This window comes from Onychomys torridus, chromosome 16 (genome assembly GCF_903995425.1).
Source record: "Onychomys torridus chromosome 16, mOncTor1.1, whole genome shotgun sequence".
Classification (NCBI taxonomy): domain Eukaryota; kingdom Metazoa; phylum Chordata; class Mammalia; order Rodentia; family Cricetidae; genus Onychomys; species Onychomys torridus.
The window spans coordinates 47,552,365-47,837,673 of record NC_050458.1 but is presented as its reverse complement, the minus strand read 5'-3'; the positions used below and the strand labels follow the sequence as shown (position 1 = coordinate 47,837,673).

Here is a 285,309-nt window from a genome sequence, read left to right as displayed (position 1 = left end):
GCATGCTAGGCTCTCTTCTAATGGGAACAAACCGGCTACTGTAGGCTTAGAAGCCCCACCATGCAGGTAAATGAGCTAAAGATGTCTACCGCCAAGATTTTTCATCAAGTAATATATCTTGAGGGACTTAGCCCAGGCTGGCCTTGAGTGAGTAGCAAGTATATCTCAGCCTCCCGAGTGTTGGGACTGTAGGCGTGTGTCCTGGTGCAGACTTCCAGTCTGTTTCTCCTGCAGATCTTAACTCATGAAGGGGCGGTTCCAACATGGCTTCTGAGGTGTTTGGTGTTTGAAGTCAGCTGCCTTTGGCTGCGTGTGTGGCTTATGTCTGGGATCAGAGCACGGGAAATGAGGAAGCAGGAGGATCATGGTGAGTTCAAGGCCAGCCTCCATTACAAAGAGCTCTTGTCTCAAAAAACAAGTGAACAAATTCAGTAAAATAAAACACTTGCCTTGGCTACTGCCTGCCAAGGAGGCTTTCCCTCTGATTTTCTTTCTTGCTTCTTTCTTGTTTGCTTCCTTCCTTCCTTCCTTCCTTCCTTCCTTCCTTCCTTCCTTCCTTCCTTCCTTCTCCAGTGTTGGGCTGGAGGCAGGGACCTTGCACTTACCAGGCAAGTGTTCTGCCACTGAGCTGCATCGCAGCCCTCACCTGCTCGCTTTATTCAGTTTGTTAGTTCCACAGGGCCTCCAAAAACAGTACCACAAAAGTAAGTCTTAAAACATAAGACTCTGCGCTGAGGGGTGCAGCTCGGTTGGTAGCATGATTGTCCAGCATTCCCAAAGCTCTGGGTTCGATCTACGTAAAGCAGGTATGGTGTCTCGGGTGTCTCGTGTAATCCCAGCACTTGGGAAGTGGAGTCGGGGAATCAGAAGTTCGGGGGCATCCTTGGCTATACAGTGAGTTCTAGGCCAGCCTGGAATATGTGAAACCCTGTCTCAGTTACAAACCAAAACCCCCAAACAAACAAAGGAACAACAAGAAAAACCCAACAAAACCCCCACTACAGATTCCTACACAGTTCTAGAGGACAGAGGTTCCAGGTCGAGGTATCTGTGGCAGTACACTCCCTCTGAAGGTTCCAGGCCAGGGTCCTTCCCCTCCTCCAGCTTCCTCCATCACAGGCATACAAGCAGACATATTTTATGTGTATGGGTGTTTTACCTGCATATATGTCTGTGTACAGTACGTGTGCCTAGTGCCCACAGAGACCAGAAAAGGGTTTTGTATCCCCTAGGACCTTAGTTACAGACAGTTGTGAGCTGACGATTGGTTCCGAGTCCTCTGCAAGAGCAGCCAATGCTCTAACCTGCAGGGCCATCTCTCCACCCACCGAACATCTGGACTCCAGTTCACTTCCCGTGGGCTCCCCTGTGTTCTTACCGTATTCGCTGCTCTTCCTCCAAGGACAAAGGGCACTTCAGTCTGGGGTGACCTCATCTTGAGATAAAAGTGGTTTTGGTTTTGTTGTTGTTGTTGTTTTGTTTGTTTATTTGTTTTTTAGAGCTGAGTATTGAACCCAGGGCCTTGCGCTTGCTAGGCAAGCGCTCTACCACTGAGCTAAATCCCCAACCCTGATAAAAAAGGTTTTTTACTGTACTTGGGGGATAGGGGTGAATACTGGAACATGAAGAACCCAGTTGAACAGCAAGGGCAGGACCAGCCACTGGCTGACCTCTGCCATCACCCTCAGACCTCCTGCAGGACTCTCCCAGCCCGTCTGTCCAGTTCATTCTCCAGTCCTTGCCTGGGGCAGGTGAGCTCAAGCCACCACTAAGCGGAGAGAGCGTCACAGCTTGTCATTCCTCACGAGGCCTATGGTTCCCCCTCCTTTCTCTGGACAGTTTCCTCACATGTTTCTGCTGGGCCTGGCCTGCCCAGCAACACCCCCCCTCCACTCCTCAGCAATGGGGTCTTGCTTTTCCTGCCCTCCCTCAACTTCCAGGTCATATAACTGGTCAGATTGTCCCCAATGTGCTCTCTGTCCCTCTGCCTTCTGCACAAGGCTAGCACCTTTTCCCACTTCAGACAGCCATGCAGACTTGGCTCTCCCATGCTGAGGGAGCTCGCCTCCTCCTGAGGTAGCCAACCTGCCAGGCTCCAGCAGTGGCTGCCCCATGCTGATCTGGGTAGGGCCGGCTGCCCACTGGCTCAAAGCCCATCAGCTGGCCTGGGAAAGATCACCTAGCTGTCCTTATGCATAGAGATGACGGGGAACCTTCAAATAGAAAGGGTTGGTGCTAAGGCCTGATTGGGACAGGCATCTTCCCCAAAGAGCAAGCAAGCCAGATTCCCCATGAAAGATCTAGGCTTTCAGTGTCCACAGAGGCAGAAAATGATTAAGGTTATGGGGTTCCCTAAGGTGGGACACATTTTTGGTTATCCCCCGTCTCTCTGTCTCTGTCTGTCTCTGTCACACACACAAGGTCTCATGTAATCCAGGCTAGCCTCAGTGGGATTACAGACATGACCCACAGACCCGCATCCCTCCTGCCATCACAGACAGACTACAGCATGCCCCACTTTTTCCCTTACAGACTTTACAGGTCATACTTTTTGAACTCTGGGATTCACTCTGAGCCCCCAGCACCCTCCCTGACCCCTGCCCTACTCCACTGGCCTCCTTCCAGACACTCCCAAGTCCCAGTGTGCCCTGGTTCTTCTAGTCACCCAACCATCGAAGAAGGCACACCATCTCAGCTGAGGCTTCCCTTTCCCCTAGGGCTTTTCGAGAAGCTCAAGGGAGAAAATGGTTGAAAACCTGTTCAGTAACCCTGGGATTTGCTGCCAAATGAGAAAGCTCATTACTAAAGACTCCACACAGAACACTCAGGCAGGAGGACTCCATCAATCTCCCATTCTGTCAGTGAGGAGGGTGTGGGGGACACACACAGCAGACATCACCTTATCCCACACATCTGGCTTGCCACCGCTCTTCCTGGCCCACCCCAGGGTTCAGGAGCATCCGATCCTTGTCCAGGGTGCTGACCCTCTGGAGAGGGTATCGACCCCTCTCCTCAGGGTGACTCTGGCAGAGCAGGGAGGAGCAGGGGCCAGGGGAGCCTCAGGGGTACAGGTGATAAAGGGACTGACAGGCTTGTGGTTGCCCTGATGCACGACCAGGGTGCAGTACGTATGATTCTGAGAGATTCAGAACATCCCTCAATCGCCACAATTTTCAGAAAATGGATGAAAAGCTCATCAAACAGGCTTTTGATGCCAGGATGAAGAGCAGGCGGGTTGAGTTGGAGGCAAAGTGCGGGCTGGAGTTCTCCACAGCAGGAGGAGGGGCCTGTCATCCATCAGGCCTGAGTGGGGGAACCACAGGAGGTCTTTCAGTTTTCCTTCTGGAGTCTGTGTGCTGAGGCAGCTGTGGCTAGCATGGCAGAGGGCCTAGAGTATGCAGGGACAGGCTAAACCCGGGCGCTGTAGATCCCTGGAGGCCCAGTTTAGAGGAGAGTTCAGAATCCTGATCCCCTGAAATACCACCCTGAGACACACGAGCTCCAGGCCACCCGAGCAGAGTCCTAATTGACAATTCTGCTCAGACAGAACGAGACCACCCTACTGCAGAGATGCCCCATACCAACTATGGCCTCTCAGAGTTTACGGGCATATCTACGGCAGGAACGGGGACTGTTCTCAGTTTACCGACAAGGAAAGTGACATAGACCTCCTGGACAGTTTGCCTAAGGTCTCCCACAGGAACAGCAGGGTAGCGCCTTGAACCCAGATATCCTGCCTAAGGCAGAGCCAGTATTTCCCAGAAAGGTTGTTTGGGAAGCTGGGCCTCCTGAGTGTAATGTCAGCACTCCAGAGGCTGAGACAGGGGGATTATGAGTTTGAAGCCAGCCTAGGCTACATAATGAGGTCAAGGCCAATCTGGGCCACATAGTGAGACTGTGTCCCAAAGGAAATCTATCAGGAGTTTGGGCACTGAATCTTTTGTGGGGACTTTCTCTGGAGCAATGAAGAGATGGTTGCCAGGCTCCGCCCACCTCTCTGTATTGCATGCCAGCGACACACAGTAAAAACACATTCTTTCCGACCTCGGAACTGTGTGTGTAATTGCATCACGTTCACGGGGTCAGCTGCATCCCAAAGCTTGCAAACGTGATTCTTTTCAGCCTCAGATCTTGTTCCCCTTCTTCCTGCCCATCCAGTCAGATGGTGTTAGCCAGACCATGCATATTTTGGAAAAATTGACTTGGGAATGCATTTCACGTGGAATTTGGGGTATTCCCTATGACTTGAAGTTACCACTGTATGTAGTTCAATTACCGTTTGCTGTCCAAGGGTGCATATGGTTTCCAGGGCACTCCCACCGAGGCATGAAGGGAAAAAAAAAAAAATCAATGGATGGGATGGAGAGGATTTAAATTTCTTGCTGGTTCGGCATGAAATGCTGACACTAACAAAGCTAACAGAAGAGCTCAGAATAGGTCTCCTGCAGGGAGGTTTCAAAGCAACACTGGGTAGAAGCAGGGTCCATCCAAGGAGTTTTAAGATAAGGGCTCATTCAGAAAACCCACCACGCCACGAGGCCAGGATTTGTGCCGTTCCTACACAAGAGAAACTGGATCCTGAAGTTACCACGCTTTCCATAGAATATCCTGTAGTAAAGGGGATGTAGCTCAGGAGAACATTTGCCTAGCATGCACCACCAAGCCCTGGTTTTGAGCTCCCACACTGTATAAACCAGGCATGCCAGCACACACCTGTAATCTCAGCACACACCTGTAATCCCAGCACACACCTGTAATCCCAGCACACACCTGTAATCTCAGCACACACCTGTAATCATCTCAGCCTTAGGAAAGCTGAGGCAGGGGAATCAGGAGTTGTTATTTGAGACAGGGTTTCTCGGTGTTAACAGCCCTGGTTGTCCTGGAACTGACTATGTAGATCAGGCTGGCTTTGAACTCAGAGATCCGCCTGTCTCTGCCTCCTGAGTGCTGGGATTAAAGGTGTGCGCCACTGCACCCAATGGTCTTTTTAAAAAATTTCTGCTGCTGAGCTGTCCACTCAGGCTACTTGACCTGTGAGCTTCTCCGGTCTGTCGGCCTTCTCCTCATCGAGTGCTGGGATCACAGGTGACTATTGCACTGGGTTTCTCGAGTGGGTTCTGGGGACTGAACTTGGGTGGGTAGGCTTTTGTCTGCCATGCCATCTCCCCAGCTCAGTAACGTCATTTTCTATATCAATCTCGGTGGGCAGTGGGTTGTTTTAGGTTGGTGGAAGTGAAGGGGCGGACTCCTCTGAAGCAGGCCCTCCCCTAAGGGCCACCCTGCCTGGCTCTCTACAGGACCAGACAGGCCCTGCCGCGTGGGAAGCACACTTCAGTCAGCCTCCCAGGCGGGCGACCACCAAAGGCTACCCAGGTCCCCAGAGGAAGGAGGGATTCAAGTATGGAGAGGAGGCACTGAGGGGTTCCACAGCTGCTTGCTCCAGCTGGAGCTCAAGGGGAAAAGAGGAACGCATTCCAGGGAGAATCTATGGCCCAGCTTGAGGGAGGAAGCCGTGGTACCTCGGCTTCGGTCCCATTCAGACCCCAGCGGGGCACCAGGGAAGGCAAGCGGGAGTGTCTCCTGTGGGCAAGGGGACAGGTCAAAGGGTCAAGGATGTCCTGGACTGAGAAGGAGAGGGGAATCAGAATCTCTGCCCAATCTGACCAGCCCCATGAATCCCACCCCGCAACTCCAACCTTCAGCTGCCCCGACAAGTGGGGGAGGTACCTGGTCTCCCTTTCCCATCCTATCTCCTGTCCCACACAGGCCCCTGCCACCTTCCCAGACGTGTCACCCTACAGAGTCCTCCATCCCAAACGGCACAAATCCTCCAGGTCTGTGGCCTTCACGTCCCCTTGATGAACCCTTATTGTACGTGATTCCTCCAACAGCCTCCATGTATAAGGACCTACACAAGGTCTTTAGAAGAGACAGGGTCCCACATAGCCTAGGCTGACCTTGAACTCTTAATCCTCCTGCCTCTACCTCTCAAGTACTAGCATCACAAGTGTGTACATCACACCCAGCTAATGCAACCTTTCTGTTATTACCTTATTCTTGCCAAGTGATTTCACTTCTATGTTTCAATTCTTCCTTTACCAGTTTCAAGGTGGGATCACAACACACACACACACACACACACACACACACACACACACACACACACACAGTGGGGGACGGGAGGGAGGCCCTGCACACACAAGTCCCATAGAACCAGAGAACTGTGGGTGACAAGGCGTGAGTTTGCCTCAGGGGAGGCTAATTGTTTCCTTAATTGGCTGAGGCTGCCCCTGGAGAACCCCGGCCTGGAAAGTCCCCAGTTGTGCCTGAAGAAGATGGGGTGAGTTTGCCTGGAGGCCAGTGAGCAGCTGGGAAGGAGACGCCCCCAGAAGAGATTAGAAAGTGCCTCCAGTAGAAGCAGCTGTCTGGAAGAAGTTAGTGAATTGGCCACGTGCCCCACCCCCACCAAGGGCGGCAGGGCCTCAGAGGCGCACTGGGGTCTGGTCTAGGTTCTTCTCGACACATTGTATCCCGCCTGTCCCTGACCTCCGTCCCACTGCCCCACCTTGCTGCCGTTCATGTCTGGGCCTAAGTTGGCAAGGTGGTGGCCTCTGCGTGGCCCGGGTTCCTTAAAGGGGCAAGGGCCACGGGTGGGGGATGGGGGTGGGAGGAGTGTCTCATTTGAGGCATTCCCACGTCAGCCACCAGGTGGCGCCATCGGCACAGAACAGTCCCAGGGCTGTCCATCATGGCCCGAAGGGAAATCCCAAGGCACAAGCACCGTCTCAGCTTTGACAGCTGCTCCCTGGGACCGGCAGCAATTAGCTTCCTGGGTGGTGCTTGTTTCTTCCCGTGACACAGCCGTGTCAAGAGCCCCACAAGACTGCATGGTGAACACGGAGGAAATGTTGGAAACGGAGCTACCTTTGTTTTTCATGTTTGTAGATGTCGGTGTTGTTGCAGGTATGTATTTAACAGGCAAACCCCAGGTGCTGGTCCTAGACCCTCTGGTCCCCTTTGCCACCTCCAAACAGCTAGTTTATTCTATTTACCTCATTATATTTGTAAAATGAGAGTTAGGATAGCAGCTTTGATTGGAAAATCAGGGCAACTGCAGGAGCCCACAGGGCCCAAGGGCAGACCCAGGATCCCAAGTTCCTACCTGACTGCTTCCTTGCTTCCAAGCTCAAGGGGCTTGAGGCAAGTGGGTTGTTACTCTGTGAACTTCATTTTGCTAATCTGCAAATTAGGGGCAATGATAATTCCTCCCACACAAGGTTTATGTGGCCGTGGAAGTAGCACATGCGTGAGAAGCCTTTAAAACTAGGTCTGATATGGGAGGGACAGCCAGAGATATAGGGCAACCTGAACTGAGAAGGGATTTGGAGATGGGCCAGCCTGGGCTTCTTGCCAGGGCAGGAACCTCCCCTCAGCGTGTGGGGTGATGGGTTCCAGATGGGCTTGCCTGTTTCCAGTGGCAGAGAGTGCATTCCCTCCCAGGTAAGGAGGTGGCCCACTGAGGGCCAGCTCATGATTGTATTCGTGTCCATTCCCAGAGTCATTGACAATTCTCTTGCCTTGTGTCGGTGAGGGCCCAATTAGACCCGTCAGGCTGGTGATCCACTCAGCCAAAGGCCTGCACCACCCAACTGCAGATCAGTGTCCCAGTGCTGGAGAGGGTTCTTCCCAAATGCAAGCCCGGTGTTCCTAGGACAGAAGGTTGCCCTTGCCACCGTGGGCACATGAGGTACCGGAAGGACAGAAGGATGTCTCTCTGACACCCTAGACAGAAATGTCTCTAGAACCAATAGAATGGATCGCTCTTGTTTGAACCACTAGGTCGGAACAAAGGGCCCCTCTTGACCGGGGTCTCCTTGCTGATGGATTTCTTGGGAGCTAGAATCTTGAGGAAGAAGAGGTGACGTGAAGCTGGGCTGGAGATCTCTTGTCTGAGCCCTTCTGTTTCTGGGAGAAGAACCTCCAAACTCAGGCCAGGCAGCAGCAGCTGGGTCCAAGCTCCCTTTCTGGGGTCTGTTTTTCTTGGGATGCTCTGAGGGCAAAATTCTGATTTCGGTTTGATGTCTTTACTGCCTGGCACACAAGAAACACCCATGAAGTCAACTGGAGGCTGGCGAGTTGGTCTTCTTAGGGAGGTTTTAGTCTTAGTATCCAGGTGGCTCTGGGGGGGCTGGGGGACTGCAAGAGACCACGTGCTCCCAGGTTCCCGTCTACTTCCTCTTTCAGGGATGTCCATGAAGCCCTCCGAGGAGCCCACCATGCTTTGTTCCTTCCCCAACATCCCTCTTTGCTCTGTGTGCTATTCTAAAGAGTCGCAGCATTAGGAAGGTTGAGAACCACTGGACTGGTAGAGTACTGGTTAGAAACTACCTTGTCTTCCCTGTGCCTCAGTTTCTGTGTCTATAAAATGGGAGCAATCTCTGCACAGGATTGCTGGGAGCATTGAGTTAGAAATGAAAAGCTCATGAAGAGTGTTCCATGTCAACAGCTAGGCTGGACCACACAGTCATACTGAATTGATCTGGGTTATTGCTGCTCCCTTTAGACAGGATTCTTTAAAGCTGGGCTCTTACCCTTCTGTATCTGTTCAGAAGGCCAGTGCTTTTAGAGGCTTGGCCTAGCAACGTGTAAAGGATAGATGGTAGGTAAGTTGGTAGATGCCGAGCGAGACTCTAGCCATGGCCCAGAGGTACTGTCCCCAACGAGGTCATCTACAGTGTCAAGCTCAACGGCATAGCCCAGAGCTGTGACACCTCAACCCTTTCCTGTCTTCCTATCTTCAGGGCCTCCATTCTGCCTATTCACAGCTCCCGCCCAGGGTGCAGGCCTGGAAAAACCAATGAGCGGAATGGAGCCCCGCTGGTCTGCCACTCACAGCCCTGGGTGACAGGGTGCTGCAAAGTTGTGGTGATCATTAGGTTTCTGAATGTGCTGTGGTTTAATTTCCTTCATGTTGTCTCTGGGCCAGAGGGGCTCTTTTCCTCAGGCCTGTGCCCACCTCTCTTTCCGGGAGATCAGAAGCGCATAGTGAACCAGCCACTCGGCTGTTGTCTCCGCAGTCACAGCTGTGTGCCATGCTGTGGTATAGGTGTGGGCCTCAGCAGCCCCACTGGGAGCCCAGGGAGAACTGGGCCTCTGAGCAACTCCCTTACCAGGCACAAAGTCTGTCGAGCTGAAGACCTGGGATGCCGAGCAGAGCCAAACACAGGCAGGCAGGAGCAGTGAGCTGGCACCGGGGCAGGCATGGGGACAGCATTAGTGTTGGAGAAGCAGGGCTCTGTGCTTCATGCAGTCTGGCACTCAGGCACCTCCAGGTGCCAAGTCATGAGGAAACTCACGGAGGCACAGACCGAAGCCTTTAAAATGCTCCCTCTGTGCACCGAGGCATTAACATGACGTTTATCACCATGGCACCGAAAAGCTTAGACAACCTGCTCCCCACAGGAGCTGGGGAGCGGCATGAAGCAGATTATCCACGCTTCGCTGTGACACCCGTGATCATGTATCACCTTGATGGATCAACAGCCAATACCTCCTGGGTCCCGGCCCGCCCCTTCGCGATGCATCTTCTCCTGTTCATATGTCTTCCTCAGCGGGTGGGTGGCCTATGGCAGCTTGCCTCCACGCTCCAGCCTCGGGGTTACTGCTCCGGAACACCCGGCAGCTTTCACCATTCCTGTGCAGAGGCCAAAGGGAGGGGGCTCAGGCAAGACCCCCACATAAGCCCATGGTGACATCGTGAGACCTCAGCCACGTGCCCAGCTTCCACCGCGGTGGCAGAAATGGCAAAGGAAATTCAGGTATAAATCTGTCTGGCCTTCCAGTTTATGCCCACCAGTCTTGCCCATATCATGGACAAGCAAAGCAGCCTCAGGCTGAAGTTTCTCATTGGTGGGGTGGGGCCGTTCAGGACTCTCTCAGGTTAGTGGTGCTAATGGGAAAACTCGGTGCTCAGCAGGTCCGGCACTCAGCTTCCTTCCTGCCCACTTCCTCCACCTGCCCATGCAACCCCTGCCACTCAGGACACAGGCTCCAGGACTCCAAGAGTTCTCCCTAGAGTCTGCTAAGGATTGGGGCCTGGCAGTAGGCCATCATTGTCGCCTCTAGAAAGGTAGGGCCAATGAGAGCAGAGCTGATGGGAAAGCTGTGTAATGTCTCGTTTGGGGGACATGGGGTGAACTCAGGCTAGGGGAGCCACCAGGAGGAGTAAGGACAGTTAAGGCAAATCAAGAGGAGTTTCTCTGAAGAGCCTTCCCAGGCCCTCGCTTGGCCAGTGCCTACTCTCGTCCCTGGAGTGTTAGGGTTCCCTCTGAGGCTGAGTAGCTCAGGCCCTTCAGGCTTACAGTCTGCCATTCCTCCACCTCAGCCTTCCTCTTCCTATGCCCCCCCCCAAAAAACCCCCACTCTTCAGGACACCTTCTCAAGGAGCTGCAGGAACATTGCAGAGGAGCCACCTGAGCAGGTGGGATTGTGGTCAATTTTAGGGTTTTAGACATGTAAAGCACTAACCGAAGGAGCGTGGTTACCACTGTTTCCAGGGCAGGATCCTCCTCTGCAAGGGGCCAAGGAAGCTGACAGGAAGCTGGGGGGCGGGGTCTAGGTTCTCACCTCTTCTCTGAGTCCCAGGCTGCTTATCCGTTGGAACCCCCACTAAGGCTGCTCCCACTATTTCAGAGGGAAGTCGGGGTTACAGAAGAGAGGAACAGCTTGAGGAAGCAGAAAGGCATCCAGAGGAGGAACTCACGGGGACACAAAAGGGAACTGTGTGTCGGGGCAGTGGCCATAGCCTCTATTGATCAAGCGTCCTGCTCGCAGGTCGCAGTGTTGGAGTTGAAGCGTCGGATGGAGAGCCGGCTTCTGTGGTGTTGGGCCCGGGTGGGATGCCTGCACCCTCCCAGCTGGCTCTCAGCTTGGTGGTTCCTCTGGTTGCTGCTGGTGCCCTGGACCCCGCAGCTAGCAGGCAAGTCTCCTCCTCATGTCCTCTTGTTCATGTACATCAGAGTGACTTTCATCCAGAGGGAGCAGCTAATTCTCGGGACCTGCCTCTGGGGATTTGCGGGTTGCTTTTGAACACTGTAGACTCCACAGGGGAAGTCTTTGGGAACTCAGATGTTTAGCTAATGCCTTGCCAAGGTGGCGTTTGAAGAGGTGGGGGGGACAGTGCCGGGTCTTCACTGCCGTGTTAACAGCTTCCCTGACAGCATCGCTTGGGCCCCTGGTCCTTAAACAAGGAGAGTGGGTGCTGTGTTTTGAGGTCAGGTATGGAGTCTGTGGAAGAAACAGCTCTTTATGTGGGTGCTGTGGTAGAGCTATCACGTTGAATCTGTCAGGTGGGCAGAGCTGCCCTGGGTGCCATTGTTGGTGGTTGGTTAACCATAGAGGACATAGATAGGATGGTAGCTAGCCAGAGCATGGCGCCCTGGGGCACAGTTACTGTTAAGGCCACACTTCCCACTTCCTGAAACACAGCCAGAGGCCAAGGATTTTATGACCCGTGTGAGTGGGGCCAACACTGTTGCCTTTTCCTGGTTCCAGGCTCCCTTGGAATCTGGGAGATCTGGATCCAGAGCAGGCTATGGGATGGGGGAAGAGTTTGTCCAGGCCAGTGTATCTCGGAGGGTGTCCTCCTCAGAATAGCTTGCACCACTCCCTGGCAGTGTTGGGGCAGGTCTGTCAAGTACTGTGTGTCCTTGCCCTGGCCTGGCCGGGCTAGCATCTGGCTCATGACAGACCCAGGGCCACTCCACCATGGCGGCTGAGTGTGTGCTTTCTTCTCGGTTTGACTTCTATTTATTTATTTTGTAAGAGTGTACGTGCCATGGTGAGTGCGCAGAGGTCGGAGGGCACCCTCAGGTGCCCTCCTTGCCTTCCACCTTGTCTGAGATGGCATTTCTTTGTTTGTCCCTGCTGCCTATGCCAGGCTAGCGGACCTGCAAGCTTCCAAGGATTCCGTCGGTGCCCCCCCCCATCTTATGGCAGGAACAGTAGGGTTATAGACACACGCTACTGTGCTTTCTATGACTTCCAGGGATTCGAACCCAGGTCCTCACACATCCACCGCAAGCATTTTCCCGCTGAGGCCTCTCCCCAGGGCCACTTAGACTTTGAGGAGGTGACTAGGAGTTGCGTCTGCCCTGACTGTGTCACATCCCCCTTTTCGTTTAATAACAAACCGTTATTCTGATAATCAGGAATTAGCATTCACTGAACCTTTACATAGACCCAGCACTGAATGTCCTCGGCGTCACGTCACCGATAGGGAGTCAAACCCATGGAGGTCTGTCCACAAGTCTGAAGTCAGGCAGTAGAGTGGAAGGTAGGCTATAGGCGAGGGTCAGCTTCAGACTCAGCCTCGGCCCAGCCAGAACCCTGCCCAGTGGACTCTGCTATTACTTTGCAAAGACCGTTCTTCATAGGAAAATTTACACTGGAGGGGTGGGGGGAGCCGGGAGCCAACTCGGGCAGTCTCAGAGCAGGCTGGGGGACAGACCCTGTGGCTTGTCTTCTTTAATGTTGTTCTACACTGCTCACCCCAGACCTATGTAAAGACAGCCAGAAGATAGACAGGACCTGTTACCGACAGTGTGTTTGAACTTACATGTAAGTGAGATGTTGTGACCCATTCCTGTAATCCCAGGACTTGGGAGTCTGAGAATTGCTGTTAGTTCCAGACTAGCTTGGGTCACAGAGTGAGACCCTGTCTCAACAACCCTCATTCCCCACTTTAGAGAAATAAAAAAGTCCCGCTTAGTCATTTTAACTTACTCTCCCGCAAGTTCCCATCTTTTCCCTGTGTGGTTCTCGTCTCCAAAGGCCAAGGACTGACTTGGAGGCTTTGCTGGCCAAGCTTCTGCAGCTGCAGGGAAGCTGTTTTGAAAGAGGATGCGCTACAAACAAAAACAGAAACAGATTTTCTTCCCCCCCTGCATTGCAACAAACCCTCTGCTATAGAGAAGTTCTTCCTGTTCTTGCATGAGAAGAGAAGGCCTTCTCCTTCGCTTCTGGAGCTGATTAGGAACACACAGGCCCTCATCTCATTTCCACCCCCTGTCAATCCCGCCCCCTTGTCCATCACAGCTTCTGCTTTTCCCCACATGCCTGTAGCAGGCTTTAAGAGCTCTCCCATACATCCTTGTCTGCGAGGGCCTGAGTGTTCTCTCTCTCTCTCTCTCTCTCTCTCTCTCTCTCGGGTTTGTGAAACAGGGCTTCCTAAATAGCCTCCAACTCATGGCAATCCTCCTGTCGCAGCTTCCTCCTGAGTGCTAGAATTATAGGCTTGCATTACCATACCTGATTCTGTAAGAGTAGAGTCCGTCTTCTTTCTCCTCCTTCTTTTCCTCTTCCTTCCTTTCTTCTTCCTCCCTCTCATTTGGTTTATTGTTATTACTATTATATTATTGTGTGGGTGTGCGATGCAAGCATTTCACACAGATCAGAGGATGACATTGTGGAGTCAGTTCTCTCCTTCCACTTTTACATGGGATCTGAGGATCGGACCCAGGTCACCAAGACTGCACCACAAACGACTTTACCCACTGAGCCATCATCTTGCTAGCCTTCCTTCCTTCCTCCCTGCCTCCCTCCCTCCCTCCCTCCCTCCCTCTCTCTCTCTCTCTTTTCCTTCCTTCCTTCCTTTCTTTCTTTCTTTCTTTTTTTTTTTTTTTTGAGACACAATTTCAACGCGTAACTTGTAATTTGTCATATAGCCCTGGCTGGCCTTGAGTTCTCCATCCATCTTCCTGCCTCACTTTTTTCAAATGCTGAGATTCCAATGCTTCCTTTGACTTCTTTGTGACTTGGGGTAATCAGCTTGTTTCTGGGCCTCGGTGTCTTGGACGAATGTCAGTCATTTTCTCTGCCGACTGTTTTCAGCTTTACTGATTTCTCTCTCAAATACCCATGGCGGAGGGAGGGAATTGAAGTGGCTTACAGAGCCTCTGGGGCCACAGGTCTCTAGACACTGTGGGCGACAGAAGTGAACAAGGCCCAGGCCCCCTCTCTCAGTCGGGTGGAGATCATGAGGCTTGTCCTAGGAAACAGGACCCAGATGGAGTTCATGTGTGCATCTGACTGTGCTCTCTGGCCTCAGATGTCATCCCTCTCTTTGTTCCCAAACATGAATAGTGGCTCTGCCTTCTGCAAGCTAAGGCTTCCTGCCTCCCTCCCTGCCTCTCCAGCCTCTGTCACCACTGGTCCCTGCCTTTCATCTTCGTTTAATCCCAATAAAGAGCTTGGGAGGCAGAGGCCTGCAGAGAGGCAGTGTAGTGCCGAGGTGGGCTCAGGCAGTGTGGGAAAGGCTACCTGCTGCAGAGGGCACTGGCTGGGGGCCGGACCCAGAGGAGGGCAGAGCGGGTGAGCTGGCAACAGGCACAGCATGGATAAAGGCCGGGAGGCCAGAAGACAAAGCTGCGGAAAGGAACAGTCAGAGGTTCTGTGTGACTGAAGAGGAGAGTCTCCCAGAGCAGTGGGATGTGAGACTGTTGCCAGCGGATTATAATGCCTGTCAGGTAGAGGTTCAGACACTGTCCCAGTAGGTCCTATCCTCAATGCCTTCTTCATTGTAATTGTGAAATGTAATACACATACTGGAAAGTATGGTGATGAATTTATAAATACTACCCTCCCCCCCCAAAAACAAAACAAAACAAAACAAAAAACGTGCAACATAGGGCAAGCCAGAGAACATTCTGGAACATTCCAGAACATTCTTCCAGAGACACCGTTTCTCCCCTTAGAGGTATTGCTTTCTTCTGATTGATCATGGACATGGAGCTGCTAGGTAAACCTGGACCTGTTTCTTTATACTTTCATCATTTAGCACAAAGTTACTTATGGCGGAGTAGTTTGGCTGCTTTGTTTCAACACTGAGTGTGAAAACTCACACACACTAAGCAGGTGCGGGACCACTGAACCTAGTTTGTCTGCTTTTAAACTTGATGTAACTGAAACGCTACTGTGTATACTCTTCTGTGGGGTGTCTCTTGGATTCAACATTATGCCTTTTAAGGTATATCCAGCAGATAAGAAGTAGGTGACATTTGTTTCTGCTACTGAGTAAAAGTAGCAGGTTATGGCCCCTGGACTAAATCCAGCTGAGAGTTATGAGTAGTTTTTCATATTTTTTTGAAATGGTATGGAGGCAGGGGAGAAATCAAAAGAAAAATATTTCATGACATGAAGCTTACACCAAGTTCAAATTCCCATGTCCATAACTAAGTTTTCCTGGGACACAGCCGTGCTTTTTGTTCATGGACCATCTGTGACGGCAGAGTAGCTGGGACATAACCAATATGGCCCACAAGCCTGCCATGTTGTGTGGACACCTGCTGTAGAACGTCCTGCTAAGTGAACACACTGCAGAGTCTGTAACCGTGCTGGGCATTTCAGGGGCGTCCTGTTTAGGGCTGTGACTATATACATGGTCTCCAGGTGTGTATGTGTGCCTCTGTGTGTCCCCGGGGATTAGGCTCCAGGGCACATGCTCCCACTGAAGCCACTTCTATCATCCTGTGTGGCTGGATGTTGAATGTCCACAGAATGGGGACCACATGCAGCCCTATGGCTTTACTCCGTGACTCCCAGCACGGTGCTCAGCACCCAGGGGGATACTCAGAAAAAACGGTAACAATAGCTACATTAAGCAGCTCCAGACAGCCCAGTCTTCCCCGGGGGTTAGGATAGTTGTTCATTCTGGTTACACAAGGGGCTGAATGTGCTCTTACTGTCTCTGACCTGTGGCTGCTCTGGCCTTGTGAGTGGGCGTTGACAGGTGTTGGAGAAGCTCACAAGTGAGCATGGGATACCTGCCCTTTCCCCTCCCCTGCTCCTGGTAGCTCTAGCCCAGGTTTATTGTGGTAGGATTCTGGCTGTTGGGGCTGGCGCAGCAACAGAGGAAGATGGTGAAACTCCAGATGAGCCTGAGGAGGTCAGGGAAGACTTGAGGTTGGCAGATGGAGCTCATGGAAGCCTGGCGAGGGTGGCCTGGCCATCCTGGATTTGAGTTCTCAAGAGACTTTGGCCAAGTTACCTGACCACTCGCCACCTCCCTCCCCATCCGCTGAGGTATTCAGTAGTTTCTCATGCAAACCTCTTGCTAACAATGACAGGGGGTCATGTTTGGTACCACTTATACCCTCAAACTGAGGGTGTGTGGGACCTCAGACGTGGGCACAGTGAATAGTGTGGCTTGGTACTTACTTCTCAGGGTGCAATCAGTGTATACCCTGCCCATCGACTCCTCTGGGCCCAGCATTCCCCCCCTGCCACCTTCTCCTCTGTGCCTGGGAATCTCACAGTCTGGGGGTCTCACTAGAGTTCTGCCATACCTCCTGTAGATGACAGTGAGTCACTGTCTCTGTACACACCATCAGAGCCTCTGGAAGGCTGGGCCAGGCTCAGTCCTCTCTGAGGCTGGATTCAGCACAGAGCCTATAGCAGGTGAGGGGCTGCAGGTCCAAGATGGAAGGGCCCATCCTATGGACACTCTTAGCTGGGACTTAGGGGCTCTTGGTTTCACCCGTCTGTTTGATAGGTGGCTGAACTTGGGGGTTTGTTCTAGGTGTTGTGGTCCTAGCAGGGTGCTTAGAAGTGGTTGGCCTGCTCGGACACCTGCCTGCGGAGGTACTCTGGTAGAGAAAGGGAGGGCAAACCGCAGGCCCGCCTGTTGCTGCTGAGCCGGCAGAAGCGGGCCATGGAGCCCAGGCAGGGGTGCCCTCTACTGTGCAGGCTGAGTCTCACCAAGTCAGGGTGGGCACAGGCCTACATTCAAAATGTGTGTAGCCGTGGACTACTCAAGTGTGCCCTTCTTAGGCCTTCTCACGCCAAGGAGCCCGGGCACCAGGAGACAGTGGGCTGTTCATACAGCCTCACTTCCAGCAGTTGGCCCCTAGGGGGGTGAACTTCGTGAGAGCCTTTCCTCACTTTTCAGAACAAAGCTGAGCCATCTGGGGCAGGTTAGGCTGTGCCAAGGATCTTAGGATCCTAGGAGGTGGACAAGGTAAGAAAAGCTGCAGATATCAAAGATAGCAGGGCAGCTGGGGAGCCCAGGAGGAAGGGACGCCACAGACAGAGGTCTGCAGGTCAGGAATCAAGACCGGAAACAGTGGGAGTCACAGAACAGCCCCTGTTGTCTTTACAGATCTCCTGATGGGCACAGAGGCAGCCTACAAAGCTGTGGTATGGAGAGGGGAAGAGGAGGCCCTAGTGGAAGGAGGCAGCTGAGAGTGTAGGATCTGGGGGGACCCTGAGATTGAGGAGGAGACAGAATGGAAGCTTGTATAGTTGTTTTTTGTTATTTTGTCTTTTTTCCCCCCCTGGAGCTGAGGATTGAACCCAGGGCCTTGAGCTTGCTAGGCAAGTGCTCACTCAACTGCTGAGCTAAATCCCCAACCCCCGTGTAGCTATTTTTTAAGGACAGGGTCTCTCAGAGCTCAGGCTAGCCTCAAACTTGCTATGTAGCCAAGGATGGCTTTGAACTCCTGATCCTCCCTCCTGACTTGACCCCACAGCTTCTGTGATTATAGGTATGCTGTACCACACCTGGTTTATGCCATGCTGGGGACTGAACTTGGGGCTTCACACATGCTAGGCAAGCATTCTGCCAACTGAGCTGCATCTCCAACCCTGAGCTTGTGTTTTAAAAGCAGACTGGGGGGAAGAAAGGTGCAGCCGGATGAGTCACTAATGCTGGGGAAGTTCTAGGTAGCCCAGGTCTCCTGGTTGGAACTCTGTGGTATTCTCTTGTCCTCTTTCGAAAATGCAATGACATTTCCCTTCTAAAGTGAAAGCTCCCAGAGGCTATGCCTGGTTTTCCGCCACCTTCCCGGCTCCAACCTCCCCCAACCTCTTCATTCCCCGATGCCCTGCTCACCCTAGCCACAAACTCTTTTTTTTTCTCGCCTCCTTCTCTACAGTGCCCCGACTCGGTGCCCCGTGGGGAAACTTCTAGACACTGCTTTACCCGAGAGCTTTCTTAGGCTGAAAACTCTCCTGCCTGCCCCTCCCCCACCCGGCTGCCTCCTGCTCTTTTCTCCCTTCAAAGTTCAGCCTGGTAAAGAGATGGGAAAGAAAGAAAGACATCAAAATGTTCGCAGCTGCTCCGTCAGGGTGGCGAACTGCAGACAGTCCGCCTTTCTTCTTGATCCTTCCCTGTGGTTTCCAGAATTTCTACGCGGAGCCGGCCTCACTTTTATGGAGGGAGGAGGTGGGGCCCGGACCTGAAGAATTACAATTCAGAAAATAATGACCCAGTCTGAGGGTCTTTTCCCAGGGAGATCCTGTCCCCTCTCAGGCTGGGTGAGGTCCTGTCCTCTGGGCTTCCACAGTCCGGAGACTTTCCCTTCTGTTGTTTAACTTTCCAACTGAGTCACTCAACCCCTTCCCAGGACCCTGGGGGGGAAGGGGGGGTCCTCCAGCCATTTTACCCATCCCCCATTCAAAGACCGAGACACAGAGTCCTGTTGCTACTCTTTTGTGCTGTCTCCATTTCTACCCATCCTTTGGAGGGTACAGATGGGTAAAAGGGGGACATCGAGTCCCCAGCTAACCCTGGTCTCACTCACCACACAGATGGACTGTGAAGGGACTCAAAGAGAGGCCACTGCCCCTGAAACCCCAGTCAGCACTTGAGAGCGTAATCCAGGCCAAACCCCCGACAAAACGGTCCTTTTGTCTGTATCTCCATGTAACTCTCCTGCACTCCCGGGTCTGAGGTCTGGAAACGTGAGAATAGGATGGGGACAAGCTGTGGAAAGGGCCTGCAGCCAAACCACATCTGTATGCAACTGTGACTCAGAGGTGTCGAGCGGTATGACAGCCCATCTGAGCGTGCCATTTGCAGAACATTAGCACTAAAACTCAGTAAGACACCCACCGTTCAAAGGTCGCCTTTCAGTGCCTGCACCAGCCGCTTGGCAACTGCTTGCCACATCATGAGTGACTGGCCGGCTGCCCTGCAGTGTCCTGAGATTCACACTCAAGGCACATGGCTGAGGCTCAGGGACAAACCAGCAGCCACAGTCCATGTCTTCCTGAGGACCCTTTAGAGGGACCTTTCAAGAGTCGCAGCTCTCTGAGCTGCCAGAATGGATCGGAGGGCAAACCCCAGGCCTCATACAGAGACCGTGGGAAACGGCTTTCCTTTGGAGCTTGGAATCAAAGTGTTTTCCTTTAAAATCGACCTGAGTCAGGGCGGATACCTTTGATCAGCACGCCCGGGCCCTTACTACACTCGGTGCCTTGGGAGGGATTGAGTTGCAGGCAGGGCGGCCAGCCAGCCAAGACTCTGGAGGGGCTGGTGGATTCTGGAGAGCTCACTGGCGAGGTCAGACAGCTGGTGCAGAGTTGGTGTGAGCCAGGGTGAGGGAAAGCTTTAAGCATTAACCCCTCTGTACCTACGGTAGGCATTTATCAAGGTTATTCCTCTCATCCACTTCCTGCTTAAAGGGCCACTGTCTGCCCTCGGACTCAGCCTTGTTTACAAGACTGCTCTGTAGAGAGTTCATGGGGCTGCTTCCTCTTCTGAGAGTCACAGGGTCTCCTTGAGCTGGGCCGACAGTAGCAGCTTCCCCTGATGCTTATAGGACCCAGGTCAGTTCTGAGTATTGCTCTCCCCTCAAGCCTTCCATCTTGTCAGCCTTGTCTGCCTGTTTGCTAATTTGCACATTTAGGGAGATGCCCTCACGTCTTTCAGCTCCCTGGAAAGAGTGTATTCCTTTCAGTTGAGTTTTGCTGGCTCAGACATTTTAGAAACTAGCAGAATAGTGAATACAAGTGTGTGTGTGGGCGGGGGGGGGGGGGGGGCAGGGCTCAGCAATACCCAGAGTCCAGTCTCATCCCTGCTTAATACCTGTACTGCTTGGGCAAACCTCGTCTTGTCTCTGAACCTTGGTTTCTTCATCCATGTAATGGAACTGCAGCTCCTGGTCTCACCTAGGAGTCTAGGCTGTGTGGCGAGGCCAGTACCCAGAAGCATAGCTCAGAAAGGGAGCCTGGATATGGAGAGGGTGACTCTAAGAGCAGGGGCTGGAGGGGACAGGAACCCTAAATCAAAAGCTGCATGTTTTAGGGTGACCCTGTCTGAACTCAGCTGAGAATAACTGAAACCAGGTCACATACGATAGCTGGACCCCACGTGAAATGTGCTCTCTGTGTCTTGTTCTCTATAAATTGCTTGTCTTAATCCTGTGGATTGATTTCAGACTCCCCACTGGGCCTCCTCCAGAGGGGAGCCTCTGCTTGATCAGGAAGGACAGGGCTGTGAGTTTCTAGGAGAGCTGGAAGGGAGGGTAACCCTGTTCCACAGGAAGATGGCAGGAGGGATGTTTGTTGGCCACCCCGAGGAAGACTGTCCGGGTGGGTGCCTACACTCTTGGATCAGGTTCTCTAATTGCAAATTGCTCCCCATCACAGACTCAGCACAGAGGTCCCTGGTGACTCCACCCAGCCCTGACGTCAGTTGAAGTCATCACAGAATCAGCAGAACCTAAAAGGGAAGGCATCAGGCACCAGGGGTGATAGGCTGAGTCTTTCCCAAGGAGACTGAACCCAGATAGGGAGGAGCAGAAGACAGCTATGTGGAGAACACGCTTCCAGACTGCCTGCCCCTCACACAAACTAGACACCTAGCTGGACGCCTCCAGGCTGGGCCACCAGTAGACACTCCAAGGTGACACCAACCTCAGTGTTCAATTATGGAAAGACCTGATGTAGTAATAATAATAATAATAATAATAATAATAATAATGATTGTTATTATTATAAAAACTGGGTCTGGACAGGCCCCGGAGCTCCCACTGTGAGTGTGTCACTTAAACCGGAAGTGTGAGGTCCCACCACGGCCCTGTGAGGGTGGCATTGTTCCTCTTCCCTTGCTGGAGAAGAGTTACTGAAGTCCAGAGAAAGAAAGTTACCTACCTGCTCAAGGTCACACAGCTTTTGAGTGGCAGAGCCAGGATCCACATCTGGGCCTGCCACCTTCAGTTCCTGGGCCCCTCTCATCCCACCCCAGTCTGCAGCTAGGCTCTGTGCTTCCCTCCAGTGCTTGGGGTCTTCTCTGAACAGCTCTGGAAAATGGAGTAGGTGAGCATAGCCGTGGCCTGTGCTTCCTCGCCGGGACTGTGAGTGAGGACAGAGAGGGGCAGAGAGGACTTCAAGACCAAACTGGACAAAGCCAAGCTGAGCACAGAGCCTAGGCCCTTCCTGTCTCTGGCTGGCCCTGCTCCTCTACACACAGGCTCAGGGGCTTTCATCCGGAGACAGATGTCACCCCCACATACATGCCTACAGACACCTGACCTTCAATTCTTCTGGCTTCCCTCTTTTTATCTAGGCCACCATCACACAGGCTTCCAGGTTCCCATCCAGAGACACTCCTACCTGACCTTCGATTCTTCCTGCCTCCCTGTTTCTGCCTGGGTCAAAAGGAGAGGCTCCCTGCTGCTGCAAGAGGAAAGCTCAGGGTCCTCCCTGTCTCCTCACCCACTGCCCTACTCTGCCCTCGTGGAACCCTGCCAAGCCCCGTACCCACGACCTGCCTGACCTCTCCAAAGCGGAGGCATTGAGTCCCTTCCCTTGCAGAGGACACATGGGACTGTTCTTGGGACTGTTTCCCTGCACTGGGTTTGTCTCAGTTTATCCTGAAGGCCTGTGGCACCTTGAGCATGACCAGAAAAGCCACACTAACTTGTGTCAAGGTCCTTGGGACCCTCAGCAGCTCTGGTGACTCTGAGGAAGTCACAGTCTTTGACTACTTCAAATCACCAATGACTTCTTCAATCACCTCCTTCTTCACATCTCCAACCCTGTGATGGCCATGCTGACCTTGGCTTCGGCCAAGGTTGCTCCCTGTGCAGCTAGGAGTCTATGGAGGGTGGGGCCAGATCTCCTCATCTCTCTCCCACTCAGACACTCTCCCACTCTTGTCCTTTAACGTGGTCACGCTGGGTGGAAGTAGACAGAGGGGAACCATGTAGGGTCAGGGCCGCTGTGTTCTGGGAATTGCAATGACAGCAGGTTCCACTCAAGCTGGGTGGGATGGTGCACGCCTTTAATTTCAGCACTCAGGAGGCAGAGGCAGGCAGATCTTTGCGAGTTCAAGGCCAGCCTGGTCTACAGAGTGAGTTGCAGGACAGCCAGCACTACACAGAGAAATCCTGTCTCAAAAAACAAAAACAAAAAACAAAACAAAGAAAAAGACCCACTCAGACACCCCATGGACCTCTCTCTCCTCAGCCCCCTGGAATCCCAGGTCCACTCAGTCCCGCTCTTGGGGTACTTACCTCCAAAGGCAGCTGCATGAAGAGAGCCGCAGAGGATATCCAGACAGCTCCCTGTCCTGGCCACATTGTCCTGCGAGTGGCATACTGCCAGAGTTCAAAGATCCATGAGACATGAGCCAAAGGGCATGTAACCACTTGTCCGTGACTGGACTGTGCAGATGGCTGCCAGGATCTGACAGACTGTCTTTGGCAGCTGATGGCTACTGTGTCTGGCTCCTCCGTGAACACCACCCCCTCTCCATCCTGTGTCTATGGCCCTTGCTTCATGCCCCTCAGCAGAGTCAGGTGAAGCCTCATTCCAGCCACAGCTCTATTGTTCATGAATCCCGGAGCTTTGAGCCCCTAAGACCCCTCTTTCTTTTCTTTTTCTCTTTTCTTTTCTTTTCTCTTCTTTTCCTCCTTCCCTCCCTCCCTCCCTCCCTTCCTTTCTTTTTTTCTTTCTTTTTTTTTTTTTTTTCCGAGACAGGGTTTCTCTGTGTAACAGCCCTGGCTATCCTGGAACTCATTCTGTAGACCAGTCTGACCTTGAAACTCACAGAGATCCACCTGCCTCTGCCTCCTGAGTGCTGGGATTAAAGGTGTGCGCCACCACACCCAGGGAAATTTTATTTATTTTTTATCATATGTTTATTAGTGTTTGCCTGAATGTGTCTGTGCACCGCTTGCATGCAGTGCCTGCAGAGGCCAGAAGAGGGCGTTGGATCCCCTGTGACTAGAGCTACAGATGGTTGTGAGCTGCTATGCGGGTGCTGGGAATTGAACCTGGGTCTCCGGAAGAGCAGCCAGTGTTCTTTTTCTTCTTTTCTTTCTTTCTTTCTTTCTTCCTTTTTTTTTTTTTTTGTTGTTTGTTTGTTTGTTTGTTTCTACGTTTATTTTTTTCTATTATCAGCTTGATACAGTATAAATTCTTACAGTGAAATGTTTGATTGAGGCTTGCCCAGTGATTGAGTAAAACCAAAACTTATTATAAGCCACAGTCATCCTAGGGTCCCCCCTGCTAGGTAGCCTCCCTGGTTCTGTGGGTTGCAGTCTGATTGTTCTTTGCTTTATATCTAGAATCCACTCATGAGTGAGCACATTACCATGTTTGTCCTTCTGGGTTTGGGTTACCTCACTCAGGATGATATTTTCTAGTTCTATTCATTTGCCTGCAAATTTCATGCTGTCATTGTTTTTCTCTGCTGAGCAGTACTCCATTGTGTATATGCACCACATTTCCTTAATCCATTCTTCAGTTGACGGGCATCTTGGTTGTTTCCAGGTTCTGGCTATTACGAATAGTGCTGCTATGAACATAGTTGATCGTGTATCTTTGTGATATGATTGAGCATTCCTTGGGCATATGCCCAAGAGTCAGCCAGTGCTCTTCACTGCTGAGCCATCTCTCCAGCTCTACCCTGAGCCACCTTTCCAGCCTTGAGTCTCTTATGTTTCTTGGTTTTGTCTGTGGAGTGTGGTTACTATAATTGCCTCGTGGTATCAGGCTGGCGTTTAGCCTGTCATACCTGGCTAGGGTAGATGTTCTATTCATGTTCTTTTCCTTCTATTTCTGGATACCCACTCCAAGTCAAGAAAGTTTTCAACTCCCAGGCACCTCCTGACCTACCTAGAGAGACTGAATGCTCCCTCCCTTCCACCCGACTTTCCTCCCACCCCAGATGTCTGGGCTTACATCAGCCTTTATCATCACACAGGGGATGCTGACAGGCCAGGCGGGACCTGCAAGCTGCCTGGTACCCTAACTGTGTGTGTGCACGTGCGTGCGTGCGTGCGTGCGTGTGTGTGTGTGTGTGTGTGTGTGTTCAGGGCACAGCAAATGCTGGAGGAGAAGTTTCACAGACTTAGAATTTCTGTGAGCGCATTTGCAGCTCTGAACCTTAAATGGGAGCTGCTTCTCCCTGGCAGACAAATGGAGTGGAGGGGGGCTGGATATCCACAAGGGGCTACATGGTCCAGGCGTGTGGGGTGCTGACACCTCACGAAGGAGGGACAGTGACGGACTCCATCTCCAGACCAGACACCCTGAGTTCCTCCTGGCTCTTGGCCATCTCCAGACCAGTTATCATTGCTTATAGGACGTTCAAGGAGCTGTGCCCTCTCTCCCCCTCTAGACCTGGCACTTCCGTTAAGGCCTGAGGCAATCATTCCAAAGTCTCTGTGCATGATGGCTGGCCAGAGCCAGGCCCTGAATTTTCATGATCCTAACCCTTTAACCTTAAAACAGCAAATCCCACGAAGGCTGTTGAACAACAGACATCTATTTCTATAGCTTTCTCCAGAATTGCAAAGATTGGCTATTGGTGAAATTATTAAGGCCACTCCATGTAGTTAAAAGGGAGGTTTATTTTGTGGGGTAGCTTACAAATGAAGGGGTAGGTTGCAGGGCCTGGCAAAGGTATGGCGAACCTCTGGAGAACTCTGCTTGGTCTACCTGCAGCAGCCAGGGTCCCAGAACCAAGAGAGACCTCCTCTCAATCCTTGGTCTTCAGCTTCCTCCCTCAGCCCCGCCTTGTGGGCGTGACCATTACCGAAGCCTCAATGGGGGTTGGAACTTCCAGGCCAAGGTTGGGATGGCCACCCACTACAATTGGCTTAGTTGCTCTAGCAGGTTCCATTGTTTTCGAGAAGGGTGCTTGGGGGTGGGGAGGTTTGAAGACAATTGGATGGATGGATGTCTTCCTGCCAGGAAAAATGGGAATGTGGCTTCGTCATGCTGGCAGCACATCTACCTCCCCTAGTCTGAGAGTGACCTCGTAACACTGGAGAAGCAAAAGGTCCCGGGGAGGAGGGTTGACCCCTTACTAGGTCTCTTCAGTGGCATTCCAACCTCTGCCCTTTGGTTTGGAAACCCTGGGGAAGCCAGCCAGGCTCTGCTTACCCCGGCGGCCTGACAGGAGCATATTGAGAGCCCGTAAGGAGGATCAGGTATCGGGAGCCTCTGAGGAACCAAGACTAGGCTCTCAGGAGTTGGCCACAGGAAGGGGGCACAGGTAAAGGGGCTCTGGACAGAGACCTCTCCAGGTGAGGGACACAGGGGGAGGGGGAGCAGACAGGCCACAGAGAGGGTCTCTGCAGGTATAGGGGGCTGCAGGCAGAGCAGCTGCAGAAGGAAGGACAGACAGAAGCATGGGACAGAGGGGCTGTGTGACAGATGAGCTGGCGGCGGAGTGGGCAGAGCTCTCGATCATTTGTAGTTCATTCCAGGCTCTGGCTTCATGCACTTTCCAGCCGGTCTGGAACCCTGGGAGATCATGCCATAACACCTGCCCCTTGCCTCCTCTACCCAGCCGTGCGGTATCTCAGACGGCCTCTCCCCTGAATTGAGGATTCTTAATGGCAAAGCTAGAGCACCACCATGCTGGTACTACAGTGTGTGTAGAGTACAGTTAAGCCACAGCTGCTCTGCACTAGAGGCCAGGGAGTAAGAGGGTAACGCCAGCCTGCGGAAGCTCAGGACAGGGACTTCTTGCTAGGGAAGGGGCCTGGGCACTCTGACAGAGAACATGGCACTTTCAATGCTCCCTGTTCTTTAAGGGGTAGAGAGTCTCTTAGAAAGAGGCTCAACAGCAAATTCAAAACATCAGCCTGTTCAGAGCTGTAAGGATTCACTGGAGGATCATCGCCATCCCTGCCCTGGAATCTTCCAGACAGCCCAGCCTCCCCTGAGGGCCCTTTCCTTATGGGCAAGCTGAAGAGGCCAGAAAAGACCCTCCTGGCTTCACGCCAGCCCACAGGCAGGAGGCTCATAGCTCACTTCCCTCAGCAAAATAAATCTTGAGAGTTTCTAAGCGTCTCAAAACGCACGATCTTCTCCCGATTAACAAGCCGGCCTGCGTGTTCTTGGCTGCTTGCTGCCGACCTCAATTTAAAAACTGTCTGCTGTTCAGCTGCTGGAGAGGAAGGGCCCGGGAGGCATGGAATATTGAAGCTGAGAGGCCTGTGTTGCCAAAGTCGGGGGCGGTGGCTGCTGACCCCGCTCCAAATCTAAACAGCATCTCAGAAGCTTGCAGGAGGCTCAGCTGAGCCGGGCTGCTGCTTTCGGGGTATTTAGACTGTTTTCTGATGAGTGTGGGGCAGGGAGGGTGGTTCCAGCGGAACTGGCCTTGTGATGGGCACCGGACACAAGATGCCACGTGAGCAGGTCCACATCTTTGGAGGACAGCTCCTGGTGAAACGGCTTGTTAGACCACATGGGGACTTGACAAGAGTTCTCCAAGCCCTGATTCCAGGAATGGCCCATCTCTGCCTGCTGGCCAGCCTCCCCTGCTAGCAGGAAGACCTGCTCTCTCTGTCCCCTGCCGGGAAGTGCTCCGGTTTCCTGCATTCCCCTTTCCTTCATTTCTACACTAGCTTTTGGCCCCTTAGGTCTGTATGGGTAACAAATGGGGGTGTTTTGTGGGGGGGAGAGGTTTAGGAGCACAGGCTCTGAGGCCCCCTCAGCCCCAGGTGTGTCTGCTTTATTTCCCACCTGTTGAAGAATCTGACCTCACGCTTGACCTTCCCGACTCTGTCTTCTTCTGCCAAAGCTCTTGCCCGGCCTCCCTATGTTGGAGAAATGGAGTCTCTGTGAGAATCACCCTGTGCAGTCAGCATGCAGGAGGTCTGCGTGGGGTGAGGAAACGTCCAGTGAGCTGTCACTTTACCCTGTCGTTCTCCCCACAGGAGGGATATCAGTGACCCACACCGGCCTCCCTATCCTGGTCTGTCTGGCCAACACGCCTGTCTCCTTTAGCTGCAGAATCAACCATCAGGACACCCCAGAATTCAAGGACTTCACAGTTAGCTTCTTTCATGAGGATCTCCATGGCAAGAGAAGCTTGGAGAAGCCGATTGACTGCCAACACAGTCCTGGCGCAGGGAATCAAACCCTGGATTGCACGGTTAAACTCAGCCTGCCAACTGCAGCGGCCACAGGCACTTATTACTGCTTAGTCCAAGGGCGCGTCTCGGCGCAGGGCAGCGGCACCTTCATTCTGGTTAGAGGTAAGGTCTCCTCTCGGGTCCTTCCGGGGAGAAAGAGGAGCGAGGGCCATCCAGCCGTTTCTCTGTCTTGCCTTCTAGTTTTGCAAGCACAGCAGAAGCATGCACCCCCCCTTCCGGAAACCCCTGCCCTGCAGGTGTGCCAGGCACCCATATTTGTGTCCAAAGAAATGGGCCAGGCGGTGGTGGTGCACGCCTTTAATCCCAGCACTTGGGAGGCAGAGCCAGGCGGATCTCTGTGAGTTCGAGGCCAGCCTGGGCTACCGAGTGAGTTCCAGGAAAGGTGCAAAGCTACACAGGGACACCCTGTCTGGAAAAACCAAAAACCAAAAAGAAAAAGAAAAAATAAAAAAGGAATGGGGCCCAGTGTGTGGATCTGCCTCTAGCCACCTTGGACAAGCAACTTGAGAGAGGTCACTCAGCCTATCGGTGCCAGAATCCCATTGGCAGTGCAGGGCAGTGTGGGGTTAGACATGTGCACACATGGACTTGTGGGTGTCTTGCTTGAGTGAGCATTTGCTTTACACCATTCTGGAAGTAATTCCTAGTTATCATTCCCAATGGTGTAAGACTTCCAGATTTAAGAGCAAGCTGTGGTCAAAGCCCTGGTTCTTTCTCTACCCACTTCTATGAGCCCCACTAGAAGGGGGCTGGGGACTTTGGAACCCCACAGCCCTGGGCTTGACTTCCTCTCTTACTGCTTGCCTGGATGTGACCTTGGGCCTGACCTTCAAGGACTTTAGCAATGTTGGACAGTTTGCTGCTCGTCCGCCCCTGGCCTAACTGTCCTACCAGTCCCAGTATACGCTGTCTCCCTCAACCCTCACAGCACGCCATTATTTCAGACACAGGGATGGGGGCCCCCAAAGATGGTATGATTCACTAGGATCCCTAGGCAGCCCTCTGTGGTGCCAGCTCATGGAGGCAGGGCCATCAAAGGAGCAAATGACCTAGTCCTGTTCTTAGATTATCATGGCAGTCAACACACACACACAGAAACAAAGCCAAGGCCCTGAAGGGCCTCAGGGGACCCTGACCAGGTCAGGAATTATAGAGGGTTAGAAATGGGTAAAGGGCAATTCAGAGCTTTGGGGCTAGGGGCTGGTGGGTCAGGTAGGCCTTGATCTCTCCTGGGAAACTTACTCTCTGCTCCCTGCTCTCCTCCCTCCCACCCAGACACAGCATACCAGCCACCTTCATTCAAGCTCCAGGAGGCCCTGTTGTTTGGCTTTACCGGCCTGCTGAGTGTCCTGAGTGTGCTGGGCACAGCGCTACTGCTTTGGAAGAAGGTAAGAACCAAGTGGACACATTACACACTGTGCTGAGTCTTTTGCCCTCCAGCCACACTATGGAGCTGGGGAGGCTTCTGGGACCAGAGGGGCTGCCCCTGTCCCATAGGGCATCCTAGGCCCTGAGAAGGATACTCCATCAGCCCACAGGCCCACTTTGACCCATTTGAAAGAAATGGGGGCTCTCTACTTTCCCAGGTTATTCATCCTTTTAAGAATCTGGCAGAAGATGCAGGCTCCCATGATATTTCCAGACAGAGCCACCCCCACCCCCCAGATAGCCAGCCATGTACAAGGAAAAAAAAAATCCTAAAAGATGCTGTGTGCCTGGCCCACCCCCACACATCTCCTGTGCTCCCTTCCATAGCTCTGTGAGGACATTTCTTCCCATCTCACAGCCCCCAAGAATGAGGCTCAGAGAGGTTGTGATTTGCCCGTGGTCATATAGTAAGCACACGACAGAGTAAGGGCTGGCGGCTACATGAAGGGGACACTTTGCTCCAGCTCTTGGCCTGCCTGTTTCCTGTTCATGGTGACCCCCTAGGAGGGCTGACTCCCCACCGGGGCACCCCTCATTCCTACCTTCTCGCAGTGGTCTTTTGCTCCATGCCTGTTCCCTGCCTCAGCCTGTAGCACAGGACTCTGCACTTAGTAGGGTCTCAGTAAATATCTGCTGAAGGGATTATATGCAGAGTCTTTTTGTAGTTATTAGTTGATACATGGATTAACTTCTTAAGTGAATCTTAGCCGAGCACCTACTATGCACCAGACGTTACATCAGAGGTTAGGAACCCAGTGGGAACACAAAAGACTAAAATCTCAAGAGAGCCTGCTTGGCGGTCAGTGGGTATTGGTGAAATTATTTAGGCCACTCCACGTAGTTAAAAGGGAGGTTTATTTTGTGGGGTAACTTACAAATGAAGGGATAGGTTGCAGGGTCTGGGAAAGGTATAGCGCAGTCTGGCGGTGTTCTCTGGAGAACTTTGCTCAGTCTACCTCCAGTGTCCAGGGTCCCAGAACCAAGAGAGACCTCTCCTCTCGATCCTGGGTCTTCAGCTTCCTCCCTCAGCCCCGCCTTGTGGGCGTGACCATTACCGAAGCCTCAGTGGGGGTTGGAACTTCCAGGCCAATGCTGGGATGGCTACCCACTACAAGTGGGGGCTGGGGAAAGGGCATGAGAGCATTACTCCAGGCTAGTACTCTAACTCCTGCCCCCCCCCCCCCGCCCCAAGCCAGCTCTTGGAGTTTGGACAGAGTAATCAGTCCCTCCCTGCCTCAACTGAGATCACCCCAATGGAGATTCCAAGTGAAGGCAATTCCAAGCCTCCTGACTGTGGACAGAAGGGTGGGGTGAGAGGCACTGAAGTCGACCTGAGCTGCTTTGAGCACCAGGGCAGCCACTCTCCTGAGAAGATGATGGCCGCCATGACTTCCGCCATGGGGGCAGATGTGATGACTCCACTGGCTGGGATGTGTGTGTAAAGACAGCCCTGGAAGATGCTGGGCACTTGCCTCAGAGCCCTCTGTGCACCTGGGTGACTGATCTGTCTTGGGGCTTATGGTTTCATCCATTGATGAGCTGCTAGACCTCTCCCCAAGCTTCAGAGCTCAGAACGGTGAATGTGGTGGCTCATAGATATGGGGCGTGGGGCATCTCCACCTCACATGACGGAAAGAACACTCTTCAGGACCTTAAGCCTCCTGACGGCTTAGGATTAAACCCTGGAGCTGTGTGTGGCCGGTCCACACACTCCCACACCCAGTCCCTCAGCCTGTGCAGGGTCCAGCCCCTTCTCCCGGCTCTGGCCTGGGCCCCACTACCCTCTTCAGGTTCCTTGCTTGCTTCCTCTCAACCCACTATCCAACCCCTGGGTTCTGCATTTCTGTGTCTCCCCGCCTGAGTGAAACCCCCTACAGGACAGGGACTTGATATCCCTGGTGCCTGCCAGAGCCTGGCACATAGTAGGTGCTGGTGAAAGGAATTATGGGATATGTACATGCTGATTCCTGAAAGACGAGTAGGCATGAGCGAGGGCACAAGGGGGGCAATGTGACATTATGGCTCCCATTTCAAAGCGAGGGAAACTGAGGCTTAACAGGCATCTTGGGCAGCTCTTGGCAGTGTACAGAGAGCTAGTGCTCAGCTCAGGCCTGCTGACCCTCACTGCAGCCTACTGGGGAGAGGAAACATGGGTAACAGAGAGCTAGGCACTATGGGAGAAGCCACGTTGGCTAGCTTACTCACCTAATAATCATATCCCTGAAAGGACAGGTTCTGGCTGCTGGGGTCAGGGTCCTGAGTAGACAGAGCTGGCTCCAAGGGACAGAGCATCCTCAACCTCCACAGCCAGACATAACCCAACCAAGTTTTCAAATGCTCCCCCTCTGGCCCCATAGGATCCCCACCTCAGCCTGGGCCTCCTGGCTGCCTGGATAGGGCTAGAAGAGCCTGACCTCTGCCCCATTGCCCCCAAACTTCAATCCACCTGCATCTGAGGCCATCTATGGAGATGGATGAGAGCAAATATGAGCACTTCCAGCTCCCGTGGCTCCCACGCTTCTCCACTACACCATCCAGTAAAGACACTGGTGTCATTTGGTGTTTTGTGGCCTTGTCACTGCCCATTTCCCCTCCTTTCTCTCCCCTCCCCACTCTCATGCTCGCCCTCCTCCCCCCTCCACTTTCTTTCTCTGCACATCCCTAGCAATCTGCAGCCTCCTGTGGACTTGAGCTTTTTTCCTGAGGCCAACAGTATAACAGCTCCCTGAGCTCTCAGTGGCAAGCCCAATAGGCCACAGGATCTCTGGTGCCCAGCCAGGCCCAACATGGAAGAGGGCTGGCACTGTTGCCCGCACGGGTCTCATACCAAGACCTGTGTTTTCCAGCCTTGGATCCAAATTGCTTATCCAGGAAACCTCCAAATAGCCACTGCCTGGGAGCTCCTGTCCTTCAGTTTGGGTGGCATTTGGGCAAGCAGGCTCAGAAGGGGAGGGGCCAGGGCCCCAGCCATTTTGACAAGGGGGAGGTACAAACGTGCCCTGAGTGTCCCTGAGGTCTAATTGTGGTGGTGTTTCCAGGAATAGTGCAGGGAGGTGCCAGATCTGTGTTTCCTCTATGTCTAGCCATTTGCTAATTTGACAGGCCTCACTTCCCCTCTCTGTGAGATGTTTAAGTCCCTGCCCACTCCCTCAGCCTGTTAAGAGAATTAAGTGACAAGGACAGGGGTCTTTCTGAATTATAAACTGCGCACAGATGGCAGCACCTGTCTATATGAGACCTACAAACTCTCACAGACAGATGCCAACACTCTAGGTAACATTGGGTTGGCACCTTAGTCAACACAGACATAGGTTCCAGCCCTGCCCCTGTCACTTGCAGGGGGTGTGGCCTCCCAATCCCCTGCCCTCTCCAAGACTTCACTTCTCCATGTGCAGAGCAGAGATGCCCCGAGAAGTCATTTGCAGGTTTGTCGAGGAGCGCAAGCAACAAGGCATGTCTCCCGGCCTGGCTCCATGTTCAGGGCTGGATGGTGGTGAGACCGGGGGTGGCACCGGCTTCTGCCTGCGAGTTAAGTAGCTCTTGAATGCTAATCCGGGAGTAAATGGGCTGGGGATTGGCAGGTGGCCAGGGTTTTTAATTAGCTCCCGCCCTGAGACGTGGCCGTTGTGGCTCCACTGTTGGCAGTGTGGTGCCTGCGATGAGGGGGGCGTCCAAACTGTCCCCCTCTGACTGTCATCTAGGCCCTGTGCTTTGCCAGCAGGGCGACTGGGTCTTCTCCAATCCCACTTGCCATTTGCTTTAGTCTTTGGGAGTGTTCCAAAGCTGACTGGGTCTAGGCACCCTACCTGGAGCCCTCGAAGCTTCCCGCTGTCCATGCTGCCCTGCCTGTCATCCCGCCCGTCAGGGTGGTTAGCCTCAGGCCGACCTCTCCTTAAGGTCCTCTGTCCTGCAGGTCTGGTACATGCCTGCCTGCTGCGCTTCTGCTTGGAGCCCTTGCCTCTGTTCATGCCGAGCACACTCCAGTCCTCATATTTCCCCCTCCTGAGTCCCTGGTCCCTGTGCACAGGAAGCTCTGCTGTGGCAAAGTGGCTGTGTATCGCCCTTGTCCCCCCACAAACGAAGTTCAGGAGGGCAAGAATGTGTTCACCCTTTCACACTGTCCAGCTAACAAAGGTGTTCAGCAAATGTGGGGTGGTTGACAGAGGGTTTCCCAAGTGCCACCAAGCACCTCTCGTCCGTCCGTCCCCTCCTTGAATCCCTGCAATCACCTTGCCAAGGGATGCTATTGTTGAAGATGTTGAAGCTGGAAAGAAAATGTCTTCCTTCAGGCCACAGCCAGCGAGGGGCTGGCTGGCATCCACTTGGGGCCCACCCACAGTTTGGCTCCCAGGTCCAGGCCCTGACTCCCCAGAGTCAGGCCTGTGACAATGCCTCATGTGGGTCTTTGCATTTCCTTTAGCTTCAGGCACAGCTCCCTGGAGAGGGTGGGTGGAAAGTGTTGAGTGATTAATTTTTGTGTGGCCTCATGACAATCAGCAATGTTTCCCCCCTGGTGGGGGTCTGTAGGGGAGGGAGACTGGGGAGAGCTACTTCTCCTCAGCTTCCACAGCCCTGGCTTCCTTCTCCCCACAGAAACAGATGTCAGTTCTGGGCAAGTACATCACCAGGACATGGCCTGCTCCCAAATCCGCCAACAGAACCACAAAGCCTCCAGCAGAATCCATCTACACGGTGAGTCCCAGGGCCCTTCTATCTTGACCCAGGGCCTGACTAGCTGTGTATGAGGGAGTGGGGAGGCGTTTCCATGCCTCAATCTCCTAATCTATAAAATGGACACAGCGGTTCTACAAACTAGCTATTTCTGCAAAGGTGAAAGGAGAGGTGATGTATGGGCCCCCTTCTGCAATGTGGGGCTGTGAGTGCCAAAGTTAGCAAGGATGAAGAAACTTCCTTCAGCTGAGCAAATTATCCCCTGACCCAGCTTGCAAGCTTTTCCCTATCTCTATTGCACAAGCAACATTTTGTGAAAAGTCACAAAAAGAGGAAAGGGCCAGGCACCACCCCACACCCTTGACACACACTCCCTTCCCCATTTATCGAGAGAGTCACAGCAAAACTCCATGTGGGACTTGTTGTGTTACTGCCCTGTGGTGTCACGTGCATCCTCTCCCCCAACCCCCTCCATGGTTTTCACAGTTAAAAGGGAAGGGCCTGAGGAGGTTGCACTTGGCCACCTTGTCAAGGGACCTCCCCTACGCCCCTGCCCCTGGAGCTGTGTTGCTTACAGTTCTGTGAGTAGTGTGTTCTCAGTGTAGAGAAAGTAAAGGATTTACCACTCAGTGTCAGCCAAAGCCGCCAGGTGCTGCTGCTGACTCCACAGCTGGCCGGCTGGGTAGCCAAGGGCATACTTTGCAGGTGCTTGCCACTCTTCCTGTCCCCAGAACCTTGTTGATGCACACAGAGCATGATGGGAATTAGGCTATGTTTGCTGAGGGCGGGAGAGGTGGTAACGAGGCCAAGGAATGTTCCCATGGGGGCAACACTGACAGCTCCAAGTACAGGACAGTTCTCAAAGGGCCCTCAGTTTCTCCTCTCTGGGGACTTTCCACCAGCTGTTACAGCGTATGCTGCCCCAGATTCCCCCAAATTCCCTCTTCCTTCCCAGCAGCTCAACACTATGAGAGATTATGGTGTCAGGTGCTATGTGAAAATCAATCTCTCTTTCTCCCAATCAATCTCTCCCTCCCCTTCCCTCCCCTCCTCCTTTTTACTGTCTTCTGGGAGTGAAACCCAGGGTTTTGTACATGCGAGGCAAGAGTTAAGTAAGTACTACACTGCCAACCAGTAGCCTCAGCCCTTATACTGGTTTTATTTTGAGGTTTTGTTTTCACGCCTGTAGCCCAGGCTAACCTTGAACTCCTAATCCTCTTGCCTCCACCACCAGGGTGCTGGAATTACAAGCTTTGTGTTTCATTGTCCAACTGTACTTTAAAAGCTTAGAGTTGCACAGAAATTTTAAAAAGATTTATTTGATTTTAATGTATGTGTGAATGTTTTGCCCACGTGTATGTCTGTGCACCACTTATGTGTTTGGTGTCCAAGGAAGCCAGAAGAGGGCATCAGATTTTGTAGAACTGGAGTTACAGGCAGTTGTGAGCTGTCATGTAGGTGCTGGGAATTGAACTCGGGTCCTCTGGAAGAACAGCCAAGGGCTCTTAACCACTGAGCCATCTCTCCAGCCCCTTTGTAATGTTCTTTGTCTCTGACTAAATCTATTATTCATATGTACATGTCTTCTGACCCCCAGAGCTAAGGACTGAACCCAGGGCCTTGCGCTTGCTAGACAAGCGCTCTACCACCAAGCTAAATCCCCAACCCCCATATCTTCTGACTTTTATACTCTGAACTTTGCTGAGACTTGCCTTATGCTCTTCACATGCTTGGGAAGCAGCCATACTTACTTCATGGCGAGTGAGTGTTCTGTATATGTCAGTGATAGCAAGTTTGCTGATCCTATTGCTAAAATGTCCCATACCCTTATTGATCCCTATTGATTTTCTTGGTCTGTTTTATCAGTTGTTAAGTATCTGCCAGTGGGAAAGGTGGGTTTACAAAGTTCTCCTTTTAATTGTCAGCTTTGCTTTCTTTCATATGGGAAAGCACTCAGACATCATAAAAAAAAAAAAAATACCACCCCAACTTGTATTTAGAAACCTGACCTATTGAAGTTTTTAGATGGGCCAGCCCACCGGAAGCAAAGCCTGGTGCTTGTTTGGCTTTAGACTGGGTTAGCCTCATTGTGTTAGTCCAGGCTGGTCTGGAACTTGCAGATTCTACTACTGAAACCTCCTGAGTCCTGGTCCTGTGATGATTAACACAGGGTTAGTCACATGGCATTGCGTTTGCAGCTCCCAGCACTCTATGATTTCTTCCGACTTAAATTCCTCTTCTTGAGCTGGGTCCCCTCCAGCTGCCCTCCCTTCTCAACAGATGACAGAACACCCCAGGGTGCCTTTTCTTAACGCCTTTCCTTGATTTTTTTAATTTGACATTCAAGAAAATCTGTATGTGCGTGTGTGTGCAAACCATCTGTATATGTGAGAGTGGGTGTGGATTTAAACGTGTCAAGGCACGTGTGTGGAGGTCAGAGGACAACCTGGGGCATTGGTCCTTGCCTCCGGCCTCCGTTGAGACAGGGTCTCCTTGTGTTCACTGCTGCGTACTCCAGGCTAGCTGGCCTGTGAGCTTCCAGGAACTCTGCCTCTCATCTCTATAGGAATGCTGGAGTAACAGACGTGCACTGCTTGCACTTGGTTTTATATGGGTTCTGGAGACTTGAACTCAGGTTTGATCCACTATGGCAGCCCCCAGCCCTCCTCCTTCCGTTCTGACCGGCCAGTCCTGCTGCGACCCTTCACCAGAGCGCTCCTCGACAGTCACTGTGGTTCCAGTGGCTATATCCATCAGGCAGTTCTGGGTCCTCAGGTCCCTCGATGACTCAGCAGCTTCTGACAGCACTGAGTGCCCCCTCCTTCTTGATTCTAGAACATTCCATTCTTTCTCGATCCTCCCCTGATTCACCGCCACACCCCTTCAGCCCCCACTCACTGACTCCTCCTCGGGAACTATGGAATCCTAACCTCCAAACATTGATGTAGACATGGGGGTTCAGCCCTGGGACCCCTGTCCTCTGTTATTTTTCTTCATTACTCCCCACCCCTGAGTGATCTCACCGGAAAGGGTTCTGAGCACCATCCATGTCTGGACCAGCCCCAGCTTCTGTCCCATACATCTCCGAGTCTTGGACCCAGCTCCACCGCAATATCTCATTTGCATTTCTCAGCCAAACTCCAAATTTTTGGGCACCGTGCGCCTCCTAACATCCTCACTCTGGGGAATGCTGGCTGTCCTCAGTCACTCGGGCCAGATACCCTTCCAAATTCTTGCAGGTGGAAGTAAAGCAATTTTTTCTTTTTGAGACTGAGTCTCACTTGACTAGCCTGGACCTCACTATGTAGAACAGACTGGTCTTGAACTCACAGAGATTCACTTAACTCTGCCTCCCAAGTGCTGGGATTAAAGGTCTACATGACTATGCCTACAGAAGCAATTCTTGAAACCACCAGGATCCTTCAGAAGTTGCCATCCCACCCTTGGTCCAGATCAGAGCCCCGTTCATAGCCTCTAAGCTACCGCTGTCTACCCATCCAAGAGGTCCTTCCTATACCAACTTGTTCCTCAGAGGGCCCTTTCCAAAATATTTTAATATGTATACATGACAGCCTCCTCTGGCTCCTGGCTATGTCTCTCCGAAGTCTTCATGCCCAGCTCTTCCTTAGGTGGCCACGGTCTCCCTCAAGCCCCCTCCTCGTCCTGCATAAGCTCAGGGCTGGTGCCCTGAGGTCTGCTCAGACCTCCAGAGCATCTTAGATTATGAGACCTGATGCAGAGTGGAGGGAATGACTATAGCGAAGGGGTGTGTCCGCAGCCTTTAAAGCTCCCTTCAGCTCTGCTCCTGCCTGGCCCAGTGTCCCTTGGTATTTTTCCTGCATGTATGTCTGTGTGGAGGTGCCAGGTCCCCTGGAACTGGGGTTATAGACAGTTGTGAGCTGCCATGTGGGTGCTAGGACTTGAACCCGGGTCCTCTGAAAGAGCAGTCAGTGCTCTTAACTGCTAAGCCATCTCTCCAGCCCCGTGAAGTGACTTGTCTAAACACAGGTGCAGTATTGGAAAATCTTTCCCAGAAGTGGATTGATGACTTCAATCATACCAGACCCCCAACCCAGAGCTGGGGTGCTCCACTGTACTGTCCCTTTCTAAACTGTAATCTCAGAACTAGCCCATGTCCTCAATGTCTAGTACCCTCAGAGGAGGTCCAGACCCAGACAGCTAGCTTTGCTCTAAACCAGCCTGGAGGCTGGCCTTCATTCTTCCACCAGGCTAATGAGCATTTGTAACTGCTCACTGGGCAGCAGGAAGCAAAGGGGCCTGTGGGACCTGAATCAGACAAGTGAACCGCTGCAGAGCAGAACCCAGCAGAGCCCAGCCTGGAAACAATCGGACAGAGCTCAGTCTAATCCAGTGTAGCCTTGCCTTGAGGGAGGCAGCCTCCCCATTAGCCCTGCTGCCCATTGCCGAGGAAGGCCAGGAAGACAGGGCTGGATGAGGGGCTCAGAAGGGTCCTGCTCACAAGGCTCTACCCTGCATTTCACAGCCTGGACCGCAGGTCATACCCTGAATGCAGATGTAGGCAGCAGGTTGGGACTGTCAAAGGCTCCACTCTGTGACAGCTAAGCAATGATCGGCCACAGACCCTTGCCTTTTGCAACACAGACACCAGAAACAGGGTGCCCTTCCCTAGCTCCGGCCACCCTTGCCTTTTGCAACACAGACATCAGAAACAGGGTGCCCTTCCCCGGCTCCGGTAGTCCCTGACTTCTCTGGGCTTGCACCTGCTAGGGCGACCCAGAACAGTGGAGAGATGAGAGAGAGGGAACCACCTGTGGTCCCTGGGTCTGTCAGGTCTGAGAATAGTCCGAGGGGTCCCAGTGTGACTGGGTAACATGTCCTGTCCTGTGCACTGGGAGGAGGCCATTTCTCTGGTCAGGCACAGAGACCCACAGAGGTTAGAACAGGCCTTGGAAGTTCTCTACCCTTGGAGATGAGAAAATCCTCTCCCAGGCCCCACCCTCTGTCTGGCTCAGAGACACTATGAACAGTCCTCGGTGCTGCCTCAACAGCCCCGCATCTGATGCCCTTGAAGTAGGGTCTCTCAAGTACCAAATGGTTTATTACAGGGGTTTTCATGCGTGGCTACCTCTGGACGCTTTCTTCCCTTCTCCCCTCCCATCTCCCCACCCTCCTCCTGCCTCTGAGCACCACCTGTCTCTCCAGCCTGCCTCACCAACCCCTGCTTGACTGTTGCCAGGGAAACCGCCTCCTTGGCAACAAGCCGGCATCCATATGACAAGCACACAGGGGAAGGAAAGGCTTCTGCCTCTTGCTTGGGCTTTTACAAGCTCTGTTCTAGAGCTCCCATACACCCCAGCTGGGGCGGTAGAGAAGGGGAATGTCATGCCTTCCCGGATGATCCTCAAACAACTGCATATTAAGCACCTACTGTTTGCCTCACTTCATGCGAAGCTTTTTATGTGCAGCCTCATACTTATTCATGTGTTGGGCCAGCAAGACAGACAGGATAATTTCCATTTTGTAGATGAAGAAACTGAGGTACAGAGCAATAAAGACGCTGCCTGTAGCAGCAGATATCAGAGCCAAGAATCGAACCTGGCCTGGTTTGACTTCAAAGCTAGGTTCTTCTCACTGTCTTGGGATCTGTGGTCTGGCTGCTAAAGACTCTAAAGAGTGGACTGACCCCACACACCTAGTAAGGGAGATGTTCCCTCCCCACGCCTCCTTTGGTGGGACTCTTATTGTGCTGAGCCCAGCTACAGAGTCAGGAGCCCACAGACAAACCAGGCATGGTCCCTGTCCCCAAGAGGTTCCCAGTCTCCTGAAGGCTGAGGATGTGCCTTGGATGTGACCTAAGAGAGCCACAGAGGCTGGGTCCCAGCTTCCCAGCCCCAGGGAAGTTCTGTGGAGGAGTCATGGATTTGTGGGGGTGTGGTCAGTGGGAGAGTGGGCACATGAGTTTCCAAGAGGGCATATTTAGGGAATGACTCTAGCCTAGATGCCCAGAAAGGGTGGCTGAGGGGACAAAAGGGAAATAATAAGCTGGGAGAGAGAAGTGTACACTGGGCTCTGGAGCTGGACTCTGGAACCCTCCAGCCAGGCATAGGATTAATAGATGAGGGGTGGGTGAGACCCCGCTGGGTGCCTGGGTTGTCTGGGAGCCCTGGATGGGTAGTGAGTAAGAGGAGACCTGGAAGGTGGGTGAGTGGATGGGATTTGAACCAGAGAGTGAGGGCAAAAGTTTACAGGGGCCCTGGGTGTCACGCAGGGGGCTTCCAGCTGCTGGGGCCTCCAGGACCTGAGGTCTGGCAGGGATGGTAGGAGACATGCGTCCTTTCACCAGCCAGTGGAAGTCTGGACAGAGTCCAGCGCTGGCTTTGCTGGTGCTCCTTGAGGGAAGTGGTGAAATATAGACAGAGTTGGCCCTGTCCAATCAGGGCAGGGACCCAGGTGACTCAGAGACTGGCAGCTTTAATGGGGACAGCCCAGGGCTTCTACCCTTCCCTGGGCTTCCACAGCACATCAGGTTAGCAACAAGCAGGAAGGATTGATCCAGGAACCCAGGGGCTGCCATTCCACTGATGCTAGTGCCCTCTTTCCTGCAGGGCCTGCAGCCCAGAGAGGCAGAGGTCTACGCCTGCATCGAGGAAGAGACTGGCAGCCCTGTTTCCAGCCAAAGCGCTCCCCCAAAGGTATGCCCAGGCCTGGAGGCGTGGAGCCTGTGGAACCTTCTCTCCTCCTTTCTGGCCCTTTCCCCTCATCCATGGCATGTGAATTTAATAGACCACAGAACTGGGCCACCTGCAGTTGAGTGCTCCTGCCCCACAAACTGGCCTTGTGGCTGGGGGGACTGGTGGCTTTGAACTCCTTTGATCCCTCAGCAGCCTTGGAGGAGGGACTGTCTCTGGGTGCTTGAGTCTCCCAGTCTGTAATTGGAGGAGTCAGCAGGTAATCCTCACCTCCCAGCCTTTTATTTGAGGACAGCTCTCTGTGCTGAGAGGGTGACCCAGGACCCAGTGTGAACTCGCGCATTGTGGTGATTATAGCTACCACTGGTGAGCCCTGTGCAGTGTCTACACTGGCCAATCAAATGAGAGCATAAGGCTTCCAGATAGCCCCTGGTATGTGCTGGTTATAGTCTGAGTTGGATGTGGGCTGGTGCCAGCTCTGGCTGGTCTGCTCAAGAGTGTTACTATAACCAGGCCTTGGGCTCACTACTTCATCACACTTTCTCTCTTAAACCTCAGTGTGCTCATCTGTAAAGTGGATGAGTAATGTTGACCTGAGCTACTTATCAGCTTTGCCAGAATTCAAAAGCATAACACATGAGCCTCTGAGCTTTGAACTAACTCTACAAAGCAGCGATGTGGTCAAGCTGGCATGGGAGGCCTGCAAGGTGGGTGGTCTCTAAGCATGTTGGAGAACCCTCAAGGAGTGCAGGAACTGGTACTTTCCCTCCCTCAGCCCAGGTTGGAAATGTTTGTTGAATCTTTAGGTTTCAAACCCTGAACTAGGCTCTAACTGGAAGCAGGTTCTCCCACCCTGGACCACTGAAGAAATCTCAGTCAATGTCTATAAAGGGTCAGACACTGGGGTGCTAAGCAGGAAAGTGAGGTACACTTGCCTTCTAGAAGCCTACTCTGCAGGAATAAACTACTGATCCCAAGGGCATGCAATGATATTGGTAGCCCTGTGTGGAGGGGCAGATCATGTGGACAGGCCAGACCATGGTGAGGAACAGGGAGGCCCCTTGGTCCTCTTAAGATGCACCTGCCAGGTGAATTCTGGTAGTTAGGACCTGGGTATCTGTGTGGAGGGGATTGCATTCCAGACCAAAGGAGGATCATGGAGAGGGGCTGGCCAGGGGAGCCTGGTGTGGCTAAAGGGTGGAGAGCAGCTATGGAGAGGCACAGCAGGAGAAGAGGTGGGCTTGGTGACAGAGGTCATGTGTCCTATCAAAGTCCACCACTCAGTAAGCTATCTGCCTGCCCACAAACAAAACTAAATCGGTACAAATTCATAGCCAGGCATGGTGGCTCATGCCTATCATGCCAGCACTCAGGAGACGGAGCAGAAAGATCACAATGAATTCAAGGCCAGCCTGGGCTTCACAGTGAGCTCAATGCAATAAACAAATAAACATTGGTTCAAATTTGTTCTTTTCCTACCTAATATTTCTCTCTCCTTTCCTCCTCCCTCCCCCCTCTCTTTTCTCTCCTAGGATAAATTGAATAGGTTTGAGGAAGACAATGAATTCAACCTGGTCTATGAAAATCTCTAAAAGTTCTAGAGGCCTTGATCCTTGTCTTGGATTAGGACCCCAAAGCCACTTCTCTCGTCCAAGGACCTGATCTGGGCCAGGAATAAGGACCACAGAACATGCCATCACCTTGCCTGCACATGGCCCTCCCTGCCTTGGCCTGGCCTGCTCTCACATGCCAGCCTGTAGTTCATATCTCCAGGCGTTTGTCCAGCCTGTTCCCTCCATCAAGACGGTCACTCTTCTCCTGGCCCTGTGGACAAAGTGCTCCTCAGTCCCACTGGGCTCTCTGGGACACCATCTCTTTACCTCTTCATCCCGTACTGCCATCCCCTGCAGAGCTGAGTACATGGCTCTCTGGGCACCAGCCTACATCTTGGTCCATAGGCAGACCTGCCCCTAATGGGACCCCTGTCAGGGCTGAGCCTGGCCACTGAGCCATGCTACCTGCTCAGTCAGCCCAAAGGCACAAGGTGGCCACATACTGGGTGGAGCTGGAAAATGGGATGGTTAAGGAGAGATGAAGAATGGGCACCAAAGAAACAGCACAAAAGCTGGTTGGACCCAGGGTCAGATATGGAGGTTTAAGATAAGGTGGTGAGCCAAGGCCAGGAGCGGGGACATTCTAGACACGCTGGTAAGAAAGGCGAGTCTAGCTTGTTTGGGGTAGGGGTGGAGGGCTGACTAAACAGGACCCCCCAGCTGGTTTCCCATCAGCCTGTGTGGGCACTCACTCACTGTGCCCACTGCCATTGGCTCTCCAGGCCTCTGCTCCTTAGTCAACCGTAAGACCCAGTTCCCCCAAATCCTCTCCTTATGGCGTATTCTGGCCCCACCACCTGCGGCTTCATCCCCTTTTTCCTCTGTCTTTATTTATTCGCTTTTGGCCCATCCCATCCTGCCCTCACTTCAGATGGAGACCAGCCTTGCTGTCTCCATGCTGCCTCCGTATGGCCTGTGTTCAGCTTCCTGGGGTAGGTGGTCGGCTCTCTGTGCTGGAGAATCTCAAACCAGGGTGGACAAAAGTGGCCCTTGGCCTTTCTGCCCCTCCAGGAACTCATTCAAGAGACTTCCTCATTTCACCCTGCAGACAGCCCGGCAATAGGGAAACCATCTCCTTGGAAGACAGGGACTGAACGTCTCGGTGTCCCAGGCTGCAGGGTTCCTTTCTCACTCTTCTTCCCTCTCCATTGCCTGCCTCTCCGTTGGCTTTCCCAGACTCAGTTTATCTGTGAAACAGGCAGGTCAGTCTGTTCCCTTTGCTTTCCAGGATGCTTCAAAAGGTCCTGGGATGTTCTCATTCCAAAACCCCTTGGTGCCCAGGGGACGTGGAGATGTCAGTGTGCAGACACCTAGCCTGGCCCAAGCCATACTGAACCATCACCCCTCAGGTAACGCTTCTGCTCTGCAATGACACCCTCCTTAAAGGAAAAGAAAGGCTAGAGCAGAGGACACAGACTGACGTCCAGAAGCCCATTGTACCCTTGGATAGTGGCATCAGGCTTTTCTGGGCCCAGTGGACAGTCAGCAACCTACAAGCCTGGTTCTATCTAGGCCCTGCTCTGTGAACATCCAACAAGCAAAGCTCCTCAAGGCTGGCTTCATGGATTCCTGGTCTGTGAAGGAGACAGAGCTGCCTCCAGGCTCCTGACTCTGGCAGCCCCGAGATGAAGGTCAGGACTAGAGTGGGAACTTCAGCCAGCAAGGACTTGGCCGCTACTTCCCCCCACTTCCTAAGCTCTCTGGACTCTCTGACTGGGACTCAGGTTTTTCCAGTCCTTTCCAGGAGGGTGAGGAAGTCCGGTGGGACTTCACATGGCGCCCTGGCTCAGGACCCAGGCCTCCAGCAGTCCCCACTGCCTCTTCCCTAGAAAGCCGCTGAGGGAACCTGACAAGGCCCACGTTGTTTTTGTTCCTTCCCCATGAAAAGCCTTTCATGGCTTCTACTTCACTTGCAATAAAATCACAACTCCTGGGGGCCGGAGAGATGGCTCAGAGGTTAAGATCACTGGCTGCTCTTCCAGAGGTCCTGAGTTCAATTCCCAGCACCCACATGGTGGCTCACAACCATCTGTAATGAGATCTGGCGCCCTCTTCTGGCCTGCAGGCATACACACAGACAGAACAGTGTATACATAGTAAATAAATAAATCTTTAAAAAAAAAATCACAACTCCTTATTGTGGCCGAGGAGCCCCAGGAAGACTGACCCACTGCCCCTCCTGGGGACACCGACGTGGCCGGAATGGTGTGAATGGTGTGGTGGCTGAGGTCTGGTTGGGGCAAAGACGGGCATGGTGTTGGGGGGCAGGGGTTACCAAGGACTCTGGCGATCAAGAAGAGAGTCTGGGAAGAAGAAAGAGGAGGAGGAGGAGGAGGAGGAGGAGGAGGAGGGTTCAGGGTGGGACCTCAGAGGGGTTTCCATATTAGGGTGGGGGGCATTTGAAGGGACACCCGAAGTCTTCCCACCCTTAGCCTCTCCCAAGAGTAGCAAATGGCTGGAAGTTGATGGCCCCTGCCTGCTCCCTCAGTTGGCTCCAGCTCCCCACAGCCTTTGCAGAAGAAAATCATCTCTAGAAACCAAACCCGGGAACTAGGTACAGGAGCTGTACCCCCACCCCCAGAAAAAAAATTTCCAGAGGATTCTGTGCAGCAGTTTCCATGGGAACATGTGCTTGCTAACAGTGATTCTTAGTGGGGCTAGAGTGTTCCTCATAGTCACTACCACAGGTCTTTAGTGGGTGGCCTGTGCTGGGGGTATCTTTAATTCTTTGGCCACTAGCTCTCACTAACCTGAAATCGAGTTACAGGCAAAACCTGCCCTTTTTTTTTTTTTTTTTCCCTCCTCCATCTAATTTAAAGGCCATGTTCTAGCCTAAGGACGCCTCTGGGACTTCAGGGATGGATTTTTATGTAGTTCAATAGTTTTGTTGGCACACAGCTCTTCTGGGAGAGGTGGGCCATTGCCTCGGCCCAGCCAAGCTGAATGGCATCAATCTGTCCCTCCTAAATGCCTGGGGATGTCATTTGCCCACTGGAGGGGCCTCAGCCCCGAATGGAGACTCCAGCACCGGAGTCATTGACATGAGGCCCTGGGAACCTTTGCCCGCTCCTCCTTGAACTGTGGTTCTAATTACGGCCCCTGAGCCTTGATTGAGCACTGGCTAAGTGCTGCTTTCTCCCCTTGGCATTGAATTTTCGCTGTGCATACAAGCAGGTGATGCAGACCCAGAGTGTGGTAAAACACTTAAACTTCAGCAAGGTGAAATTTGCTCAGATGCACCTGCCACCTACCTCCCTGCCTCCATGTGAATCCCCTCCCTAGAGATTACAGTGGGGCCACTGGGAAGGCCTTTCTCCCTTGCTGGGTTTTGTTTTTTTTTTTAATTGCATCTATCTATTTGGATGGATGAAGTAGAGGGTGTTCGTGGGAGGGTTCTGAAGAGCTTGTGCAATCATTCTGTAGGTGTTTGCATTGGCTTTGCTCACAAAGCCCCACGTGGGGATCTGCCCAAGACGGTGTGTGGATGCTGCCAGACTCTAATTACAGCAGAGGACTCACAGGATGGATGGTCCTAATTTAATCAGGCCCCTATCAATGGCCTCTTCAGCTGTTTATGATTTTTCAACCTCTGTGTAAGGTATTGCAGGGGAACATCCTCCAACCCACCACTTGGACTACACCTGCTGAACCTTCTCTGTGGGAAATGATGAAGAGAGATTCCTGGGGCTCCTAGTGTGAGGTGTACTGTTTCAACAGACACTGTCAGGCATGGAGATTACACTTGGTTTTGTTTTTTTGTCTTTGGACTTTTTATCGGCAACATCTCATTTAATTCTGAAAACAGACCTGCAAATGGGGTGCACACGTGTGTGTGTGTGTGTGTGTGTGTGTGTGTGTGTGTGTGTGTGTGTATGTGTTTGTAGGGCGGTGGTGGTGGCTGATCTCTCTGGTTTACCAAAGTAGAAGCTGCTGTTGAGAGAAGCTGACAGGACAAGCCCAGAAGAGACAGGGCAACTCTGGGCTGGCTCCAAATGTGAGATGTCTCCATGGGTCAGGCTGAGCATGTCTCCATGGGTCAGGCCGAGGAGTGATGTCATGGGTGAGGATGGAATAGAAAGAGCTATCAAGGGACCAGATGCTGGCGGAGCCCACTCAAAGCCCCTGCAGATATGGTCCATATCTAAATTCTCACCCCCTCTTCCTTCCTTCCTCCTCCCCTCTCTGTGGGTTTGAGGGGAGGGGATACTCGTACCTCCTGGTGGTCTACATCCTTGGTGAAACAGAGGCAGGTCAGTGCAGGCCCTGGAGTTATATTTATCTAGCAGCCTGTACTTGGTAGCTTGGACACTGGGATCCCAGGTGGCCCCTAGAAATTCCCAGGCACCGCATCTCTGGAAGCATGAGCAGCCTCCCAGGTGCTTCATAATCCGGGATAATGCTGCTGTAATTGGCACTGCTCTGCCTTTGCAACCCTCTCATTGCCTGAAAACTTACTTTGCAAGTGGCTATGTCTGGAGTGGGTTTTATTTTACCACTCTGTGGGCCTTTGGGGACCCAGCGATCTTGGCTTTTACTCTCTGGCCTGCCTCATTGCCAGTTCTCAAGGCTGTATGGACAAGATTCTGGCTAACCTCCTTGCCTTAGGTGAGAACATAGCCACTCTGCCAGGGGCTGGGATAATCTGGGGACTGATTTTCTCCTCAGATCCCTGTCTTCTTTCCTCTGTCTCTTTAGCCTCTTCTTCAGACCTTCCCTGATTCTGCACCAACTCAATATTTCCATTGCTCAAAATCTGGCCATGTTAAGCTCATTGCCTGCATGAGGCAAATCATCTTCATGGCCAGATTCATTAAAACAAAGGTCAAGTTCATTCAATGAGTTTGAATGGTCTTTTCAACAAATGGTCCTGGAAGAAGTGAGCATCGACATGGCCAAAGGTGACCCACACCGTCACAGTGGCCTCTGCTATGTGCGAGATTGAGGCTTGATTCATTCACCAGCACTCAGGCCTCTTCCCACCCCACGGGTCTTTCAACATCTGTCAGGTCCAAATGTTCCAGGCCCTTTGATGAGAATGGGGCAGGAACAGATAGATGGTCCTGGGCTGTGAGATAGCTCATTTGGAAGAGTGCATGCCTAGGATGTACAAAGCCCTGGGTTTGATTCCTGAAGATACATACCATGATGAAACATAGCTGGGCATCCCAGCACTGAGGAGTTAGAGATAGGAGGATCAGAAGTTCAAGATCGGAGCCAATGAGATGGCTCAGTGAGGAAAGATGCTTTCGGCCAAAGCTGAATTTCCATCCTGAGACCCACGTCATGGAAAGAGAGAACTGACCCAGCCCCTAGATTGTTCTCTGACCTTCAGATGCATGTTATGCACATGTTCAGGCACACGTCCAATAAACATGATTGTAAAAGTGTTAAAGAAATTCAAGGTCTTCTACTATGTAGTGATTTCGAGACCTGTCTAGCTATCTACAACCCTGTGTGGCGGGGTGGGGTGTATTTGATCCTGACAGACCAGCTGTCGTTGGCCTAAAGTCACTTCAAGTCTGACCTGTGGCTGCTGCTCAAAGATGCCCAACCCCACACCTCTGTGTGCCCCCATCTTCTGCCCAGGCCCCTTATCCCATTCTTGCTTGAAGAAGAGGATGTTCAGATGCCCTTTCTCCACGACCTTCCCTAAGCCCCTCACCAGGTGGCTTATTGGTTCTTCTTCACCTCATATTAAATCAGTTCGCACACATCCGTCTCCCCCCAGGAGGCCCTAAGCTTCCCAGCCAGAGAAACCTTATTTGTGTCTCTTTGTCTGGACCCTGACTCATATTCAGGGCTCAAGAGTCATTTGTTGAAAGAATAAATGAATCCTTTCCTGAGCTTGCCTCTCAGTGGCTGTTCTCACTGCAGAGGGAGAATTTTTTTTTTTTTTCCAGTTTCCAGGAAGTGGAAATTGAATGTATGAAATGTAACCCATTTTTACATATATGAGAACTTGAGATGGGCATGTGGGGGCATCTACATCATCAGAAGAGTCCCTACAATAAACAAACAGGTTTCCAGGATGATGTACCACCTGCCTGGGAGCTCTAGGTCCAGCCACAGGGGACAGGCCAGCAGCGTTCAGAACTCCTGGCTGACAAGAGGCTCTGGTGATGTGGGCGGGCAGACTAGATCAGGGGCCGTGAGGCCTGTAAGTGCGGTTCTGCTAATTGCTCCCGAAGCTGCTATCACTGCCAGGGGAAGCCTCGGATGGCTCAGCAATGCGCTGCCTACTCTCACTTCACCAGATGGTCTCTCTTCTTGCCTGTAGGTGAGGTCAGGTACCTTGGCATAAGGGCTTAGGAGTCTCCAAGAAATCACCCACACTGAGTCAAGCCAGGGGGCAGAAGGACACTGGAGAAACCCCTCTGGAGTTCCTTGTGTTCTAGTAGACCCACAGTCACCCCAGAGTGGCTGAATCGGTGTGGGAGGGACAGAGTAGGATCCAGCCATACCCCGCCATCCTCCTGCAGAAGTGCCTCAGCCAACTGCCTCTCTGGGCAGTGACTGATTATTGTGTCCTGCGGCGGAACCAGGAGAGCTGCTGGCTTCTCTGATGAACAGCTGAGTCCTAGAGAAACAGGCATGCTCCAGAGCCAGATCCAGACAGAAAAAAAAAAAAAAGGTAAATGTGGGACTGGGATGTGATTGCATTGGTAGAGTGCCCGCCTAGAATGCCCAAAGCCCTGGGTTTGATCCCCAGCACCGCATAAACCAGGCATGGTGGAATATGACTGTCATGCCAGCTAGAGGCAGGAAAACCAGAAGTTTAAGCTACATAGTGAGTTCAAAGCTAACCTAGGGGCATGAGAGCCTGTTTTGAGATAAAAATAAATAAAGTTTGTTGTGGCTGTATACTGTGGTCCTGGGTCTTCCCTTAGTCATGTGTGTCTGATGCAGTAGACTACCTCTGTCTCAAAGGACAAAATGAGGAAACCAGGGATGGGGCGGGGATGGGGGAGGGGAGGATTATCCACTGCAGGCTGGTCCAGCCCAAAGGCTGAACTACCATCCCACATGCAGAGCTTAGGCTGCCCTATCTTCCTTCCTATACCACCCTGCTTTAGGGGCTGCCTGGGGAGTACGGGGTCTCCTTCAAGTAACATGATACGTTCTAGAATTATCCAGGGGTGGTAGTTACACAGTCTTGTGTTGTATGCTGAAGACCACTGGCTTGTACAGCCTGGAGAGAATGAAGCTTCTAGTAAGTGAATAAGACTTTAACACAATGACACACGTCCACATCTGTTCAGACACATCCTGTGTCTCCTGTCCATCACCTCCGGGGACAGAATTTGTACATGTATGTAAGGTGAGTGCACACTCCTCCCTTGAAGCTGATGCTGCCCCTCTTCCCTCCAGCCTGCCCTGCCCTGCCTGCTCTTCTGTCCTCTCTCAGAAGGATCTCTCTCTCGGCCTCTACTCTGGTAGGACGTTCCCTCTCCCTCACAGTTAATTTCGTCATCAGGCAACAAGTGTTGATCCCATTTTACAGGTGAGGAAGCTGAGGCTTCAAGAGATAAAACAACTCACTCAAGGCAGCCTAACCAGTGGGTGTTGCAACTGAGACTCAAGCCCCAGCATGCCTTCAGAACCCATGACACAGACCACTTTGCTGAGTGGACTTCTGTGCCCCCCTCCCCTCCCAAGATGTCCCCATCCCAATCCTGGGAACCTGTGCTGTTCCTAAATAGCAGATGGGATTAAGTCTCTTGAGATGCAGAGACAATCCTGGATTGTGAGAGTCACAAAGGTCCTTATGAGAAGGGTACACCGGCTGATGATGGGCACAGGAAGAGGCCGTGCGTGAGATGAGCAAAGTAGAAGTAGAGCGGGAGAGCAGAAGATGCTCCATGGTGGGTCTGAGGATGGAGAAAGGGGCCATGACCAGGGAAGGGGACTCTCAAAGGTGAAAAGGACCGTGAAATGGGTTCCCCTTAAAGTCTCAAGAGGAGTGTGGCTGTGCACACCACTTGGTTTCTTTGTATTGATGTTGCTTTGGATTTCACACACACCCCCCAAACCGTAAAAGGATGTGTGTTGCTTTAAGGCCTATTTGTGGTAACTGGTCACAACAGCCACGGAAAGCAAATGTGGTTTCTCTTCTGGCTGGAGCTCATCGGCTTTTCTGCTCTCCCCATGGCTGATGGCCTGCCTGGCTCCAGTACCTAGGGATGCTCCCTTACTAGCTCTGGCTTTGGAGGCCATCTTTGCCACCACCTCCGCTCACTCTGACCTTGGGCCTCTTCTCTTACTCCCTCCCTCACCAGTTGCTTAAAGACAGACATTACCTAGGGAACATCCCAGAGAGGGAAACTGAGACCCGGTGGGGAACGGTTCAATGCCCACGTCCTCCCAGGTGGAGAAGAAAGGAAGGCACCCCCACTGAAGCAGCCTCCCTGCCCCCATGGATGCCAACCCCAGCACCCATCTGAGCTCCTAGAGAGTTGGACTCTCCCAGGAGGGCCTGGGCTTTAGGGAAACCTGAGAGCAAATTCCAAACCAATAACAGCAAATAAATGAGGGGTGATTACTGACAACAGGAGAGGGCACAGCGGGGTGCCTCCAAATAGCATCTCTTCCACTGTGGTTTAAGTGCTTTATAGGTCATTAACTACTTGACAGGGAGAGCCTGACACTTAAAGCAACGAATTTGGCGCCTCTGCCATGGAAAATCAATCAGAAATGAAGACGGAGCATCCGCAGCCTTAAGATGTACTGGGTGGGCAAACGGGATTCGATTTGCCCATAATTTTAAAGGCCTCTCCATTGTGTAAATTGAGGCACACTGGTATTTGAGGTCATTTATAAATCTGGAACTAGAGCTCAGAAATGCTCAACCTTCCCCTTGGCGAGTTCCCCCCTCATCATTAATGAAATATTTCACAGATGTGGAAACGTACAGAGACAAACATAAACATTTAAGGCTCACCGCCCAACTGTCAAATAAACATTTCAGCTATGGTAGAAGCATCCACTTCTAAAACATACCACTTGTTTTTCTTCCTGCCTTACTAGCTCCACCTTCTCTGGGAGACAGACCTAAGCCAACCACCCATCCCTGCCCAAGACATCATTCCCACCTCTGAAACAGGAGTGCAATTACTGCCTCTTTAATTAACTTGGCGATTAATCACCAGCTGCTTGTGAAATAGCTTTAATTGTCCTTGTCCATCTTTGGTTGTGGTGGGGGCAGGGAGGAGGCAGTAGAGGGTGGGTGGAAGGATGGGCCAGTGAGGTGGGGGGGGGGGGCTTCTCAGAGTGCCACACTGCACACATGGTACAGTTGGTTGGAAGGTCTGAGAAGCCCTGGTATTCGGAGGGCTGCCTTTCTTATGGGCTCTGGGTAGGCAGCAGCCACCAGGTGCCAGGATCAGAAATGAGCTGGAGGTAAAATTCAAGAGAGAGCATTGGGCAGCTGGGAAGGGAACTGTCCGCTGCAGCTTCAGAGCTTCTGCTTCTGCTATTCACAGATCCGAAGGAGCCTGGGGAGTTGAAAGACATAAACGGTCCTGGTTTGGAAATTGGGTCTTCATAGATATAACTGACCTAAGATGAGGTTACACTGGATTAAGGTGGGCCCTAAATCCAACAACTTGCGTCCTTATAAGAAGGCCACGTGGAGTCACAGACACAAGAAGTATTCATCAGTCACCAAGCCAGCCTTTCTGCATGCCCGACTCTGGCTTCACACTATACAGGAAACGGGCTCCCCCGGAGCATTTTTCTGGTCCATTAACCCACCGCGCTCCAACTCCAGGAGCAGCTCCTACACACTCCTTTGTCAGGGAAAGCCTTTCCCAATCTCTTCTCAGAAACCACTCCTCAATCAAAAAGACCTTTTAGGGTTTCTCCAGGGATATTTCCCACCAAAGATCAGCACCCAGGCTCAAGCCATTTGTCCATGATTTGACCCTTCTTATGGCTTCCCCTTGGCACACAGGCACCATGCTCAAACTGTCAGAGATTAACAGCGCAGACTGGGTTGAGCAGGTAGCTTCCCACGGAGGAAAAGGCTCAGCAGTTTCTAGGATGTTAGCATGGAGGCAGCTCTAGGGACAGTGCATTCCTTGAAATAACTCATAGTGTAACCCACTTCCTGCTCTAGTCCAATCCTCGACACACTAGAAGCGGGTTCTGATACCCCACAAGGCATTGCTGTCTACAAAGCTGGAGCCTACATATAACCCTATGGGTAACCACAATCCGCCTGTCATTCCCTCGTGGGTGACTGCATTTCTCCATACTGCCGTTTCCCCCCAAGACTGTTACCAGCACTAAAGATAGCTCCAAAAACTCATGTGCACATTTTCTATTAATGTAATCAACGAATGTGTTTGGTACACCTACTATGAGGCAGGCACTGGGGATACACTACTGGGCAGTAGAAACCTCGGAGTCCCGATCTCAAGGAACCATTTGGTAGGGAAGGACAAAGAAATGCAGTTGTCATTCGGGGCAGGATTAAGCGTTATGACTGGGAGCACGGAGGCAGAGAGGGAAAGGCTGTAGAGTTCAGGAGGGACCCACAGAGCAGCGGCCGCCTCAGGGAAGAAAAAGGCAAAGAATAAAATCTACACACCACCACCACCTCCACTGAGCCTTCTTCGTTTCAGCCAATTAGGCATCAGCATCGCAGGCTGGCCGACCAATCATGAGCTGGAACAGGAGCCTTGGTCGCAGGCCACGGTTTCCAGGCGAAGGGAGGCCGGGCAGGAGACTCCGCCTCGCCCGCCCAGGCCACGCCCTCTCTCCGCCTAGGGCCACGCCCCCTCGGCCAGCTGCGTGTGTTTGGAGTCGCGCGGCCAGCCGCGGTTGGGGCTGAGTATTGTCCTAAAAGCCAAAAAAAAAAAAAAAGAAAGAAAGAAAAACCAGAAGGGGTTAGGGGCAAAAAGCCACGTGGCCTCAGGAGGATTACAAGATTTCCTTTCGCCAATGACAAGATTGCAAAATGTGTGAATCAGACGCCACAGCCAGGACAGGAGCGTGAGCACGCGAGCAAGGTAGGCACTAGGATGAGGCATCGGGTGAACCTTGAGGGGATTGCTCATGTGCTGGGCGGTGTAGACTCGGAGACTGCCGAAGCGGTGTAGACGCAACCGACCCAAGGGTCCCCGAGGCGGTGTAGACGAGCGCAGGTGGTGCGGAGGAGGCGCCGGGGAGATCTGGAGCGGGGCCAGACTGATCCCCAAGGCTGAGGTTCGCAGTGGCTGGAGAGTGTGTGGAGATGCAGACCTGGGACTCAGGGAACCTCCAGCGACCCGGGAGCAGGAGAGGCTGTGGACGCGCGCTGGTGGTTTGTGGCGCCGCAGAGCCGCGGGCAGGTGTAGACGCCGCTGGAAAGTTTGCTGGAGTGCACTGAGCAGCTCGCGGCTGGGAAGGGGCAGCTCGCACACACGCACAAAGCCCCGGGCGTCCCCAGGAGAGCAGGCTCTCCATCACAGCCCAGCTGCCTTGCCCCAGCGAAGGCGACTTGAGCGGGAAGGGCCCCTAAGCCTCAGGTTCAGCGGTCACATTTCCCCCAAGTGCAGCAAGATCAGGGCAGGAGACGCGTAGATGCCGCCGATCTGTCCTTCTGTCTCTCCTGTGAGGAATCTGAGGGCAAAGAAGATAACTTGGTGTCCCATCACACTCTGGGAGTTGGAAGACCACACCATGTGTTCTGGCTGCTTTTCTCTTTCTACCCAGCTTCAGTGAGGAGAAACGTTCAGGCTGTTTCTTGAGGGGAGGGGGAGTGGGGAGATGAAGATGAGACAGAGGGATGGCATTTGGGTTGGGACTCGCGGATTTGCTTGCCATTGCCTCTGTCGCTCCACGTGGCCCTGTAGCCTGGATAAAGGGAAGAATTGAGGCGGGAGGCTAGTTGCAGAAAGTTCTGGCAGGGACCGTAATGTTTATCTTATTCTTCTTCCCCAAAGGTGTCATGCCTGGGGCAGACTAAATGGGGCAGGATATTAGTGACAACTCTCCCACAAGGGAGGGCGGAAGGGAGCCTGCTGGAGAGGAGATACCTACTTGTCTAGGGTGATGTTGGGGGTTAGGGCAGGGCTCAGGTCCATTTTCTATCATCTTCTGAACCTTTTGTCCCTGTGGGACCTTTGCATGTACTGGTTCTTCTTCTTCTTTCAAAAAAGGTTTATTGCTAGGCGCGGTGGCACATGTCTTTAATCCCAGCACTCGAGAGACAGAGGCAGGCAGATCTCTGTGAGTTTGAGGCCAGCCTGGTCTATAGAGGGAGTTTCAGGATAGCTAGGGCTACACAGAGAGAACATCGCTTCAAAACCACTATCTATTGTTTTAATTTATGTGCATGTATGTGTGTGTGGGGTGTGTGTGTACACACGCATGTGCCTTTATGAGTTTATGTACACCATGTGTTAGCAGGTGACCATAGAGACCAGAGGGCATCAGGTGTCCTAGAATGGGAGTTACAGGAAGTTGTGAGACACTTGATGTGGGTGCTGGGAACTGAACCTAGGCTGCCTTCTTCTTCCTTTTCCTCTTCCTTCTCCTCCCCTTTTTCTTCCTCTTCCTCCTCTTCCTCTTCTTCTCCTTCACTCTTGCTGGGATTGAACTCAGGTCCTTGGGCTTGGCTGCAAACACTTTTACCTGCTGAGCCATCCTGACAGCCCACTTTATTCTGTTGATTAAAACAAAACAAAACATCTACCATGGACTAGGCGCAGGGCAATGGAGCAGTGACGAGGACAGATCTAGTCTCATGCCTCACAGGGATTCTACAGCGGTGCAGAGACACAGTGACAGACAGGACACAGTCAGAAAGGGACACAGGGAAGGAGGCAGCTTGGGTGGGTGTCAAAGGGGGCCTTCTCTGCGGGCCTGACAGTAAAGGTGTCAATGTTCCTGTCTATCCTAAGCCCCAGGACCGTTGTCACCACCTCCAGGAAGGCTTCTCTGACTGGATAGTTCATGCTGAGAGACTCCTGCAATCTGAGATGACTCCCCATATAGACAATATGGCTGACCTTTGTCATCACCAGTAAGCTGAAGTGGGGTGATGGAAGAAGCCAGATCCCTACTGGGTGGAGACAAAGTGGCTAGTGGGCAACTAAACTTTCCCAAGGAAAAGTGGGGCTGTTCAGCCAGCCGAGTGTGCAGGAATTCTTTTCCTCTCTCCTTTCCCCTGGCTGAAGGCCTGGGCTCCACCACCCCACATCAAATTCACAGAAACAAAGTAAAAGAAACCAGAAGACCTGGTGAGGGAAAGGGCAGGGAGAAGCAGGCACAGATTGCCCATAGCAGCGCCAAGGCTGAGGCACCTCACCAGGGGAGGTCCAGGAGAGCTCCTGTCCCGGGCCCTGGGCTCAGAGGAGCCCCTCATTGGTTCCTGCTTCCTGTGGGCAGTTTCCTTTAGCACTACTCTGAGAGAAGGTAGTGACCAGTGAGGGCCCCCAGCATGCTAGGTTACAGGGCCACAAGGACTATGTCTCACTCCCGTCTTGTGGACAGCAACCCAAACAGCTTCTTTTACCCAGAGGCAGACCCCTAAAGAAGGCTGCTTAAGTGATTCATAGATCACTGAAACTCTTGGCTGGAAGTAAGAATCTTGCTTAGAGGAACTGGCTGTAATTTGATTTTTTTTTTTTTCATGGCTCCTATGCCCGGCAGACCTGTATTCCTGGCACCTTCCCCGTGGTAGGTCATCAGATTCTTGCAGCTGTCCCATGAAGCTTGTCCTGGGCTCTCCCTCTAGCCCACCCCACTTCAGGGATTTGAGCAGGCACACATGGCTAGAGAGCCCATCAACATACTTTATTCAGGCTCTGCCAGGGAGAGCATCAAAGCAGGCTCCCACCCTCCTCCCCGGCCAGCCAGCCCTCCTGCCTGGATTAGCTTTAAAAAAAAAAAAAAAATTAATTTGCAGTGATTTACCTCCCTTCTGTTCTGTGAGGATCACCAGCATTTTAAACGTGTATTTAAATCACATTCACTGCTCCCAGCTAAACCTCAACCACTTCCTCCTGCCCAGCAGCAAGCACGGGATTCAGCATCAGAAGTTCAGGCCAAGTTCTGTTAATGAGGAGCTGTGTAACCTTGGGCAAATGACTTAACCTCTCTCTGCTCCTCTATTGGTTCTCGAAGACACAGAGGTTAATGGTAATCCCCCTACCCCCTCAAAGGCTGTTGTCAGGATTAAATTAGATAGCACTCAGGAAGGGCTATGTAGTGGCAGACCTGTGGTTTCTCTTCTTCGGTATTGGCTGTCCCCTTAATTAGCTGGGTGACCTTGGGCAGGCCGCTCAACCTCCATTTCCTCATCTGCAAAACATACGGGCTGGTATAGACGGGCCGGGAGCCCCCACCCCATCCCTGAGCCTCGACTGGCTTCCTTCTGCCTTCTGCCAGCCACTGTCCCCTCGGCCATCCCTTTGGCTTGTCATCTGAGGACTTGGGTTTAATTGGAGTTTGCCCCTCCACAGCTGCCTGTCCTCAGCCTCTCTGTGGAAGTCCCTGGGCTGTAGCCCTGAGGGGCCCGCAGTTCCTGGCTCATTTACAGAGGCAATTAGGCGTGATGTCACAGGTCTGGGAGGTGGCCTCAGTGGGGCACGTGGCCAGGCCACCAGGAGGCCACGACCTGCCCTGTCTGAGGCCTGAGGGGTCCCCGCTGCAGAGATGGGGAGGCAGTTTCCTTGGCCAAGCTGATTCCATTCCCATATTTTATGACTCCTGGAAGCCCTAGTTGGAGTGTAAATTAGTTCTACCCTGTGCTTTTGTTGGCAACTGTCGGTGCCTTGAAAGCAAGGGGCTTTGTCAGGAAGAACAAAGCTGTGCGTGTGTTTTTCTGATTTGGGGGAGGTGTGCTCCTGGGGGAGGCCCCGCTTTTCTCGGTGTCAGCCTGAGTCTTGTTCACAGCCTTGCTGGTTTTGTTTTGGGTTTTAAGTCCTATGGCTTAGGAGTCACATATGGGGTGTGTGTGTGTGTGTGTGTGTGTGTGTGTGTGTGTGTGTGTGTTGGCTGAGGGATTCCTCCCCCCCCCCCCCTTTGGCTTACACAGTGTACTCTCTGGAAGCTAATTCCAAGGACTGAACTTTTCAAATCACAGCTTCAACAGCTTTTAAAAACCTGGACCTGGTTACCCCTACCATCCATGTGAAAAGATTTTGATGAAGAAAAAAAAAAAAAAAAAATCCCACCCCTAGAGTGGGTGATGGGAGGATCCAGGATGCGCAGCTCCTGGCAGTGAGAACTCACTGCAGACCTGAGGTCAAAGCCGAAATGCCGAGGGCCTCCCGGGAGGGTACACGGTCTGTTCCTTGCCAGACATCTGGATATTGAAGAAACATCTGGGTGGCTGGGCTTTTCAGGTTCTGTCTGACATTTAATATCACAAACATTGAGCTTGCCTCTCTTCTCCCCCGCCCGCCCAGCCAGACTCCTCCAAACACACCATCTCCCCCATCCCCCCCCCCCACTCCCCTTCTTGACGGGTAAGAAACATCCATTCTTTCCAATTCCCCAGCGTTTTCTCCCTACCGGAAATCTGATGGGCTTATGACATCATGGCTGGCTGCTGAGCGATGGAGTGGATGCCACAAAGAAATCCGACATATCCGATGGATTCAGAAATCACTTTCCCCCTGCGGCTGGAGGAACAGGCATGTGCAGTCAGGAGAACCTGAGCTTTGTTTGAAAAATTAAGAAAAACAAACAAACAAACAACCCTTCCCCCCAAAAAACAACCAAGCCAAGTCTTAACCTGGCATTAAAGGCAATTTTCTTAAAGACAAGCAAAGCATTTGGCCATCAACCTCTTTTAACAAAAATGCTGGGTTTTATGAGACAAAGTGTCTAATAAATCGGGCCCACAGCCTCCCATGAGTTTCTGTCGACTCTGTCCTGGTTCACCAATAAAGGGGTGACTAGAAATGCCTTCTCTCTCTTCGTTATTAAAATGAGATAGCTTTTTTGGGGGAGGGGCAATAAAATTCACAAGGTAAATAGCTGGTTTATGTTTTCCTAGGAATCCATTTTTATGGAGTGACCTCGGACCTGCCCCCATCTGCAAACACTGTAGTTCCCTCTGTGGGTTCCCTGACCCTGAGCCCTGAGAAGGTCACGGGTCTGCTTTACTGTCCCAGCTGGGCTCAAGGGGAGAACAATGGGTCAGCAGGGCAGGGCAGGACCGACCGCAGGGCACTTCTTGGAATGAAACACTTCTTTGAAATCAGAGTCAGGTAGAGAACAGAGATAGAGGGACCTGTGGCTGGAGTCTGAGGGCCACCTGGCAGGGCATCCATTCTCTTCCCCCTCCAAAGGGAGGAAAAAAGCCAAAAAAGTTCCAGACTGAGGGGGTCTAGGAATGTACCTGACCCCTGAAGTAGGCTCAGATTAAGGAAGTTCAAGAGAATATGCTGTGCCTGGCATACTCCCAACTCAGGCCTTTGACATCCAGGACCTGCACTGGTGTCTCAGGTGAGGACAAGCTTTGGGGTCCAGGGTAAATGTCTCTTCCTCCTGGTTTCTTTCTCTGTAAGTGGAGTTGGGGGCGGATGCATTGACCCTGCTCTGCCAGCTGGAATAGTCTCAGTACTTGATGCCTGGCAGGGGAAACCAGCCACTCTCATGGGCAGGCAGACCCCAGGCTCAGCTAACGAGGCCAATATAGATTTCAGAGACAGGTCTACTGTCTGGGCTTTCAGCCCAGCGCTGCCTCCTGCTAGCTACATGATGCTGTGGATCTGTGCCTTATTTTCCTCCTTTGCCAAATCCAAACAGTCATAGGATCCACCTCAGTCATGCGAGTACTGGGAAACTGACGTCAGAGGCCAGGGAAGTAGCCAGTGCTCAGCTTGAGCAGAGCAAGCATTAGCTAGCAATCCTGACACATTCCCCTGAGCCCAGCAGGCAGGGCACTCAGTAGGCCTGGAGTGGGAAAGCCCCTGTCAAACCAGGCGGAGACCTCTGTGTACAGAACTTCCTTGGTTCCCCATTGCTCAGAGGGATTAAACTCCCCATCATTAGCTGGGCTTCCAGGTGCCTCCTCCCGGCAAGGCTGCCTGTACTGTGCCTCCTTTTCCCATGGCTTTCTTGCCTGGTAGTCCTGCTTCACTGCTTCCTGCTTCCTGCTCACGCCCTGGAGCCCGGTCTTCACCATCACCCAAGCCTAAGTAGGAGCCTAAACTCTTCTGCTCGAAGCCTGTAATGACTCTGACTTACTCAAGGTCAGAGTAAAGTCCTGCCTGTGGCTTGTTGCCCCGGCGCCCCACCCCCCACCCCGGCGCTCACTCGATGACCTTGTGATGTCCTGTGAATCTTCTCACCTCAGGGCTTTTGCTCTCCCTGTTCCTTCTCCCCAGGACACCCTTCCCTCTGATGCCTCTTCACTCACTCTCTCACTTCTCTGACCGCAGAGAGACCTTCCCATCCGACCCCTCCTCATCCTTTTCTGCTCCATCGCTCTTTATAGCACCTATTAGCACTTGACCTCTCTATGCGGTAGTGTATTTGTTCCTACAGTGCACCAGCGTCAGAGCAGGCCTCTGCCTGCGTCCTCATTGCTGTATCCTCGGTCCCAGACACAGGGCTCCGGAAACATGACTTTTTAAAAAGCTATCTTTGCTGGGGATGGTGGTTCACACGTTTAATCCCAGCACTTGGGAGGCAGAGGCAGGCAGATCTCTGTGAGTTCGAGGCCAGCCTGGTCTACAGAGTGAATTCCGGGATAGTGAAGGCTATGTAGACAGACCCTGTCTCAAATCTACCTCTCTCTCTCTCTCTCTCATTTATCTATCAATCATCTATCATCAGTCATCTATCTATCTATCTATCTATCTATCTATCTATCTATCTATCTATCTATCTATCTTGTGGTGTGCGCATGTATGTTTAGGTTAGAGGACAACTTCTGGAACTCAGCTCTCTCCTTCTTCCTCTCTGTGGGTTCCATGGATTGAGTCATAGGCTTACACAGCAAGGTCTTCATCTACCAACTCATCTTGCTGACCCGATAAACATTTCTTGAGTAATAGAATAGGGAGATGGATGGAGGTGGTACAAGGATGTCAGACGTTAGACAGCTGAATTATACTAGTTTCAATGCTGGGTGCTGTATGATACCCACACACACACCCCATGCTCAGGGCCTCCCCAAAGCAGGTGTAGTGGAGAGCAGTGTCTGGGAAATACCTAGCCAATTGGAGGGCACTTCCTAAGAATCGGGTTTATTCGAGGTGGCCTGGCAGGTGAAGAGGAGCTAGTGAGGACCTGGAGGGCAAGAGGATTGTGAAGGACTGAGAGTGGGCTGGGAAACGGGTGCCTGACAGGATCCAGGCCGCTGGAGAACAGGGCAGATGTTCAGGCTGGGGTTACGGTGTAAGCAAAGGAAGACTCCAAGGCTCGCGGCTTCACTGTCTCTCTCTAAGGCTCAGTCTCCCCTTCCATGAACTCCTGACTTTGTGCTTTTCCTACCACACTGTCCTGCCTCCCAGAGGCTGGCATGCTGGAGGGTACAGACATCTGTGGAAGCAGAGTGCTGAGGACTGGCCTTTTTTTCCCCAGCCGGGGCTCTTCCATCCTTCTCTCAGCAAGTAGAGCCGTCACTGAGAGGAGGGTAGCCTGGCTGTTGCTTGTGGGGCCCATACCTGAGGTGGACTGGGCTCCACCTCTGAAGGTTCCTTGCTTAGGTCTCATGCTTCTGAGCCCCATGGCTCTGATAGACAAGCTTTTCCCGGAGAAGTCAAGGCTCAGAACAGAGAGATGACAGACAGCTATATTTACCACAGAGCTGAGAAGTGGCAGAGGAAGGGCTTGATACAGACATTTCTGGCCCAGTGCCCTGCTGCCCTTAGCAAGGCTGAGACTTAGCAGGGGTGTGTTTTTGCACAGGCCAGTCATCCCTCCCAGCCCTCTGGAGGCCAAGGCTGGAGGATCAGGAGTTCAAGGACAGTCTCAGCTACACAGATGGGCCAAGTGAACTTATCTGGCCAGGTCTGGGAAAGCCGGGATAGTACAGGTTAGACACCTGCTCCCGGTCCCCCTTGCCAATGTTGTCCTCATCATAGTTGAGGTTTTTTCCAATTTGCATTGGGTCTCTGCAAAACCCTCAAGCCTTTCCCCAGTGGGTAAAGATGCTCTTGCAAAGTTCCACGAACTCCCTTAAGGTCCCACAACTATTTCAGGCAGTATGGACTGTGCTCTTGTTTTACAGGTGGGAGAAACCAAGCCTTGCAGAGAGCAGTTACCTGAGGGAAGCACCTTCACTCACTGAGCATCTGGCCAGATCTTGAATATTGCTTTTTCAAGACAGGGTCTTTCTGTGTAGCCCTGGCTGTCCTGGAATACTCTCTGGAGACCAGGCTGGCCTCAAACTCAAAGATCCATCTGTCTCTGCCTCCTGAGTGCTGGGATTAAAGGCGTGTGCCACGACCACATGGCAAACATTTGTTTATTTCTGTAGTACTTGGAATGGAACCTAGGACCTTATCCATGCTAGGCAAGTGCTCTACCATCAAACCAAAGGGGGGAACTTTTGTTTGAGACAAGGCCTTACGTAGTCTAGACTGGCCTCGAATTTGTTATATAGCCAAGGATGATCTTGAACTCTTGGCCCTTCTGCCTCCACCTTTGAAATGCTGGGGTTACAGGTATGTATCACCACATCATCCAGTTTACACGGTGCTTGGGATGGATGGAACTGGGGCTTTGGGCTGGCTAGGCAAGCACTTGACCTACTAGCCACATTCCTGCTCAAATAATTCTTGAGGTATGATCTTAATACATGAGACAGGAAGCCAAGGTTTGGGAAGAAAGAGAAACTTGACTGGAGGAACAGCAGAGCCAGGGTTTCAGTTCATAGCTGGGGGACTCCAAAGCCAGTGAACATTCTTGGTCTCCTGGGCAGGGCAGTGGACAGAGAACAAGCTTTGGAGCCCTGAGGTATGATGCTGGAATTCCAATCCTGACTCTGTTCTTTGCGCATTCTGTTTCCACTACTTCTGATGCTTTTTTAAAAAGAGGCAAGCAAGCAAACAAAAGCATGTATATATATAGGTGTCATTTTGAGGGGAGTTCAGAGGACCCCTTTAGGTTCTCTTCTACCTTGTTGAGCTGAGGCAGGGTCTCTCATTTCTTCTGCTCTGTGCACTCCAGACAATTCTTCTGCCGCAACCTCCTGACTCACCATGGGAATGCCGAGATCCACAGGGCACACCACTGCGTGTGGCTTATTACGTGGGTCCCAGTGCGGACTGTCATGCTTAAGTGACTAGCGCTCTTACCTGGAGCCAGCCCCCTCCAGCCCTACCCTGGCTGACTCAGTCTAGCTTCCCTGTCTCTCAGGCTCAAGCCTCTCCTCTGAGGCCTGTGAATGGGAATCCTGTTGTCGCCAAGCCTGGAGAGAGCTCCGGCACAAGGCAAGGAAGGACGAAGGGGACAGGGAGGACAGAGGGGACCGCAGGGCAGGTAGGAGGACCCTCTGGAGCTTCACGAGTTAGAAGGGCAGAGACAGGACCTGAGCTACCCTTTCCTCACTTCGGGGCTTGATCCAGGCTCATCATCTGGCCTGTCCTTCCTTTTCCAAAATTCTGGGCCCTACTAAGGGTTTGCTCATTGGTGTTCCCTGAGGGCCCCTCCCCGAGCCCCAGATCCCACAGTCCCCACGTACAGGCTGGATCTGAGCACCTGACGGTGGCATCACTGTTTGAGGGAAGCTGTAACCGTACTCCTTGCCTGCTGGTTGACCCTGGGCCTGTGGCTTTGCCTTCCTGTTTCTTCATCTGCTGATGGACAACAGCAGCTCAACTCACAGGACTCTCCAGGGGATAAAATGAGATGGCCACTTCTAAAGCAGCAAGCCACAATGCCTCAGAGAACCAGCCAGCCAGGACACGCGCTGTCATGCACATCATTATTGTGATGTGTGAATCCCAGGGGGTGGTGGGAGGCAGGAACTTGGGGCTTGGTGGTGCCTCTAGCATGAACGGTCAGCCCTTCTAATAAAATCAATAATAATCTAAATAGAGCGTCCAATAGATGATCATAATTCTGACCACCCCTAAACATGGGCATTTATTAGACCCCCTTTGCAGAGGCTACAAGTGAGGCTGTGTGAAAGCTGCTGCCTGTCAGCAGAGTACTTGCATGATGGGAGTGGGGAATCCTGATCCCGCCCTGTTGTGCTCCTCTCTGATGGTCCAGCGACACCGCTTTGCTCCCTCCCGGTGCCCCTTCACTCCCACATGTGAGTGTGCACCCAGATGCACACGTGGGCTCCCGACTCCACAGCTGCCACGTTCCTCTGGGTCTACAGAGGCCCGTCTGACTGTCTGAACACCTTCACTACTGTGAGCCTGCAGAAGTCTCTGCTCTGTGAGGGTGGGGACTGTCACTCTCTTTGAATTTTTGGTCTTACTCATATGGATGTCAGCACCCAGCAGTGGGATGGGCTGAGAAAGCCCCACCCATCCAGTGACCTGGCACAGTGAACTGGCAGAGGGAGAACCAGTCTTGTCATTGGATAATGTCCACAGTGGTACTCGGGGACAGGGGCAGCTCATGCCCTTTAAGTTCGTGGCAGCCCATGCCTTCCAGTTTGTTCCTTGTTCTTTCAGCACCCTCCCATCCCTCCCACCCAGTCCTGGAAGCTCCTGGAGGAAAATGAGCGAAGAGGGTGGAAGGCAGGGATGGGGAGGAGGGGAGATGCAGCATGGGGGGAGGGGAGATGCAGCATGGGGGAGGAGATGCAGCATGGGGGAGGGGAGATGCAGCATGGGGAGGGCAGATGCAGCATGGGGGGAGGAGATGCAGCATGGGGGAGGGGAGATGCAGCATGGGGGAGGAGATGCAGCATGGGGGGAGGAGATGCAGCATGGGGGAGGAGATGCAGCATGGGGGAGGAGATGCAGCATGGGGGGAGGAGATGCAGCATGGGGGAGGGGAGATGCAGCATGGGGGAGGGGAGATGCAGCATGGGGGAGATGCAGCATGGGGGAGGGGAGATGCAGCATGGGGGAGGGGAGATGCAGCATGGGGGGAGGGATGCAGCATGGGGGGAGGAGATGTAGCATAGGGGGAGGGGAGATGCATCATGGGGGAGGGGAGATGCAGCATGGGGGGAGGGATGCAGCATGGGGGGAAGAGATGTAGCATAGGGGGAGGGGAGATGCAGCATGGGGGAGAGATGCAGCATGGGGGGAGAGATGCAGCATGGGGGGGGGGGAGATGCAGCATGAGGAGAGAGATGCAGCATGGGGGAGGGGAGATGCAGCATGGGGGAGGAGGGATGCAGCATGGGGGGAGGAGGGATGCAGTATGGGGGAGGAGGGATGCAGCATGGGGGGAGGAGGGATGCATCATGGGGGGAGGAGGGATGCGTCATGGGGGGAGGGGAGATGCAGCATGGGGGAGGAGGGATGCAGCATGGGGGGAGGAGGTATGCATCATGGGCCTCTGGGTGCGTCCTGAGGGGCCCGTGGCTATGCCCAGGCCAGCTTGAGAGAGTGCTGCTGGAGTGCTCCAGACTAGACAGTCTGCCATTGAACTCAGCTCATCGAGACCACCTAGGGTTGTGCGGTCTTCAGGGTCTAAGAGACAACAGGTAACCCTTGGGTTGGGGCAGTTCCCTAGGAGTTGGGACCAAGAGAGACCAGAGATCCAGGTGGCCATGGGACAGATTGAGTTAAGCAGGGGCTCAGGGTAGCCCAGCCCCATCCAGAAGCAAGCCTGGACCCTTGGGGAGGTTTATTTACTCAATCATTTATTCATTCCTCCATTCATTCTACATAGAGATCCACCTGCCTCTGACTGCCCAGTGCTGGGACTAAAGGCTTGGGCCACCACACCTGGTCCATTCTAAATTCGTTTTGGAGTACCTCATCAGTGTTCATCCTGGACACATAGAGGCAGACATGTCCAAACCCTTCCTCGTGGACATTCTAAGGGAGATGGACTAAAAAAGGAAAAAAAAAAAAATCCCACCAAAAACAGGGAAAAAAAATCCAACATAATAAGAAAGGAACATATGTTGTTATCAAGAGTGTTAAGTGCCAGAGAGAAAAATAAAGCAGAGAAGGGAAATGGGTGGATAGTTTGTTTTTCATTTATAAATAGGTGTCCAAGGAAGGTCTACTTGCGAAAGTGCCATCTGAGCAAAGACAGAGGGAGGCGGTGCCTCTGCAAGCAGGGCCCTTCCAGGCAGAGGTTAAAGCCAGGAGCCCAAGTCTAGAGTGGGATCTAGCCTGGCCCAGTCAAGAGGCGGTGGAGCGCTGGCATGGCAGGAGCCAGGTGGTAGCTGATGAGCTCCAGGAGGAAGTGGGGCCAGATGGTGAGGCCCCTGGATGTACCATTTGGAAGGATCCCACTGGCTGCTGAGGTAGACAGGATTTGGGGAGGGGCAAGGCAGAAGCCAGGAGCTGAGGGTCTGCTGAAGAGAATCTAACAGGCTCTCCCTGCTGAATGATGGAGAGCAGCAAGGGCGTTGGTGTTGTCAAGAAGTCTGGTCGGACCCTAAGGGAGGCTGGAGACCTAAGGATGGGACAGGACAAGGAGCTGCAGGGTGTAGGGGATGACTGTGGCCCCAACCACCCACGGAAGAGGCAGGCTCTAGTGTGGCAGCCCATAGTAGATTACAGCCGGTCATGGGGGGGGGAGTCTCTGTTTCTGTACCTCAGAAGTTCCTGGGGCCCATCCCTGGGGGTCCTTGTTCTGCTCTGGATGGGGGTGGGCTTAGTGTTGCTCATGGGCTTATATGGGTATTCTCTTCCCTCCCTCTCAGTATGCCCCTCCTTCCTTTCCCATCCTCACCCATCTTGCTCCACGTTGGCACCCAGCTTCCCATGAACTCCACAGACAAGGTCCTTGCTCTCCTGCAATTGACAGTCATGTATCTGGGCCTAAAGTCAGGGTGAGGACCCTACAGGGCCTCTCTGGGGACCAGGAACAGCAGGCTTGAGGTGGGGTTGGGGTGGGGGGATCTGGCCGATGGAGAAAGTGTGTCAAGTAGGCAGCTACTTCCTTGCTCTAGGGCAGTGGCATGAAGGGGCAGTGGCAGAGCCTGACCAAGTCACAAAGCTGGATCCTGAGGACCCTGGGAGTAAGACTGAAATGTGAGGACCACATTCTTTTTTTTTTTTTTTCCCTGGAACTCGCTTTGGAGACCAGGCTAGCCTTGAACTCACAGAGATGCACCACCACCGCCGGGCATTGAAGGTCGGGCATGGTGGCATTGCACGCCTTTAATCCCAGCACTTGGGAGGCAGAGCCAGGCAGATCTCTGTGAGTTCGAGGCCAGCCTGGGCTACCGAGTGAGATCCAGGAAAGGCACAAAGCTACACAGAAAAACCTTGTCTCAAAAAACCAAAAAAAAAAAAAAAAAAAAAAGCCTTCATTGAAATACAATTTACATATGGCAATGCTTTTTTTCTAGTTTTTTTTCTTTGGCTAATAATTTTATATACATTCCACAATTAGCTCAGGCTGGTCTTGAATTCAAAATCCTTGCCTCAGTCCCCCAAGTGCTGGGATTACAGATGTGTACCAACACTTCTGGCTCCACATCTTTAAAGTGTGTGATTGTGGCAGAGTTGTACAACCACCAGTGCTTTTTACTTCCAGAATAGTTTAATTATCCCCCCACCCCCCAAGAAACCCTGACTGTCATTCCTAGCCCTTCCTTACCTAGCTCCTGGCCTAGCCACCACTAATTTAATACCTTACTTTCTGTCTCTATGGTTTTGACAGTCTCAAATATTTCAGAAACAACAAACAAACAAAAAAATCAAAAACCAAAAGAGAAGCATTCAACCTGTGTCCTTTTGTGGCTGCCTTCTTCCACGTAGCATAGCATGCTTTCAAGGTTCATCCAGGTAGTAGCACATACTGATTGTTTCGTGCCTTTTCATAGCCGAGTAATAGTCCAAGGAATGGACTTACCACCATTCGGCTGGAAGTGAACAGCTAGATGTTTTAGCCTTCTCACTACTGTGAATGATGCTGCTTGAAACGTTCCTGCACAAATTCTAATGTGGAAACATGTCCTTTCCCAGTCCCCATCCTGCCTCTGCTCCCTTCCTTCCTTTCTGATGTGTGTGTGTGTGTGTGTGTGTGTGTGTGTGTGTGTGTGTGTATGTATGTATGTGTGTATGTATGTATGTATGTATGTGTGTGTGTGGCCAGGGATTGGTATCAAGTGTCTTCCTCAGTTGCGCTCCATCTTTGAAAAGAAAGCAAGTGTGCATTTGTATGTGCAGGTGCATGCACACCAGGATGCATATGTGAAGCTTGGAGGAGGACCCTGGGTACTGTTCTTCATCTCTTACTCTATGGAGACAGGCTCTCTTGCTGTTGGCCACTGTGTAGGTCAGGCTAGCTGGCCTGGCAGCTTCTACAGGGTCCTCCTGATGCCACCTCCCATCTCATTTCAGATGCACGCTGTTGCAGGATGCACTGGGGTTTTGAATTCAAGTCATCATCACACTTATGGGGCAAGAGTTTTACCTCCTGAGCCATCTCTCCAGAGGATCTCACAGTGTAGCCCTGGCTGCCTTCAACACCTGATCCCACTGTCCTGAGTGCTGTCGCAGCAAATGTGTGCCGCCATGCCTCAATATAGTTTTACTTCTTTTGGGCGTATGTGGCTAGGTGTGGGGTTGTTAGGGGATATGGTGTACTGTTCCCACACTCGTTTTTTTACACTCCCAGCATCAATCACAGTCCACCAGCACTCCGCCCCCCTCCCGAGACAGGGTTTCTCTGTGTAGCCTTGGCTGTCCTGGAACTCACTCTGTAGACCAGGCTGGCTTAGAACTCACAGAGTGCTGGGATTAAAGGTATGTGTCACCACCGCCTGGCAAACAGTACTTATTATTTCCTATCTTTCTTTAAAAAAAAAATGTATTTATTTATTGTGCACGTTGATATTTTGCCTGAATGTCTGAAAGTACGAGGGTGTCAGATACCCCTGGAACTGGAGTTACAGACGGTTGTGAGCTGCCATGTTGATTCTGGGAATTGAAGTGGGGTCCTCTGGAAGAGCAGCCAGTGCTCTTAACCGCTGGGCCATTTCTCCAATCCCTCCTGTCTCAATGCCATCCCAGTGGGTATGAAACAATGTTCCTTTGTGTTTTGACCAATCACTAATGATGTTAAGTGGCTATTTATATATCTTCTTTTTTTTTTTTTTTTTTTTTTTTTTTAAATCAGTGGCATGTAGCCCAGGTTGGCCTCGAACTTGTTATGCAGCTAAGGATGACCTTGAATTCTTGTTTAAAAATTCTTATTACATTTATTTTTGTGCCTATGTGAGCGAGTGCTACAACCTCCTGTGTGGAGACCAGAGGATGACTTGAGCGCACAGGACTTGGTTCTCATCTTCTACCACGTGGGTCTAGGGGTTTGGATCTAGGTTGTCAGGGTTCTTACCCAAGGAACCGCCTCGCCGTGACTTTCAATTCTCCAGTTTCTGCTTCCTGAGTGCCAGGATCACAGGTGTGCACCACCTACTGAGGCCCCCACCCAGGGCTTTGTATACATTAGCCAACACTTTACCTACTGAGCTGTTGCTGGAATCCATTTGTATTTCTCCTTTGGGAAAATATCTATATAGACTCTGCTCATTATAAAAGTGGGGGGCTTGTCCTTTTACAAGAGCTGTAGGGGTTTCCCACAGTTGATGGTTCTAGAGACAAGTCCTTACCAGGGGAAAGGAGCTGGGATGCCAGGCCACGCAACCAGGCTATCAGAACCGGTACTTTCGTCTCTAGGTGTGGACTCAGAGGTCTTTTCTGGGAACATGGATAAACTACTCCACAAACCTCTTTTCTCTAGCTTCCTGCTCCTTTGCCTCAGATACCTCCAGGTTCCTTCTTCCAGGGCCTACAGTGCTCCACTCTCCCAGGCCTGTGTAGGCTGGAGTTGGGAGAACTGCCTCCTTTCAGGAGGCTTCAGAGATGATGCCACCTGCTTCCTGCCCGCCACAACCCCACAGCCACCCACCTCTGTTAGGTCAGCTGCCTCCCAGCCCAGAAGTCAAGCCCAAGGCCTCCCAGGAGCTGGCCAACAAGGGGAGAGGCCCGGGAAGGAAGTCTGCCAGGGCAGCTCAGTCCCTGATGGCCAGCCTCCCTCTCCCTGCTTAGTTAAACTTTCCTGAACTTTCCATAGTTTGTAAGCTGAGCTTTTATAACTTTGAGAACCAAGGGAAATGTAAAAAAACAAAAAACAAAACCAAACCCGACCACAGTCGCTGGCTGATGCATTTGGGAGATTTTTTTTTCTTCCCTCTGTGGCTACCCAGGGCTAGGAGCCCAGCTGTAAACACAGGAGCTTACGGACTCTGTCCTGTGGGTTGTCATCAGTTTGAGGTGACTGTCCCCATGCATGTGGCTGTGATTCTGTGGCTCATCAGTAGATTATCCCTTCTGTATTCCGGGTTCTCTGGGTCACCTCACAGCAGGATGACAGAGTGGCTGCCCTCTAGCACAAAGAACTAAGTGGAAAGGGGGCTTGATCCAAGCAGAGGGGACTCCGATGAAGCTAGGGGTCCGAGGAGCCACCTCTGGATTCTGGGGAGGGTCTACAAGTATAAGAGAGCTCTGAAATTTTCTTCAAGGAAGGCTGGGTAGTTAAGACTGCAGGAACGTTCCAGGCAGAGAACAGCATGGAAGGGGGCTCCCAATCACTGGAGAGATCTGCTGAGGAGTCCCTACAGCCAGCCACAAGATCACACAGACTGAGGACAGCTGTGGGGGAGGGGGGGGGGGTGGGGTGGAAAAGAGTTGAGGGTAAGAGAAGAGCTAACTGGGGCTGACAAACCCTGGCCCCCAACAGAACAATTTTTATGGCTTCCCTTCATTTCTTGAATGACGCTCCCAATTGCTAACTAAGCCTCCAGGTCCCCCTGTAGTGTTTCCTGGTCCCTAGGTCCACCAGCCTCTGTCTTCAAGATCCTGTAGCTGCTGGCCCCTCTCCCAAGAGAGCTTCTGGGTTGAGACAGAAGTACATTCTGCTTTTGTAGGATTGGGCCTCGGGCTTGCTCCTCTCTCCCGCAGCGCCCCAGCTGGGCCTGCCACCCGCCACCTGCCACCCGCCCACGTGGATCCCCCTCTGCCCCTGCTGGCGCCGAGGCGGCTTTGGCAGGCTCTGGGCCCCGAGGCCTCTCTGCTCAGTGATTACGCAGCAGCCGGTGGGCTCCAGAGCCAGAGCGAGAGATTTATTGTGGTTTTTAGGGGGCGTTTAGGAGCCGACGTGATAATGTCTGTGAACGCACTTTGTAAACTGTAGCGGGGGAGTGCCATGTGCACGCGAGGGGCGGGGAGCTCTGCCCCCACACGACATCCTGGGGCTTAGCTGAGAAGCCCCTCCAGTTTAGAGGGTGGGTGGGCTGGAGAAGTCCTACTGGGGAATTCAAGGCTGTTTCTAAGGGAGCCTTGGGCTTATAGGAGCATCTCTGTGTCACCAGGCAGCCATGGAATGAGCAGTGAACCAGAAAACTGCCCAAGAAGCACTGTTGCGCTGAGGAGTCACTTCCTGGAGGCCAAGTGGCAGGAACTCCCCTGAGGTCCCCTTTCCCAGTTCTACTGCTGTAGGGGGGCTGTGTACAGGCAGTGGGACATCACCGACCCATCTTGAGGGCTTAATGTCATCACCTGAGGATTAGTTTAAGAGTTACTAGTTTACTGTGTGTGTGTGTGTGTGTGTGTGTGTGTGTGTGTGTGTGTGTGTACTATGTGGGTGCAGGTGCCCCAGAGGCCACAAGAGGGTATCAGGAGCCCCAGAATTGGAGTTATAGGCAGCTGTGAGCTGCACAGTGCCAGGAACTGAATCTAGGTCCTCTGCAAGAGCAGCCGTGTGCTCTTAGCTGCTAAGCCATCTCTCCAGCCTCCATCTGAAGATTCTTACTCCATTGCAAATATTCACTGAGCACATACTATGTGCTTGGCACTGTTCTGCACGCTCGGGGGTGCAGTAAATACAGCAGGGATCAAGTCATACTGAAGCCAGGCATGGTGGCCCACTTCTGTAATTCCAGCACTTGGAAGGCAGAGACAGGAAAATGAGGAGTTCAAAGTCATCTTTGACTACAGAGTAAGTTCAAGGCCAACCTGGGAGACATGAGAGACCCTGTCTCAAATGAACCCCAAACAACAACAAAAAGAAAAGTAGACCTGAATCCTTGTACTTCTGGATTTTGGGGGGAGGGGGATGGTGAAGGCAGGTAGCACACAGTTCAGTAAAGATGTTAATAAATAATTATTACTATAGAGACAGTACAACTGGAGAGTTGGGGGCAATGAACCCAGAGGGGTCAGAAGAGCCCTCTATGGAGTTTCTGCTTTACTCTTTCCAGGTGGGGACCCTTTCATGGTCTCTAGAACAATCCTGAGACTTCAGGAGCCCAGCTGTTCTCCCAATCACCAGCTTAATACCTACTACCAAGATGTGCAGCCTAGACAGCCTCGGGGACTCGCAGCTACTCCTAGGGAGCTATCCAGGAGGCTCAGAGCTTGACAAGGGCAATCTGTCTGCAGCTGCTCTGGTATTCAAAGGCTCATCTCTCCTCCAGTGCAGACCAGTCTTATCTCCTGGACTTTCCTGTCCATCTAGTCCTGCTCTGAGGCAGAGGAGCTGCTCCTTCTGGACGCTTCCGGAGTTATGGCTAAGGTCCCCACTGTAGGAGGAAGAGCTGTGTGCACTGAGATGCAAGCTCTGAGGGGGTGGGGTGGGGGGCAGGGTGGGGGGCAGGGCAGCACTGGGAGAGTCAGCCGCTGCTGCGCTCAAGCGGTTCAGCTGAAGAGACTCTGACCTGCTCAGAGGACCCCAACCTGCAACTGTGGAATTTGAACATAAGCCTGTCTCATTATATTCTAATTTCAAAGCAAAGCCTCATGGTCCCCTGGGGACAGTAAGAAAGTCTCCTTGAAGTTGGGACTGAGTAACAGCGCGCAATGGAATGCTGGTGGGTGTTACTAGTATATGGTGCTATTCTAAACACAGGACCTGAGTTACCCCAATTTAATTTCTATACCACCTGGTAAGGTGGGGACTGTCACCAGTAACTTTGCTTACAGACAGGACCATGGAGGTCCAGTGAGGATCAGTAAACTTACCCAAGGCCACACTGGCTGGTGCAGTGGGGCCTGGGCTGGGAACGAGGACCATGCATGCTTTTAACTGTTTCCATTCCTAAGTCTTGGGCTGAACTACCCAGTTGTGCTGAGCACTCCACATACATTGTCCTATGACAGACGCGTTACAACCACTTAAGTAAATTGGGCTTATGATTGGCACCTACACATTTTAAAAGAGAAGGCAACTGAGGCCCTGAGCCAGTCAGTCACAACTGGGAGGTTGGGAAATCAGTGTTTAAATCCAGGGTGGCCCACCTCTGAGTCTGAGCTTCTCCTCCTCTCTGGCAGCTCCCTGGCTCGCTTGCTGTCTTGCTTGATGCTCCCAAAGCCCACAGAAGCATACTGTCTGAGTCGCTCTTCCCCAAGCCACGGTCACACTGAGACTCAACAAGAGGGTTTCTGGGCTGTGCTCGACTACGGCTTCTTGAGTCAGGCTTACTTCCTGGCCCCTTCTTGGAGGAGGGCACCCACAGAACTGCTATGTCCAGAGGGTAGTTGAGCTGGGGACAGGGTCTTAAGCATTTGCCTGGGTGGTGCATGGCTCCACGATTGCCTGGGACCAGTTCCTGGGTGCAGGTTCCCACCTGTCTTCCATCACAGACAGCTCCCTAACCTCATGAATGTTGCTTAGATCCTGTGGGCAGCAAGGATCTTCCTTCCTTTGCTGGCTGAACTCTTGGGGGAGGGCAGAGTGTGTGTGGGTGGAGTGGGGTGGGGTGTGGGTGTGGGTGTGTGGGGTGCAGCTTCCTCGATTAGTGTTCTACCAGCCTCATGATCTTGAGAGTAGTTTGTCTCACCTGTTTTATTTCTGCAAAATGAGATCCTTGTGGCGGTGGGTTTGTGACGTATTTTTCAAAAACTTGTCTCTGGTGGCTGGAAAGGGGCAGTTCTAGGTAGGCTCTCTGCTACTCCTCTGCTCAAAAGTGGCGGAATAGATGAACCTAAGAAACCTGCCTTGGGGACTCAGCAGAGCTGTGCTGGTGTGGATCTGTGTGCTCATGCTACTTACTCGCCAGGGACAGCAGCAGCTAGTGCTCCGCTCAGACCCTGTGGTTCTGAGGCCCGGAAGTGACCTCCTACAGACTGGGATGGCACACCTGGGCCTTCCCAGATGGCCTTGACATTCCCCAGATGGGTTGTATCTTCTGAGAGAGACTGGATGCCAGTCTGAGGGCAGCGGCAGCAGAGGCACAGAAGCCTTGGCAGTGGGATTAAGGTGGAGAAAAAAAATGAAGCGTGGAAATCATTAGCTTTCTTGGTTGGCGAGAGCCGCCCCGAATGAACATTTGGGGCTTTAAAAATGAACATCAGCTGCAGGGACTGGTGCCCTGGGCCCACCACGGCCCAGGCGGCCTCCTGGAATCCCAATCCCGGCCATTCTTCTGCTGCGGCTCAGCCAACACTTACTGAGTGCCTACTGTGGGTTAGGCCTGGAGCCAGGATGGAGGTAGAATCCAGCCAGAGAGCAGCAGCCCTGTGGTGACAGGCAGCCACAGAGACATTGATGCCAGCCTGTGAGGAAGCAGGCAGGCGGGGCAGGCGCCACCAACTCCTGGGGGTTGTGGGCACTGGGAGGGGGGTGTCATCAGTGCAGAGTCTTTACAGAAAGCCTTAAGCAGGGCAGGCATCCTACAGAGAGGGTCTACAAGGACTCAGGGATTTGCAGGTTGACAGAAGTGCTGGGCTAAGGGACCGGCAGGTGGGCCTGTTGGGCACTGAGGACAACTGCAGGCCAGTGCTGTCTGCCCAGACCTCTGCCAAGAAACACTGCAGGATGGGGAGGCATACATCTGCCCCAGCCTTCTCTTTTCTAAACTGCGTGGATATGTGGATTTTTATGAGAAAAGCTCCCATTTTTAAATCATGGGAATTAATTCTAATTAAAAAAAACAAAAAAACAAAACCACCGCATCAAACCAAGCATGGCTTCAGGCTGGATTTGGTGCTTGGGCCAAGAGTTTCTGCTCTCTGGTTGCGGTGGTGATGGGGGCACCGGGTGGAGCTGCCCGGTGGAAGGTGGGGCACTGCAGGGGGGCGGGTCCCCCCTCCGGCGGCGCCGGCGCGCGGGGGGCTGGGCGCGGGTGGGCGGGGGTGGAGCGGCACCCCCCCCACCCCAGCCCTGCGCGGCGCGGCCGCCCGCCGCCTCCATCCGGGCCTCTCCCCACCTCCCGCCCGCCCCCGCCCGCGCCCCTCCCCCGCCGGCGCACGGCGCCCGCCGCCCCTCCTCCGCCCGCCCTCCGCCCGCTCTCCCCGGCTCCCTCCCGGTCTCTCTTAAGTGCCATCGAGGGGCGCCGGGAATTGCAGCCAGTAAATCGCGCCCCACCACTCAGCCGCGGGGCCACCGCAGCGGCGCCGCCCGCGCCCCGCCGGGAGCCCCGCGCCGCCCGCCCGGGCGCCTCTCCAGGGCCCGCGAGGCCCGCCCCCACCCGCGCGGCGCTGCGCAGGGCCTGCCCCCGGGCCGGCCGGGGCGCGCGGGGGCCCGCGCTGGAGGCGAGGACGCGGCGGCCGCGGGGCGCACGGCCCGGAGCGCGCGGCCCGCGCCCCCGCGCGCCCTGCCCGCGCCCGCGGCCCGCGCTCCGGAGCCCGGCCCCGCTGCCCGGGCTCTCCTGCGGGACCGATGCCGGCCCTCCGGCCGCCAGGGTAAGCGGGCAGCGGGGTGCGGCGGGGAGGCGGGAGGGGGGCGCCCGGCGCCCGCCCAGCGCCAGCGTCTGGCACGTGGGGGCGTCCCGAGTTCCCTCTGGAGGCTGGACAGGTGGCGACGACGCGGGGGTGTGATGCTCCGAGGCTGGCACTTAGCTGCGTGCCTACTGTGCGCGCAGTGGGCTGGAGTGAGGGGCGTTCGTCCCCATTGTACGGATGAGAAAACAGAGGCCAAAAGGGCAGATGGCTGGCCCTTGGTCTCCAGTTAGGAGCTGGACGAGCCAGGATTTGACCCCACGATTTCTTGACACCAAAGCCACAGCAGCCCCCCTCCAGGCACACACAGGCGACAGAGTGAGCGTATGAATATTTCATTGTCGCAAAGAAGGGAAAAAAAAATCATCCATTGTCCCGCCACCATAATGCAGCCACTGTAAATATCTGGGCTCATTATTTAGGCCTTGTTCTTTCTTTTACATGACAGTGTGCTTTGGGGTCAGTGGGACCCTGGTTCCTTCTGACTCTGCCTAACCTGAGGCCTGAGTCTTCATCCTAGGGTAAAGGGGATGCCCCCAGGGTTGCAGAGGGGTTAGATGAAGGAGGAGGAGGAGGAGCTAGGGATGGCCCCAGGGTTGCAGAGGGGTTAGATGAAGGAGGAGGAGGAGGAGGAGGAGGAGGAGGTGGGGAGGAGGCCTAAAGGAAAGGGACATCCATTGGGCAGGTCACATGGTACCTAGTAAGTGCAGGGCCAGTGGAGCTGGGGCAGCCAGACCTTGTGCTTTCAGCAGGACAGACAGCTGGGCGCAGCGTTGGACCTCTGGGCCCACACTTGCCCTTGCCAGGCCCTCACTTCTTCCCCTACAGAATGCCCCTCTCCAGTTTCCTCCCTGCCTGAGAAAAGATCTACTCCAAGAGCACAAGTCCCATGCTGTTCACAGTTGGACATGGAGTCAATATTTAGGTCCCCGTGTCTCCCAAGCTCAGGTCTGGCATCTGGGGCCTGCTGGAAGCTTCACAGACCCAATTCCTTACCTGTTCCTGGCTTGTAACCCCTCCCCCCACCCAGTGCCCAAACTAGAGACCCTAGGTCTTTACCTCCCAGACACCCTGGTACCTGCTTGTCCTTCCAGTCCTCTGTGAAGTTCTGCTCTGCCCCCAAGACATCTGTCCTTCCTTTTCCCTATGACCCAGACCTACCTGCTGCTCCCTCCCCTGCATGACTATCAGCCTGGGACACCATTACCAAGCTGTCTTTCAAAAATGCAGCTCTGAGCAGGCAGACTGAACTCAGCTGTCCACAGATCTAAACTAGGCCAAACTCCAGAGAGTCCCCCGAGGCTGGGCTTCTCAGCTTCTGCCCACAGCCTGTGTGATGCCTTGTGAGACAGCTGTCCTCTGCTCTTGGGTCTTCCCTGCTAAGACAGCCTGTTTGCCCGAACCCCACCCTTGTTCAGGCTCAGCACCCTGCTGTACCTCCCCCCCATCCCTCTTCCATCAGGCAGATGGAGAGAGTGCACCTTCCCAAAGGTACCCTCAGCCATTGACAACTCCTTCAAGTAGGGTGCTTAGTGCAGTAGGGTACTACCAGACCTGCCTCCACCAGCAGCCTGGGAGCTCGGGGAGAGTAGGTTGATGGGTCTCCAGGGTCCAGTCAGGGCCAGACTTTGGTGGCCAGCTTAGTAGTCTTTGAGGAACGTACTTGAGCAAGAACAGAGAGGCTTTCAATGCTTCTGGAGGATCAGTGAGGTGCAGAAAAGTCTGCCTCTTTTGGGGTGTAGGGCTCCTGTTGTGGAGGGTCCCCAACTGAGGAGCCAGGACTGTTTTGGCTGTCAGTCAGCTACCCTCAGCTCTCCAGGTCAGGTGCCCTGGGTTTTTTTCTCTGCCACCTGTATTTGGTGGGGGTGGTAATGGTGGATGCTTAGACTGAAGAACTGTTCCAGGGACCACCAGCCCCCTCTGCCTATCAAAGCCCACCCCTGATGTCCTCCTCAGGAGCAGGGAGAGTTATGTCAGGCCCTCTGGCTGGGCGCCAGGGCTCCCCATGGAACTATAAATTGACCTGTCGGGAGAGGGAAGAGATTAATGTCGGCCATCTTCATTAGCGCGTCCCCCGGGGTGATGGCGTCTGCCCTGAGCTGGCTGATTGGAGAGGGTGAGAGGTGGGGGCTAGGTTACCCCCGCCCCAACCCAAAGGCAAGGGGCAGAGGCCAGGGCCTGCCAGAGAGCCTTGGCCTCCTCCCACTGCTGGAAGGGCTGTCCCTGTGGCCTCTGCCTCTGGCAGCAGGCACACGCTTTGATGGAGGACCTGAGTGCTAATTGGGGGCAGAGATGCGCGGCCCGCAGCTCCGCGGGGCTCCCAGGCTGACACCGCCAGCTCAGCGGCATCGAAGGGCCTTCATTAGAGGCTTTTCCCCTGACCAGAAAGGAGCCCGCTGCGGGCTGTGGAGGGCTCCCCTCCTTTCCTTTCCCCTCCACTTTCCACTCCCCTCCCCCTTCCCTTCTTTATTGCGTTGATGATGGGGAAGGAGGCGGCTTTGGCGTGTGGAAGAGATGATGAGGGATTGTTGGAGCCGTCTGAGTTTGAGACCTTGTATGTTCTGGGGACTCTGACCTTGGTCTCCATTGCTCTGCGCTTGAGGGTCCTTGTCTGAGGCTGGAGCATGTCCCCCTGGGGTGTGGTGGGGGATGGGGATCAGATGAGAGCACTGTGTGGAGGCATGCCTTATAAAAATGTGGATGGAGCAGAGCCTGAGGCCCAGGCTGTGTGGGTTTGAATTCTGCGACGGCCAGGGCCCTCTAAGTCTGTTTCCGGTTTGACAATGGCTAAGGATCAGGGTTAGTTTCTTACTGTAAGAGGTCTTCTAGACAGCCAGAAGCTGAGTCAGTCTGCTCAGTGAGCAGACTGCCCTGGGGCATGTTTGCAGCAGCAGGTGGGGTGGCATTGGACTGTCCATCATTCTCTCTCTCTCTGTCACTCATTCACTTGTCCATAACGAGCTCCTGTCCCAGGGTCTTATCCCCACAGTGGTGGCCTTACCTTTTGATATTCCTCTGGAGACATAGACCCAGGAACATGTAACCAGGCCTCATGAATGGCTGGGTGTCCTACAAAGAGCCTCCCCAGGCTGTCTAGAAGGTTCTGAAGGCACTACTGAGGCAGACATGGCTCTGCTTTCTCACAGACCTTGTTTGGACCAGACTCTGACATGGGGAGACCAGCTAGTTGTTGAGTTCCTGGCCTGCCTGGCTCCTAGACCCAACTGTCTACAAGGGGCATCCCTTGAGTTCACAGTTCCTTGAGGGCACAGATATGGAGAACCCACCCCTTCCCAGTGTCTCCTAGCCCTAAACTGGGATCACTGGCCTCAGATTTGTAGGTTTGTACCTTGTTGGTTCTTAAGGGGTGGACCCCAGAGGGAATGAACCCCTCTGGGATGGATGGGCTCCCACTAGTGAAGAGCACTTACTTTTTTTTTTTTTTCCCCCGAGACACAGTCACATGTAGCTCAGGCTGCCTTGATACTCTATAGTAGAAGGTGGCTTTGAACCCCTTTCTGATCCTCCTGCCTCCATGGAATTACAAATGTGCACCTCCATGCTCAGCTTCTGTGGGTCACTTTCCAAGACATGTAGCTTTGTTCCTTCAAGCCTCTGTGCCCTGGTTCCTGGTCCTGGAGGGGGAGGTGTCCCATGCTAACTCAGGGCAGAGCAGAGCAGAGAAGGCACTGGTTTTTTGTGGTCATTCTGGCTTCAGGCTGCTTCCCCAGTGACTCTCATGTACCTCCTGGCAACCTTTGCTATTTATAGCATTCTGGAGTAGTGGGGAATGGCTTGTCAGAACCTCTACATTTCTCCAGCTGCCAGCCCAGGGATACTTAGCACCCAGGGCACCCTGTGGAATGTTTGAACAAAAGTCCATGCTTTGGGAATCTGGAACGCTGGTTCTTGGATTGTGGCACTGTAGCCATCCTTGGCCATAGCACTTGACATCTCAGTGGCTCTTGTCTCGTCTGAGGACCTGAGATGTCATAGACTGAAAACCACAGTGTAGACCGCACTGGCTGTTAAACGCCCATCTTGAGGAAAGAGAATCCCAGGAAGAGCCCTTCCCCAGGGGACTTTGCTATTCGACTTTGGTCTTGACTCTTTAGGGACATCTTTGGGATTGTGTTGTCCACCTCTCCCTAAAGAGCTTTCTGCAAATACAAATATATGGGAGTGGTGAGAAGGGCTTAGGGGGCTGGTGATTTCTGGAACCTTCCTGGCTCCCTATGAGGACTCCCGGCTTCCTATCTGGAAAATGGGACCAGACACCCAATTCTCACTGGCCCTTAGCTGTCTAATTGTGTTTAACCTGAATTGTATCCCTAATGTGTCTACACGGACTCCAGCCTGATTTCATGGATGTTGGAGTCGACTGTCATTTCAGTTGTAATGTATTAAGATTGCCCTTTGAAAGTCACGTGTTGAAAGACGATGGTGCAGAGGTGCCTATTGTTGCCGCCTGTGCGTGCCCAGCCAGTCCCGCCTGGCAGCTTCCTTGCAGGAGCTGGCAACATGGCTGTCTGCCTCCGCCTCTCTGAGCAGGCAGGAATCACTAACGCGTTAGCAGTTTCATTAAGCCTCCCTCCCAGCCTCCCCGCCTCCCTCCCAGCCTCCCTGGTAATTATTTCCCCAACCCTTCCACTAGCAGCTCTCTGGGATTGGCCAAGTAGCCCCTGCAGCTGGGCTGCTGGGGCTGTGCTGTGCCTGGGAGCCCCCGGTACCCCCCTTCTGACTCCCCGCGTTGCCATGTCAGCTTTGTGTCCCCCTGAGGCCTCCGTGAGAATGCAGATCTGCTGCCTGGCAGGGGTGCCAGTTAACCCGTAACTGCACTCCACATGTGCAGGCCCCCTTCGTGCAGCTGATTCCTGCTAATCAGGTGTCCCAGCCCTGGTTCTGGAACTGTCACAGAGTGGGAGATGGACTTATTTGGGGCTCAGCAGGTCATACAGCTCAGGGCATATGTGGAGACAGGGTGTGTGCACCATGGACCCAGGTATGGAGCAGACTCAGGACCTGCTTCACAACCCACAGGATGAGCATGAGACGCACCCCTCTGGCCTCAGTGACTGATTGGGAAATGGGCACATGCCCTTTCTCGGCTAGTCACAGAAACCACAGGCTTTCCTGTATTTTCACTTGACTCTGAGTGTGCCGGGACCTGCTGCCTGGCCCGTGGTGCCTTTGATTGGCCTATGCTTGCTGAAAGCGGTGAGTGTGAGGTGAAACTGCCCTCCACCCTCTTCCATAACTACTTCGAGGGTGGAGAGCATAGACCGACCCGCTCCCTTTCTTATTGGAGCTGTTTTGTGTTGTTTCTCTTACCGCTGATGGAGTCCTGACTGATGCAGGAGGAAAATCACGAAGGGTTTTGCAAAAAGGATGAACATTTCCGACTTGGGTTTTCAAGGATGAACAAAAGTTTGTCCATCAAGGAAGCAGAAGAAAAGTAGAGAGGCCAGTTGGAGTGGAGGATTGGAGGCCCGAGAGTGCAAAGGGACAGCGATGGCCGTGGGGCCTGGGTGTATGAGCAGAAATGACGGGAAGGGAGGTGTGGTGTGGGAGCTGATGCCAAGGAGGAGAGGGGCGAGGAGCACTGTGGGAATGATTGGCGGCAGGAACCGGCAGGTCAGAGGAGGCATTGGGAAGGGGTTGAGTGGGAGTATGGTGCAGGGACCTAGAGGAGGCCACAGGGAGGCCAGTGCTGGAGAAGTGGCCAGGGCCAGAGCTCAGGGGCCATGGTCTTAAGGCTGTGTGTGGCTTGTTTGGGGGAGGCCCAGGGCCCCTGAATGGTCTGATGGTTCAACCAGGCACAGAGACTGGTTGGCTCACACACTCAGTATCAGTCAGGTTTTGGAGTTCCTTCTGTGTCTATGGCCCTGTAGCTGCAGCATTAAGGTACTGCACACACAGTAGCAAGGAGGAAGGCACGTGGGAGACATCCTTGTGATACACGCTACTCTAGGCATGTAGCTACCACTGGCTAGGATGCTCTGGAGGGGTCTTTCCAAGGGGGAGGCATTTGACCTAGGGCCTCAAGTGCCTAGCATGGGGATAGAGAGGTGGGGGAGGGAGAAGAATCCTGAGGCAGAGGTAGGTACAAAGGTCTTGTGGTGGACTGAGCTTTATCTGTCAGGGGACAGAAAGGCCATTGTGGCTGGAGTTTGGTGCTCATAATGTGTAGGTGTGTCAGATCATTCTAGACTGTGGGGCCTGGAAGGTCTTGTAAAGGTCTGTTGTGGCAGAGAGAGAGAAGGAGGAAAACCTTAGGGCTGGAGCTAGGATTGTCCAGGTAATGTGGGGAGGCAGGGGGATGCCTGTCAGATTTTCCAGGAGTAGGCGACACGGGCCTGGAGCAGGTCTGAGTTGGGTGGGAGCTCATGGGACATCTGGACCTGGTGGCTAAAGCTGAGATCCTCCTAACAGAGTGTCTGGGAGCCAAGGGTGTCTATCTGTGCGGCCTTTCCCACCCAGCCACCTGAGCCTTGAGGCCGGCTTTGCCAGCTGGATGCAGCATGATGTGGGCTGGTTGTCTGCTACTCTGGTCACAGACAATTCTTGCACTTGACCGGGTCCTGGCTGGGAAATGTCTGCCACCGCTTCTGGCCGTGGCCCCTGCCATTCTGCAGCAGGGCACTCACCCAAGCTTCTCTGTCTTCTTGGCCCATCTGTCTGGCTCTACTTGGAAGAAGCCCCAAGCAGACCAAGGCCACACAGCCTGTCTGGATGGGAGGCCACCTCCCAGGGCTGTGGGTAGATCTAGATAGGGAAGGTGGGAACTAGTCCTCTGACTTAGTTACCATCATGGGTAGTGTGGTAGGGGTATGTGGGGGAGGTGGACTGGGAGATAGTCTGAGTTCTGGGAACTTCCACTTCAGTGCCAGAACCCCAAAGGCCTCTCTTTCTCTCTTACATACACACACCCCACGACTCTGCTGGCCTCTCCTTCCCCCTCTGACTGCACTGAGGCCCGCCAAGGTCCCACAGCCCACTTCTCACCAGGCCTCTCCCTCTGCTGTGGAATCCTTCCCCTCTTTCTGTTTGCCTCTGCTCAGGGACAGGGTCAGGGCTACCCCACTCTGTTCCCACAGCTTCTTGCCAGACAGAAGTTAGCCAATTCCGTCACTTCACAGGGATACTGAGGCCCCATTTCGTACCATCTGTGTGCTGGCATTTGTGAACAGAGCAGATGCAGCCCTGGTCCTCAGGAAGCTCCTGTGACAGTAGGATGGGCCAGCAGAAGGCCAGTAAGCACACACAAGTGTGCCTTGGGTTGTGAGCAGAGCCGCAGAGGGAAGGTAAGGAGTACTGGAGAAAGCACGTGTGTTGGAGAGACACTGCTGGAGGCTTCGCTCTGAGGCTAGAGGAAAGAGTATGTGTCTGTCATGGGGTGTGAGGAGAGAACATACAGAGTGGGACAATATACTCCCCTGTCTGTCCGCCTCTACTCCTCATCCCTGTGGGAGCCAACACAGAGCCAGCGTCTCTGGGGCTGTGGGGATGTGAGCAGAGCCGTGGGAGTAGCCATCACCTCTAACCTTTCCATGGAGCCCGTATCCTAGCATCGGCAAGAGCAAAGTGAGTTATAAGCCTGTAGGGTACCTCCAGGTACTGTTCCAGCCATGAAGGGTGGGACAGGCGTGGAGTTCCAGTTCACCCTGCGGCTCTGTAGGGTCCCCCTGTTGAGATGGTCAGGAAGGGTCTGTGAGGAGGAGTTATGATAATCTCTCAAACCACTGCCAACAGGTCCAACTCAACCTTGCAGCCCATGGTACCAGTCAGACTCTAGAGCCAACAGCTCATCCCCTGTGAGGCTGCTGGGAAGACTGAACAAGCTGGCTGGCATTTCAGTGCAACACCTGGCACCTGCAGGCCCTATGTTTGTAGCCACAGTCACTGTTGTGGTTCTTGGCATTGCTGTGTAAGTGGCAGATAGAGCCATCTTTGGTAAGGGTTCCTCATCCCTGCGATGTGGTCTCCACTCCACGCCCAGCTCCACTACTGGTAGTTTGCAGCACCCAGTGGGTGTTTGTTGGCTGAGTGGCCCCAGGTGGTGGGGAGAACCGCACAGAGCGGATCAGTGTCCTGTTGGGAGGGGCTTGAGCTGTGCCCCATGGTGACCACAGGGGTACAGGGGACATCCCAGACATCTAATTATTTCCTGGCTTCTCATTGAGGAGTCCTAGGACACTATTCCTTTTGAAGCCTCAGTTTCTCCCTCTGTCACGTGGAGCTGATGATGGTTCTGATACCGAGGCCCATCGCCATGCGGCTCTGAAAACTGAGCCCCATTAGAATACTAGTGTAGTCACTGTGGTGGCTGGCTCGGGGCCTCTCGGAACCTCTTTTTCCAGGTTAGCTGTAGTGCCTGCCCAGGCAGGGTACACACCTGGCCTGCATTCCTGAATCTTCCCAGGAAAAAGCCGCCATTTCGGGTTGATGTTCCTCCTGCAGGGGGTTCTCAGGCCGGGCCTAGCACGCAGTAGGTGAGCAGGATGGACATTCTTCAGGGTGACATTTGGAGGCCTGAGTCTGGCCTGGTTTCTGCTGGCACTGGACAGTGAGTCTCTGCCCTAGAACCTACCTTATTAGAACTAGCAGTGACATGTGACAGCTCTGGGTTTCATTCCTTTGGTCCTTCTCAGGCCTGTGACCTGGGGCAGGATGGCTGCGGGGGTACCTGTGACCTCTGAGGCAAGTGGAGATCACTGGCCTCCAAGAGATCAGGAAACTGGGGGCCCAAGAAGGTCAGAATATGGGGAACACACAAGCTTTATTTTCTTTGTTGTGTGTATCCATAGCTGGGCTAGAACTACCTATGAGAATGACCTTGAGCTCCTCATCTTCCTGCTTCTAGCTCCTGAGTGTTGGGTGGGATTACAGGTGTGAGCCACCAAGCTCAGTCTATACAGTGCTGCAGATTGAACCTAGCACTCAGTGCATGCTAAGCAAGTACTCTACCACTGAGCAAGCACTCTGTTGCTGAGCCATGCATGATGCTTCTGTGTGATCTGTGTTTGTTGTAGGGTAGGGTAGCCAGGGTGTGCACAGTCTGGGAGTATAGAACTTTAAGTCCTGTGCACAGCCAGGTAGTCCCTGGCACTGTCTTCCTTCTGCAAATGCAAAACCAGAGACAGAGAGATAGAGGTATGGAGCCAGGCTTTTGTTCTTAACTTTTCTGGAGGCCTAACTTAACACAGAAAGGTGCACACATCTGAAGCACAGGCCCTAAACACTTATGTGCAGATGCAGGCCTACAGTGTTGCCAGGGCCAGGAAGCACCCTCATACCAGTCACCACCCACCTGCTGCCCACAGCACTCGAGCATCTTACTGGTAGAGGCCAACTCTGCCCATCTATGCCACATCTGCATGGATTCCCAGGATGCCCTCTTCTGAGAGAGCACTTTGGCTCTCCTAGTTGTCCGAGCTAATACTGGATCAGAAGACAGTAAGGCTGGATTTGGACCAGCCGCCAGTCCTGCATCTAACCTTCCAGAGGCTCCTGCCACCCTTATGATGAGGATCCAAGTCTCCTCCTGGTCTAGCTCAGTCTTCAGCTTTCATACCCATAGCTACCCTCCAGCCATATAGATGAACTCTGTCCTCTAAAGCCCCAAGCTCCTTCTGACCTCTGGGCCTTTGCACATGCTGTGTGTCCTCCACCCACCCTGTCTGCCTTCAGCTTTTCACTGAAGGTCCCAGCTGGCATGCCCCCTCCCTCAGGGAGCCAGCAGGACCTTCCCAGACCAGGCAGTGGCCTTCCTGGTGGCTGTATTGCCTGTGTCATTTGTAATTAATTATCTGTTGTTTGGCTGTTCCCACTAGACAGACTCCAGGAGGCAGGGTGAGTGTCTACTGAGTTCACGTCTGAGTCCCTAGCACCAGGCATCCATTCATGCTCCCAGCCTTGCAGGCATCTGTTCATCCAGCAAGTACTGAGTACCCAACGCAGAGCTCCTGTTGTCGTGTGAACGGGTGGATGAATGAGTGAATGTGTGAATGAATGACGGTCCTCTGTCTCAACAGCCTAATGCTTTCTGCTATCTACCATTGCGTCTGACCCCCGCCCCTTGCCCAGGCTTGGTTTCCCCGGCTGTCAATGAAGGGACCAGACATGTTACTCTGGCCTCGTTCTGATTGTGGGTAGGGACAGCTGCCCAGGGACCATAGAGCTGAGCAGGGCGGGGGACCTGCCTTCACACCCGTGCCCGTGCCCGCTTGAGCCTTGGCCCGACTGCTCGTCAAATGGCTTCCCACATCTTTGTCACCAGAGCCCCCAAGTTCCTGTTGGGGTGCAGGGCTAAAGGGGCTTGCTGAGGCCACTCCACTGTCCCCAGCCCTTAGTGTCTCTCAGAGGGAAAGGCAATGGGGAAGAGATGATGGGCCCACAGACGGGGGATTTGTGTCTGGCATCACCCCTCCCTTGCAATGGCCGTGTCACCTAAGCTCTGTTTCTGGCTGTAACAAAAGAAGTGGTGGTTAGACTAGCCGCACTGACAGCTTTGAGGCTCCCAGGGTCCCAGGGAGCATGCAGCAGGACTCCCAGGCTGTCTGTCTCCAGGGCCCAGCCCTACTGCCACCTCCAAGTGAGCCGTGCTGCTCCAAGTGGCTCCGCGGCTTAGCGGCTTGTCAGCCAGGCGGGTGGGTGTCCTGGGGCCGGGTTTGATTAGTTCAGGTTGACAGTCGCGCTCGGCGGCGCTGCCGGGAGGGGAGCCCGTGATTACCCTAATGAAGCTTGAATGCAGTTTGTCATCCAAACAGCTGGTTCGGAGCTGCGCTGCTGCCAGCTGCCCTGCTCAGCGCATTCGGGCGCCCAGTGATCCTCCAGCCTTCAGCCTCCCGCCCACAGGGTGATCCACAGGACCAGGCAGCCCCCAGGTGGGCTGTGGGGCCGCCCCAGGGGAGAGGGATGGGCCTCCCAAGAGTGGGGAACCTGGCAGAGCCTGGAACTGATGGAACAGGGATGCTTCTCCGACAGTTGTAGGGCAGCCCTTAGCTCTAGAACTCAGTTTTCCCATCTGCAAAGTGGGTGCTGGGGACTTTACAGCTTGAAGCTTCTGATTCTAGATCGAGGGGTCGCCTCCTCTTGGAACACTTCCCACACTGTGTAGGCTGAATCAGTGGTTTCCATGGACACCTGCAATGCTCCAGGCAGCTTCCTCACCCTTCACGGTCCCTGTTGTTCCTGGTAGTGAAGACCTGTAAGACCTTGAGTGCATGTGGGATCTCTGGAGGGCTTCCTGGAGGAGTGGCATCTGAGCCCAGAACAGCCATGGTGGGGGGAGAGGTGGCCACAAAGAATGTTCTAGGCAGGAAGAATGTCTGTGTGCGAAGGTCCCCGGTAGAGGGGAGAGGTGTGAAGCACCTGAGACAGGGAAGATAGCAGTACTTCCTGAGGAAGGTACGGGGGTCATGGCCTGTGCTGAGAAAGAACACTCCAACGCTCTGACCTTTAACCTTTCTGTCCACTCTGGGAAGAGGGGTATCATTTTTACACGCTGTCGATGGGGAGCCTTGGGTCTATAACCTGGGAAGGTGGTGCCCCTGGAGGCTGTAGCGGGCCTGGTAGCTTCAGAGCTCCTGGACCAGGGGCTGCATGCTTCGCAGGGGCTCTCAGCTGAGGAGGGTTAGAGCTGGGACCCGGACCCCATCTGTGACTCAGGCTTGACCCTGTGGTGAGGAAGGACAGGACAGGGGCCAACAGCCAGCCAGAGGGTCTTCTGGATGGTTTGTGAGTCTTATGTCGATTCCAGGCCACAACCTGTGTTTGAACCTGGTGGCCTGAGTCCACATTCTCTCTACCACATTGCTAAGCTTCCAACCAGCGTGGTTTGGCTTGGGGACAGGGCAGACAGGGGAGGAAGAAGACTGGGTGTTGGGACTGAGCATTGCCTCCGGCTCTGCCCTGGCGCTAGCCCTGAACTGCCTCCTGACTGCTGGGTACCACCCTACCATCTCAACCTCCAGCATCACGTGCCATGACCTGCTTGCTGTGGCCAGCCCATTCCCACAAGCTCTTTGCCTCATTGATTTCTCTCTCCCCTAATACCCATGGCTGCTTGTTACCCTGACAGAACCCATGTTCTGGCTTTCCAGTCTCGACTCCCCGCTCCTGGCACATACAGCCTGCCTGTCCTTACTTGGCTTCTGAGGAATCACGGATTCTTTTGCCCTGGAGAGGAGAGTTTAGAGGCCCAGCCCCCCCCCCCCCCCCCCCCCCATCCTATGACTGTTTTTCCCACAGGTGTTTCCAGGCTGGGTGCCAGACTGGGACAGGCTCACTCTGATGGGAGCATCCCTCAGCAGCTGGGATGAAGGATGAAGGATGGGTTCATGGCCTCCATTAGGAAGAGAGGAATGCCCAGCACTGGCTAGCTGCCTTCATTTCTGCATCTAGGTTGTGACTGTTCCCTAGGAAGGTGGTGGCTCTGGCAAGGAGGGGCTTATCGCATCTCACCTCCTGACCTCTGGAATTCCTCTTAGCTCTGTCTTACAGAGGGGTGGGGGTGGGATAAAGCTGCCAAGCAGAGGTGCAAAGTAGGTGATAGAAGGCTGGTGTGGATGTAGTGGGTATTAAATGGCCAGGCCTAAGGCAGAATGCTGCTGCTAGTGTCTCAGACTCTCCAGATAGGGAGTGGGGTAGGGAGGAGGGGGGCGGATTTGGGGCTGGACTGGCTTTATCAAGGGAGCACCAGGGCACAGTGGTCTGTTTGCCTCTGGCTGAGGCTGCCTGACTTCCCTGAAGGAGTGAGGTGATGCCATGGAAGGTGTGACAGCTCCTGTTGTTCCTGAGACTCTGAAGAAGATACTGTGTCTGTTATCCCTTAGACTCTACTCACAACCCCAGGAGATACCATGGTCCTGGTCCTTCTAATTTTACAGTTGAGAATCCGAGGTACACGGGGACTCAGCTACTTACCCAAGGATGCACAAGGATGCCCAAGGATGCCCAACGATGGGCTGGAGTTTGATTCTGAGAATTTGAAGTCAAGAGACAGGAACTTGAGACCAAGACAAAGGAGGAGTAAGGGGACTAGACAGATAACCAGAGCAAGCTCAAAGCTGTGAGTGGAGCCATGTTTGAAGATGAGCCTTTACCGGTGGGCTTGGGTGCTACTGGGGTAAACTGCTTGCTTTTCAGTGGGCCTGGGTCTCAAGTACTTGCATTGTGTTATTAGGTGCCTGGATTCTAAAGGGGCCTATCCTTGTCCTGTCTTGGGGAAGGACCCCCAAGCTCTTCTTCAGGGTGTCTTGAATGGGTCACTTGTTAGAAATATGTTCTGGAGCTGGGTGTGATAGTGCATGCCATTAATCCTAGTACTCAGGAGGTAGAGTCAGGCAAATCTCTGTGAGTTCAACGCCAGCATGGTCTACGTAGAGTTCTGGACCAGCCAAGGCTACATAGTAAGACCACCTCAAAAAAGGGAAAAACAAACAAACAAACAAACAACAACAACAATAAAACAACGGGCTGGAGAGATGGCTCAGAGGTTAAGAGCACTGACTGTTCTTCCAGAGGTCCTGAGTTCAATTCCCAGCAACCACATGGTGGCTCACAACCATCTGTAATGAGATCTGGTTGCCTCTTCTGGCCTGCAAGCATACAAGCTGTATACATAATAAATAAATAAATCTTAAAAAAAAGGAAGGAAGTACATTCAGGAGAAGTTGGGCACTACAGGCCTATGTACAACCTGACTGAGGCGACTGTATGGGCCAAGAGGCCAGGGAAGGATGCGTAGGAGCAGCTAGAGGCCACCCTTGGCTGCACTCCGGAGGGAAAGTGGGTGGAAAACGTGTTAGTTCAAGTGAGAGAGTACAGGACCCGGATCACTGACCTTAATGGCTCATCAGGTACTCACCGATGAGCCTGACATCGTGACCAGGTGACACTGTGGCCAAGATAAGGACTTCGGAGAGGAGAGAGGATGGGGAGACTTTCTGAAGGAGGGTCTGGAATGGCAGTGACAGATTGAGTTAGCAATTAACTGATGTAAACAGGCAACAGTGGCCGAGCCAAGGGAGAGTGGAAAGGCCCCGGGCAGGGAGAACTTGTCTCTGAAGAAGTGGGAGAAGGCAGTGTGTGACTGGAGCAAGATGATTTGAGGGTAAGGCTGAGGCACTTGATGCAGGAGGACTTCCTGGGAGTGATCCAGTCAGATATCAGATATGGGCACCTGGAATTGTTGATCTAGGGTGCCTCCGACCCTGCCAGGATTCACAGACCACGTCCACCTCTTCCTCTGCCTGCAGTCTTGAGCAGGAATAGTACTCTGTGTGTTTCTTTCCTCCCATATGTAAAGTGGGCCGGCTGTCTCTCCCATCGGAGAGGGAATGTGTATGAATGCCCTTGTGAGGTGCCCATCCTGAAGGTTCCACTCGAGAGGCGTGAGTCACCCATTTCCTAGAGTTCTGCTTACTGTCTTGGCAAGCTGTAGGTTGATGGGGATATCCTGCACATTTTTCAAGTTGGGGGATGGGAGTTCATGGCCAAAGTCAGAGGCGCCTTCCTCAGGTGGGGTGTTATGGGGTCACACAGCAAATGCTCTTACTGCTCCTGTGCCTTTTGCCCAAGTCCTCTCCCCACATGCAGGAGTCAAGAGTCACATTCAGCTCAGTGTTGTTCTCGGACACTGAACCTCACCACAGCCATGCCAATCTGTAGTCAGAGCTGGAGAGACCCAGGTTCAGCTCCCGGCATCCCATCCCAGACTGAGACAGCAGAGGAAGGCCAGGGAAGTGACAGAGTGACTGTCTGACCACAGAGACAGGTGATCATCATCGGTGGGCTCCCATAAGAGCCAGAGTGGGCAGATGTGATCGCTCCTTCCAGCCTAGAATCTGTCCAGATGATGGTATGATAAGGACCCCAAGGCCCAGAAAGCTGAAGGGCCATGGGGCAGGGGTGGCATAGCCCACCCTCAAAATGGCACCCATCAGGAGAGAAGGGAAGGGAGTTTGCTGCTCTCTGCAAAGTCTGAGGTGCAGACAGGAAGAGCAAGCAGAGGCAGAGATGCCATGCACCTCCTGTTTGCAGAGAGCGGGGCTCACAGTGGCGCTGTCACTGGTTAGCCCTGCCAGTCTGGCTGCAGGGTAGGAGGACCTCTAGGAAGAGGGTGTTAGGAAGATGTTAGGAGAAGTGTATCAGGAGAGCCACCCAGCCTCTGGAGATCTTTAGACCAAGACAGAGCCCAGCATCTCACCCTGCCTTGACTGGCCACTATTACAGCTGTCCTGGGGACAGGACCTGCCTGTGAGGGGGACTCTCTTTCCGCTGAGAGAACCTGTTGGAAGTCTGGAAGCTGGGGTTCTGGGTGAGACATGGCTGCCTTGGTATCTACAGGCAGAATCAGATATGTAAAGGAGCAGGCTTCCCCTCCGTGCCTTGAATCTCTGCTAACCCTGTCTCCCATGTGCACTTGGAGGGAAGACATGGCCCTTCACACTCTCTCTGCCTCTTGCCTTCAGCCTCATCTCCTGCATTTGGAGATCCCCTGGGCACATGGCAAAGATGAGCCCCTCTCCATAAAGATCCCTTTGTCCTATGGGGCCTTTGGCCTGGAGTGCCATCTCCTCCCTGTTCGTGGCATCAAGCTCCCTGGACCCTCGGCTTCTGGAAACCCAGACAGGCCAGCATGCCCTGCCCTCCCACGCTCAGGGGCTCTTTACTTGAGACTGTCCAGCTTTGACCCTGCTTGTGATGTGAGCTCTTTGAGGTCCAGGTCTTAGCCCTCGTTGGTCCCCTACCCACAGGGGTCACCTGGCAGGTGCCCAGCTCCAGGATGCCACAGCGATGTGTCAGATAAAGTGAAACCTCAGATCCCGTCCCTCCCTCAGGCAGATGGTCCTGGCTGGTGCGAGTCCTACCTTGTAGAATTACCTTTGGGACGAAAACGAGATTTGCTGAGCAGGGCATGTGGGGTTTCTGTGGCAGTCAAGTGGCCTGGCACAGAGGCCCCACCTGCCAGATGGCAGGAGGAGGTTGATGAGAGGCCAACAGGTGGGAGGGAACAATTTAAGGACACTTTGCTAGAAGCTGTCATCACCCAAGCCAGCCCGAGGGCACTGCTGATCTCCCGGAGATATACATCTGCCACACGTGGCCCACTTCTAGAACAGCCAGAGACGCATGCAGGTGCTGGGACCACTGAGTGTTTGGGGGCCAATGAGCTGCATGGGCCCTGGGGAAACATGAAGTGAGGCTACTAGTGAGGTATCTGACTCTTGTCTGCTTGCTATCCATCTTTCTGTCTGTTGCTCCGCCCATCCATCCATCCATCCATCCATCCATCCATCCATCCATCCATCCATCATTTCCTTAGCTCTCTCCTGTGCCAGGTACAAGGTTATGGCTACCTGGCTCCTGCACTGTGAACCTCAGCCTGAGAGTCTTCTGGGGTTCAGTCTTGTAAGCTGGGGATCATGACCATCTCTGGATGACAGAAAAGGATGTCAGCAAGCCACACTCTTCCAAGCAAGTGGCAGAGGGGATGGATCTTCTTGTGCTGTCAATGCTTCTGCTTTCTACTGTGTCCCTTCTCCCGACTCTGTGGGCCTGAGGAGTTAATGTGTGTTTCCTGGTTGCCATTGTGGGTTTGTCATTACTGTCCCTTCCTTCCAGTAATGACAGCAGCAGCTCAGGTTCCCATGGTACCCACCTGGATTCCCAGTGATAGGCTGAACCCTCACAGCCCCTGCCAGTATTGGTTGTTGTTGGTTATAGATGTCAGACCCCACCCCATTTTCCAGATGAGGAATCCTAAGTTCTATGCTGGTATTCAGACACAGGCGTTTGGCTCTGGGCCTTGAACTGAGTAGCATTAACTGGGGAGAGGCTCATCTTTGCTGTGTTCCTTTGGCTGCTGCTCCACCATGCTGGCCTTGGCTCTGCCTCCAAGCTCTTGCTCCTGCAATTTTCCTGGAATACCCTTATCCAGGGCCATGCATTGCTGCAATGCATGCATTGCCTAGCTCAGCTGCCACCTCCTCTGAGATGCCTCCCCCCCCCCCCCCCCCCCCCCGGGCTAACCAGGAGTGGTACTCCTTACCCTGTTGTCCTGACCCTTCAGTGTTCTCCTCCTCCAGCTGAATGCATGCTTCCTCTCCACGACACCAATCACTGTAACCAGATGATCTGAGAGCCTCTAGCTGCAGCATCCTCAGAACCCAGGTCTTTCTGGAGTGACTCCCCTTCATGCTGGCACTTCCATCCCCACTCCCACGCCCACCCCTACCCCCAGGCCTCTCTATCTTGCCGCTCTAGTCAGCCTTCCACACCCTGCCAGATAAAGGTCCTGGAGAGAATCTTCCCATAAGGGCTTTGGTCCAAAAATGCTGAGCCAGGTGAGTGGTCCAACCTGGGCCTGAAGCCTGAGAGCCCTGTCGCTTTGAGCCACACCCGGTCACCGCTCCAGCACTCAGCTGTGGCTCTGGCTGCTACAGTGGTTCCCTCAGCGATGTGAGAATCCTGCTGGCCTTGTGCTGGCTCTTGGCTCAGGGAAGCCTTCTCAGTTTAAGGAACAAACCTCTGACCTCGCTTCTCCCAACCTCTTCTCCCCAGTGCTGGTGCTCCCTCTCCAGACCCCCCCCCCCGCACCCCAGGGGAGACCCTAACTCATTACTGCCTTTGACCGTGTCGAGGGAGGGGTTCCGCTGTCACTCTTTCAGCCAGCCTCAGAAGATAGACAGGAAATGGCCTCAGTGTGGCTCGCGACCCACCCAGCCTGGGCATCCAAGAGTTAGCTCTTCATTCCCAGCCACCCCTCCAGACTCAGCCATCCCCGATAGATGCTCTCCCTCACTTGGGTGCCCCCCCTCTGTGTTTTGTGTTTCGTGGTGCTTGGTTGAGGGAGTGCACGGCTGTGGAGGTAGCAGTGGCAGTTTCCACTGCTCCAGTCTGCCAGGCATGCGTGTTCATTCATCCGAGGTAGGAGTTAGCATCTCTGTCATCCATGGGGAGACTAGTGACTTGCTCAAGACTGGAAGTGTGAGCCGGGTGGTGCTGGCACACACCTTTAATCCCAGCACTTGGGAGGCAGGGGCAGGCAGATCTCTGAGTTCGAGGCCAGCCTGGTCGACAGAGTGAGCTCCAGGACAGCCAGGGCTACATAGAGAGACCCTGTCTTGGAAACACATAAAACAGAGACAGAAATAAAACAAAAGACTGTAAGTATGGAGTTTTGTTGTGAACTCAACAGGGCCCGGGCCTGTGTTCTTTTTTCTTCTTCTCCTTTTTATTTTATACTATTTTACTTTAAACGTATTTGTTTATTTTATACTCCAACCGCTGCTTCCCCTCTCTCCTCTCCTCCCATCCCCTCCCTGCTTTTCTTCGGTAATGATTATTGTGTGTCTAGGTGTTTTACCGGCATGTATGTTTGTATACCACATGAGTGCCTTGTGCTGGACTCCCTAGAATTGGAGTTACAGATGGTTGTGAGCTGCCATGTGGGTGCTGAGAATCGAATCCCAGTCCTCTGCAAGAGCAGCTGGTGCTCTTAACCACTGAGCTAGTTATCTCTCCACCCTGAGCCTGCTTTCTTGAAGGAAGAGGGGACCAAGGGTCCTGGACGGTAACCCTGTGACACATGCCTTGCAGAATGGACAGGACAAAGACCTTAGAGTGGTTAGCTGTGGAGCCAGGAACAGATGTGGGTACAACTGGAGGTACAGCTGCCAGGACCATGGGGTGGGGTTCTAGAGCTCCTTCTGGCAGCTCCTTAGTGTCTCCAAAGGATTGTGTCCCGGGAGCCACGTGGTCTGGGTAGCTGGTCCCTCATGTCAGTGTTCCTTGGGCCTAGAAAGACCATCTGTCTGAGAGGTCCAGGTGTGGCCACTGGGGTCTGCCAGTGGCCGAGAAGGCCTTAAATCCACGCCTGCCTTTGCTCCTGAATTGCTCATGTGATTTTTACAGTTGCTTGGGGAACTGTAAGTCTGTGTTGCCTGACTCCTGTGTATTTAAATTCTCAGCCATAATGTTATATTAACTCATTTTTTGCAGTTTCCTGGGAGGCTGTGTGTACATTACAGGGGCAGTGAGGGAGGCAGGCAGCCGAGGTGTGGACAAACACAGCTGTGAGTGCTCAAGGCTCCCAGAGCTGACCGGAGCTGTCACCTCTGCTGGCCCTGCATGGTGTGAGCGTTCGGTCCCCAGCCCTCCCCACCTCTTGCAGATATAAAAGATGTTCTGTACTCGGGAGCTGGGGCTCCTAGCTTAGGATGGATTGATGCTCTGGTGAGTCGTACAGGCACATGCCTTATGCATTTCTGTGATAACAGGTATGTCCATTGCTGTCCTTCATCCCCCGTACATACTGAGCACCTACTGTGTGTCCAGCCTGGTGCTGTAGCAGGAGTGCTCACTGGCCATGCTCTGGCTTCCCAGATGATTGCCATGCCGGGGAGATGGGTATTAACTTGATAGACAGATAAATGCATGGTAGTTTTAGATTCCTTCCCTGTTGCTGTGATAAAATACTCTGCAAAAGAGCAACTTAGAGGAGAAAGGCTTTATTCTGGCTCACGGATGCAGGCACAGTCTGTTAGGGTGGAGAAATCAAGGCAATGGGAGTTTGAAGCAGTCGTTCATATCCCGTCTACAGTCAGCCAACGGTGGAGTGAATTCATGCTGCTGCTCATCCGGCTTTCTCTCTCTTGTCCAGTCCAGGATCCTCTGCCCAGGGAATGGTCCCACCCACAGTCGAGATGGGCCTTCCTACATCAAGTGATGCGAGCAAGACCCGCCTCCCCTCCTCCTCCCCTCCCAGTCTGGCCATGCCTGGAGGCCTGTCTCCAAGATGATTCTAGATTCTGTCAAGTTGACATCCCTAACTGTCACAGTAGTGTGTGCAGGGGCTGGCAGCTGGGATTGAGTGGAGGGAGGGCGTATGAGACACCAGGTCTAGAGTGATGGTGGTCACAGGAGCTGGCAGTGACTGCCACTCTTAACCAAGCTCTGCTCTGTTTATACTAACTCCCTTAACGTTGACAAAGCTCTGATGCCCATCTCACAGATGGCACACGGGGTCAACAGCTGCTAAGTGGCAAAGCCAACATTTAATACAAGCTATCCTGCCTCACCGTCCATATCCTTCCTGCTCTGTCCCGTGGCCCTCTGGAAGAAAGGCATTCCATGTGGGTGGACAGAATGTGCAAAGGCCCAGTGGCCGGAATGTTAATGAGTTTGGGTGGCTGGACAGAATGGAAGAGGGAAGGTGGAGAGCTTGGTGGAGCTGATGCTGTGGTTCTTTGGGGGAGGAATTGGAGTCATAGTGTGCTCTGCCACCCTAATCCTGCACCATTAGGGCAGGGATGGGGTAGAAGGAATGTGGGAAGCGGGGCAAGACAGAACCTTGGGGAGCCACACAGTGGGTCATGGTCTGAGGTTCCTTCTAGTTGGGTTGGGGCTGGGAGAGCCCAGGAACTGAGGTGGGAGGGAGAACCTGACTTGCTGAGGGGCACAAGGGCAGTACCAGAGAGGCAACTGGTATTGGTGTTGTGGATGCTACTGCAACGTCCCCTTCCTCCCAACTACCGCGGGTAGTAGATGTCCTTACAGATGCTCTTGTAGTCCCATGCTCATGTTACTTGTAAAGTGGACCTTCTTGGTACCACGATCCACTCTCCTGCAGCCAGCCTAGGGGCTCCCTGTGTGAAGGTGTGTTCCTGAGCCCTCCCTCCGGTGTCCCCAGCACCCCTCTCAGGGAGAGCACAGAGCAAGTGTCTAAATACTGCCTTTAGCTTCAGTAAGGCAAATACCACCTTTGACTGACTATGTGACCCCTGGCCTCAGCCAGCCTCTGTGGTCCATCATGGGCACGCCACATACCCAGGCTGGAGGTGGCGGATGGCCCTTATATTTGGCAGCAGGCCCTGGGGACATCTGTGTGTGTAGAGGTGCCCAGACTGTACCAGCTGAATTCGTAGTGGTTTCGTAAGCCTCGGAGATTCGCAGAACCAGGAGCCCAAGTTCCTAATGAAGACTTGCCTGACAGCACCGGACTGTCACAGGGCAGAGGGCTCTGTGTCACCCCTGGCCAAGCCTGAGTCTCTTCCTGGAAGTGGGACCACCCAAGTGCTAAGCTCCCTTCGTTCCTTAAAGAGAGACGCTATCTCCCTCCCCACTGCTATCCCCCTTTTCCAAAAATGGATTTACCGTTCCACTGTGCGGCTCTTCTTCCCCCTCTCTACTCTCACAGACCTCCAAGGGAAGTGGAGGGTGTTATTGTATATTTTAGCCAATTGTTCCCCATATGCCCCAGTCTCTTTGGGGTGGGGCTGGGGGGATGGGGGAGTAAGTAAATTATATATTGAACTCCTAACTGGAGCTGAGGCCTTGTGGTTCCCATGGCAACCAGGCTGGAAATAGCTCGGCGTGACATCAGCACGGTACAGGTATAGCCAGATCCAGCCGTTCCCCAAACAAGCTGGCTCCAAGGGGAGCAAGGGATGTGTGTCTAATTAGCATATGCAAATCAGGCTGGGCAAATAGGGTGGGGCCTAGGGTGCCCTAGCAGGGCCTGTGGCCATGGCTAGGGCCTCTGGCAGGTAAATGCACTGGGGTGCTTGTGGAGTTAGGACCCAGTCCATCCCTGGCACTGGGGCTTGTTGGGTCCTCCAGTGAGGATCTTTGCTGCTTGGGCCTGCCTGCTCCATAGGTCTCTGGGAGCATGGCCAACTGGGGTATCCAGGGTTGGGCTGGCACACATAGGGAGAAGCCGCGATGATTCCCTGCTTGGGCTCCAGCAGGGTCTGGCTCATCTTGGCTCATGGGTGCCTTTGAAGCCATATGCCTAATTGGGTCCTGCTGGCTGGCTGCTGTTTCTCTCATCAGGCCTGTGAGGGTGGATCACCCTGGCTGCCTTTCTCTACCCTTCTTATCCCACATGTGAGAAGGCTAGCGAACTCCCGCTCTCCAGCCACCCTGTTGCTCTGGCTCACCCCTGCTACAACCTACCCAAGTAGGAACAAGCACTGTGATGGCAGCCTGACATACAGGGCCTCTGCGGGCCCATCCCTTGGCCTTTCTGAGCCAGTGCCCACCTCTGTGACATGGAGGTGCTTTTCCTGTTGTGTCCCTTGCAGAGAGGTGAAGAGACCAGGGGAGCATGGTGGGCCCTGTGCAGTTGGAGTTGGAGGTTTCCTGTCATGTTTGTTTACAGCAAAGCTCACCGTCCAATGCCCCACTCCCCAACCGCACATGTCCGCTTGCTCCATTGAGACTCCGGCGTTCTCAGTACATTTCTAGGTGAGGTGAAATATTGCCACCTTCAGCGTGGTGGTTTCCATGCGAGGGCTCTTGGCTGAACTGCCAACACTCAAGCCAGGCGTGCTCTGTGGCTAAATGAGGTAATTTATTCGTTCCAGCAAGCGTCGAGGGTGTGTGGGCTGAGTCAGCCAGCCTGGCATGCCGAGCACTCAGTCGGCAGCAGAGGCAGACATGTACTGTGGCTGGTGTTCTCTGGGGGGCTCCAGGGGCCGGCAAAGATTGCCAAGGCCGTGAGACCTTTGAGCCATGCCTTTGGGGGCATACTTTCTACTTGTCAGGGAAGGGGCTCAGGGAAGGAGTATTCCAGGGAGAGAACCTGTGGGCACAGAGGCCGGAAAGGACATTTTGGGTTTGAGGGTAGGGTGACTTTTGGCTGAAGTTTTGGGGATGAGACCATAAAGTGATGCTGATACCAGCATCAGGGGCTGGAAGCCAAGGAGTCTGGCAAGGATTCAGGAGGCAGTGAGAGCCATTGATGGCACTGGAGCAGGGGAGTGATGTGTGGAAGGACTGGAGTGGCCTAAGAATGAGGCAGTTCAGAAGGAGGTTGTGGTGGTGACGGTGGTGTTAATGGCATGGAAACAGGTCCGCCCCTCTGGAGACCCTGGTAGTCGGGGTGTTCCTTCCATGGACAGAGGATGAGGAAGGACCTCTGGCCTTAGCTTTGTCAGCTCATGTGATAGCATGAAGTTGTGGAGGTACAGTACGTGAGTGATCGTTCTCTTGGGAGTGGTGGGCAGTGTAGAAGGGAAGAGCTGCTGTCCAGATAGGTGTTCCCTGCCAGGGTCTCTCGTTTTCTGGCCCTGGATGGGGTATGGCCTTCTACACATGAAGGGGGAATTGCCCCGGCTTCCCCGAGGCTCCTGATTGGGCATGGGGATGTCAGTGTTTACATCCCAGTGGTCCTTCTAGGGATGAGCCTGCTCACCTGGAAATGGGGATGGGTTCTGGCATCGGACACCAGGCTGTGTCTTTATAGTAGATATATTCAGGGGCTGTGAGGTTGGTGCAGGGCTGCTTGGGGTGCAGGGAGGGGCCTTGTGTGGCAACTGATCTTTCTGCAGCCTCTGGAGCTTCTAGGAACCTTGTGAATGGGACCAGGCTGATGAGACCAATGGACGAGGGCTATGCTGGGCCCCTTGCTGTATTCTTTCTGCTGGGCCTTGCCTGGTGACCCTTAGAAGTTCCTGAAACAGATCTTGCTTATTCCCACAGGGCTTTGGAAGCCATTTCTCCCTAAGACCCCTACTTCCTTACCACTCACCATGAGGGTGCAGGGCACTGTTGCTGGCACCCTGTGGTCCTGCCCTCACAGGATTCACTGCTAGATCCGGAGGTGTGTGTGAGGGCCCTGAGAGGCCCTTGGTATTGGTGCTGGAATGGGGTCAGCACTAAGGGCTGTGGGAGTTCTGGGGGGATCTTGCCCTTCAGTCAGTGAGAGACTAGTGGATCAGTCAGGAGACCATGCAGCAGCAGCAGTACCAAGGACAATGAACATGGTGTACCTCAGCCGCATAGATCCAGGGGGCTGAGCTGAGTAGAGACCCCCATATTCATGTGTACTTTTAGATGCCACATCGTCACAGGACATCTCCTTGTCATCACCCCGACCATACTCGTCTCTTATTTCCCGTTGGCCCAGTGCCTGAACTCTATTTCATATCGGTACTCATTCATGTAAGCACTGGCTCTTGTTCCTGCCCACTCCCGTGGAACTATGGATCTGCCCTCAGGGATGTGGGAGTCTCACTTAGTTTTGGTCCCAGAGCTAGCTCAGAACCTTGACAATGAATAGAGTCTGTGAGTGTTTGGATGAATAAATGAATGAATGAGTGTAAATTACTTTGCCTCTTTACCCATTTTACCCACTAGGTTACCTGCCCTCCTCTGCCATCTCTTTGTACCAGGCCTGGATGTGCCGGTCTCTCAGTGTGTCCGCTCTCTGTGCCTTCCTTGCCTTCAGCACCCCTTGCCCACTTCCTGCTTTCTCAAGGACCTTGGGCAGAGCCCCAGTGAGAGGATCCCTGGCTTGGCACAGTGCCCTAAGGCTCCAGCTGGCTTCACCTCTGTTGGGTGACTGGTGAGTGTTAGTGCACTGAACCTTTCTGGGTTTTCCCTCGCAGGCTGGACTGTGTCCTGTGGTCATCTTGAAGGGACTTTAGCCCGCTATCTACCCGGGGCCTCAGGCATCAGCTGGGTGGTTTTGAAGAATTATGTGACAAGTCACTGGTTTTGTGTGTGCTGGTCCAGTTCCCCAACACCTCCCACCTATGGAAGAAGGCACAGACAGAATTGGATGCTGGGACACTGGCTCAGGATGGGGAGGTGCAGCTGGCCCGGACTGAAGTGAGTGGGTACTGGCGCCCAGACCATCATGATGCTCCCTACCTTCTGGTCCACTTAGAGATCCTGTCTCTCAGAGGCCTTTCAGCACTTGTCCGTCCGTCCATCCATCCATCCATCCATCCATCCATCCATCCATCCGTCATACTTTGGGTGCTTGTGCTGAACAAAGTGAATGAAGGGAACATGGAGTAGCTTCTTTCCTCCCCGCTGGCTCTCTGCTCTCCCTCCCACCTCCTAGGTGCAGGCCTGTGGGCTCCTCTCCCTGCTAATTGCTCCCTCCATCCCCTGGGCCCTGGGAAGCAGCTGGACCAGGTGTGGGCTGCTGGGCTGCCTGGCTGCCCGCCTGGCCCCCTGGCTGGCTGGCTGCCCACCCTCTGCCACAGGAGGCATCGCTGCCTGGGATTTGAGCTCCTCTGAGGGCCTGCGACGCGGCCGTGGGGAAATCACTTTCTGACAGCGGCCATCAATTTTGCTGAGAGCCCATCGGCGCTCTGGCAGCCTGTCCTTCGGCGGCAGCAGCTGGTCTGTGTCAAGCCCCTTCGTGTCCTGATGACAGAAGCGATTCACATTAGGCGTCTGCCCTGAGCACAAGCACGCGTCCAGAGAGACGGATTCAGCCAGTTCCAGATGCATACATCACCTCCAAGTTCATCTTGAGGTTCCTGAGCTGGTGCCCTAGAGGATAGCCCCGTCAGATTCCAGGGCCCTCAGAAACGAGACTCTCTGCTCCCTGGAACCCACTGTGTGCAGACTCTGTGCAGGCACTGGGTGTAGCAGACAGAGTCCTGTGGTAGCCCTGGAAAGTGACACCCAGGACAGAGCCAGACATGCCCAGAGCTTGGGGAAGAGCATTCTAGGCAGAGAAGTCTTCGCAAAGGTCCTGAGGTGGAGGCTCTTGCTGTACTATTAGAGGCTGTTTAGGCTGCTGTGAGCTTGGCTTTGGAGCCTTGGAGTTATCCAGGGGTAGACCAGAGTCCTAATGGAACCCAGAGGCATCCTGGACAAGGCAAGATTGATCCTAGCAGGTGATTAAAAAGCCCTGGAGGAGTTGTATGTGTGGGGTTGTGTGAGCCATGAAGGATTAGAAATGGGGAGAGGGTCTCCCAGGAGGCAGGATCAATAGAGAAGTTGAGCACCACAGAGCTTGCCCCCCGGGTAGGGCTGCACCTACCACTGACACATGGAGGGCGCCGCTTTGGGCTAGGTGACCTCGGGCCACCTGGGGTTCTCAGTCCTTGGGTAACTTTACCTTGCTAGCCTGTAAAGTCAGTACATATTGGGATTAAAGTTGTGCTGTGGGCCAGAGAGTTCACTAAGCCCCTGCAGCTGTTTCTGCTCCCCGCAGGCCTACTAAGCACCACCACTGACATGCTTTTCTTTTTCCTGACATAACACTAGCATCTGTGTTCTCTGATCAGGAAGATGAGGCCCAGGGATGTTGTCTGGCCAGGCCCATCAAGCCCCCCTCCATAAGGGTGGGTCAGACCATGGAGCTTCCTCCTTATCTGCAGCTGCATTGCATAGTGTGGTGGTGGTATGGGAGCCTGCTAAGGGAGCCCAGACTGGGAAGGCTGAGAGCCTTCGAATTGACATGAAGTGCTCTGAGAACAGTGTGCCTCCCTGGCTCTCAGACCACCTGCCTGGATCCAGCTGCTCTTCTCTGGATATTTTTTCCTGGGCTGTGCAGACATGTGGTCCCTGGAAAAGGTATAGGGGCCTCGTGAGGTTGGAGGACAGAGGCTAGGCACCTTGTACTTTAATCTACCTCTCGGACTCAGGAGAGAGATGTTTGGGACCCCAGGGATCTGTAGCCTCATGCCTCCTCATGAAGGAAATGTTCGTTGCCATCTTTCAGAAGAGGAGCCCACAGCTCAGCAGAGATGGCCAGGCTAGAGCAACCACTGGTTGGGAGAGGGCATGGATGGCTGTGGTGGCTGAGAATGAGGGCTTTGGTCCCGGTAACTATCCTTAGGATGTGAGGAGTCTTGAATCTGAGCTCTCCAGTACTTATCTTCCCAAAAGCATTTTTATAGCCCTTTCTAGGGGCTCTTTGGTAGACTGAGTCTTATCTGACCAGGCCCATCAAGCTCCCACCCACAAGGGAAAGTCCAGCATGGAGCTCCCACCCTGCCTGTGGCTACATCCAGAAAGATTCCATTTCAGCCACCGACTCACATCAGGCGGGCAGAACCATGGCTATGTGAGTTTCCCAGGTGCCTTTCTGACCGAAGGGAAACCAACTAGGAGGGGTCAGTAATGAAGTCCTGGAGGCTCCCTTCCCGCTTCCACCCAGTAGCTTGTTTAATTTCTCTTGTTCATGCATGCATGCATGCATGCATTCATTCATGCATTCATTCATGACACTGGAGGCTTCAGAGATGTCCCTTGCTCTGTGACCCCTTTGTTCAGTGTGCTGGCCATTATAGTGCACTCCCTACCAACCCTCCCTGTGCGGTCCTCCCCTTGTTACTGTATCAGGCGCCGGAAACACCTGCTTACCAAGAGAGGGCTTGTGTGGGCTCACAGTTTTGAGTGTCACCCTCCGTCCATTCTTCCTATTGCTTTTGGGCCTGTGGAAAGGCAGGGTGGTATGGCAGGAGTGTGGAGTGGAGCAAGGGCACTTACCTCGTGGCCGAGAATCAGGGAGAGGAGACTGGTATCCCACAGTCCCCTCAGGGGACGTGCCACAGTGGCCTGATGACTTCGGTCTGCCTTGCCCTTAAACTTCCCACCACCTCCCGACAGCATCAAGTCAAATGCTCACAAAGCCTTTGAGGAACATTCGAGATCCAAAAGTAGCCCTGCCCATCTCTGCAAGGTGACTCCACGCCCCTCCTCACCCTCAGTGTTCCCTTTCTTTTCCTGGCCAGTAGCATTCCTTCTTTCTTCATCTCCCTCTCCTTGCCTTCTATCTGTGAGGCTGGCCTTGCATTCTTAATCTTCCTGCCCCAGTCTCCGGAGTGCTAGGATTACAGATATGTTCTCTTCTGTCCAGCTGATCCTTCCTTCCATTGTTCCGCCCTCTTCCTTTTTTTTCTTTCTCTTTTTCTCTCTCCCTTCCTGATTGAGACAGGAGCTCATGTAGTCCAGGCTGGCCTCTCACTTACTATGTAGCTGATGTTGTGTTACATAGTTACACGTGTTACCAAGTTGGCTTTGAACTCCTAACCCTTCCCCATTCACCTGAGTGTACCATCATGTTCAGCCAGTTTCTCCATTTCTTCAGCATCACTATTGTCCTGTCCAGGTTTTTTAAAAATTTGAACCCTATAGATAGATGTCACACCTCCTCTAGGGAAGGAACCCCTTTTGAGTCCCAGCTTCTGGGTAACCTGTGTGCCGAGGAGGCTGAGGCTGTCTTAAATATTCAGGGCTTTGGTGCTAGCGTTTATGGAAGAGATGGAAAGCAGGCCATCATCAGGAGACAAGCAGGCTCTTGTGTTTTCAGGGTACCAGGGATGAGGCCATTGCTGCCCTTGTTGCAGTGGCCCTGGGATCAGCCTTAAAAATCCCTGTCTTACAATGCAGATGACCAGGCCAGGGCTTTTTGACTCCTACTCCTACTTTGGCCCATACTTTCCTCCTGCCCTAGATGTGTGGTGCTGGGACGGCCCCTGTGGCCTTCCAGAGAAGTTCCTCTGAGCCTAATAGCTGTCCAGCAGATGCACTATGAAAAACCATCCCATCTAGAGTTTGAGCATTCTCCCACTCTGAAGCAGAAATGTCCCCATTTCTCTAATAAAGGAAACTGAGGCATGGGGAACACTTAACTCTGGACAGGGACACACACACGCACACACGCACACGCACACGCACACGCACACGCACAGGCTGGGAAAAGCCTCTCTCTTGCCCAGGCTTATTACAGGAGGTGAAGCCCCAAGCGGCCCCCATCTGCTTCCCTGACTGTATACCCCATCGTTAATACCATAGGACAACAGCTCAGTTGACTTCAGAGCCTGGCAGGTGGCAGACTGTGTGGGGGCAGCAGCTTGGTAGCCCGGTCCTCACCTGTGCCCTGCTACCGTTCCCGTACTCGTGTGCCCATTTTCTGAGGACAGTGATCGGTAGACACTGTGCTGTTCGTCCTCAGCCTGTGGTACTGTTCCTAATTGGTCCTCCTCCAGGCCGTATTTTCTCCAGTATTGATGGGCCAGTGTCACCAGGATGCAGCCAGAAGCTGAGCTAAACTCAAGATGGATTGAGCCTGGGCCTCATCAATCTGTTTGTGCCACTCTGCTGGGGAAGGCATTGAGTGCCTGTGCACATGGCTGTACAGCCCTCAGGGCTCCCAAAGGGTTCTTTGCTGGCCACACATCTACCTGTCTGGTGTTTTTTTTTCCTGCCTCGGAACATGCAAGGTCGTGGGCTTCCTGTCTGGGGCTCCTGGCCTGGCTTCCTGTTGCCTGAAGATGAGCGCACACTGCCAGGCTCAGCCCTAAGACCCGCGCCACTCCAGGTCCTCCGTCACAGCGCCTCCACTTCTCCAGACCATACTCTTCTCTTCCTCTAGGCTTCGCCTGGAATGTTCTCTTCACATCTTGAGTCTGGATGAATCACAGCTGCTCTGGCACGTGCACACGCTTACACACACACACACACACACACACACACACACACACACACACAGACAACCAGACAGAGTGGATCCCTGCCATTTGTAATCTCAGCAGCTCCTTCCTCTTGCTGACCCTCCAGACAGCTGGAATCAATGAGTCATTTATGAGATCCCCGTTACTGCTTGCCTGCCCCAGAGGTGTTACTGGGAGGTAGATTTCGTGTCCCCAGGACCCATTCATCTTCTCTCTGAACCAGTACTTCCTGGCTCATAGCCCCTCAGCATGTGTTTGATGCTTGAGTAGCATACGGCTGTCACTGCCCAAAAACTCCTAAGCCTCCTTCAGAGTCTGAATAGATGTATTCCACCTTCCCGGGGAAGCCTTCCTGGCTTCCCCAAGCAGAATAGGTGGTTTTGCCTTCTGGCTCAGCCGCTATGGGGCACAGGGAGCCAGGGCTGGGAGGGTTGGGGATTTGGAATCAAGGTCGATTTAGCCAAGTAGACATGCACCTTCAGAGCATGACGATGTGCTAAGTTTTCCATGTGTATTTTATTCTTCCTTGCTTTACAGGTGAGGGCAGCAAGGCTCAGAGAGGTGACAGATCTCAGCAGTTAGTTCCTGAAAAGCTAACCTAAACTTGAAAGCTAACTCTGTCTTTAGCCGCGAAGTCACGGGAAGCATCTCAGAGACTCTAGACCCAGCGCCACATCTTCTGGGATAAGAGGGAACAGAAGGGGACTTCTGACATCAGAGCTGTGTGGGCAAAGGGGGGGCTGTAGACTGGTGTGTGTGTGCGTGTGTTAAGGTGTGTGTGTGCGTGTGTGTATAAAGGTATGTGTGCGCGCGTGTGTGTCAAGGTATGTGTGTGTGTAAAGGTGTGTGTGTGTAAAGGTGTGTGTGTGTAAAGGTGTGTGTGTGTGTGTGTGTGTGTGTAAAGGTGTGAATGGGAGGGAAGGGGGCTGAGGTGCCCAGAGCAGGGAAAGGGGAGGAATAGTTAGGACAGAGGCTGGTGAGGTGGCCAGGCCTGAGTGGGGAGGGAGCCCAGAACAGGAGTGCCAGCAGGCCTTGGCTGCTGAATGGAACTTCCTGGCATACGCTCTTGCTATGGTCCTGGTACAGCGGGCTCTGGCCTTCGGCAGCTTCCAGGCTCTTTAGTCCTTTGTCTCTGCCTGTTCCCTTAGCAGGTTCCCTGGAGGCTGACAGGGCAGGCTGGGGGTGGGAGGCTACAGACCCTGTGGGTCATTGGCTGCATAGAAGGGCAATCGTGAGAAATGTGAGGAGCCTGGTAACTGCCCCTCTTCCATCTCCTCAGAAGAGAGGGCAGGCATGTGTCACTGTACCCCCCCCCCCCCCCAGCACAGCTACAGCTCCCTCTGGTCCTCCAGTGGCTTTCCCAGCCTGCTCTGCCCATGCATCTTGTCAGCCTTCTACCCTCTGCAGGCACCAGACATCTGGCCTGGGTGTTCAGTGCCCCCATACCTTCAGTAAGGGTCACTCCCAGGCCTTTGTGGACACATTGCAGTTCCCATGGCTGTGGGCAGAGCCAGTCTGTTTGTCCTCATGGAGGCCCAGAGAGCTGGCTGGGATGAGGCAGTACCAAGCTTTGGACCAGGTCTAACTAATTCCTCACCCAGCTTCCACAGGGCGACAGCACCTGCCGGGTCCAGTCCCTACCACCTCCATGCTTACCATCAGAGGGATCAAATTCAGCTCTAAGTGAAGGGACTCTCTCTCCCCCCCCCCTCCTTCTTCCTCCCCCCCCCCCCCCCGTATTTGTTTGTTCCTTCATTCATTCTTAGATGTTTTGTGCCCACCCAACACTTTAGAGACCTTTGGGATACTCTATAGAAGTTGAAATCTAGGGCCAGTGAAAGGGCTCTGTAAAGTAAAGGCACTTGCCTCCAAACTTGACAATCTGGGTGTGCTCCCTGAGACCCACATGGTGGAAGGAGAGAACTGAGTCCTCTGAGTTGTCTTCAGATCCCCACCTGCACTGTGGCACTTGTGTGCCCACACATACAAAGGAAATGACCATAATGAACTTTTTTAAAAAGCTGAAGTCTAGGCTATGAGGTTTGATTGAGTTTACCCAGGGTCCTCCAGTAACTGACCTCCTTACACCCCAGTTTCTTCACTTGGTGTTAGAGGCAGTGGCATCATCAGTGCATACCGGAGTGGCTGGAAGGGTACAGCCCATGGATGTAAAGTGCATAACTAAGTCTGAATACAGTGGGTCTTACTCTGTGAAATGCTGCTGTCTCTATCCCCAGTGCTTACTGCCCTCCAGAAAACAACACCCTGACAAGGGACTTCACCCCTGCTCTGAGCCATCTCACACTGCCTCCAGTTTCAGGAGAAGGGCCTGAAGGTCAGATGGGTCCTGGCCAGACTCTAGACACCTGGGTGTTCCCCCCATGGCCCTCCACCCAACCCCAGCTACCAGACCAGGGCTGTGCACATAATAGACACTTAATACATGTTTATGGAATTGAATTAACGATAAAACGAGATAATGGCCTGGAAGGAGCCTGAGTTGTTAGGAGGGAATGCACAGCGTAAAAACCAGGCATATTTTTTTAAGCAGATTAATCTGGTCTTAACTCATTCTAATAGCTTGCGCCCCTATTGGCCAAGGCCATTATTATAATATATGGCCAGGGCCAGGGAGCTGGAAGATAGCAGTGCCTCAAAGTTCACTTCCCGGAGGATGCCACAGCATGCTGTTTCCTAGCTGACCTAGTTGGGGCTTAGAGAGCCTGTGGACCTGCCTAGGGTCATGGATGGGCAGATGAGAGCCAGAAGAGACCAGGCACAGGGGTGTTTGGCTTACTGGTGAACAGTCGCTAAGCTAAGAGCTGGCTCAGGAGGCCTGGGCTCCTGCTGTTATTGGGGTTGTTTTCTGTGCCTGGTGCCGGCAGCGCTGGAGCTGCTAGATCCCCATCTCTGTGGCTCTTTACTCAGTTCCTCCTGTGGTCCAACATCTGCAGAGCAGGAAGTTGAGTCCAGTGCTTCAGAAGGCACAGACCCTAGAGAAGGAGGTCTGAGGCTGATACCGGTTCTTCACACTTCAGTGAACCCACATCCTAATGACAACTGGGATCTGAGGGACCCAGAGGTCAGTGGGCTCCTGGAAGGAAAGAGTGGTCCAGCTCCAGTGTGAAGATATGCGGCAGGTTCCCCAAGCACTGGCTTGGCTGTCACCCTTCTCATGCATCCTCTGTTCAAATCCTGCGTTCGCATGGAAGGTGGGGATTGTCTTAGTTCCTTTCCTGTGGGCGATGATAAATACTCTGACCAAAGCTATTTACAGGAGAAAGGGCGCTGGTTCCCAGGTCAAGGGTATGGTCCATCACAAGGGGCAAGTCGAGCAGCAGGAGTCTGAAGTAGCTGGGCACATCCTGTCCAGAGTCAGGAGACAGGGAGGCGAATACACACGCCTGTGCTCAGCTGCCTCCTTTCTCCATTGTATCCTGTCCAGTCTCTCCTGACCAGGGAAGAGTCCTAGCCACAGCTAAAATGGGTTTTCCCCACCAGTTAACTTAGAATCAAGATAACCCCAACAGGCATGCCCAGAAGCTGGTCTCAGGTGATTCTGTCAAGGCGACAGTTAATACTATCCATCACAGGAACCTTGGCTGGATTGGGGAAGGAGTCTCAGGTGGTGACCAGGGAGGTTCTACCCTTACCATCCAGGGGTGGAGGGTGACTGGCATCCGCAGTTGTGTGCTACCGGACAGATGTAGGTCATAGCTGTGGCAGAGGCAGTACTATGCAACTGTCCTGCAGCTGAACAGTGGCTACCTTGTGCTGTCTCCAAGGCACCCACTCTTGCTACTAGATGACTCCAGTCGGTGCCCAGGCCTGGGTTTCCTCCTTTGAAACAAGGACCTCCCTCCTGAACCTCTCTGTCCTGGTCAGGAGGCTAGCAACAATGGCCAAGGTGCCTGGTACAGCCTCAGGCACAAGGGATGCTCTCTCTGGTGGTGCCATTTCCCTGATTCTCCCATCGTGCCTATGAGGAGCTCGGACAGAGGTGTGTCTCCTGTCCCATAATCCATGGGGTACCAAAGGTCACCGAGACGTCCGGTGAACCATCCACCTTTTAGGATAATGAGGGGAGAAGGATGTTTCCTTCGGTTGGAGGCTATCCCTCTTCAGAGTTCCCTGGGAGAGGCAGCCTAAGCCCGGGAGCCCCGAGCTGTCCCCCTTGTTGCTTCCCACCTGCCTCTTGGCAGGTGGACCTTCCCCAGCTGCCGGCCCAGCCTGGCAGGGCGGCTGCAGCTTTAATCAGCCATCGTGCCGCTCTCCTTGGAGGGAGAAATTGCAGGTGGCAACTCGTAATTTCCCAGGCTTCTCCCTCTCCATTAATTTCTCCCTGCAAAATGGAGGCTTTCTGCTGAGCCGGGAATTGGCAGCCGAGCGCAGCATCTCTGGCCCAGCCATGCTCTCTGCTCAGAGTGGGGGTGGCACCAGCAAGTGTGCTCACACTGTTTGCTCTGCCCCTCTTGCAGAGGCCAGAGGTTTACTCTGTGTTCAAATTGGCTTGCCGAGCCCCACTAGGTCTGGAAAATTGCTTGGTTCACCCTGTGCTCACTGCTCTGTCTCAGATGGTGAGAGGAGGTAGAAGTGGGGGCTTACCAGAGTCAGCTGTTGGTGAACTGTGTAGGGGCAGACGTCTCTGAGAGCCCAGGATATCCCCCTGACCTCTGTAACTCCATTTCTACTGGGGTGGGCAATAGTGATATCTGCACCTCACTCTCAAGGGGCTCTTTTGCCTTCCAGCACTTAGGATCTGCAGGGGAGTCAGCAGGAGAGGGACAGATGGTGCCTGATGACAGGCCTGAGGGCAGAGAGAGCAGAGGTTGAGGAGCCTTGGAGGCCAGAGTCTGGGAGGATGGAAGGAAGGTGGATGCAAAGAGGTCCTGGTCCTGATGTCGTTGATACCACAGATGTCAGATGAGCAGCCACGTGGGTGCTAAGAAGACCAGGGCCTTCAGTGTGAGCCAAGGGTCCAGAGGGAGAGTTTGATCTTCCCCGGAGATGAGAGATCCTTGGTCAGATGGTTTAGAGATACCTGTGGATGGCCAGGGTGGACTGTGAAAATCCTGAAGGATGCTGGGAGCTGAGGTTCCCAGGCGAGCCACTGTGGGAAGGAGCAGAGAGCTGGGGAGAAAAGAGGAAGGCGATGGTCCTTCTCAGGAGGAAGTAGTCACTGCCCAGTGTGAGTCAGGGAAGTGGAGTAACAGGTTCACTCATTCTCACCAGTAGCCTCAAGGACCAAGAGATGGCCCTGGAGGGTGACGTGTGCTTTGCCTGGACTTTGTAAACTGCATGAGGGGGACCTGGGTGTATTCAGCTTAAAGCCTGCTGTCGTTTCCCCGTGAGTGGCCAGGGAGAATTCTACTGTGTCTGGAGTTCCTCACAGGCTGTGTGTTCTCCAGGACGTCTCTGAGCCTCTCTGGATCTGGTTCCTAGTCTGAAAAAGGCACGGGTTGTGCAGATAAACAGTTCCCAGGGCACAGGCTGCTGGTGGAGGTGTGGACACGATCAGCAAAAACCCGGAGCCTCTCAACACGGAGTCAGTCACTGCTCTACTATGTTCCTCAGTTTCCCCACCTGTAAATAAGGCGCCAAGAACCCAAGCTGAGGGCCTCATGCCAAGATATATGCCATTCTTCTTGGACCTGGAGGGCACCCCACTCCTGCTAGCCCTTGATGACCCCTAGTGCCATACCCCTCCCTATAGGGACTATCATGTTGGGTTTTACCTGCTTTTCCCCAAGTCTGTGGTCTATTTATGGAGTTTCTAGGAGAGAATCTAGCTCAGCCTTGATCTTTTCAGAGGAATGGGCAGCTGAGGCCGGGAGGGATCTGCCCGTATATTTTCTCCCTTAATGGGGTATTAAGTAGACAGCCCAGATGGGGATCTCCTGGCAGGCGGGCAGGAGGGGGTGGGGCGCCTCCTGCTTCGGATCAGCCTGAAATATGGCCGGATCACTGCCAAACCTCAAAGGATGCTACCTTTGGGCTGGCTGGGAACCAGCTTTGATGTTCGTGCCCTGAAGGGACCGGGCAGATCTTCCTGTGCCTTGGCCCCAGCTGTAGTCTGCTAGACACGAGAGAGAGAGAGAGAGAGAGAGAGAGAGAGAGAGAGAGAGAGAGAGACAGACAGACAGACAGACAGACAGACTTCCCTGTGGTCCTCCCCAGCCCTTCCCCGTTTCATGCCCTTTCTCCTCACGTCCCTTCTTCTCTTCCTTTTACCACCTTTTGGCCAGAGCCATTTCCAGACTGTTACTTAGCTCCAATTTCAGAACCATCTCTCATCCAGAAGGGTCGGTCCCCTGGGTGGAAGGGGGGAAAGGGCACTGGCTGTTTGGACCAGGCCTAGAGCCAGCCAGACTTTTCTCTCTCCTGGCTAGCTGGGTGGGGGAAGGTGATTAGAGGTGGGGTGAGACAGCCTGGAGGATTCTCAGCCCAGTGCTCATGATCAGGTGTGAGAGTTCAGTTCTCCATGCTTGTGCACAGTCTGGCCTGGAGAACTGGGAAGTGGCTGTCCTCGTCTACTGATGACTTAAATGAGTGAATAGTCTTAAGCCCCGAGAGTCCTGCTCTGCACTGAGCAGTGGTCTTGGGCTGGAGCTTGGCCTCATCGACCCTCCCATTTCCCCTTAGTATCACAGTGCGCATAACTTCTAAGGTGAGGGTGGGGAGGATGAAGCCAGAGCCTACATTTCAGAAGTTGGCACAAGGGGCATCCAGTAGATGGCTGAGAGAATAATCTGCCCTGTCTTAAACTCAGCTGTGTCAGGGCTCGGACCTTTACCAGCTGACCTCAGTCTGAAATCAGCTGTACCAGGTGGGTAGGGCACACACTCAAGAGTCTGAGCTGCGGGGGTGGGAGGGCACCGCACAGTCTGTGGTGTGAGTGAGAAGGGAGTCACTGTCTCCCTGTCCTCAGCTCCATAGGAAATATCCAGGAAACCTGCCCACTCGGGCCTGAGAGGCGGAGGGCCCCCGCCCTGCTCTCTGGCCCTCACCGGCTGGTGGTCTTTGTCTAGACTCTTCTCCTGGCCTCGGTTCCCTCATCTGTAAAGTGAGTGGAATGTTAACGTCCCTCTTGCACCAGTAGGGAGAGGCTGGTAAGTGGAGTGGGACCCCATGGGGGATAGAGGATCATTTGGGGAGCTTTTCACCCCCACCCCAAATCCACATGCTTCAGGGAAGACTGTAGGAGGGTAGAAGTGCAAGGCTACATCTCTGCCTTCAGGCCCCCTCACCCCCCTCCTCCCCACAACCCTTGCCCAGGATGGAAAGGACTCTGCCCGCCTTCCAGTTACCGGGGTTTCCCTGCAGAACAGCCTTCCCCTTGGCCTGGTCGTTCCTCACCGCCCCCAACAGATCCCCCAGCCTGAGTCCTGTCTGGTGCCCACCCTGACACCCCCTTACCAGCCCTGGTCTCCTGACCTGGAGAGTGGGGCTCCTAGCTTCTGATGAGCCATCATTAGTCACCTCTGGGCGCTTGTGTGGGGACAATGGCCCTTCAATTCTGTAAGCATGGCCCTTTGCCTGGTGTGGCTTCAGCTGCCCTTCTCATGCAGACTGGAGGACTTTAGAGAACCACCATGGGTTTCTCTCCAGGGCCCACAGGCCCTTCAAAAGGGCACTTTCTCTGGGGTCTTATCCTGAGTTTGAGGGCTCAGGACCTGGAATTAAGGCCTGCCACCCCAAAATGTGTGTGTATAGTTGTGGCCTGTAGTGGCTTATGAGACCACCCAGCCTTTATTCATAAGACTAGACTTTGGTGGAAACGCGGATGGCTGCCAGTGTGCTGGTTTCTGTTCCAGTGACAGAGAACTAAGGGGTACAGTGCATCTGCCTTCATCCCCACCGGAATGCCCTTGAGACAGGGTCTGGAAGCTCTGCCTCCTCTGGCATGGCTTGCCCACCCGAGCCTGCTGACCTAGCACACTTAGGGAGACCCAGCTGTCCCTTGCCTCCCTCGCAGAGAACACTCTCGTAAAGTGGTTCTTTGGAGGACTGGTCACCCACCTGTTGGAATGGTGGCTTCCTCACAGCCCCCCCACCCACCCCGTGGTGTCTTCACATTTGCCCCACCATTCTGTCTGGCACGGAGGAAACGCTGGGTAAATATTTGCTGAAGAATGACTTCCAGAAAGAACAGGCTTCCAGCCCTGTGTCCTGATCCCCCCAGCAAGGATCTGAGCTGATCTCTCTTCTGCTCAGACTCCTCCAAGCGGTCCCTAGTGCCCTGGAGATAAATAGCCAAGCTTCTGCGGCAGATTTTCTTCCACTCCGTTGGTACCCACCACCTCTCACCCACTTTGCCTGTTGAGTACAGGTACTGTTCTTCCCTGCCTAGAGCTCTCGGGGGTCCTCCTGGAGCCTTCCCTGGGGAGCCTGTCCTACCAGCGCACTGGGGCGGCTGTCTTCCCCATTGAGGGCCCCCTTTCTGTCCCAGTCATTGGTGTAATCCTGCCCTGTTCTGGTTCTTCCTGCAGCTGGGGTCTGAGGGAGCAAAGGCAACCAGGCAGGGCCATGTGAGATGGCATGTGAGAAGGCTGGGTTGGAGGGGGCAGCCATGAGGAGCTAGCTCATGGCAGAACTGCCCCAAACTGGGCATCGAGGAGGAGGGGTAGGGGGCTGGGTTCCTGAGAACGGTCTGTTGCCTCCATCCCCATACATTTCCTATTCCCGCACCGTCTCCGGGTCTATGGAACCTCAGACCAACCTGCCTGTGGGAGGCCCAGGCCTGTGAATCCTGAGACATTCTACCCTCTCCTCCATGTGATCTTGAGCAAGCCTGTACCCCTCTTTAGTGACCCCACAAATGAAACAGCAGGTTGGAGCCTATCAGAAGCCCCATTCCAGCTGAGACTCCGGGCCTGGTGAGGACCTGCTGTATTTGGCCCACATGGTGGATTTAAAAAAGAAAAAAAAAAATCCTTTTCTCCTCTTTTAAACTTGAACCAGTATTAAAAGGAGGAAGCTTTTTAAATGAAAGCCAGATTTCCAGCTTCTCTCAACCAGGCTGGGCTGGCCAGAAGCTCCATCCACCAAAGGAATTGGGTGGTCCCTGCTGTTGGCCCCTAACCCAGCCACTGAGCAGGGGCCCTTCAGGCTCCTGCCGCTGCAGGGGACAGGTTTCCAAACCTGCCGCCTTATCCCCTACTTAAAGATAAAACTCCATTCATCCCCTCCACCCCTCCATTCTAGACAATCTGCCTCGTTTTAAAATTCCTTCAGCAGCCCCAGGCCCAGCAGCTTCTCCTAGCTAAGGAACGCAAGGAACGGGGTTGCACGTGACTTTGCTCTGCGGCGGGGAAGGCTTTGATGTTGCAGGGATTGTAGACCACCCCTCCCCCACGGGTCCCTTCCTCCCCGCCCCCCTTTTCCCTCTCCTCTCTTCCTTTCTTCCACAGTTCTCTCGCCCCCACCTGCCCCCTCCACTTTTCCCTCCTCCCTCCCCCCTCCACTTCCTCCTCCTTTTCCCCACCTCCCTCTCCCCTCCATTTCCTCCTCCTCCTCCTCCTCTCTTTCCCACCTCCCTCTCCCCTCCACTTCCTCCTCCTCCTGCTATTCTCTATTCTCCCGCTCCAGGTATCAGCTAATTCCCTGGCTCCCGCCCAGCTAGATCCAGAGGCGGGGAGGGGCCCCCACCCCTGGGGAGCAGTGCAGAGTTTGGCCCATGGATGCCCGGGAGGAATCGGGACTGGTGACCTGACTTGGAGTGGGCTCTCAGGAGGAATGGCATCTCTCTACCTCGGATCCCTGATTCGTGGAGTTCCCGAGTGACCCACGACTGCCCACCTGCCCTTGAGGATGTGAGGCTGGGACTCCACCTCCGTTCACGGCTGATTCCCTTTTGTCCCGGTGGGAAATGGGCTCTAGGGCATTGAAAGTTGACCCTCAGGAGGATGAGTAAGAGGGGTGTGGGGTGCCAGTGTGAGGAGCAGAGATGGATAAAGACAGGAAGGATGAAGGGGAAAGGCGTATGTCAGTGCACCCTCAGAAGGACCACACCCTGCCTTGCCTTGCCGCTGCCCTCCTTCAGTGAGTTCTGAGTAAGGTCCTCCGATTTTCGGGGAGTTCATGCCGTCTGCCTACCACCCAGTACTCTTTAGTCCTCTCAAGGCTTCTCTGGTAAATTCTCCCAGTCCCGGGGCTGGGGTATAGAAACCTTAATGTCTGTCCCGAGGACGGGATACTGCAGTACCGTAACCTGCAGTACCGTAACCTCGGCTATACTGGCATCATGCCAGGGCCTCCCTGCTCTTTCTCTGTCGGTCCTCTGTCCACCAGCTGCAAGGATGGTCCCCAGACTCATAGGCGGTTGTCTCGTTCTTGGGAGACGGGCCATCCACCATCCTGGCTCCAGGCTGGAGCATCTCCCCCCCCCCCCCCCTTCATTTTCTGTGGTTGAATCTGTCCTTCTGGAGGGCAAGCTCTGGAAAGGCATGTGCAGAGATAAGTGATTAGGGCCAAGCTGGCATCTTACCAGCTGGCAAAGACTGCTGTGCACCTGGCCATTCATAGGGGACGGGAGGGTATTATCTGGCCGGCCCTCCCTAGCACCGGCACTATAGAATGAGAGAGGTGCCCAGATTCCTCAAGCAGGCCAGCCCTCTGCTGCAGGGGGGTCTGCTCAGGATGGACTCCCTTCCCCATGTGGGGTCACCAGAAGCAACTTTCTTTGGAGACCCTCCGTTGCTCTTTTGAGTGATGCTGGACTGCTCCTGCCTTTCCTGGGATGCCTTCTTAGCAACTACTCTCATGGCTCACAGTGGCCCAGCCATAGATGAAAGCCTCTCCCGAGGACTCCTCTGGTTAATGCTGCCTGTCCAGCTCCCCCTTAGCCTCCTGGGTTAAGTAACTTTGGGAGCCAAGTAGTGTGGCTCTGGGCCTTCCTGTAGGACTGGGGATCTGATGAGAAGAATGCTAGCTAGGAGCCCTGCTTTGCACCTCATCCATGTAGCTGTGGGGCAGTCACTAGCTCTCCCTGGGCATGTAGAAGGGGAACTCGTGGCAGTACCATCTCCTAAAACTTTGATTGAATAGGGGTAAGAAGCTCCCAATGCTTTGTTTTTTAAGAACATATTTTTATTTTTGTGTTTTTTTTTTTTTTTTTTTTTAGCTGGGGATCGAACCCAGGGCCTTGCGCTTGCTAGGCAAGCGCTCTACCACTGAGCTAAATCCCCAACCCAGGAACATATTTTTATTTTTAATTATTATGTGTATATGTAATTATCTTAGTGTGGCATTGTGCATGTGAATGCAGCGCCCCAGGAGGCCAGAAGAGGGTGTCAGATCCCCTGAGCTGAGGTCAGGTGATTGTAAGCTGGGAACTCAGGTCCTCTGGAAGGGCAATATGTTGCTTTTAACCTCTGGACTATCACTTCAATCCCACCCTCAAGTGCTTTGAATAGATATGAACATCTGGGCCGAGTGTTCATGTCTGCACCCCATGTCTGGTCTTGAACTCCACACTCAAAGATGCACGAGGCTCCACCCTGTCCAGGTACCTAGGCCCGCTTGAGCCAGTGGAGTGTCAGGGTTGAGGCACAGGTTCTGGTCTCCAGCCTTTTTGCAACATGCTGTGTGGCTCTAGGTGAGTTATTGCCCCTTTCTGAGCTCAGCTGCTGCGTCTGATAGTAATGGCATCCTCCCTCCCAGAGGAGTCTGTGGTGGCACCCGGTGCGGAGTAAGTGCTTGCTCAATGTCAGCTGTAGTGGTTGCTGTTTTTATTATTATTTGACTTGAAAATCTCCTGCTCCACGTGCTGCTTCCACAACAGTTGCTGTTTGTGAAAAGCTGAGCTGAATACATGGGGACCCAGCAAGATTATGTCCCCGCTCCTTGCTTAGAGCTGGCATTGACAGGGCCCCCTTGAATCTCTGGTGGGAGGAGGAGCTTGGCCCCATCCTGGTGGCCTGGCCAGGGCCCTGTTCAGGGGCAGGGGGTCTCAGCCCTGCCTGGCCTGCCTCCCGGCTGACAGCTCGGGCACTGCGAGCTGGCTGCCAGCCAAGCTGCTTCCTCTCCCGGCTGGCTGCCATCCAGGGCCTGATGCCAAGGGGCCGGCTGGTGGGCAGCAGCTCCATCATAGTAGGGCTGTGATCCCAGCCAGAAGACTCCAGTCAGGACTGGGTGTCGGGGCCATCCCACCACCCCTTGAAGCCCCGGGAGAGCTGAGCACAGCCACACCCACCAGCTGTCAGCACTGCCCCCAAGGTGATGTTTCTGCAGAACTGAAAAGCAGATCTGAGGGCGATGTGGTAAAGAGAGCACAGCTTGGGCAGAGGGTCCATGGAGCAGTGTGGAGCCTCCTGCAGCCTCTGTGTTCACATCCAGAGAATGGAGCCAGTTTAAGCCTTGTGGCCTATCTCATGGGTGGTTTAGCATGTCCTTGTGTTCAGGGCTGTGCTGGGAGCAAAGGATGGAACATCCTGGTGACTGATGGCGAGACAGGGAAAGACAGGCTACTACCGAAGATGACGATGGTGGTGGTTGCCTGGCAACCCCAGGCACTCACTAGGTACTATGCTGAATCTTAACAAATATGAATTCAGTAGCTCTCAAAACCTGTATCTGAATTAGGGACTATTCTTACCCCCAGTGTGTGTATAAAGAAACATATCCACTTACAGCTAGTTCAGGGTCAAGGCAATCCTAGAACCCCAGTAGGCTGGCTCCAGAGCCTGTACTCTGCGTCTGAGGCTGGACTCAAAGCCTGTATTCTAGGTCTGAGAATGAGAGGTACTGGCCATTCCGTTTGGGTGCACAGAGGTACTGCTGGAGTATTGATGAGTGGGAGATGACTTTTGACTGAGAAGTTCAAGGTGGGGGGGGGTGTCCCAGGAAGGCTTATCTAGGGCCTGTCACCCATCACAGAGGGGCATAAATGCCAGATCAAAAGGCTGAAAGGGACCCATGACCGGGTGAGCCCAGAGTAGATTCCATGGAGCAGCTGGGCTGGCTCACAGGGTGGCTGTGGAAAGAGAGGATTACAGTATTGTATTAGGGTACAGGCAGATATGGGCTTCTCTTTGGATGTTATCTTTGCTCTTGGCTATGGTTGTGGGGGTTTGTGGGCCAACTGTGGCACTCCCTCCTGCTCAGTTCTGCCCCCCACCCCCGGTTGTCTCCTCAGGACAGTGAGGCATCATTATTTGGGCTCTTGAATATCTGTGGTGGGTGATGTTTTAGGCCCACCCTCCTTAGGCCTTTTGGGTAGCCCTGGTCCCACCTATGCTAAGCTGTATCCCAAGCACACTGCGTTGCCTAGAAGCTATGGTTAGCACACAGGACACCATTTTTACAGCCGCCTTTGTGCACAGCTCCTTCATTCCATATCACAGGGCAGCCAGACCCTCTGTCTGACACCTTGTAAAACTGGACAGTCCAGGCTTGCCGGTGACTGCAGGCTCGGTGTCTTCTGTTCACTGGAGATGTGTCCACTGTGTGGTTAGCCATCACACTCAAAGATAAAATCACCAAAGTCCGCCAGGAGCCTAACTGGGTCTCTAGCAGTGACTGATGTAGCCAGTAGGAATTCTAAATCCTGTGGCTGCTGGGCCCAGCACCCTGGACAGCACCGGTCTGGCCCTGCCCTCTCCCCAAGTCAGAGGGAGGGCACTTCACCACCAGCCCGGCCCGCGGTTCTGCCACGCCCACCCCCATCAGCCTCCCCAGGCCTCCCCTCCCGCTCCTGGAGTCTTTAGTCTTCGGCACAGTCTGGTAATTAAAAACCTTCAAGGGGGACTTTATTGAGTTAGCATTAGTTATTTTGTCAGGCTGGGAGAGCGAGAGAATTATCTGTCCTCCGGGAGACGGGGGCTGGGCGGAGGCCGTGGGCTGAGATTGGCAGGTGCCCGCTATGTGCTTGTGGCAGGCGCTGGGGCCAGGAGGATGCACTGAACCGCAGGCGCCAAGTGAGGGGGTTGGGTCGCGGGCCTTTCTTTACCTAGAGGCTTACCTTGCCCCATGTGCCCACTGCCCAGGCCCTTCCTGGCTCCTGGATTTACAAAAAAGAAAGCCCCTTCCAGAGCCAAGATAGCTGCAGGCTCTGGGGTAAGGGACCCTTCTTCACAGACCATTGGCTGTGGGCTAGGTCTCTTCCCTCTACAGGCCAGAGCTTCAGACTGGAGCTAGCCAGTGGGCTGGTTTGAGGTGGCCCTGACCTCTCTGTCCACTACTTTCCATAGCTGGAAAATGCCTTTTACAACCAGGTAAGGTCCACCTGGGGTGTATGCAGCTTTGATCTTGGGCCAGCCCCTCACCTATCTGCCTTCCGACTCTCACTTGTGAATATAGGGCAGCAATCCCTCCCTCTCCAGGGTTGTTCAGGATCACTAAAGGAAATCGAGTGTGTGGTCTCTTGTGCTGGACCGGCACAGTTCTTATCCCCCTGGAGATGTCCAGCCCCAAGGACGGAACCAACAGCTGTCCCTTCTGCCTGTCATTCACTCTGTGACTAATCACTCTGACTCCTGGTGTGGTCAGCCCATATTTCAGATGAACAAACTGAGGTTTGGAGCAGTAAAGTGGTTTTCTGAGTCAGCCAGGAGTAGGAGGTTGGGGTCAGATCTGGCTCTTTCCTTTGACCCAGTGGCCCTGGGGCCAACAGTCTAAACAATGGGATCTTCTGGGAAAACCACCTGGGAAGAGTAATAGCTGTCAGCCTGCCCCAGGTCTTGGGCCTGACCAGGAGGCTGCCTCCTGGAGATTGGGCTCCTCTACCACTCAGCTCTCAGGCTATGTCCTGCCCCTGTCTTGCTCCATCGCTAAGCCGGAATCCCTGTCCCCCATCCCAACACCAACAAGTCCCAGACCCTGCCATTCCTTGTGGGAAGCGCCTGGCTAAGGGGATGTGAGATCTGGAGCCAGGCCTGAGGAGATTGGAAGGGATGAGGAGGAAACCACGTCTGTGCCGTCCATGGTCAGACGCGGTAGCGCTCTCACGGAACTGGACCTGCTGTGGCTGAACTCAGCAGCGCATGTACCAGAGATGCAGAAAGCCAGAGGCACAGAGGCATTGGCCTGGAAGGAGGAGGAAGAGGCCTGAGAGTCTCATGGGACCCTTGTCTTCTCCCATGTCTCCTGCGTGGTACTTTGAAACCTGAATAGGCCACTTGATTTCCAGGTTCCTGCCCAAACCTTCCTCCTCTGGGAAGCCTCCTGGGACTTGCCGTTCGCTGCCTGGGATCCTATTACCCACCGTGGCTGCAGCTGACAGGCGGGGATATTCCCTCCTGGAAGGCAGGCGTGAGCCCTAGTTGTGTCCTCCGTCTCCAAGTGTCTGAGTCTCGTCTCCGCTTCAGATCCCTTGAGTCCAAAGCAGGGAGACCACAGGAGAAGATGAGGGCAGGAAGGTTCCTTTGAATGCATCCTTGGTCCCCGAGCACCAGGGCCTTGGGTGGAGCTGGGCACAGACACACAGATCTGGACCTGGAAACCATATGGTGTTGCCTTCTTCTACCTGTGGAACCTGGATGAGCTCCCACTTGGATGAGCTCCCACTTGGGAAATGGGGATATTTACCTAGACCCTGTGACGCTATGGCCACCAGCATGTGAGAGGGACCGGTGCATGCTCATTTGTTTCCTAGCCTCAGTTTCCTTATCTGAGAAATGGAGAGAAACCTTTTGGCTTTCATGTGTTCATGAAAGGTATAGTAGCATGTGAGAGGTGTCAGATACCATGGGCCCACAGGGTGAGGGGGTCAGCTGCTGTCCTTCAGCTGGGACTTTGCTGGATGTTGGGGGTTGAGCCTCAGAGCCAGGGCTTGTCCTGCAGGTCTGCTGCGTTTGCTCTAATCTTCAGTTCTGATCTGTACTGGAAAGGAACTGAGTTGAGCCCCCAGGCCCTCAAGGCAGCCCCCACCACTGGCTTCTTTTGAACTGGCCTGCATTCCTGTGTTCTTACAGGCTGTGCCTCTGGCTTCTAGTACTGGGCCAGAGTTAAGACCAGGTTCAAGATGCTCCTCTGTCCAGTGGACTCAGGGCTCCACCTTCATCTGGCCTGGCTGTGGAAAGCAGGTGCTCACTCAAATGACCTGGGTCTGGGTGTCCTCTGCCTCCCCGGATACCTGCCCAGCTCCTTCTGTGCTGCATTCTGCTACTGGCCACAGTGGATTCCCCAAGAGGCTGTATACACTCCTCTCTTGGCAGGTGCCATCATCCATAGGTGGCACCAGTATCGGGTAGACCATCCAAATCATGCTGCTAAGGGTCACCGTGGAGATCTGGCCAGTCTGCCTGAGTCCAAGACCTGTGGCTCACCAAAGCCTTGAGACACTCATCTGTCTACTGTGCTCCAGATTGTAGTCTGCAAGTCTGCCTGATCCACACTAGTTCCTGACTCCCAGGCTGTGGAGCGGGGCCCCTGACCCTGCACCTCAGGCCGCACAGTGGCCTTCAGTTTACTTTCCTCCCTGACCGAGCGCAAGGACTGTGGATTTCTGGACTCCTGGGCTAGGCACACGGTAGGCAATTGATCAATTCTTGTGCTTGTCCGATAGGCATATGGGAGCTAGCCAGACCTTAAAGGATGTTTCAGAGGGAAGGAACTGGAATCATAGAACCTGCCGAAGAGAACTCGGATTCAAGTCCTGGCGGCCTGAAGGCTGACCTGATTGGGACACTTGTCTGTCTTGTGTCCATTTCCTTAAATGGACATCCTGAAGCTGCCTCCCATGGTCGATTTGAGATTAACCACCTGAAAATGTGGCTTTTCACTGCCATGCTCTGGGTGGCCAGGAAGTCTGCCTAGTCCCCAGGTCCCCTAGGATGCTCAGCCCTGCTTTGTAACACCAGACTTACCAGGAGCTCTTTAAAGATAGGCCAGTGTCTCGGACCTCCAAGAGGAGGCCCAGTGGTCAGTGCTTCCTCAAAACCAGTCAGCCCTGGACAGGCAAGTGCTCCTTCTCCTTAGGGACCACCCAGCTGTTACAAGACTTCTGCTTCAGTTCCCTCATTCCTTAGCTCCTGGCATTACCGGTTACACTAGAGTCTTGAACTAAGCAAGGGCCGGCAACAGAGCCTGGCTTCCACAGACCCAGCCTGCCCCCTCCAGGTCTCAATTAGCCCCATAGCTGAGACATCGCCAGAGTCTCCTCTGCCACCCACGTGTTCATATTTCAAGCAGATGAAAGATTTTTATTCTTTTTGTGTGTGTGCTCCCCCCCCAACCCGCCCCCCCAGGATTAGCTGGTCCCTGGCTGCCCATTTGTCAAAGCATTGCTGTGTTTGAGAGGACATCAGAGAAACTCTGCTGTGTGGCTTCTTGGGGGACCCCGAGCTTACTGCAGGTTCTAGGGCAGGAGGCTAGGGGTCAGGACTAAGGGGAGAGAGGCAATACTGGGGGCAAACCTTACCACAGGCAGGACCCACCACTACTCTGGCATTGAGACCTTGACTCGGTTTTGGACCACTGGTTCATACTTGGCCAGCCTGGTTCCCAAGGGAGGGTTGGGGTCTGGCCCAGCTTCCCGCAGGCTCCTGTCCCCCTGGCCAGGCCTGCTCCCCTACCAGCAAACAGCAGTGCAGGGGGCGCATGCGTGCGGCGGGAGTGAGCCGGCTGTGGAGAATTAATATTCCTGGAACATCGCCCCGGCCGCCTGCACACGCCGAGGAGAATATTACGGCGATTAGCGCTGGGAGTTCGGCCTGCACGCAATATCTGGATGGAGAATTCGGTGTGATTAATCTGGCGCTAAGTAGCAGCCTCCGGGGTCCGCGGGGCTCTGGCATGTTTGGAATGGGAAAAAAGCTCTGGAGCGCAGAGATTCTTTGGGGGGCTTTTTAGGGGTCTGCCAGGGTAGCAGCTGTGCCCGGGGAAGGCTGTAGGCTCCTGATGGCCCTGGGTGAGCAGAACACCCCTTGTTTGTGGCTCTTGGCAGGCTGCCAGCCCACAGAAGCATGCCATTCAAATTTGCAGCCCACTGACACCCCAGCCTTTCTCTTACTATTACGTTCTGGGTCACAAATCCTGAGTTGCAGCTTTCCTGCACACTCTAGGTCACCCTTTCTGGCTTCCATTTCCTCATCTGCAAAATGGGGGTGCATGCTTTCTTTTAAGAACTATTCTTTTCACATTTTATGGAGGAGGAAACTGGCAGTGAGCATTATTTTAGGAGTGGTGTTATGCTGTCCAGATGTTGGGGATCATGGTTAGTAACACTACAGAGAACCTGACCGTAGCAGCCATCCATTCTTCCTCAGGCAATGACAGATCTGTTGCAGGAACCTTGGAAGAGAGTACTGATTATCTTATCGATCGTGATCTATGGCCTCATCTGTAAAATGGGTATAAAATAATTGCCTCCCTGAAATGGAGGCCCACGTAAGGACATTTGATTCCTGTTGTACCCGCTTCATTCTGGGCAGTTTTACAGCCTAGCCTTGGACACTGGTGGGCGCAGGATTGAAGCTGGAGGGGTGAGGGTCAGGAGAAAGTTGGCTGGCCTCAGTGAGTGCTAAGGCTGGAAGAGACTTGATGTTTTTCTCCGGTGTTCACTTAAGAGGTGAGGAAAGCAGAGATGAAATGTTTGTTAAAGGTTAAGCCAGATCTTTGGTGTTGAGGATCACAACCTTTGGAGCCAGCCAGACCTGACAAGTCTTCCTTTCTCTGAGCCTCAGTTTCTTGACTTCCAAAAAGGGGTAGCATCCCAGCCTTTTGGGATGGCAACAGCCTTTTGGGTCTGGATCAGAGTAGGTGCTCAGCTCTTAGGAAGAAAGGTCTGGGAACTCCAAAACCCAGTGCATACAGCTGGCCCACTTCCTCTTTCCCAGGGAACTACTTGCCAAAAGCTCTTGTGGTGGCAGAACCCAGATGTTATGATGTCTTTTCATTCGGTTGCTTTAAGCCCCTTGGACTGAACATTTCCAAATCTGTTTTGTTGTTGTTGTTGTTAGTGAGAGAGACTGTAGACCTCCAAACAACTTATCGTTCTGTCTAGAAGTGGATACCGGATCAATTGTCTTCATTCTCCTTTTCCCTTGCAAGCAATGTAATGGCCTTTGAAAGGGGGTTGGTCTGTGGTCTCCCAGCAGTAGAGTGGTCTGTGGTCTTGAGCAGCTAAATTTGAAGTCAGGCTTTTCAGAACTGATTTTAGTGAGCTCTAAAGCAGCTGGGTACAATGGCGGTGCATTCATGTTGACATCTCAGTGTCTGGAACAGCAGGAGCTCAAATAAGCACTGCTTGAATGTATGCATGCATGCATGTGTGATCTGATGGCTGGGTGCATGCATGTGTGATGTGATGGAAGGGTGTATACATGTCAGATGGGATGGGTGGGTGCACACGTGTGATGGTTTGGACAGGTGCATGCATGCATGCATGGGATAGATGAGATAGATTAGGTGCATACATGGAGGATAGGTGCATGCATGCATGATGATTTGGATTGGTGCATGCATGCATGATGGAATGGGTGCACATATGCAAAGGGATGGATGAGTATATGGATGCCTGATAGGATAGGTTCATGCATGGAGGATGGGTGCATGCATACATGATGGTTTAGACTGGTGCATGCATGCATTATTGGAGTGATAGATGTGCACATTTGTGATGGGTGTGTGGATGGATGCATGATGGAATAGTTACATGAACAGAGGATGGGGTGGATGGGTACATGCATGCAGGATGGGTGTGTGCATATAGCATGAAATGGATGCACATTCTGATAAGCAATAGAGTGCATTGGTTAAAAACACTAACTCTGGGGTTAGAGATTTAGCTCAGCGGTAGAGCGCTTGCCTAGCAAGTGCAAGGCCCTGGGTTCGATCCTCAGCTCAAAAAACAATACAAAACAAAACAAACAAACAAAAAAAACCAACAACACTAACTCTGAAATTAGCTTAGAGTGGAATTCTGGCTCTGTTCTTTATTAACTGTGTGAGTTGGGCTAATGTAGTTCAGTTATTTGGGCCTCAACTTGCTCATCTGTAAAATGGTTGGACAAGATGATTCTAGCATCCCTCTCAACTCAGTTTCCTTGATGTTGGCCTTGATCATCAACAGGATGCCCGGGATAGGGGCTTGGTGCCCTCCAAATCTTCCAGTTCAGCCACCATATTTCCCCAAATCCAAAGCTCCAAAATGAATGAGGTTGGGTGCCTGGGAGCTGCTACCTTAGAAATGAACTCTGTTGCCGGGCAGTGGTGGCGCACACCTTTAATCCCAGCACTTTGGAGGCAGAGGCAGGCAGATCTCTGTGAGTTCGAGGCAATCCTTGTCTACAGAGCGAGATCCAGGAAAGGCGCAAAGCTACACAGAGAAACCCTGTTTTGGGGGAAAAAAAAAAAAAAAAAGAACTTTGTCGTTTGGATTGGGTGTCCCACCATGCCCATTCATTTGTTCCCACCTCTCTTTCCTGGACAGGGTATCCTGACTCAGCTTACTTCCTCTCCTCCAGGAAGCCTTTCCTGGTGCCTGGTCCATTATTTTCCATTCTAAGTCCCTTCTCTGTGTTTCTGCTTTTGCTTGTGGCCTCCCTCCACTCATGCTGACTCAAGGAGTCGTTAATTGCAGGCATGCCCATGCTTTGGAGGACTACAGGGTCTACACATTTGTTGCATTTCTACTCAGTGCTAGCCATGTGTCTGTAGACATTTTGTTTGTATTTCTTGTCAGAAACCAGAGTCTCAGGAAAGTAGAGGGCTGCCCTGCTTCAAGAAATGGAAAGCAAGGTATGGTGCAGTTTTGTGGAAGCCCCGTCTGTGTGCCTCTGATGGCACACCCTTTCCGAGGCCCCTTTGCAGAGGTGCCTTGTGGGCCCTGATCAGATAAAGCAATGAAGGCAGCTAACCTTGATCTGGCTCCAGCTAAGAGTCCGGAGCCTTCTGAACATTTTGCTTCCCTTATCTCACACCATCTCACAACCATAAAAAGGAAGCTCTAGTCTTCCTCCTATTTTGCAGGTGGAACCTGTGTGGCTCAGAGAAATTAAGTAACTTGCCTTAGATCTCACAGAAAGGAAATAGAAAAAGCCAAGGTTTAAAGTCAGATAGTCTAATGTAGGTGCCTGCCAAATTGAATTAGAATTCTCTAATCCTTGATTTCAGCTGCCCTTGCCTAGGTTCCTCAGTGTCTGTTTTTTTTTTTTTCTTTTTCTTTTCTTTCCTTTCTTTCTTTCTTTTTTTTTTTTTTTAAGGCAGGGTCTCACTATATAGCCTTGACTGGTCTAGAACTTCATATGTAAACTAAAACTCACAGAGATCCACCTGCTTCTGTCTCTAGAGTGCTGGGATTAAAGATGTGGGCCACCATGCCTGGCCAGTGTGTGTTTCTTAAGTGTCCACTATTTGTAGGCACTCTTGACAGTGACCAGAGGACAAAACTAACCTGTGTCCTTGGCTGAATTTGAAGCCCCATTGGGGTAGAAGAGGCAGCTGAATAGGCAGAGAGGGTCAGCCCTCACTGAGACCCTCGGGTGGACACTGCTGTCACTGTTGATATCTTCACATAGGATGAAATGGATTCAGAGGAGCCAGGTGGCTTATCTGTGGTCACAGTGAGTTGGAGGTGCTAAGATAGGAACCTGAGCCCCTGTCCAACCACTAAGTCTTGCTGCCTTCCAGGATGCAGTTCAAGAAAACATGGAGAAGCAGCATCTAAGTCGCTCTTGGGGTGGGGCTTCCCTGTGGAAGTGATATCTAAGTCAGGATCCTTGGGTAACAAAGGAGGGCTGGCAGCAGGGAGAGCGGGTGTCCCAGGCACAGAAAACAGCAAGTGCAAAGGGCCAGAGGCCGAGATCCTAATCAATAACCGTGTTCTAGGTTTCTATGCTGGCACTTACAAACACATCGTTTCTGAGTGACCAGTTTAGCTGGAAGTTTACTGGATGCCCGCTGTGGATTCTACACCGAGTCAGACACTCTCGCATGCCCTTGATACAAAAAGCGTGGTGGCAACACTAGTTCCAGGACTTAGGAAATGTCAAGAGGCATGGGAATACTTTTTAGATGATAAGGAGAAAATAATTGGGGCTTGGGGCCTGGCACACAGTAGGCTCTCACCAAGCACGGAAGAAGCTCAGATGCATGTGTGGGCTGAGGCTGATGTAGCAGGTAGCCCAGATGCCGTGTGGCACAGGGTAGGGTACTGTTGGGAGTTAGTAGATTGGGCCTGCAGGGTTTTATTGGGACCACTGCCAAAAGGGAGCAGTAGACATTTGGGCGGGGGAGGCCTCCACTCGCTAAGCCTAAGCAGGTTTGGTTCAATGTGGCTGTGGTTCCCTGTACCTGGGGCTACTTTCTGGGCCTTGGTTTCCCTTTCTGAGTAAGAAGATGGGTACTTACCTCTCAGGTATTGTCATGGGGTTAAATTGAGGGACTGTGAAGTACCCAGTACCAGGCCTGTATATAGTAGGGGCTTACTCTCTCAGAGCTAGCACCCCTACTTAGACACTGAGGGGCAGAGTTCCAGAACAGACTTCCTTCTGCTGCCACCCCTGAATAGGGGGCTTGGAACTGCTCTGACCTGCCACTGAAGCCACCGTGTGTGTGTGTGTGTGTGTGTGTGTGTGTGTGTGTGTGTGTGTGTGGTTCTTCTTCTAGGTATGCCCCTCCCCCACCCCGGTGGCCTTGCCTAGCTGCTCTCCAGCGGCTGTACCAGCCTTACCTCCTTAGTAACTCCTGGCTCCAAGGTTTGGCCATCTTCCTGCTGTGCAGCCTCAGGAAGGCTTATCCCCCTCTGAGCTCACTAGGTATAATGGAGTCCTCTTTGGTCTTTGTGATCACTATCCAAGGTGCAAGCGCCAGTTCCCAGCACACAGTAGGCATGCTGTGAGTGGGCATACTTGCCTTTATCCCTTGCTCTAAGCTTCCATTCCTCACTTGCAGGGGGCCATCCACTTGGGGGCCAATTATAAATAGACACATAATCACCCCTATCTAGAGAGATAAAACGTATTCTTTAGAGATGAGCCAAACGCCCCTCCCCTTACCCCCCCCCCCCTCCAACGTTGGCACGCGCTCTCCGCAGTTGAGGGCGATGGAGGGATCTGGTACTTTCTCTTCCTCCTCCATCCACCCATGCCTCCTCCCTGCTGCTCCTCCATCTCCACCCTGCAGAGGTGTGATCCGGCAGGGGCCGTGATGTCAGAGGCTCAGCTGATGTCACCGCCCCGGCCCTGTGACTTCACTTGCTTGCTTGGGCAGGAGGAGCTGTGAAGAGGCTGACACTGAGAAGAGAAACTGCCCCCCTTTCCTTTTTCTTCTCCGTTTCTCGCTTTCCCTTCCTCCCTGCCTCCGCGGGGGGTTGTTTTCCTGCCGGCCTGCGTGCTGTGGGCTGTCAGGGGGTCTGGGGCAAGTGCCAGGGGAGGATGCAGCTGCAAAGGTAACGGCGTGCGCGCGGGGCCTCTCCCACGGTCGCGAAAGTTTGCTCTGGCGTGTGAGGCGTGCCGGCTGGGCGCTGCGCCGCGCCGGCCCCAGGTTTCCCGGGGGCGTGCAGGGGCCAGCGGGCCAGGGACGGGCCAGGCAGGGGCCTCCTGGGCGGCCTTCACTGCCTTGTCCCCATCAAAGGCCGCAGCTGCTCCAGGGGCGGCTGCAGCTTTGAAACTGCCATAAAGAGCAATGGAGGGAGGGGAGTGCGGGGGATGCTCAGAGCAGTGCCCAGGAGGGCGGCCGCGAGAGGAGGGGTGGCCGGGGCTGCTGGCCGAGTGCAGCCGCAGCCGCAGCAGCAGCAGCAGCAGGGGCGTGAAGGGCAAGGCCCCGGGTCAGGCTCTCAGGGGCCAGATCCTTGTTACTGCCCCTGTCTCCTCTGGCCCAGCCGCCCTCTGTGGCTGGGACCCCAGCAGTGAGATGCAGAAGCTTTAGGAGGCAGGGGCTGGCTCCCCCCACCCCCCATTATTTCCTGACATATTCTTTTAGCTCCAGCATGCCATTTGTCAGTGGGAATGCGGGACAAAGGAGGGGGCAGTGGGTGGCCCTGCTGCGAGTTGGGCGCTGGGCAGAGCACAGGCCGAAGAGAAACGTCAACAATTAGGAAGCAGATCCAGAGCTCCGCTCATTCAGTCTGTTGAGGGAGCCGTCATTTTGTGTTAGCGTGTGTGTCTGAGGTGGGAGGAGGCAGAGAGGGGAGAATTGACAGGAGAAGGATTATGACATTGTGTTGTCTCTGTTTGTGGTAAATGCAAATTTGGCTCCAGCGGTTTCCTGGGAAAAGCAGAGGCAAGTGACCCAGGCCAAGGCCGTGGCCCAGACCCACCAAGAGAGCAGGTGGGCGGCGGTTTGGGATTTTATTTGTTCCTCCCTTTTTTTTTTTCTGTCTGGCGTGTGCTTCTTCCATCTATTTTACAGTGAAGAGCTGGAGATAGACAGGCCGGCATGGCGGGAGAAGTACCCCTTCCCTGGTTTTCCAGTACCTCCTCCTTCTGTAGGAGGCTCAGGCACCTCTCCAGTCTCCAAGAGTTTGCCCCAGGTCATTAGCTTTCCTTTTAGGCCCCCTGCCCCAGGCCAGGGTCACACTTTGTTCCTCCTTTAGCCTGGGGGTCCTGAGGTCTCTGAAGGCTGCTTTTGCCCACAGCTGCTTTCAGAAAGTGACCAGAGACAGCCCCAGACCAAGACTGTGGTGGACTGTGACCCCTCCATGCCTACTCCCTGCCAGCAGCGCTGCCCTGGCCTGCCAGCGTATGGTGGTAAGATGTTCTAGGACCTTGACTCTTCCACTAGGCCTTGGGGGTAGGGAGTGTGAGCCTTCTCTAGGCTGGGAAGCAGCCACAGCTCAAGGTTGTGGGCTGCCACAGGGTTCACAGGTACAGTGACATGGACATAGGGGATCATTCTGCTTGGAGAATGCTCTTAGAGAATGCGTGGAGTGCGTTTTACAAGGGCTAGGCTGTGCTCAGGTTCCACTGGGGGAGAGTTCTGGGCTGAGACTAAACTAAGAATCCTTTATAGTGGGGTCAGGGACAGGGCACCAGAGGCTCAGCTTGTCACATTCTGAACCTCCTGCTGTGGCTCACCTTCTAATGCGGTTTCCTCTAGAGTGGATCCCCCCCCCCCTTCTTATTTCATTTTTACCTGGTTAAGTCCTCTGGGCTCAGTTTCTCCTCCAGGGCTTGGGTCCTGTTCCCTCTTACAGCTCTGACCACACTGGGTGGCCTGTCTCAGTCCTCTGGATGCAGAGCCTGGGGACTGTTAGGGTACACCTACCCAAAGCTGATCATGGAGACATGTGCCTGGAGCTCAAAGTAGCAGAGTAACGGAGAGATCCCTCATGAGGTCGGGCCACTAAGACGCAACAGTTATCCCCCAGTCCTGTCCCGGACAGTTTGATAGGCCGAGTTCTCGTGGCCAAGCCACCCAAAGGATAAATTTCCCAATGGGGCTTGAGATGCCAAGATTGCAGCCCTGGTTATGAGGGAAGACACTGACTGTAAGCTGGGGTAACAGGTTGGGTGAGGAACAGCTGCCACATTGCGCAGCCTTAGGCTAGGGGCTTGGGCACCCTGATGGCCTGCAGTGTTCTGGCATTCCGTGGAACTGTGTGTCACATGGAAAAGGAAAGGGGGTATGGATGGGCTCTCCCCAAAGCTGTGGTGTTAGGTCCATTCCAGGCTGTAGGCTCTAGAGCAATATGGCCAGGGATGCTAAGAGCACAGGGCTGGCCCCTGGTCCCAGCTAGCCCTTCCTTGCTTAGATCCACAGATGGCCTGCCCCTCCCCCCAGGCACCCCCATTTGGACTGAGCCAGGCTGGAGCAGTAACCTCCCTGGCCCTTTGTCACTTTAACACAAGCTCTAGCTGTGTGACCTTGAGCAAGCCTCAGACTGCAGCTTTAAAAGGTAGTGGCCTGGGAGCAGTGATCTCTTTCTGTAGACTCGTTACAGGGATTAAGAAGATGGTAGGTCCAGAACAGGTGTTCAGCTAGTGGCAGCTGTAGCTATTAAAGGTGCCAGAAACCTGGGGGCAAGATTAAAAATATAAATAAAAATAAAAACCAAATGGACAAAGCCTCCCTTTGGACCTTGTTATTCTCCACAGGGCAATCAAGGAGAGGCTTCACAGGGAAGGTGGCTTCTTAAATTTTTGAAGGGTGAGTAGGAGTCTGCCAGGCTAAGGCAGAAGAGAGCATGCCTGGTGAAGGGAAGGAAGGGACCGGAGCTTCTACAGGGTGAGAGGCACCTGGTTCTTTCACAGTGGGAGCAGGGTCTAGAGGCAGGGCAAGCTGGACCTGTTGGCAGACTGGGCAGGTTACCCATGAATGTGTCATTGAAGCTCACCCTCAGATATGTGTATGTCTTAGACCACGCTCCAGACTCCTGCCAGCTTCTGCCAGGTCAGGCCCGTCAGGCTGCCTTGGGGTGTGGGGATGTGTGGATGGCTCCCCACTTGAACTCAAAGACTGCTGTGCATTTTCTTACTTTGTACTCTTCTTCTTTTGCCCATTGAGGATTAAACCCAGGGCCCTGTGCTGCGTTCCTGGGCCAGACAGTCCACATGCTCAGCTGGAGGGAACATTGCTGAGGGAAATGATTGGAGAATTTGGGGCATCTCCAGGCTGGACCCTGGGGTAACCTGAAGTTCCCACAAAGGCTGGGTTGCTAGTTCCCAGCCCTAGGTTTTACCAGCATGGTGGCACAGAAGGCTAAGGCCAGTCTGCTTGGATTTAGCCTCTGTGTATCATTCAGACAGGTCACCTGCCTTGAGTCTTTGTGTCCTGGGGTAGTAGTGATGCCTGTGTCACAGGGCTGTGATGAAGGGTACAGGACTAGTTCTCTCAGACAACCAGCTTAGGCAGCCAGGCTCTCTGGGGTAGGGGGAACTTGCTAACTGTTAGCTTGAAGAGAGCACAGGCCAGAGTAAAGACTCAGCATATCTGAGTGTCATAGCTGTGTATCAATTGCATAATCTCTCTGAACCTCAGTTTCCCTAGCTATGAAATGGGGGTGGTTATCATGCTGTAAGCTGGGCGGGCACTGTCTGACTGCGTACTTGAATAGTCTCTCCTTGCCCTGAGCTCTGTTAGGGCAAGGTGGCGGTATAGGTAGCCCAGAGCAGAAAGGCAGGAAAAGCTCTAGAGACGTGGCATTTTCTCGATGAGGCTGGCCAGTGTCCCTGGTTACTGTGGACAAGATCAGAGGGGAGTAGACTGCTAGAGTGTGAGGCCTGAAGACCAGCAAGGGCCCACCCACTCCTGCAGATAAGCCATTGGTTGGACACATGGCAGAGCCACTGATGGACTGAGGGGCCTTGAGCCTGGGACGCCACCATCCTGAACCTCCGCTTCCCTTCCTGTGGAGGAGAACTAAGACCTGCTTAGGTTTCCTGCTTCTCTGAAGGGCTCTGATTTTCCTGTTGCTGATTTTCTTGGATGGTTTCCATGTAGGCTGTGCCTTGGGCACTATCATCTGCCCACTGGTTTTTCCAGAAAGGATGTTTTCCCCTCTCATTCTGCAGTCAGCCTGGCTTGCGTACTATTACTCCCCACTAGCACTGTCCCTAGGGGAGGGGCCCAAGGGTCGAGCAGGGGAGCAGCAGCCAGGAGGCCCTCCGAGAGAACAGGGCTACCCAGCACCTTGGCATGTACCACATGTGAGTATATCCAGGTACAGGTACTGTGGGGTTTGGGAGCTGGCCACAGCTGGCTCTGGGTGGTGACACAGTGCCATGGCGCATCCCAGAGACGATGAGCAGAACCCCCTCCTGCCAGCACAAGCTTTAGAACCAGCCACTTGGCTCCACTGCCTCTGTGCTGGGTAGCTGTGGCACCTGACTTCCCCGGAACAGCCACTGTAGTGAGGCAACCCTCTGTAGTGAGCAATAATAATCTCCCAGGGATGAAAAAGTTGAGGGCTCTGGGGTGTAGGGACTTCATTGAAGAAGGTTCTTCTACCCATTTGCTACCAAAAGAGAGGAGAGACAGATTTTAATGTTGGGAGTCCAGAGGCCACTGATAGGAGGTTCAGAAGACACGAAACTTGGGATGAGGTCGCTACCGCAAGTCTGCAATTGCTTGCTGCAGGGATACAGTGACCTATCGGGTGTGTGGGAAGAAGGGGTGCTTCACAAAACTGTGGCTTTTCAGGAACACTCGTTCCCTCTGCCCCAGGTGCACATTCACACACACAGGGTCGCTTAAGTGTACTACAAGGGTTCAAATCCTGTCTCAGCCACTTGCTAGCTCGCAACCTCTGTTTCTACCCATCATGGGAACCAGTATTGGACCTGGCTCACAGCACTGTCGTGAGAATGCTGTGGGTCAGCACAGGCAATACACTCACATGGAGGCTAGTGCATGTGAAAGCTGCAGGCATATTTTCCTTTGTTATTTCAAGCCAGCTCATATGCTTCTGTTCGCTCGGTGTTGACTGAGTACCTGCAACATGCCAGGCCGAAGCCTCTTTCTGCCTCGGCTAAGCGGCCGGCCTTGGAGCCTGGGAGCTGAGCGTGCAGTTCTGATGCAGCAGGGTAGAGCTTCTGAGAATTGGTGTGCTGGCTCCCACTGCTGGTGTGACTGACATCCTGATGAAATATGTCAGTTGGAAACAGTTGTGAAAGAATGTCTGGGAAGTCTGTCAGCCCTACAGGAGGACCACAGGGAGTCTGAACTTAGGTCAGTGTTGTCTTGACATCCCACGGAGTCCTCCTTTCCAGGGCCTCAGTTTCCTCATCTGAAACCTCACCTTAGAGGTTGACTCTGTGGGATTCCTTATGTGGAATGTGCGTTGTAAGCAGCTGCGACATCTTTCATTTTTGTTTATGGTCCTTTACATGATGACCACGGGTAGATCCTGTGCAGTCCCCATGCTGGTACTAGGCATGGCCGCCAACGCATGCTCTGCTCTCAAGGGCTTCTGGAGTGCTGGTTTTGCTGAAACCTTTGGACTCTGTAACATGCAGAGAATGAGGAAGACTCCTCAGGCAACCTCATCCCTACAAGGGGATATGTAGTCACCTAGGTTGTGCAACGGAGGTTTCTGGACAGTTCCTTGTTCTGGGCACTGGGTTGGCAAATGGGGATGAAACTAGATGATCAGAAGTCAATACTGCCCTTGAGCTCAGCCCAGGAGAAAGGGTGGGTAAGATTACCCCCAAAGATCAGAGGCAGGAATGGAAATGCTTAAACAGAGCTTTGGCCTCTAAGAAGAGGTTCAGCCATAGGGCAACTGCAAAGGTGGATTAGAGGTGAGCACTAGCCAATGCCTTCTGCTAAGAACCCGTGACTCCTCCCTTCTTTTACCTTGGGATAAAGTCCCAAAGCCTTGTGACCTGCACCTTCCTGCAGCTGCACCTCCACTTTCTCCTGTGACTTGCAGGGTACTGCCTCCTTCCCCTTTTTGCTCTCCTTGCTTCCTCCTGCCTCAGGGCCTTTGCCCAAGCAGCATCTCTCCCTGGAACTCATCCAGCCTCTACATGAAGAAGCCCCATGGGACCACAAACATCGTGACAACAAGGACCCTTTATTCAATGCTCGGCATACCATACAGGCTCTCTCAGGGCTGAGTGAATGAATGAATGAACAGTTTAGGTAGATGCTCTGTGAAGGAGGCAGCATTTGACTCAGACCCCCAAAAGCAAGGTGTAATTTCAGTCTCTTCGAAGCAAGAGGAGCAGGCGCCTCTGCCTCTGGGAATTGGCCAGCACAGGACAGGGGCACAGCTTGTCTGGTTTGGCAGAGACAATGAAACAAGGGAGTGGAGGTTGGCAATGTGAGCTAAGCCAGGAGAGGGCTTTGTATCCAGGAGAGTGGGCCTTGAGAGGCAGCCACCCAGCAGCCACTGCAGGCAGTCAGGCCCGGGAAAAGCGCTCGGGGGGCCTGCTGTCAGTGGGCTGTAAGGATGAAAGTGGTTCAGGAAAAGGAGGCTGGCGTCAAGGACTGATTGTGAGTTGGAGAACTCCCGGCTCCTGCTGCTGTCTGTTCCCAAGGCATTCCACATGTGCTCTGGCAGCTGTCCTTGAGAGCTATCAGGGAGGGAGAGGCAGGGCAGCAATGAGGCTTCTCCCACAATGTCTCTTTTTCTGGAAGACAATTGGCTTGGTGGCAGGGCGGCCATTCCCCAAGTCACAGGAAGAAGGGGAACATCAGTGTCTCTGTTTCTGAGCCATCCTTGTTGAGAAGGGAGTACCTAACTCTGCACCCCTACACCCGGATCCTAGTGCAACATGGTGAGACCAGCCCAAGGTGGAATATGAGCAGGAACATTACTGCCATGTGTCCAGTGCCAAAGCCCTGGGATCCTCTTACAAGGCAGCCACTGTGGTCAAGAGTGAGGGTTTGAGGGGAAGGACTTGAGGGCAGCCTCTGGGTCCACCACTTAGTAGTTGAGCGCCTTTGGGCATCTTTCTAGTGACTTTGGGCCTTTCTAGCAATGAACTGGGGTGGTGCTGCTCTGGCCTCATGAAGGCTGAGGTTAAATGACACACACAGTCACAAGTCCCAGAAACAGTGTTCCTCAGGAAGCAGTGGCCGTTATCATGGCTGCGTTTTTTCTCCTCCGTTTGCATTCTTAGCAGGAAACTTGGGTTTCAGGCTTAAAAATGAAGAGCATGTCAACAAAACAGGATGGAACAAAGTCTTTTCCCAGCATGCCTCAGCATGTGGCACTGCCTTCCTGTGGCGCCCAGACAATGATGTGGCTAAAAGTCTTGAGCTTTCAAGCAGAAATAATCCCGATGGAAAGGAACCTCCCATTGTTACTGCATGATGAAGCGATGCAGGGGCTTGGCAGCCCTACTCGCCTGGGTCGGTGTTTTAGCTCGACCGGCCTCACTGCTGTGCCTCGGTTTCCTCACCTGCAAAAGGGAAGAACACTATCCACTTCCTAGGTTTGCTGTGGGCACTAAGTGAGCTAGTGCTTAGAATGTGCCTTCGCTAGCACTACAGTTAGGTCATCATTCATCTTGAACTCTGTAGCACTTGGAGCGACTTAGTGAAGCGCTCAAGCCAGAGGGCCGGGTACCAGTCCCAGATCTGCTTTTTGCTGGCTGCCTGACTTGGAACTAGTCACTCACCTCTCTGTGAGCCTATTTTCTGCTCAGTATTGTGAAGGTGGTGATCGGTGCCTCGCAGGCTTGTAGTGAGGAGTGTGAAACATCAGCCGGGGAAAGGACCCCATTATTCCCAGGAGGCAGGAAGAACTTGCTCCCCATGGCCCAAATCCCAGTTTACAGATAAAGAAGCTGAGACTCCAAGTCATTAGATTATTTGCTGAAGAATGCAGGCTAGTGAGACCTGGCCGGTCCCCATTTTTGTGACCTGGGTTGGTATTGCCATGTTAGAGGCCTCCCAGGAAGAGTCCAGCCCACAGGGACAGAAGCCGAGTAGAAAGCTGATGTCTCCTAGCTCCTGGTTTCAGGGTCCTCTTTGTTCAGGAAAATGAAGGCTCTTAGGCATGAGTTCCCCAGACTCAGCATACCCGTGGGGAGAAGCTGCTGCGGAGTCCTTTGTACTGTGCTCTCTGTCTGGTCACCTGGAGACTGGGCCTCCCAGCCCCTCTTTCTAGTCATCACTGAGCACTAGGAAGCTGGATGGTTAGAAGTACAGTCTCTGGGGGCCTAGGACCAAATTCCAGCTCTGCCTCTTTCAAGCTGAGTGACTTCGGACGAGCTCCTGACATCCCCCTACATCTCTACATCTCGGAGGCAGCCTTTGTGGGGTATGGCATCCTTATCAACCTCTTCAGGTTGTTCCTACCATTAGTCAGGTGATAAAAGGAAGGTTGCCCAGTACCTGGTATTCTCTGGGCTGTCTCATAATAACTGCAGGTAATTTCTGTGGACATGTTGCCTTTTCTTGCATAGGGTGCCAGACACCAAAGGGAGGTGGACATGCTCAGTAACAAATACAGACATACAAACAGCCCCGTGGGACCCGTGGGAACCACGACTTTGATCTTGGAGGGCAGAGGGGGAGGGGCAGGCTGGTGAGAGAGGATGCCATGAGACTGTAACAGACACGTTGAACCCTCACAAGATACAAGGCCCTGCAGGGTCCTCACCTAGTCTCATCACCGGCTACTGCTCTGGGCAGAGGTCTCTTGTGCCCAGCAGCGGCAGCAGTTCCTTCCATCTACAGTTTTCGTCAGCCCCATCCCCAGCTTTGTAGTCTTTCTTCACCTTGCCTGAGAAAGAACTGTTCATGGCTGAGAGCCTCAGAGACCGCAGGCACTTCTGAGAGGGTATGCCCACAGCAAGCTGTGCCTGTGGACCTGTGTGCCTGCGCATGGTCAGTACCTCCGGCCTCCGCCTACGGAAGTTACCTGGCTCGGGACAGGCATCTGATGTTGGGGGTTTCCCCTTCTGTAAGCACACACTGTTTGTGAGCTACTGCCTGGAAGTCTAGAGGTGAAGCCACAGGCTTATGAACAAGGATTCCAGGCTTCCCTCTTGGTATGTTGGAGTTGCTAGCAGGTGGCCCCTCCAGAGAGGAAGGAGAGTAGGGGGCCTGTTGATGGATAAAGGTAGGGCTGTCTGAGTGCTCAAGAAACTCAGCCAGTGCTGGGAAGGACACTAGCCTGCAGCTGAAGGCAGCCACCCTGGCTCAGCTCTCACAAGTCACTGATCTGCCGAGCAGGGCCAGTCTCTTCAATCAATCCATGCTGACAGATGGTAGCGAAGCAGTGACCTAGAGGCAGAAGGCTCCATTTGTAATCCCAGAGTGGCCCAGGTTCCTGGAGGAGGGCTGAGGAGTTTGTAATAAAAGCAGTGACACAGGGTTTCCAAAAGCCATCTCTGAGCCAGAGGAGGTGAGAAAGGATTAATTTTGCCTCTGGAATTGATGATACACAGTGATTCTGTTCAGTAAGTATTTTGAAGTGGACTGGGTTAGGAGAGATGGGGAAAAGGAACAGCTCATTTCCTCTGCTTTCCTTAAAGACCACAAAGTGGAGAAGGAAAAAACCATGGTGGATACATTTGAGATGAGGGATACAAAAGGTTGGGGCAAGCTGGGTAGTACGGTCAGGGCTGTGATCCCGGCACTCCAGAGGCTGAGGCAGGGGGACAATCATGACTTGAGGCCAGCCTGGGCTACATAGTGATACTCTGTCTTAAAATAACTCCCCCTATGAGGTTTTGAGTTGTAGGACTTTGGGCAGTAAATGAATTTATTTGCTCTTCATTTGCTCAGTTGTTGTAGTGGCCTCAAATTTACAGTGGTTCTCTTATTTCAGCCTCCTGACTGCTGGGAATACAGGTGTGCACCACCATGCCTTATGATGTAGCTAGATTTAACTGTGTCTGGTACTGCAAGAATTCTTTATGCAGCAATCTTTAGGTCCCCACGTACCTGTAAGCGAGGGGACACTAGGGGCTGCGGTCTGGCACTCAGGTGAAATGACCTATATTCCACGGCCACACACGGCACAGGAGTACTAACATCTGTCTGCTGGTCATGATTCCAGTGAACAGTTTCTCTCCATGGGATACTAGAAAGGAACACCGTAGGTCACCAGGGACTAATAGGGCCCAGGCAGACCTGGCTACAGAAAGGGGCAGGTTTCCATGTAGTGGTCACTTGCACAGCGTTCTGTTCGGGGCTGAAAACGGAGAGGAGGCGGGAACTGGGGCCAGCATCTCTCTGCATTCTTTTCCTGGTGAGAGCTGTTCTATTTTGTTCCCTTGTCCCCTTGAGACCGAGTGAAACCCGGGAAGAAGGGAGCATGGTGGCAGGAGTGTGAGGAAATGGGTGTCCCCTTTCTTCATGCATTGCTCAAGCAGCTGGGGGTGTCCTCAACACCTAGTCTCCAAGACACCCATCTATAGACTCCAAGTTTTTAGTACAGAAAACTTTGCGTCTGTCGACAGTCCCTCCCACCTTTCTGCAGCCCTGATATGAGCTGAAGCCAGGCTTTGGGCTCTTAAAAGCTTTAGTGCCTGAGAATCTGAAAATGAAACTCACAGTTAGAACAATGGGGAGAGCCAGAGGGCAGGGCCTGGCGGCCTATGCAGCTCTGCTCCGGAAGGGCTTGGCACTTTGCCTGGCTTGCATGCAAGAGGTGTAGGGGAATGAAATCCCCAGGAATAGTCCCGACCTGCATCCAAATCATCCCCCATTTGGTGAGATGGGACAGAAGCCAGGAGAAATCATTGCCTTTACCACATTCTCCTGCCAGGGGCTCCAGAACCACTCAGGCCCTGCCTGGGATCCGCAGACCCTATGTGGGTGGCCTGGAGCAAGTGGAAGCATTAACTGCTCTGGCTAGGTAGAATGAAAGGTGAAAGTCAGGCCTCAGAGAGCTGCAGACCCCAGACATATGAAATCTGGTCTCCAGACCACAACTGATTCCTGTCAGCCTCCATCTTATAAACCCAAAGCACGTTTGGGATCCCAGTTTACTCTCAGCTTGGGTTGCTTTAGGAGGAGAAGCCACATACTCCCCCAACATTAGAATCAGTAATTATCTTACTGACTTCACTTTGCATAACAGGGTGAGCACATGGTACTACTACCATCTACGAGACGGTGGTTCTACATGAGATCTTCTTGAGGAAAAAGAAATTGAGCCCTTTGCTCTGCAAACATCAGGGGTACCAGGGAAGGCTGGTTAGGGCCTGAGGCAGGGCCCTGGAAATCTCTAATCTGTAGTCCTGGTCCCGCCATGCAGGGGTGCAGAATCTCAGTGCCACTGCCCACGACTGGCATGGAAGTATCTCTTTTAAATGTGAGGCAGGTTGGCTTCCTTCCTTTTATAATGGAGGACACTGAGTAGCACATTCAGGAACACCCACTAGGCACCATGGGCAGAGACAGCAAGCCAGTCTGGTGTGACCCGCCTGGGCAAGTTGGACGACAGCAAAGCAGGAGCTATCCTGATGACCGCTCAACTAACTACCTAAGTTGCCACGGGCTTCTCCGCCTGCCAAAGGCGCGACTCCGGCTTCCGAGGCTCAGGGAGAACTCCAGAACCCCCAGCGGAAGGTCCTGTGCCACCAACTCGCCAGAAAGTTGTCTTGAGGGTCCCGGACAAGGTAGCCTCAAGCGCAGGGATGGAGGGAGCGCTGGGGCGCTTGGCCCCCCGACCGCCCAAGCCGGGGTCTCCGCGCTGCGCCTCCCGACGCTGCCGCACGCGGGTGGGCACGCGCGCCGCCCCGCCCCCCGGCCCCGCCCCCGCCGCGCGCCCCGCCCCGCCCCCGCCGCGCGCCCTCCCGCCCGCCCGCCCGCCCGCGCGCCGGGGCCCGGAGCCGCCTCATTGGCTGCGCGCCGTCACCTGACGCTCTGTTATTTCCTGTGTGTTGGGAGAATGGAGAGAAAAAACCCGGAGCCGAGCCGCCTTCGGCCCCTGCGAGGCGGCCACGGCCTCAGCCGGGGGAGCCCTCCCTGAGGCGCGCCGGAGCGGGGAGTAATCGAGCGGGCGCGCGGGCCGGAGCGAGCCTCTAGGGGCCGCGGCCCCGGCCCGCCCCGCCGTCGGCCTGGGCGTCCGAGCTGGAGGCGGTGGAGGCGCCCCCACCCCCACCCCGCGCCGCGCCGCCGCCCCCTCCCCTCCCGGCGCCGGCGGAGGCAGAGGGACGGGCCGGGGGGCTCCTGCAGGTAACCGCCGCCGGGCCTGAGGAAAGGGACGGCCGGAGGGGCCGGGACCGGGCCGCGCTGCGCGCCCTGGCGGCTGGGAGCACAGGTCGTGGCCCGGCCCGCCCTGCGAGTGCTGAGCCTGGGGAGTCGCCGAGGGGGCTGAGGGGACCAGCGTGGGCTGCTGCTGAGGGGGTCAACGGCCCGGCCCGGCGTCCAGGCTGGAAGGGGGCCGGGAGTGCTGGGGCTGCGGGCGGAGAGATACCTGCTCGTTGCGGCCTGGGGTGCAGAGGGGTCCGCGCTCCTGGCAGCCCCGCGGGGACCGGCGTTGCTGGCCTCTTGGCTGCGGGCTGGAGGCGAGGCCGGCGCGGTGGAGGGCCGGGCTTGGAGCGGGCCGGGGAGGGGCCGCGCCAACACCTGAGGCCATGTGGATGCGGCTGCCTGTCGCCTGCAGGCGGCCCAGGGCAGGTACCCGGCGGCGGCGGCGGCGGCGGCGGCGGGGCGCGAGCTCGGGGCGCAGGATGCACTTCCTGTGTGGGGCGCTCTCCCCTCCCCCGCCGTGCTGCGCAAGGCAGGGCGTGGGGTCCCGCCGTGTCCGCGAAGGCGCTCTAGGGGTGTGGGAAGGCGAGACTCGGGGTCTCTCGTCCCGATTTTCTCGGGAAAGTGGTGGTTTAAAGGAGAGTTGGCTATCCGGCCTGCGGCGGGAGGTGGAAGGTCTTGAGTGCGCCGAGATGGGAGTGGAATTTAGTGTTGGGGCGAGTGGCTTTCTCCACGGTTTGTGGGTGCGGGCACCAGCGTTGCTTGCCTGTCTGTATCAGACCCCTTTGGGGTCGGATCCGAACTAGGGATCCCCCCCCTCCCCTCTGCGTTCTCCCAGAGATTAGATGACTCTGGTAAATGCTGTAAAATGGATGGAATTTTTGAGCTATTATCTAACAGGCTGATCTTTGAATGATAATTGGACCCTTATGCTAAGAGCCTTAGTGAAGAGTTTTATAAAAACGTCTTACGCGGAGTAGCCGTGGCGGCTGGGGAAACTACTAAATTCCAATCTAGGAGGCCAGGAATGCACTTCCAGCTTGGCCACCAAATAAACTGTAGCCCTGGGCATATTCCCTACCCGCTCAGTGCCTCAATTACACTTCTGTTAAAGACTCCCTTGCAGGCCAGGCATTTCGAAGGTTTGTTTGAGTTTGGCTTGGTGGTTCTCCCACGGCTGTTTCGTGCTCTCATTTTGACCATAGCAACTTTCTGGGGGGAAAAAAAAAGCAAGATGTGACTTACTGGATTGAAAAGTAACTTGGTCCGGGTAGTTTTCCCTCAAATCTCCAGTGCTTTAATGTGCTTCTGAAGAGAACATGCACACTATTAATAGCAGTCTAGCCTATGTTGAGTGAATTTTATAGTCTTTCTTTGTGGAAGAGTTTTCAGAAAGACGATTTTGGGCACTGGCTACTTGGGAAATGTGAATAAGATGATTGGGTCTGTTTTTATTGGAAGTCCTTTCCATGTTGGGAAGGGATGCTATTTCAAGTACTTTTAGGCACTTGGCTAACTTGAAATTTCAATTTTGGTCTTCGAGTAGGGATGAAGAAGAATTTCATGATGTGAGGTAGTAGGCTAGTAAAATTAACATCTACCTCAGGATGCAGTAGTTATTTATTTGCATCCCCTGTTTATTCCTTAATGGCAGCGGGATGCTTCCTGGCAGATGCTAAAGAACCCCAATTAGTTTCACTGGTTTTTCTGGTGTGTGAGGGCTGTGGGCCATATGTTTTTTGCACGGTAAGTTCTTCTAGACCAGCCTCAGATTTTGCTCTTGTTTTAGACATTTAGTAGTGTAATATTTGAAGGACATATGCTTAATATGGTGTCTGCACCTTTTAAAGTTTTTATTTATTTATTTTTGCATTTTAGTCCTGACTGGCCTTGAACTTTCAGTGATCCTTCTGATTCCAGATTATATTCACCTGGGGTTATATAGGTGCGTGCACTACACCCAGATCACCTTTTTGTTTTGTCTGCACAATTTAAAAATGGTCTTAGCATGGATGGGGGAATGGGCTCATAATGCTAGTCTTGTATATGTGTTAATAGAGGTTTTCTTTCTTGTATATTAACATCAAGCCTATCACATAAGGAGACACTTATATGACTACACAGATGAATTACTTGAAATTTTTGAAAATAATTCTGTTAGGATTTGAATTATGACCTTGTGTTTAATGTATGATTTGTAAAAGTTCTAGCTACTCAAATTGGAAGCACCTGTTACACTCAAGTGTATATTTATTATGTCTGTTTTATAGTAGTTTTTCTTCATAGGCTATAAAACTTTAAGTGAGGTGATTTTGTGTGTGTGTGTGTGTGTGTGTGTGTGTGTGTAAGTGTGTAAGAGAAGACCTTACACTGGTAAGATATTAGGAGATTTTCCTTTTTGGTGTTAAAATATTTTAGCAGAATACTTTTTCTTGACTGTAAAATGAAGTTTTTATATAGCTGGAATGGTCACATTTACTTTGACCAAGAATTTAGAACTGGGATTTTTTTTAAGTTTTACTGAGAGACAGGAAAGGATTGCATTAAAAACAAAATCTTCAAACCCTGGCCAAGGAATTTCAAACTGTCTTAAAATGTCTACCCAGTAGACCTGAGAGTTGTTTATCATCCCTTTTCCTCAGGTACATACATAGAGCTAGTGAGAGGCGGGGCTTGAGAGAGAGGCTAGCTCTCCTCTTCTAGACCCCAGAGCTTTTTACCAGGTTCCTTATAACTCAGCTGCTTGAGGTGCACATCAGATAGTGGTAGGTGTGGTCCTAAAAATCTGTTACTTCCTGCTGTCATTCCACCCTATTGGCTCTTACACACACACACACACACACACACACACACACACACACACAAAACTATGCGGAATATGAAATCTGGACTAGGGTGAAATACAGGAAAGTGTTTTTTGTGACCCTTGGAAAGTTTCTGAACTTTTCAGTTTGCCCATGCTTGACCACCGTTGCTGGTATGCCTAAGAGTTCATCTGTAAGAAGTTTCTCTTTAATACCTAGTTTAGTTCTGCCATCCTCTCTTGAGCTGGAAACATCAGCTGAAAAAGAAATACAAAATGTAAAAGGTTGTCTTTCTCGTCTGTGTTACTGGTTTAAGGTGTGCAGGAATCATGAGATTGCTCTCACTTTGTTCACTGTTGACATCCATTTCTGCAGCACAGTACTTTCGCCCAGATTTCTGAAGTACTCTGTCCTCTTGGGGGTAGTTTTAGTTTTAGGTCCTTGAAAGTCTTCTGGAGATTGAGACTAGAGCCTAATTCGTGCTAGGCAGCTACCTCTGCCACTGAGCTGCATCCCTAATCCTTTCCAGAATCTTGTGACCTTGAAACCCACGGTTTGGTGAAAAGATTCTCCTGATTACAGATAAAATTCAGTTTCCTCTGCAGATAATACCCAGGGCCAGCAGGAAGATGAGCTACATAACACATTGTTGGTATAACTGTGGCATCAGCTGGTGGCATTAATGTGGATTTATTTATGCGGTGGTGGCACACGCCTTTAATCCCAGCACTCTAGGAGGCAGAGGCAGAGGCAGGGAGATCTCTGAGTTTGAGGCCAGCCTGGTCTACAGACTGAGTTTTAAAACAGCCAGGATTACACAGAGAAACCCTGTCAGGAAAGACAAACAAAAACATAGTCCCAGCACTGATAGAGCTAGGCAGGTCTCTGACTTCGAGGTTAGCCTGGTCTACATAGTGTTCTTGGCTGGCCGAAGCTATAGGAGACCCTGTTTCAAAAACAACAACAAAACTGAAAAAGAATGAGAAAACACTAGCTTACAGTGGCTTTGGACACTTGACTATGGTTCAGCATGATAGGAAGATGATTTTTTGTTTGAATATTACATCCCTGAATGTTGATTAAGATACTGCATATGTCGGGCTGGAGAGATAGCTCAGAGGTTAAGAGCACTGGCTGTTCTTCCAGAGGTCCTGAGTTCAATTCCCAGCACCCACATGGTGGCTCACAACCATCTGTAATGAGATCTGGTGCCCTCTTCTTGGCCTGTAGGAATACATGCAGGCAGAATACTGTAAGCTTAATAAATAAAAATCTTTAAAAAAAAGATTCTGCATATGTCATGTAATTTGCAATAACAGGCTTCTCTAACGCATGGGAGATATAGTCATTTGGTAATAGCTACAAAGAGAATAAAAATAGATAGGTGGATGTGGCGATGCCTGCCTATGACCCTGGACCTCCTGAGGCAGAAGCAGGGTTGTGAGTTTAAGGCCCGCTTGTTACATAGAAGAAAAAAAGGTGGTGTGGAGTGGCATTAAAGATGGTCCCTGTTCTGTAGACATTCTGTAGGCTGGACAGTCGGATTAGTCTGTAGGGCAAGTAAAAAGTAATGTTAAATAATTTACTTTGGCCTTGAACCTCAGGAAAAAGTACCCAAAGCCACTTCTAGGGAGTAATGTGCTCTTCTCTTAGTCTGCTACCACCATTACATATCTGCTTTCTACAGCAAATGTGCGTTCTCCCTCATTTAAAAACAGCACACAGAACCTGTCCTCTAGGTTTTATCTGGCCCGCCCTAGTAGCAGTCAGTTATTCTTGGTACTACCCTTGCTCTTCTCAAGAGGCCCTGTGTTTGTTCTTTCCCTTCTTCTTCCTATGTATCCCAGGCTGGTTCATCCTCACTACTGAGTTGAGGCTGACCCTGAACCCCTGTTCCTCCTGCTTCCACATCCCAAGTGCTAGGATCAGTATGTGCCACTGAACTTAGTAAGAATCCCTACTGTTTTCAGGCACAGTGAATATTTTTCTGGCTTCCAAAGTAGTGGTTCATACTTTTGATCATAGAAGTGAAACCAGGGCTGTCCTGTAACTGAGGTGTCCAGTAACTGAGCTAAAGAACTCAGTACTGCTGGGACCTTAACTCTTGAATTGCAGAGTTCAAGATTTGATGTGTAGAGCCACACATCAAAAGTTATACTCACATCTAAAAGGCTGAATTTTAACTGGACAATTGATAAACATATCTCCATATTTTATATTGTGGACTGAGACATCGTCAGGATGAGAAGCCATTGGGGCCTAAGGCGCGCCAACATGGTTCATCTTTGTGAAAAATAATAGTAACAAACTTTATCTACAGCTTTATATTGATATGTTTCTTTCTTAATTTCTTAAGATTGGGACTGCATGGAGTTTGTTTGTTTGTAGACCAGGTTTCTCCTAGTAGCCCTGGCAGTTTTGTAACTCTCTTCATAGACCATGCTGCCAGAACTCACAGAAATTCACTGCCTCTGCCTCATAGGTGCTGGGATTAAAGGTGTGCATACCCCATCACACCCTGGTGATTTTTTTAAATTAGAGTACATTTAAGATGTTTGTATATATGTTTGTATGTATATACAGGTGCACATGCACATGTCTGGGTGGAGCACAGCTACGTGCCCAGCTTTTATGTGGGTACTGGGGATCAGATCAGGTACTTAGGCTTGCATGGCAAGCACTTTGCCTGGCTGGCGGAGAGCCAGGCCCCACCTTTGACTGTATTGGTGTAAAGTCACCATTCTCTCACTTTTTCCTGAGCTATAAAGTCAAAGGGTTAAAATAGGTTTTTTCTTTTTTTTAAAAAAGATTGTATTACTTATTTATTTGTATATGTGGGTGTAGGTGTCTGTGGAGGGTGCTGGATCCCTTAGAGCTGGAGTAGTTACAGGTGGAGTTTCAGCTGCCTGATGTGGGTGTTGAGGACCCAACTCAGGTCCTAGGGAAGAACAGCAAGCATTCTTTGCTGAGCCATCACTTATTACCACACACACACACACACACACACACCCACCCACCCCCACACCCCCCCGCCCGCTTTAAAATTCGGTATTCAGCTAGCCGGTGGTGGCGTACGCCTTTATTCCCAGCACTCGGGAGGCCAAGGCAAGCGGATCTTTGTGAGTTCAGGGCCAGCCTGGTCTTCAGAGCAAGTTCCAGGACAGCCAGAACCTGTTATATGGAGAAACTTCTCTTGAAAAAAAACAAACAAAAAATCTGTAATTATAGATAAAAGGGAAGCAAAATGTGGGCTAGACACCAGTTAGCTGAGAAAGATGCTGACCTTCCTAGCTTTGACAACAAAGCCTGTCTCATATGTACTGTGTCATCCCTTGTCACAGCCTCTGATAGCTGCCCTTGCTTCTCTTACCATTTTTCTACCCCACTTCCACTCAGTCACTTAGGACCCTCTGTTTGAAGCAATACCTAGCAAGATACCAGACATACAGAAGCCACTAGTGTTTACCACCTTAATTTGAAGCCTTAAATATAGACATACCGAAGGATATCTTCTGCAATAGGACATCTACCCTTTTTTTTGAAACAGGGTCTCTTGTAGCCCAGGCTGTCTGTGAACTTAATGATTCTCCCGAGTGCTAGGCATAATCTACCACACTTAGGTCTCAGCAGTTTTTATTAGGACAGTTAGAAACAGACATTTTTCTTTCTTGAAGCCTTTTCAGGGCACCACAAATGATCTCCCTTCAGTTCTTCTGACTAGTCCCTATCCACACTAACCTCACAGCACACAAAAACAAAAAGACGTAATCCTCCCGCTTTTATATTAGGATGAACTTTTCCATAGGTCTCCCTTTCGCCCAATAGCATCACTCCTTTTCCAGTCTCCTAAGTCACAGTCTTAAGTGGTGATATTTTGTTGTACTCTAATAAAGTTTGCCAGAAGATCAGAGGACAGAGCCAGCCACTAGACTAAACACAGAGGTCAGGCAGTAGTGGCACACACCTTTAATCCTAGCACTTGGGAGGCAGCGATCCATCTGGATCTCTATGAGTTCAAGGCCACACTGGGCTGCTACACCAGATTAATCCAGTCTGAAAGAGAAACAGCAAGGCAGTAGTGGCACACACCTTTCATTCCAGCTCTAGGAAGGTTGAGACAGGAAGTGATATGGCTGGACAGAGAAAGGAATATAAGACAGGAGGAGATAGGAAGTAATGCTCTTTCAGGCTGAGGAGTTCGTGAGGTAAGAGGTAGTATCTGTGGCTTGCTCATAAGACCATTTAGGATTTGTGCAACAGTCTTATCCCCTAGTTATTGTCAATACTATTTCCATAATACAACTTTGTTTAAAAATTGTTTTTAATTTTATGTGTATGGGGTGTTTTTCCTGCATGTATGTCTGTGCACCACTTGTGTGCCTGGTGCTTGAGGCCAGAAGAGGGTGGTCAGATTGCCTACGTGGGTTCCAGATGATTGTGAGCTGCTCTGTGGGTGCTGGGAATCTAACTCGGGTTCCCTGGAAGAGCAGCCAGTGCTCAGCTGTGGAGTCATCTCTGCAGCTCTGCAATAGAAGTCCTGTAGTGACACTTCTTTCTTCCTGTTCCCACTACCCACAGTGCCATACTCATACTCAGTGGACACTGGTGGCCTTTTCACATGGTCTTCTATTTCTATTCACACCTGCCTCTGTCCTACCTTGCCCAGAGCATAAGAGTCACCTCTCTTTCCTAATTAAAATATTTTAATGGTTTCCCATAGCACCCTGTAGAGAAAACAGACCCTTCTGCCTGGCTCCAGCTACCTCTCAGACTGCTTATCTTGATGCTTTTGCTGGTTTCCAGCTACATTTACTTTTCAGTTCCTTGAAGATGCTACTTCATCCCTCCAGAACACTGACTAGCCTAGCCTTTTCTCCTCCTTCATGGTATTTGTGGAATGAATAAATACCAGAAAATGAGCAGTATAGAAAGTAGAGTAAGAGGAGAAAGTGTTCTTGGTGTGCATCTGCAGAGTTGTTAAAATAGTACAAGTGTGTGGAGAGCTAAAGAATGCTAGTTTGGCTGTGGCATAGGTAGAGTTTCTCAAACAGTGTATCTAGGAGTTTGGTGCACTGTTGGTGGGTGTGTAAGATGATGTACCCACTTTGGGAAACTTAAGACATTCTTAGAAAGTTGGACATACATATTTTGTGACCAAGCAGTTTCATTTTTATGTATTTATTCAGAAGAAACAAAGTTTTCCATAACTAAGCTGTATGCAGGAATGCTTATAGCAGTTATTCTCATACTGATCATATCCCAGAAATAGTCCAGATGTCTGTTCATTGGCAAGATAAACTAGTACATGCATATACTGGAAGGCTGCTCAACAACAAAATGAAACATTGTAATAAAGATAAGCCTAACATATGCTGAGTAAAAGGTTAGAAAATGGTTCATCTTATTTATAAGCCAAAACTCACCTGTGATACCAGGAACAGGATTGATAATACTGTGTTTTTGTTTTTTTCATAGACAGGTCTCATATAGCCCAAGCTGGTCTCAAACTTGTTATATTGCTGAGGGTGGCCTTGAACTTCTGTTCTTTCTGCTTCCGCTTTCCAAATACTGGGATTACAGGTCTTTGCCTCAGTGTCTGGCTTTAATTTTTTACCATCTGGGTGGATGAGAATTGACTAGGAGGGGGACATAAGTTTCTAGAGTAGTGGTTCTCTACTTTCCTAATGCTGATTTCCTTTAATCAGTTCCTCATGTGGTGACTCCCCCACCCATAAATTGTTGCTACTTTATAACTATAATTTTGCTACTGTTATGAATCATAATGTAAATATCTGATGTGCAAGATAGCTGATATTCCCCCAAAGAGTAATTAGACCCAAAGGGTCTTGACCCACAGGTTGAGAATCACTGTTCTGGAGCGATGGAAATGTTCTGGGTCTTGATAGATATCAAACCTGATTAGATCTTGTGTTGTTTATAATTTTATAAGTAAATTATATCTGAAAACAACTTAGGGATTAAACTAGATTCCAGAATTCATTCTGAATCTGTTACCTCCAACTTGAAGCATCATCGTCATCTTACTTATCTGAAAGATTTTTATTTCTCATTGCTTTTCCTACTCTTTTTTTTTTTTTGCCCTCTTCCCCAGTTTTTTTCTCTAGTACTTGTGGTTTTTTAAAAAGTCAGTTACATGGTTGGGAAGCAGAGGTAGGCAGATCTCTGTGAGTTGGAGGCCAGCCTGGTCTACAGACTGAGTTCCAGATCCACCAAGACTATATAAGTGAGACCCTCTGTCAATCAAATAAAACAAACAAAACAGGCACTGTAGTTCAGACCTATAATCTCAGTGATGAGACAGAAGAATACCTGGGGGCCTAGCTAGCCAGCCAATTTAACTGAATCTGTACATTCAGTAAGAGAGCCTGTCTCAAAAAATAAGGCAGAGAGCAGTTGAGAAAACACCCAGTGTCATTCTCTGGCCTCTAGACGTCCACATGTGTATACATGCATGTACATACACCAAAAGCAAAACAAAATAGGAGTTGTGGTCTGGAGAGATGGCTCACAAAGCACTTGCCTCACAAATGTGAGGACCTGAGTTTGAATGCCCAGAAGCCAGCTTGCTTGCTAGCTAGCTAGCTTACCCTGCTTGGCAAAGTTCCAGGGCAGTTAGAGACTCCTGCCTCTAACAAAATGTGGAAGGTACCCAAGGACCTGTACTCAAGCTTATCCTCTGACTCATATGCCTCCTGCACAAATTATATTAAACTGCACACAAAAATAAAACACCTGCCAGGTGGTGGCACACACCTTTAATCCCAGCACCCGGGAGGCAGAAGCAGGTGGATCTCTGAGTTCCAGGAAAGGCACAAAGCTACACAGAGAAACCCTGTCTCGAAAAACCAAAACACACACACACACACACACACACACACACACACACACACACACACACACACACACAGCTGGTTGTCCTTAATCCCAGCATTCTAGAGACAGAGACAGGCAGATCTCTGTTAGTTGGAGGCCAGGCTGGTGTACATAGTGAGTTCTAGGACAGCCAGGTTCACATAGAAAGACCCTGTTTCAAACCAAACCAAACCAAAATAAAATACCAGAGTGAGATGGGAAGCACTTTTTACCTTGGTTGCTGGGCTGTCCCAGTTATGTAGAATTGGCACAGATGCGGGGCGGGAGTGGGGTTCATTCTACCCAGTCCCAGCAGAGCAACTCTTCTGTTACCTCTTGGATCCCTACATAAAATTTTTGTTTAAAGGAAAGAAGACTTGAGAAATATTTTCAAACATCACTTTACTGGACTGTTAGGTCCTAGTCAGAGCCATTCATATTTATATAGCTTTGACAATGAAAGTAACCTCTGTCTCTATGTCAGTGTAGGTCATAGGTTTATTTCTCCACAGGTTTGTCTATTTTCATGTAACCAAGATGTTAAGCTTTTTGTCTTTGTCTTTTCACATAGGTTGGCATAGGTTCACATATGTTGAATTTAAATTCATTGTAGAAAATTTACAGGGTGTTTCTATGAGTAATTAAAATTAAGAATAGAGAAAACTTAGAATTTTGACTTGAGACACTTTAATCTGATAGGGCAATGAGATAATGAAAACCTTGATTCTAGGGTATGTTGAAGAGCAGTGGCCAGCTGTTCCTCAGCTCTGTGAAACAACTGAAGAGAGGCCCGGAGGGAACAGGGGTGGGATAGGTGAAGAAACCGAAGAACTCCTTGACCTATGAGGAAAGCTGGGAATTTCTGGAGAATTTTAGAACAGTATCACTCTTATTTGTGTTCAGTGATTATCCTACTGGAGGGCAGTTTGGTGGATTAAGAGCAGAATCTACAAACTCTTACATAACCAGTGAAACCAACTTGAATATATATTCTGCACTTGTGTGAACAGACAAAATGAAAAGTACATGTTGCATTTAATTCATTGCTACCCCTACCCAGTGAGTCTACCCAGTGAGTTTAAACTTGACAAAGGGGGCTGAGGGTAGAGCTCAGTATTTGCTTAACATGCACAAGGCCCCAAGTTCTGTCTCTAGCACTGCAAAAATAAATATAATGGCAGAAGATTTGCATCTTTTGATTGAACAAGATTTTGTGGAAGTAGAATTGAGTTCTAGAATATTCCATAGCAGAAATTTGAATTGGAATGAAAGACATAGTGGTATCATTAAGTGTTTCTATGAAATGAAAATAAAAATTTGCTACACTGGTTAATATATGCTGAAAGTTGACTTTCCCTGAAGATAAAGGGGTTCATGAAACTTAAAGGGAATAAACTACATCTGGGAAAAAGATTTTCACTTCAGCCAAGATTGCTAAGTAGATTCCATTCTATATACAAGAAATGCCAAGATAAAATATCTTCCTTCATCTTCCTTTTTCCTAGAGTTCAGTGTCTGTGGGAGAGTCAGACATAGAAAATTAACATTTATAAAATTTACAAAGGATTTATAAGGCTGTAACAGTGATGTAATGAACTAGGGGAGAACCATGGAAGAGGCTGCTACTCCTAATTGAGTATGGAAAATATAAGAGAAAGCTATAGAAGAAGAGAGATTTAGTGGGTCTTAAAGGATAGATAGGAGAGAACTGTGTGGGAGCGGTGGAGAGGGAACATTTTAAGGCTGAGGTTAAAAGTACGTGATATATTGCTACAGCAAAGTGGGTTTTGGAGCATGGCCTGGAGTTGAAAAGGTAGGTGGTCAGAAGCAAGTGGGGCCCAAGCAGCCTGAGACTGAGATGATGGGTCTTGAATTTACATACTTGATTCACATAAATAGAAGATAGTTTGGGAAGAGAGGTGTAGTGTATGATTAAGAGGCCTTTTCTCCCTGTGAGGAAGGCTGGAGGTGAAGAAATGGGAGGGTTGGAGCCAAATGATGAACTAGTGAGTTTTGCCTCTTCCTTTTCTGGTTTTCCCCATGCCTAAAGCCCAAGCCTCACAAAGGGAAGCAGGAGCTATAGCAACTGGTTTAAATAAAATAGACATGTAGGAAATTCTGGCAATAATTTGCTTTAACACCAAAACAGATAGACAAGGATACTTCAGTGACCAAAAACTCATAAAGAACAATTTTTACATAACAGATTTTAAGAGCTAGACATTTTAAATACTTGATAAATGTTGACTTATTTAATTCTTAGAAAAATTAGGAGGTAAGGGTATCTCCCATTTTTCCAAATGAACAAACTGAATCTTGGAAGAATTGAACAACTTGACCAAGGTCACCTAGCTAGTACGTAGCAGAGCCAGCTTTTTGTGTTGGGCACCCTGCCTATGAACTTTACTCCTAACTGTACTTGATGTCATTCTGTATTTAATTTGAATGAGTGGGAAACAATTTGGCAAGTAAGTACATGATCCTTTGGAAGAGGAAAGATTTGGTTTTGGATCATAGGAAAAGCAGAATGGAGAACTGTCTTTCTGGGACCCGTCTGTCAGAGGATAAGGACTGTACAGTCACCATTGCATTCCCAACATGCAGAGTAGTACATGGTATATTGTTTGTGCTCAGCACATTTTTTATTTTATTTTTTTGGAGACAGGGTTTCTCTGTGTAACAGTCCTGGCTGTCCTGGAACTCACTGTGTAGACCAAGCTGGCCTCGAACTTGGATCCACCTGCCTCTGCTTCCGCCTCCCAGTGCTGGGATTAAAGGGGTTTGCTGCCAACTCTCTCAAGAAATATGCCATGGGAAGGGTCAGATGCTTTCACCGTTCAGGGTCCTTTCTGAATTAATAGGTTCTATGAGTTTGTTCCTTGCTTATTTTTATTTGCTTTATTTTACACACTGAGCATCTAACTCAGTCATGATGCTCAGTCAACTGTTCACTAGATTTAAAAAGTCAACTTATTTTCAAAATCAAAGTATTAGGCTTTATGATTTCAGCAGAAATCTATATATTCAGATTCTTATAATTTTGTTTTGTCACATACCTATATGTAAAACATCTTGAAAAAGATATTAATGAGTTGAAGGGCTAGGGAAGTGACTCACTTGGTAAAATACCTGCTGCATAAGCATTGAGGACTGAGTTCACATTTCTAATACCTACATGAAAAGCCAGGTGTGGCGTGGTGGTACATGATTGTAACCCTAACTCTGGAGAGGCATATGCAAAAGGATCCCTGGATGGCCAGCTAGTCTTGCCAAATCAATGAGCTCCAGGTCTGTGGTGCTCTCTCCTGAGTACACCCCTGCGCCGTGCTCCCCCCCCCCCCAAAAAAAAGAGAGTCATAGAGTAATATAGCTGTCATCAACCTCTGGCCCCACAAATGTGCACACAAATGCTTGAGTACTAACAACTACATGAACACAAACACATGCATACATCATACACAAAAAAAATGAGTTGAAATTAAATTCTTGTGTTAGTAGCTAAAGCATTTATATAATCCTTTTTTAGAGAAGCTTAGTAAATATTTCTCAACAGACCAAGCATTATCTCCAACCTCCCTCTCTCTCCATTTTTATATGAATATTTTTAATATTTGACATTGGCCCATCTGTACCTGCTGAAGAGGCTTGTTGTGGTTCATTAGGAAAGTCGTTTTTTAGGAACCTAGTGATAATTCAGTTCTAAGAAGTGTCTTTGCCAGTGTGAAGTCACAGCATTGATCATGTAGGAGTCATATATCTGAGTTCATTTGCAAATTAATAACTGATGTGTTTTCTAGGGGAAGAATGGAGTAATGTTTTATCTTTGCCTTAGTTCATTCTAAATTAAGTCATTTGAAAAGAGGAAAAGGGGAAGCTTTGTCTTCCATTTATAAGTGAATCAAGACTTAATTCTCTAGCCAACCAATTTCTTATTTGTTGACCTAATTCAGCATATTCACCTATTAAAATATACATCTTGTAATCTTTTTTCCTATTAAAAATAAGATTTAACTACTAAATTAACAGCATAAAATATAATCTTAGGTCATAATTGTTAGCCTAATATATATATTTTAACTAAAGCAGCTTTTAGAAGTGTATTTGTGGCTGGAGGTGATTCTTCATGTTGTTTTATGAAATAGTGTTCTGTTTCTAGAACAGAAGACTCATTAGGTTTGACCCTTTCTGTCTGTGATTTCCAACTCCAATGATTCAGCCATGTACACAAAATTTAAAAATTACATTTTTACCATTATTCTGTGAATAACAATATATTTGGATATCTTTTATATAGTACTGATTATTTTAAGTAATCTATGAGGTTTTTTTTTTTGTTTGTTTTTGTTTTTCTTTTTCTTTTTGCCAGAGCTGAGGACCGAACCCAGAGCCTTGTGCTTGCTAGGCAAGCACTCTACCACTGACCTAAATCCCTAACCACGAGAGGTTATTTTTGTTGTTTTTGTTTTGTTTTTCGAGACAGGGTTTCTCTGTGTAGCTTTGCGCCTTTTCTGGAGCTCACGTGGTAGCCCAGGTTGGCCTTGAACTCATGGAGATCCGCCTGGCTCTGCCTCCCGAGTGCTGGGATTAAAGGCGTGTGCCACCACCGCCCGGCAGGAGGTTATTTTTGAAGGTTATAAAAATGAGCCATTTTATGTAGGGAACTTGAGCATCCACCTGATACCCATGAAGATCCTGAATGTGGTTTTTGTTTTTTTGTTTTTTTTTTAAATATTTATTTATTTATTATGTACACAGAAGAGGGCACCAGATCTCATTATAGATGGTTGTGAGCCACCATGTGGTTGCTGGGAATTGAACTCAGGACCTCTGGAAGAGCAGTCAGTGCTCTTAACCTCTGAGCCATCTCTCCAGCCCGGAAGTGCTTCTTAATTGCTAGTGAGGGAAACCATATTTATTTCAGAAAGTCTAGGCTAAATCATGTATAGTTTTTAGGGCCAGGTGTAATAGTTAATCCCAGCATTTGGGAGGCATGGATAGGTGGATATCTTGAGTTTGAGGCCAGCCTGTGTCAAAAGAAACAAGCAAACATAGTTTTTTGATACAGAAGTAAGATGCTGTCTGTGCATATTAAACCACAGATGTAATATAATAAATCACTGAGCACTTTCAGGTCTTGTACCAAGTACAGTGTTTATATCCATTATTTTATTTCTTACAAAATAGCACTGTAACAGGGTTAGTATTTTATTAGTAAAATGAAGATAAAAGAAATAGATAAGAGAGCTGTAATTTAAGAGCGGTTACTTAGTCACTTTGGGATAGAACCAGGGCCAGGCTTGGTGTGGCTCCAGAATCTGTTTTCTTATGTAAGATGTGTTATACAAATTTCATACCATGTGCTTGCTTCCTCCTCTCCATGCAGAAGGCCTTCCAGGCCTACCCAGAGTTCAGGCAGCTTCCTTTTCTGCTGTTTTCTCAAGGCATCATCTGACATTTTGCCTCGTGTCTGTTCCCTCTCCTAATATGAGCTCTATCCCTGTTCCTTAGAGTAGTATCTGGCCACAATAGGGGTTCATATATTGATTGGAATATGTACCTTAAGGTTATATACCCCTCCATAATACAGGCTAAGAATTGATTTTTGTAGGAATAGTGGTTATTTTCTTTCTAGACGTCTGTTAAAGTTTGGGGGTTGAAGGTGCCCTACAGAGATGCTGAGCAACCCTCTGCAAGAGGCAGCGCATGGCTATTGCAGATAAAGTTGGAAGTGGTTAAGTGGGCAGAGGAAGTTGCCTAAGTTGCTTCTCCAGCCTCCTGAAAATAAATTCTTTTCCAGTGTCTTATCTACTGCCAGAAAGTCTTCCAAATGCAGCTCTTGCCATACCTCTTATTTGTGTGTGGAACATGTGTAGACACCTCTCTGTCTTTGTTGTCCCAACTCCCAGCTTCCTCATATTACTCTGTGTGCCCAGAAATGTCTCCATTCTCAGTTGTAGGTTCCATGTATTTGACCATTAACCATTTCACGAGGCTGTTACTTTTCAAGGCCTTTCTCAAATGTCCCTTCTTCTGTGAAGGCTCACATTTCTTTATCCAATCCTCTCTTTGGTTTGTAATTTTTGTTTCCTCTGTGTTGGAGATAGAACCTGGGGCCTTGTGTGTGTTAGGCAAGCACTGTGCCATATCCATATCCCTCCTCACTTGGACATTTTTTTACTCCTTCCCTTTGGCTTACATTTTTTTATTACATTATTTATGTATTACGGTGTGTGTGAATGTGCACATGCCATGGTGTGCTTGTGGAAGTCAGAGGGAACTTGTAGGAGTTGATTCCCTCCTTTCTGTTTTTTAAAGATTATTTATTATGTGTGTATGAGTGGTTTTTTGTTTTGTTTTTGTTTTTCAAGACGGTTCCTCTGTATGACAACCCTGACTGTCCTGGAACCTGCTTTGTAGACCAGACTCTTGAACTCAGAGATCTGCCTGCTTCCACTGAGATTAAAGGCGTGTGCCACCACTCCCCACTGTACATATGAGTGTTTTGCCTTCATATTTGTGTATACATGGTGTGCATGCCTGGTGCCTGTGGAGGACAGAAAAGGGCATCAGATCCCCTGGACATAGAGTTATAGACAGTTAGGAGTTGCCATGTGGTGCTGAGAATGGATTTCAAATGCTCTGTAAGAACAGCAAGTGCTCTTAACCATTCAGCCATCTCTCTAGTCCTTTTATTTCTTACTAAAATTCATACTTTAGAGAGTACTTTTAGATAGATAGAAAAAAAATGACTGCTGTGGATGATTGGTTGGTAAATAAGATACTAATTGGCCAATAGCCAGCAGGCAGAAAGTATAGGCGGGACTAACAGAAAAAAAATTAAAAAACCAAAAAGACAAAAAAGAAGACGCCAGCCTGCTGTCCAGGGAGCATCATGTAAAGACAACAGGTAAAGCCACAGTGGCGACATATAGATTGACAGAAATGGGCTAAGTATAAAAATAAGAGCTAGACAATGGCAAGCCTGAGGAGCTAATGGCCCAACAGTTTAAGTAATATAAATGTCTGTGTGTTTATTTTGTAAGTGGGCTGCGGGACTGCTGGGGCTTGGCAGGACCTCTCCCCCCAACCAAAATAAAAACAACTCTTAACTACAAGTGACCAGTAAGTACAACATTTCTGCATACCCCCTTTCCCTAACTCCAACTTCTTTTATTAACATCTTGTATTAATGTAGTGCATTTGGTACAGTTGATGACCAATTATTGATACATTGTTAATGAAAATTCATATTCATATTTGAGTTCATTCTTTGGAATTTGACCATACATAATTTTGTGATTCTACCATGATAGCATCAGACAGTGACTACTCTATGGGCCCCTCTGCATGTTCATATGCTTGTTCTAGTTTCATCCCTGGCTCCCCCACTCCTCTTGTATCCTTAGCAACCACAGATCTTTTTCACTGTCTCTGCAGTTTTGTCTTTTCCAGAATGTCTTATAATTGGAATCATACTGTCTGTAGCCTTTTCAAGCTGGTTCTTTCATACAGTAATGCATCAAAGGTTCTTTGTTGGTGTTTTCTTTTCTAACAGACTCTTGCTATGTAGTCTTGCTTGGCCTCTAACTTGGAATGATTCTCCTGCCTCTGCTTCCTGTGTGCTGGGATTATATGTGTGTGCCACCCCACCCAGCTAGTTCTGCATCTTTCTGAAGATTGATAGGTCATATCTTTTTATCATTGTTAATATTTTATTTAGGGTATATCACCAGTTTGTTTATCTGTTTACTACTGAGGAGGCATCTTAATTGCTAACAGTTTTTGACAAATAGAAATAAAGCATATGAGTTTTCATGTTTACCTCGTTTGGATAATTAGATATGTGGCTTACTGATAATCCATCAGTAGATTTAGCTTTGTAAAAAACTGCCAAACTATCTTCTGAAGTACATTAATTTTTCTTGCTGTTTTAAAAATTAAGTTGTTTTATATAGGTGGATAGATGACAGGAAGTCATTTTAGCCGCTTTTTAAGTGTACAGTTAAGTGGCACTAATTACATTCACAATGTTATGCAACCATTATCACTGTTGCCAAAACATTTTCATTACCCCAAACAGAAACTTGAGGCATTAAGCAATAACTCCCCATTTCCTGCTCTTCCAGACCCTTCTAACCTCCAATCTTCTAATCTGTTTCTGAATTTGCATGTTCTAGTTATGTGATATATATAGAATCATGTTTGTCTTTTTGTCTGTGGCTTATTTTACTAGCAGTGTTTTCAAGGTTTGTCCTTGTACATTGTAGCAGAACTTCAGTCCTTTTATTACTGAGTAATGCTGTATTGTAAGTATACTGTGGACACTTTTGTCCATTCTCTATTGATGTGTATTTGTATCCTTTTTACCTTTGGCCTATTTTGAATAATGTGGCAATAAACATTTGGCATTTAGTATCTTTTTAGGTTAGAAATGTGGCCTAGTTTATAGAGTGCTTACTTAGCTCATGAAGTCTTTATTTAATCCCCTGTGTTCCATAAACCAAATGTGGTGCTACACACATAGATGGTGGGGTCAGGAGGATCAGAAGTTCAGGGTCATCCTTGGCTACATAGTCCAATCGAGGCCATCCTAGGATAAGAAGATACTGTTTTAAAAAAAGTATCTGTTCTGTAGAATTGCTGGTTACATATTAACTCTGTAGTCTTTTCGGAGCTGCTATATTCTGTTTCAAAGTGGATATACTATTTTACGTTCAATCACAATGTATGGGACTTCTAGTTTCCCTGTATCCTGGCAATCATTTGTAATTTTTAAAAAGTGTTTTTGTAGCTTTTTGTAGTTTTTCGATACAGGATTTCTTTGTATAGCCCTGGCTGTTCTAGAACTTGAGACCAACTCTGTAGACCAGGCTGGCCTTGAACTCAGAGATCTGCCTGCCTCTACCTCCCAAGAGCTAGGATTAAAGGTGTTTACCACTACTGCCTGGCTTCCGTAGGTATTTTAAATTGGGTATGAAGTAACATCTCATTGTGGTTTTGATTTGAATTTCCATAGTGATGTCTTTTTATGTTTGTTGGCTGTTTGTGTTCCTTCCTTCCTCCCTCAGAGAAACGTCTCCTAGTTCTTTAATTATTTACTTATTTATTTTTTGGTGTGAGTGTATGTTTGTGTAGTACATCTGCCTATAGTTATATGTGGAAACCAAAAGTCAGCCTTGGATGTTTATTCCTTAGATGTCTTCCACCTTGTTTTTGAGACAAGGTCTCATTGGTATGGAGCTTGCCAGTTAGAGTAGGCTGGCTGGCCAACAACTCCTAGGGATCTGCCTGTTTCTGCTGCCTCAATCTTGGGATTACAAGTACATGGCGCCATGCCTGGCTTCTTTTCTATAGGTTATTTTAAAGGTTCTCTTTTGTTTGTTTGGTTTGGAGCTGTAAGAGTTCTGTGTATCAAATATCAGGTACTATATGATTAGGAATTAGGTATTGTCTAGGAATTTGGTATTCTTTCTGCTAGTGTCTTTTGTATAAGTTTTGTATAAGTGTGTGTGTGTGTGTGTGTGTGTGCGCGCGCGCGCATGCATGCCTATGTAGACACATAATGGAGGTCAGAGGACAGCTTTTGGGAGTTGATTCTCGTGTTTGTTGGGGCAAAATCTTGTCATTCCTGTCACTTCACTCTAGGCCAGTGGTTCTCAACCTTCCTAGTGCTTCATTCAACCCTTTAATACAGTTTTATGTGGTGACCCCCCCAACTATCAAATTGTTTTCATTGCTACTTCATAACTAATTTTGCTACTATTATGAATCATAATGTGAATATCTGATATGTAATCCCTGTGGAAGGGTCATTTGACCCCGGGGTCTCAAGACCCACAGATTGAGAACCACTGTTCTAGGCTAATTGGCCTACAAGCTTCTGGCCAATTCTCTCTCTCTTATCTCCCTGTAAGAGTGTTGGGATTATAGATGTTGGTCACATCTGACTTTGTAAGTGGGTTCTGGGTAGAGATTGAACTCAATTATCAGTTTTGCTCAGCAAATGCTTCTACTGTTGAACCACCCTAGGGGCCTCCATGAATAAGTCTTGTACAGGTTTGGACAACAGTGAATCCTAGAGGTAGGAGAAATTTTAAATGACTTTAAAATCTATTTAGGTGTCTATATTTTTATTTACTGTATTTCTTTCTAGTCTCTTTTAAACCTATAAAGCTCACAGGAATATGAAATCTGGAAAAGCCAATTTTGAGAGTCAGTTTTAGCATGAATAAAAATTTTTAAGCTAAATTTATTCCTAAGAGAGAGAGATTTAGAGTTGTATATTGATTGTACCTCTAGTGTTTTAATCTGAAGGTCACATTCCAAGCCTGGAACTTTAGGGACACTTGTAAATGGCAGACAGTCTATCCTGGAATGAGAAACTCTGCTTCTCAAGCATGTTACGTGTCTGTCCCCTGCTCCCTTCTGTGAGGATGGACATGCTGATGCTCACCTCAGCAGGTCCTCTCCCACCTGACTGCATAGCTGGTGTCTTGAAGTGGTACTGAAGTTGGGAGTGTAACGACAGAATCCATTTTACAAAGTAAGTTTCCCAGTGGCCGAAGGATTCCATGTTTCCCACAGGTCTTCCTCTGCTCCCTCCTGAGTGCTTTCCTCTCACTGATTCCTGGTGGAGTTCACTCTCCTTTAATCTAAGACTCAGCTTCTTCAGACTGGCTTACATAATAGAGGAAAAGGTTCTCGGAATTATTTAGGTCATCTTGAATAGAGATAATTAAGAATTACATGTTTTAGATTTATCTTTTCTGGCCATCCTTTAGGGAAGCCAACACCCATATTCTTAGGTGTGTCTTTTCTCTATGTCTCTTCTTCTCCCTTAACTCTAGTGCTTAAAAATCTATATTAAAAAAAAACTGTTAAAATACCTTTATTAACCCCTCCCACAAAGAGATCTGCCTTTTAAAAAAATCCTTGTTAAAAGATTATTCTTTGACCCCCCCCCCCCCCATGCCCAAGGTCCTGGGGTATGAGGCATACAAATAGCATGGAGTTTGGAATATTGGCTAACAATGTTTCTGTCAATGGTCTTACACCTTTTGTCCCTTAAAAATTGCCTCCTTATGGGCTGGAGAGGTAGCTCAGCAGTTGAGAACACTGGCTTTTCCAGAAGCTAGGGTTTAATTCCCAGCATCCACATAGTGGCTTACAACTGACTGCAACTCCAGCTTTGGGGATCCCATGCCTTCATCTGGCCTCTGAAGACACCATGAGTGCATGTGGTGCATAGACATGGATGCAGGCCAAACATCTGTACACATAATAATTTACTACTACTACTACTACTGATGATGATGATAATAATAAACATTTCAGAATTCTGCTCTCTAGTGTTTTGTTCCTGTGATTTTGCTTGATAATACATTGGTGGTGGGATTGTTAGGATTCAACATGTTGGGGCTGGAGAGATGGCTCAGCAGTTAAGAGCACTGGCTGTTCTTCCAGAGGACCTGGGTTCAATTCCCAGCAACCACATGACAGCTCATAATTCTATGTAACTCCAGCTTCAGGGCAATCTGGCACCCTCACACAGACATACATGCAGGCAAAACACCAATGCACATTAAAAAAAAAAAAAAAGAAAAGAAAAGAAATCAACATGCCTTTAAATGCTTTAATCTAGGCTCCTCATCTGCTCATCCCTGTACATATACTTTATGTATTCACCACCTTGAATCTGTGTCTTGGGGTCTCTCCTTTATTCTGGCAAAATTTCTAGTGCTTTTTTACATACTGCCTCACTACATTCTCTCTGAGACTTTCTTACTGTAACCTTTATATCACCTTTTCTAGGTTATATTTTTGGTAGTTTATTTTGACCAATTTTCAATTAAACAATTTTTTTAATTTGCTGCTGCTGCTTCTCCTCCTCCTTTTTTTTTTATTTTTGTTTTTTTGGGACAGGGTTTCTATATGTAGCCCTGGCTGTCCTGGAACTTGCTCTGTAGACCAGGATGGCCTTTAACTCAGAGACCTCTGCTGGGATTAAAGGCATGTACCACCACACCTGGCTCTTTAATCTGCCTTTAATTGAGATTAAGAACACAATAGGTGGGTTTATTGGATTTTTCAGTTTGGCCTTTTAAAAACTGGCTGTTCCATGTTTTTGGATTTCTGATCCCTCCTAAAGTTTTCCAGTGTGGCTTTTATTTCCTAGACACGGTAAATGTAAGTCAGGTATGGTGGTAAAGATGCACTCATTATCTCCCCTTCCTTTGTTTTTATTTTATGTGTATGAGTGTTTAGTCTATATATATGTCTGTGCACCATGTGTGGGCAATGACTGTAAAGGTCAGAAGAGGGCATTGGATCCCCTGGAACAGACGATTATGAGCCACCCTGTGGGTGCTGACAACCGGCTCAGGGGCCTCTAGAAGAACAGTCAGTGCTCTTGATGAGCCATCTGTCCAGTCCCAGTTGCCTCATTTTTAAAACTCATACCTCATCTATTCACAGTATACCCCTCAGCAAATGACTTAACTTTTTGATGTGTTTATTTCCTTGTCTAGAAAAATGGAAATAATAATTGTACTTTATAGGGAGATTGTGCTGATTAAGCTAGTAACTAAGTCGTTTAGAATATTGCCTGACTTGTGGTAATGAGGCCATATATTTTAGCTGTTCCTTTAACCACTTGGAAAATTGTGAACTCTTTCATTACAAATTTTTTTCATTTCTTTTTGGTTTTGCAGATAGGGTCACTGCATCACCCTGGCTGGCCTGGATCGTGCTGTGGATACCAGACTGGCTTTGAACTTGCAGCACAATCCTCCTGCCTGTCTTTGCTTCCCAAGTTCTGGGAGTACACTCAGCCTTTCCCCTCATTTCTCATAAAATATCTTTTCTGACTCTCTTATTTTCGACTTTAGCTTTGGATGTGTGTTGCCTTCCAGTTAGCTATTTGTTCTGGATATATTTTTAGAATGACTTGAAGTTCAAGTGTCTACTAGCTTTATGCCAATGATTAGTCATGGAAGAGAAGTTCTTGCACTTAGAGACAGATGGCATCTCAAGTGTGGAGTTCTGATAGCCAGGTAGTGTCCCTAGGTAGGAAGAGTAGCATGCAGCTTGTGGCTCCTACAGTGTAGAATGAGATGGCTCTTAGCATTCTTGACTGACTTAGAGGACTGATGAGGACTGTACCCAACATGTTTTTATGAATGGGATGTTGAGCTCAGGGTAGGGCAGCTTTCCTGATTAAACAGTGACATGGAAATTAACTGCTACCAAGTAGTCTTTGGGGTGTGTGTGTGTGTGTATGTGTGTGTGTGTAACTGTTTATAGGGTTGGCTTTTGTTTGATTTGTGGCTAATCTGTTTTCTATTTTCTTGTTGCTTATCTCTTATCTTTAAATTTTTTTTAATTTATGTTTTTTATTGGCTCAGAAGTTGACCTCAGAGAGGGCTAAGATGAGGGTGGGGATACTATGATGAAAATTTATATTATTGTAGTTCATTACTGTGAGGTATCAGTTACTTTATTTTACAAACGAGGAAAGTAGTATGTGTGTGTGTTACAAGAGATAAACCTAGGAAGTGTTTAAATTAGGTTTCCTGATTCTAAATAGAGTACTTTTTCCAATGTATTATCCAGGATAATCAATGGGAAGTAGTTTTACCTTGCTAAAATAAAAGTATGTTTTCTCATTCTGCTTACTAAAATATAATTCTATTTTTAAATTTTGTTTTGTTTTGTTTCTTTCTTTCTTTCTTTTTTGTTTGTTTTTAGGCAGGATTTTTCAGTGTAGCCATGACTGTCTTGGAACCAGCTCTGTAGATCAGGTTAGCCTTGAACTCACCAGGGAGCCACCTGCCTCTGCCTCCGCCACATCCAGCTTCTAGATTTTTTTTTTAAGCCTGTTTTTCTTGGCCTCATTTCTTCTGATGTGGGTAAGAGAGTGATGCTCTTTACTCCTTGTCCCAGGATGGAGATTGCCGTGTCCTGGCTAGTAGTGTCAACTCCTTCCTTCTTGACCCCTCAGGACTTCACATCGGAGGGATTGTCAGTCAAGGAGGGCATGCTAGGTTTGTGCTCACTACTTCTCAGATCTCTGAAGAAAGCAGCCAACAGTTACATTTACACTCCTCCTGCCCCCCCCCTTCTCTTAGTAATAGTAGGAGAATAAAAAATGGGGTCTAGAGGTCACAGCATTCATGAAGATCTTGTGCTGCTGAGCTGTGCTGCTGAGCTTATCTGCCTTTTTTAAAAAAAATTACCTTAGTTTTGTTGTATGCAATGTGTGTGTGGGGGGTTCAAGAAAAACTTAAGAGTTTACTTTAGGGATCAATCTCAGGTCATATGTCTTAGTGACAGACACTTTTACAAAGATGAGCCATCTTACTGGTTGCCTTGTGTTCCTTTGTGATCTTCTAACTAAACTAACCTACTAATTATATTTTAAAATCTTTCTTTTAAATTGTATATGTACATGTGAGTGTAGTACCTGTGGAGACTACAGATCATGTGGAGCTGCAGTTATAGGCTCAGGGACCCCAACTTGGTCCCCTGCAAGAACAGTAGGAACTCTTAACTGCTTAGCCATCTCTCTACCCTCCAACATGTCAATTGTTAGTGTTCTTCTTGAAAGAAGAAACTATTTCTTCTTAGTAGGTGTGGACTTCTGTGAGTTTGAGTTTTGTTTTATATAGAGAGAAACGCATTGTTTTAGAAATACCATTAGCTTACTGATGCTCATATAAGAGCTGTAAGGCTGGGGTGAGGGCTAGCTCAGTCAGTAAAGCACTTGTCTTGTAAACATGAGGACTGTAGTTTGATACCCAGAACTCATAGTGAAATGGCTTGTGCTTGTAATGCCAGCCCTGGGGAGATAGAGACAGGAAGATCTTAGGGGCTTACTGACCATCTTCTGTAGCCTATTAGTGTGCTCCAGTCCGAAGGAGGTAGAGGTTTCTGAGGATGACATCCAAGATTGTTGGCTGGTATCCACATGCAAGTCACATACATACACACATATGTATGTTCACCCATACACAGGAACACACACAGTTTAAAAAATAAAATGGAAAGATTGAGAGCTAACATTGTTTTGTAGTTGTGACTTTGTGACAACAGTAGAATGTTACAATCGGTTACTCACCTCTACTTTGTCTGGCTTTTATCTTCTTTTCACAGAACTTAATCATCCCTATAGGTTCCTTCCATGCTTGCATCCTCAGCTAGATGTAGAGGACCCTGTAAACTGTAAAAAGGTCTATTGGCTTTTATCTGGAGTAGACTAAACTCATAGAACTTAGTTCTGCCTTTTGCTTCATTTGATGGGTTGGCCTATGGCATTGGTACCTTCAGTAAAATCAAGTCAGAATGCTTTGATTGACTAATTTTTTCATGGTTTGTTCAAGAAGGTCAAGCACACATTAAAATCTGTTTGTCCTATCTTACATTTCTTTTCTGAGATTGTTAGCTGGCAGTATTGTTTAGTAGTGTGTTATTTGAGTTTAACTTACCATAAATTCAGATGTATTTAGTTGGTATTAAAAGTTTTTCAAATCCTAAATGTTTAATGCCCCCATATTTAGCTTAAAGTAGCTCTTTAGTGTTTTTACATTTTGTTGTACTACGTGCAGAAGTTTGCTTTCAAGGGTCAACCCCTGGAAAGTAATTTTCAAAAGTCTTTTTAAGGAGAAAAAAAAAAAGCTTTAAAAAGCTCTCTTTTGATTTGCATTACTTAAATTTTAATATAAGTGACGCAGTTTTTAACCTATCAGAAGTGGTGGCCTTATTATGTTCAGCCCCTTGTAGATAAGATCTAAAAAAAAAAAAATCAACCTTTTTTTTTTTTTTCTTTTCCTTCAGTGAGGTTCAAAGCAGAGACTGGTGACAGGGATTATAGAAACCTTTTTTTTTTTTACTGTTTCTCCCACAGATGGAATTGAAACTATTGTTTGCTAGCTGTGGATTGAATCCAGGGCTTTGTGCATGCTCCCATTCTAAAATGTTGGTCTTCACGTGTGAGCTTTGTTTTTGTCAAAAAGATAGATTGCACTGTCAGCTTAAGTCACCTGGTGTTTGAATGCATGCCCTGTGCTCAGCCTCAGGAGTAGCAAGTGGATAAAGTTGAGGGGGAAATAACTTTGACAGTGCTGCTTGTACCTTGTGCTTTGGGTAGGTGTTGATGCTGGAGAGTGGGATTTGCATGGGTTTTTGACAGTAAATGACAGGTCAGCAAAGTCATTATTACTCTGACAGAAGGACCAGTAACAAAATCAAGGATTCAGAGGGCATGTCAGGTACTCTGAAGAAGACACAGTGCTAGCACAGTAGTGGTTAGGGACACACTATTTATTGGATATGGCCACCAGCCCAAGCTTGTTTTCATTGTTCAGTTGTAGATTGTGAAAGTTTTTAAGCTTTCTGAACCTCAGTTATTTCATCTGTAGAATGGCTAATTATGTCACAAAGTCATTAAGATTAAGTGAGACTAAGTCATTAATTCCAGCACTCAGGCAACTGAGGTTGTAGGATTTCCATGACTCATTTGAAGGCATTCAGTTACAGTGTGAGGCCATGCCTCAAATAAACAGCAACAAGACATAAACAACCCTACCCCACTAACCCCAGGATTGAGGCTGTCGGATACCATCTCTCACACAGTTTAAGTAAGAAAAATCTTTGTAAAAATGCTTTTAATTGAAATAGAATTACATCACTTTCTCCCTTTTAACCTCCCTCCCCGCCAGGGTTTCTCTGGACAAGCCTTGGCTGTCCTGGAACTTGCTCTGTAGACCAGGCTGGCCTTGAACTCACAGATCCGCCTGCCTCTGCCTCCCGAGTGCTGGGATTAAAGGTGTGCACCACTACCATATGGCTGTAGATGAATTTCTAAATGGCCTTATTAAAATAAAAACATGGAGCCAGATATAGGGGCAAAAGCCTTAGAGAGATCAGGGAAATAGGGAACACCACAGCTAGCCTTACCTCACCAATTTGGCAACTTCCAAATGTGAGTTACTTCCTGTCTACCCACGCCTATATGCCTTGCTGTTCTGCCATCTGATTTTCTCTCTGTCCAGCTACATCACTTCCTCTTCCTGCCCAGCTCTGTCCCCTCTTGTCTGTACAGACCTCCATGGTTAACTAGTGTTGGAATTTAAGGTGTGTGCCGCCATACTTAGCTGTTTCCAGTGTGGCCTTGAACTCACAGAGATCTAGACAGATTTCTGCCTGCCAAGTGATAGGATTAAAGGCGTGTGCTACCATTGCCTGACTTCCTTGTTACTTACTGATAATGGCTGTTCCTATTCTTCTGATCTCCAGGCAAGCTTTATTTATTAAAGCACAAATAAAGTATCACCACATCTGGCTCTTAAAAAAACTTTCAAAAAGTAAACTATTATAAGAAAAAAAAGTAAAACATTGGACAGGGCATGGTGGCACACACTTTTGGTGAGCTCCAGGACAGCCAAAGCTATATTATAGTTCTCTCTTACTTCTCTTTGCATCTTTGGGTTTTTCTGGTATTGGTGTTGATTGCCAGTGTCCTAGCCTTAGGATGGTTGAAAGTGAGGGCTTGTAAGCCTTTTGGAGTCAGGGCTGAGCATTCTTCATGCTGAGCAAATGATTGTTACAAGGTGAATGTACCAGACCTGTTTCAGTAGGAATGCAGGAATGTTGGGATATTGAATTGAAGGGAAGGCTGGCGTTTTTTTTAAAATGTTGATTATATATTCTTTTTAAAAACACGAATTTTTATGTACGTGCAGCGCACGCGCGCGCACACACACACACACACACACACACACACACACACACACACGGTTCTGAGTCTTCTGACATGTGCCTTGGGAACTGAACCCAGGTCCTCTGGAACCTTAAAGTATGTGTCATCTCCAGTCCTTTAAGGGAGGTTTTATAGCAGACCAACAAGTATTTATTTACTTGGCTGCTGTAGTGGGAAAGGAAGGATAATTGTAAGACCAGGCACTGCATAGTGGTGTATGGACTAGGAACCTTGTCATATTTATATGAATAGGCAGGATCTCTAAGCTGAGCCTTTTCCTTGAGACTTCAGGACTGAGGCCAGATGGTCTTAAAAGAATGGCTGCAATTTTTGGAGGAGGAGCTAAACACTAACTCTAGGAGGTGAGAGTGCAGACATAGAGTACAATGTTTATAGATAGTAGACTTAGATTGGTTAGTTATGATTGGAAAGGAAAATGCCACTTCCCTGGCTAAACCTGTTACATACTGTCCTACGACTGGGATGTCACTATATTGCAATTCTTTCTTTTATAGATGTGAACACTGCCTTAGGTTTTTTCCCTTCCCAAGATCCAATTACTGTGCTAGCATATTGTACTAGACACTTAAAAACAACTAGATTTTGCTGTTTATGGATGTTATAGTTATTCTGCTGTCCCCCCAAACCATGGGTTTAAGCCAGGGATGGTGGTGCATACCTTTACTCCCAGCACTCAGGCAGAGGCAGAGGCAGAGGCAGAGGCAAGGCAGATCTGAATTTGAGGCCAGCCTAAATAATAAGCTCCAGGACAGCCAGGGCTACAGAGGGACTCTGTCTCAGAAGAAGGGTGGTAGTATTAAAATATTAACTCTACCTCACACTTTAATTTTGTTTGGTGTAGTCAGGCCACCTCTGTCCCTGGCTTGTGCTTTTCTTGCCATTTCATAATTATTTATATACAGGTCTTTCCCCCCCAATCATACTATATAACCCTTACCTGAATGCCACACTTACTGTCACATTTGCCTGGCTCTAATGACCACACTTTTTCGTCTTTCTCAGTAACTTCTCTTTTGACTTCTTTTCCTCTTAAACCTTTGAGTATTAGAGTGATTTGAGGATGAATCTTATGCTTAATCCATAGATCAGTGACTTCAAACCTCTTTCTTTTTAATAACTCACGTTAGCTGGACAGTGGTGGCACATGCCTTTAATTAATCCCAGGACTTGGGAGGCAGAGGCAGGTAGATCTCTAAGTTCCAGGGCAGCCTGCTTTACAGAGCAAGTTCCAGGACAGTCAGGATACTGTCTACAAACAAACAAACAAACAAACAAACAGAATCCCACCACACCAAGTGACAGCCTGGTATTAGCACATATATGAAGATGAAACTTGTTTCATAAACTAATTTTGTTCAAATCTAGATGGTCTTTTAATTAAAAAAAAAAAAAAAAACCCAGAGCCAGATATCAGGGTAAAAGCTGAAAGACCAGAGAAGCAGAACAGCCAGCCACTAGTTCTTACCTCTATGAAATCCTCAGCCTGAGGAGAGTGAGTTCCTGTTTCCTCACGCCTTATATACCTTTCTCTGCCCTGCCATATTACTTCCTGGGATTACTTCTGGCTGGCTCTGTCCCCTGACCCTTAGGCAAGTTTACTAGGATACACAATATAACATCACATATACTTCATCTTTGTTTAATGATACTTTGTTTCTTTCTTTAAATCCTTTTTATAAAAAAAAGAAATATAATTACATTACTTTCTGGTTTCCCTTTTCTTTCTCCAACCATGCCCATGTAGCCTTCCTTGTTCCCTCTTGAGTTCATGGCCTCTTTTTCTTTGTTCCATAGGCACACACACATGCCTACATATATAAGTATAACCTACTCAGTTCAATTAGTGTTTCTTTTATGTATTGTTTCAAGGCTGACTACTTGGTAATGGGTAACCAATTAGGGGCTCATCCCTGGGAAGATTATTTCTCCTCCCAGTATTCCTTGGTTGCTTGTAGTTCTTTGTCTAGAGGTGGTGGCCTGTGACATTTCTCCTTTTCCAGGTTAGCATGACTACTGGTGGTATGCTTTTTCAGGTATTTTGTGGGCAGCCATGTTGTTGAGGTATCCTGGGTGAAGCTTCCATATTTATAGGAGACAATTTCATAGCAGATTTCCTGGTCTTTTGGCTCTAACAGTTCTTCTACCCCAGCCCCCACCCATTATGTTCCCTAAGCCTTAGGTGCAGGCGTTATGTTGTAGATGGGGCACAGTAGGAATGATGCTTTGCCTGACATGCTACCTTTGAGATTCCCACAGGACATCTGTGTGGAGAGAGTCAGATAGACAGCTGGCATGACTGGTTCTAAGGTGGGGATATGGGTAAAGGTAAAGTCAACGGCACAGAGAATTCAAAGCCAAAGGAATGAATGAGACCACTTGAAGCAGGTTGTAAAAATAAATTTAGAGGGTCTTGAACTCAACACATTTTAAAAAAATGAAACAAACATAAAAAAATGAAAAAGATACTTTCAGAGTTTGTGGTGATAAATTGTGTATCAAATAAAGCTTGCCTGGGGATCAGAGGACAGAGCCAGCCATTAGATTAAACATAGAAGCCAGGTGGTGGTGGCACACACCTTGAATCCTAGCACTGAGAAGGCAGAGAGCACTCTGGATCTCTGTGAGTTCAAAGCCACCCTGGACCACATGAGAGCTATTTGAAAACTAAAACCAGAGTGTGTCACCATCTAGTTCAAAATCCCCAGGAGACTTCTAGATTCCAGTTTGGGGCCCTTAACTTCCTCAAGACCTTTCATCAGTCTTTGTTAACAGTACCACACATGTGATTGCCTGACAAATGAGCTGGTTATCATGCAGAACATGATTCTTTAGGCCTATGGTGCCTGAGACTGTTCCATGAGCTTTTATCAATGTGTTCTATACTTGAAGACATTGAGACTTAAATACATAATACATTGAACACTTTAGTAGCAGTAAGCTGCAAAACTGAGTTCAGACTGATTTGTCTGATTCTGAGCCCATGATAATACCTGGGAGCTGCAAGGCTGGTAGGAGTGATTAACTCACTGAAAGACAACTCTTAGTTTTTCGAGACAGGGTTTCTCTGTATTTGTTTTTGTTTTTGTTTGTTGGTTGGTTGGTTTTTTTGGAGCTGTCCTAGATCTCGTTCTGTAGACCAGACTGGCCTCAAACTCACAGAGATCCGCCTGCCTCTGCCTCCCGAGTGCTGGGATTAAAGGCGTGTGCTACCACCACTTGGCAAAAGACAGCTCTTAAAAAAGAGTGTTGGAGCAGGAGACTTTTGGTTAGTCAGACAGTGAAAATGGAAGGGAACTGGTAGTTAAGACATGGGAACGGCATGGGCAAGACCTAGATCTGAAGCCTGAGTATGAAAGACAGACCATGAGAGGTGAATGTGGAGATTTTGTTGGTTGTCTTGAATTACATAAATTTTGCTATTTTCTCGAACTGCTTATGTAGGAAACTTTTTTAAACAAATATGTCAAACATTAAAAAAACAAAACCCAAAACAGATTTTAAAAATACCTTCTCCCTCAAAGGTAGCATGTTATTACCACATTTATGAACCTAATGAATGTTACTATTGTTGTGTCCTGAATACCTTTTTCTTCCTTCCAAATACCAGGCCCCTTTCACTTGCATTGCCACTGAGATTTATCCTTGCTCATACATGGCTGGGGAGCTGTTTGGTGGTGGATCCCATTGTTAATTCTACCTGGTATAGTAAATGTACACACACCCCTCTTGACTCTATATATTGGGGAGCTGTTTGGTGGGTAGATCCCATTGTTAACTCTACCTGTTATAGTAAATGTACACACGCCCCACTTGACTCTATAAAGTGATGGTTACTTCCTGACACTTGTTGGGGCTATCTCAATCAGGTGGAAAGCATACACTGTGTGTTCTTCCAGTTGGTTTCAGTTTTGTTTTGAACTTTTTGGGCTTCTCAAAAAAAGGTTTGTAGTTTTCCTCATACAGCTTTTGCCCACTTCTGTTTTGAATTAGTCTTTTGATTCTTGATTCAAAATTATATTGAAGGAATTATAGAGTGAGACACTGCCTTTAAGTGGCAGCACTGGTGTCTGTGATCCTTTTATCTGTACTGTATTGTACTGTACTGTGCTATTAACATTTTAATGAGAAAAGAAAATTTCAGTGACATTCTAAAGCTTTGGACTTCAACAAGTAACAAAGACTGAGAGGGAGACAGACCTAGTTAACCCAAGGTGTTACTCACTGGTCCTACTTTCCTGTCCCCTTTCTGGTAACTGTTGAACCATCATGCTGTCCCATGGAGCTATTTGAATTGACTCTGGGATGTCCCTGTGTGAAAGATAGACAGCAATGGGGGTGGGCAAGGAGCTAGGATATGAGATGCAGTCACACCTCCAGGAGCTTCATTCTGTGTAGGTAGTTGATGGGGTGCTTTAGCCTCTGGGGATTATGTCTAAAAACAGGCCTGCCCATTATATATGTAATGTATAGTGAGGAATCAGAATTGAGCTATTTTTAAGCCTTGTTTGTTTGATTTTTGCTTTGTGGGTCTGTTTTTGAGATGGGGTCTCTCTGCATAGCCCCAGCTGTCCTAGAACTCATTATGTAAAGGAGGCTGGCCTTGAACTCACAGAGATCCATCTGCCTCTGCCTCCTGAGTGCTGGAATTAAAGGTGAGCATTGCTGTGCGGTGGTGGCGCACGCCTGTAATCCCAGCACTCAGGAGGCAGAGGCAGGTGGATCTCTGTGAGTTTGGAGGCTAGCCTGGTCTACAGAGCTAGTCCAGGAAAGGCTCAAAAAGCTACGGAGAAACCCTGTCTCGAAAAACCAAAAAAAAAAAAAAAAAAGTGTGCATCATCATGCCTAGCTTTCAGACCCATTTCTTAGAAAAACAATAAAAGCCAAAAACCTCTGAGTCAGTGATGTGCATATCTACTTGAGCACTGTGGTGTGTAAGGTATGTAGTGTATTTGAATTTCTGGGGCAAGGCATGTCTGGTCTTTTCCTATGCCTCTGGGCTTGTGGGGTGTCTTGTATCTCTTTCCCTTGGGCAGAGAAATGCTTTGCTGTCAGTTAGGATGATGTAAAGTTCAGTAGTGTAAATTTTGTTGTTTGTATGTGAGGGCATATGATCCTTCCACTGCAGATGGTCAAAAGCTTTTCATTTATTCACACCATTTTCTTTGTCTTCCATCTATAACAGTGTCCAGTTTCCAAATGTAATAGTAGCACAAGTATGGAAATAGGCATTTCGTGTGGCTAGAATCTTTAGCTATTAGTTTATGTACTATTTAAGTAATTGTACTGTAATTTGCTTAATAATTTTTAAGTGATAAAAGACTTAAAGCTTGTTGGCAGTTTTTTTTTTTTTTTTTTTCTTTAAACAGATCCCACTGGAACGGTCTTTTTTTAAATTACCAATTTATATCTTTAGAAATTCATAAGAATGTATGCTGCTTTTGTTGTGCTTTCAGCCTAGTTCACCAAGTGGGATGTGATCTCTTAGTTTTTATTGAGACATGATCTTACTTTGTAGCCCTGGCTGGCTTGGAACTCCTGTAGATTGGGCAGGCCTCTGACTCATAGACATATGCCTATCTGCTTCTACCTCCCCAGGTGCTCACATTAAAGGTGTGTGCCGCCATGCCTTGCTTCCTTAAGTGTTTTTTTTTTTTTTTTTTGTTTTTTTTTTAAAGAAAAAAATTAGAGTTTTGTTTGTTTGTGTTTTTTTTTGTTTTTGTTTTTTCTTTTTCAAGACAGAGTTTCTCTGTAGCTTTGGAGGCTATCCTGGAACTTGCTTTATAGACCAGGCTGGCCTCGAACTCACAGAGATTCACCTGCCTCTGCCTCCTGAGTGCTGGGATTACAGGTGTGCGCCACCACTGCCCGGCTGGGGGTTTGTTTTTTGAGCTATGGTCTCCTGTGTAGTCCTCCTCAGTTCGTGATAATCCTCCTTCCTCAGCTTCCCAGGTGATGTGATTAGAGGGGAATACCATCATACCTGGCTTTATTTTTAAAACATTTAAAAGCTACAAATTAGTCCCTTTTGGGGCCTGGATATATTTCATCATTGTTGCAGATAAATATTTTTTCACAGCTTTTATGGTTAATATAGTGTGTGTGTGTGTGTGTGTGTGTGTGTGTGTGTATTTGACCCTGAAAGAGTCTTCTTACACCTGCAGCATTCTAGTAGGTTTCTTTTTCCTGAGATTACCAAAAAGCTTGTGAGTTCTGACTGACTTGGTTCCTTAAGATGTTTTCAGAGTGTTTTTTGGGAATTCGCTTGCCAAAGAGCTACCAGTGGCATCAGTACTAATTGTACTGAGGTTCTTGTCAGTCCCCAAAGGACAAGTTAAATTCTGTGTGCAAACTGGATGGAAAATAGGGAAAACCAAACGAATCAGTGGACAAATACACATTCCTAATCTGCTTAGTTTACATGCATATCAAGAGATACATCCAGGTTTAAGGCAGACGACTTGATTTGGCCAACTTCAAGATTCTTTCTTAGTGCTTCTCCTCTATGAATACAGCAGTATTGTCTTGCTGCTGGTTTGGGGAGGGTTTTTGCCAGAAGTGTAGACTGGATTCTAGAGTGGGTGTTTCATATCTTTTCTCTTTATGAAACACATGGTTTATTTATGTAACTTCTAAGTCTTGGTTTACAAAAGGGAATGCTAACATATTGTAGATATGGTAAGGAGAGAATATATTAACATGTAAAGTGCCTAGTGTGTGTAGCATGTGTTAGGCATGCAGTAAAGTAAAGGCGTGTAATAAATTAGCAATAGCCATTGTTAATTCAGATCTGACCCAATTTGTTGGTCAGAGTTCTGAAAAAAAGAAAAGCAAGTGTGGATTTGGGATGTTTCTTGCTTAACACATATTATAGTAAAAGGATCATGAGTTTTAGAGTCAAAAGAATCCGAGTTAAAGCATGTCACCTCCCAACATGCCCTAGAAAAGTGACTTAGAACATGTGATTTATCAGTTTTTCCTTTGTGTCTATGTATACACATATGAAAACCAGACAGCTGCACATGTTGGAACTTACTTAGTAATTATTAATATTAGTAGCACATTTCATAGATAACTGGTTAAGGGTAAACAAACTTTACTGTTTGGTTTCATTAAGTGAAGTAAACCAAAATTTTGAGTTAAGGATTAACTTGTAGAGAAAATCACATTTTAGCAACTCCTGGGATCCTGGGGCCCATGTGACCTGATTGGGTAGGAGGGCATTTTTGGACCTAAGGATGGACGCTTCAGAGAGCTGAGGGGGTGATGGCTCAGGGGCACTTTTTTTTCCTTTTTTAAAAAATTTATTATATTTGTGTTTTAATTTTACACATCGGCCATGGGTCCCCCCTGTCCTCCCCCCTCCCGCCCCTGCCCCCACCTTTTCCCTAGCCCTTCCCCTCCATTCTCATCTCCTCTAGGGCCAAGACTCCCCTGGGGATTCATTTAAACCCGGTGGATTCAGTACAGGCAGGTCCAGTCCACTCCTTCCAGGCTGAGCAAAGTGTCCATGTGTACACCCAAGGTTCCAAACAGCCATCTCATGCACTAAGGACAGGTCCCGGTCCCACACCCTGGATGCCTCCCAAACAGTTCAAGCTATTCAGTTGTTTCACTTATCCAGAGGGCCTGCTCCAGCTGGGGGCTCCACAGCCTTTGGTTCATAATTCATGTGCTTCCCTTAGTTTGGCTATTTGTCCCTATGCTTTTCCAATCTTGGTCTCAGCAATTCACACTCTTACAGTCCCTCCTCTTTCTCGACAGTTGGACTCCTGGAGCTCCACCTGGGGCCTGGCCGAGGATCTTTGCATCCACTTCCATCAGTTATTGGATGAGAGTTCCAGCACGACCATTAGGGTGTTTGGCCATCTGATCACCAGACTAGGTCAGATCAGGCTTTCTCTTGACCATTGCCAGCAGTCTACAGAGGTTATATCATTGTGGATTTCTGGGGACCTCTCCAGCACTCTGCCTATTCCTGTTCTCATGTGGTCATCATCTATCATGGTCTGTTATTCCTCGTTCTCCCTTTCTGTTCTTGATCCAGCTGGGATCTCCTGCTCCCCTAAGCTTTCTTTCCCTCAAACCTTGCCCTTCATTACTCCCACTGTCATCCAGGTTGTTCATGTAGATCTCATCCATTTCTCTGTCATTGGGTGATCCCTGTGTCTTTCCTAGGGTCCCATTTTCTAGGTAGCCTCCCTGGAGTTATGTAGCAGTCTAGTCATCTTTGTTTTACATCTAGTATCCTACTATGAGTGAGTACATACCATGTTCTTCCTTCTGAGTCTGGGTTACCTCACTCAGGATGATTTTTTTCTAGATCCATCCATTTGCCTGCAAACCTCATGATGTCCTTCAGCAACATAGCAGGATACAAGAACAACTCAAAAAAATGAGTAGCCCTCCTATATACAATAAACAAACAGGCTGAGAAGGAAATCAGAAATATATCACCCTTTACAATAGCCACAAATGATATAAAATACCTTGGGGTTACTCTAAGCATGTGAAGGACCTGTATCCCGCACACCTATGAACATATAATTTTTGACAAAGAAGCCAAAAATGTACAATGGAAAAAAAGAAAGCATCTTCAACAAATGGTGCTGGCATAACTGGATATCAACGTGTAGAAGGTTGCAAATAGATCCATATCTGTCACCGTACACAAAACTTAAGTCCAAGTGGATCAAAGACCTCAACATAAATCCAGTTACTCTGAACCTGATAGAAGAGAAAGTAGGAAGTACTCTTGAACGCATTGGCACCGGAGATCACTTTCTAAATATAACATCAGTAGCACAGACACTGAGAGAAACAATCAATCAATGGGACCTGTTGAAACTGAGAAGCTTTTGTAGAGCAAAGGACACGGTCAACAAGACAAAGTGTCAGCCTACAGAATGGGAAAAGGTCTTCACCAACCCCACATCTGACAGAGGGCTGATATCCAGAATATATAAAGAACTCAAGAAATTAGACATCAAAATGCCCAACAGTCCAATTAAGAAATGGGCTATAGAACTAAACAGAGAATTCTCAACAGAGGAAGTTCAAATGGCTGAAAGACATTTAAGGACTAGCTCAACATCCCTAATTATCCGGGAAATGCAAATCAAAACGACTCTGAGATACCACCTTACACCTGTCAGAATGGCTAAGATCAAAAACACAGAAGACAGCTTATGCTGGAGAGGATGTGGAGCAAGGGGAACTCTCCTCCACTGCTGGTGGGAATGCAAGCTTGTACAGCCACTTTGGAAATCAATATGGTGCTTCCTTAGAAAATTGGGAATCCATCTCCCCCAAGACCCAGCTGTAGCACTCTTGGGCATATACCCAAGGAATGCTCAATCATACCACAAGGGCATTTGCTCAGCTAGGTTCATATCAGCATTGTTTGTAATAGATGCCCTTCAACTAAAGAATGGATTGTAGTTAGAGTTTTCCTGCCTGGCCCAGTCAGGACAAATCTCTCTTACCCACCAGTCCCACAGTTGCTCAGACCCAACCAAAAAAGCACACAGAGACTTATATTGTTTAGAAACTGTATGGCTGTGGCCTACTCGTCGCGGCGTAGCGTCCGCGGGGGCCCGACGCCGCGGGAGGTGGGGCGGGGGGGGGGGAAGGACCCGCCCGCCCCCGCGCCTCCCGCGGCCGCTCCCGTCCCGTTCCGACTGCCGCCTTCGGAACGGCGCTCGCCCATCTCTCAGGACCGACTGACCCATGTTCAACTGCTGTTCACATGGAACCCTTCTCCACTTCGGCCTTCAAAGTTCTCGTTTGAATATTTGCTACTACCACCAAGATCTGCACCTGCGGCGGCTCCACCCGGGCCCGCGCCCTAGGCTTCAAGGCTCACCGCAGCGGCCCTCAGGCTTCTTGTTATCTACTTCTTCTATCTTAAATTAACCCATTTCTGTTAGTCTATACTTTGCCACATGGCTTGTGGCTTACCAGTGTCTCTACATGTTGCTTTTCATGGCGGCGGCTGGCGGTGTCTCTCCCCAGCCTTCTACTTCCCAGAATTCTCTTCTCTCTTGTCCCACCTATACTTCCTGCCTGGCCACTGGCCAATCAGAACTTTATTTACACAGAGCGATATCCACAGCAATGGATAAAGAAAATATGGTACATATACACAATGGAGTACTACTCAGGGGCACTTCTGAACAAGATTGTTGGACAGAAACAGCAGAAACCATCAGGATGATACTATAGGTCATCCAGAACTGTGGAGAATTTGATATTGTCAAAATAGTTAAGTGTAGGAAAGCTTATTCTTTTTGTTCCTATGACTGGTGCTGGAACATAGAACTTTGTGGGAAATTTTTTCCAGATCAGGAAGATGGAAGTGGCCATGTGAGAACCAAAGGATAGGACAAATAGAAAACCACAGGTTTGTGATTAAGCAATGCTTTACAAACAAAAAAAGATGAGATAGGACTTCATCTAAAGTAGTAGTTCAAGGTAAGATGTTGAGGTGGTCAACAGGGAAGAACAGCATTCATTATCTTTGCTGTTGAAAATAAATTGAGCCATATATGGTGGCTCACACTGATGTCCCAGTCCTCAGGAGGCTGAGGCCGGAGGATTGCTGTGAGTTTCAGTCTGGGCAATGAGTGAGACCTGTTTCAAAAAAAGAAAAGAAAGAGAAAGAGAAAGAAAGCGGGGCATGGAGAGATGGCTCAGCGGTTAAGAGCACTGACTGCTCTTCCAGAGGACCCAGGTTCAATTCCCTGTACCCACATGGCAGTTAACAACTGTCTGTAACTCCAAGATCTGACACCCTCACATAGACATATTTGGAGGCAAAACACCAATGCAAATAAAATTAAAAAAATAAAAGAAAGAAGAAAAAGGGTGATTTCCTAAGACTAAATACAAGTCAACCTGGTAGAAACCATTCCCACTACAAATGGCACTACCTAGTGTCATTACATGAGAACCCTGGCTATAATGGTTAATGGAGTCCTAATCACATTTTGGTTCATAGCCCGCCTCTTGAACCTTTCTCATTTCTTGCAGTGTTGCTATGCACTTTGACGTCCCTTAAGTGTTCTGTTTTTAGTCCCTGATGTATACCATATTGTATGAAGTAGAAGTTTCTTACTCTTCAAGTGATAATAGTGTACTCTGAAATCTGAGAAAGAGAGAACTTTATCAGTCAAGGTTCTGGTAGAAAACAGATGGCACATTCAAACTGGTAACTTGAGGAGTATTTAATTGTACCATTTAGAGTTCATTCAAGAAAAGAGCAGCTTTGTATTCTATGAAGATTCTATCTAGTATGAGGAATTTAGATACAAGAATTAAGGATTGTAGCTGGTCGTGGTGGCGCACACCTTTGATCCCAGCACTCGGGAGGCAGAGGCAGATGGATCTTTGTTAGGTCTAGGCCAGCCTGATCTACAAAATTAGTTCTGGGATGGCCAAGGCTATTACACAGAGAAACTCTGTCTTGAAAAACCAAAAAGGAGGAAAAACAGAAAAAAGAAAAAGAATTAAGGATTGGGCCAACATGGGAAGAACTAGAATGGGTAAAGTACGGCAGGCAGCATAGTAGATATTCTTGGAAGTTTGTGGGGGAGCTGCTGGGAGTCTTTATATTCTGCAGTTGCCTCCAGGTAATATCAGCCTCTCTTTCCTGTCTTCCTAATCCCTTGTACTTCTCTTTGTGCACTTTGACCCTGCTGGAAAAGACTGCGAAAAGTAGCACCACCACCATCTCAGCCCCTACCTGATCTGCTGAGAATGTGGAAAGGGATGTGGACAGCAGTGCAGAAGGCTAACGAAACTGGAAAAGGCATCTTCTGGCCTGGCATTTGTGGGGAGTTGTTAATACCTCTTGAGCTCAAGGGCAAGAAGTAGTTTCTGAGCTCAGAGAAAATGGCTAAATGTTTAGGGTGCCAGATCAGATATCTGACAGAGCCATCCCTGTTTGTAGAAAGTCTTTACCAGCCTCAATAATTGCCTACTCAGGGCCAGGAGAAAATCTCTTTCACTGTCTCCCCAAATTGGGCCAGAAGCCAAGAGGGTGGTAGAGCCTGTCCGTTGTCCCTGTGGTGTCCTTCCTAGGTTGTGAAGTCGTTTGTGGGTGGGTGAAGAGTGAGCCTGGAGGGCAGATAGTATATCCTCACCTGGAATTTAAGTAGAATTATTAACTTGAGGATTGAAGGTTTTTTGTTTTGGTTTGGTTTTTAAACGAAGGAATGTATTCCGTTGTTATTCTTCAATAGAAGGTCATTAGTTAAACCTTCTTGGAAAGATGAGAGGGCCTTAAGGAGAAAAGAATGGCTTGGGGAATATAATGCTCTTAGATGATGACAGACAGACAACAAAAGTTAATACTAATTTTCTATAAAATATTGAGGTCACCAGCTTTCCACCAGGCTAGAGAGAGCAGTTCCAGCTGGGATAGTCTGCAGTGTGTAGGCTCAAAGTCTTGGACCTCACTGAGGCATTGTTCCATGTCTTTTTTTCTGTAGAGATAAGGTTTGAAGTAACTAGGCAACCCCAGGACAAATTGTTGATGTCTAAAATGGTCTCTTGGTAGCTCTGATTTAGGAAAAATAGGGAGCAAATGGCATGAGTAGTTATACATTCAGCCTTCAGAAGCTAGTTTTATTATAGAAGAGTTAACAACATAGAAGGCATCTAGAAGGAGATTATCTCTGAAGGCAGCTTTTTATACCTTCAGTTAACTGCTGACTTTCAATGTTTTGTTCATTTTATCCCCTCTCAGCCACTAAGAACTAAGTTCTAAAACTAGAAGTATGTTAGAAACGAGGGAAGTTTAGCTGATCATGGAATTGTTCTTGACAGTCCTAAAGACTGGAGGAAGTAGAGAGCCAGCATTGGATGGGCAGCACTGAAGGGGCATATGTTATGACCTTGTAAAAAATCCTCTGCATAATGTAGCATGACAAATGTGGCCTGTGGGTCTGCTACACTGGGCTCTCATGAACTTAATGAATTCTGTGCCTCAGTTTCCACATCTTTGAAATAAGGGTTCTGATCTTGTGAGGATTGAGTTAGTACATGTAATTGCTGGAACATATCAAACACCTAAATAGACATTCATGACTGCCTAGCAGACTCATGGGAGAAATGGTGTCTGTTGCAGAGGCACTTGAAAGTGACGAGAAGTGATTTCCTTCAGGTCCTGATTTTTTTTTATATGAACATTTAAAAGCATAGTTTTGAGTCATGTGACTATTATATAGTCAAACTTAGTCTCATGTCTAGCTATTTTAGTTATATTTTAGAAATTGGTCAGGAGTCAAGTATGGTAGCACATGCCTCTTTAATCCCTGCATTCAAGAGGCAAAAGGATCTCTGTGCTGTGAGTTTGAGGCCAGCCTAGGCTTTATATTGAGTTCCAGGACTACATAGAGAGACCCTGTCTCAAAAAAACAGGCTGGAGAGATGGCTCAGAGATTTTAAGAACACTGGCTGTTCTTCCAGAGGTCCTGAGTTCAATTCCCTGCAACCACATGGTGGCTCACAACCATCTGTAATGAGATCTGGCTCCCTCTTCTGGCATGCAGGGATACATGCAGGCAGAACACTGTATACATCATAAATAAATAAAACAAAAATGTCCATATTTTAGGGCTAGAGAGATGACCCAGAAGTTAAGAATGCTTGTTCCTATTCCAAAGGACCTGAGTTGGGGTCTCAGTACCCATCTTGGGTAGTTAACAACGGCCTGTAATTTGAGCTGGCCACCAGGGGCACCCTCACACACGGCATATACTTATACAAACACATAAAATAAATCTTTTAAAAAAAGGGGGGTTGTCACTGGGTGGTGATGGTGTACACCTTAATCCCAGTTATTTGGCAGAGGAAGCCAGATCTCTGAGTTTGAGGGTAACCTGGTCTACAGAATGAATTCCAGGACAACCAGGGCTACACAGAGACACCGCCTTGAAAGAAAAAGAAGAGAAAAAAAATGAGTCAAAGCTTCAGAGTTTAAGGTGCTGCTCATCTGCTGTGATTTTGTTTGAAATGTTTCCTCATATTTCTCATGTGCACCCAAGTTAAATTAGGTTTTTCCATAGAACTGGATCCAAAGAATTTTACAGGTAGCTTTTAAGTGTCTTCCAGTTCTGCTTTTAGATTTGATGATACTTCTCTCTCACCCTTCAGCACTGAGTCTGACTGAATATACGAGCTCTAGCTGACTTAGTTCTGTAAGACCTAGTTTTTAAACCATTTCATCATCCATGCAGAATGTCTGCTTTGCTCCTGTTTGAATGACATGAAGATCATAGCAAGGAACAGCAGTCTCTGCCCTTTAGGAGTTTACATTTTAGGTTGAAAGGAGAGGTAAGACAGTAAACATTTCTTTGCTTTATTAGACTGTACTGCAGCTGTATTGGGAGTGAGGGAACAAAGTAGGGGAGGAAGGAGGAACAAAGGTGAAGGTGTGTAGTAACTGTTTAAACAGTATGCCCAGGAGGGAGGCCTTGCTAACTGGTAATGCTTGTCTGGAGACTGAAAACAGGTGAAAAGGACAGGCCATGTGGCTGGCAGGAAGCAGGTGGTGTATGTGTGGAAGTGAGCATGGTAAGCAGAGCAGTGTGTTGGTGGCCTGGCCCAGAGCAAGGAGATGTGATTAGTTGCCTATAGGCAGCTCCATTTTAACTTTCTTTAAGGGGAACTAAGAAACTAGCTTCATAGACCGTTATGGGAAAAGTATATTAGGACTAGCTCAGGTATATTCATAAACTTTCATAACTTCTTTTTAAAATAGTTTGTTTTTAAAGTCCTTTGAAGAAGTTTGACCTTGTCGTACTCGTCTCTGACTCTGAGGAGGAGACAAGCCCAAACAGAGGTAAAAAGCAAATCAGTTTAGGAGGCTGGGAAGATGGCTCAGTTGGTAAGAGTATATACTGCTCTTACAGAATACCCAGGTTCCATTCCCAGCACCCACTTCTGTTGACTCAATAACCACCTATAACACCCCAGCTCTAAAGTTTCCAACATCCTTTTCTGGACTCTACAGGCCCCTGCACTCAAGTGCACATACCCATACACAGATACACATGCATCCATATAACTAAAAATAAGTATTAAAAAATCTATTTAAATAAGTGAGTAATACATTAGTAAAGATGCAGAAATGGCAGCTCAGTCACATAACTGGAAGTCTCTCCACACATTTTTTCTTTCCTTCCTTCCTCCCTCCCTCCCTCCTTCCTTCCCTCTCTCCCTCCCTTCCTTTTTCTTTCTTTTTTTTCCCCCCCTGAGACAGGGTTTCTCAGTAGCTTTGGAGCCTGTCCTGGATCTCACTCTGTAGCCCAGGCTGGCCTCGAACTCACAGAGATCCACCTGCCTCTGCCTCCCGAGTGCTGGGATTAAAGGCGTGCGCCACCACTTTCTTTTTAAAATTAGGATTCTTTTCTTTTTTTGAGACAGGGTTTCTTTGTGTAGCCCTGGCTGTCCTGGAACTCACTCTGTAAACCAGGCTGGCCTCGAACTCACAGAGCTCCTCCTGCCTCTGCCTCTGCCTCTGGAGTGCTGGGATTAAAGATTTGTGCCACTGCGCCTGGCTACATTTCAGGATACACATTTTTTATGTTTGTATGTTTTATATGAATGATTGGTTGATTGGTTTCATATTTATTTTATGTATATGAATGTTTTGCGTTTGTGTATGTCTGCACTGTATGTAGTCTGATACCTTCAGAGGTCAGAAGAGGGCATCAGATCCCCTGCAACAGGAGTTAAGGATGATTGTGAGCCACCATGTTGGTGTTGGGAATCAAACCCAGGTCTTCTCTGCAAGAGCAACAAATGCTCTCTGTGTGTATGTGTGCTATACATATGCTTGTACCCAAGGAGATCAGAACAGGGTGTCATATCTGGAACTGGAGTTACACATTGTTGTAAGCAGTTATTAAACTCTGAACCATCTTCCCAGCCTTGGATATTCTTTTCAACTCTTTATTTTTGTTGTTCTCTACCATAGGAATAATAGTAATAACCAAATGGAAAGTCACATGAAAATTACTGAAACTTTCAGAAACTTCCACAAGTTTGAAAGACTAGTAACTGCTATTCTCTGGCCTATATCTAGCACTTGACACCTGGATTTTTTTTTTTTTTTTTTAAGAAGCATAAATATTTATTTGTAATAATACCTGGAAATTGAAGCTAGGTGGTCAAGAGGGGTACTTTGGACACAGTTTTATGTCAAGAAGAGGTCAGTCAGATCTGATGTTTATATGGGTGACTACAATATAAAGAATCCATAGTAGTAAAGAGTTGAGTGTCCCAGAAGGTAGTCATCATAGGTAGGTGGTAGTTACAGTCGTCCTGAAGTGGCATACATTCAAATCTGAGGACCTGGCTTTGATCTCAGGATAGTTCCGTTTCTCAGTCAGTGAGTGGAGTAGGCGTGGATAGCCCCTGACAACTGCCTCATTATTATGAGTTATCTTACTTTAGTGGTCAGTCTAATGAATGAAAATTAAGAGATAAAAGTGGTGTTTGTCACCCTTCCCCACTGTAACTGAAGATTAAGAAATGTGGGTTTTGTTGCTTGTAATAGCATCCCAATATTTATCCCAGTTGAATATTTACCCAAGTTGATTTTTTGTTAAGATTTATTTATTTATTATGTATACAGCATGTATGACTGCAGGCCAGAAGAGGACACCAGATCTCCTTACAGATGGTTGTGAGCCACCATGTGGGTGCTAGGAATTGAACTCTGGACCTCTGGAAGAGCAGTCAGTTCTCTTAACCTCTGAGCCATCTCTCCAGCCCACCAAGTTGAATTTTTAAGGCTTGTTTATCTAATAATGAAGTTTTTACAAGATTATGTTGAATGTATTCATATATACCTAGTGTTTTCTTTGTTATGTTACAGACACCTTCATTCTTTAGACCATTTCTCTGCTTATTTGCATTATCAGACATGGCTAGAATAAGGAAAAAGGAAATGAAATTTAAAGCAGTCAGCTTTATCTGGTCATTGGGTTATTTAGGCTTGATGTTTGTTTGTACCAAGCATATGCATGTCTCATGCTTTTCTTTCTTTTTCTTTTGTAGGAGGGCTGTTGGCCTGCTGCTGTGCTGCTGAACAGTATGCAGTCCTTTCGGGAGCAAAGCAGTTACCACGGAAACCAGCAGAGCTACCCACAGGAGGTACACAGCTCGTCCCGCATAGAAGAGTTCAGCTCTCGTCAGGCCCAGATGTTCCAGAATTTTGGGGGAGCAGGTGGTGGTAGTGGTAGCACCGGCAGCAACAGTAGTGGACGGCGAGGAACAGCAGCTGCTGCTGCAGCTATGGCTAGTGAGACCTCTGGCCATCAAGGCTACCAGGGTTTCAGGAAAGAAGCTGGAGATTTTTACTACATGGCAGGTAACAAAGACCCTGTGGCAGCAGGAACCCCACAGCCTCCTCAGCGAAGGCCTTCTGGTCCTGTGCAGAGCTATGGACCTCCCCAGGGGAGCAGCTTTGGCAATCAGTATGGGAGCGAGGGTCATGTGAGCCAATTTCAAGCACAGCACTCTGCCCTTAGTGGTGTATCTCATTATCAGCAGGATTACACAGGGCCTTTCTCTCCTGGGAGTGCTCAGTATCAACAGCAGGCCTCTAGCCAACAACAACAGCAGCAGCAGCAACAGCAGCAGCAGCAACAACAACAACAGCAGCAGCAGCAGCAGCAGCAGCAGCAAGTACAGCAGTTGAGACAACAGCTTTACCAATCCCATCAGCCTCTGCCCCAAGCCACTGGACAACCAGCTTCTGGTTCATCCCATCTACAACCAATGCAGCGGCCCTCAACTCTACCATCTTCTGCTGGTTATCAGTTAAGAGTGGGTCAGTTTGGCCAACACTACCAGTCTTCTGCTTCCTCTTCTTCCTCCTCCTCCTTTCCTTCACCACAGCGTTTCAGTCAGTCTGGGCAAAGCTATGATGGCAGTTACAGTGTGAATGCTGGATCTCAGTATGAAGGGCATAATGTGGGTTCTAATACACAGGCTTATGGAACACAATCAAATTATAGCTATCAACCTCAGTCTATGAAGAATTTTGAACAGACAAAGATTCCACCAGGAACCCAGCAGGGGCAGCAGCAGCAGCAGCAGCCACAGCAGCCACAACCTCCTCAGCAACAACAGCAGCAGCAGCAGCAGCAGCAACAGCAGCAGCAGCAGCAGCAGCAACAGCAACAACATCCTCCCCAGCATGTGATGCAGTACACCAATGCTGCCACCAAGTTGCCCCTGCAAAGCCAGGTGGGACAGTACAGCCAGCCTGAGGTTCCTGTAAGGTCTCCTATGCAGTTCCACCAGAACTTCAGCCCTATTTCTAACCCTTCTCCAGCTGCTTCTGTGGTTCAGTCTCCAAGCTGTAGCTCTACCCCTTCTCCTCTCATGCAGAGTGGTGAGAATCTCCAGTGTGGGCAAGGCAATGTGCCCATGAGTTCCAGAAACCGAATTTTACAGCTAATGCCCCAACTCAGTCCAACCCCATCAATGATGCCCAGTCCGAATTCTCATGCTGCAGGATTCAAAGGATTTGGATTGGAAGGCGTGCCAGAAAAGCGCCTGACAGATCCTGGGTTGAGTAGTTTGAGTGCTCTGAGTACTCAAGTGGCCAATCTTCCTAATACTGTCCAGCACATGTTACTTTCTGATGCCTTGACACCTCAGAAGAAGACTTCCAAGAGGCCATCATCATCTAAGAAAGCAGATAGCTGTACAAACTCAGAAGGTTCTTCACAGCCTGAAGAACAACTGAAGTCTCCTATGGCAGAGTCATTGGATGGAGGTTGCTCCAGTAGTTCAGAAGATCAAGGGGAGAGAGTGAGGCAACTGAGTGGCCAGAGCACTAGCTCTGACACCACCTACAAGTGTGGAGCTTCAGAGAAAGCTGGCTCCTCACCAACACCAGGTGCTCAGAATGAGGCCCCTAGGCTCAGTAACAGTCCTGCAGCTAGGGAAGACGCTGCCTCTCCAGGTGCTAAGGACATACCACTATCTGAGGGGAGCACAAAAGTAAATGAGAAGACAGTTGGGGTGATTGTCTCCCGGGAAGCCATGGCAGGTCGGGTAGAAAAATCTGGTGGACAAGATAAAGGCTCCCAAGAGGAGGATCCTGCTGCCAGTCAGAGGCCACCTAGCAATAGTGGTGTAAAGGAAGCCAGCCACACATCACTTCCACAGCCAGATCCTCCAGGAGGAGGGAGCAAAGGAAATAAGAATGGTGATAACAGTTCTAACCACAATGGAGAGGGGAATGGCCAGAGCAGCCACTCAGCAGGAGGCCCAAGTTTCACAGGCAGGACTGAGCCTAGCAAATCTCCCGGAAGTTTGCGCTATAGTTACAAAGAGGGTTTTGGGTCAGCTGTACCACGAAATGTCAGTGGCTTTCCTCAGTATCCTTCAGGACAAGAAAAGGGGGATTTTGCCAGCCACGGGGAACGAAAGGGTAGAAATGAGAAGTTCCCAAGTCTCCTACAGGAAGTGCTTCAGGGTTACCATCACCATCCTGACAGAAGGTATCCTAGAAGTGCTCAAGAACATCAAGGGCTGACTAGTGGCCTGGAAGGAACTGCAAGGCCCAACATCTTAGTCAGTCAAACCAATGAATTAGCCAGCAGGGGCCTTCTAAACAAGAGCATTGGATCCCTGTTAGAAAATCCCCACTGGGGACCGTGGGAAAGGAAGTCAAGCAGCACAGCTCCTGAAATGAAACAGATCAATTTGTCTGACTATCCCATTCCCAGAAAGTTTGAGATAGAACCTCCATCATCAACCCATGAGCCTGGGGGCTCCCTTTCTGAAAGGAGGTCAGTGATCTGTGATATTTCTCCACTAAGACAGATTGTCAGGGATCCAGGGGCTCACTCACTGGGACACATGGGTGCTGATGCCAGAATTGGGAGGAATGAGCGTCTCAACCCAAGTTTAAGTCAATCAGTCATTCTTCCAGGCGGGTTGGTGTCCATGGAAACAAAGCTGAAATCCCAGAGTGGACAGATAAAAGAGGAAGACTTTGAACAATCCAAATCTCAAGCTAGTTTCAACAAGAAATCTGGAGACCACTGCCATTCTACTAGCATCAAGCATGAGTCTTATCGTGGCAATGTCAGCCCTGGAGCAGCAGCCCATGATTCCATTTCAGACTATGGCCTACAAGACAGTAGGTCTACACCAATGCGGCGGGTCCCTGGTAGGGTTGGTAGCCGGGAGACTATAAGGGGTCGAACCTCTTCTCAGTACCATGACTTTGCAGAAAAACTGAAGATGTCTCCAGGCAGGAGCAGAGGTCCAGGAGGAGACCCTCATCACATGAACCCACACATGACCTTTTCAGAGAGGGCCAACAGGAGTTCTTTACATGCTCCTTTTTCTCCCAACTCAGAAAGCCTGGCTTCTGCTTACCATACAAACACCAGGGCTCATGCTTATGGGGACCCTAATACTGGTTTGAATTCCCAGCTCCATTATAAGAGACAGATGTACCAACAGCAACAAGAGGAATATAAGGATTGGACCAGCAGTTCTGCTCAGGGAGTGATTGCTGCTGCACAGCATAGGCAGGAAGGGCCACGGAAGAGCCCACGGCAGCAGCAGTTTCTTGACAGAGTACGGAGCCCCCTGAAAAATGACAAAGATGGTATGATGTATGGCCCACCAGTAGGGACATACCATGACCCAAGCACTCAGGAAACTGGGCGCTGTCTCATGTCTAGTGATGGTCTACCTACTAAAGGCATGGAATTGAAGCACAGCTCTCAGAAGTTACAAGAGTCATGTTGGGATCTCTCTCGGCAGACTTCTCCAGCCAAAAGCAGTGGTCCTCCAGGAATGTCTAATCAGAAACGGTATGGGCCACCCCATGAGACAGATGGACATGTACTAACTGAATCTACACAGTCATCCAAATCTAGTAACGTAATGCTACGGCTTCCAGGTCAAGAGGATCATTCTTCTCAAAATCCTTTAATCATGCGGAGGCGGGTCCGTTCTTTTATCTCCCCTATTCCCAGTAAGAGACAGTCACAAGATGGAAAAAACAGTAACACTGATGATAAAGGGCGCCTCCTTCACCCATCAAAAGAAGGTGCTGATAAGGCATACAATTCCTATACCCATCTTTCTCACAGTCAGGATATCAAGTCTCTCCCTAAGAGAGATGCCTCCAAGGACCTTCCAAACCCAGACAATAGAAACTGTCCTGCTGTTACCCTCACGAGCCCTGCTAAGACCAAAATACTTCCTCCACGGAAGGGACGGGGATTGAAATTGGAAGCTATAGTTCAGAAGATCACATCCCCAAATATTAGGAGGAGTGCATCCGCAAACAGTGCTGAGGCAGGAGGAGATACAGTTACACTGGATGATATACTGTCTCTGAAGAGTGCTCCTCCTGAAGGTGGGACTGTGGCTACTCAGGAGGCTGAGATGGAGAAGAGAAAAGGTGAGGTGGGATCTGACCTAGTCAGTGCAGCTAGCCAGGAATCCAATACTGAAAAACCTCTTCCAGGGCCTTCTGAAGAGTGGCGTAGCAGTGAGGATGACAAAGTCAAGACAGAGGCACATGCAGAAACAGCTCCTACTGGAAAGGAACCTTCTGGTACTATGACGTCCACAGCTTCACAGAAGCCTGGTGGTAACCAAGGGAGACCAGATGGTTCCCTGGGTGGGGCAGCACCACTAATCTTCCCTGACTCAAAGAATGTAGCTCCAGTGGGCATATTGGCCCCTGAGGCAAACCCCAAGACTGAGGAGAAAGAGAATGAGACAGTCATGATTTCACCCAAACAAGAAAGTTTCCCCCCAAAAGGGTATTTCCCATCAGGAAAGAAAAAGGGGAGACCCATCGGTAGTGTGAATAAGCAAAAGAAACAGCAGCAGCCACCACCTCCACCCCCTCAACCCCCTCAGATACCAGAAGGTTCTGCAGATGGAGAGCCAAAGCCAAAAAAGCAGAGGCAAAGGAGAGAGAGAAGGAAGCCTGGGGCCCAGCCAAGGAAGCGGAAAACCAAACAAGCAGTTCCCATCGTAGAACCTCAAGAACCAGAGATCAAGCTAAAGTATGCTACCCAGCCACTAGATAAAACTGATGCCAAGAACAAGTCTTTTTTCCCCTACATCCATGTAGTAAATAAGTGTGAGCTTGGAGCTGTTTGTACAATCATCAATGCTGAAGAAGAAGAACAGACCAAACTGGTGAGGAGCCGGAAGGGTCAGCGATCTCTGACCCCTCCCCCCAGCAGCACAGAAAGCAAGGTGCTCCCAGCTTCATCCTTTATGCTGCAGGGGCCTGTGGTAACAGAATCTTCTGTTATGGGGCACCTTGTTTGTTGTCTCTGTGGCAAGTGGGCCAGTTACCGGAACATGGGTGACCTCTTTGGACCCTTTTATCCCCAAGATTATGCAGCCACTCTTCCGAAGAATCCACCTCCTAAGAGGTCCACAGAAATGCAGAGCAAGGTCAAGGTTCGGCACAAAAGCGCTTCTAACGGTTCTAAAACAGACACTGAGGAGGAGGAAGAGCAGCAGCAGCAGAAGGAGCAGAGGAGCTTGGCTGCTCATCCTAGGTTCAAGCGGCGCCACCGCTCAGAAGACTGTGGTGGAGGCCCTCGGTCCCTGTCCAGAGGGCTCCCTTGTAAAAAAGCAGCCGCTGAGGGTAGCAGTGAGAAGGCTGTTTTGGACACAAAGCCCTCTGTACCTACCACTTCAGAAGGTGGTCCTGAGCCGGAGTTACACATCCCTGAACTACCTCTCGACAGCAATGAATTCTGGGTCCATGAGGGTTGTATTCTCTGGGCCAATGGAATCTACCTGGTCTGTGGCAGGCTCTATGGCCTACAGGAAGCGCTGGAAATCGCCAGAGAGATGGTGAGTAGGAGAAACCCCCTATCAGCTTGGGTTCTGATTACTTCACTTTGGCTTTCTTTCTTTGTTTTTTATTTTTATTTTTTCGGTTTCAAATAACCCTTTATATATAATTTTACATTTATATATATAGTTATATCAAAACTGATAGTACAGAGTATAGCTGGAAGAAAGAACTAAATTTAAGAGGATATGCTGACAGGATGGAGTCTGTGAACACAGTAATAAAAGTCGTGTTCCCCTCCCCCAACCCTCGCACTTTGGCTGTCTTACACCTTAGTCTTCATTATGTATCACAAGTTCTTTCCTTGACCCAAATGATAAACAGAAAAGGAAGTGTTTTGAAAAGGCGTAGCTTATATTTTCATCAGTAATGTATCTATAGATTGTAAATTTAAGTTTCTGCCTATGTAGCTTTGAGGAAACAAGGGTCCCTGTTTCCGCCCCTTCTCCACCTGGATTCCTGCTTGTTTGGGGTCATTCACTTTCAGCAGTGCAGCTTTCGTAAGTATGTCAGCTAGTTCTGAGCAGTATTTTACTGCCATTTATTTGGTTAATTTTTCTAAGTCAGTTTTCAACGAGTGCTGCTACAAATTGCACTATGATTTTATCTCCTTTTTTCTAAAGCATTTCATTGCGTTAGGTTTGTTTAATTTGATTTGGTGAGTGGTTTTACTATGTAACCCAGGCTGACTTTGAACTCACATTCCTCTTGTTTCAGTTCTGGGGTTGCAGGTGTGAACCACCACACGTGGTGTTTGCTTTAGGTTACTAACTCAGTTTCATTTGCTGCTGCTGCTGCTTTTTTTGCTTGTTTGTTTTGTTTTTCAAGACTGTCTCTGTATAGTCCTGGCTGTCTTGAACTCAGAGATCCACCTGCTTCTGCTTCCCAAGTGCTGGGATTAAAGATGTGTGCTACCACAGTCTGACCCTTTTTCTTATATTAGACTTTTATTTAGAGGAGCATCATCTTTTAGTAGTTTGTTTTTGAACATCTCATAAGTTTGGTGTTTTTTTTAAACTCAAAAAATATCTTTTCATTCCTTTTTTATGTTGGTGTTTTCCCTGTATATGTCTGTGTGAGAATGCTGGATCCTAGAGTTATGGACAGTTGTGAGCCACCTTGTGGGTGCTGGGAATTGAATCCCAGTCCTTTAGAAGAGTAGCCAGTGCTCATAGCTGAGCTGTCTCTCCAGCCCATTTCCTTCCTTTCTTGTTAGAGATTATTTTTTTAAATGTCTGGTTGTTCATGACTGTCCACTCCGGAAAAAAGGTGTTAAATTATTATTTAGAAGTCTCTGTTACAGTGTGGACAAAGCATTCACTGTGTAGACCTTGACATCTTTCCACTGTTATCAATACACTCCCTTAGGGAGGACAGTTGTAATCAAGTTGGATTGAGTTAGGGAATTTTACTTCCTCTCTCAGACTTTGAACTTGTGCCCTCACTTTCCAGCCCCACCTCACACACACTCCTTTCCAAGGACTGGGTGGGCCCTCTTAGGTTCTGTGCCACAGGTCGTTTCTCTTTCTAGTTGTTCCTCTTGTTTTGTCTTGTTTTGTTTTTCAAGACAGGGTTTCTCTGTGTGACAGCCCTGATTGTCCTGGAACTCAACCTTGTAGACCAGGTAGCCTGGAGCTCACAGAGATCCACCTGCTTCTGCCTTTCTAGTGTTGGGATTAAAAGCAGGTGCCACCACACCTGGCTAGTTGTTCCTCTTTACACTTTGCTCTCTGCTTCCTTTGAGACCATGTGATCATTTATCTCCCAATCCAATTTCCAGCTTTCAGAATTTATATGTTTTCTTACATTCTTCATATCCTCATTAGCCTCTTGTCTTAGTTAGGGTTTCTATTGCTGTGGTAAAACATCATGACCAAAAGCAACTTAGGAAGGAAGGGTTTATTTCATCCTTACAGTTTATAGTCCATCATCCAGGGAAGTCAGAGCAGGAACTCAAGGCAGGAACCTGGAGGTGGGAACTGATGCAGAGACCACAGAGGAGTACTGCTTACTGGCTTGCTCAGCGAAATTTGCTTATATAATTCATGACCGCTAGCTCAGTGATGACACCACCTGCAATGGATCTGGCCCTCCCACATCAATAATTAAGTATAAAGCACACTACAGGGGTCTGGGGAGATGGCTCAGAATTTAAGAGCACTTGCTGCTCTTCCAGAGTTCATGAGTTCAATTCCCAGCAACCACATGGTGGCTCACAACCATCTGTAATGAGATCTGTTGGTACTCCTTTCTGGTGTGCAGGCAGAACACTGTATACATAATAAATAATTAAATCTTTTATAACAAAAAAAAAGTACAACAATAACAACAACAAAAAAGAAAAACACCACAAACTTGCCCTCAGGCCAGTGTGGTATAGGTCTTTTATCAATTGAGTGTATCTTCCCAAATGACTACCTGTATCAAGTTGACATAAAAACTAGCAGTCTAAAGCTGGGCGGTGGCGCACACCTTTAATCCCAGCACTTGGGAGGCAGAGGCAGGTGGATCTCTGTGAGTTCCAGGCCAGCCTGGGCTACCAAGTGAGTTCTAGGAAAGGCACAAAGCTACACAGGGAAACCCTGTCTCGAAAAAAACAAACAAACAAAAAAACCCTAGCAGTCTACCTGGTGAGTTTACCCATTTCCCTTTTTGAGAAGATACCATGTGTGTAAGCATATTTCAGTCTACTATATTTAATCATATTATTGGTCACCAATAATCAGGCTAAATCCCCACTCTGCTTAAATCTGTAGTCAAGTGTTATAGAAAGTAAAAGGCACTTTATAAATGATGCAGCTACCTTAAATCACAATTAGCTCCTTCCTCTAAAGGGTGAACAGTGAATAATAGCATTTAAGTGAAAACATTAAAATTGCTACTCAGAATGTTAGCCTGCTCCTTGTCAGATTTGATCCTAAAATAAAATCTGGAATGTTATAATTGGAACAGATACATCAAATATGGTAATGTCTTTCCTAATCCCCCTTCTGTCACAATTTAGGGACTGAATGGTTGAAAAACAAAACAAAACAACAGTCCCCGAGCATTTCATGGCCCATGAGATAGTTCAGCAGGTAATGGTGCTTGGTGCCAAACCTGAGTTCAATTTCTGGGACCTACATGGTGGAAATACTGAAAGTACTTCTTAAAACACACACACACACACACACACACACACACACACACACACAAGAAGAACTGGAGTTGCAATCATAACTGTTTCAGAAGTGCTTTAATTTTATTCTTTAAAGGATAGAAATGTGAAATGCTTCATTTGAGGAGAATGGTGTAAAGAAGGTCATTTGTGGTAGATTTGAGCTGGAGCTCTGTTTTTAGGTTTGATGTGCCTCTGCCCCTGCTCCATCAGGGCTGCACATCTCATTCTGTGACAGCACCAGTAATTGACCTCTCAAGTCTCATACTGCAGCTTTCAGCTTATTTCCTAACACATCTTCTGTTTATTTTACATTTCACCTTATGACTAGAATGCTAACCTTATATTTTAAACTTAACTTTTCAATACACTTGAACATCTGTGTTATTCTTGGTCAGCTACCCAGTAAAATGGGAAGAGGAAGAGAAAATAATGTCATTTTATTATACTTAAAAATCAAGTTAATTGGCTTTCATGCTAATGCTTCTTCCTTCTTTTCTTTCTTTTTTTGGAACAAGACCTATATAGTATAGGCTGTCCTTGAATTCCTACTCTTTCTGCCTCAACTTCCTAACTGCAAGGATTTTAACTAACTACCATGACTGACGGACTGACTTTCTTTTGGCAGAAGCAGGTGGATCTGTGTGAGTTTGAGGCCAGCCTGGTCTACATAGTGAGTTTGCAGGCTTGCAGTGGTAGTAAGACCCTATCTATCTCAAAAAACAAACAAACATGGCTGGGTATGATGGTACACACTTTTAATCCCAGCCCTCAGGAGGCAGAGTCAGGCAGATCTTTGACCTTGAGGCCAGACTAGTCCACAAAGTAAGTTCCAAAACAGCTAGAGCTGTTACAGAGAGAAACCGTGTCTTGAAAAACAAAACAAAACAAAATTTGATGAAGCCATTAATCTCTGTGTGTAAGAAGTTCAAGGAACTCTGTGGTAGTGAATTTAAACTTTCAGTTTGATCTCATCTATTACCTCTAAACACCTCTTTGAGTGTTTCTGTGAGGAGTTTCCAATGAGGTTTAAGTCAAGAAGAACTAACAAAGGCTGAATAGAGTCTGCCTGATAATGGAAGTTGTTTAACCCAGGGACTCATACATGCTATACAAGTATTCTACCACTGAGTTAATAGCTCTTGTCTATAATGGATTGTTTTGTTTTGTTTTGTTTTGTTTTGTTTTGTTTTTTGAAAGAGATCCTTCTACATAGCCCTGGCTGTCCTGGAACTCACTATACATAGTAGACCAGGTGGACCTCAAACTCACAGAATCCACTTGCCTCTGCTTTCTCAGTACTAGGATTAAAGGTGTGTGCCCCTCTCCCCAGCCCTGTTTTTGTTTTAAAAACTTAATTATTTATTTTATGTGCATTTTTTAAAAGATTAATTTATTTAAGTTCTGTCTGCATATTTACCTGCACACCAGAAGAGGGCATCAGATCTCATTACAGATGGTTGTGAGCTACCATGTGGTTGCTGAGAATTGAACTCAGGACCTCTGGAAGAAACTCAGTCAGTGCTCCCAACCTCTGAGTCATCTCTCCAGACCCCAGGTTTCTTTCTTCCTTCCTTTCTTTTTTTTTTTTTTTTTTAAAAAGCTTTATTTATTTGTTATGTATACAGTGTTCTGCTTGAATGTATGTCTGCAAGCCAGAAGAGGGCACCAGATCTCACTATAGATGGTTGTGAGCCACCATGTAGTCACTGAGAATTGAACTCAGGACCTCTGGAAGAACAGCCAGTGCTTTTAACTGCTGAACCATCTCACCAGCCCCCAGTTTTTGTTTTTTAAGTAAACTTTTTCAAAATTCTAGCATTATAATGGAGACCCAAACTAATTAAGAATATTTGGTATATCCATGAACTACTACTTCAGGACTAATACCCCTCTACCACTTTCTAATTCCTTCTCCTCCCTCAGTTAATGAAATGTGAACTCTAGAGGGCTCAGTATGCTTTAAGGTAATCCTGATGGCTTTCAGTTGATGGACATTTCTAGACCCCCCCTAGAGAGATTTTTTTTTTAAACCTAGGAACTATGTGGCCAAGTTTGTGTATCAGGGAGAAGCTCAGGAAAGAGGAAGGAAGATGTGAGTGGCAAGCAGAGCAGTTGAAATGAATGTGCACAGTAGCTGATGCATCTGAATATGAAGGAGAAAAGACAGAAGGGATGGACTCAGGAAATGTGTTAGGATTTATAGTGGTAGATTCTATACTAACTAGATAGGGCAGCTTAAGGTAAGTGAAGGGGTCCAGGGTGTAGCTGCTAAGGTTCTAGCTTTTCTAGCAAGTGGCTGGGGGGACGGGGTGCGAGTGCATAGAAGAATGCCACTAATGGAAAAGAGGAGTGAAGTTTCTAGTTAGTGTGTTGTCGAAAGAAGAAAGCTAGATAAGGAAGCATTTGAGCCCCAAAGACCTGTTTCAGTCAGCGGTAGGGCTTTAGTATAGAGTTTTAAAATTAGAACTGTTTTTCAAATAAATGTAAAAATAGTGAACCTTAAAAATTAAAATTTTCTTTTAAGAGAAGGGAGACACCATGGCATTCCTGGAGTGTTGAGAAGCAGGGGTTGTTTTTTCTACCTCGTAGGTACTGGGGATTGAACTCAGATCATCAGGCTTCGCAGTGAGCGCCTTTATCCCACTGAGCCATCCCACCAGCACCAAAGTGTAAACTTTTAAAACCAAGCTGAAAGAAAAATAGGAAATTATAAGGCCTGTATGGCTAAAAAGAGAGCAAAGAACTTATTCTAATTATCTTATAAGCTACATTATAATGTGGTTGCAAGAGGGGGTAGGAAGGGCAATTTACTATTTTCTAGCTGAGCATTGTGTCGTGTCACATACTCTGCACTTGGGAGGAGCATCAGTAGTTCAAGGCCATCCTTGGCTACATAGCCAGCTTGAAATTAGTGTTAGCAACGTGATACAAAACAAGTATGGCTGTTTGTGGGTTCTTTTTGTAACTTTTGCAAGATAGCTCATAGCATAGCATTAGGAAACTAAGGTTGCATTTAATTGTGGTGAGAGCTGAGGAGAAACCATCATTTTACTGGCCTCCAGACCCCTCTCTGTTTTGCATAGTAGCGACTGTTTCCCAGAGTTCCTAGAATGCAACTTGAAGGCCTTTGAACATCGAATTGGAACTAGACACAGTGCAGTACTTTTCTATTTAGTCAAATGGGCTTTGAAATGGAAATTGATGCTATGGATGCATGCTTTCTTTAAGGGCCTGGCATAGTTCCGCTTACAGGAAACGGAAGGAGATATAGGGAAATATAAAAGAGAAGACAAGACTGCATCTGATACAGTGATGGCCTAGGGTCACATTACTCCTGATTCAGGAAGTAAACCAGGTTTGGTAGTTATTTGGGATGTATATACTTAGGATCTGATGCTTAATTAAAAGAAAATTTGGCACATACTGTCAAGAAGTGAATAAGGAGAACTTAGAAGCTGCCCCATAGTTTATACAGATGGACAGATTTCCATCCCAATGTGAATCTCAAAAGATAAAAATCCCTTGGATAGAAGTGGGGCCCACCACTACTGACATTTCATCCCTCTTACATGTTTTGCTAAAAGGGCAAAAGGAAGTAGATGCTAGTAGAAGGAAATACTTTCTGGTTAAATGCTATTTGTTTAACAAATCTGGCCCATTGTAACTGAATCTGTGGATGTGTCTGGGCATTTTTAGACTTGAAAACTATGAAATTTTGGTTCACATGTCAAGCCCCTATTTTGAGTAAAAGTTTCTTTATACAGAATTATTTTGAAGTGCTTTAGCAGGGTAATAATTAGGAGCAGAATGATAATTGCTAGATGATTCCTTTTGTTGAATTCAGTAGGGTTTTCAGTTGTAGAAATAAAAATATGTTAATACACTGAAAGGATAGCCCCTCAGCGAAAGAATCTGTTTACTGGTTTGAGACTTTGCACTTCCTGTCTCAGAAAGCAGGTCTGGATGCTTAAATTCACCTTTATTCTTGAAAGCAGATTTAAGGTGAAGCATGGTGTAATCCTAGCACCTAGCAGGCTAAGGCAAGAGAGAAGATCATGGTTTTGAGGTTAGTTTAGGCTACATAGTGAGACCTTGTCTTAAGAAAAATAGACCAACCAAAACCAAGCAAATACCTCAAAATCAATTCAACTGGTAATCTGTTCCCTACTTTGTGACAGTAAGTGCTACTTGGAACTCACATTTTATTAATACCTATTACACATACACTTAGTCATTACTCTTCTAAATCACTGCAGTAGCCACAGGCTTGTCTGCATTGGGACTGCTTGATCAAGTCAGGTTGAGTTTCTTAGCACATGTACAGATTCACAGCATGCAAGGACTACAACACTTAAATGGTGCTAATGTAAGATAAGTTGAAGCCACTCTTTTAAAAATTAATTATTTTTTTGTGTATGTGTGTGTGTGCCTTTGAATGTATGTCTCATGTGCCAAATATATGCCCAAGGAAGTCAGAAAAGCATGTCCTGGAGCTAGAGACACAGGCAGTTGTGAGTTGTCTGACATGGGTGCTGGAAACTGAACTTCGGTCCTCTGGAAAAGCAGCAAGTGCTCTTCCATCTCTCCAACCTTGGAGCCACTTTAGAGATAGAAAGATGTGTTTTGATAATGGTAATTTAAGTGGAGATATAGATATAGCCAGTCTTCAGGGAAAATAACACATGAGAGTTGGACAACCAGTGATAATCTTAACTCCTTGTCCTTGTTTTTGAAGTGTAGTATGTCAGGCAACTTCATATAAGTTCTGCTTCTGTGCAAGGTTTTATTCATATGTTTAGTGTCTGCCTTTTGGGGGAACATGCGAGTCCTAAGCTGGTGATGATGGTGGCAGCAGACTGCCATATTAAGAGGGTGTTTCCTGTGTAATAGCATGACCTCAAGACACTCTGAACTCAAGTTCTAGGTCTGCCAGTCCAGCTGTTAAAGCCTTATAGCCAGAACATAAAGGTGCTAATGTTCTATACCTTGTTTTCTACCCTATCACCCATAAGCCTGCAGATTTTGTTAGACTCCTTTCTCATCCAGACAACTATATTCTGTTGATTAATGTTTCCTAAATAACTCACATCTTTCTATCTCATGTCTCTAGTCACCCCCTTGGCTCCAACCTCCATCCTTCCATCAGAATGACATCTTTACCAGTTTCCCTATATTGTCATTTGACTGCATCAGTCCATTCTCTGTGTTGAGCAGATCTTTCTTCTCTTGGTGTGTGTGAGTGTGTGTGTGTGTGTGTGTGTGTGTGTGTGTGTGTGTGTGTGTGTACGTACACATGTTCACAGATATCACAGTCTCTAGATGTTAGGTGTCCTTTTGCTCATCACTCTCTGCCTGTTTCTCTGAGCCAGGGTCTGTCTCTCTCTGTCTCTCTCTGTCTCTCTGTCTCTCTGTCTCTCTCTCTCTCTCTCTCTCTCTCTCTTAAACTTTTTTTTTATTAAGAAAATTTTTTCATTCCTTCTACATACCAATCAAAGATCCCCCTCCTCCTACCATCCCCCAGCCTCACCCTCCTAACCTACTCCCCAATCCTCCCATATGAAGGCAAGGCCCCCCATGGGGAGGCACATCCAGTAGAGGTAAGGCCTACCCCAAGGCTGCATGAGGTGTCCCATCGTAGGCAGTAGGCTCCAAAAAGCCCTCTCATGGGATGGACTCTGATCCCACCGCCAGCCTTCCCCTCCCCAACCCCCCGCAAGTAGATTAAGACACACAACTATCTTGCCTCACAGAGGGCATAGTCCAATCCCATGCAGGCTCCATAACCATTGATCCAACTTCAGCGAGTTCCCACTAGTTCAGCCCTGTCCTCTCTCCAGGTTTCCCCATCATGATCCCAATGCACCCACTCACAGAATCACTCCTCCTTCTCCCTGACTGGACTTCTCAGGTGCCTAGCCGTGGATGTCCACATCTGCCCCTACCAGCCACCAGATAAAAGCTCTGCAATGTCAGTTAGGGCAATCACCAATCTAATCACTGGTATAAGCCAGCTCAGTTCAGGCACTCTCTCCACCATTTCCAGCAGTCCAAGCCGGGGTCATCCCTGGGGACCCCCAGTAACTTCCCCAACACCGGGCCTCCCCCCAACCCTATGATATCTCCCTCCACCATGGTATATCCCTCACTGCTCTCCCACTCTATCCCTGTTCCAGCTCAGTCATCCCATTCTCTCATGCTCTCATTCCTCATCCCCTACCCTCCACTTCCCATCCCTCATCCCCAGTCCACCTATGGAGATCTCATCTATCTCCCCTCCCAGGGTGATCCATGTGTCCCTCCTTGGGTGTCCATTTCCATCCTCCATCCCCCATTAGCCAGCCTCTCTGGAGATGTGGGTCCTTTGCATTACATCTAATAACCACTTATGAGCGAGTACATACCTAATGTTTGTCCTTCTGAGTCTGGGTTACCTCACTCAGGATGATATTTTCTAGTTCCATCCATTTGCCTACAAATTTCATGATGTCATTGTATTTCTCTGCTGAGTAGTACTCCATTGTGTATGTGTACCACATTTACTTAATGCATTCTTTGGTTGAGGGGCATCTAGGTTGTTTCCAGGTTCTGGCTATTACAAATAAATGCTGCTATGAACATAGTTGAGCATATGTCCCTATGGTATGATTGAGCATTCTTTGGGTATATGCCCAAGAGTGATATAGCTGGGTCTTGAGGAAGATTGATTCCCAATTTTCTGAGAAACCGCCATACTGATTTCCAAAGTGCCTGTACAAGTTTGCACTCCCACCAACTGTGAAGGAGAGTTCCTCTTGCTCCACATCCTCTCCAACATAAGCTGTCTGCAGTGCTTTTGCTCTTAGCCATTTTGACAGGTATAAGATCATATCTCAGAGTCATTTTGATTTGCATCTCCCTGATGACTGAGGATGCTGAGCAATTCCTTAAATGTCTTTCTGCCATTTGAAAGTCTTCCTTTGAGAATTCTCTGTTTAGCTATGTAGCCCATTTTTAAATTGTATTGTTCACTATTTTGATGTCTAGTTTCTTGAGTTCTTTATATATTTTGGAGATCAGCCCTCTGTAAGATATGGGGTTGGTGAAAATCTTTCCCCATTCTGTAGTCTGTCTTTTTGTCTTATTTACTGTGTCCTTTGCCTTAAAGAAGCTTCTCAGTTTCAGGAGGTCCCATTTATTAATTGTTGCTCTCAGTGTCTGTGCTACTGATGTTATATTTAGGAAATCATCTCCTGTGCCAGTGCATTCAAAACTACTTCCTACTTTCTCTTCTATCAGGTTCAGTGTAACTGGTTTTTATATTGAGGTCTTTGATCCATTTGGACTTGAGTTTGTGCATGGCGATAGATATGGATCTATTTTCAATCTTCTGCATGCTGACATCCAGTTATGCCAGCACCATTTGTTGAAGATGCTTTCTTTTTTCCATTATACAGTTTTGGCTTCTTTGTCAAAAATCAGGTATTCATAGGTGTGTGGGTTAATGTCAGGGTCTTCAATTAGATTCCATTGCTCCACATGTCAGTTTTTATGCCAATACCAAGTTGTTGGTTTTTTGTTTGTTTGTTTTTATATGTATATAGTGTTCTGCCTTCATGTATGTCTGCAGGTTAGAAGAGGGCACCAGATCTCATTACAGATGGTTGTGAACCACCATGTGGTTGCTGGGAATTGAACTCAGGACCTCTGGAAGAGCAGTCGGTGTTCTTAACCTCTGAGCCATCTCTCCAGCCCCACCAAGTTGTTTTTATTGCTATAGCTCTATAATAGAGCTTGATGTCTATCCTGGGTTTTCTGTTTTTCCAAATGAAGTTGACTATTGTTCTTTCCAGGTCTGTGAAGAATTGTGTTGGGATTTTGATGGGGATTGCATTGAATCTGTAGATTGCTTTTGGTAAGATTGTCATTTTTACTATATTAATGCTACCTATCCATGAGCATGGGAGATCTTTCCATTTTCTGATATCTTCTTTAATTTCTTTCTTCAGAGACTTAAAGTTCTTGTCATACAGGCCTTTCACTTGTTTAGTTAGTTACCCTAAGTATTTTATATTATTTGTGGCTATTGTAAAGGGTAATGTTTCTCTGAGTTTTTTTGATTTTTTGATTTTTTTCTCCTCTGAATGTTTTTTTTTTTTTTTTTTTTTTTTTTTTTTTTTTTTTTTTTGAGTTAATCTTGTATCCTGCCACATTACTGAAATTGTTTATCAGTAATAGGAGTTCCCTGGTTGAATTTTTGGGGTCACTTATGTATCATATCATCTGTAATAGGGAAAGTTTTGCTTCTTCCTTTCCAATTTGTATCCCCTTGATCTCCTTTTGTTGTCTTACTGCTCTAGCTAGAACTTCAAGGACTATATTGAATAAATATGGGGAGAGCAAGACAGCCTTGTCTTGTTCCTGATTTTAGTGCATTTGCTTTGAGTTTCTCTCCATTTAATTTGATGTTGGTTGTTGGCTTGCTGTAAATTGCCTTTATGTTTAGGTAATATTCCTTGCATTCTTGATCTCTCCAAGACCTTTATCATGAAGGGGTGTTGGATAATGTTGAGCATTATTCAGTTCCCATGGGATTGTAGGCTTTCTGTAATTTTGTTGTTGAAATCTAACTTTAAGCCATGGTGATCCAATAGAATACAGGAGGTTGTCCCCCCCCCCCCTTTTTTTTTTTCTAATCTGTTGAGATTTGTTTTGTGACTGAGTATGTGGTCGATTTTAGAGAAGGTTCCATGGGGTGCGGAGAAGAAGGTATATTCTTTTTTTTTTTTTTTTGTTAGGGTGGAATGTTCTGTAGATATTGATTAAGTCCATTTGGGTCATAATATCTGTTAGGTCCCTTATTTCTCTCTTAAGTTTCGATCTTACAGATCTGTCCGGTGGTGAGAGTGGGATGTTGAAATCTCCCACTATTAATTAATGTGTGGGGTTTGCTGTGTGATTTAAGCTTTAGTAATGTTTCTTTTACATATGGGGGTGCCCTTATATTTGGGGCATAAATGTTCAGAATTGAAACTTAATCTTGGTAGATCTTGCCTGTGATGAGAATGTAATGTCCTTCTCAATCTCCTTTGGTTGATTTTAGTTTGAAGTCTTTTTTTTTTTTTTGAGCTGAGGATTGAACCCAGGGCCTTGCACTTGCTAGGCAAGTGCTCTGCCACTGAGCTAAATCCCCAACCCTTGAAGTCTATTTTGTTAGATATTAGGATAGCTACCAGCTTGTTTCTTAAGTCCATTTGATTGGAAAGTCTTTTCCCAGCCTTTTACTCTGAGGTAATGTCTGTCTTTGAAGTTGAGGTGTGTTTCTTGTATGCAGCAGCTGGATGGGTCCTGATTTCATATCCATTCTGTTAGTCTGTGTCTTTTTATAGGTGAATTAAGTCCATTGATATTAAGGGATATGAATGACCAATGATTGTTAATTTCTGTTATCTTTTGGTGGTAGTGTGTGTGTACTTCTCTACTTTGGGGTTTACTGCTGTGGTGTTATCTATTGCCTGTGTTTTCATGGGTGTATCTGACTTCCTTAGGTTGGAATTTTCCTTCTAGGGCTTTCTATAGGGCTGGATTTGTGGATAGGTATTGTTTAAATCTGGTTTTGTCTTGGAATGTCTTGTTCACTCCATCTATGGTGATTGAAAGTTTTGCTGAGTAAATTAGTCTAGGCTAGTATCCATGGTCTCTTAGTGTCTGCATTACATCTGTCCAGGACCTCCTGGTTTTCAAAGTCTCCATTGAGAAGTCAGGTGTTATTCTGATGGGTCTGCCTTTATAAGTCACTTGGCCTTTTTCCTTTGCTGCCCTTAATATTCTTTCTTTATTCTGTATGTTTAGCGGTTTAATTATTAGGTGGTGAGGGGACTTTTTTGGAGGGTCTAGTCTATTTGGTGTTCTATAAGCTTCTTGTATCTTAATAGGTATTTCCTTCTTTAAGTTGGGAAAGTTTTCTTCCATGATTTTGTTGAATATATTTTCTGTGCATTTGAATTGGTATTCTAGATTCCTTATATTATATCCCTATTCTTACTTAGGTTTGGCCTTTTCATGGTGTCCCAGATTTCCTGGACATTTTGTATTATGACCTTTTTGTCTTTGGTGTTTTCTTTGACTGACTAATCTATTTCCTCTGTTGTATCCTGTACACCAGAGATTCTCTCTTCTATCTCTTGTATTCTGTTGGTTATGTTTGCATCTGTGTTTCCTGTTCATTTACTCAGTTTTTCTATTTCCAGCATTTCCTCTGTTTGTGTCTTCTTCATTGTTCCTGTTTTCACTTTTCAGGTCTTGAACTGCTTCCTTCACATGTTTAATTGCTTTTTCTTGTTTTTTCTTGGCTCTCTTCAAGGGATTTATTGTTTTCTTCCAATTTTTTGTTTGTCTTTTCTTCAGTTTCTTTAAGGGAATTTTTCATTTCCTTTTTAAAGGCCTCTAGCATCTTCATGAAGTTATTTTTAACTTCTACACTGTGATGTTCAGGTCTCGATGTTGTAGGACTAGGTTCTGGTGATGCTATAGAGCTCTTTATATTGTTGCATGTATTTTTGCACTGACGTCTACTCATCTCTTCCTCCAATAGGTGCAAGAGGTGCCTGTGTCTGAGCGAGCTGGTATTGGTTCAATCTGTGCTTGCTGTGTATGTGTCTCAGGGGGCCCCTCTGGGTCTCTTGGAAAATGATAATGTCATGTGGCCTCTTAGCCTGAAAATAGTACAATAACCACCTTGTAGGTTGTTGTATGAATGAGATTTGTCTCAACAGTCAATAGGCACTTAAATTGAACATGGAAGCCAGACATGGTGGCATATACTTACAATCCTAGATCTTAGGCTGAAGCAATAGAATCATGGTGTATGTCAGGCTAACTTAGACTGAAGCAATAGAATTGTGGTGAATGTCAGGCTAGCCTGAGCTACATTATGAATTCCAGGCTAGCCTGGGCTACAAGTGAGGCCTGTCTCAAAAACAAAACAAAAGTCTGGCTCAGTGAGATGCTTGCCATGCAACATAACATGAAGACTTGAGTTCCCAGCACCCACATAAGAAACTGGATGCAGCAGGGTGTCCCTGTGATCCCAGTGCTAGGGAAGTAGAAACAGGCTGGTCTCAGGCTTTCTGGCCAGCTAGTATAGCAGAATTTTGAGCTTCAGGTTCAGTGAGAGACCTTATCTTTAAAAATTAGATGGAGAAATGTAGATATGGCTCAGTGGTTTAAGTACTGGCTATTTTTCCAGAGGATCCACATTTCATTCCCACATGGCTGTTCCTAAGCATCTGTCACTCCACTCTCAGGGAATCAGATGCCCCATCTACCCCACTCCCACCCTCCATCCCCAAAAAAGGTGGAGAACAGACACTGAATGTGGACTTCTGGCCCAGTACATACATATGTGTGCAAACAGACAGGTATGCACCATACATACAAATGGAAGAAACAAAACAAATGGAGGCAGGAGAGAAACATTTTAACCATTCCAGGTTTCTAACTTGTCATGTTACTCAGAAATTTCTGTTTTCTTCACCTGTTGGCCTTTGCTGAGTATTTCCTCCTGGGAGAATCTAAAACAGAATGAGGTGTAATGGATTGAACTTGTAATCATTACCCTTAGAGCTGTGCAGTCTCCAGTGTTAGATCCGTAGTCTGCATTTGTAACACACCTTTCACTCTAGACAGGACAACTACAATTGACAAAATCATACTTTGAGAAAAACTGAAATGTCATTTCAGAAAACTTAGTATTGGTGAGTTGTTCACAGACTTGAGCACCATGGTGCTCTTGAAGATCTGGACCAAGCTTTTGACTTCTAATACAGGTTACCAGGAATAAAAGACCTGGGGTAAGAATGCCTGTGACCTGAAATGTACTGAATGTTCCTTACATTATCACTTCACAATCAAGGGACCGTCTCTAAGGCCTGACTAGGAGGCTGGGGGCAATGGTTACCTTGGAGTGTGGGAACCATGATATGTAGGCAGTTTTATTGGCAGTAGCTTAAATATGCCACCACTTCCATATGGTTGAGTGTCCCCTAACGTTTCAGCGTTGAGATTTAATTCCAGCTGTGAAGTATGGGGAAAATGGAAATTCATTCCTCACATGTTATTTAGGGATAGGACTTTTAGAAGATGATTATAAAGTCTTAGTTATTCAGATGAAAGTTTATAGAGATGAGAGTGTTGGGGAGCCAGACAGATGCCTGGACAAGAAAGGGGAAATTAAATGCAAATATAAGTGCACAGAGAGTTAAAAATAAAGGCTCTTAGTGCAGAAGGTACCATCTTTGGAGATTTGTGTTTCAGTAATATCATCTTCACAGGTTAGAAATCTTATTACAGTTGTCTGATTGTGGCAGATAGTATATTAAATCATAAACATTTTTATTTGGGTGCCTCAGAGATAAGCAGTTTAGTAATTTGTTTTCTGGGCATGTACACTAGCTCACAGGTGGGCTGAGCCCTAGAGAGAAACAGTGCTATAAAGAGTCGCTTCCCTGGTTAGTGATTTCAGCCAAAGGATGGCCCTTTAGTTTCACAAAAGCATAAAACGTAACCATTCTTTTTACCCAGCCAGTACACTGTTTGAGCAAAGGGTAAGAGAAAAGTATGCACCTTAGAATTCAAGGTTTTGAAGCTCTGTCTATAAGATGCATCTCTACACTTGGAAGATGGTATTCTCTCTTCATCACGAGGCTGCTGCTGGTTCCTGCTCCTGCTAGGTTCAGCCTTTTCTCAGGTTTGCAGAGGAAAAGTGCTAATTACAGCCTTAAGCCTAGCCCTGCCTCTGGAGCCTTCCTTTCTAACCTCTCCATGGAAAAACTTACTTAGACAAAGCATATATTTTTAGAGAAGTTGTGTGATTTTCTTCTTGGGCTGTAAATGAAACCCTGTGATTAAAATTATTTTAACAAAGTATATATACCTGTGGGTAAGATAAAATACAAACCAATTAAAAAACAAGCCAACTGGGTAGTCCACAGAACATCACTAGTGCAGCCTGTATTGACATGTAATAATCATGGTTCTGACAGTATATTAGCATAACAACATGGGTACGCTTTGTGCAAGAGAAACATGATTAACCAAGTCTTGTAATGTTCTTAATACCTAGAAGGAATGGGGAATGGATTTAACTTAAATTGTTGCAAGTGGATGCATTTTGTTTGTGAAATTGCTTTAGATTGCTTTGTTTTGCCTCCTTAAATTATTATTGCTGATCCTGAAGACTATAAACTGCAGAGAATTGGAGTCAGGGAATTGCCGAGTATTTAAACCCCACAGCAAGTGGCCAGTACCTGTGTCTGCTGTAATGGCAGTTGAAGTTCAGCTAAGGTGTGGTAATTATGAGCTCTCCCTTTTATGGACAACTTGTTAAGAATAATTACTGGTACTTGCCGTAATCTCACGTTTGTTTATCATCATTCAGAGTGCTCACACTAAAGCAAGATGACTAAGCATAGGTAAAGGTATTGTGGTGACCTGTAAAAATGTTCAGCATCCACAAAAGATTATGTTATAGGACAGCATCACTGGATTTAGCCTAGTCACTATAAGTAGACCACTTTGCAAACTACCCACCCTCCCTCCCAACCTTGTTTCCAACTGCTGGAATGGAAAGTAACAGAAAATGACTAGAAATACTACTGTTAGTTGTTGTTAACCAGTGTCTTTTTGTAACAAAAGATCCCCCCTCACTTTTCTCAGCTGGGTAATTAATTATCTCCATGTTACTGACTTAAAGACAGAGGCAAACACATACAAACACACTGGGCTCACAAAGTCAGAGACAAAGCCAAGGCCAAGTGTTAGTCCTCCTGGAGAAGTGCTGTTACCATGGGCAGTGCAGCTCCCCATCCCAGTGTGTACCTCTAATTTGCATTTCTGTTCTTCATCTGATCTTATTTTTTTTTTAATGAATCACCTTTATTACTAAACTATGATTTGATTATTTTCTTGAGACAGTCCTTTTTTATATAAGATCTTTATTGACAGATAATTCACATAGTATACAATTTTCCTGTTTGCACAGTTTGATAGACTTTAATCCAGCATCCTCATAGACCCATGACACCATCACCACTTCCTGTTTTAGAACGTCGCTGTCTTCAATTTCTTTCCTTTTTTTTTTTAAAGGGAGGAGGTCTTAAATACAGGCTTACAGCACAATGGGAGAACCCCGGAGGGCAGAAGTTCGATTCTGATGTTTTACAATCTTGCATCTAAGCTGTTAACGCCCAATATGCAGGATACACAGACAAGGAACTTCCCTTAAGCATTCAGGAGGGTGGAATCTCACAGGGAATTAGCATAGGGAAGATATCAAGGTCAAGCGAGCAAGGCAACAGTTACCCAAAATGGGGGTGGAGTGGGGTGAGGGGTGGGCCCACGGGCAGGGCCCCCCCTTTTACTAAAAAATGAGCTTCTGACTTAGGTTGTGTGAGACGTCAACATGTCACCTTACCCGTCATGGAGACACCTGTCCAGGCCCCCCAGGCATCACCCGTGAGACAGAGTCTTAACCATAGCTATCACTGGGGTGGCCTCAAACTCAGAGGTAATCTGCCTGTGTCTGCCTCCTGAGTGATGGGATTTAAGGCTTCTACTACCATACCCAACACTTTATCTGTTTTTAGACTCCATATTTAAGGTAGAAAACAAGAACGGTATCTCAGTACATATACAAAAGGCACATATAGGAAATATTAGCTAAAGTAAATGAAATGCTTGTTTTGTAGAGTTTGTATCTTCCTACTTAAAGCTTGCCAACAAAGATTTAATTAGTTACTTTTTGGTTTTTTTGTTTTTCAAGACAGGGTAGTTTTGGTGCCTGTCCTGGATCTCACTCTGTAGACCAGGTTGGCCTCAAACTCATAGAGATCCAGAGATAGAGATCCACCTGGCTCTGCCTCCTGAGTGCTGGGATTAAAGGCGTGCGCCATCACCGCCCTGCCTAATTAGTTACTTTTTAAGATAGGGCTCACTCTGTAACATAGGCATATTTGGAACTCATTATGCATCCTAGGTTTGTTGTAGGACTTGTGGTGATCCTCCTGCCTCCCTCCACCTTCCAAGTACTAGATTGTAGATGTAAGCCCTCATGAGTGGCTGTAGATTTATTTTAGAAAGCAAGTTTTGGGTTATACCTTGGATGAAGCCTATTCTCTTACAATAATATTCTTATTATAGAGTCATAACTATGAAGCAACAGAAGATAGTAGGTTTAAATCAGAACACTTAAGGTGTTCTCCAACAGGAAGATAAACTCTTTCTAGCTTTGCCTTCATTTATCCAGAAAGACTCATTAGAGATTTAACTCATTCTGCATTCTTACTGAGATTTTACTTCCAAGTCCAAATTGCCCTGGTTGGTAATGGAATCTCTTTCTTAAGAAAGACGTGTCCGAGGCAGGCGGTGTGTGTGAGCTGCCTCTTCAGTGTTGTGCTGCACTAATGCCTGGAGGAGTGCCTTTCCACCAGGCTGGCTCACTTACACCACCAGGGCTCACCACTGTAGCAGGCTTTTCTTTTAGGCCACCAACCAGCTTCCAAACCATGACATGGAGACTTATTAGTTATGAATGCTCAGCCTTAATTTATACTCATTTCTTGCCAGCTCTTATAACTTAACCTGTTTTTCTTCTGCTGATTTTTGCCTTTGGACTTTTTACCTTTCTTCTGTATATCTTACTTTCACTGGCTGGCTGGTGACTCTGGCTTCTGGCCCCAGGCATGTCCCTCTCTTTCTCCCTCGTTCTCTTCTTTCTTCTTCCCCTTTTCTCATTCTTTTCTATTCTGTCTGCCAACCAGCCCCACTCATCCCTCTATTGCCTAGCTATTGGCTGGTCAGCTTTTTATTAGACCAATCAGGTGCCTTAGGCAGGCAAGGTGAAACACACGCAACACCTCTTTACATAATTAAACAAATGCAGCACAAACAAATGTAATATATCCTTACATCTTAAAGTAATATTCTGCAGCGTAAACAAATGTAACACATCTTTACATAGTTAAAATACTATTCCACAACACACCACAGTACATCCCATAGGTTTGTGACCTTTGATCTGAGGTCAGCCTCTTGTGTGCATGTCCTCCTCCAATACCAGAACTCTCTCCCTATCCCAGACCCAGCAGCTGTCCTTGTTAGTCCCTGTTCCTACACTTTTTTTTTTCTTTGAAAGATGATATAGTTAGATTAAAACTGGTATGCAAATGTGGTGTTCTCTGCTAATCATCGTGGGAAGCAGATGACTTTGAGAAGGCAGGAAAGTAAGTTGGTAGATTCCTGGTTGTGTGTAGTGCATCTGTTCCTTTGGTCCCTGTAGCATCAGGGTCTCCAGCAGCTACAGATGATGCATGATTAGTTTAATATTAGTAAGTAATGCTGCATGACAAGAGTGAGGCCAGATTGAAGACGTGTCACCAGGAGCAGTGGCAGGGCACTGGTGCCAGCAGCAGGTCTGTTTATTACTCAACACTCAGGTACTGTCTGCAGAGCCCGACAGATGTACGGACCTGGGGTTGCCCAAATTGAGATCAGTAAGCCCTTCTTAGGTAGTTTTCAGTGTTTTTGGACTCCTGTTAACTGTTTCATTTATTATGTGTCCATGTGTATTTCTGTCTCCGTTTAAAAATCTTCAAAAGCAAAAGCTTCAAGAAGCGTAAAAAAAAAAAAATCTTAATATGGATTGGTCAGCCGTAGAACACTGGGAGAGAAAGGCCAGTGAAAGTAAACAGTAGCTAGGAGTGCAAATGGAGCTGGCAGGAGCTGGCTCCTCCCCTTAGAAAGGTGAGATGCTGCACAGGAATGACAAGCCCCCCTGGTCTAAGTGGAAAAAGAAGTCAATAATCAATGACTTTGTTTATCTTAATTTAATACACTATTATTAGATGGATATATACTGTACCTGGTTTTGACATCAGTGAGTGTCAATAAAACCTACCTGTACAAAGATATATCTTTGTAAATCAAAACAATTACCTGCCTCTGTAGCTTGTGAGATTCTTTTACAGTGATTTTTACACAACTTTACAAGGAAGGTAAAGCAAATTCCCCATTTTACAAAAGTAAGGTTGATCACGGCTTGTGGCCTTTGTTCACTAGGCCTTTGCTGATTTGGGCCTTGATAATAGTCACATTAGACCAACCATATTTATTCTAAAATGGCAGTCAAACCTGGAAACTTGTCTTAAATTCAAAAGTAGCCTTTACCAGTGAATGCTACTGATATGACTAGTAGCTGATTTCTTGTACTCACAACTTAATTAGGTGTGCATTTAATGAATTCAGGTTCTGAAATTGATACCTGTAAAACAGCTGTGAGACGTGAGTGTAACTAGTACATCTGTGCACCTCTTGGACTAAATAAATGGTCCTGGAAATAACTCTGGCTTCCTTTGCCCTCTGAATTGGCTTTGATATACCAACTTAGGGTATGATTCTAGGGCTGGCAAGAGTGCCATCCTCCAAGACTCGGTGAGCATGACAAAACACAGTGTGCTCCCAGATGAGAACTTTGATGTAGAAACCTAAGGAGAGTGCCTTGTGTCTTGCTTCAAGGAAGCAAAGAATAAAACATAAATTGTCCTGGCCAACACTTTGAAGCCCTCTGAAAGGAAAATTGATTAGATGAAGAGTTGGATCAAAGGAAGATGCTCCTATGACCATAATGGGTAGTGTAACGCTTTGCGTGGAGACCATGTTGCAGTCATTTAGCAGGAGTGCATAATGAGATCAACAGATACCTGCCCTAGATATAGGAGGTATAATTAAAAAAGAATAAACTTTAAATTTTTTATTTTTTTTAAAGATTTATTTATTTATTATGTATACAGAAGAGGGCACCAGATCTCATTACAGATGGTTGTGAGTCACCATGTGGGTGCTGGGAATTGAACGCAGGACCTCTGGAAGAGCAGTCGGTGCTCTTAACCTCTGAGCCATCTCTCCAGCTGGAGAATGTAGTTAGAGTTTTCCTGCCTGGCCCACAGTCAGGACCAATCTTTCTCACCCACCAGGCCCATAGACACTCAGACCCAACCAAGAAAGCACACAGAGACTTATATTGTTTACAAACTGTATGGCTGTGGTAGGCTTCTTGTTATCTACTTCTTCTGTTTTAAATTAACCCATTTCTGTTAATCTATACTTTGCCTTGTGGCTTACCAGTACCTTACATCTTCCTTGTCATGGCGGCAGCTGGCAATGTCTCTCTGCCCCAGCCTTTACCTCCCAGAATTCTCTTCTCTCTTGTCCCGCCTATACTTCCTGCCTGGCCACTGGCCAAACAGCATTTTATTTATACAGAGCGATATCCACAGCAGAATAAACTCTTTTTTTTGAGCTGAGGATCGAACCCCGGGCCTTGCGCTTGCCTAACAAGCGCTCTACCACTGAGCTAAATCCCCAACCCAACTTCTTATTGGTAGCCAAAATAAGTACTTTTCCCACATTTTCCCAAGCTTTGGCTTTTTAACTAATAAGAGTCAACTTCATTAGTTTGCTCCAAGTCTAATGTGTCAGACCTTACATTCCTTCCATCTGCCTGTATTTTCAGTGTCCAAGAGATGCTAGACTTCTCGTTTAGAGGATGGATAAACATAACTGAGTAAATACCATAAGTATGAACAAAAGAATGCAGTAGTGGCTGGAAGGACACAGTGGGACAGAGAGCAATCTGCAGGGTTTGCACAGAATTGATCGGCATTGATGCACTAATAATGCTCTGACCCAATTGCTTCAACTCTCTAGGCTGCTCAAAGATGTTCATTAAGCAGCATGATTATTCAGGTCTCTGTTATATCTCAGAGGAAAGTGCTGTTCTGGGAATGAAGAATCATGCAGTATCTTCCTTTGCAGCCTCCCTTAGAGGAGGATCCTAGTTGATTCAACCCCTGTAGTTTGCCATTCAGGTCACCAGACCCTTCCTCTAGATAGTGACAAGCACTTGTGAAAGACCAGGTCTATTTAAATCTGCCCAGAAATTAAGACATTTTGTAATTTATTTACAAGTTATAGTGTCCAGAAATACAAAGGTTTTATGTTTGTTTGTTTTTTGTCAGTTGCTTGAAAATAATTTTTACTTTTTCTATTAAAAGAAAAATTCCCTTTTTTCATCAGTTTAAGCTGCTGTCTGGAAAAAAAAAAAGCTTCTAGTTTGGTTGTGGTGGCAACATACCTGTAATCCTAGTACTCGGAAGAGTACAGATGGACCTTTATGAGTTTTGAGACCAGCCTGGCCTGCATAGCAAATTCCAGGCCAGTCAAAGCTACAAAGTAATGTAGATGGAATTCTGAACAGTCTTAGTAAATAAGAAACACAGAGCCAAATGCAAAGTTAAAAGCCCAGAGATCATAGAGCAGTAGCCAAGAGCTGAGACCACCTTTTTACCACCTGCTGCCGTTGCTGCCCTTCCCCTGAGAAAGAGACCTACTTCCTGTATGTCTGTATTTTTATTGACTTTCTTTTCTGCCTTCTCATTGGTTCTAAACCAAACCACATGACCTCCTCATCACTGCCTGTCTATGCAGACCTCCAGATCTCTATGGTTGGTATTGAGATTAAAGGCATGTGTCTCCATGCTGACTATGTCCTTGAACACACAGATTCTGCCTGCCATGTGATCAGATTAAGGGCGTGTGCTACCACTGCCAGACTTCTGCTAAATGGCTGGCTATTAGCTCTGACCCCCCCCCCCAGGCAACTTTATTTATTAATATACAAATAAAATCACATTTCAGCACAAATAAAATATCACCATAAAGTAAGACCCTGGTCTCAAAAAAAAAAAAAAAAAAAAAAAAAGGACCGGGTGATGGTGGCACACACCTTTAATCTCAGCACTTTAGAGGCAGAGGCCAGTAGATCTCTGTAAGTCTGAGGTCAACCTGGGCTACAGAGTAAGTTTTAGGATAGCCAGGGATACACAGAGAAACCCTGTCTCAATAAAAAGAAAGAACAGAAATTCAAACCTAGCCTGAGCTACATGAAACGCTGTCCTAAGAACAAACAAAACAAAACCCAGAAAAGAAAAAATGTGTCAAGATTTAAAATCCCACTGAAGTCCCCACTGAGCCTGTGTTGTTTGGGTCCTGACACTGTGTACTCACTTCCCCTAAGTCAAGGACATTTGCTATGCAGGGGCTTTAAGTAATTTCAGGATGGGAGAATGAAAGTCAATTTTTCCTTCAGGTAAAACATAAAGAATAGCCAGGTGGTGGCGGTGGTGGCGCACACCTTTAATCCCAGCACTGGGGAGGCAGAGGCAGGTGGATCTCTGTGAGTTCGAGGCCAGTCTGGTCTACAGAGCTAGTCCAGGACAGGCTCCAAAGCTACAGAGAAACCCTGTCTCAAAAAATGGAAAAAAAAAAAAAAAAAAGAATAAAAATCTAATTGGAAATTATACTGACCAAAGAATAGGTTTGGGTATAGAATGGACAAATGGAGATTTTTATAGCAATAGGTATGTATACACACACACACACACACACACACACACACACACACACACACACATATATGTATGTATATATGTATATTTTGACAGTTGGCACATGGGAGTACTTTTATTTATTTATTTTCTGATTTTTATATTTGTTTGGAGTTTCTCTTTTGTTTGATTGTTTTGCTTTGCTATGTAGACCAGGCTGTCCTGGAACACAGTGCCCCACCATGCTGCCTCAGGAGTGCTGGGACTAGAGGCATCAGGTGGGAGGTAAAATGTGGAATGGTTGAGTGGATGAAGTGAACTAAGAGGAGCATGGCAGGGTGAGGAGTATTGAACTTGGGGTTGGTAGGAAAAAAGCTACAGTTACAAGTTCATTGCTCCCTGACTATACGATCTTAGCAGTCCCCTTTGCTTTTGCTTTTTCCGCTTCTTCAACTAGGGGGAAAAACAAACACCACAAACAGACCCAGTGTGCTGTCTTTGGGGACCTTGTGATGACAAAACCGGCTTTATGAAAAGGAGTGAAATTGTAGTTTTTCCCACGAGGGAGGAATTTGTTACATTAGAGAATGTAACAGAAAAATGAGCAGTCACTTCTGTGACTGTGAGCGACTAAGGAATTCTTGTGTATTTGCCATGACACACCACATACCTGTTAAGAGTTCTGCAGGTTACAAGCCCAGTTCAAGTTCCACTCTGGATATCAGTTGTTTTCTGTGTTCTCCTTTTCTGGAAGCTTAGGGAAGATTTTGTTTGCCTTTTTTGAGCTGTAACCACCTACATTCTTTGGCTTGTGCCCTTTCTTCCATCTTCAAAGTCAGCAGTAGTGCATATGACCCTGCTCCCTTTTCCACATCTCCTGAAGCCTGCAGCTCTGCCCCACTCAGAGAGAGGATCTTTGTTTTTAAATCAATATGTATGTTGAAAGTAGATCCATCCCCAGATAATTAACACATCTTCCCATCTTGAGAATTACCACCTCTGCAAAGTATTAAAGGTCTCTGATTCTAGGGATTCAGATGAACATCATTGGAAGCCTCAATTCTGCCTTCATACCATAATCTTTAGATTGCTATATAGGCAACAGAAGTCTAGTTAACACTAAATAGCTCTCAGGAAACATGGATTCTATTCAGTCATTGTATCTCCGTGGGTCTATGTTACAGTTTAAGGAGTTGATTAATGGTTCTGACTCTGCATTATATACCACAACCGCTTAGAGGGCTTTTTGGAACATGGGTTGAGAATTTGTCCTTTCAGTTCCTCCTGGTGCTGCTGGTCTCAAGACCACACTTTTGAGGGCCACTGAACCAAACCATTTATAAGGTGCTTTCTCTGAGGTCCTAATAACCTCTGTAGGGTATCTCTTCTTTGGGTATGATGTAGTCAGTTTACTGTGCTTTTTAAATGTAATCTATATGAGTGTCTTGTCTATATGTTTATATGTGCACCATGTTAGTGCCTGTGCCCCAGAAAGTCAGAAGAAGGTATTGCATCCCCTGGAACTCTGGATGTGGTGTTAGAGATGGTTTTGAGCCACCATGTGGGTGCTGGGAACCAAATTCAGAGGTTCTGGAAGAATAACAAGTGCTCTTGAACGCTGATCCATCTTCTCCAGCTCCATGTCATGCTTTTAGCTGAAAGAAGAAAGTATTATTTTACTGATGCAAAATGTTTACCATGTCTCAGGATGGTTAAGTGATGAGTTCTCTGTCTTCATGAAAAAGACAAGGCATGTATGTAGTCTGAGCTGTTTCGAAGCAGATTGTTTGTTTCGAAGAGGCCTTGCAAGGGACAGAGCAGCTGGTGTTGAAGGAGGAAGGGAATAGGCATCCATGTCCCAGCCCCTTGTCTTCTCTGTCCTCATCTGTAAACGAGTGGTGACAAGGCCACTCTGGGTGATTGGTCAATTTTTGGTCTGTAGGACATGTAATGTATCTGGCCTGTAGTCATCTTGGGTGACATGACAGTAATTCTGATCCAGCCACTATTCTAAGTCTGGATTAGTGCATAACACTCAATGTTTCTGTGAGGTTGAGCACTGTTAGTACTCTCCTTGAAGATGGACTGAACAAAGGTTAGGAAATTGGCTGGTAAGACATAGTGAGGCAGTGGAAGAGTCACTTACAAAGTAGTTATTTAGCTTGTAGAGTCTGTGTACCTAACCTTTCCTTGCCCAGCTCCAGATAATAGTCTCTTTCTGTATCAATTAGGATATGTTGACTATAAGTTGTCAAATTAATTGAAAAAAAGCAAAGAGTGTGTCTTTGTTGTCCTATCACAAATCTGGAGATGGATGGTCCTTGGGTTGGTTGGGTTAGTGCTCAGCATTGTGACAGAGTTCAAGTCTCTCATTTTTCCTCTCTGTTTTCCTTGCAGATGGTTTTTGTCAGGATTCTCTTCTTGTGGTGGTTAAGTAACTGTCACAGATCCTGTTGCCCTGTGCTCAAGAGAGGCTGAGCACGGTGGTCTGGTTTTCTCGTTGGTTGGTTGGTTGGTTGCTTGGTTGGTTGGTTTTGTTTTGAGGTAAAGTACCAGAGGGGCAGGTCTCACTGTGTACCCCTATTTGTTCTGGAACTCACTGTGCAGACCAGGCTGGCCTGAAATTCTGCCTAATTCTGCCTCCACAATGCCTTTGTTTTCCAACTTGTCCATATTTAAGGGTAAAACTTTTGCAGAAGTGCATTTGCTTGCAAACTTTCAAAAGTACTTGATAAACCCATTCATCAATGGCTACCATGAACTGAGATTCATCCTCTAAGATGAGAGGGCCTGAAACTCTGGGTGAATGAGTGCTTAGGTACCTTGAATAAAAAGGTAGATGGCAGGAACAGCTGACAGTTTTCCACTGACAGATTGGCCATCCTCTGTTTCTTTGGTTTGGTGATGAGGCCTTTTATCCTGAAGGAAGCATAGACAGTAGATAACCTGGAGATTTTGCAATTGCTCTTAACTGCCCTTGGTTTATTCTAGGCTAAATGATCTTTGCTTTCTTCTCCTAGGTGTAAGGATACATAATTAATATTTACTGATTATGGCACCTAAAAGGAGCTTGGTCTTCTGACAGGGAGGCATAAGGTTCTGCACCATTTGTCTCCGGGAGACTTTCTTAGCTCTGACTAAGACTAGGTCCTGCCCTCTGGTACTTTACCTATCCAGCCTGTATAGTGAGCACATGCAGGTCCTACCAGGTGAATGCATTGTCAATGTTCATAGCTCTCCCATCCTGAGACATGGTAAACATTTAGACTCCACAGCTGCCAGTGTTTTGGGAGCTTAGCCAGTTCAGATGTGAGAGTTTAAGGAGCGTACATATTTTATTTTTCATAGTATCAGGAATAAGTGTCTGTGTCTTCTGGTTAGCTTTCCTGGGTGGTTCGTAGTCACACCCAGGAAGGATAACTGATCTGCATATTTTCCTCACTAGGGCCACATGTGGTTGCATTTTGGTACTGTTAATAGGATTGACAGGATGAGTACTCACAGCAGCCACGTCAAAGTGACAATAGAGATGTGCCCTGCTTTAAGAAAATCTGACCATATAAGGAGGAGCATTGCAATTAGAGAACAGTTTCTCACTTAGCCAGAAATTCATGGCAGGTTTCCTAGTACATTTAAAATAGGATTCATGTATAAAAATACCATTTACATACAGGAACCCATATTTTCTGGAAAGAAAAATATACTTGTATTGGGCATTTGGGATAAGTAGATCAAAAATAAAAATAAAATCTTACAAATATAAGAACTAGAAACCAAATTCTACTTTTAATTGTAAAAGGTTCTTCTCTCTCTCTCTGTCTCTCTCTCTGTCTCTCTCTCTGTCTCTGTCTCTCTCTCTGTCTCTGTCTCTCTCTCTCTCTCTCTCTCTCTCTCTCTCTCCCCCCCCCCTCTCTCTCTCTCTGTATACCTTAACTCTTCACATACACAAGATTTCTGTGGCATAAATAGAAGCAGGATCTACAGACAGTGCATACTAGTAAAGAGGAATTTACCAGTAGAGCATGGGAGAAGAAGATAAAACAGGGAGGTCTGGGTGCTTACACCACTGGTAATGTCTACTGGTATATGTCTACCACATATAATATAGTGTCGCTTACTTGCCTGGTGTGTTCTTTTTGATTTGAAGTCATTCATGAGGTCTATCTGGCCTTAAAACAATCTTCTGGATCTCTTCCATGGTGTGGTCAGTGAGTGGTGGTTGAGAGATTGACCAGCCTATCCTACCATCACAGATTTCTCCACAAAGAGCCATGCTGCGGTCTAACAGATGAGGTAGAGAAGCCTGTAAGAGAGGGGCAGATCTGGAGTTACTGATATGTCCATTTCTTCCTTCAGAAATGCTCCCACTGCCAGGAGGCCGGCGCTACCTTGGGCTGCTACAACAAAGGCTGCTCCTTCCGGTATCATTACCCGTGTGCCATTGATGCAGGTAGGTTGGGACCACGTACCTTTTGATCTCTAAGATTCATCTCTGTTGCTGCATGTATCGGTACTTCCTTCATTGCACTGCCAAACTGTGTATTGTAAGGGTGTGCTGTGTTGGATTTACCTTTCCTCAGTTGATGGACATGGAGTATCTACTTTTCCACTTGTGTATCCTGCTACCACAGAACAGTCACGATCTTTGTATGGTCATAGGATTTCAATTCACTTTGCATGTTAACCCCATGTTTAACCTTTGGAGGAACTGCCACATGGTTTTCCAAAGTATATACACATTTTTCATCCCCACCAGTAATGTATTAGGGTTCCAATTTCCCAATGTCCTTACCAACCATACTTAGATATCTTTATTATCACTTAGATATCCCATTGGGCGTGAAATGCTAGGTTGCTGTAGTTTAATTTTGTACTTCTCTAGTAATGTTAAAGCATTGATTGTACTTATTGGCCATTTGTACAGCTTCTTTGCCCATTGTTAAATTATTTTACTTATTTTGTCTTTTTATTGTGGAGTATTAAGAATTCTAAGCCCCCTTACCAGGTACATGGATTGCAAATACTGTCTTCCCTTCTTTAAGCTTTCACTTTTCTGAAGGTGTCTTCCTTCCTTCCTTCCTTCCTTCCTTCCTTCCTTCCTTCCTTCCTTCCTTCCTTCCTTTCTTTCTCGCTCTCTCTTTTCTCTCTCTCTCTCTCTTTTTTCTTTCTTTCGTTTTATGTAGCCCAATTAGCTTCAAACTTGCTTATATAGTCAAGGTTGGCCTTGAACTTATGATCTCCTGCCTCTACTTCCTTCGTGCTGAGATTACAGGTATACATCACTATGCCTAATGCACATAATACTGAGGATGGAACCCAGGACATGCATGCTAGACAAGCATTCTGCCAACTGAGATAGATCCCCAGTAAAAGTTTGCTCTTGGTGAGGGCTAATTTTTCTTATTTTTTTCTTTGGTATCATGTTAAAGTAATAAACACCTAATCCAAAGCGGGTTTTTGGTTTTTGTTTTTTTTTTTTTTTTCTAAGAGTTTTAAAGTTTTAGATCTTTATTTTAGTCTTTGACTATTTTGTGGAGTAGCAGTTCAGATCTGTTCTTTTGTGAGTGGTTATCCAGTTGCCCTGTCTCCATTTACAGAAATAACCATTTTCTGTCATTGAATGATAGGATTCTGGCACTTTGTTGAAAGTCAGTTGACCACTATGCATGGACTTACTTCTTGCCTCTATCCAATATTCCACCATCATAAGGAGATCTGCAGTAGGTTTTGAAATAGGGAATGGTGGAATGCTTACTTTAGCATGTACAAGGCCCTGAGTTCAGTCTCCAAGTATGCCCCCTCCCCCTCTAAAAAAATAGGAACAGGAAAATTTGTGCCTTTTTCACCCCAAGATTGTTTTCACTATTCTGGATCCCTCTTCGTTCCATATGAAATTCATGATCAACTTACACATTTCTGTGAAAAGAAAACTATTAGAATTTTGATAAGGATTTCACTGAATCTGTAAGTGAATTGGAAAGCACTGTTACCTTAAGTTATAGAAAAGTAGATGGAACTGGAAAATGTATTGAGCAAAGTAACCCAGATTTAGACAAATACTACACATTTCTCATTCAGATCTCAGATTCTGAATATATATATAGTGTGTGGATGGGTAGATAGAGTGTGTGTGTGTGTGTGTGTGTGTGTGTGTGTGTGTGTGTGTGTATGTGGCTATGAATGTAGGTCACAAAATTAAAAGGGAGACTGAATGGAGAAGTGGTTTTAGCAGGGAGGGAAAAGAATTACAGAATACATGTTACATGAAAGTAGAGTACTGGTTACTGAGGGAGAAATAAGACAGATGGGAGTGGAGGAATAGGGGGGCCTAAAAATAATGGTGGGGGCTAGAGAAGTGACTCAGGTTTAGAGCCCAGGTTCAATTCCTAGCATCCACATGTCAGCTCAAAACTGTCTGTAATTCCAGTTCCACAGGATCCGACACCCTCACACAGATATGTATGCAGGCAAAACACCAATGCACATAAAATAAAAATAATAAATTATCTTTTTTTAAAAAAGAAAGAAAATGCTATAATGGAACCTGTTTGTTTTAGGGAAGGTTTTGGTGCATGGTGTCCTAGGGTGGCAGGTTGCTTTGCTCTGTCACATTCCACTTTATTCCCTTGAGACAGGGTCTCACTGAACTTGGAACTCACCATTTTGTTGTTTGTTTTGAGTTGAGCTGACTGCTAGCAAGCTCCAGTGATTCTCCTGGTCTGTTTCCCAAACCCACAGCAGTGGGATTACATGCTTGGTGTCCTAATTAGGTTTCTCTGTTGCTGTGATAACACTGACCAAAACCAACCGGAGGAAGGAAAGGGTTTATTTCTTTTTATAGCTCTCAGGTCATAGGCCATTGCTAAGGAAGGTCAGGACAGGAACCTGGAGGCAGGAACTGAAGCTCGGATCATAGAGGAATGCTGCTTACTGGTTTGCTTTTAATAGCTTGCTCAGCTTGCTTTTTCTTTCTTTTCCCTTTTTTCTTTTTCTTTTCAACCTATTTTATTATTATTTTATATGTATGTTTGCATGTTTGTGCACCGTGTGCTTACCTGGTGTCCTCAGAGGTCAGAAAGAGGGTATTGGATCCCTGGAACTGGAGTTACAGATGGTTGTAAGCCACTATGTGGGTGCTGGGAATTGCAGCCAGTGCTCTTAACCACTGAGCCATTTTTCTTCCTTAACTTGCTTTCTTACACAACCCAGGACTACTTTCCCAGGAGTGGCACTTTCTTCAGTGGATTGGGCCCTCCAGAATCAGTCATTAGTCAAGAAATGCCACATAGACACACTCAGAAGCCAATCTTACAAATCAGTTTCTCAATTTGGGTTCCCCTTCCCAGGTGACTAGTATGTGTTGAGTCCATGTCCTTTTATTTCTAATGTCTTCTCTCCAAGTTTCTATTAGAGGTACTAAAAAGAACAAGGTTGCACAGAGAATTTTAAAAAGTGTTGTATATAGGCATTTGTGTGCAATTGCCATAGAACTACTTCATGGGCAGGGCACTGGCTATGGGGATAGAAAGGAAGTAAAGAACCTTGAACCATTGTTTCATGGGGTTTGGGGTTTGGGGTTTGGACTATTTTCCTTTCTCCCCCTCCTTATTATACCTCTGCTTTTTTACTTTCTCTCTTCGCCCTACTTTTTTTTTTTTTTTTTTTTTTTAAAGATATGGTCTCATGTAGCCCATGCTTGCTTCAAATTCACTGTGTGACCAAGGATAACCTTGAACTGATCCTCCTGTCTACTCCTAAGTGCTAAAGTAGTAGGCATGCACCTCCACCTCCACACTTGGCCTCATTCTCCCTGCTGATATGTTTTCCTGTTGTCTGAGCTGTTCACCCTGAGTCAGGCAGTTGCTTTCTCTCATGTTCATTGTGTTGCTTGTAGTTACATGAAAACATCTGGTTTTCTTCACTCAAAGCTGCTCTTAAATGGGGATTCCCAAGTGTTAAGTTTGGGGGTGGTTTTGAATGGGGGATTATGCAATAATTGACTATCCCAGTCAGTGCCTGGGTGAGCAGTGGTCTCCTACACAGAGACTGTTGAGCAACAGACACTTGCACACCTAGACAGTTAACCACTTTGACTCCAGGCATACCCCATGTGTACCCTCAAGTATCAGCTGTGTTGACAGCCAGGTTCCCAATAGCAAGGCCCATGGGGTGCTGCTCTCAGCTCCCAGTCTATTTCCTGGTATAGTTTCTTGGATAAAGCACACTGCTCACTGGAACATTCCACAGTAATGGAAATGTGAAGACCTTTCTGCTCCAGGATGGTAGCTGTAGCCATCTGTGAGCATTGAGTAGTTGAAATGTGGATAGTGGGACTAAGGAAGTAGGGGTGTGTGTGTGTGTGTTCTTTCGTTCAAGACAGTTTCTCTGTGTAGTTCTAACTAACCTGGAATTCACTCTAGACCAGGCTGCCTCAAACCCGGGGATTCAGAACCTCGCTCCACTCCTATCTCCATTAACCCATAATGTCTCTGTTTAACAAACCCAGCCAAGTTTCCAGCACGAGAGAGGTTCTAGTTCTGCTCCTCTGGCTTTGTTGCCACAGCTGTCCTCTGCTCTTTGTGAGTGCAGAGCTGCTATCAGAGATGCAGCTTTATAAGCTGCAGACACTTCAGTCTTTTTGATGATCCCAGTTGCAAGGATCTAGAGTACAAGCACTGCCTGGCAGGCATGGACATTGTACTTATTCCATGGTCTCCTCAAGAGTTCTGTTCTGTGTAATATGTCTTATATTTAGGGAAGAGTGTTCATTGACCCTGCCTGATTTTTCTATTCATAATCAAGATAAGTTGCTGAGTTTAGGAGGCCCTAATTTATTGGTGGAATAAGGAACAGCATGACATTTTCATCTCAGCCTTGCTTCCAGCAGCCAAATCAAAGAATTGAAAGAACTCTTAATGCCTCTGGAAGAACTTTCATTGCTGGAGAGTCTCCATGGTTCATGAAGTCCTGTGACTCCTGAAACTCCCCCCTCCGGTGTAGTCCCATATTCCTTACCCCATCATTCGATTTTCTGTGTTGGTTGTTTGGACAGTTTGGCTTCAGATAGAGAATACAGTATAACATGAGTTCTGATTCTGGGAAAATATTTAATGTATTTATACAAAGAACATGACAAGTAAGACAAGGAATAAGGCTGTGGTATCTCAATAATTCCACTGTGGGCAAGGAATCTTGCCTGGAGGGGATTTTTCTTTAACTTTCATGAAGAAGCACAGCTGGAAATTTCACTCTCTGCTAGACTTTGATGTTTGAGTAGTGGAGTCAGAGTCTGGGGGTGGGTCATGAAAAAAACACAAGGGTCTGGCTTCTTGTAAGACAGGCTCTATTATGAGCCTTCCCCTACCTTTCCCAGGGTACTCTTGAGGAAAGAGGGATAAGAAACTTGTAGATAGAATGATAGGCTAGCCAACGAGGGGAAAGACAGAAACACGGGATAGCTTCAGGAGGACCTGGGTCAATACCCAACGGCTCAGAACTTCATTCAAGAGGGCTTTTTATAACAGTGCCACAGGGCGAGGCAAAATACCTTCCCCTTGCTAGATACAGCCAAGTGTGGCCATTTCCAAACACGTGGTACCCAGGCCCGTGGTCCAATCATCTGCTTATGCAGCCCTGCTGGTAAAGAAAGCTCAGATCTCACTAGGAAACCTCTGTGGGCTTCCACACTCTGTCAGCACCAAGGATTCATTTATTCCCCTCTTTGTGCTTCAGGAGTGGCCACAAGACTATAGTATCCATCTATACTGGTATGAGGATGACAGTGTTAAGGTAGATTGCAATTGAGCTGGTGACTGTGTCTAGTACTAAGGAATCCAAAGGACATGTTGGATCCCTCTCGTTTTTTTTTCTACCATATCCTTGAGGTCACTATCTTCATTCTGCTGAGTTCTGTATGGATGGTATACCCGAGCTTTATGGAGCTTGTTCTGAAACACTCAGCAAAGTTACCCTGGTCTTTAAGCTTAGAGGGTAATGAAAGAAAGCGTTCTCTCCAAGTGTAGCATGGAGGTAGTATTTGTTTCTGGAAGCCATCTTGTTGATAGCTCCACCTGTGAGTCTTTTCTAGCTCATGTGGTGATCTGGTGAGTTGTTGCTTTGGTTTCTACCCTATAGGAATTCTGGCTAGGCCCTGTGCACTGCAAGGTTGTGCCAGAGCCTTAGAAAAAACAAATGAGGTGATTGTCACTGGCTGATCATGTGGGACTGGGCACCTGCCAGAGTCCTCAGTTGGGATTTCACTGCACTTCTCTGTATGTACTCTTTGTTCTTATTTGCCTTGGGAGCACCGGGGTGGATGGGTGCCATAATCTCCCCTGTACCCTTTTAGCTTCTGAGCTTTCAGCCTGTGTTCTGACTTCTGCTGGGAATGGAATTACAGTTCCTGAGGTTTGTATGAGAAGAGAAAAGAGTGGTCGTTCTATACAGTGTGTTGTAAGGGCAGAGGTGGGCACATTCTAAGACTTCTTCAGGAGAATTCTATTTCCAGAAGTAATGTATATTTACATTGTTTTATTTGTGAATTTTTTTCCCTTTTAACTCAGGGGAAAAAAAAAACATTTTCTAACTTTAGGAAACATTTTATTAATGGCCTGTCACAGCTAGTCTCCCTGAGGGTGAATCAACCCACCCGTGCCTTTCTGATGGTGCCTTTTGTAGCTGACATGGTCCCTGTCCTGAATGGTTTTGTAACCCTGTAGCATTATGGTGGCCAAGCTTCACAGGTGCCCTGTTTAACTGGCCCAGAGACTGGTGGCACAGTGCTGCTGGAGACTCCAGGTGAGGAGAGAATGCTTCCCTGAGCTCCAGTTGTCTGCTCCTACTGTTCATAAACTCACTGGCAGATTGGAGCAGCAGGAGTCTTGGTCATGCTATGAACTTGTGGGTTTTAAATTAACATGTTTCACTTACTGCTATGCTTGTTGTGTGCTGGAGGTAGGGGCCTGGAAGTTAGTGACAACTGGCTTAGTTTTGAGGCCTTGATCTGAGAAAGCTGATAGCCTACGCTATAGATGAGGTAGGTAATCTGATACTCCATGGGCAGGTAATACCAAAGTGAGCCAAATTCTCCGAGATTATCTTAACTGATTTATTTAGGAAACTGAGGACCTGAGAAGTTTTCATTTGTGTGTTCCCTGCTTCTTATATACTATTATACTTGAAATCTGTGGCTATAGGCTGCTAATCCTAATATCATTTTGAACTGGTTAAATAGTAAATTTAATAAGGTAAGTACCATGACTGCCTCTTGCTATGGTGCCTGAGAGCTCTCTGAGTGTGTGATCAATATTCATTAACATCTGCCACCACCTCCTGCACCAGTGACCCGGCTGTTGTCTGTCAGAGCTGTGATGGCCAGAGTGAACACATTAATTAGATTTATCTGCCCAGCCATACTACTACCCTTGTGCCTTAAAGCTGGACTTACCTGAAGGAACATGTATTCTTGGCTGCCATCAGGCACGCTGTCACCATGTTAAAAGTTGGAATACGTCATTTTTTTTTCCTCCAGAGAATAAAATCACCACCCTGGGGCTTTGTTTTCCCTCTAAAGTGTTGAGTGCAGATTGTGTGATGGTGTCAGCAGTGTCTTCCTGTGTCTCTAGGGCTATGGGATGTGGGTGACAGCCGGGCTGCCAGGCTTGGTCACCGTTCTGTCTTGAAAACTGGGCTTTCTTGAATAGAGGTAAAGGGGTGGTGGGGGCAGGGGTCTTTGTATTTCAGGTGGTTTTTTAAAGAGGCTCTTTATTGATCCTATGGGATTAGCTGAACACTGTGTTAGAGATTATCTTTGATTGTTAAGTATTGTCATTTTGGAAATACGGAGGGAAAAAGTTCTAATGGAAATCACCTATTTTCTTCCTACGAGAGAGTCACTGATAGATTTTGGAAGACTTCATTTCAGTCTTTGTTTTGTTTTGTTTTTGTTTTTGTTTTGTTTTGTTTTGTTTTTAAGCTGAGGATCGATCGGACCCAGGGCCCTGGGCTTGCTAGGCAAGCACTCCACCACTGAGCTAAATCCCCAACCCCAGTCTTTGTTATTAATGTGTGTAAAAAACTTCATATGAAATTTAAAGTTTAGTTACACATTTGTATGTCATGGTTGTTGGAGTGATTTTTTTTTTTTTTTTGTATAATAATACCATGATTATTTACCCTTATTGTCAACCACTTTAAAATACTAGTTTTTTGTGATACCATGTTAATACCATAGATTATTTCGGGTGTTATTGATGTTTTCTTATTAGGAACTGCAGTGTGGTTAAAGAATAAGAGGAAAACAATTGTATGTCTAAGGTGCAGATCCAAATGATTGTTAGCATTTTGAATGTTCAATGACTTGAAATCCAGGCAGATCAAAAGCTCCTGGAAATCCTTTATCTGTGTAGGGAGGAAAGATAGCAGGATGGGGTGTGTACTCCAGCCGCCCTGTGCGCAGCACACTATGGTTGTTCCCCGATAACCCACTAAACATAACAAAGCCAGGGAAAGAGTGCGTGTGTTCCATGGTATCTGGTTTTTCCATGAGTACTATCAGTGTTCATATAAATAAAGAGTATTGCATATATACATCCAGAGGTAAGAAAGGAAATAAATCAGTGTAGAGGCCTCTTAGGTTCGTGCCTGTCAGTCCAGCCAGTCTAGCCATACTTTGGTTAAGCATGCTATACTGACTCATCCATCTGACTATCTCCTTTGTTTTGTAGATTGTTTGCTGCATGAGGAGAACTTCTCGGTGAGGTGCCCCAAGCACAAGGTGAGTCATAAACCTCTGCACTCAGAGTGGGGCTGGTTGTGTAACTGGAGAATAGGGGTAGCTTACCTTGGAAGATTGAAAGCTCCAAACACTGAAAGACTTCGCCCATGTCTGTCCCAACGTATACCTCTAGCTGAAGCTTTCTCCTAGCCTTTGGAAGGTAGAGAGGCACAAAGCTGAAGGAATCCCTGGGGCATGGGGCCAACACCCTTAATGGTAGGATGGGAAGAGGTATGGTGGTTTGAGGGGTATGTCTATTCATTACTGAAATTAGAAGATCAGACTCAATGAAACTATTACTGCTTTCTATTTGAGTTTAGTAGAACTCAATCCAGTTCATGAATCAATTCATAATGAGCAGCTGCAAGGGCTGGTATGGAAACATTTCTTGGACTAGGAAATAGAGACAACTCCTGGACTTGGGGATGCTCTCATTCTCTCCCAGTTAGTGCAGCAGAAGCAACCCAGCAATGTTTAGGTGATGGGCTGCCACTGGTCCATTTCCCAGTGTGTTTAAGTGATGCTTTCATGGTCATTTCCTTTTAGGAAAGGTGGAAAGATGAGTAACTCATTTCACAGAAGGCGGGATGGGGTGAAGGAGGGGGGAGGGTCAGAGTGGGGAGCACTGCTGCCCATGGCTTCTGCACTTGCTCCTGTCTAGCTGAGGTTACACTGACACCTGGTGGTCAGTCCCCAAATAGGGCCAGAAAAAACAAAAGGAGTCATCTGTAGAAGACTGTTCTCAGAATGCTCCTGGCAGATTCTTACGCTTTCTTTTTTAGGAATACTTTTCAGAGGTTGATTTTAGGATCAGATAATATTCTTTTTATTTTTATTTATCACATTTTGCCTCAGAAAGCCCAGTTCTGGGTGTCTCCTGTTTGTCATTCAGTACTGACTCTGCTTTTTATTTCCTTTTCCATGTGCCATTCCTGTCTACCACAACCCCCCAACCCCCACCCTGTTCCCACACTGTATTTTCTGTTCTGTCCTTTTGCCTTGTCTCCCCTTGGCTTTGGCCGGCATCAGCCTCCCCTTCCGTGCCCTCTCCCCCCCTTGCAGAACAAGACCGCGAAAGGCAGCCTCAGCACAGAGCAGTCGGAGCGGGGGTGAGGGGGGCAGTGTGCACGTGGGAATGGACAGCAAGCACAGGTGAGTTGGGGCCTGCTGGGCTCCCACCACCTCCTCACCCAGCTCCATGTGTGTCCTGGCCTCTGGCCTCTTATGGCCACAGGCTGCACCACCAGCATTTAGTCATGTGGATGAATAAAACCAGGAAAAAAAGTTTCCCATTTGTTATTTAGCTTCCTAAATGTCTACAGGAAGGTGGTAGAGGCTTCAGAACTGTCTACTGCCGATTGGAGTCAGGACAACTTTTCCTGAAGTTAGCCCTTTAGTGAAGAGTTGATGAATGAGCCCGTGGGTGTTAGTCCTAAAGGCAAAGCTTCTAGGACAACCCTACAAGTGGGGTCATCTGCCAGCAGCCTACTTTTTTTACTCTGTCTTAAAGAAGTCTAACTAGAGGTCACTTTAAAAAAAAATACATTCGAGTAAGACTTACAGACTATGTTTTCTTTTGGGGGAGAAAACAGAATATTCTCAAAATTGTATTATTTGTAATCCCACCTCAGTACTGTGAAGAATTCCTTTGTTGTTGTTGTTGTTGTTGTTTGGTTGGTTTTTTGTTTGTTTGTTTTCGAGACAGGGTTTCTCTGTGTAGCTTTGCGCCTTTCCTGGAACTCACTCTGTAGACCAGGCTGGCCTCAAACTCACAGAGATCCGCCTGGCTCTGCCTCCTGAGTGCTGGGATTAAAGGTGTGTGCCACAACCGCCTGGCCAGAATTCCTTTTTGTAAAAAGGATAAAGAGAAGGAAAATTCAGGGATTTAGTGGATTTTATCATCCAGTTTAATTCTATTTTTAACAGTGTCAAGAGATTAGATTGATTGTAGTGGGTGTCATTGTGCAGCCATGAGAATGCCGTTTGAGGGTACGGCCCTGGGAGCTTGGTTCATCCTTCCTGCTCTTCCACCAAGATGAGGAAAAGTAGGGTGTAAAGAGAAAAGAACTGTCGTGACATGGGCCTTGCCACAGTGGGCAGAGGTACTAGCTGTATTGGCGTATTCTCTGAGGGATCATCTTCCCTATTCTCTGTGGAGTGTGCCCTCTCCCTGGTTACAGCTGGGAGGTTTTTGCCATTTTCTGGAAAAATCATTGTTAATTTGAAGAAAAGTTGAATTCATCTGAGAGTATGTAGTTTTCCTCTCCCAAGCAAATGTTTGATTGGTGGTTCAGGTGCTAACTTCAGAGAAGGCTATTTATACCCCACTGTGGGATAGGTCTGGATTCAAGTGTGTGCTCCCTGGTGGGGTGATGAGTGCTTTGCTGTTTTATGTTTGTTTGTTTGTTTGTTTTCCCCCTCTGCCTCTTCCAGGGAGTAGGTTTGGCAATGCCTGGAGCAGAACACAATGTGAAAAGGGAACAGGAACCGTTTTAGTTGTTCTTGGGGCATAAGCCCCAAACAGAAGAAGGCTGTGATTGTTAGCTCTGCATTTCTAGAAGCTGCTGAGCTGTACAAGCTGCATGCAGTCCTGGTACAGTGCTCTCAGGACAAAGTGGTAGGGATATAGATATCTATATATAGTTTTTGGAGAATTGTTTGTATTGGCCTTCAGTGGGACTCATAGGCTTAAATGCCATGGTGCCTAAGTAGGCTCTGCAGTCTGTGTAAGTGCCTCTATATTGGCCCTGGTGGTTGGAGTCAAACTCTTAAAGGGACTTTGTGATAGATTCTTGAAGTAAGTATGTCCTAGAAGGCTTCGCTGGGTAAAAATGGGTTCATTTGGAACATGGTTTTATCTTGAATTCCAGCCTGAGTTTTAGAACATCTGGACCTTGGTAACTCATCTCTTGGGGATCTTGGTTTTTATCCCTACTCATTCTTAGATTCTTCCAGCTCTAGACTGGAACTAGAATGGGTAAATTTTCCCTCTGTCTTTCCTGGGCTGGTATCTGGCCATAATAGACTCCTGACCCCCATGTGGAGATGGACCTCAAGTCTGTTGAGGCTTGTAGCAGTCACCTATTGAGTAAATTAATAGACCCTGTGTCCAGTTTTAATATCTGGAATAATCTCTTTGTAAATTCTTCCCACAATGAAAAAATTTTTCAAGGTTTGTCTGTTCAGTTATGACATTGAGGTCAGTCAGTGTCCTTCAAAGATCAAATAGTTGTTGAAGCCTCGGTGGTCAGGGATAGAAACAAACCACTGTCTTCAAGGAACACTCATGCTCAGGATAGAGAGTCACCATTAATGGGGATCTACACAAAACAGAGAAGGAACAGTAAGTGTGCGTACGTGTCCTGACCTACTGGTACCCTACTTTCTCACACAGAATAGTGAGAAGGGGGCTGTGTTACTGAGGTTAAAGCTATTTAGCATCTCTAGGCTTCTGTTTCCTATGTAAAGAGAGAAATAACAGTGATGAACTCACGAGGGTTTGACAAGGCCGTGGCAAGCACAGAGTACAACCGGGCCACTGCATGCTACCTAGCTGTGTGTTTCTGATAGCTACAACTGCTCTATCTAGTAGAAAATACCCAAATTTGTACATTTGTTCCCACCAGGCTAAAAGTGTAAGTGAGGCAAAGTCTTTGGCTTCTTGCCCAGCAGGCTGTGTCCCATCCATTTCTGAGGATAAGAAAGCATCCTATCATGATAGGCCTGTGATGTTAAGATTTTTATGTTACACTTGCCAGGTAGTGCTGATGCACACCTTTAATCCCAGCACTTGGGAGTCAGAGGCAGGGGGATTTCTGTGAGTTTGGGGCCAGCCTAGTCTACAGAGCAAGTTCTAGGACAGCCAGGACTATACAAAGAAACCCTCTTGGGAAACAAACAAGCAAAAATTGATACTCTCTGGCTTCATTGCAGGTTTAGACAGTCTTTTGACAGAAGGAGCCCTGAACATGGCTTCCCTGCTGTGTGGTAGTAGATGAGATGTAGTAGATAGGGAACAGAAACCATCTTTTGAAGTGATGTCCTGGGTGTCAGGAATGCCAACTCTCCCTATACCTTGCACAAAACAGCCATGGAAAGAAAGGGATGGCATCCTCCCTGCCCCCTCTGAGCAGCATGCAGCCCTTCTACAGATGATGAGTGCCACCCCAACCCTAGGTTCCTCCATGGAAGCGCTGCTGGGGTTACACCTCTAAAAGGAGACCCTTAGTCTATCACATCTCCCCTATACCGTAAATCAATACTGAATCAGAATTTGATCCCTCTTCAGCTAGGGACCACATGTACTTCAGAGAAGAGACTGCCTCTGAATCCTGGCATAGTTGAGCTGAGTGATGCCTGCTGCAGTGGGAGACAGGCTTAGAGTTTGGTGGAAAAGGATACAAAGGAAGCCCTCTCAGGTTCAGGCCACAGGGTAGGTAGGGGAGTCCAAAGAGATCCCTGTGCTCTATCTGCTGAGCGTCAAGGTGCTTATTGTTTGGTGGTTGTGGAGGTAGAAGCTGAGTTCTACATAAGCATGAGTTCTGCTTCTGAGCTAGCTACCCTTATCACATCCTCATTCTTAGTGATAGTCATTTTGGTTTTTCAAGATTCCCTTCCCTTGTTCCTTCAACTGCTATGATTACAGATGGTAGCCACATGCCCAGTGAGATTTAAAGAGAATAGTGACCATCTTCAGGTTGGAATGGTAGAAAACTCACCGGAAGCCTAGTTACCTCTTGTCAGCTGTGTCTTATGCAGTGAAACACAGTTTCTGGAACCTAGGTAGCAAAGGGTTAAGTAGCTGGAAACCCAAGTCCCACATTGAACTAGCCACATGCCTGGGCTGCAAGTGTCACTTCCCTGAACTTGAGCCCCCTCATCCTGAAGATGTAGTGTACCTTAGTGTCATGTAAAACGCCTGTCTTCCCAGGGCTGGAGTCTCCTGCTCCGTCACACTGCTGGCTCTGCAAAAGTGCCTTCCTCCTTACTGAGCTTTTTATAAAGCTTTTATTTTTAGCAAGGGCAGGTGTGTGCATGTGTGTTTATGAATGGCGCATTCTTAGGTCCTGCACATGTACCAGCCTTAGCTGTTGCTTGTTGGTAAGCTTTGTGGAGGCAGGTATGAGACAGTGAGCCTGGTTTTTCCTGAAGGTTATCCATTGGTGGCGAGAACAAGAGAGACTTGAGGAAGAGACAAAGAGGAATCCCAGGAGACACAGATGCAGAGAGTACAGTGATTGGCAGAAAGCAAGGATGAGAGTGGCTTACCATCAATGGCAGCTTTTGGTGTAGTTTTTCTGTACTAAATCCTTGGAAATGATTATGTCTCCCTGAGCCCTTCTCACATAAGGCAGACCATGAGACACTCTTTAGAGTCCATTGAACAATCCATTTGCCCTACATGGGTCTTAAGAACAACCTCTGAAACATGAACTAGTAGAAGAGAGAAGCCCAGGGGCCTTGAGTACCTCAGGTTCCTGAGTTAGCAGAATTAAAACCTCCAGCTCTGTGTAAGCCCCAGAAAATGGGCCAGGGCCTATCTTACCTCCCCATCAGAGGCTCTGAGAAGTGTTCTTTATTTGCATGAAGAACAGACTCAGCTAGAGACAAATGAGACATAGTTGTGGATGATCTTTTTGTAATTTGGATGGGTGTTCTACATTTCAGTGACAACAGGATACTGTCAACCACTTTTATGAGGACTGAGTCTTGCCACAAGGTGCTGAGCCAAGCCCAGGCTCTCAGTGCTTACTATGCTGGCAAAGATTCACACACTACACTCACAAACATGGCCCAGCCGTGGAGGTCAATGAATCTTCTTCTGTTTTGGTCCCTTCCATTGCAGGGCCCATTAGCTTAAATCACTGCTGCCTTTCCCCATGTTTGGTCCAAAGCCACATGATAGTGCTGTCATTGATCTTGGATGTGTTCAAAATCAGCAGCCATCTACAGAAAGGTCTGAGTGTAAGATTGTTATTGAAAGCCGTATCCTCCCCTTACTACCACAGCTGTGCTGAAACCATATAGACCTTCCCAGCACCCAGTGTCTTCTGCTTGTTTTCCAGGTGAGACTGTGGAGATGAGAAGGTGGTGGACACACATGATGGAATGGAATCCTCCTGCTGTGCAACTGCACCCCGCCCTGCCCTGCCCTGCACCCCCCCCTGCGCCTGCCCATGCCAGCACTTCCTTCCTATGTTCTCACATCACACTCAAACTGGTGACACCACAGGAAAGAAAGACACAAGATGTTGGAATGGCTGTTTCCATGGACACAATCTCCATAGTGACAATATGGGGGGGGGGGGAGGGGTGGGCTGATGGGGAAGGGGGGGTTAAAAGGGAGGGATAAAAAATATATATATATAAATCTATTTTTAGTCTGGAAAGACTTTGTTTAAATGAAAGGTGCGCTATCCCTTTTGATTCTATTTTAAAATTATCTAGTTAACTCAAAATTTGTTCCAATGACAATGAAATTTAAATGTGAAATTGAACTGAACAAACTCATCTCATAGAGGATGGGGTGTGGCTTTGATCTTTAGCCTGTCTCACAGCAATTCAGTGAACACTAGACCCAGAACTGAAAGAGCAGACAAATAACAACCACATTCCTCTGTCAGTCTGTCTCACAGGGGAAGTTTGTGGGGGAGGGCAGAATGGGGATGGTCATTTTCAAAAGTGGGGGAATGATGTTTAAACACAAAAATAAATTTTTTCCTTTCCAGAAACACTATTTATTTAATTTTAATTTTTTTCTTTTTTGGGGTGGTGGTGGTGGAATTGGTAGATGCCCCAAGGTCATGGCTGTGTCCTGGATCACTGTGGCCCCACCAAGTAGGTAGAGTAGCCCCACAGCAACAAGTATACTTAAGGAATGGCTTACCTCTGGCGTCCTCTTTCCTGGACACATTCCATGTAGCCGGGACTCATTGGGACCCACAGGATCCATGGAACCCACAGAGGCCCAGGCCTCTGCTGCTGAAACAGGCCAGGTTGGGGAAAACAACGTGTGAACCATGTAGGTGGGTGAAGCTAACCAGAACCGCCCACTTTAATGCTTTATTGCTTTCTTTCATTTTTATAATGGAAAAGGGGCTTGTCAGATGTGTGGCCCCATGCTACATGAATCTTTATGTTGTATTGTTTTGTTTTGTAAATTGTATAATTTTTAAATATATGAGTTTTAAAAAAAGAAAAAAGTACAAAAAAAAAATCTTGTTAAGGCCTTAAGAAGGGATATGTGCATCTTTCAGGGGTCACTCTGCCATGGGGATAAAATAGCTGTTTTACAAACAGTTTTATTTAAAAAAACAAAAATCAAAAAAAAAATTTAAAAAAAATCAAAAACATAATAAACTTCATTTTAACCTTGTGTCCTTTTTCATTTACTCTAAGTGAATGTGTGTCTTCCTTCTCCAGGATCAGCTTCCCAGAGGGGACCTTGGCTCAGTTCCCCAGCAGGCCACCACCAGTCCTTTTTCCCTAGCTAAGGGTCCTTGGCAGTAGAGCCTGATACCAAATCCAGGGGTCTTTTCTGCCCCCTGTGGGGCCTTTCTGACTTTTTGAAGTTGACATGAGGGCATATTCCCAATCAGCACTAATATGAAGGATTATAAAAGTATAATGCAGTGTTAATGGACTTTTTTTCAAAGAGAACAGAATATTGGAAATACTGTTTTGAGTTGGAAGTAAGCAATTCTAAATGAGTTCTAGTGTGCTCATCAATTTGGGGCTGCAGAAATGGCAGGTTAATTTTGCTTTAATGGCTGTATCAGCAGTGTGGTCCATTTCTCATCTCGCCTGCCTGGATGGTGGTGAGTGTGAGTGGTGGTGTGCTGTATCCGCCATGGGACCATGTGTGAGCAGCTGGACAAGGCCCAAATGGAAATGTGCTTTTGAGCTGGTTGGCATCTCCTGCTGGTAACCTGGATTAACACAGTGAAAATGCAATTGATAGACTTCAAGTGTCAAGGACAAAGTCATAAAACTTGAAACATGTATCTTAAGGAAAATATTTTCCTGCAGCAGATGTTTGTCACTTTGCTTTTTGGTTCCTTTTCCACCTGCTGATGATACCAGCTTCCGTCATGATTGTTCTAGATCTTTCCTTAACCTGGATTCGGAAACATTTCTAAGGTGGGCAGTGGCCGGGCTCAGTTCTTCTTGATGCCAGTTGCCTGATTGATGTCTGCAGTGCCTCGGTGACTGCCTCTCAACTTCTGCAGTTGCTAAGGTCAGTGCATGTGTTGAAATAGATTTTTAAAAAGCAGTTTTTGGTTGACTGTGATATTAAATGGAAGATAAGCTCCTGTGTACCTACATCCTTCAGATATATGCAGCCTGTCCCATTATCGATGTCCCCACCGGAGTAACTGAGTGATGAACCTACATGATATCTCATAATCACCCATTATGTCTGCAGTTTATATCAGGGTTTGATCCTGGCACTTGTACACTTTATGGGTTTACACAAATTTATGACACCATGTACCCCCATTACAATCTCTTATAGGACAGTTTGCTATCCTAAAACAACTGTGCCAACTTCCCCTTCCTCCCCAAACCTGACAGCCACAGATCTTCTTATCATCTTCGTAGTTTTTCTAGAGTGTCATAGTTAGAGACATACAGTATATAGCCATTTCAGATTGGCTGCTTTCAATTTAGTGATACATTTATGGTTTTCTCATGTATTTATGGCTACACAGCTCATTCCTTTGCTGCTACCAGAAAATACTCCATTGTCTATAGATGTGCCCAGTTTTTCCAGTAAACTGTTTGCCAAAGGACATCTTGATTGCTTCTAATTTGGGCACTTGTGAGTGGAGCTGCCATAAATACTGTGTGGGTTCCTGTGTAGGCATAAGGTTTCAGATTAATGTATCATGTGGTAAGGATATGTTTTGTTGTAGTAACTGCTAAACTGCTTTTCAAATGAATATACCATTTTATGTTCTCATGATCTGTGCATGGGAGTTCCTGTTGATTTACATCCTCACCAGCATCCAGGTTATCCTTCATGTTGACCATGCTGATAGGTATGTTGTAGCCTCTTTTCAGTAGTCTTTCAAAACTTCTACTTCATTCTACCTATATGGAAGTTTTGTCTGCATGTACGGCTGTGTGCCACTTGTGTGCCTAGTACCAGTGGAGGACAGAAGAGGGCAGAAGATCCTTTGGAGCTAGGGTTACAGACCGTTGTGAGCTGATAATGTGGGTGCTGGGAACTGAACTGAAGTACTCTGGGAGATTAGTGCTCTTAGCCATTGAGCCGTCTCTCCAGCCCCTCTTTTTTTTTTTTCCCCAGAGCTGAGGACCAAACCCAGGGCCTTGCACTTGCTAGGCAAGTGCTCTACCACTGAGCTAAATTCCCAACCCCCAGCCCCTCTTAATTTTAAGTGTATATTGAAATTATAGACTTGTGATATATTTAAAATTATGTACATCCTAACCATGGTTTATATATATTTCAATAGTATTGAAATTTATGCATTAAATTATGCAGCTAATGTCCACAATTTTTCCATCTTGCAAAATAAACTGCCCATTGAACAATTCCCTGAATTTGGTTCTACTTGGCAGGTTTCTCTTTCTAGTGTTTCACTGTCTTTAATCTCTGGCTCCCCCCAGTGATAGTTGTTGGGACTGCATCTCAAGAGGCCGTCCATCTCTTAATTTTGGCACTCTTGGGGAGGAGCTGTGAGTTGGAAGCTTCTTTCCAATGACATAGCTGTGCCTGACAAAGGAAAAAAATGTCAGGAAAATGCTCAAACCTTACTCTTAATGAACCTATGCTGGCTGCCTAAAACAGCTCCATAATTGGTTCCTAAAATTCTCATAAAAGTGGGTCTTACAGGGTTCCCTGTGGATCCTGTAGAGTTCAGGTGTAGACTTAAATCCACCTTATTGCTACAGTGTTTTGAAGTTCAGTCTCTCATCACAATGTCCAGTCCACCAGTCCATTGTGCATTTTAGCCCATGACATGGGTCCCAGATCATGGGCGACTTGAATTTTTCTGAAAAACTAAATCTATACTGGTCGTCAGTAGACTATATCATGTGCAAGCTGTGCAAAGCTGCAGCTCAGAGCAAGTAGTATTGCAGTATAGTGCAATACCCCATTTACTTGACATCACTTCTGCTCTTGTAGCATGAGAACTCTTGCCTCTGAGGACTCTGGGGAGGACTAATGAGTTGGCATGTGCAGTGGGAACAGCAGCACCTGGCACATAATCCTTGGAAGACACAAGCCTCCTTTAATTTTCTATGTGGCTGGCCCATCCTAACCACAGGCCTCTGGCACAAGGGGAATACCATTCTCCATATCCCCTTTAAAGTGACTTTAGAGTGGGCTTGACTCATAAGAAGTAACGGTAAGCTCTGCATTCCTCTTTCTGTTAACTCTCTGTTCTGCTCCTGCCATCTTCCTGTCTCTCCAGGCCTGGTTTCTTTCTAATAAAGCTCTTAAAAAATAAACGTAGGTCCTTTCCATCTTGGGCCCGGCAGAATGGCTCCCACAAAGAAGGGTGGAGAGAAGAAGGGCCGTTCTGTCATCAACGAGGTGGTGACCCAAGAATACACCATCAACATTCACAAGCGCACCCATGGAGTGGGCTTCAAGAAGCGTACCCCTAGGGCACTCAAATCCAGAAAATTGCCATGAAGGAGATGGGGACTCCAGATGTGCGCATTGATACCAGGCTCAATAAAGCTGTCTGGGCCAAAGGAATAAGGAATGTTCCATACCGTATCCGTGTATGTTTGTCAAGAAAACGTAACGAGGATGAGGACTCCCCAAACAAGCTCTACACATTGGTAACTTACGTACCTATTACCACATTCAAAAATCTACAGACAGTCAATGTGGATGAGAACTAAGCTGCTGAGTGTCAAATAAAGGTGGAGAACTAAAAATAAATAAGTCAGTAAGTAAAAGGTAAATGAAGACTGTGATCTCCGTTGAAAAGCACGTGGACCATCCTTGTAGATTTCACAAAGTTCTCTGACAACTTTCTCAGCCTTCTGTTTCCAGATCTTAGAAGTCTCCAGATGAGTCTTGCTTTCCTAATCAACTGAGTGACTTCAGACTTATTCTAAAGATTACATAGGCTCCAGCTACCTTCCTCCCACTGCCCTTTGCTTGCCCATACAGTTAATGGTACTTGTTGCCATAACGAGGCATCTAAGCCTTTACTTCCATCAGTTCCTCTGCAAACAGGAGGGTCAGAGATGCTTGGGCCATGGAGGCTAGTCTGCCCAGCCTGTTCTTCCCTCCTTCCTGTCTCCTCCAGCATGACAGTTAACAGCTTGCCTCAACACAAGAGAATAAGGGCTGTCTTGGCTCCTTTATAAGGAACAAACATTGCCTAGGTGGTGTTAATATTTCCTTCTTTATCCTAGGTGGCTAAGGTGAGGACCAGGAGATGTTCCCAGAGAATCTAGGAGGCAGCCATGAGGCTACAGACTGGGTTGTGGCCTCTGGCCGTATTCACAGCCTTTTTCTGCTGTTGGTGGACTGGCACTATCACTGACCTGCCTACTACCCTCCAAGCCTTGTGCCACATCCTGAGCTGGGTGTCTACTGCAAGTAGAGTTTGAGAACATAACCTTATAGCTAGTACAAAGTGGGGGAGTTGGTAATAGGCAGCAGAGGTCATGGTGCTAACCTTAGTAACACAGTGAATCCACACGCTTCCCCCCAAGAAATAGGGATTACAGGGCTGAAGACAACATGCACTTTCCAAAAACAGAAGTAGAGTAGGACAGAGACCAAGACTAGGGCAAATTGCTTCTGATTTGGGATCCAGTCAGACACAGCAGACATGAAGGCCCAAGTCCTTGATCCCATCCAAGGATAAGGGTCTTGGTAGTGGAGCGATGTCAGGGTCTAGAGCAGCATTTCAGTCAGGAAACTGGAAAGAGGTGCTGTGGCTGATCAGATCTCAATGTTATGTAGGGCTTGTACCTCAAGGAATTGAGGACAGGTATACTGGTTCTGGCAAGTCACTGCTGGGTAATAACATCTAGTATCAGCCCTTTGCTAAACTTAGATAACTTCCCAGCCACATGGCAACAGATCTCAGCCTGGGGACACAGCTCAGTGATAGAGCATTTACATATCTGAAGCCCTGGGTTCAGTAACACGCAGCACACACAGCAAAGCTCCTGTGGCAGGTCTGGTGCATGTGTCTGCTGGGGAATCTTCTCTTGGTAAGTGCTCTGATCTTCCACTTCAGCTGCAGCACTGCTTCAGAGAGGTGACCAGCCTACAGGTAGCCTGGAAGCCAGTAGCTGTGACCAACAGACAAGAAACCATGCAGGAGGTGCTGGTAAATGTGGAGAAGACACCATAGACCACCCACCAATTTCCATCCAAAGGCAAGGGGCTGGATGTGAGAGTGTGTGTGGTGGGGATGGTGTGGCAAAAATGGCACAGAAGGGTCAGTGACCCAAGACTAATGGTAGTCAATAACAATAAAAGCCATTGGATTCTACAGTGGATCTTACAAAAGAGATAAGGTATGTGGAAGGAAGCGGGTAGACCTCAGGGTGGAGCTGAACCCAAAGGGAAGAGATGTTGGGAGTAGAAGGCACCACCAGGAATACTTGCTCACATGCACACCATTCATGGGACCCTGTCTTAGAGTTTCTATTGTTGTGAAGGGAGACTATGACCATGTCAACTCTTATAAAGGAATACATTTAATTTGGGCTGGCTTACAGTTCAGAGATTCAGTCCATTATCATGATGGAAAGCATGGCAGCATGCTGGCAACATGGTGCTGGAGAGGTAGCCAAGAACTCTACATCTGGGTCCACAGACAGCAAGAGAGTGGGACACACTGGGCCTAACTTGAGCATCTGAAACCTTAAAGCTTCCTCCAAGGCCACCCCTACTCCAACAAGGTCACACCTCCTAATAGTGCCACTCCCTATGAGCCTATGGGGAGCATTTTCTTTCAAACCATCACATACCCCAGAAGTGACAGGAGCAGCAGGTATTATGTGCTGACCCTGCACAGCTTAAGCCTGGCCAAGAAATCACTGGAGCAGTGGATGACTGAGAATGTCCACTACTTAGGTACTAGCTGACAGGCCAGTGGGTGATGGACTAAAGGACACAAGGAAGGGAGGGAGAGGCACCTGAGTATGAGATAAGGTCAACTTAACCCTCCTCCTCACTTTCAGGACACCCATTCAGCCCTAACAATCCTAAGTCAAACTGCAATGTGGTTTGTCTGTGTAGAGTGTGCTGACACGTTTTGTTAGGATGCTGGATCTGCTGGAAGAAAATATAGAGGTGGAGGTTGACTTCATTCGCAAGGTACCGTACTCAGTGGAGTCTTCCATAGAGCCAGCCAGCTCCATGCACCTAGAACATCTCCAGAAGAGAGTCTTCAGGCAGGAGGGATGGTGTGGGGCTGCACAGGCAACAGGAAGGAGAGGGAGAGCCCAGAGTAAGGTTTTAGGCAGGAGGAGGATTTGTACTTCCATGTGGTGGTCACACAAGCCTTTGTGAATAGAGTAAGTTCTATTAACAACCTGAGACTGTAAGGGTCCCTATAGGCTAGAACTGGAGATGAGACCAGCGATGGGTCAGGGAAAATGGATAGGTTAATACTGAACTAAACTGGGAGCTGATACAGGTCCAAGTGAACAGTGAACACAGGAGCACCCATGCCTTTTCTTGGTGTCACAGGCACTAAATACATTCCTAGTGCTTCTGCACATCCCAGGGCTGCCTGGCAAGGTCTTCCCTAGGCAGAGGGCACTCCTGGCCTCTGCTGGATGAGCTAGTGACAGGGGACAGAATGGCCTGAGATCCTGAATAACAACCTCAAGACCTTACTGGTGCCTTCCTGACTGAGAGATTTAAAAAAAAAAAAAAAAGGACTGTGGACATCAGTGTCTGGTGGGCTGTAGGCCTGTTTATATAGCTAGTAACCTGGTAGCTGGCCTGCCTGAAAATAATAAAACATTTATTACAGGACTTCTTTACATCTCTGAGCCCATTGTCTGCCTGGCCCAGGATAGGAGGAACCCCAAGAGCAATTTCAATGATAGCCAATTTATAGTTGCTGCCCTGTTAAGCAGGGATGGTAGCCACCCTGCTGATTTGGGTTCTTCTGTGCATGTTCCTGCCCTTGGTGTATGTGGTGTAAGACTGGGGCTGGACATAAAAGTATGGTTACAGTCCCAGAGTTGTGTGACACCTGTGGCTTCTAGCACTGGGTTGACCCATATTTCTACAAAAGTGATAGGCATCCTTCTCACACAGAGATAAAAGAATGTTGGGGTGAAGTCTTCTGTACTTCTCTACTGAGGGAATATTCTGTCTCTCTAGACTATGCCCAAGAGGAGACTGGTGGTATCATGGGACAGGTGTGGCCTCCACAGATGCATGCCCTTTACCACTGCCATGATCCATAAGGTGCAACACTTTTTAAAATACTAGCAAATTTGTTCCATGTGACACCTTAGAAAATTGAAGTATAGGGCTTCCACATCCTCAAATTAGGCATAGGCTCTCCTGCCCAGCATAGACACACCAAATAAAGGCTATCTCATTCTGGATTTCCAGCATGCTGATATGAATGCATGCATATATGTACTCTGCAGCCATTGCTGACAGAGTCCCCAGAAAGTGTCATGACAAATGAAAGCAAGTTACAGACAATTTTAGAAAACACTACACACAGATACAGGGTTGAGCAAGGAGAATGACAGGGATCTTCTAAGGTGGAAAGAAGGCTCTAGGGGAAGAGTTAATGCATATAAACTTAGCAGCTAAGATCTCAGTATTCCCATTGACCCCGTGCCTTCTGGGACACATCACCGACCTGTCCATGGTGCTGAAAATGAGAACGCCTGGGAGATGCCCCACCCCCTTTTCCATCCTGAACACTTCCTGGGCCACCTTATAAAACAAGAAGCCTTCATGCCATACTTATCAGGTGACTGTGGGGTGCCTGTATCCCTGTGCTTTTTCCAGGGTGCCTTGGAGGACACAGCCAGATCCTAGGCTGATTGAGAGCCCTACACTCATCCCCAGGCTGGCTTCACATGCCTTGGAGAGCTCCTGGCTAACAAAAGTCCTTCCTTTCGTATTTCGGTGCCCACTGAACAGCCCTAGCACAGTGACCATGGCACTCTCACATTTTCAGTTAACCCAAGCTCCTACCAGCTCTGTACAGTTGTACACCAACAGGAATACCAATTCTAGATTGATGTACAATAAACAAGTCTTAAGATGGCCATTTGATTTCTTGATCTAACCTCAATTTTTATGTACTAGATTCTCAGACAACAATCTACAACCAACCCTTACCAACTGTGTTATCCTTCCACAACAGCTTGAATGCTATGAAAAAGAGTACTGTGTCAAGAGCAGTGGCGCAAGCATGCACATGCAGCATGTGAGGTCAGCAGCAGGATAGTTCAAGCTCTAGGGTAGTGGGAGCTGTATAAAGAATTCAAAAGCAGCTCTCACATCATCATAATAAAAAATAAAAAGAGGAAGAAAAGAAAGGGACAACCATACCAATGTTCAACAAGTGCCAGTTAAACCTGTATGACACATAGACACCCATCCGTGGCTGCTGGGTTGGTTTTGAGCACTGGCTACAGGCAGAAGTCAAGACTCTGGGCAAAGAGAATGGGTTTGTGTGAATTAGAACAGTTCCTGTTTGGATGACAGATATTGGTGATGGTAGTCCTTAAGACCCTAAGATGTCACACATTGCTGAAAGGGCTTACAATTAGAAAAGTTACTGTCCCAAGGCTAACAAAGAAAATCTGCAGCACTAAAAGGTGACAACAGTCCAGGGAAATGGGCACATTTCTAGCCATCCTGTCTGAAGGCATGTGTCCAGACAGAGGAGCATGCTTCCAGCAACCTATGTGACATAGTAAGAATCACTGGGAAGTTCAAAAGTCTTAGAGTACTGAAAGTTTGGGGTTTGGTAGGGATGGGAATAGGGAGGACAGTTCTGGAGACATGGAGCACTCCACAGAACTGACCTTGGTCTGCTTAGCCTCTGAGTTCATATTTCAGCATCCCAAGACTCTGACCTAAACAGAATGCCATGGTCCACAGCCCAGACTCTTTTTTTTTTTTTTTTTAAATATGTATGTCCTAGACACTGGTAAGTGTTAGACGTTTCCCCATAGTCAGACTGCTCAAGTCAGACATTTATTTTGGAACGTACAGGATCAACTCCCCAAGCTGAGTTAACTCTACTGTGTGGACCTCCTTCCTTGCTTCTTATAGGAATAATAACAGTTTTAGCTTCCAGCTCCTCCCCTTGTTTTCTAGTGCTGGGGCCATGTCCTTATGTGCAGTAGGATCCTACAGTGAACCAAATGTAGAGTGAATTCTAATTAGTCTTAATAGCAAAACCCAGAGCCAGATATCCGGGTAAATGCCCAAAGGTCAGAGAGACAAAGGAATGAGCCACAGCCACTTCTCACTTCACCAACTCCTCACCTGAAAGGACTGAGCTCCTGTCTCCTCCCACCTTATATTCCTTTCTCTGCCCAGCCATATCACTTCCTGTCTCAACCTCCCTAGTGCTGACATTAAAGGCATGTGACTCCCAAGTACTGGGAACAAAGGAATGAAATCCCAAATGCTGGGATTAAAGGTGTGTGCCACCACTGCCTGACTTTGCCCTCTGATCTTCAGGCAAGCTTTATTTGTTATATCATACACAAAATATCACCACATGTCTCCTTTTTTTGTCTAACATAAAAAGGTTATAACATATAAGAAAAACTATATACGATAAGTACAATAAATATATACAATATATACAGGTAATAATATAAATAATGACTAGTCCATTAACATTTGACAAATTCAGAGAAAATACTCCATATCTCCTATCTTGGTGAGTCCAAAAGGTTGTACCTAATTCAATTTCTATTCTAATTTGCATTACCAAAACTGTCTTTTGATGTCTCTCAAACTTACACAGTTTACACCTCTTTAGTGAGTTTCTTTTCTGGATTTGTTAACAAGGAAAACTATAAACTATCTAGTCTTCAACTCCATCAGAGATATGAGAAGGAAATAATATTACCTAAATAAACAGGAAGTACAAGCAAGTAATTTCAAAAAAAAATTGAGAAATGACAGCTGATCCCCTGCAAAGCTGGGGCATCCATCTTCAGCCTTCAGGACTAGCATCTCTGACAGACTTATCATGAAGCAGGATTTTCTGAAGGGCTGACCTACCTTGTCTTGGCAAAGTTTGGTAGTCCTTCGTTTTGTGTCCTGCTTGTCCCATTTGGACAGCATACTGTCAGCAGTTGAGGCAAGGGCATTTTCTTGCCCAGTGGCTAACTATTGGCACAAAGAAAGCAAACTTCATGTGGAGTTTTTTTGATGCCCATCTGTTGTTGATTGTTTTTGCTCTTTTTTTGGGGGGCACCACCCAGCTCCCAAATAAATCACACATTGAGGTGTATTCTTACTTATAAATACTGGCCTTAGCTTGGCTTGTTTCTTGTCAGATTTTCTTAAATTATCCAGTCTACACTTTCCCTCTGGGCTTTCTCCTTTTCTTCCTTCTGTAACCATACTTTCACTCTTACTCCGTGGCTAGCTGGCCCCTAGTATCCTTCTCTCCTTGTTCTCTTATTCTTTCTTTTCCTTCCAGAATTCTCCTTTTATTTATCCTGTCTGCCTGCCAGTCCTGCCTATCTTTACTCTTGTCTTGATATTGACTGCTTATCTCTTTATTAGACCATCAGGTATTTAGACAGACAAAGTAACACAGCTTCACAGAGGTAAACAAATGCAACATAAAAGAGTGCAACACATCTTTGCATTATTAAAACAAATGTTCCATAGTATAAACAAATGTAATAATCTTAAAATAATATTGCACATTTCTGCCCCCCCCCTCATTTTTTTTTCAAGACAGGGTTTCTCTGTGTAGTTTTGGAGTCTGTCCTGGATCCCACTCTGTAGACCAGGCTGGCCTTGAACTCACAGCGATCCGCCTGCCTCTGCCTCCTGGGTGCTGGGATTAAAGGCATGCACCACTACCACCCAGCTCATTTCCTCCCTTTTTGTCTAAACAAAAATGAAAGGGTTTAACCTTAAAATGGTAGAACTACATACAACAAAACAATTATCAAGTAAGAATTACACTTACAATATTCTGTCCATTTGTAATTAGCATGTTCAGAGAAAATAATGCAGTATCTATCCTTAGTAAATTCAAAGTTTTATACTTAATTTACTTTTTATTGTAACTAAAGAAAACTACAACCATAATTATCTAGTCTTCAGCTGCATCAAAGACCCAGAAGGATATCATATTATCTAACAACAGAGACATTTGGCTGCCTGGACAGTCACCCAAAGTTTTTCTGCAATGTTGGGGCATCCATCTTTAGCTTACAGGTCCAGGATATCTGGCAAACTTTTCAGTGAAGTAGGAAATTTGAAGGACTGTCCTCCCTTGTGTTGGCAAAGTTTGTCAGTCGATGTCCTCTGTCCTGTAGAATGTATGGCAAACTCTTCTGTGAAGCAGGAACCCTGAAGGACCATCCCACCTTGTTTTGGCAAAGTTTAGCAGTCACTTTCCTATGGGTCCTGCATGTTCAGTCTACATAGCACATTGTCAGCAAAGGCAAGAGCAGTTTCTTTGCCCAGTGGCTAACCTTGCCACAATGATAGCAAACTCCATATGGAGTTTCTTCAATGCCCATTATCTATGAAGTAAATTGATGCTGCCAGGAGTAGATGTGTCTCATTGTCATGAAAAGCCCTAAATTAGCAAAACATTTAAATGCCATATTCTATAGGTCTTTGAAGTGTTTGAAGACCATCCATCTAAAATATATCTATATAATCTTGAAAACATACTTAATATATCTACAAATTTGATTGTTAAAGATAACTGACTACTGACCTGTGTTTCTTGACTATCCTAAATAGTTCATAATAATAACTTTCAAAAACTAGAATTTTACCTTACATTTTTAAATGATCTGCATAGCTACAATACCTTAAATAAGAGTAGAAACATATATATGATATGTTGTAACAAAACCTTAAATTTGTATCAATATACAAAAATCCTTTAAAATATATATACAATATAACAAAAATAACCCTAAATTTGTATCAATATACAAAAATCCTTTAAACAAGAGTAGAAACATTATACAGTACATTGTAACAAAAATGAATGACCTTAAAATTGTATCAATATGCAAAAGTCCATGTAGTGGGTAGCTGTTCCAGCTTTGACCCTGAAACACTGCCCCTAGAGTGACAGCAGGTAACTACCACAGCTGCCTATGACCTGCCCCTAGGGCTGACCTGGGGCATGGCTGAGAGGGAGCCCCTTAAGACTCGAAGTGTGTACATGTTTGGCCCTTCTGGATACCTCATGGTTCTGGAATCTGGATGGAACACCAAGCCAGAGTTCTCCACTTGATGGTACCTCATTTCTCCTGGATCCAATAACCAACCCCTATTGGCTGTAAGTTATTCCAGAAATAAACCTCTCTTGATTACCAGGTAAATTATGTGGGATTGCCTCATTAATTACTGTAATAAGTCCATACCAATACAAAATATTCGAGATTAATAGTTGTTTTTTTATCTTAAAATAGATTGGATAATCTACCCTTTTATCTTATCATTCCTATATTCCCCTAAATATAACAAACATCTATGACCCAATTAAACAAAATCCTCCCACACCCCTCTTGGAAATGTGGGCATCGTTTTCTCCAAACTGCTTCTTCCTGTCTGTGGATGAGGTATCTTTAGGGTCCCTGAGAAAATCTGAGATAATGGCAAAATCCTGAGAAGACCATCTATAGCCTTTGTTGATATATATCACCTATCAAGATTCAGAAGGTCTCCCTTGATCAAATCTGATCCATATTAATCTGGAATAAATCCAAAGCCTCTTTTCTTTTTGTTTTCTGTGGAAACAAAAGCAAAACCTCTTTCCCAATGTAACACATTGTTTTTTTTTTTCTTTTTAAAGTTTTGAGGCATTCCTAAAATACCTAGATTGGTTCAATTTAGCATCCCAGTTCACAATCCCATGTCTCCTAGCAGCTGTCTTTTGCTTATCAGCATTCAAAAAATTAAAAATCAACACAAAACATACAGGATCCAGAATCACTGTGTATTTCCCATCTCTATGTGACTTATTCTTAAAAAGGTCCTGAGTTCAATCCACAGCAACCACATGGTGGCTCACAACTATCTATAATGAGACTTACCATCTTCTCTGAAGTAGACTGGTGCTGCCATAAGCAGACATGTTTCATTGTCATTAAAAAAAACTGTTATTAAAACATCTTAAATGTCATATTCTGTAAATCTCTGAAGTGTTTGAAGATGACCTGTCTATCTAAAATAAATCTCCGTTTGACCTTGAAAACATACCTAACATGTCTACAAGTTTGATTGTAATGACTACTAACTTGTATTTCTTTATATCCTAGTTAATTTGTAATAATAACTTTCAAGAACTAGCAATTTGTATTATATTTTTAAATGAGTTGTATAGGTACAATACCTTGAACAAGATTAGAAATGTATGTCCAGTATGTTCTAACAAAAATAATCTTAATTTTGTATCAATATACAAAGATCAATACCAATGTAAACATTTTAAAACTAGTAGTTGTTTTCTAAAAGTAGATTCAATAATATACCCTTTTATCCTATCATTTCTATGTCTTTTTTCAGAGTAGATTCAATAATCTACCCTTTTATCCTATCATATCTGTATCTTTTTTCCTCAGACTAGATTAAATAATCTATTTTTATCCTATCATATCTGTATCCCCTTATTTATTTTTCTTTTTTTTTTCAAACAAGAACCCTGAATATTGTTGCTATGACTTATTGATAAATAAAGCACTGATTGGCCAGTAGCCAGGCAGGAAGTATAGGTAGGAGTAACAGAGAGGAGAACTGGGGAAACAGGAAGGCAGAGAGGAGGAGATATCAGCCTGCCATCCAGGGAGCAGCATGTAACAGCACACAGGTAAAGCCACAGAACACGTGTTGACATATAGATTAACAGAAATGGGCTGAGTATAAGTGTAAGCTAGACAATGGTAGGCCAGAGCAAATAACCCAACAGCTTAAATAATATAAGCATCTGTGTGTTTATTTTGTAAGTGGGCTGTGGGACTGCGGGGGCTTGGCGGGACCTGAAGAGATGCACTCCAGCTACAGAATATAATCTCCTTTGTCTAGTTTTTTTTCCTGATCATTACCAATACAGCTTGTAACCAACCACCCTAAACAATGACAAATATCCATAACCCATTGAAAGACAAAACAAAACCCAAAAACAAAACAAAACAAAACAAAAAAACAACACACCCCACCTCTTGGGAATGTGAGCATCATGTCTTAAAGTTATTTCCTGCTGTCTGGGGGAAATGGCATCTTTAGGGGATCCTGTAAAGAAAAATCTGGGTTAACTGTCAAGCCCTGGGAGAGGCAGCTGTATCATTTGTTATCCGGTCTCTGCATAATGGGAAAGTGCAGGGCTTGTCTCAAGTCCTGACTAGAGTAGTCTGTGAGACTTATCATCTCAGCTAGCCACCTCGAAATTGTCCTGAGCAGTTTGTAGTCCAAAAGCCAATCTTTGGGTGGTGTTTTTCAGCTCAGTGGCTTTATCATAGTCCAGGGGTAATCCTTGTTGTACTATCCCATCACCTTTTTAGAGACTTCAGAGATCACATTGGGTTCTTTAATTGCTCTGGGAAGGAGTTTCCTCCATGATGACAGGAAACAATGGAACTGAATTTAACATAGGGGCTTTTGAGAGGTTCCCCAAGGCATTTCTGAACAGCAAGAGGTGACCTTGAATGTCCCTGTTGATCTATATTCATTAGTTCAATGTCTGCCTTTGCCACACCTTCTGCATACTCCAGAAGGAAGGGGCATTCTATTGGAATTATTTTTTAGAAAAAACATTGTTCCTAGGAATGCCCTGTTTGCAATGCCTTTTTAAGTGACCTTGTTTACCACAATTGAAACATTTGACATTTTGATTTTTCTTCAAACCTCTGAAAATCACCTCTCCCATCCAAACATCATCATGGTTATGAGATTCAATATTGATTGTACCTAAGATCCATTCTTCTAAGGGTGCTGATCTTGCCTTTACTGGCCTAATTACCCTTTCTGCATTGTGCATTAGCATCTTCAAAAGCCAGAGATTTAATTATTATTTGTCTAGCTTCTGAATTTGGTATCATTCTATTTACTGCTTAAGTCAATCTTTGTGAGAAATCAGTGGAGGTTTCTTTTGGGCCCTACATGACTTTAGTAAATTACTCAGTTTTCTTTCCTACCTCTTCAATTTTGTCTCAAGCATTCAAGGCTGCTGTGTAGCATAAAGCAGGTTGTGGTCATCATATAGAGATTGCCTTTCTTCATTAGCATAATCTCCCTCTCCAAAAAGTTGGTCTTGGGAGATTTCCATACCTCTAACCCTACTTCATTGTTCAATGATCTTAGCCTCATCCTTTCACCAGGTCCTCCACTGTAATTGAGGACCAGGCTCTAAGACTGCTGTAACCAAGTCTCTCTAGTCTTGAGGGACAATTCTATTACAAGTTGACCAAGAGTTTAACATCTGCTTCATAAAAGGTGAGTGCATGCCATATGAAACTATTACTTTCTTGAATCTCCTCAAAGCCAACATTTGCACAGGAGTCCAGTCAGCTCTTATACAGTCTGAGGGATATGCATCATTTGGCAGTTCCTGTAAGGTTACTGGATAGATTAAGGTTGGCTGTTTGAAAGCCTTTAGGATGTTTCTCTGCAACCTTATAATGCAATGCTGAGATTGGTTCTCCTTTAAATTCCTCTTTCTGGGTCTGAATATCTCTATGATCTGTTTTAACATGTTTTTCCAAAACTTTTATCTTGACACTCATATTAATCAACTTTTGAAATGATGAAACAAAAATGATCAAACAGATAATATTTATAGTTGACATTACATAAATCCCATCTTAATTAATTATCCTCTCATTTAATTGCTTCATTTTCAAACCGACTAGCATATTATCAAACAGAGACCTAACTCCCTCCATTGTAAAAATGTTTCCCATTTTTTTAATGTGGGAAAAAACTCTCTCTTTCAACTAATTCCTCCCCTTAAGAATTCCCAATTGTTTCACCAAATCTGCCAATAATGACGATTCAGATGTGAGGCTGACTGCCTCTGCGTAGAACAGCAGAAGCCTGAGTGGATTTCAAGGCAGCTATCTAGTGTGGTAGCAGCCCACAACCACTGGGAGAGAAGAAGCCAAAGAGCCAGCTGTCGGCACAGGGGAATGTGCAAAAAACGGCTAACTACTGTGGCTTTTGGAGCCCCAAAGCCTGTGAAATCTGCTGCAGAGAGGCTACAACAGAAGAAAATCCCAGACCCCCTCAGAAGGCTTAGGGAAGCAAAGGAATATCTAGCTGTGGGGTAGTGACTCTGGCCACATGTAACTCTGGACTGAGCCGGTGGCTGGACAAGGCCACAGGAAAGCATCTTTTTTTGTGAATTCATGCCCCACAAGTTGGACATCAGATGTGAATTGATCTTAATAACAAAAACCCAGAGCCAGATATCAGGGTAAATACTGAAAGATCAGAGACACAAAGGAACAAGCCACAGCCACCTCACTTTCACCACAGCTGGTTTTTCACCATTGTCTAGATCAAAACCCTCATGATCTACTTATTTCTGGAAAGGCCCATAGACAGGTTAGTACTTTACTAACCTCCAAGGGCATTTCTCAATCTAGACTCAATGTTGTCAGGTCCATTGATAAACATGCAACCACCCCCACTGTCTATCCACAGATTTCTTCATCTTCAGAACTGAAGCTCTGGGCCAGAGATGTGGCTCAGCCAATAAAGGCACTTGTTACACAAGACTGGAGACTTGAATTTGATCCTCAGGACCTATGGAAAGGTAGCAGGAAAGAACCAACTCCTTAAAATTGTCCTCTAAACTCCACGTGTACTCACACATTAAGCACACACACAAACACAATTTAAAAGAAAAAATTTTAAGATCTGTTTTAGACAATAGCTCCCCATTCCTCACTCCATTAAGCTAATAATAACAGCTGTGTTTACATGAATTTACGTAGTAGAAGGTTTTATTTTTATGGATGGCTTCTTTCACCTCTGGTTCATTCACAATGTATGCAGCTGATGTTTGCCAGCATTTATGGTCTCAATATTACATACAAATTTTAGGAATTCTGGAATCTAGTAGGAATTACATTGAGTGCTTACTTTCCCCAGAACTTCCTTCCAACCCGTGAACAAGGCAAGCCTTCCTGTTTTAATGTTCTCTTTAAAATTTTACTTCTTGCCAGGAGGGATAGTGGGGCACGCCTTTAATCCCAGCACTCGGGAGGCAGAGGCAGGCGGATCTCTATGAGTTTGAGGCCAGCCTGGTCTATAGAGCAAGTTCCAGGACAGCCAGAGCTACACGGAGAAACCCTGTCTCAATCCTGCCACCCCTGAAACCAAACCAAAACCAAAATCAAAACCAAAACAATTTTACTTCTTTAATGCATTCCACTTACATATTATCCAGTCACTTCTGATTTTGTTGTTGTTGTTGTTGTTGTTGTTGTTGATTGTTTGTTTTCCCCCCCAGAGCTGAGGACCAACCCCAAGGCCTTGTGCTTGCTAGGCAAGCACTCTACCACTGAGCTAAATCCCCAACCCCATGATGGTTTTATAGGTTACTGTACAAACATTTTATTCATTGCATATGTGTGTGTACACGTCTGTGTGTGTGAGACCACTTCAGAGGGGAACAAATGCACATGGATGCATGTCCTCATTTCTGTGTGGAAGCCAGAGGTCAAAGTTGAATGTCCTCTTCAATTCTTCTCCACCTTGTTTGTTTCAGTCAACTTGGAGCCCACTCATGAACTAGACTGGCTGGCCAGCAACTGAGCACCTCCCTTTTCTGCCTCCCTAGCACTGGCATTGCAGAAGTGATTGGCGAGTCCAGATGCTCCAGAATGAGTGCATGTCCTCATGCTTAGACAGCAAGCACCATACTGTGAGAGGCACTGCCCTGCCCTGAAATACTGGCTCTCTTTGATGCTATTTTATATATAATACTGCTTGTCATTCAGTTCTCAGATGGTTCCAGATGCTTTGTTGTTAGATGAAGAAAGAACAGGCGGTTTTCTTGTGTTGACTTTGTATCTTTGCTGAATTTGTTTGATGTTCTCATATGGTATTGTGAAACCTCCCTGTTTCCTACACACACAATTATACAATCTATGATCAATGATTATGGTCTTGCACCTACCTGGGATACATCATCTCAAGTGAGCCGTGGCCTTGTGTCTTACAGACAAGCTCACTCAGACCAAGAGCCTCCACTGTGTCCACCATATTCCATTTGAGCTCAGGTTCTCAGGGGACTGATGACCTTGCCCCAGTTCCAGCAACACCTGGAACCTGATTTGGTGGCTGCTTGGCTGTGCCACACCCCACACCCCCTGTACTCTGTTCTTTGTTACCTGAAGTCATGAGCCTATCTTGGTTCCAGAACAGTTTCAGCCCACTGACGACTAATTCTACAACTTGGTATCTTGGAATTGAGATGGTTCAAAGTCATGATCTAGCTCAGCATCTCCTTTGTTTCCATTTTAGGAATAAACAAAACATTCATCCAGAAATTATGTGACATTGATTCTCAATACTTTACATTCTTTATATACCAAGTGTACATCATCTCAAGCATTGGAGGAGGAGGACATGCCAAGAAACAAAGGGTGAACAAAAGACAGAGAACACCCTGTGACTAGTACCTGACCTAACCTAATCACCTCCAGAGACTCTCTGACAGTTGTTGATATTTTCTCAATTCTCAGATCTGATGGAAGAAGAGCCCAGGTTCAGAGTCTGGATTTCCTGATCATTTCAGCAAATTCAAACCAGTCCACCAGACTCCACAGGCTGTAGCCACCTTACATCTGCTGCCCCTCACTCCCACAAAACCATTCACTGGCATTTACTCTTAGAGCCAGGTGGTATGGCCTGCGAACTAAGTGAGCCTTGAGCCTCCAGGGTGGTTGGACCCCAGGCTGTGGCATTGTCAACAAATCCCTCAAAATTGTTCCTATGTGGCATAAGGAACAATACCCTCTCCGTCCCTATTACGATAATTGTAGACACAGGGCTCCACCCACCAAGAAGCAAAGGTGTATAAAATTAGACACACTGGCCTCCATGAGAAAAGCACCTGGACATCCATAAGGCCTCCCCAGGAATCTGTGACAGTTTTAGACCATTATTCAGGTTTCTCCAATTGGAGCTAAGAGGTCCCCAGGCTGTGAGTTTGGCCTTCCTCATAGTTGAGTGACCTCACATCTGTACTCATGGCTCCCCAGGATGGAGCTGCCTTCCTCACACTGCCTGTCACTCATCCTCATTGGCTAGACACACACGCCACTTCATGGCCCTTCCACACAGTGATAGTGCCTGCCGAGTTGGTCACACCTCATGTCCTAAAGCCAAGTGTTCATGAAGCTTCACAAGAACTCAATCCATTCTGAGACAGTGTGCTCAGGGCCCCAGAGCTCTGCCTGTGTGGCCTATCACTGACTGACTTCTCTATACTTTGTGAACCGGAACCTTGAGGCAGAGTCAACTGGTCATCTTTCCTCTGTGCTCATAGTGCCCAGGCCTACACAACCACAGTGCACAGCTCCCTGTGGAGCAAGTGATGTTTCTCCCCTGGATAAGCACCAGAGAAGAGGTGAAGGGCAGGAACCTCTGAGGCTGACTTCCCCTCACCCATTCTCACCCCTCCCTACAAACCCTGGCTGAACAGTAAACACAGGTACTTGGCTCAAGGCAGAGAACAAAGTGCAGCCTTATCCCCTTCATAAGGGACCGGGTGCCCAGTCTGTCCATAGAGTGTCTGTCCTGATCTCAGGTGTCTGGAGCAGGTGTTCCACAAACAGCCTGGGAAGCAGTGGAACAGCCATGGCGCTATTGATTGGAGATGGCCTGTGGTCTGTGGTCATATTCACGGCCGTCTTCCTGTTTCTGGTGGACCAGATGTACCGACGAAAGTTCTGGACTGCCCACTACCCTCCAGGCCCTTTGGCACTACCTGGGCTGGGCAACCTGCTGCAGGTGGACTTTGAGAACATGCCTTACAGTTTGTACAAGGTGAGACAGAGGTGATGGAGGGGGGTAGAGATCATGGTGCCCCTAAAGCCACAGGATTGACAGGAAGATGGTCTCCAAGAGGAGAAAGGCTGAGTAGTTTCCTTGTGGCACTGACTTCTGGGTCTGAGGACACTGTGGACTTTCTAAGAGCAGAGCTCAGTATGCAATGCCATGGAAGCAGGCTGGAAGTCTGGTTGGACAGGGCAGAAGTTGGGAAGGCTCCAGGTCCCTTGTGATCCCCTCAGTGGATGTGGTCTCAGGGACAGAGGGGAGGAGCCAGGTTCCAGTGAAGCCTGTCAGTCAGGAAAGAGAAGTGGGGTGATGGCTGTGTGTGCTCTAATCTCTTGCTGCTGTGTGGACTCAGGCTTTGTTGCCCATTTTAGGAACCCGAATTTCCCTTGTATGATGGGGTATGAAGGGGACAAGGACTTTACTCTGGCAGGTCACCCCTGAATGACCTCATCTACTATGAGAAATTTGCTTGATTTAGAAGAATGGATATCCCATTCACAAGGTGCCATACCTCAGCCTAGAGATAGAGGTCAGTGATAGAACATTTGCTCAGCAAAGGGCAGGACAAAGGTTCAGTGATGAGGACATACACGTGTGTTCAAGTTTGTGTGCACAAGCACACACACACACACACAGAGAGAGAGAGACAGAGAGAGAGACAGAGAGAGAGAAAGAGGCAGACAGAGAGAGAGACAGACAGACAGACAAACAGACTCGTGTGTTGAACTTTGATCTTCCAGTCTGCTGGGGACCTCCACTTCTTAAGTGCTCTGTCCCTCTCCTTCAGCTTCAACAACGCTATGGTGACGTGTTCAGCCTGCAGATGGCCTGGAAGCCCGTGGTCGTGATCAACGGACTGAAGGCGGTTCGGGAAGTGCTGGTCAACTGTGGGGAGGACACCTCTGACCGCCCGCCAATGCCCATCTATGATCACCTGGGCTATCGGCACAAATATAAAGGCAAAGAGCTATCCTGGGGATGAGGCAGAGAGAACAGGGCTTGAGGAGCCAGGGACAGAAGATGGACAGGACCTAATGGAGGGATGTGTTCAGACATTGCAAGGGGAAGTCACTGGAACGGAGGGTGGAGACACTGAAGTGCCATGTGCTGCCATGTGACAGCAAAGTGCTGGGACACTGGGGGCTGAGACTGACCACAGGGAAATGTTGGGAGCAGAGGAGTCAGCACAGCCACATGTATCCTTAGTAACACAGATGTCTCTGCAGGTGTTGTCTTAGCACCTTATGGGCCTGAGTGGCGAGAGCAGCGGCGATTTTCTCTGACCACCATGCGAGACTTTGGCCTGGGCAAGAAATCACTGGAACAGTGGGTGACAGAGGAGGCTGGCCACCTCTGTGACGCCTTCGCCAAGGAGGCTGGTGGGTGATGGGTGAGATGTAGAGATGTGGGCAGGCACTTCTGAGCAATACCATGACTTGTTTGCATCTCTGCTTCCAGCACATCCCTTTAATCCCACCAATCTCCTGAAAAAAGGTGTATGCAATGTGATTTCATCCCTCATCTATGCCCACCGCTTCGAGTATGAAGACCCTTTCTTAAACAGGTTGCTCAAAACATTACAGGAAAGTTTGGGAGAGGACTCTGGCTTCATTGCTGAGGTATGAGTCTCAGGGCAATGTGCATGGCCACATCTGTGCTGTAAAATCAGAATTATGATTTCAGGGTGAATGGGGTATGGTTTTGTTTGATAGTCAAATGCAGGAGGAAAAGCCTAGACCTTGTCAAATCTCAGGTAACAGTAGGGGAGGAGTGGACAAAGGTCAGGGGCTCTAGAAGGAGTGACCTATGCCCTGTGTGTACATGGAACCTGCACATCCTGTTAGATTGGCAGGGTAGTCATTTGATTCACCTTGGGCTACAAGACCGCCTAGAGGCTGGAACGGAGGAAGAAGCAGGTTCTAGGTGGGTATAAACAGACTCTGAGTCATTGTGGAAGAGGCCAGGACCTGAGACCTGGTCCAGGAGAACAGTGAGCAGAAACAGCATGCAGGCGAAGGAGATAGATGGTCAATGGGTAAAGGGACTTACCAAGTAAGCCTGGAGATCTGAGCTGGATCCCTGGCACCCATGGGGGAGATAGATCTTACTCTACAAGTTATTCTCTGACAACCCAACAGGAGCCATTGTGCACATGTCTGGGTGCACATGTACACACACACACACACACACACACACACACACACACACACACACGATTCTTCATTAGCAGTAAAAGCAACTAAACTGTTGTGTTTCTTTCCCAGGTGCTGAATGCTGTCCCAGTGCTTCTTCGCATCCCAGGGCTGCCTAGAAAAGCCTTCCCCAAGCTGACAGAGTTCATAGACTCACTAGATAAGATGTTGGTTGATCACAAGACAACCTGGGACCCTGCCCAGCCTCCCCGAGACCTGACAGATGCCTTCCTGGCTGAGATAGAGAAGGTGAGGTCAGCCATGGACATGGGATCAGTGTCTTTGGGCAGAACTGTTCTGTGAGTTGTGATGCCAGGAGGGTGGAGTTTACATGTCACCCATGGACCCAACACCTGGGGTGCATGACCACAATGGTAGATGGTTTGGGGATTACTGCCTGTGTTTTTTAGCCTACCTTCTCTATCTGTTCCAGGCCAAGGGGAATCCTGAGAGCACCTTCAATGATGGGAATCTGCATGTGGTGGTGGTTGACATGTTCATGGCAGGGACAGTTACCACATCTACCACACTGTCCTGGGCCCTGCTGCTGCTGATCCTGCACCCGGATGTGCAGTGTGAGACTGGTTGGCACTGGGAGGGAGTGTGAGGGAAGAAAGGTAGAAGTGCTGGAGAAGCTGGGGGCTCCAGCATCAGCTTGACCCAGACCCCCAGAAGTCTGATGGGAGTCTTACCTCACCTATTCATTGACTGGGAGAAGATCAGGGAGGAGCCACCAAGGGACTGCATCACTGACAGGATGCTGTCCCTCCAGGCCGCGTCCAACAGGAGATTGATGAGGTCATAGGGCAGGTGCGGCATCCAGAGATGGCAGACCTGACCCGCATGCCCTACACCAATGCTGTCATTCATGAGGTGCAGCGATTTGCAGACATTCTCCCAGTGAATCTACCACATATGACATCCCGTGACATTGAAGTACAGGGCTTCCTCATCCCTAAGGTAGGAACGGGGTCTCTTGTCCCAGGATCACCACTAGGCAAACAAAGGCTACTAAGACCAAGACCAGCACATCCTGGATTAGCACATGATGATGGGTCCAACCTGGTTGTGAGTATATAGCAGCCATTGCCCAGGATCCCCCAGGGAAGAGGGATGTCCAAGAAAATAAGCCACAGGGATTTTAGAGAGCACTACACACAGAGACTTGATTTGGGTACCCATGAAAGCTTTGTCACAGGGCCTTGACTGGTACCAGCAAAGGTACTGAGAGGCTCTGAGGTTGAGGTGAATGAAAGAATCCAGTGTGTGCACAAAGAGGTTGTGCATGTGAACTTGGTGACCAGGATCATGTTAGCCATGTCCCAGTCCATGTTTACACCTTTTGTCTGCTGCCAGGGAACGACCCTCATCCCCAACCTGTCCTCCGTGCTGAAGGATGAGACTGTCTGGGAGAAGCCCCTCCAGTTCCATCCTGAACACTTCCTGGATGCCCAGGGCCGCTTTGTGAAGCATGAGGCCTTCATGCCATTCTCTGCAGGTCCTGGGGGGGTGCCTGGCTCCATGTCTCTTCCCAGGGGACCTTGGAGGGTGGAGCACCCATCAGGCCCCAGACTGACTGAGCCCCTCTCCCACCCACAGGCCGCAGAGCATGCCTGGGGGAGCCTCTGGCCCGCATGGAGCTCTTCCTCTTCTTCACCTGCCTCCTGCAGCGCTTTAGCTTCTCGGTGCCTGAAGGACAGCCCCGGCCCAGCGACCATGGCATCTACGCATTGCCAGTTACCCCAAACCCCTATGAGCTGTGTGCAGTCCTGCGCTAGCTCGACTCTCCCAACCCGCTCCCAAGCTTGTGCTAACTGATGTCCAATAAACCTGTTCTGAGGCTGCCACTCATTCCCAGGCCAACCCCCATCCTTGTGTCAACTGTGTCAACAAGACAACAGTCTATAGTCAGTCTTCCCCTCTGCCTCAGACCTGCCCTTAGATCACCTTTAATGCTGTGAGAAAAGAGTTTACTGAGCCAAGTGGCACAGGCCTGCAGACTCTCATGAAGGAGTCCAACGCAAGAAGATTGCAAGTTCAAGCCTGGGCTTCTTAAAAAGATCCTTTATCAAAAGTGTTGGCAGGTGGAGATGGTCATGAGGTGATTAAAAAAAAGGGAAGAGGGAATGAGAGTGGAAAAACATTGTGATGAAGTAGAATATCGTTGGAATTTTCTTTAGGCCACCACCCAGCTCCCAAATAGTGACAAGGAGCCTTATTATTAATTATGAATACTCAGCCTTAGTTTAGGCTTGTCTAAAGTTCTTTTAACTTAATTTAACCTGTTTCTACTCATCTACATTTTCCCTTGGAACTTTTTAACCTTTCTTTCATTCTGTGTGTCCTATTTCCTGCTTCCTCTGTCTCTGGCAGGCCCTTGAGGTATTGCTGTTGTCTCCTTTTCTTTCTTCCTGAGCCTAAATTCCTCTTCCTTCTTACTCTGCGTACCTGGAAGTTTCTCCACTGCTATTGGCCATTCAGCTTTTTATTAGACCAATCAGGTGCCTTAGGCAGGCAAGGTAAAGCAGCAACACACCTTCACATAACTAAACAAATGTAGCACATCTTCACATAGTTAAATAGTCCACAACATAAACAAATGCAATACATCTCTACATAGTTTAACAAATGTAACACATCTTTGAATAGTAAAATATTCCACAACAGCCAGAATTGCACAAGGAGAGAGGTACAACATCTTGACTTATGTATATATCCACTCCTAGGACTTCCCTTTAGCCCCAACACCATCAGAACAAAGCCACATGCAACGTGATTTATGTCATTTATGTCCATCACTTTGAGTACAAACTCCTTTGATTTGGCCAGATGCTGAATGTTGCAAGATATTGATCACTTTGTGAACCCCAAGATTACATTATTCCCTAGAAAAACCTGTTCCAGTTGTAGTGTGGCTAGGCCCTAGCACACATTTTTAATCCAAGTGCTTCCTGCTTCAATATTGTAAACAGAATTAAGTAAAGTCAACCATAGATCAAGAGGCAGAGCAAGTAATCAGCTGACTTGAAGTGAACATAGGGTTATTAGTAAAAACCATAGAGAATAAAGGGGAGTCTGGAGGATGGATACAGAGATGCACAGGAAGTAGAAAAGAGGGATATGGAGGTTGGAGAGAGCATTGTTTGAGATGGCAGTGGAGGACAGAGTTTTTCCTGGAATGTTGGGTGAGGAGGAAGTTCAGCTGGGTGCTTTCTTTGTCTCTCTGAGCTAGCAGACTTTCACCCCAGCATTTGGCTCCTGAGTCTTTATTGATGAAATTAAACAATTGAGATTCTGTTGTAAACAACAACTGAAAATATTAAGAGAACATTTGAGAGAAAGCACGGGCTTCCTTGCTGAGGTAGGAGGCTCAGGGCAGCCCACAGAGCCTCATCTGTGCTGTCCATCCTCCCTGAGGAAGCTGTGTGCCAAGGCCATGGGAAAGGCCTTCTGGGAGTCCACTGCAGGAGGAAAGGTCTGGACCTTGACAAACCTCTGAGAACAGGAGAGGAGGGAGAGAACCTGTGTCCTCTGTCTACATGGAAGCCACAAAGGACTGTGAGATTTTCTGGGTAGATTATTTCTTCTGTTCACCTGCAGGGCAGCTACCCACCAACCCCACAGCTCCCCAGAGTTTTCTTGAGTGTGAGCAGCAGGAAATATCAATAGAAGGCTTTAGATTGTGGAGATAAACAGATAGAAAATACAGGATAGCCTTGAGAGGGCCTGGAACCTATTCCCATGGGCCCTGACTGTCTCTGCCTTAGGGTATTTATAGAAATGCCAAGGGGTGGAGCAAAAGACCTCCCCCCAGCACAGCCAAGTGCAGACCATCTCAGACACCTGCACTCAGGCCTGTGGTCCAATCATTTTCTCTATGCAGACCTGCTGGGTAAAGCCACTAGGAACCTGAAAATGGGCTCCCACAGGTTCCCCTTTCTTAATATATAAAAAACAACTCCTTATTAAGAGCTTACAGCAATCTCCATAACTGTTACACCTCCCAGTACGGGAGTAGACAATGATAAAGATGGCATTTCTTTTTTGGATTGGCTCTAAGGTGACTACAGCAGTCTTAGCTGCATCCAGCCCTTTCTAAACCAAAAACTCTTAAGGCTACAAACTTAAAGAATTCCTTAGCTTCATCATTACCATTAACAGGTTAACAAATATTGCTGTACATAGTTATAGTTCTCTCAATCTTACAACTTAAAGCAAACAGTACCATTTGAATTAAAATAAATAGTGCTATACATAGTTACAATTTTCTCAGTCTTACAACTTTAACTCTTAATAGAACCATTTGAATTTTCTTGCTAACAGAACATAAGAAAAACTTCTGATGCTTTCACATCAAATTTAAATATTTCCTTAACTTCAAACCAGGGTGCATTAATACCAATAGGTTAACATAACTTCTACAAACATACATTCAACCTTAATTCACTCATAAATCCTTTTCTTTATAATTTTTTAAACAAAATCTTGAACCTAGTTAGAAAAACCCAAACATACACTATTCCTACAAACCCATATTGAAAAGCAGTATTCTCAATCAACCATTAACACTTTGAAAACTTTTATCAAAATATCCAAAAGCAGTTTCTTAATAAAACTCTTTACACTTTAAAGTAATCTCTTAGTATACCCATTAGCATTTCTAACTAACAAAAACATAACATTAATCCACCTCAAATAAGATTTTTTTATTTTTAATTATTGTTTTATTTTATAATTAATTTAATTTTACATATCAGCCACAGATTCCCTGTCCTCCCTCCTCCCACCCCCAGCCTCTCCCCCATCCCACCCCCCATTCTCACCTCCTCCAAGGCAAGGTCTCCCCTGGAGATTCAGCTCGGCCTGGTAGATTCAGTTGAGGCAGATCCAGTCCTACAACCAAGGCTGAGCAAAATGTCTCAGCATAGGCCCTAGGTTTCAAAAAGCCATCTCATGAACTGAGGACAGGTCCCAGTCCCATTGCCTGGGGGGCCTCCTATACAGTTCAAGCTAATCAACTGTCTCACTTATCCAGAGGGCCTGATCCAGTTCCATGGGGGCTTCTTAGCTATTGGTTCACAGTTCAAGTGTTTCCACTAGTTTGGCTATTTGTCCCTGTGCTTTTTCCAATCATGGTCTCAATATTTCTTGCTCATATAATCCCTCCTCTCTCTCACCAATTGGACTCCTGGAGCTCCACGGGGCTTGGCTGTGGATCTCTGCATCTGCTTCTATCAGTCACTGGATGAGAGTTCTATCATGACAGTTAGGGTGTTCGGCCATCAGATCACCAGAGTAGGTCAGCTCAGGCTTTCTTTCAACCATTGCCAGTAGTCTATTGTGGAGCAATATTGTGGAGGTATCTTTGTGGATTTCTGGGGAACCTCTCTAGCCTTTGCTTCTTCCTATTCCCATTCTTCATTTATTATGATTTCTTTTCTTGTTCTCCCTCTCTGTTCTTGATCCAGCTGGGATCTCCCACTCCCCTAAGATCTCTTTCCCTTGACCCTTGCCCTCCATTACCCACCTCATGTCCAGTTTACTCATGTAGATCTCATCCATTTCTCTGTCATTGGACGATCCCTGTGTCTTTCTTAGGGTCCTCTTTACTAGGTAGCCTCCCTGGAGTTGTGAGTTACAGTCTGGTTATCCTTTGCTTTACATCTAGTATCTACTTATGAGTGAGCACATACCATGTTTGTCTTTCTGAGTCTGGGTTACCTCACTCAGGAATATTTTTTTCTAGTTCCATCCATTTGCCTGCAGTCCTCATGATGTTATTATTTTTCTCTGCTGAGTAGTACTCCATTGTGTATATGTACCACATTTTATTTAGCCATTCTTCAGTTGAAGGGCATCTAGGTTGTTTCCAGGTTCTGGCTATTACAAATAATGCTGCTATGAACATAGTTGAGCATGTGTCCTTGTGGTATGATTGAGCATTCCTTGGGTATATGCCCAAGAGTGGTATAGCTGGGTCTTGAGGGTACAGAGTGGGAAAAGATCTTCACCAACCCCACATCTGACAGAGGGCTGATATCCAGAATATATTTTAAAAAAAACTCAAGAAATTAGACATCAAAATAAACAACAGTACAATTAAGAAATGGTCTATAGAAGATATTTTTTAAATGAAATAGACTATGGAAAATTACTTCTCCCTTTTTTTAAATAAAATTTTAAACAAAATCTCAAGCCTAGTTAGAAAACCCAAACTTTTCCATTTATATAGTTCCATTTGTAACACAAAACCAGTTCCATAAGTAATTCCATTTTTTACATAAACAGTTCCATAAAACAACAGTTTCATTTTTAACACAAAACAATTCATGAATCACTAGTCAATAAAACATATATGCAAGGGTTGGGGATTTAGCTCAGTGGTAGAGCACTTGCCTAGCAAGCACAAGGCCCTGGGTTTGATCCTCAGCTCAAAAAGAAAAACAAATAAACAAACAAACAAACAAATAAAGCATATATGCATACACAAAACTGCATCTTGGGTCTAGGTAGAAACAATACATTTCTTCATTTAAACAGTTTCATTTTTAACACAAATAATTCCAGAAAACATCTCGTAGGTCACCAGTATAAGTAAATTCAAAATTGTCCCATTGCAATGAAATCACTATTATTCATTTCTTAAATCCCAAAATTCAAATAATAAATTCTGGTACTAGCCTTCCAAATATGAAGAAATCCATAACCAAAGCATTTTTGTAGTTTATCTCATCTTTTAAGTTCAAAAAGTTCAAAAAAGTAAATTCTGCTATCAGACTTTCACTTCCAAATATGAAGAAGCATTTTACAACCAAAACGCTTTGCAGTCAACAATTTTAGTTCAGATCAGCATCTCTGCAACTTTCATTCTCAAGCCAGAGACCTTTTTAGTTACAGCAATATTCTAAACTGCATCGTTTTTGCTGTTAGCTCAGGTTTTTCTCTGTTGCATTGGTTTACCACAGATGTCAACTGCGGATGCCTTGTGCTGGTTCTGGCGTCCACCATTCTTAGCTTCTTAGCGGCTTCTGGAGCTTTTGAAACCATTCAGACTGCCTGCTTTGCAGTCTACTAGGACACTACCTTCTGTGTCTCAGGATCTTTCACCATGTACATTAAGAATAGACTCACACTCAATATTTATACTTTTTCAAAAACTCACATATAACATATGCTTAAGCATAAACTCACACTCAACCTTTTTACTTTTTTTGTTTGTTTGTTTTTGTTTTGTTTTGTTTCGAGACAGGTTTCTCTGTGTAGCTTTGCGCCTTTTCCTGGAATTTACTCGGTAACCCAGGCTGGCCTCGAACTCACAGAGATCTGCCTGCCTCTGCCTCCCGAGTGCTGGGATTAAAGGCGTGTGCAACCACTGCCCGGCACATTTATACTTTTTTACAAACTCACATACAACATACTTATTGATACTTCTTAAGGAAACTATAAGACTACTTTAGCAAATATATTTTTTATTTACTTCTTGTATTCATTCTATATTCTTTTTTAAACTTATGTTTACAACTAGCATCTTCTTACAAGCTTATTGCTACATGTCTTAAGACTACCTTAGGTACTTCTTGCAATCTTATATTCTTAAAGAAATTTTATAGATCTATTTTACAAACTCATATAGTGCTATCATTACCATATATCTAACTTAGCAAACACCTAAAGATTTCTTAACGTCTACATTATCTTCCAACAAGACAGTAATTTTCTACTTCTTACTCTTAATTATTATCACTATCTCTATTAGGAAGATTCTCTTAACTAGACAGGAAGTACACAAAACATTTCTAAAGTTCAGAGCTTATCATTCTGAAAGTTCTTGAGAAATAAGAGTTTAATTCTTTAATGATCTCTCAACTCTGGAATTTAGTGACTTCTGTTGCTATGCATTACTTTATGCATTCCAGATCTTCTACAAAAACTCTATTGAGAGCTATCTTGGTTTACAGCAAACCCCAAAGAAATAAAAAGAGAAGAGAAGAAAAACTTTGTAAGGAACATTCTGTTTCTGAATTGTTTAGCTGGCAACTCAACAGTCAGTTTCCCACCAGGAGAAGATAGTTGTCTAAATTGGAATTGGGTTCCAGACCTGCAGCTTTCAGCAGGTCTGAAAACATTGCTGAAATTTATTTACGACTGTCTCAAACTCCTCAGCAGTCTGGAAGCCTCTTTATTCTCCTCTATCCCCAGACTGCAGGATGGAACCTTACCATCAAGAGCATTGTTTTAGCTGCGCTTTCCCCTCATCGCCAAACTCTGATACAATTTAAATTTTTTAAAGCTGTATTTGCCATGAAATCTTTAACAATGCTGATGTTTTGGATAGATTTTTTTTATAAAATATTTTTATAAATATCAGCCGAGGATTCCCCTGTCCTCCCTCCTCCCACCCCCCAGCCTTCAGCCCCAATACACCCCCCTTTCCCACCTCCTCCAAAGCAAGGTCTCCCCTGGGGATAGATTTTTATTAGCCCAATATTTTCAACAAAACTGCTACTATTCAAACAAGTCAAGAACAGATGTTCTTTCATGACACATATCCTTCATTAGCGTAGTCTGAGGAAAAGTATTTTCATTATTTAGTATTTTCACTACATTAGGTTTAACCACTGATGGTATTGTTAGCAGCTGTGATATTGAGCATTGATTTCTTATAAGGAACTTTCAGGTGGAGCAACTATTTTGTAAGACAGCTAGATTTTTTGAAGTTTGAGTCCCATCTATAAAGCAATTATTTCTTTTCGAATGCCTGTTTCCTTGTCTCCTTATTAGATTTGCAAAGGAATCATTCGTTGCTGGCTGTTTGTTCAAAAGGTAAAGAACTTTTAAAATCTCCCGTAAGTTTCTTCATATCTAAGACAACGCTCAGTGTACAAGCCGCTTTCCCTTGTTTTAAGGATTTTATAGTGGCTTGTTGACAAGCGGTTTCTAGTTAGAGGCTGTCCCTTTACCCAAATTCACCACAGCCTCTCTGTGCCACAATTCAAACAAACTTTTCTTTTGTAGCAGAACTTTCCGTTTACTCTACAAAAAGCTTCACTTCTGGATGAGGGTGAAATTCTCATTGAACTACCGTAAAGCTCTTAGCAAAATTTTGTACAGCTATTAGGGAAAATAAGGTATTTTCTCAAGGAGCCAAAAACCATGAAGCTCCGAGTTCCATATTCTTACAATTTTTCTTTGGAACTAACATTCAGCCAACTCTGAGATGGTTTTCTTCCTTCTCATTCTTTTTTTTTTTTTTTTTTTTTTTCCAGAGCTGAGGACCTAACCCAGGGCCTTGCGCTTGCTAGGCACTGAGCTAAATCCCCAACCCCCCTTCTTATTCTTTTAAAAGCTTTATTTTATGTTTACTATGAACATCTATTCGAGCTGAAAAGTTCTTCCAGGCAATGTCATCTTTAGTGGAAAAACTACCTTTCCCAGAATGCATTTCTCTATATCAGTCCTTGTTATAAGCTAGTTTAAGAACTTCATTTCCCATAGTTCTTTTTGGGTCTGAAAGTCAACTTCAAGTTCTCTTTTACCAGGCTTACTTTCAAAGTTCTTGCCCTGGAGGTTTGAGCCAAGTGTTTTTAAGTTTTCAACAACAGGAGATAGGGAGATTTCTGCTCTCTCTGAGCTGGCCTCAACAGGTGTCTCTTTCATCTGACACTGGTCCTGGATCAGAACCGAACCTGCCTAGCTAGCATGCATTGAGGTGGGCATTCCTTTTACCAACTTTCTTCGGAGCTTGTGTTTGCCTTAGCCAGGCAATGGAAAACAACATTTACGACAGCTTTTCTATAGCTCCTTCAGAGAGATGTTCTCCCACCAATATATCTTTATCTCATTTTGCTTGTTCCTTTCCCCCAGATGCAGAGCTTCAGATATTTCAAGCTGTGGATCTGTTCCCCTGCCAGCTGCCTCTGGAGGTAGCCCTCCCCCGCCCAAAAAAAATTTTTTTTCCCCTCAAATTCTAGCAGCTTTTCTCGGGTCATGCATTTTTCTGGGGGAGGAATCTGTCCCTTCTCCATTTCTTCTTCAGAGAGTCTTTCTCCCTGACAGTTCCCAGTTTGGTTTCAGTTTATCCTCCCCTGCCCCAGAAACCGTTTCTGACACTACAGTGTGACTGAAGGTAGGGCTTTTTGTCCGTTTCTGTTTCAGGGTCTGTGAGGTTTGTGTTCATAAATCAAGCTTATGCTTTTGTAACAAGAGAGATTTTTGTCATCTCTAAGCTCACCTTAGGACAGGTGTATCTCCCTACATTTCACCTGGCCTAATCACTCAGCTGGTTGTATTTGTTTGTCCATGTGATTACAGATAGTTTATGTCAGAGGCAATCACCCCTTAGGGCTATACTCCCTCATCTCACCAGAAGTCAGTTGAAACCAAGTTTTTCTTAGAAAGATGCTTTCTCTGATAGAAAAGAGCTTTTGCTCCTGGTTAGTTCTCTGTTCTGCCCTGGCTGGGCGCTTTCCCCATACAGTGTTCCTGACTCAGCTGCCCAACTGCAGACGTAGTTCAGCTTTACTGCTTTCCCAGAAAGGTCCTTTCTCTGATAGGAAAACTTTTCCCAGATTTCTTTTTGCAGCTGTGGATGCTTCGTAGCCCCACCTATCAACCCGGGATTTGCAGGAAAGAGGGCAACTGTGCTGTTCCTGCCGGCTTTAGCTTTGTTCATTAGCATTTTTCCCCTGGGTCCTGCACCTTCCTGCCTCAGCTGTGTACTCCAGGAAGTTGTTCACAACTGCAGGAGCTCTAGTATCCCTGGAATGCACTCAAACTTGGAGGTACTGGCTAGTTGCTTCTCCGTTTTTGGTTAGAAGCAAGGATACAATGCTAAGAGAGAGGCTTTGCATTGCTTCAAGGGACTTTGTGCTAGGGCAATTAGGAGCACCTTTTCATCAGTATAGACACTCACTTAGAAACAAAATCCTTGATGCCTCAGCTCAGCTGTAGCTAAAAGGCTTGGCTTTTTTGCTTTTCCCATGTAGACAGTTTCTTGTTCTGTTGGGCTCTTTACCTACACTCTCCCAAGCATTTCCTCAGGGGATTCTGACCTACAGCCTTTTACTAGCTTGAAGTGACAGCTTAGAAGAGAGGTTTTTGGGAACTCAAGCACTGCCTCCCTCATTGTAGGGAGGATTTTTAAAGCTTAAAGAGGTTCTGCTATTCTAGGAGGTTTGTTGTTTTCCCTTAGAGCGAATTACAGGTGATTCCCATACTAATATCTTCAGGTGATTCTAATTTTTGTCCATCTGAGAAAGTTCTGAAAGGTTTTTAGCTTAAAAATTTTAAGAGAGCTTTTAGTTTGAGAAAGATTAAGACTTTTTAGAGAGATTTTTTTCCAAATTTTACCAGAAAAGCTTTTAGTTTGAGAAAGATTTTTTTCCCAAGAGAGAAAGACCAACTATTCCCAAAACTTCTGAACTTTAAACTTTTTGGCTCCTTACACCCACATTTTTGCCTCAGGGAAAAATCACTTTCTCTTGCCACTTGGACTTAGTATTTTAGCTGTCCTTAGGCCAAAAGCTGCCACAGGAATCTTTTTTCCTGCCCAATAAGCTCAAAGAGTTTTTTCCCCTGGCCTTTAAGTTGAAAGATAGATTTTTTTCCCCTAGTTTGCATACATAGCCTCCAAGTTAGAAAATTTAAGAGTTTTTCTGCCTAGTTGCCTAACTTATCTTGAATAATTTTTTTCTACATGCTATTACACTTCTAAGTTTTTCCTACACTATATTGCTATACTCTAATTCCTTATTTTTCACAGATAGAAATTGAGAAAGAGATAGAAGATGGAAATCTTGATAGAGTAGATTTTTGCACTGCAGCATCAGACATCCTTCCAGTCTGTATTTCCTTTTCTCTTGAGGATAAAACCCCTTGCCCTTATTAATTTCTTTACTTTCACTTCTACACTGGACCAGCCACTTCAACTGGCAGGGTCTAACTCTCACTTTCGCCAAAACTCTGCATAAATCTAAATATTACTATTATTTTCCTTTGTCTTTAGTCCCTATTCCTTTGTCTTTAGTCTCTGTTCATGGTGCCATTGTGCGGGGCGTCTACCCACCAACCTCACAGTTCCCCAGAGTTTTCTTGAGTGAGAGCAGCAGGAAATGTTAGAAGGATTTAGAGTGTGGGGATAAACAGATAGAAAATACAGGACAGCCTCGAGAGGGCCTGGGCCTATTCCCATGGGCCCTGACTGTCTCTGCCTTAGGGTATTTATAGAAATGCCAAGGGGTGGAGCAAAAGACCTCCTCCCAGCACAGCCAAGTGCAGACCATCTCAGACACCTGCACTCAGGCCCATGGTTCAATCATCCTCTCTATGCAGACCTGCTGGGTAAAGCCACGAGGAACCTGAAAATAGACTCCCACTTTCACCCTGGACTTCAGGAGCCTAAAGTCTGGAACAGAGGAGGAGGAAGGTTTGGGGTGGAAATAAACAGGCGTGGGTCCTGGTAAAAGAGGCTAGGAACTGAGACTGGTCCAGGAAGATGCTGAGCAGAAGCAGCACACAGGGCCAGCCAGGTAGTCAGCAAGTAAAAATTTTGTCAAGCAAGCCTAGAGACCTAATTCAATCTCCAGAACTTATTTCAAGTGGAAAGACTCCATGTGTGTTTACTGTCTTTTACATTCTCACAATGGCAAGTATGCATACACACACACACACACACACACACACACACACACACACACACACCATGTGACACCTACACCATATGCACACTTGCACCCATATGTATGCATATTATGCACACATGCCTACACATATGCTCACACACTATCAACAAACACATATACTACACTCATGTACATTCATACACACAGACACATTCATACAGTATATATATATATATATATATATATATATATATATATATATATATATATACACACACACACACTGTGACAGAGCAAGACAGTGCAGATATTCCTCCATCTCATATTCTTTTGACGCCATTAGGATTGACTAGAATTTGATCTCCTGGATGCAAAACCCCATGGTTAACCACCCACCTCTATTCTAGGGTACCCCATGTCAAAATGACACAGCTAGCTTGTCTTAGCTTCTATTGAATTGCCTGCTCGTGCAAACCTCTCTCTCCAGATAACTGCTTATCTTGGCTGCTGTTAAACTGTTTTCTTGCACAAAACCTCCCTTGGAGCTGCTGAGCAACATAGCATGATGTGGTTTTTGCCTTTAAAAGCCCCTTGTTCTAAATGCATGGGTCTACACTTGGGTCCCAAATACCTGAGTATAGTCCCAGTCAGCTGGAATAAAGACTTTCAGTTGTCTATAGACTGTGTCTGAGTGGTCATATCTAGTGGGCTTCTTATAACAACACTATGCACACACATGCACCACACACAGACATATACAGACATGAATACATACATATACTTAGACATATATGCACACACAATAATAATGAAATAAATTTAAAAGCTACTAAAGGGCTGGGCAGTTATGGCACATTCCTTTAATCCCAGCACTCGGGAGGCAGAGCCATATGGATATCTCTGAGTTTGAGGTCAGCCTGGGCTACAGAGTGAGTTCCAGGAAAGGCACCAAAGCTACACAGAGAAACCCTGTCCTAAAAACAAACAAACAAAAAAGCTACTAAAGGAAAGAAGCTTCCAGTTCTCTCTGTGGCTGTCATAGATGTTGAATGTGGTCCCAATGTTCCTATACATCCCAGGGTACCTTGACAAAGTCTTTCCAGAAGACATGGTACTTATAGGTTCACAGGATAGCCTGTTGCCTAAGCACAAGAGGACCCAGATCCTGCCCAGACACCCTGAGACCTGACCAATGTCTTCCTGGCAGAGGTGGAGAAGGTGAGAAGTTGTAGGTGGTAGTGTTGGGTAAGGACAAGAAAGACAGAGCCTGTGTGTCACACAGTAACCCAGGATCTGGACTTCCTGGAGACAGTGGAAGGTTATCACAGGCTTCTATCCATGATCCTCTCAGCCCACTCTTTCTACCTGGCCCAGGTCAAGGGAAATCCTGAAGCTACTTCAATGATGAGAACCTGCACATGATGGTGGCTGCCCTGTTCACTGCAGGGAAGGTGAGCACCTCCACCACACTGGCCTGGGCCCTGCTGCTCATGGTCCTGCATCTGGATGTGCAGTGTGAGTCTGGCTGGGGCTAAGAGGGAGGAAAGGTAAAGGCACATTCTCTGAGCTGACTTGAGACACTTGTGGCTCCAGCAGTAGTTTGGCCCAGCAAGAGTGATGTCCATCCTTTTCAAATGAATCCTGCCCTATCACAGAGGTAGGAGAGGATTATGGGAGAGTCTCCTGGGTCTTCTTCACTGAAGAGCTGTGTCCCACTAGATCACATCCAACAGAATGTTGATGACATCATAGGGCAGGTGTGGCATCCAGAGATAGCAAAACAAGGTTGGCATGACCTTCACCATAATGTCATTCATGAAGTGAAGTGATTTGGGGCTTGTCTCATTGAATTTTATACATGACCTCCTGTGACACTGAAGTACAGGGCTTCCCCCAGGGCATTCATGGGCACCCTTTTCCTAGAATTTCCCCTAAACAAAAAAGGGTGGTAAAGATCATGTGGTAGTTTGAATGTAATTGGCCCCCAACTCTCATCTCCTTCTCTAGCACCATGGCTGCCTGCATGCCACCATGTCCCACCATGGTGATGATAGACTAAATCTATGAATTTGTAAGCCACCCATTAAATGTTTTCCTTCATAAAATTTCTGTGGTCATGTTGTCTCTTCACAGTAATAGAAACCCCAAGACAGACCAAGACCATCACCTCCTGGATATCCACATGGTGACAGGATCAACCTGGGTGTGAGTACAATGCACTCATTGCCCAAAATTCCCCAAGGGAGGGTATCTGATGCACAAATTCTAAGTGATCTTATAATAATAATAATAAAAAAAACCCTGAGCCAGATATTGGGGTAATTGCTGAAAGAACAGAGAGACAAAGGAACAAGCCACTAGAGAAACTTCTCACTACTTCTGAAATCCTCAGGCCAAATGGAAGGTGAGATCCTATCTCCAGGAATCCTCTGACTGAATTCTTCTGACTGCTAGGCCAAAAATCTCTAGTTCCTGTCTCCTCACGCCTTACCTGCCTTTCTTCCCCCAGCCACATCACTTCCTTCCTGGTGCTGTGATTAAAGTCATGTGTGCTTCCCAAATACTGGGAAAAAAGGCACGAGATCTCAAGTACTGGTATTAAAGGCGTGTGACTCCCTGCCTGGCTCTGTTTCTCTCCTAGACTGAATCAATCTCATGTAGTCCAGGGTGGCTTTGAACTCACAGAGATTCATACAGATCTCTGCTTCCTGAATGCTAGGACCAAAGGTGTGTGCAACCACTGCCTGACCTCTATGTTTAATTGAGTGGCTTTTTCTGTCCTCTGATCTTCAGGAAAGTTTTATTTGATATACAACATACCCCCACAGGCATCCATCTTTTGCCTACAGGTCTGGAATACCAGGCAGACTTTATAGTGAAGCAGTAAATTTGAAGGACTACACTGCCTTGTCTTGGCAAAGTTCAGTCCTGTGTCCTGCTTATCCAGTCTGTACAGCATACTGTCAGCAGTCAATGCAAAAGCTGTTTCCTCTTCAAACGAAAGCAAACTCCATATGCAGTTTCTTTGGTGCCCATCATCCTTTTATGAAGTAAATTTGTGCTGCCAGGAGCAGATGTGTCTCATTGTCATGAAAAACCTTAGGTTATTAAATATCTTAAATCCCATATTCTGTAGGTCTTTGAAGTGTTTGGAAATTATCTGCCTAAAATATACATGTTTTACCTTGAAAACATACCTAATGTCTCTATAAGTTTAATGACTGTAGATTAACTACTAACTTCATTTCTTAGTCATACATTGCATTTTTAAATGAGCTGCATAAGCACAATACCCAAAACAAGATTAGAAGCATATATACAGTATAACAAAAATAACTTTAAATTTATATCAATATACCAAAATCCAAACCAAAGTAAAATATCTGAGATTTAATAGTTGTCTTTTTATTCTATATTCCTACATTCCCACAAAATGATAACAAACATCCATAACTCGCCAACTAATCAACAACCAACCATCCCACTTTTAGAGAATGTGTGCATCATGTTTTCCAGGCTGCTTCCTGTTGTCTATTGGTGAAGGCATCTTTAGGGGTCCCTGAGAAAATTGAGATAATGGCCAAGTCCTGGGGAAGCTAGCTATAACCTTTCTTGATAGATGTCACCTGTCAAGATTCAGGAGTTCTTCCTGGATCAAACCTGATCAATATCAACCCTGAAGGAATCCACAGCCTCTCATTTCCTGTGGAAATAAAAGCAAATCCTCTTTTCCAAAGCTATGCATTTTTTTTTTTTTTAGTTCCGTCGTAAAGTTAAGGCATTCTTAAACTATCCAGGCTGGTTTGTTTCCGCAGCCCTCCTTCAATAATATTTCTCTTAGCAGTTGTCATGTGCTTGTCAACAGTCAAAAAACTCAAGGTCATACAGCAACATACAGGACCCAGAATCCCTGTGCATTTCCCATCTCTAAGTGGCTTATTCTTCTTTTTAAATACTATTTACTTCTCTTTTTAAAGATTATTATTTTTAAACTGTTTCTTCCTCTCTATGACTGTCAATACCCTTTTACTTTCCTTAAGCCTGCGCACATTGTTAAATACTCTGTAACCTGTTTAGAAGGTTTTTTTTTTTTTTCCTACTTGGATCTGTCTTAACTACATGTCTGTCGTCTTTTTTTTATCAAAAACATTGCTAAGCAGTTTAGCTAAGACCTCCAGGAGGCTCTTATGGCTGGCTCCTCATGGCTCTTGGGTCATGAAAACAAAGTCTAAAGCTCCAGGCATGGTAGAGGTTGTGTTTGACCATGAACTTCATTCGGCCCTCAACTATGGAATGCCCGGCACTGTGCCAGGTGTTTTATGTAGGTTTTCGTTCCCACTTAAGTATCTGCTGCTCAAGGTCTCACTGTCCAGCAGAAACTCTTAAAGTGCCATATGCTCTTTTTATCTGAAGTTTTGTTTTGTTTTTCTAATCTCACTCTTTGGGCGCCTGCCACTCAGCTCCCAAATAAATACACAGAGACTTATACCTATTTGTAATGCCTGGCCTTAGCTTGGCTTATTTCTAGCCAGCTTTTCTTAAATTATCCCATCTACTTTTTGCCTTTTGGGGCTTTTACCTTTCTCTATTCTATATTCCTTTCTTTCCTTCTTACTCCATGATTGGCTGTGTGGCTAGATGGTTGGCCCCTGGCATCCACTCTCCTTTTTATGCTTCTCCCTCCTCTTCTCTTTCTATTTATTTTCTCTACCTGGCAGCCCACCTATCCATCTCCTGCCTTTCTATTGTCTGATCAGGTTTTAGCTGGTCTTTCCAGGACTTGGCCATTATCTCAAATTTTCTCCTTGGGACCCTAAGGCTGATTTGCCCACAGACAACAGGAAGCAGTCTACAGAAAATGACATCCACGTTCCCAAGAGTTGGGATGTGGGTTGTCCTTAGTTATTTGTTGTGTTGTGGGTTTCTGTTATATTTAGGGGGAATATACGAATTTAGGACTAAACAGAAAACTATTAATTTCAAATATTTTGCATTGGCAAGATTTTTGGTATATTGATACATATTTGAAGTTTCTTTTGCTGTACTATATATGTATATATATTTCTACTCCTATTGGATATTGTGCTTATGCAGCTCATTTGAAATGCAATGTAAAATTAAGAAATGAAGTTAGTAGTTAATCTATAATAATTAAATTTGTAGTCAAATTAGATATGTTTTCTATACTAAATAGGTATATTTTAGATAGGTAAGTGGTCTTCAAACACTTCAAAGACCTATAGAATATGGCATTTAAAACATTTTGTTAAGCTAAGGTTTTGCATGACAATGAGACACACCTGCTCCTGGCAGCACCAATTTTCATCAGAGATGATGGGAACTGAAGAAACTCCTTATGGAGTTTCTCTCACTGTGGCAAGGTCAGCCACTGGGCAAAGAAACTGCTTTTGCCTTGACTACTGACAATGTGCTGTGCAGACTGGATGTGAGGACGACACAGGAAAGTGACTGTTGAACTTTGCCAAAACAGGGCAGGACAGGCCCTCAAATTTTCTGCTTCACTGAAAAGTTTGCCAGATATTCTAGGCCTGTAGGCGACTGATGGATGCCCCAACACTGTGGAGGAACTTGGGGTGACTGTCCAGGTAACAAAATGTCTCTGTTGTTAGATAATATTACCTCCTTCTGGGTCTTTGATGAAGTAGATCTTTGGATGGTTATAGTTGTAGTTTTGTTAGTTATGATAGAAAGTATGTTATGTGTAAAACTTTGGATTCACTAAGACAGGCTAGATAATGCATGATTTTCCCTGAATATGCTAACTACAAATGGACAGACTATTGTAAATATGATTCTTATTTGATAACTGTTTTGTTGTGTCTAGTTTTATTATGCTAAAGTTAAAACCTTTCTTATTTAGACACAAAGGGAAAGTGTGGTAGAATATTATTTTAAGGTGTGTTACTTTGGTTTATGTTACATTTGTTTAACTCTGTGAAGCTGTGCTACTGTGCCTGTCTAAAACACCTGGTGGTCTAATAAAGAGCTGAACTGCTGTGTTTATTGCTCTGTATAAATAAAACGCTGATTGGCCAGTAGCCAGGCAGGAAGTATAGGCGGGACAAGCAGAGAAGAGAATTCTGGGAACAGGAAAACTGAGTCAGGAGATGCCAGGCCGCTGCCCAGGGAACAGTGTGTAAAGGCAACAGGTAAAGCCATGGACATGAGGCAACATATAGATGAACAGAAATGGGCTGAGTCAAGTGTAAGAGCCAGTCAGTGGTAGGCCTGAGCTAATGGCCCAGCAGTTTAATTAATATACATTTGTGAGTGACTGTTTTATAAGTGGTTGCAGGGAGGGGTGGGGGGGACGGGAGGGCCTGGGGGGGCGGGGCGGGGACTTGGTGGGACCTGGAGAAAACTCCAGCGACACTGAACAGCCGATAGCAAGGCAGGAGTAGGACAGGTGCCAAGTCACACAGAGAGAGTAAATAGAGGAGAAATCTGGGAGAACAAAAAGGTCAAGGAACAAGAGACGAAGGGGGAGGACACAAGACGCCAGCCACCCAGCCACCCAGCCACCCAGCCTGCCACGCAGTAAGAATGAAAGTAAGATGACAGAAGTAAGCAAAGGAGAGACCCAAGGCAAAAGGCAGACGGGACAATTTAGGAAAAGCTGGCTGGCGACAAGCCAAGCTAAGGCCGGACATTTATAAATCAGAATAAACCTCCGTGTGATTTACTTGGGAATGTGGTGACAGACCCCTCAAGAGAGCAAAAACAAACAACAGCTCACAATAGTCATCTTTCCATTTCCCTCTTGGCTGCCCATCCTATCCATGGCCTCTGGCATGAGGAGGACGTGTCAAGAAACAAACAGGGAATAAAAGACTGAGACCACCAAGTGACAAGGAGTGACCTGAGCTAACAGCCTCCAGGGACGTTTTGACACTTGTTGACATTTCCACAGCTTTTTCAGATCTGATAGAAGAAGAGCCCAGGTTCTGAGTCTGGTTCTCCACGTGGACTTGACAACCTCAAACCTGCCCACCAGGCTACACAGGCTGCAGACACCTTCCTCCCACTGGCCTCACGCACCACAAAACCAATCACTGGCATTTACTCTTAGATACAGGTGGTGTGTCTTGCCAACTGAGTGTTCCTTGAGGCTCCAAGGTGACTGACCCCAGGCTGTGGCATGTCAACAAATCCCTCAAAACTCTGCCTATGTGGTATGAGGAACAACACCCTTTCATCCCTGTTATGGGACACTGGAACCCATCCACCAAGAAGCAATGAGTGAATAAATTTAGACACACTGGCCTCCATGAGAAAAGTACCTGCACATCCATCTGGCCTCTGTGACAGTTTTAGGCCATGATTCGGGTTTCTCTGATTGGAGCTAAGAGGTCCCCAGGCTGTGAGTTTGGCCTTCCTCGTAGTTGAGTGACCTCACATCTGTACTCATGGCTCCCCAGGATGGAGCTGCCTTCCTCACACTGCCTGTCACTCATCCTCATTGGCTAGACCCACAAGCCACTTCAGTGGCCCTTCCACACAGTGATAGTGCCTGCCGAGTTGGTCACACCTCATGTCCTAAAGCCAAGTGTTCATGAAGCTTCACAAGAACACAATCCATTCTGAGACAATGTGCTCAGGGCCCCAGAGCTCTGGCCTATCACTGACTGACTTCTCTATACTTTGTGAACCGGAACCTTGAGACAGAGTCAACTGGTCATCTTTCCTCTGAGCTCACAGTGCCCAGGCATACATAACCACAGTGCACAGCTCCCTGTGGAGCAAGTGATGTTTCTCCCCTGGAAAAGCACTAGAGAAGAGGTGAAGGGCAGGAACCTCTGAGGCTCGCTTCCCCTCACCCATTCTCACCCCTCCCTACAAACCCTGGCTGAACAGTAAACACAGGTACTTGGCTCAAGGCAGAGAACAAAGTGCAGCCTTATCCCCTTCATAAGGGACCAGGTGCCCAGTCTGTCCATAGAGTGTCTGTCCTGATCTCAGGTGTCTGGAGCAGGTGTTCCACAAACAGCCTGGGAAGCAGTGGAGCAGCCATGGCGCTGTTGATTGGAGATGGCCTGTGGTCTGTGGTCATATTCACGGCTGTCTTCCTGCTTCTGGTGGACCTGATGTACCGACGAAAGTTCTGGACTGCCCGCTACCCTCCAGGCCCTTTGCCACTACCTGGGCTGGGTAACCTGCTGCAGGTGGACTTTGAGAACATGCCTTACAGTTTGTACAAGGTGAGACAGAAGGTGATGGAGGTGGGTAGAGGTCATGGTGCCCCTAAAGCCATAGGATTGACAGGAAGATGGTCTGCAAGAGGAGAAAGGCTGAATAGTTTCCATGTGGCACTTACTTCTGGGTCTGAGGACACTGTGGACTTCCTAAGAGCAGAGCTCAGTATGGAAGGCCATGGAGGCAGGCTGGGAGTCTGGTAGGACATGGCAGAAGTTGGGAAGGCTCCAGGTTCCTTGTGATCCCCTCAGTGGATGTGGTCTCAGGGACAGAGGGGAGGAGCCAGGTTCCAGTGTAGCCTGTCAGTCAGGAAAGAGATGTGGGGTGATGGCTGTGTGTTCTATAATCTCTTGCTGCTGTGTGGACTCAGGCCTTGCTGCCCATTTCAGGAACCCGAATTTCCCTTGTATGATGGGGTATGAAGGGGACAAGGACTTTGCTCTGGCAGGTCACCCCTGAATGACCTTACCTACTATGAGACCTTTGCTGGATTTAGAAGAATGGATACCCCATTCACATGGTCTCATACCTCATCATAGAGATAGAGTCAGTGACAGAGGTTTACACATCACCGGACTGAACCAAGGTCCAATAATGAGTACAATACAAATGTGCTCATGGTTGTGTGCTTGCACTGGTGACAGGTACACCCATGCATGCACACACGTACACATAAACACAAACACACAGAGAGAACTGTATGTTGAATTTTGATCTTCCAGTCTGCTGGGGACCTCCTCCTCCTGAGTGCTCTGTCCCTCTCCTTCAGCTTCAACAACGCTATGGTGACGTGTTCAGCCTGCAGATGGCCTGGAAGCCTGTGGTCGTGATCAATGGACTGAAGGCGGTTCGGGAAGTGCTGGTCAACTGTGGAGAGGACACTGCTGACCGCCCGCCAATGCCCATCTTTAATCATCTGGGCTATGGGCACAAATCTAAAGGCAAAGAGCTATCCTGAGGACGAGGCAGAGAGAACAGGGCATGAGGAGCCAGGGACAGAAGATGGACAGGACCTAATAGAGGGGATGTGTTCAGACAATGCAAGGGGAAGTCACTGGAACGGAGGGTGGAGACACTGAAGTGCCTGCCATGTGCTGCTATGTGACAGCAAAGTGCTGGGACACTGGTGGCTGAGACTGACCACAGGGAAATGTTGGGAGCAGAGGAGTCAGCACAGACACATGTATCATTGTTTATACATGGCACATGTATCCATGTTCATACACAGATGTGTCCTACAGGTGTGGTGTTTGCCCCTTACGGGCCTGAGTGGCGAGAGCAGCGGCGATTCTCTGTGTCCACCATGCGAGACTTTGGCCTGGGCAAGAAATCACTGGAACAGTGGGTGACAGAGGAGGCTGGCCACCTCTGTGACGCCTTCGCCAAGGAGGCTGGTGGGTGATGGGTGAGATGTAGAGATGTGGGCAGGCACTTCAGAGCAATACGATGACTTCCTTGCATCTCTGCTTCCAGGACATCCCTTTAATCCCATCACCCTCCTGAATAAAGGAGTATGCAATGTGATTTCATCCCTCATCTATGCCCACCGCTTCGAGTATGAAGACCCTTTCTTAAACATGTTGCTCAAAACATTACATGAAAGTTTTGGAGAGGACTCTGGCTTCACTGCTGAGGTATGAGTCTCAGGGTAACTTCTATGCTGTAAATCCTATCAGAATAATTATGCACTCAGGGTGAATGGGGTGAGGGTCTAGTGTGACAGTCAAATGCAGGAGGGAAGGCCTCCATGTTGACAAACCTCAGATAACAGGAGGGAGGAGTGGACAAAGGTCAGGGGCTCTAGGAAGGGAGTGACCTATGCCCCCTGTCTACATGGAAACCACACAAGTCTCTTAGATTTCCAGTAGAGTAGTCATTTTGTTTATCTTGGGCTACAAGACAGCCTAGAGGCTGGAACGGAGGAAGAACAAAGTTATAGGTGGGTACAAACAGATCCTTAGTCCTTTGTTGAAGAGACTAGGACCTGAGACTGGTCCAGGAGAACAGTGAGCAGAAACAGCATCCAGGGGCAGGAGATAGATGGTCAATAGGGTAAAGGGACTTACCAAGTAAGCCTGGAGATCTGAGCTGGATCCCTGGGTCCCATGGGGGAGATAGATCTTACTCTGCAAGTTGTTATCTTACTACCAATATGCAGGAATGCAAACACACACACACACACACACACACACACACACACACACACACACACGAGTCTTCATTAGCTGTAAAAGCAACTAGACTGTTGGGTTTCTTTCCCAGGTGCTGAATGCTGTCCCAGTGCTTCTTCGCATCCCAGGGCTGCCTGGAAAAGCTTTCCCCAAAATGACGGCTTTTGTAAATTCACTGGATAAGATGTTGATTGATCACAAGACATCCTGGGACCCTGCCCAACCTCCCCGAGACCTGACAGATGCCTTCATGGCTGAGATGGAGAAGGTGAGGACAGCCATGAACATGGGGCCAGTGTCTTTTGGCAGCAGTGTTCTGTAACTTGTGATGCCAGGCAGGTGCGGTTTACATATCCCATGGACCCTAAAATTGGGGTGCATGAATGCAATGGTAGATCATTTTGGCCATACTGCCTATATCCCTGAGGCTACGTTCTCTGTCTGTCTTAGGCCAAGGGGAATCCTGAGAGCTCCTTCAATGATGAGAACCTGCGCATGGTGGTGTTTGACCTGTTCACTGCGGGGATGGTGACCACATCAACCACACTGTACTGGGCCCTGCTGCTCATGATCCTGCACCCGCATGTGCAGAGTGAGCCTGGTTAGGGTTTGAAAGAAGGGTTAGGGAAGAAAGATAGAGGTGCTTGAGAAATTACTGTCTCCAGCATCAGCTTGACCAGGACTCACACAAGTCTGATCAAAATCTATAGTCACCTCTTAACCCATGGGAGAAGGTCAGGGAAGAGCCACCAAGGGACTGCATCATTGAGGGCATGCTGTCCCTCCAGGCTGCGTCCAAAAGGAGATTGATGAAGTCATAGGGCAGGTGCGGCATCCAGAAATGGCAGACCAATCCCGGATGCCCTACACCAATGCTGTTATTCATGAGGTCCAGCGCTTTGCAGACATTGCCCCAGTGAATATACCACATATGACATCCCGTGATATTGAAGTACAGGGCTTCCTCATCCCTAAGGTATGAACGGGGTCCCTTGTCCCAGGGTCACCACTAGGCAAAAAAGGCTACTAAGACAAAAACCAGCACATCCTGGATTTGCACATGATGATGGGACCAACCTGTGTGTGAGTATACAGCAGCCATTGCCCAGGATCCCCCAGGGAAGGGGGATGTCCAAGAAAATAAGCCACAGGAATTTGAGGGAGCACTACACACACAGACTTGATTTGGGTACCCATGGGAGCTTTGTCACAGGTCCTTGACTGGTACCAGAAAGGCTGTGTGGTTGGGGTGAATGAAAGAATCCAGTGTGTGCACAAAGAGGTTGTGCATGTGAACTTGGTGACCAGGGTCATGTTAACCATGTCCCAGTCCATGTTTACACCATTTGTCTCCTGCCAGGGAACGACCCTCATCCCCAACCTGTCCTCCGTGCTAAAGGATGAGACTGTCTGGGAGAAGCCCCTCCAGTTCCATCCTGAACACTTCCTGGATGCCCAGGGCCGCTTTGTGAAGCATGAGGCCTTCATGCCATTCTCTGCAGGTGCTGGGGGTGCCTGGCTCCGTGTCTCTTCCCAGGGGGCCTTGGAGGGTGGAGCACCCATCAGGCCCCAGACTGACTGAGCCCCTCTCCCACCCACAGGCCGCAGAGCATGCCTGGGGGAACCTCTGGCCCGCATGGAGCTCTTCCTCTTCTTCACCTGCCTCCTGCAGCGCTTTAGCTTCTCGGTGCCTGAAGGACAGCCCAGGCCCAGCGACCATGGGCATCTACGCATTGCCAGTTACCCCAAACCCCTATGAGCTGTGTGCAGTCCTGCGCTAGCTCGACTCTCCCAACCCTCTCCCAAGCTTGTGCTAACGGATGTCCAATCAACCTGTTCTGAGGCTGCCACTCATTCCCAGGCCAACCCCCATCCTTCTGTCATCTGTGTCCCAAGACAACAGTCTACAGTCAGTCTTCCCCTCTGCCTCAGACCTGCCCTTAGATCACCTTTAATGCTGTGAGAAAAGAGTTTACTGAGCCAAGTGGCACAGACCTGCAGACTATCATGAAAGAGGCCACGACAAGATGATTGCTATACGGCCTGAAATTCTTAATGGGCTCCTTTATCAAAAAATGGTGGAAAGTGGAGGTGGTCATGAGATGATTAAAAAAAAGGAGGAGGAGGGAATGAGAGGGGAAAACATTTTGAGGAAATCGGAAGAGAGGTTATTGTGCTGGTATTCAATGATTGACCCTAGATCACCAGGAAAGACCCATCAACATACCGGACAGAAGTTAAGACTCAGTGGTTCTTAGGGAAACTGTGAATGGCTTGTGCTGGAAGTCAGCCTTATTCTTGTTTTGGTGACAGATGTTGGTAAAGGTCTGCAAGACCCTGAAGTGCCACAAATGGTTAAGAGGTCTCTCAAGCTAGACCGGCTGCTGTCCTCACAGCTCAGGCTTGCTGCAATGAAAGGATGCAAGAGAACATCTGGGGTAGCAAAAGGTGACTGGTCAGAATCCCGAAGGATGGGCAGGATCCAGCTGTTCTGTCTGGGGCTGTCTCTCCAGACTGAAGAGAGTGTTCCCGGCAAGCATGTTGGACAGATATAATGGGTGTTACTCACTAGGAATGTTCAAGAATCTTGGGACTTGAATATTTGGGGCCATGGTGGGGCCAAGTAGAACATGGAGGCATGGAGCACCCCTAGAGGCTCATCTTAGCTTTCATATAATCTGAGGCCAGACTGCAGCATCCCAAGACCCTGACCTCTGTGGCATGCCTTGAGACACAGCTGTGTGGGCACACTGTTCTTGGTTTTCTTTTGGAAAAGAAAATGTTCTCCCCCTCACCCTCGTTCTAGGAATGTCAGGGAGCTCCCCTCCCCAAGCCCATCAGTAGTCAGACATTGGCTTTTGGAATGTACAGGACCAAACACTCACCAAGCTCGGGTGGCTTTACTTCACATTCCCACATCCTTGTTGCTCATAGGAAAATGCACGTTGTTTTCCCAGCATCTCCTCTTCTTCCCCTCCACCCCCTTTATTTTGTTTGTATATGCATGGGTATTTGCCTGCATGTGTGCAGTTCCCAAAGAGGACAGAAATGTGCATGGGATCTCCAGGGACTTAAGTTGAAGTTAGTTGTACATATCCTGTGGGTTCTGGGAATCAAGTCTGGGTCCTGAAAAATAGAAGGCAGTGCTCTTCACTGTACAGCCATCTCAACAGCCCTCCTCTTTCCCCTGTTTGATGGTACTGGAAGGTCTTACTCTAGCCTGATGCAATGTCCTACAGCCCCTATGCTCTGCATGTGTGGCATGTCAGATGAGTGACTTTTCTATGTCCCTGGTTCAGGGGTTCATTGACATAGGTGGTCCTTATTCACAGTCCTTAGCCTAACATAACCAGTATGCACAGCTCTTGTGTAGTCACCTCCCACATCCTGATGCCCTCCAGTGACTGAGCTCCTGGGAAGGGAAGAAGAGACAGGAAACTGAGGTAAATCTCCCTAGACTGCTCCAGCCCTTCCTGACACACGGACTGCAGAGAAAATCCAATAGTTCATCTCAAGACATAAGACAAAGAACAGCCTTCTTCTTTTATTGGGGACCAGATGCCAGGTTGCAGTAAGAGGTCTCCTTCCTGATCCTAGGTGGCTGCTTTGGTTGATGTGAGATGTGACCAGAAAGACCTAGAAGCAGTGATGTACCCATGAGGTAGCTGACTGGAGATGAACTGTGGCCTGTTGTCATATTCATGGTCATCTTCCTTTACTGGTGGAGCTGATGGATTGTTCCAAGCTCTGGAATTTCAGCTACGCACCAGGCCCTGTGCCAGTACTTGGCCTGGCTACTTGAAGCATCTGGACTTGGAGAACATCCATATAACTTGTCCAATGAGAAGGGGTAATTAAGAATAACAGAGACCACAGCACCTCAACTGTGCAGTGGTGGAACCCACCTTTAATCCCAGATTCTGGAGGCAGAAGCAGGAGGATCTGTGTGAGGGAGAGGCCAGCCTGGTCTTCAGAGTGAACTTCAGGAAAAAACAGGGCTACACAGTGAAACCCTCAACCAACCCCTTCCTCCTTTCCACCAAACAACAACAACAATAACAACATGAGGAGAGAGATAACAGCATCTCTAGCAGCAGATAGTGGTGGTGAAGCCACAGGATAGACAGGGAGCTGAGCCCCTAAGTAGCAGACTTAGCTGCTTCTTGGTGACAGGCTCTATGGGGCCCGAGGATACTTTGGACTTTCTTAGTACAAGGTGTGGGGAAGGACATGGTAGCTGATTTGGCATCCGGTAGCACAGGGCAGAGTTATGGAGACTCAAGTGTCCTCTGATCTCACTAATGGATGAGGTCGTGAGGATGTGGAAGAGGGATCAGGGTCGAATGGAGCATTTTAGTCAAGAAAGCAAGTGGAGAGAGGTGCTGTGTGGTCTTGACCTCACTGCCTGTCTCAAGGAACTTGACTTTATTTGTGCATGGTAGGATGCTAAGATGCCCAATGACAATTCCCATGCTCTTCAATGTCACATCCAGGTGCCCATTTCAGATAGGAGTCCTTTGTTGAGCTTACAAGATGCGACTTCCCCAGACACAAGGTACCAGATTTTAGGCTCTGCTTGTAGATCAGTGATACATAGGAGGACCTGGGTCCAATAAATACAAACCTTCCAAGACACCAAATCTTGTGTCCCAGGCCTGGTTCTGGCAGTCTGATGGACCTCTACCTTGGAGTCACTCTGACCTTTACCTTCAGATTCCAAACTACTGCAGAGATGTGTCCTACTTAGAGATGGCCTGAAGTATAAGTTGTGATCAATGGATGGAAAGTCATGCAGGAGACACTGTTGTAAACCATCTGCCAGTGCCCATCTTGGACCACCCAGGCTTCATGCCCAGCTCTAAAGTCCAAAGACTGTGTGGACACAGTTGGTCAGAGATGTGCATGGGGTTTAGGGAGCAGTGACTGTGGTATGTGATCAAGCAATGAAAGGGAAAGTCACTGAATTTCATCTTGGAACACAAGGGACATGGGATAGTGTGTGGTGCCAATATTTTGGAGGACCGATGGGTGGAACTGGACCCAGATGAGAAGATGAATGTGGGTAACAGAGGACGGCATAGCCAAGTATCCTTGGCTACACTCAGACTGTGTGTGTTAAAGTGTGGTCTTCTCACCTTGTGGGTCTGGATGGTGAGAGCAGTGGTGGTTTCGTCAACTCCTGCCTGGCCATGAACTCAGTGAGGCAGGGGGTGACTGAGGAGTCCACTGTCTCCCTGTGCCTGTGCCTCCTTCTCCAACCCTGATGACAGGTGGTGTGTAAAGGAGCCAGATAGTCAGAATTTTCTCCAGGTCCCCACACAGCTCCCAAAAAAGACAGGGTGACGTATTATTATTTATGAATGCTCAGCCTTAGCTTAGGCTTGTCCCACTCGCTCTTTTAACTTATTTTAACCTGTTCCTATTCATCTACATTTTGCCTCAGGGCTTTTTACCTTTCTTTCATTTGTAGTGGATAGCCATCCCAGCATTGGCCTGGAAGTTCCAACCCCCATTGAGGCTTCAGTAATGATCATGCCCACAAGGCAGGGCAGAGGGGGGAGCAGAAGACCGAGGATCAGGAGGAGGTCGCTCTTTTGGTTCGGGGACACTGGACACTGGAGGTAGACCGAGCAGAGTTCTCCAGAGAACACCGCTGGACTGCGCTATACCTTTGCCAGACCCTGCAACCTACCCCTTCATTTGTAAGTTACCCCACAAAATAAACCTCCCTTTTAACTACGTGGAGTGGCCTAAATAATTTCACCAATATTCATTCTGTATGTCCTACTTTCTTGCTTCCTCTGTGTCTGGCAGGCCCTTGAGGTATTGCTGTTGTCTCCTTTTCTTTCTTCCTTGGGCCTAAATTCCTCCTTCTTCTTACTCTGCGTACCTGGAAGTTCCTCCACTGCTATTGGCCATTCAGCTTTTTATTAGACCAATCAGGTGCCTTAGACAGGCAAGGCAAAACAACAACACATTTTGACATAATTAAACAAATATGACACATCTTGACATAGTTAAATAAATATTCCACAAGATAAACAAATGTAATTTATCTTTACAGCTTAAATTTATGCAACACATGTACGCATAGTTAAACAAATATTCTGCACCATTTCCCCCTTTTTTCTAAATAAAATGTTTTAGCTTTAATATAGTAAGACTGTAAACAATAAGAACAATTATCAAGTAAAAATTACATATACAATATGCAGTCCATTTGCATTTGGTAAAATCAGAGAAAATACTCCATTATCTATCCTAGCTTGGTGAGTTCAAATTTGTGTATCTAATTTGCCTTGTATCTTAACTTATATTACCAACGCAAAGTATCTTTTTAGACCTCAAAACTTTTTTTTGTTTTGTTTTGTCTTTCAAGACAGGTTTCTCTGTAGCTTTGGATCCTGTCCTAGACCAGCTCTGTAGACCAGGCTGGCCTCAAACTCACAGAGATCCACCTGCCTCTGCCTCCCGAGTGCTGGGATTACAGGCGTGCGCCACCACTGCCCGGCCTGTTTATTTTTAGATAAACAATTTAAGCTTTCATGTTTTTCAACCTTATAAACTTTACATCTCTTATATAAATTTCTTTTCTGAATTTGATAACAAGGAAAACTATAACTATCTCATTGTCTACTCCATCAGAGACCTGAAGGATATAATGTTACCTGAGTAACCAGGAAGTGCAGAGAAAGTAACTTACAAAACTATGGAAATGACAGACGCAGCCGGCTCCCTAGACAGCCACCCGGGGTTCCTCTGCACCATTGAGGCATCCATTTTCAGCCTGTAAGCTTAGAATAGCTGACAGACTTTTCTGTGAAGCAGGAATTTTGAAGGACTTGTCTTGGCAAAGTTCAGCACGCTTTCCCTTTGTATCCTGGTTGTCTAGCATACTGTCAGCAGTGGAGTCAAGGGCAGTTTCTTGTCCAAGTGGCAAGCTTTGCCACAGTGAAAGCAAACTCTATACAGAGATTCTTTGACACCCATCATCCTTTTATGAAGTAGCTTGGTGGTGCTAGCAGCAGATGTGTCTCACTGTCATTAAAAGATCAGAGGGCAAAGCCAGCAACTAGTTAGCCATAGAGGCCAGGCAATAGTGGTACAAACCTTTAATTCCAGCACTTGGGATTTCATATCTTTGCTCCCACTACTTGGGAGGAACACACACCTTCAATTCCAGCACTAGG

At 48.0% G+C, this 285,309-nt stretch overlaps 5 protein-coding genes and 1 pseudogene across 8 annotated transcripts; 5 read left to right on the top strand and 1 right to left on the bottom strand.

Annotated features, from left to right (window-relative positions):
* The first annotated feature begins 6,774 nt into the window (after positions 1–6,774).
* On the top strand, positions 6,775–43,529 carry Nfam1 (NFAT activating protein with ITAM motif 1). 2 transcript variants are annotated; one of them, XM_036208321.1, is made up of 6 exons: positions 6,775–6,966; positions 26,961–27,281; positions 28,455–28,567; positions 33,201–33,299; positions 39,866–39,952; positions 41,482–43,529. In XM_036208321.1, the coding sequence occupies exons 1-6, from the start codon at positions 6,891–6,893 to the stop codon at positions 41,539–41,541; spliced, it is 756 nt and encodes a 251-aa protein (XP_036064214.1). In that variant the 5' UTR covers positions 6,775–6,890; the 3' UTR covers positions 41,542–43,529. The 2 variants fall into 2 exon arrangements, with proteins under 2 accessions (XP_036064214.1, XP_036064213.1); XM_036208320.1 differs by lacking the exon at positions 6,775–6,966 and adding an exon at positions 10,806–10,981.
* A 30,669-nt stretch (positions 43,530–74,198) lies between these two features.
* Positions 74,199–232,000, top strand: Tcf20 (transcription factor 20). 3 transcript variants are annotated; one of them, XM_036207908.1, is made up of 6 exons: positions 74,199–74,288; positions 183,533–189,340; positions 217,275–217,368; positions 225,644–225,693; positions 226,723–226,845; positions 231,759–232,000. In XM_036207908.1, the coding sequence occupies exons 2-5, from the start codon at positions 183,569–183,571 to the stop codon at positions 226,804–226,806; spliced, it is 6,000 nt and encodes a 1,999-aa protein (XP_036063801.1). In that variant the 5' UTR covers positions 74,199–74,288; positions 183,533–183,568; the 3' UTR covers positions 226,807–226,845; positions 231,759–232,000. The 3 variants fall into 3 exon arrangements, with proteins under 3 accessions (XP_036063801.1, XP_036063802.1, XP_036063800.1); XM_036207909.1 differs by lacking the exon at positions 74,199–74,288 and adding an exon at positions 126,690–126,866; XM_036207907.1 differs by lacking the exon at positions 74,199–74,288 and adding an exon at positions 138,686–139,000.
* On the bottom strand, positions 132,902–140,209 carry LOC118596721. The gene is made up of 3 exons (XM_036207602.1): positions 140,097–140,209; positions 139,242–139,671; positions 132,902–134,265 (listed from the first exon to the last, which is right to left on the bottom strand). The coding sequence occupies exons 1-3, from the start codon at positions 140,207–140,209 to the stop codon at positions 134,167–134,169; spliced, it is 642 nt and encodes a 213-aa protein (XP_036063495.1). The 3' UTR covers positions 132,902–134,166.
* A 4,185-nt stretch (positions 232,001–236,185) lies between the features above and the next one.
* LOC118597408 lies at positions 236,186–236,575 on the top strand (annotated as a pseudogene).
* A 16,146-nt stretch (positions 236,576–252,721) lies between these two features.
* Positions 252,722–256,976, top strand: LOC118597121 (cytochrome P450 2D20-like). The gene is made up of 9 exons (XM_036208394.1): positions 252,722–252,910; positions 253,710–253,881; positions 254,149–254,301; positions 254,381–254,541; positions 255,187–255,363; positions 255,548–255,689; positions 255,887–256,074; positions 256,471–256,612; positions 256,714–256,976. Exons 1-9 carry the CDS (start codon positions 252,722–252,724, stop codon positions 256,890–256,892), a joined length of 1,503 nt encoding a protein of 500 aa, XP_036064287.1. The 3' UTR covers positions 256,893–256,976.
* An 18,788-nt stretch (positions 256,977–275,764) lies between these two features.
* On the top strand, positions 275,765–280,150 carry LOC118596794 (cytochrome P450 2D20-like). The gene is made up of 9 exons (XM_036207682.1): positions 275,765–275,953; positions 276,718–276,889; positions 277,190–277,342; positions 277,422–277,582; positions 278,211–278,387; positions 278,570–278,711; positions 278,908–279,095; positions 279,480–279,621; positions 279,721–280,150. Exons 1-9 carry the CDS (start codon positions 275,765–275,767, stop codon positions 279,876–279,878), a joined length of 1,482 nt encoding a protein of 493 aa, XP_036063575.1. The 3' UTR covers positions 279,879–280,150.
* The last annotated feature ends 5,159 nt before the right edge of the window (positions 280,151–285,309 follow it).

Coding starts and splice junctions, on each gene's coding strand:
- Nfam1 (XM_036208320.1), top strand. CDS start 10,864: ATGGAGAGCCGGCTTCTGTGGTGTTGGGCCCGGGTGGGATGCCTGCAC. Junction 10,982..26,960: donor CTGGACCCCGCAGCTAGCAG/GCAAGTCTCCTC, acceptor TTCTCCCCACAG/GAGGGATATCAGTGACCCAC. Junction 27,282..28,454: donor CACCTTCATTCTGGTTAGAG/GTAAGGTCTCCT, acceptor CCTCCCACCCAG/ACACAGCATACCAGCCACCT.
- LOC118596721 (XM_036207602.1), bottom strand. CDS start 140,209: ATGAGAGCACGAAACAGCCGTGGGAGAACCACCAAGCCAAACTCAAAC. Junction 139,672..140,096: donor GTAATTGAGGCACTGAGCGG/GTAGGGAATATG, acceptor CTCCCGCCGCAG/GCCGGATAGCCAACTCTCCT. Junction 134,266..139,241: donor CCCCAGGCCGCAACGAGCAG/GTATCTCTCCGC, acceptor TCCCTTTTGCAG/GTGAGGAAACCGAGGCACAG.
- Tcf20 (XM_036207908.1), top strand. CDS start 183,569: ATGCAGTCCTTTCGGGAGCAAAGCAGTTACCACGGAAACCAGCAGAGC. Junction 189,341..217,274: donor TGGAAATCGCCAGAGAGATG/GTGAGTAGGAGA, acceptor TTCTTCCTTCAG/AAATGCTCCCACTGCCAGGA. Junction 225,694..226,722: donor TGAGGTGCCCCAAGCACAAG/GTGAGTCATAAA, acceptor GGCCGGCATCAG/CCTCCCCTTCCGTGCCCTCT.
- LOC118597121 (XM_036208394.1), top strand. CDS start 252,722: ATGGCGCTATTGATTGGAGATGGCCTGTGGTCTGTGGTCATATTCACG. Junction 254,542..255,186: donor ACTCTGGCTTCATTGCTGAG/GTATGAGTCTCA, acceptor TTTCTTTCCCAG/GTGCTGAATGCTGTCCCAGT. Junction 255,690..255,886: donor CCTGCACCCGGATGTGCAGT/GTGAGACTGGTT, acceptor CTGTCCCTCCAG/GCCGCGTCCAACAGGAGATT.
- LOC118596794 (XM_036207682.1), top strand. CDS start 275,765: ATGGCGCTGTTGATTGGAGATGGCCTGTGGTCTGTGGTCATATTCACG. Junction 278,388..278,569: donor TCATGGCTGAGATGGAGAAG/GTGAGGACAGCC, acceptor TGTCTGTCTTAG/GCCAAGGGGAATCCTGAGAG. Junction 279,622..279,720: donor CTTCATGCCATTCTCTGCAG/GTGCTGGGGGTG, acceptor TCCCACCCACAG/GCCGCAGAGCATGCCTGGGG.